Genomic DNA, 288,358 nt, shown 5'->3' with positions numbered 1-288,358 from the left:
TTGTCGTTTTTTGTAACAAAGTGTTTTCCTCTGTAACACAGTTCTTCACTGTCGTGGGATTTTTATCCGAGGAACTGATCAAGTCGTACTGTACGCCTTGGAGCGGTGCCCAAGGCGTTCCCAAGAAACAAAGCAAATCCTTCCTTCTTTAGCACAAACATGTTGATTGTTTAGAAAAAAGGCATTTTAATTTGAAACTGTAGATTGACTCAAGTCAAATCATTCCTAACCGTGGCTTCTAAGCGGTGCACTACGACAGAAATGACTTATTCCAGATCCAGGGTCAACCGACCGCTGGAACATTCACAGAATCTGCCTGCCTGAATGACATTTGTCTGGCTGGTTGTGAAGCGGTGGTGTGCTCTGCTGACATTTCTTCAGTGACAGTGAGCCAAAGCAACATGTCACTGGCAAGTCAGCCATGTCTCCCTCTCCTCCTTCACGTCTTTTGTGGATGTACTGTTTCACTTACAAAGGCAGGTGTTGGCAGGACAAGACAGGTTCTAAAATGTTTGTGCTCTTTTAATGAAAGCAGACGTCTGACTGTGCATTCACATGCACGCACATACACACACACACACATACATACATACGTGCACTATTGCAGACTAGTGTCGGGGGAGTATGTGCACAGCTCTGTTGTCTGTCGTTTGTTGTCAGCCAAAAACAGGGAGGGCGAAATATTGAGTTTGGAGTTTTGACAAAACTACCTGAGTAACTGTAAACATTTGACATTTCTGTAAGACGCTGCACGCAGCACACAACCCAATATAAGTGTCGGCTATGACACAAAACAAACATTCCCTTCGACTTACAATCTTTCAGTGTGATGAACTGTGCTTAGTTCTGCAGTGATTTGACTACCTTTCTATACAGTGTGTATATATATATGTATATATATGTCAAGGTTAGAATACCTTTACACTGAGTGCAGTCTGGAGCTCTTTCACCCTCATAATTCTTTGACTGTCGTTCAATTACTCTAGTAAATCTATTTTTTTTGCTTGGATTAGCTTTCTACATCATGCAGCAGCTCATTACACATCCGTTATTATTATAACGCTTTGAAATGACTGTGTGTGTGTGCGCGTTAAAGGAAAAGCCTGGTGTGTGTGCGTGTGTGTGTGCGTGTGTGTGTGCGTGTGTGTGTGTGTGTGTGTGTGAGAGAGAACATGTCGGTGTGCCTGATGGATTTTCAATTTAATTTCCTATGTACACGCTCCGTCCACCAGGGCTGTAGATGAGATTGGGCCGGTCCTGCCGGACTCACAGCTCCATTGAAATGCATTAAAGCAGAGAGAAAGTGGCTCGTACATCAAGCGTTTTGACACGTGGCAGTGTGACAGCCCACGGCATCTGGGGGACAATTGGCGTTTGACATGCTTGGATCTCAGGAACATCCATTAACAGCCGCTACATAGCCTACATGAGTTAACTGATGACTAGGTCAAGCCTTAGATTAACAGTGTGAAAAAGGAACGCCGCTGTGGCTTACAGCGTGTTTGATCGTTAACGAGCGACCGTCATTCTCGTCCATTATTTTACCGAAACTGTGTGACGGGTGGCTATCGATCTCTATCACTTGACAAGTGCCTAAGGCCTTGAATTAGCTGTTCAAAACATCAGTTTCTAGCCGCTTATTAGCCATGAATATAGTATGTGTAAGATGTTTGTTCAGCAACAGGGGGTTGGGGGGGGGGGGCACAATTACTAGATGGCATCTGTGAAATTCAGTCAGGAATCTTCGTGCAGAAGCGGTTTAGGCTGAAGTTAGAATGCTGGATTCCAATGCCAAGGCGTAAAATGACAATTTAAAGTAAATTGGATTTTATTGTGTGGTTTCCTGAAAGTTCTTTTTTACGACTCCAAGTAAACACAAAAAGTGAACCTTGAATTATTTAGGAAACCTTTAACTTTTTATTGCCTTTAGTGGAATATGCATGGTGAATACGGTTCTAGAATTCTCAATTCTCAGCCATAAACTTGATACAAACCTTTTTATTGGAGAATGTACTGTATCCTGAAAACTTGATTTAGTAATAAAGTAATACAATTATCAGTAAAAGTTCAAGTACATACACTGTAGCAAGCTCATACATGTGAAACACAAATGATAGAAAAGCCAATTCTTTCTTTCTAGGAACTGTAATTGACAGCGTACACAATCGTATTTGTAACTTTTCTGTCATGGAAAATTAAAAGGCAATTGCATGTTGATAATAAAACATTTACTATTACTTAACTTACATGCACAAATGCAGGGTTATCCACTATCCATTGCAAAAACAGTTTTCAGCAGACTCATTTTGAACAACTGTTGCTGGACACAGGAAGTGGAGGATTTTGTTGGAGCTCTTTGAATGGCTGGTTATGCCTGCGTGGCCTCAGACATGAATGTATGTCATTGTGCAGCGTGCATTCCTCAGGGCAGAGTTTGAGACGTTCTTACATCGCCAAAGAATTTTTCCAAGCGTTGCCTTTGGTTTGAAACATGTATTGTAGACACCCTCGTTGTTTTTTAAGGAGCAAGGCCGGATCCATGCTGCAGATAAAGTTACAATATGTTCCTTTCTCTTCAAAACACAAAAAAAGATGACTGTGCAGTGTTAAAATGTGAATCTACGTAAACAAAGGAACCAAAAGCTTGAGGATACAAAATAGAGCTAAGGGATGTAACCCTCTAGCATCAAAAAAGAAAATAACACATTTTTGCATCCTTTGTTGTTCCAAATCATTGAGTGAAGGTATGTCATTTGGCAATGCAGCTATTATCTCTTCAACAGTGTCCTTTCCTTCCTCTTCTACTCTTCTCATCACAACACATTTAACACGTTTTCTTTGGCTTATATAAGAACTCCTTTGTTGGCCAGCCTCACTTTTGAAATGCAAGGTATACCCTGTCGCCAAGATGGCAACATTGTGAGATGGTGGCTTTAAACACTGCCTTCCATTTCCCTTTTCTTCTTCCATTTATTACTCGATGTGTGCATTGATCAATCTATACTCTACCTCCTGCACACAATGCACAGAACTCAGTTTATGTGGCCGTTAAGCTGAAAAGACGGAATAGCAATTGTTCAGGCACTGCTCCTTTTCTGCAAGGAGGTGACAGTGGGCTACATACAGGACATTTACATGAACTACACCTCCACTTCTCACCCTGTCTTGGTGTTGTGTTCAGCAGCGTGACGCTAGTCTTGTAAGACTTAGCATGTTGTTTGTTTTCCTTCATCCATCTCTGCGACCGTGAACCAATAGCTGCAGCGTTGGTCAGGGGAAAAACAATTACGGTTCTCTGTTGTTTCAGAGATGATTACAGATGCACGCCTTGGCTAAAAGGTCTGGAGGAACAATATGAGAGGCCTCTGTGAACAGGTGCTATCTGGGCAGAGTGTCTGTACGCAGCGACCTGTAGGGCTGAGGGGAGGGGACACTGCTGGGAATGTGGACAGACTTGACAGCCAAGAGAGTCTCGCAACAAAATACAGCCACACACAGACAGAGCAGGCAAATATTGAACCATCACACACTTGTTTAATGTCAATCCCACTCAATCACTCCATTTGTCTCCCTGCCCATTCCACCAGATGGTGCGTGCACCACCTAATGGCAGAGGTTTTTCTTTTGTGTGTGTGTGTGAGAGAGAGAGAGAGAGAGGTCAGAAAATAAGTTTGATTGTAGGACCTCACAGTCGGTCTCCTAATCGCTACGTCGCCTGCGGCCTCTTTCAAATTGCTCTCTTTTGATTTCACTCAGAGAACTTCCCAGAGCCACTCGTGTCCCAGCACTGCCATTTACAAACAGGTCTGCCAGTACAATTGCCTCTGATATCATCAACCATTATGTGATTTTTCTTTTCCTTTGAATAATGCCAGAGATTTGGTACTCAAAGTCCCGAGTATTTTCTTGTGCCGAGTTTGTTTTTCTGGGTTGAAGTTTCGAGTGTTGTTTTCCTCAAAAGTAGTTGAATGACATTTGCCTTGAATCGACTGTTGCATTTTGGTCTTTATTCTTCTTACCAAATCCTAAAGACGCTCACCCCGGGTGCTTAATATTTCAAAGGAATGCAGCTTTTTTTATTTTAATTCTCAGAGAAAACAAAGAAAATTAATTAGGGCTCTCCTTATTATACCGTTTTTTGTAATGGTACTGCTATTACTTTATGCAAATTAATGGAAATATTGAAGTGTAACCAATTTGTTTTTATTGGACCCAACAGTGGAAGCTTATAATTCTACGATCGTTGATGACCACCTTGAGAACACTATTTCACTCCATCCATACTTGTTAAAAACAGAATACACTATATACATACACTTTCTAATGTGTCTTCCACCCAGCTATCCAAATCTTCACTTTATAATGAATGAGGATTCAGTCGAACGATCTTTCTCCTTTACCTGTGCTCCTTTATCTGTTATCCTGTCTTTATCTAAAGCCGGTACATTCAAGCATCTCATCAGTCAAGGTAAACATTTAGTTCATCCAGACTTTGTTGCCTTATTGTGGGACTACTTGTGGCTTCACTGTGCATTAGGGTACGTACAGAATAAACTGTTACTGAACAAAGTCTTGGTATCTTGATACCTGGGATCTCTACGATATGGACTTGGGGTAAAGTTGAACCTAATACCCAGGAAAGAGAGGGAGCACAGTACAGCAACCGCCTTTTCTTTTCTGTCCAATGTGTCTTTATTTTGACAGATTTAAGAACTGGTCAGACTGTTTGGATGTGATGGATTAGAGATTGATGGAATCCATTCCGATTCCCAGTCTCCCTCATGACAAGGCCAGCAGAGCTCTGATAATGCTCCACATAGGCTACAGTGTAATGTCTGTAACTAAAATGACAAGGCCAACCGATTGCTGCTATTACTTCATTTCTGAAGTGGATTGGCCGCTTCCTTTCCAGCCACAGGCAGGCAAGGTTAAAACATCACTTTATCACAGCATAAATGTCTTTTACTTCTGGAGACGCAGGTTCACGTGGGGTTGGAAGGGAGAGCAATGGAACAGGCGGAAGTATCCATCACCCAGGCGTAGCAGCCAAACACACTCTCCACGAGTCACACACATGTCCGTGCACCTCTGCCATCGCTGTGTACCGCTGGCTGTGTGAGTGTTGCTCCGTCAGCCAGCATGAAGGGCAGACCTGAGCCCGGTGGGATCAATCATTCACCAGGACACACTGGCAGTGTAAACCTTTGATAAAGAGTGTCGTTCACGGCGAAACCCCCGTCAAGGACTTATTAAAGGCCTGACACTGTGTGATTAACGAGAGTGCTGGCGCCACCAAGCTGGGCCGCTGCGGGGCTTAGAGGTAGGGGGTACGGAGACGAGAGGGGAGCACAGTACTGTACGGGGGGACAGACGAGACTCATTTCACAGGCATCGACCCTCGCGCTCACGTCACCATATAGAAACACAGCGTACAGCACAGTCCTACAAAGTGAAATGATGGAAACATGCAGTAAGTCACATTCCAGATCCTTTCATTATTCACAGTTTACTAGACATGAGAACGTAACACTCCTCAGGAGTGCACAGTGAGTATTTATTGTTTTCACAGTTGTATACCCAATGAACTGTTAGCTGAACTTCCACCTCATGTAAAAGACTGGCAACTTTGAGTTTCAACTATGTTTCCCTCCCAGGGGAAAGTAATGTCTTTTGCTGCAATCCATTTAGTCTCGCTTTGATTGTGATTGAATAATTGAAGGCAGTTCAGTCAGAGCGTCTCGGTCGACACAATGGGGTTGGGCAGGGTGCGGAGCAACGTCCATGAACTCCGGAGAACGCCTTGCATACTTCGAACCGCACGCTCATCAGGCAGCACACAAAGAAACAGCCACTTAACCAGCGAGCAGGCAAGACATGCAGTGTCAGGGATACCAAACACCCTGCCGTGTACCGACCTCGGTGAATAATAACCGCGTCATCTGTAGCACCAGGTACCGATGACGAGCAGAGTCGGAGAGAGAAAATATCCAAGCTGCGAAGGGAGCAAGGAAAAAGACGGCCATCCCATCGCTCCAACACGAGTCCCCCTGTTCATTCATGAAGTGCACTGCAGTGTGATATTACGGATGATTCCCCACTTTGCCCCCGATGATTGAGACATATAGAAATGGCGTGAAGGAATCTGAGAGACCAGATGATTGAGAGAGAGAGATGAGAGCCAAATCAAAATAGAAATGAGAAAGTTGATAGCGAGAGGGGATTAGCCGAAAGAAAGAGTGTAGGGGTGTGAAAAAAAGACAGAGACGGAGCAAGAAACAGATGGACAAATTGATGGTTCAGTGGTCTGCATCACTGAGTAATGCTATCTGTCACAACAGAGGCATTCACCCATCATTTACACATCTTGTATTTTTGTAGCGCCTTTTTGCTACACCTATATTTATCCTTCAAATTAAGGCCAATAAAGTGGAATTATTGGTGCATTTTATTCAGCAGTGATGCACACGGCGATCCGTGGCAGCCCCCTCACATACAACAGTTGGAAGGGCTCCCGTGCAAGATGTTTCCAAACCATTCATGAAAACACAGCAGCAGGAACACGGAATGTGTCGTCCACACTCAAAATGGTCACCCGTCTTATCCGTGTAGCCACATTATGAGCTGTGAGTTGCACTGTGGTACAGTGAGCGCGTTGGCTGTGTACCAACATGGTTCACTGGTAGCTGCCTCCTGTCGCCCCTGCAGGCCGCTCACCCTTGTTCCTGGATAATCTGCTGTATTGGCCGCCTTATCAGAATGCATGGAACTTGACGGGACCTGCATCGTTATCCGGCCCCTTCGCTGTTGTGATGTGCCGTTCTGTGGCATGGACTATTTTTGGGGCTAGAACCTGCCGGGAAGTGAAGATGGAGCAGCACTGCCTCCAAAAACACACAGACAGAATATCCACGGATGCACATTTTATAAATGCACACATGCATTCGTGATCATGCATACATACATTCAGTACCCAGTCTCTCGAGATGATGTATTTTTAACAAGTCCTCCCCAGCGCCACATTGTTTCACGCTTAGCAGGAAGTGCCTGCAAGGCAATGGAGGTTGCTCGGTGAAATGAGCTGCTCCATGAGTTGTTGATGAGCCTTTGCATGAAGCTCCCATTGCGTAGATGAGCATAACGAAGGCTGGAGAGCTGACCCTCCACTCCACATGCATGCTATCACAACGGCAGGAGACGTGGTTACCTTGTCAGCTGTTACGTTTAGATGGGATGGTGGTTGAGGTTGGTGTTTTCGGCAACAGGGTTGAGGCTTTCTCGCTGGTTATTTGAGATAGACTGTGTCTCTGGCAGCTGAATTATTTCATTGTACTCTCTGTCTCGGCTTTGTTTATATGTAGGATGACAATCTTCTGTATGGCCATCTGAGCCATACAGAAGTGACATCATGGCTTTTGACTGCAGTGTTTTCACGAGCCAATCAAAAAGCTTTTTTTTTTATGATTACATTAGCAAGTCTCTCAGACAACACAATTACACAGTAGAATGGTTTTGAATGAATAAAACAACAAGATAAGCAGAGGTCAAACATACAGATTATGATAGTGCAGATTTTTGAAGATTGGGACTTGTCACGGGGAACTAATGTGTGAACACTCTGTAAACTTTAACAAGCCACATAAGTAGCAATACATTCTCCACTCTGGAAAATTGGGTCCAGTTTAAAAACTGCAGATTTTTTGTGGAACTTTTGGATTTTAAGATTTCCTATGTTGGATATTGGTTCACTGCTGCAGAGAATGCCAGGATGACTCAGTCATCTCCCTCCTCTGTGGGACAAACAAGAGTGTCTGTCTAGAACACGGCTTTGATTGATCTGATCAATAGCTCACAGGTTCCAGGGGTAGTTTTAAACTCGGCGCCTCAAGCTCCTCAGAGGGGGAGGCGACACGAACAAGTTTTTTTTAAGTTTGACTGAGCGACTGCTCGTTCTGAGAGTCTGAGCTTGGCGGAATGACTGACAGCTGCTTTGTGGGTGCGCGCCCTGTGTGTGCTCTCCGCCGTCTGTGTGTACGAGGCGCTGCTGTGTGTATGTTTTGAAGCAGCCCCGGCTGAATGCTCCGACGCGGTGATCCAGGAAGGCAGAAAATTTGCAACAGCAGACTGAGCTCTCAGATTCTGGGATTTTCTTTTGCTCGTTTGTACTCTGTTCTGCAGCTCTGGTTTTGCCGTTATTGAGTGCAATTTTCAGGGGGGGGGGGGGGATGGGGAGGATGGCAAAATCTCGAGTTCCACTCTAGAGGGCCGTGTGGGCTGTGTGTGTTTCTCTATATTTGTATGGACCAGCTAGCCATTGTCAGTATGAGAAGCGATGACAAGAAATATATTTTTGGTCGCTCTTCGGCCCGCTTCCTCTAAGGCAGGCTGCCGGACTCTGCATGGAAAGGGAGGAGACGGAGACGGAGAGAATTGTCTCCCACAGGTGTGCTCAGACTGAAAGGATGCCTTCTCAACTAAGGCAGGAGGATTAGCTGAGAAAGCCTTTTTTCCCTCCCTACACGTCTGAAAAATAGCACCCAGCACTGGAGCACATATAGAGGACACATGGAAAAATAGAAATGATGTGGTGGCCTAGATTGGGAGGGGAGAGCTTCTTTCTTCTTCTCTTTCTTGTATCCGTGTGAAAAGGTTTTATGTCCTGTACGCTCACAGCTGTTATCTGCTCTTATTCTATCATCAGCTTTTAAATCTGAAGGTGAAAGGCTTTCAGTCTCCTTCAGTCTTAATGTGAGTCGATCTGTTCGGATGGTCAGCCCGTTATCTTAGCGTTGTCTCATTGTCGACTTTCTCACCTTACAGACAGCACTTGCCATCTCTTGCCTTTGCACAAACAAAATAATTGTCTTGGTTCTACTCGAGCTCTATTGAGCTACATTGCCACATCCATATTCACTTAACATGACAGGGAATAATTAGCCGCCGTTTCCCACCCTATTTGCGTTGGATATTGGATACCTTGTTTTGAAATGCCCATAGCAATTTTGTTAATCAAGCCATGCATTATTACATTAATTGCTTCTGATTAAGTGGTTAATTAATGGCTGCCGCCCTAGCTCAGCCCCGCAAGAGGGTGGAGTTGATGTCGGAGCTCGCGGATGCAAATGGAGACATCACAAAATTAGAACAAATGAGTTTGTTTGCGAGAGTGAGAAAGAAAACACAGGGGCAGCCGAGCGTTAAATTCAATAGAGCAGAGCCTGTCGATAGCCGGGCAGCGGGCCGTTTATTCCAGTACCTTCCTAGAGGATCCGTGTCACCCATGGAACATGATGAATGAGAAGCTGAGAGAACACGAGAAACAAGAAATACAGAGAGAGGAGCACTTTCAAAAGGAAGAAAAATAGATTTTTAACAAGATACATGTTAACAATAGGCTGGCAAGGTGATGTACAATAATCAATTTACAAGTTATTTTACCCCGCTAGAGTAAACAAACACTGACGTTTGGTATAGAACTCATAACTTCATAAAAACAACAACAAAAAGCCTGGTTGCATGTAGACTTTATTCATTCAGTAATTTAAGATTAATAACATGTTGACCAATGGATATGTAATAGAAAAGTAATTCATAGAAGTAAAGTCCACAACTGTCAACCACATTTGTTCTGTTAAAAATCCTCCACATGCTTCAAAATTCTCATTTTCTTTTCAGAAGAAATCTTTTGTAATTCTTCTTGTTGACAGATCTGCAACATGTTATATGTAATACTTAATGTCTGATGATGCATATGTACTCCCTCACAGTATTTGTTGTGTCCATGATGAATGCCCATCTGTCCGTACCCGCTCAGCATAGTGTGCGTTCCATCATTAAAGCCTTCACCTCCATAGTGATGTGAAGGCATTCAGATGGTTTACTTCACCAGCTATAATCCGTCTTAATCTGCAGCTATTTAGCTTGTTTTATTCCCAGTTTGTCAGAATGACTGCAGGGTCGATGCAGACAGAGCTGAGGCTGCTGGAATAGACACTCATGTAACGGGGATTTAATCCTCCCCCGGCCGATTGAAATGTCAAATAAGCATGCTCGGTGATTTCAATGAAAAAAGCTTCATACTCAAGCCATTCAACTGAGCTTTTGCTTTCTGCAATAGGATGTGTGTATATGAATGCAGTCCTCATCTACAGTGTATGTGTGTCTTTTGAACTGAGAGTGCAGCTGCAGTGAAGTTGTCCTTTTCTGTGGAGCGAACACAACTCTGCAGCATTGTTAGTTGTCCTTCACACCTGCACACGCAAGCTCCCACTCCAGCTCTGGAGGTTACTGACCCGATGTGTCTTTTAATGCTTCAAGTCATGTTTTCATACATGTGTAGATGTGCCATTTAAAGCGTACGAGCGAAGATTTGTAACCATTTAAATTCAAAGCATGACAATGAGTCATTGTGACTATTCACAAATACTGGTCACATGACTTGTTATCCGTGTTTTGCCAAAGTCGCCACCAGCTCAACGTTGTGCAGCGTCACACAGCGAGGAGCATCGGTTTGTAGCTGGCTGCCATTGTAGCCGGTTGCTTTGTGTGAACACAGCGTAAGAGTCAAACTTGTACTTGCTGCGCGACCGAAATAGACGGGCAACAATGCAGAGATCGAGGAAGAGATAGACGACACTCAAAGACAGAGATAAAGCAGCGGAGGCAAGAAGACTATACAGAAGTGACTCTGAAAATGTTCCGAGATTTGAAGGTCACAGCAGAGAGGATTGTTTCACAACAGCAGCGCTCCTCAGACTCAGACAGGGTGTGAGACGGGACAGATGGAGAGAGAGAAAGGGAGGAGAAGAGCAGTGGAGAGGTATGAAGAGAATAAGCAGGAGCGGTAGAGCGAATGACGACAGCAGTAAACAGTTTCTCCACCGGAGTCGCCTCTTTCATCATCCTTTTGTTCTCTGCTCATCATGTTGCCTCTTCCCTTTCCTCTTTTTCATCTTTGTTGATGTTCCCTTTTTATTTCATCTCAATTTGGTTTCGCCAATGAATCACTGCACTTTGGTACACTGCCGCATTACCACATGCCTCCTCCAGTGCACATGGCTTTGTCATCTGTTTCTTGTCCTCTGCCAGCAGGCATCAGCAGAACACTCACTCTCCTCCCATAAACCCCAACGCCTCTCTATGCAGGTGAACCCACCAACAAGGACTCACTGGTGCAGTAACGACCATCCGTTACCATCACCCACCCGTGTCCAATTCGGCCGTGCCAGAAGCACAACTGCCAGTTATGACGTTATCTGCTCTATTAAGGTTCAGATTTTGAAATGCAAAGGAAGCTCAAGAGTTAAAGATTGAGTTGACATCTGCAACACCTCCTGCTGGCAGAGAGCACATTAACAAGACAACAGCCACGTTTCATTTGGCCTTTGCGTGAGTTTCTTCCAGAGTGAGATTAATTACCGTTACATTAATTAGCTATCGCAGACATAATCTGCCATATATTTAGTCTGTCATTTCATAGAGCAAAGAGGGATGGTCCGTGCCAGCTGGGAAGCCTGCTACCTGAATCTTTTGTACACTAGTTCTTGCAAACAAAAACAAAGTGAGCCTAGATACGAGATTTGTCGGGAGATTTGTTAAATCCGAACGCTAACTGCTGGGGATTGTACCCAGATCTCTAAAGCGGTAAACAAGTGTCCCTGCTTTGTTGTCTCTGTCTTCAACTTCTTTCTCCTCCAACTTCCCTCAGTTGCTTTTTTTAAACTCTAAATCGAGTACACACACACATAAAGGAACATCTGCACACACCTGCAGACACGCACAAACTCTTAGTATTCTCTTTCAAGTTTCAGCAACCACAGTTTTCCACTCCCAACAGGCCTTTAGCAGGCTTCATTATACAGCATTATTGATGGCTAGTTTGCTCATCTACGCCATGCCATTAAACTGTCGTCTTTTTTTTTTGGTAACACAATGTATTAACGGCTTAATGTTCTCCCATAAATTACCTGACAAAGACTCTGACACAAATAACCATGCAGCAGGGTTCTGAAAGGAAAATACATTTTCAAGTACAGATGGATCCATCAGCAGTGCAGTAATCGGCTGAAAAGTCATTAACATAACATGGATTCCTTTATTAGGGATACTGGAAACAAATAGCTTTTCATAAAGATTCTGAGTGTGAGCCAATCCGTACGAGAGAGGGCGAGTCAGCTTACGCTCAAGTTAAATACTTGTTGAAGGCTTAGAAGTCATGAAGCCTCCGCTCTCCTTTCGCCCTTTCTCCTCCGCTTTGTTTTCTGTGCTCGGCTTTCTTTCTCAGGATGTCCTCCTCTCACTTTTGAGAGGAGGCTGTGATTGTGTGTAATTAGCTGTTTGAATGGAGGGCAAGCTATTGAGATCAACTTCAGCTGTCCCGACACGGGAAATAGCTCTGACACATTGTTGGTCTCTGTGTGTTTTGCTCGTGTGTGTGCGTGCACCCACAGGCTTTCACTGCACACACTGGTCACATTTTTACCACATTTTTTTTACCGAGTATCTTTCTTCTTCGGTGGCATTAACTGTATCTGTTCTTGTCTACCATTTAGCTTTCAAGCAGTGTCGTCTGAAAGCATTTCTTTTGAAATATATCAGAGATTGTAAAAGTAGACCAACCAAAGGCAGCATCAGAGTTCACACTAATATACAGCATACGGAGGCAGAGGTCTGCGATAATGCAAATATTTCAGTTTTCCCATCAGCCTCTCTTATACGTCTGCCAATCTGTCGGACTTCACCGGCTGTCTGAAGTTTCCTGTGGCTGTCACTTTCTCTGATGGTTAGAAAATCCCTTTTTTTATTTGAAAAGCTATTGCATTTTCACATTGTGGATTGGTCCCCATTCATAATTCATAAATCATTTACCCATATCTATATTCAATTCAGTCAGCCCGATGGGCCCCGAGGCTTCCCAGGTGAGAGCCCTTGATCAGAGGGTAAACCCTCCCAGCGGGTTGGAGGGATGGCCGTGCGTCGCTGCCTGCACTCCGATAGGTGAGTTGATGGAACGTCTCACACCTATAGCATTTCAATACTGGGTCCAAACTGTTCTCGTTAAATGGCTTTGCTGAATACAAAGCGTCTGCCATCAGCGAGAGCTAATAGCTAATAGCGCAGGAAAACTGTCGGCTGGTCAAAGTTGAACAAGAAAGTCGGCGTAAACTGTTGAGGCGGACCGTTTGTGTGCTTATTTTACCGTCTGCCTTTGTTTCCTCGTCCGTACAAGTGGGGCTTACCTGGAGGTTTGTTTCTAACCTGTATGATCATCTGACCACAATCTCCCTTTAACAGACAGCTGCTCAGTGTCCAGACCACATACATTTGTATTGCTCGGGGGGGGGGGGGGGGGGGGGACAGTTCTATTTCAGTGCACGTCATGAGCCAGGTGCACAATTGATGCGTGTGTCGCCAGCAAAAGAGGTTGTAATCATCACTGTCACCGCAGCGCCGGGCTGCAGGGAGTCCTGCTGTGTTGGCTGATGTTGTGGGAATGACATGAAGGTGTGACTGAAGGAGCGATGGACCGGGGAGTGTGGGTGTCCTAGTTTCAGCTCTTTGTGTCCTCTTTGGTTTCTGTATGTCTTGTGTCTGTGTGTTCGGCAAACTGTTTGGTTGAACAACAGGCCGTGCTTTTATTCTTTTTATGATTGCTCGTGTTCTTTAGGGGGGAAATAAATAATTGTTGCTCTGTTTGAAGTGGAACGACTGTGTCCTTTACCAGCAGAAGACAAACTAATAAGTGTGTGTGTGTGTGTGTGTTTGCTCTACCATGCCTACATGAACAGTCAGATTGCTCATGCTGTTCAGATGGTGTAGCCTGTCCAGACTGGTGCGGTGCAGCCCTTCTCCAGTTGGCATGGCTATGTACCGTGGCAGAAGCTGGACACCGATACTCCCTCTGTTGATTTTTGTTTGACACACTCCCCGGCTCTCTCAGCATTGAGGGTGTTTAAACACCATCTGTCCTGAGTGCCATCTCCTCCCCATCCCGCACCCCTCGACGACCCCACTCCACAAATCCTCTTTATTGATTTCAAGCATCCTCCGCTTTTCCTCACACCGTAACCTCCAGCTCATCTTGTGCGATAAACTATCCAGTCTAGTCGATATCCTCCTCATTTGACCAAAGCCGCTAAAAACGGCTTCCTACGACCCTCAGCACATGTCAAACCATCCACATGATTACTTCTTAGTCGCCATCGCAACCCCACCCCCTCTCATCGCACCCCCACCCCCTCTCATCTCGACCCCGCCACTTCCCTACTCTTCCTCTACTCCTTGGAAGCCCAACTTACTTTTCTTTGTCTCCTTTTCACCCGACTTTATGATGTCGTTTTCAAGATTCTCCCTTGGATTTTTCTGATTTACAACAGTGTATTGATGGAAAAGAACAGGAAAGAGGTGCCCTTTTGTTCGTTTAACAACATTAGTGGACACTATGAGGCACCTGGGATGCGTCTGCTGATGAGAACTTCATGGATTGTTTGGACTTTGATGTCGACACTGAAGTTTGCTGATAAGTCTCTCTCTCTCTCCACATTTCCTGTCCCACCAACACGCGGTGCTGACTTTAATGAGTTCTCTCCTGTAGATCTCCCAGAACACATCAACACAGGTGTGTGCAGTCAGTGTGTGTGTACCCCCCCTTGCAGCAAGGGGAATTGCTGATCCACGGTGGCACCCACTTAGTAAACAAAGCACTCAAGTGATTCAATTATTATTAATTAGAAATGTCAAGCCCCTTGCTGTCCCAGTTGGTTAGCGTTTATTGGCCTTCACCTGAGTGAGCTGAAAATCTCCTCCCGCTCTCTCCCATCAGTGTCTTTCCTCGGTTGGCCCGACATTTTTGTGTGCTTTTACATTCACCGATCCGTTCTCTGACTGAGCTTTTGCCAAGTGCGTTCACCCTCTTACCACCTGCGCTGTCGGCTCCCCCGTGTCAGGATGGGGGATAATGGCATGTCACACTTCATATGCCGAACATACAATTGCAGGAATTGGCCTGCTAGAGCTCAGTCTTTCATTTCTTGCACTCACTTAATCCCTCGTCGGGGTCATGAGGGAGCCTGAAGCTTACCGGGCCCAGCACGCACCAGGCACACTGCAAGGACCCAAACAGATGCAGAGATATGTCCAGAACACCATGCAAATGCAGAACATGCTAACTCCGCACAGTAGGGGGACAGAGATCACATTTATGTCAGAGACAGAGAGCGTTGGAAACGGGTTAGAGTTACAGAGAGGCCTCAGTGTTTTCAATGTGCCACGATGATCATCCGTAATGCAGCAGGATCAAATTAAAGCGTCTGCTGTCGAGACTAATGTTTCCCTCTAATTGAAATTTGACGAGTGCTTTTATTGTCATTTAGTTCATCACGTCAATCAGCACTTTTGCAATTAAATAAGGCAGAAGTTGTGCACCAGAATAACAACATTGACAGTTTACACACACACACACACGGAGTACTTGCACTTCCATTAAGGACAATTTTATTGTATTAATGACGTCAATGCTGCCATCTGGAACTTCAGTCCCAGCTGCATTTCTCACAGGTGGTTATTGTGGTAGATGGATCGACTCTTGTTAGGTGACGATATTGAACTCCCTGGTTAATGCCAGCGTTACGGCTGGATGTGAGCAGGAGACGAGGACGTACCCGTCCACTGTCGGCCTTTGTTACATTTGAACAAATTGCCCTGTTGTGGACTGGTACCAATTGAGGAGTATCAGTGGCCTGAGTCACTGCTTGCAGACGGTGTCACACTCACGCGGCAGAGCAAACAGAGCAGTGCTGTGTTTTCCAAGAAAGTGCATATGGAGGGAGATTCACTTTGTCTGCCGGCAGCTGTGACTCTATTAAGGCCTTGGCTGAATGGATCTGTGGCCATCTGCTCTGGACCCGGATACAGCGAGCGGAACTCTCCAGCGCCAATATCTGTAATGCCTGTCTGGATCTGACTCTACACGCCAACGACAAACACTCTCCTGCACAGGCATGAGCCCGACTGGGACACGGAACCCTCGCACTCCTGCGCTACTCTGTAACACACAGTTCTGACCGCATATGGCCATGTTTCCCAAAAACAGAGGTGAGCTGTCAGGCTGTTAAGCAGATGGCATCCATGACCTAAGCATCCCTAAGTTGAGGGCTTTGTTCACATTAGTTGTTGCGTAGACGGAAGATGGAGTGCGAGTACCGTCATCATCATAGTCATCATCCTGGTTTAGACGTGGTTGATGGATGTACAAGTAATTGTATTCTCCACCATTTTCACGCCTTGTGTTCATGTCTCGGCCGATGCATCATATGGCACTTTCATATTGAGATCAAACAATATTTATGCAATGACCCCAAAAAACATTCACAAAATTGTAAAGGTCAGGGAAATGAAAGCTCAGACACAATCACCATCTGTGTGAGACTTTCCTTGTGTTACAAGATTAGACAGCTCAGTGCACTGCGTTAAGCACAGCATCCTATGAACTGTTCAGGCAGTACAACTGCATATTAGGAGTCAAATTTCAATGTGTAGCTGTCTCACTCTCTTATTGTTCCGAAAAAAGAATCATTTGCCAGGCAACGAGCTGCAAAGCGGCAATAGACGAAGCCAGAAGTCAGTTTTACCCTGAGGTGGTGAACGGTTTTAGAGTGATCCCATACATTACTTTGGATTAAACATGAGCACAACTGATGCATAACACATGCCAACTTGGATTAAGATACTGTAGCGCGCACTGGCACTGCGGTGCTTGCTGGAGCAAGAGGATGCTTTGCTGTCTGTGAGTCTCCTGCAGAGATTACACACACGTTACCTTATAACACACACTTCAGGCATTTAATTCATGTTTTTATACAAAGCAACTCATAATTAGACTAATTCCAGGAGCAGGAAACATCCATGTGTGTAATTCAAACACAGCACCCGGTAAATGGATGTTAAAAATGTGTCGCCCCCCCCCCCCCCTAAAATGTCCATGTTTAGTGGTTAAGACATACAAGCATGCGCATGAACGCACACACACACACACACACACACACATGCACACATACACACACGTGCACATCAGATATAATAAGCTGGGACAGAATCATATAACAGACAAAAGGCTCGCAAAGGAGGTCCAACAGGGCCTCTAATCTCCAGTATCCCCAGAGGTTCAGTATGTTCTGCAAACAAATGGCTTGTGTGTGAAGACTCAACTTGCATTTCGATGACGCCATGTTTTACACTGTGTGCATTTTTATTCAGCTGTAGAAAGTCAAAGAAAGCCACATTTCATATGAATTGACATTCAAAGTATCATCCAATTTAAAAACCGAATTACAGTGGAAACGGTGATGAACAGCAGAGGCCGTGTGTGTGTGTGTGTGTGTGTGTGTGTGTGCTTCTGCATGTCAGGGTATATGGCAAAGTACCGTATACGGCTTTTAACGAGGACAACTTTTTTTTCATACTCTCCCATGAGCATGAAAACAACTGAATCTGATTTCTCTCAGCTTGCTTTGACACGGACGGCACATTTTGGGAGAACAGAATGAATATTTGACCTCTGAACTCCACTTAGAATTGACCTGAGTCTTATTCCTTAATCCTTATTCCTTATTATTCATTTGGCTTCATCTTCTGGCAGCCTGGAGCATCAAGCTATGTGGTGGCAAAATAAAACACTGTACACACTCGCAGAAGATATTCTGTGTTTATGTGTGTGTGTGTGTGGTTATGTGTGTGTGTGTGTGTGTGTGTGTGTGTGTGTGTGCATCTCCCTGTCTCTATGCACGTCTAAATGCCCGTGTGTGTAATTACAAGGATTTTGAGTGATTTCTGTATTATATTTCCAATCCTACTTCATTGAGAGGATGACAGATACAATTCAGTGGCACAGAGGACAGTTTGTGCTTGTGCCAATTCCTTGTGTGAAATGTCTTGTCAGTACAGTAGCAGGCACAGCACCATGCTTTTATGCTCTGCTCTCCAGGGAAATTCTCACACAAAGTACACTAGATCATCGTCAGCATGTCTTTTTTTTTCGGTGCTAAATTCAAATGCAATTTACCGTTGCAACTAATTTGCTCTTTCGTCTTTGACTGAGCAGTATAATACGTTATTCATCATGAAAAAGAGATTTTGGTGAATCAAAAATGTGTGGCAGAGGAAATGTTCCAAGTTGTCACCAGAAGTTTTCCCACTGAATGTTGGCTGGACATGATGCGTTCAGCGTGAATAAAAACCAGGAAACATGACCTCCCTCCCCCCAAATACTGCCCTTCTTTCTGCTTCTCTTCTCTTTCCCAAACCAGTGGAGGCTACATGAACATGAAGTGCTACACCGCCTCCCTTCAGTAGTAACCGTGCTGTTGAGCGTGATGAATGAACAAACACACACATGGTGGATGGAGAGAGATCCATGTCCCCCTCAAACTTTTTTTTATTGAAAATAAAAAAGAAAGTAAATGTAGCGTAGCTTCAATTGGAGATCCAGACACATGTAAGAGCTGTCAATCATGGCCTTACAACAACAACAATGTTGTGAGCACAGCTTGACAGCGCTGTGGTGTGTGTTTCGCTGTGGTGTGTGTTTTGGGTAAAGCCCATTTGTGTGTGTATCCGGCTCAGTGATGCTCGCTGCTTTTCAGACCTTCTGGGCTTGTTACTCCCCTGCCACCGTAACAACCTGTCAGCTAACTGTCCCTCCTCCTCCTCCTCCTCCTCCTCCTCCTCTCTTAACGTCTCTCGCTCTCGGCCTCTCTCTGTGAGCTGATGAATGTTCCCCCAGGTGATGAGGTGACAGTGGTTGCAACTACTCCGTCTCTCTTTGTCTCACAAGGAGATGCTTTATTTGTCCAGCTACAACCCTTCAGAGGAGATCTCCTCAGGTCGTAGATCGTCCCCCTTTCATCCTATTATAAAACGAACACCGCTGCCCTAATTTTCAATCACATCTCAACAGACGTCCTGCGAAGTCTGCGCGTGTGGAGCAGCAGGATGCAGCGCGCTGTGTTTCACATGACTTGTGGCCACTGTTATGAAAACCTACCACCTGTATGCTGCCAGCTAGCCTTTGCTGATGTCATTGATCTTCCTCGGTTCCTCTCTTCACACTCGGCACAAGACTCGGGATCAAAAAGAGCTTCTTTGTGCAGAGGAAAGGCAGCGCTGACGTCAGTCTTCAGTGACAGTATCCTCGACATTAATATGATGCAGACACAAGATTAGGTTGTGTGTGAGAAGAACGTCACACACGGGAGGAAAATCCCCAAAACCTCTTCCTCTGACTCTGCTGACACTCATGTGCAGAATGGATAAAATGGGATTCAATTACACATTGCTTTTTTTTGGAGCTCAAGTGATGTGCTGATTACTTAATACATCAACATGTAATCAATTGATACCAATTTCTAAAATCAATTGTTATTTATGAATAAATAATACCTCACATGTGGATCTGCTGCTCTGTTATGTGTTATATAATAATGGTGTACGTTGAATGTCTTTGGGCTGCTCCGATAAAAGAAGCAATCCGAATGTGAAACCACTGCTGGCATTCTTCACTGCTTTCTGAGACTTCGTAGTAAGAGTCGATTAAATGTCACGAATCACCAGATTATTTGGGGATGAGCAGACGGTAATTGCTTGTCGATCAGAGTCTGTACAGTGTGTGATGGCTGTTGCCATAATCCAGAGCTGGGCTCCCGGTAGCTGACTGCGTGAGATGTGCTGGAGGTGCGATGTGTATCTCCCCGTGACTTATGTTGTAACTCATAGAGATGCTCCGAAGAAGCGTAACGAGTGTTTGCGATGCATTTCACAGTGCTACATCGGTCACATTGTTACTTTGAGCTGAAATAACTTGTTTAAGCTTAGTGGTCTGAGCCAAATGTAGCTATATTTTGGTTGTACATTCAGACAATAACACATCTTTCCAACGAGCACAGCACACAGTTAAGGTGTTCAGTGGGCTCTGGCTGAGCTCAGCAACACTCTGTTGCTCTCTGTGAGCATGAACGAAAAAGCAGCAGCAAGCTGCAGCGAAATAAGCAAATGTACTGATTGCCTGTAACGGAATAAGTGGATCAGTCGCCGCAGGTCTTCCCTTGATTTCTACACCTGCAGTGAAGTCGATCCATTGCATTGCGCCGTACACAGAGGTACCCACATGCACAATCTCACACCAAAGTGAACCTCCCATCACACTTGAAATGAGCCACTCAGTTCAACGTAATGTGTAACCTATGATTATATAGTACTCCATCACAACGGCACTTGTTTTAATTCCCCCCCCCCCATTTTAATTGCTCTTATATCTGTTTTTGCAGTGTAAGGCTGAAGTATAATGATTTATGTCAACAATGAAGCTGTGTTCTTTTACCGTTTGATTGCTTGTTGAAGCGCTGCTACCTAAATGCTCCCTCGCCACAGTAAATAAATATCATTCCTCTCACTGTTCCCCTCTTTCCCCCTTCATTCTTTGTTTTCCATCGCTACGTCACTCCCTCATTTACAGCGGCAGGTTTCACCTGGTGAATGCTAGGCACGTATCGCACCTCTCATCTCGCACATCGAGCAGTGAACGATTTATTTTGATCTCATTTACTATATCGCCAAAAATGCATTTCCCCTCGGTCTCTCTCTTCCTGTGCCTCTGTGACAGGTGCGTACTCTGAGGGGAAAAGACAGCAGCGTAATGTCATATTACATCTTTCAACACTGAACTAAATGCTCTTGATGACTAACCACAGAGTGGGAGTACACACTGCGAGTAAATCCCGAGTCAACCACTCGTCATTTTTTCAAACGTGGTTAATTGAATTTAGCCGGCGGTGCCAAGCGTATTTTGTGTTTTGGCATATACAAACCACATACATTATTTATGTACATATATACATGACAGAAACGCGAATTACTTCTCGGCAATACTGCCCTGAAAATGCTCGTGAATTACCCAATACACTAACAGCACCATTGAAAAGAGTCCAAACTGACCGTTGGCGTTGACACAGACTCGACTCTCCGACATGTTGCCAAGCTGAGCGTTTGATTGAGCCTCCCTGTAGAACCAGATTAATGAGGTCCACCAACACGAGCCAGGCAAGATCAATGAATCACAGAAAGGATCATTGAAGACTTCTCAAATAGTAATTTGACCCGGGTCCCGTCTGCTTACTTGAGTGTATATTTACGTCCATGTGGTGGCTTTTTGATGATGGCCTCTCACAGACGCTCGAGCTTTCCGGATGATATGATGGCTCGTTGATTTGTCATTGGCTTTTTCAGCGCAGGGCGCTGCAATGGAGCTCGTGGCGGATGACTAAAGGAGGATGTAGGTGTGTGTGCTGTCCCTGAATTGTCAGTCAGCTTTTGTTTTAGTGGCTGTGTGTATTTATCACCACCCTTAAGTGCTCTCACAGAGTGCCTTAAGCGCTATAACTCTGACTAATGGAAAACAAAGACCCGGCCAAGACAGGCAGGACGCTGCACCTCTCCTTCTGGCCTACCGACATCATCTTTACCGAGATTGTACATGTAGACATATATATATATATATATATATATATATATATATATATATATTTGTGCAGGTCATATCTCTGTGCATGTAGCTTGAAGTTGATAGGTAATGCATGGGATTCACCGTGTCACCTTGGGACCACCCTGTTTATGGAGTTGCAGCACTAGAAACTTGCCGCTTGCTGTCGACATACAAGACACAAGGTTGTGCTTTTTTCCAAGTGTGTATTGATGGTCATGTCTGCGAAATGGCTTGCATTGGCTGTGACGGATAAGAGGTTGGGGTGAGTGAAAGAGGCAGTGTGGAGAACGACGACACGCGAGATGGACTGATTGAAGAATCGTGAAAATGAGGGAAGCAGAGGATATGCATTGATACAGGAATAAACAAGTGCAGTAGTCTACACTTACTGAGCCTTTACTGAAGAGCAGATCAACTCGTTTGACCTGAAAGCACGCTTCAGTTAGTGACGCAGGGATATAAAGACAGAAAACAAAGACAAGAGACCAGTCTGTCAACTGTGGAACTCTCATCTGAAGCAATGTTATAATATATGTCAGCCAGTGACACGATCTGATTGCGTTTAGTCAGCTTTCATAAACCTGCTGTCAAAGAAACTCTTCTGGTGTGAAACCTTTTTGTTTTTGTTTTAACGTGCAAAGATAAACAGTCTCCTCCTATGCTCGTAGGATGGCCTCGTGAAAAGGTTGATATTACTGTGGATGAAGTGAGGGATTTCAAAGTGAGCAGTTTCCTTTTTATTAAAAAAAAAATCAGTTTCTGTCGTATCCTGCCCCAGTCGCCTAAGGTTCCCGCTGGCTGCTACACAGATTCCCTGCTTCGATGAAACAACACGCACCCTTTCTATTTCTATTGTAGAAGCATTGCTCTTTTAATAAGCTTGCTGTCTGCTTTATTTCCATTCACTGGGTACACCGGGCCAATCAACATCTATTAGAGGCCAGACAACCGGAATGGAGCAATGGCGCGCAAAAAAGAAGTTCTATTTGAGCAGGTTCTAAGATATGTGCGCATATTGTGAGAAAAATCTCTGTCACTACAAAACTGCCTCATCCATCAATAGCTGTCAAACGTCTCTCCGGTGCCTGATAGCAGCATGAGTAGGTTGTGAGGGTTGTTGTGACTGGTGTGTTGTCTCCGGCTTTGCCAATAAGTAAATCAATCGCCCCTCTCCAATGGCAGTGTTAATGGGGCTGGTGTTGGCTGAAGGGCTTTTGATGTCTATGGGTGTCATGGCATTATCTATCTGAGTGAAAGGCCATTATGCAGCCGATACGTCTGTGTGTGTATCTGTCTGTTTCTGCTTTGCTTACGGTCAGGGGTGCATGGTGAAAACTGTTCATATATACCGGTATGTGTATATATATATGTTGGGATCTAAAGGAGCGTGTTTGGGTTATCAGCATTTAAGAAACTGAATTCTTGACATCAATAGAATTATTGATGTATGTAACAATTATTAATGATTATTAATATAAACGGGGCACCACCCTGCGAACAGGGACCAATAACCAAACGATAAAACTAAGTCTCATAATTAGTAGTCACTCATAATGTCAATAGTCTGCGTATGACTATACATTCAGTGACAGTGAAGGTTTTTTTAAGTTCGAGCACAGGCTACTACATACAGTCTTATCAAATACATATGCTGTCAGGATCCAGGATCCCTGTCTGACCCGGTGTGTGTGTCCCATGATCTCCTCTCCTCATGTGTCCTGTCATTCCCCTGTCTGTTGTGGTGTACCATGTGCTCTGTTTGTCCTCTGCCTTCAGACACCTCCCAGGGCCGCACCCTTAATCGTGCACGGCTGAGGACACTCAAGCTGATCACCTCCTGCAGCCTGACACACCAGACTCAGGGCCCCTTAATGAGTATCCTGCCACTATATAAGCTCTGGCCCTGCAGTCTGGGGGTGTCAGGTCGTACCGTCTTCTCCCGCTGAAACCCCGTGGCTCCTCTGCCCGCCTTGTGTCTGTGGATTACACTCCGCCGCTCTGCCCTCCTTGTGTTTGTGGATACGCTCCGCCGGTCTGCTCTCCTTGTGGTCTACGGATTACACTCTGTCGACTCCAGTATCGAGCCACGGGACTTCACGCCGTCAACTCACCAGCCCTCCAGTGTCGAGCCACGGGCCTCACGCTGTCGCTCTACCCGCCTGGGGTTAAACGGACTACAATCGCCGTCAAGCTGCCAGGCCTCCGGTGTCGAGCCACGGGACTCACACCGTCGATCTGCCACTCGGGTGTCGGACCACGGGCTCCACACCTGCACCCACCTGTCTATCAATAAAAGCTGATTAACATTCACTTCTGTCTCCTGTGGTCTTGCTTTTGGGTCCTATCTGTGAACTCCCGTGACATATGCACAAGTAATCACAGACGACTGCTCCTGAAAGTATAACAGAGTTTATTGAATCAAAATAATAAATGATCAAATCAATTAATATTGCAACCAACAAACGTTATCATACAATTTTATATGCCTAAACTAAAGAATGAATAAAGTGGATGAGGGTGTATGTCTGTGTGTGTATGTGTATGTGTGTGTGTGGGTCTGTGGGTGAACAGGAAGGAGTCTTACAGCTACGCTAAAGACTACAAAGATGGCGGCGTCGAGTGACGCTGGCAAAAGGGGAGGGGCCTTAAGAACTACAGCTAAAAACTACAAAGATGGCGGAGTCGAGGGACCCGGACAAAATGGCAGAATGGGGCTGCTGTGTGTGTGGGTGTTTCGTGAAAGGAGGAAAGAAAAAAAAGGAGCAAGAACTCGAAGTGAATCACGCTTCGGCGTGCGATGTGGTAGGGAGCCTGCTTGCTGGTTCTATCATGCATAAATATACCGCTGTCGTCTTTGAACTGCCGGTAACTTATGCCGTGATAAACCACGCACCTCAGCTCACTCACCGAGTCGAGTTAATGAAAAGAGAACTTCCACCCGGAGTGGAAGACAATGAATGAAAAGAAATCAAATAAATAGTCATAGCAGTTACACGAATACAACGGAACTTCTCTGGTCCGTAATGATTGCGTAATACCTCAATATCACGCAACAGTAATTTAAACACACAAAAACACGGGAATATCAACATATAAATGAATGGCCTGAATTAAACTTAAGTTAATTTAAGCTAAGCTATGCCCAGACGCCATGAACCTTACTTGTCGATGCTTCGTTGCAACGTTGAAGTGTGCGTGAGCAAAGTGGTCCGTCTTCCTCGTCGGGAAGGGGGACAGGGGGGGGGGAGCTGCTTGCAGCGCAGCTTTGCAGCGGGCGCTGTGTGTCGCACGGCGTTTGCTGGTGCGGCTTCGGTCCGTCGTGGCGTGTTTGTGGAGCAAACGCAGACGTGATCTGTCCTCGCTGCAGGGAGGACAGTTTAACTTCGGCTGAGACGACGTGGTCCGTAGGTCTCCCGGTAATCATCGGTCAGGAGAGGAGCGATGCTTCGTCGGCTCCTCTGTGCCGGTTCGTGCACAAGATAAAAAGAAAAGCGGAGAATGGATCGCTGATGCGGGTTCGTCTCACGGGCTGGTGGAGCCGTACTCAAAGTGGAACACTGTCGTTTCGTCCAGCAAAACGGCTCGTGACCTGACAGGGTTTGAGGGCCGTTGTTTCCTCGTGGCCAGCGTTGCGCTGGCGGGGAAAGTTGTTCTTCTGTGGCCTGGACGGGGGGTGTCCGAGCGAAGAGAGCGTGGTGTGCTCCCTGTTCGACGGAGGTCGACGGGAAAAAGCCAGGAGGTGTGATCTGCAGGCACTTTTGTTGGACAGTGGTTGAACCACAGGGGTCCTGGGGTCTCTTGGCCTTCGGCCAATGAGATTGCAGCGGTTACCATGGTTATTTGGGGGGGGGGAAATTCACACCTGAGTGTGACATTTTACCCAGAGGAGGCTTGTTCTCATCAAACTACAAGTCAGGATGAGACCTGTGCTTGAAACAGTGAAGGCCAGATTCTCTTTGTCCACAGCACATGTTTAAGCCATAGGCCAGAGCCCAACATATATATATATATATGGACTTCCATTTTTCTGACATTTATTTTTCCGATGACAGAAAAGGTATTTTTAAAAGCCCAAACTTTGGGCTCTCTCATCACACACTCCAACAGAAGGACACATCTACACACACGTACGCTTGACTCTCAGACCCTCGGTCCAGCTCGGTCAGAGCGTGAACATTTTTCTAACTATGTTGCCAGAGAATGAAGCATTCACAGCGACCGTTTCTGCCTCCCTGCTGTATTTGCGCTTCTGCTCGTGCACGTGTTGAGCTTGAAAATGGAGAGGAGGCCAGTGCACACAGCATACCAGTAATATACCGTATATATATTATGCTGTTATGGTTTTCTGGGTTGACGTTGGACACGGACGGAGATTCAGTGAGGTAACGTTAGCTTTGGCCTTAATGCATTCGTCGTACTGTGGTTCGTGGTGATTTTTCAGGTGGCTGAACAAGTTAGTTGTATTGCTATGTGGCGCAGACACAACTCGAACGCACTCTGTGCATATGATTTGTTCTTGGTTAACATCACTTGGCCGAAATCCCAAAAACTTCCAGACAACGGATGATGATCCTTTTCGAGGGGCTAGCTCCTCGCCTTCTGCTCCTGACATTTGATTTAGCTTTCACACGACACCCGTGACCGTCTGTTCTGTTGTCTGTCTCTCGGCTCTTCTACTAATACCAGAGTCTGCAGGGTGCGCGCATGACACCTCCCATCTCGTTCGCCCCCTGGTGGTCGGCTGACTGTCAGTTGAGGAAGCGCTTGATTTGATATATAGCAGAGCACGCATTTTAAACGTCAATATCGCAGACGATCATGCTCATTTAATCGTGGCAGGCAGCCAAAATCGTGATCGCGATTAAAATTCGATTAATTGTGCACTTGCCAGCTATCATAAATATTGCACGAGTTGGGTTTGCACTACCTTTTGTAACTGCAAGTCTGAACTATCTACAATTCCTGAAAGGAATTTGCAAGGTTGGCCAACAAGTATGTGGAGAAATGGTTCTGGGGTCGCTTTATGCACACATTCAACTTTTCCCAAGGCTTCATGTTTGTTAAGCCTATTCACAAGACCACATTGTTTTGTTTTTTTAAAGCTCTGTTATGTTAATTTATTATTTAGCCACCAGTGTCCAAAAATCCTGTGTGTGCAAGTTGTTGCAAATTCTCTGCTCTAAATCCTCAGCCTGGTTTTAGAAATAGTGCATCAAAGTAGATGACAAGACCATTCTTTCTGTGTTTCTGCCTCCCTCACAGTGATGTATTTTAACAAGCGTTTTGAGAAAAACTGGCAGCGCAGGCCAGTAACATCCCTCTGATTTCTTGATTTTGAACTCCTCTGGGAGAAAGAAACCCGGCAGGACCTCCAGAGTCGTAGGTCTGACCCTGGATATCTGCCGAGTTACTCATCATGTCGTTGGAGCACATGGCAAGCTTTTGATCCTTGTTTCACAGGCAGAGAAAACAAAGTATGAATGTCAGACGGACTCTTAACCCCCAAAAGATCTGAGCGTGTCTGGGGAACTGAATTGTTGGCAAAGGCAAGAAATCCACCAATGCCTATGCTACAAGTTGGAATAGTTCCACGGCGAGAGGAAAGGAAGCATGGTAAATCCCTTTGCATGCATTCAAAAGTTACAATAGGCTCCACAGGAGACACAGTTCAGCCTTGTGCTCCGTTTCTGGCCCTCCGGGGCTTGGATGTAACTTTATTTCCTGCCCTTTTATTGGACATTTTCTCTTCTGACCTTTTTCCTCACGGAGAACAGTGACTTGGTTGTTCCATCGAACCCCTCCTTCTCTTTCCTATTCAGATGAACAATCCTACGTCATACGTCGATTCTGGACTCTAGTGTCGAATTGACCTTGTATCTGTCTCATCAAAATACATACGCATGAATGCAGAAGAGCACATTCAGTAGACACACAAGCACACGGTCTACACACGCCATCTACTGCCAATTGGTGTGACGGTCACAACTAGTGGTAGATGAGTGAAATCACTTTGTCCCTGCACTCCTCCAATCAAAGCCCCTTTCAGCCCTGCTGTGGGAACCCTTTAATTACAGTCCCCACTTCAACAATGTGAGCTTGTTAATGATGTTCCACATTCTGTACTCAACGACGCGCCCTCTAATTGCGTCCCCACCCTTCAATAACATGGTTGTCAGCGGAGCAAGTGCCAGAGATTTACCCCCCCCCCCCACCACCACATCAACGCGCACCCCCACAGGGGCCGCCTTAATGGGCGGCCCCACTCATGACTGCGGCCTTGGCAGTGGACCAAGGACGTTGGACAGGGAAAACGTATGACTGACTACCCTCCTGTCCCCCTCTGACCCAAAATGTACCATCTTCGCCGTCTTCCTGTCGGTCTCTCCACCCTACCTCCGGTTAGACAGATTAGTGGTGTCTCTAACCCCCATCGGCGTAATGGGGTTGAGGCTGGACACGGCACTGCTTGTGCAGCTTTTACCAGAGACACTCGGAGACAGATCTGTCCCCAACACCTCATCAATACCGCTGTATCTCTTCCTCCGCTTCGCTCTCTAAGTCTCTACCATGCTTCTCCTTCCCCGGCTGCCTCTCTCACTCCCTTGCTTGCATTCTGTCTCTTTCCATCTGTCTCTAGGGGGGGGGGGGGGTATCTGTGTTGTGTCAGGTAGTGCAGTCTCCTGGGCTGTCTGGCAGAATGGTGTTGACCCCAGTTCAACCTCTGCCTGCTGTCCCACATGCTATTCATTTATTTCCAGCCGGGCGGTGCGAAGCCGTTTCTTGTTCGATTAGGGAGCGCTGATTTTGAAATCAAACAACATCATAGCACCTTTGTGAGCGAGCAACGGAACGGTTTTCTGGCACACACACACACACACACACACACACACACACACACACACATACATACACACACACACACACACAGGAGAGAGAGAAAGGAATAGCATTGCAGTGCCGGTTCACTCCAGCACTGAAGCTGCTAATCAGTTCCACGGTGTTGTAAAGTGAGCTACATGACTGACCAGGATCAATTTAACATATCGACTCTAATTATTACAGGAAATGAAGTCAGTGATTCGGCCCCAAGTGTTGTAACCTCAGCTGCACAGAGGCAGTGCATGTCGTGCATTCGGTAGCGCAGGAATAAACCAGTGAAGGCTTTTGTTGGACGCTTTGAAGGTGCAGAGTCGAATGTATGTGGAGGCTGGAGAGATGATGGGAATGTGCTAGCAAAGTAACAGAAAGTAGCAGTATGTAAATAATGAGTTACTAAACAACACAACTGAACTATAGCCTTCAGATTAAAAGGTGCGGAGGTTTTCCTTCATTTAGATGTATTGACTTCCTCTGAAATACTGAAAAACTAATTCTACAAGTATGCTTATTAACTTCTTAAGAAACTATTCAAAATATATATATTTATCTATATATATATATTTGTTGGGATTCTAAGACCAAAGCCATTTGTGGGATATGTGTGACATTATAGATGCAGGAAAACTTCATATAAGAGAAAGTCACACACAGACTATATCCGTCTCTTTTGAATTTCCTTGAATGTGTGTCAATATTCAGTATTGCCTTAACACTGCAGGCATACATTCAAAGGCCTTTTTTATCACATGAATTCATACACATGAATATCCGCTGAATGAGTTAACCCTCATTCAAATGTTTGTCCACATTTATTGGAAAGTAAGCTGCTTACAAAGTGACCCAAACGTCAAGTGGGAATCACCCGGAAATATACCCATTGACCTGTGTGTACGACCATACATTAACAAGCGGCAGCTATCTTTGTGCGCTGACCTCGCATCTGCAATGTGTCATTTCATCAGAAACTGAGCTGACGAGCTGGATACCGGCCAGCTGATGCAACTCTGTCTGAGTGGCCATAATGAGGAAAGGCCATGCGGTCAAGCACTGACACTCACGCTGTCATGGAAGGGCCTCTGAGCAAGCGACATTTTTATCTATAATGACAAGCGCTCACAGATGTAGAATAGCCGCCTGAGTGGCCGTGATGAGCAAAGGAACATACGCGTGATCAGGAACTGATGGTGAACTGCAATGAAGTTGCATTGACGTTGTATTCAATCGTGCACCAATAGAGAGACGGAGAGAAAATGTTGCGAATAGTTTAGCTTCTGCTAATAGTTAAACCTTCTGCTAACCACAGCTGCAGTTGTGAGCAGATGCTGCGGATAGCAGAAGCTTATTAGCAACATTTGCTCTCCATCTCTGAACCGCTTCGCAGTGTAAGACCCTCTAGTTGACTGAATTGTTTGGGTTACTCAATTGGGCTTCTGCCAATGCTGGAAGAGCAACTTTTTCTGAGGATAGTTGTAGAAATCCAAAGATTTTTGTTGCACTATAATATGCATGCTTTGGTTTTATGAGGTGTGTAAATGTCTATCCATTGAGTCAGAGTGTAACACTCGCTGTCCCGGAGAGGGAGCGACTGTACATACAACAGATTCAGAGAAGTTCCCATTTTCTCAAACAAACTGTTGTCAGCAATGATGCAAGTCATGACATGTGGACACTGAATATGTACCTTTACAAGGTCTTGAACATTTGTTTCTTCAGCTGTTTTTCCTTTGAATGGAAAGCTCTAGTCCTCTTTCAGTCCAACACTTGTTTTAGAGACAATTCCCTCGCACAGCAGCTCTTAAACCTTTACAGCCTGGGTTATAAAAAAGATTTGTATTATCCTGCCCTGGAAACCAGCTCCAAACAAACATATCTGTACTCTTGACCCACCAGAAGGGTCCCGTTTGCTCTTTCTGGTCCCTAACTTTTGGCATTAGAAATGTAATCCATTTAGAGTTTGTCACAACAAAAACAATTGTGTCGTTAACCACCCAGCCAAATTTTGAAAAATTAAAAAATTGTGAAATAAGCAGTATTCTCTGCTCTGACGGTGGTTGCCCTCAGCTTAAGGCTCTGATACCGCGACCAATCTCACCGCTGCACGCTGCCTTCACAGAATGTTCATGAACATGCCCAATGGGAGGAGCATGTGCACCAGAGACCTAACTTCCATTTTAGCTCTATGCTAACTTGATTTGGGATGAAATAATGAAATCGTGTAGCTCTTCTAGCTCTTTGTAGACTTTCCGAATGTTAGTGAAACAAGTCATTTTGCGGGAGTTGAGATGTTCAAAACTATTCGTCCACCGTTTAATAGCTGCAACAGTGATGCAGCGGAGCCTTTGACGTGAGCACAAGTTTAACTAACCTGGTTGTGATTGGCCAGTGAGTCCCGTCCTGAACGCGCACATATCACGTTCTCATGCGCACCCTGAACGACGGGCACACAGAGAGGGCCGCTGAGAGACAGACGGGGCTGGACGGCATATAAAAACTTCATGGACCTTCTGACGACCCACCGGCAGTTTATCAGTCTAACTCCACGATTCAGTACTATGTAGTTCACAGTCATTTTAGATATTAGATATTATTATTTCCTAACATTTATAATGTGTTTACAAACACATCTGGGATCCTACTTTACCTGGACTTTAAATGGAAGATCTACTACATGTAGATGGCATCCAAATAACTTCAAATGCATCATTTGCTCTTCTGTTTCCAGTTGTTTTTGACAGACATATTCATGCATGCCATCATTCATCATACTGATGGCAAGCTGTCAACGTAATGCATGCAGAGGTCTCTTTCGTGATGTCAAACATGATGCAGTATACATATACTAAGGTCAATTGGGGGATCTAATGATAATAATATGCCACTGCTTTAGTTAGAGACTGTGTTTGAATGTGTGTGTGTGTGTGTTTTTAGTGACGGAAGCTAATGGTGGTTATTTATAGGTCTCCCCTTGTCTCTGTAAAATGCAATGAGGCTATTATACTGTATCACCTTCCAGTAAATCATCTAAGCACACAATGTGTTTTGGAGCTCAGGATATATAGTTCAAAGCAGTAATAAAAAGCTCTCCGAGCATTTGCGATGGCGGCGGCTAGCGCAGACAGCGACCGAGCACTGTGCAGCTCCTTGACAAGCTTTCTATAGGGAGTCTCTGACGCCATTACAACAGGTTACAAGACATTTCAAACCAGTGGTGGAGCTCGTTATTTCACGGCAACACTTTAAGCCTCTGCACCCGCAGAAGCAGAGCGGCGCTTTACAGTATAAGCCACATTACTCTCCGAGTGGGAGTTGCATTGCGATGATTAAAACTGGCTGCTGCAGCTGTGTCCTTGTGTCGGCAATGCTGTGGACCGCCGATACCATTTGGTGGGGAGTTGTGGCTCTACGGCTCCCAGACGTCTCTATTAGATACCGTTTGTGCATGCGCAGCTTTATTATTCTGATTTAATACAACAATGGCCCCAATATCCCATCTAGGTTCCTCTCCTGTCACCTTTTATTGATACCACTGCCGGCCTCCCTCCCTCTTCTTCTCCTCTCTTTCGCTCTCCGTACCAATTCGCACCCGAGCAGGACCTGCAGCATGATAGTTATTAAATCTGATTTATTGTCAAGCAATAGAATAGCGTCTGACCCGCGGAAATATTGTCAAACTAACACCCTCGAGTCACACAACCCCCCCCCGCCCCTCGCTTGTCTCCTACGCTTGCCCTCTCTCCATCTCCGCTCTAACATGCACGTTGTGACAAAACGCCCCTCCACTACAATTGATAGCCCCTCAATTTGCTCCCCAGAATTGGTTCCATTCAGTTCTCGGAATGAAACCAGAGCGGTATGGAATTAGGGTCAGTGAGCGTGCTGCTTAAAGGCTGAGCATTGTAATAACTATATGACGAGCTGAAGGCTTTTAGAGGCAGAAGCTAAGCGCGACCATTTGACCATTCTCCACGCCCCCACCCTGCCACCGGGATGTGCATTTTGAAGGGATGTTTAACAGAATTGCTGGGCTGAAATGGGGAATGCAGATGGTGGTCACCTCTGAAATAAAAGGACGTTCTTGAGTTGTTCTCAAATCGATTTCCATTAACAGAAAAGGCTGGATAGAAACCTGTCTGACCCATTGTTAGAGCTCTGACCAAATAAGACTCTTTGTAGCTGTTAGGTTAGTGATGGTGAAACTGTTGTGAAGGCAAGCTGAACGAGTGGAATAACTGAAGGTTTTTTTTATTGAGACAGTTTGCACATAAATCCTACCGCTGGGGAGCTTTTACCACCATAAATGTAATATCATAACTTCACACAGGCTTTGTACATGTTCACCACTTCGTTGTGCTGTGAATATCTTTGTAATTTTAACTTCTCTTCAGCTCTTAGATCAAAAAGCTGCTTACTTATTTATCTGACTGCATTCGGAGCGCCATCTTGTTATAGGCTTCCTTCCAGTCCAGGTTGATCCCGTTCAATGAATGTTCTATTCAGGCTGGATCAGGCCTGTACTGGAGGTAAAAACCTTCCAGTATAGGCCTCAAACCTATGTTACACACACAATTGGAACTAATATTTTCATTTTTTACACCTGCCTGTCCATCTGCAGAGCATCCACTCTGTCCCTCGACTGTTCCTGTTTACATTCATGTCACTGCTGAACTAGAGAGCCTTCTACCCGTCAGCCGCATTGAATCTATGTCGCTATGATGGCCGACAGTCGGGGACACAGAGAGCAGAGAGGTGGCAGAGCCGTCATGGAAACAAAGTTATTACTCTTAAGATTAAAACAGTGTTACTTGTGGTTTAACAAGCAGGCAGTCCTTTCCAACTATAGCTGCGTGGTAGACACACCCTCCAAGGAGGGCACCTCCATCTCCTGTGCTGAGATGCACACCCAGCATCAAACACCCAGTAAGACAGACAAAAAGCAAACATCCAGATGTCAAAGTAGAGCATTACGAGGATTAGTAACGGTGACGTGATTACTGAATTACTCCTCTCTCCAGATGCACCTCAGTTCCATCACCTGAAATGGTTCTGGCCTCCTAATGCATGCATGGCAGGAGCGGGCTAACAACCGCAGTCTTTCTGTCGGACAGCAAATGGCTGAAGATTAGGGGCATTAGGGTAGAGGAACTTTCCTTGGAGTTTAACAAGCTCTACTCCAGGTTTATATCATGATTGATTCTGTGCTCAGAGCTTTTTTTATCAATCCATTAGAGCACAGGCTGCAGCATGGCAGCCGTCCAGACATAGGCATTAACATCCCATCTCAGGGCCAGAGACACACCGGGAAGGTCAGCGGGGTGGGAGGAGGAGGAGGAGGAGGGGGGGCCGAGGAAACATTTACTGCTCTGTTACTATTATTTCCATAAGGCAGCACTGCAGCATCCAGCACTTTCAATATTTACTGCTGTGTAAGATGGGAGGGAACTGCAGTAACATTTATTGCTCTGATCCTCTGTACAAGGGACGTATGTTTGAATGTTATAGTACGCTTTGTAGGTGTGCAGTGGGGGGGGGGGAAATAACTCGGGGGGGTGATTGGGGTTGTAATACGTATCCAGCACATTACACAGAAGCAGAAAAGCACTTTAAAAAGTTAACTCTTCATTGCATTCATTGGTCTTCTATCGGTTTGTGTCATGAGTGATTGGAAATACAAAAAATGGTTAAATCTATTTCCTATTTCAGCTCGATTGTTTCTCCATTGAACTGAATAGTGCAGATAAGAGAAGATACATACTATAAGTTTTTGGAGACATTACCATCGCCATTGGATATAGAAATGCATGCAGGTTTTCTGTTTAGTTCTGTGAACTCTTTTAGTCTCAGCACACGAGAGCTGTGCTCGTACAGCACAGAGGGAAAGAGTAATAGAGCATATTATGTAGGACATGAATATTTTAAGAGTTGTGCATTCATCATACTTTGTTAATACAACAACTTATTCAGCAGCAAATTGGAAGATGAGTGGGCGACATTCATGAAAGCTCCCCCCCCCCCTCTTGTCTGAGCTCTGTTGGGAAAACTACAGCATTCATTATTGCTCAGTCATATTTATTGGCATAGCCCAGCCATCATCCAAAGACAAATTCTAAAAAGCTCATGAGTTATCATTAAATCAAACACTTATGGATTATTCATTAAAAAGTAGCAAGCGGAGGACATTTATAAAGTGCCACCTCTGAACCTTTTGGCAGTGAATCTCGAGGCCACTTTGTAAACACTCGACAGAGTACGCAGGCTCCACTTCAGGGACACGTTAGCTCTGTAGATACTTCAGAGAAGTATAGTTTTAGTGGGGTTTTCATGCCTACAAAGCAATAATGGGAAAAAAAAAATTAACGTGTTAACGTGACTCTTGGGACTTGATTAAAACAATGGATTTTACCTCATGTTTAACCTGCACTGGAAACAAGCAAACTTCATCAGGAGACTTCACTTAGTTATTGGAGCAGGGTGTAGGGTTACGGGGGATTTGTTGGCAGAAATTGAATATAATATTAAGAATGTTCTTTGTGAATAATAATCGCCTGAAACTAAGAACCATTGTATTTTCGTTAGCGTAGTCGTTTATATCTACATCGGGAGCGGGTCCTCTTCACAGAGTTTGCCATGTTTCTAAAGTAGCCCAGAAGGGACAAACAAAACACCGGCTTTAGTGAAAGAGCCTTTTGCGTCTTTACGCCACCTTACGGAGTGAGCGGATGGGTATTCAGTCGGTTGCAGTTTGCTACCTGACCTCTAGATGCCACTAAGTCTGACACACTGCTCCTTTAAGTGGTAATGCTGAGTATACGATCGAATTACTTATTCAAACATAGTGTTTTTACACTTACTCTTTTGGCCAAATATAGGGACAGAAATTGCTGCCTCTTTTCGTTTCATGTGAAATAATCTGCATAATTTTGCCTCAGGGCTAACTGCATAATCGAATCATCTTCACAGCCATGTTTGATGCTGTACCCAATTGGTCTTGAGAGTTTCCGAATTCAAAAGGACAAATAACATAAAGAGATATTGCGTTAGTCTGCTTGCCGTGTGGCAAGGGTATGTTTCCACCGTCTGATTAAAGATTGTCATAAGACAAGAGAGAAAGGACAAACGTGCAATTAGTGCAACCCAGTGACTCAAATATATCCATTAGCCATTAACCATTAGCATAGGGTCAAAATCCTACATGTGGTTCATTGCAGAGGTCTGTACGAAGAATTCAGTGTAAGTCTTTGCGTCTGTATCATATATTGTATGCACAGTTATTATTATTTAGGATGATACAAAATCATAGCCATGGCAAACCTATGAAATAATTACAAGTACTATGAATAAGTTAACCAACATAAAACAAGTAGGGATTCATTTTTAACAATGAAAATGTTATATCTGATTCACAAGTGAAGAATAGCTTTGCCAGCATGTCCTTATCAAATGTTAATTGGGTTACTAAATGTTTAATCAACTAAAGTCATGTTTTACTTAACAATGCAAATGACTTGTTGGTACATTGCTTAACATCTGTTGAACAGTTGTGCTGCTTTTTGCAGCCTTTTGTCCAAAGTAAAAACTGCAAACATAAATTGTAAAAGCAGATGCAAATGACCCAAGCAGACCGAAATTACAAGCTGCTGGAGTTTAATGGAGGCATCCATTGAGTCATAGTGGCTACTGATTCAATGTGTTGTTCATGTCATATTTATCTCCAAACCATCGAAGTGAAGTTCTTGAAGATCCACCATTAACTATCATCCGGTTCCAGTTTTAGTTTTTTCCCGGGAGATATTTAGTAATGAAGTGTTCGTTTCGACGTACTGTTCTCAACCTGCCTACTTTTTCCGGCACTTCACTGATTTCATACTTGAGGGTTAGTTTACTTATCATGAGGAGTACTACTCAGCCTGTAAACAGGTGTATCGTGCCCTCTGGAGCTCTCATCAGAAACTCAGGACGGAAGGGCAAAACTAAATATTTACCCTTTTAATTACTTCTAAAGTAAAAGCTGAAGGGTGGTTACTCTTAAATGCTGAAGAATAGATTTATTTCTATATTTTAAAATGATAGTTGCTATATGCGTCTCCCACTACAAATGCCAGATGAGATATTGAAATATGAATGTTGACAACTTGAAGTTAAAGGGACAGTTCAACCCAAAATCAGAAAGACATTTTCCCTCTTACTTGTCGTTCTATTTATCAAATCGAGATTGTTTTGGTGGTTTTGAAGGTATCGGTTGTCTTACAGCTCAAAGGCTACTGACAGCTCCTGGCGGCTTCTAGGGTCAAGTGTTACTTGATGGACAAGTCGACGTTGTGAATCAATCAATCAATACTCATTTTTACACACAACTTTGACTATTCTATTTCGTTTTTATTGTTTCTCCTGGATGACACACTTAAGTGATAATTGGATCTCCAAGTGCTTAAAACTGCCAAATGCAAACTGTGAATATTTTATTTCCTCACTTGGAGATAAAAAAATGGCGTCGTTCCGGTGGGCTCAGGCGGCACTAGACCGATGTACACACACACACACACACACACACACACAAATCCGTTGAGGAGGCGGTCCTTCAATGTCGCCCAGAACACGTTTGCTTACACATAATGCTCAAACAATGTGGCCATACGTGGCCCAGACCACCTCTGAATGTGGTCCAAGCGATGGGCTCTCAATGCGTCTTGGGCGCTGAGGGAAGCATCAATGGCTGCCAGCTCTGTGTGCTCTAGAGCAGTGGCTGTAGAGGCCTGATGCTACCTCCTCTCCTGTCCGGTCCTCTGCTTGTTACAAGAGGAGCACAATGAGAGATTTGGTGGAGAAGGAGTGGCACTGAGGGACCGGCTTGCGATGGAGAACCGTGTTGAGGGTCTATACTGATGCGGCTCTCCTATCTGAGGCAGCTAGATGACCCTCGGCCTCCAGTCACTTCATCAAAGCTCACACCACAAGCATTTACACAGCACAGCTGGTGAGACACCGACATGTAGTAAAAAAGAAACTGCTTAAAAACTCCCTTGTTGTAAAATAAGATTTATCGAGCACTTCAATCAGTCCATTAAAATCTCCCTTTCTTTAATATTCCAATCGCCCTGGCTGCCTTTTACATTCACTGTTCAAAAAGTTAAAAAAAATCATAATTTGACGGGCTCTAATTAGCGTCTATAAAGGAAAATGCAGCATTGCTTTGGTGTCTCCCGAATCAAATATCTCCCCCAATTGAGTGAAGCTGCAGTCGCCGAGCTGCAGAGGCAAACAGAGCAGCATGAGACCCCGCGTCGCATATTTATCCATATTGTGTTATGTCTTCCAAGGGCAATGGGGCCAGACAGAGCTGCCTGCTTGATGCTAATCTATCCTGCATCAGAGCTGAGCGTCAGCCCACAGCTGGGAAGCAGTCTGCAATGTGATTCCCAATTTATAGTGTACTTTAGTCAGGATCAAATGGGATTGGCTGTTCGGCTGAATTTGAAAATGTACTTTCCTATTCCTCCTTAAATCAGGTTAGGAGCTCCCCTCTGACGTTCCATCAAACGGATCTAATTCCACCACAGTGGCAGGGAAATGTTTTAAAATTGACTTTGTGAAAGAACATTGTCCATTCTTGTAGACTTATGAGGCCTGAAGTCTTTCACATTTATTTTTAAGATATTATTGCTTCAATTCAGTTTTATGGATTCAGCTTGTGTTTTGAGCTTTGTTTTGCTCCCAAAGCTGGAAATAGAAAAGCATACATCAATCCCGTCTGGATTTGTTTACACTCCAACTTGAATTGTTTGTCTTTTTCATATCAGTTCTATGAAGCATGAAGTGTACCATTGCTTCTCGAGCGTTCTCCTGTTTGCTGCTGATAATTCGGCTTGATCGTTTCTTTGTTTGATTGCCAGCAAGACGAGAGGGACAAAACTAAAAGAATCTCCTTGATGCAATCCTTCCAAATGTGTAAATGTTCAGTTTACCAGGAACATGTAGATGAGATAACATCCCTCAAGTGCAGAGATATTTTTTCTTTTTATGTGATCGTACTGATATCGGATTTCTGTCTTAATAAACATATTTCTTTCAGGGAATCTATTGATTATATTGTTGTGTTTTTGGCCTTCTGTAACGGTTGTAAACAAGATAACGCAAAGCCGGTCCTTTCACTTTAGGCGATCCCAGAATCTATTTACACCATCAGGGCTGATAAAAAGTTTCTATGGTTGGAAAATGAAGAACACTTTCATCCAGAGAAACTCCTCCAGCAGCAGAATCCATCTCTCCTTCGGCTCAGCCACATATTGGCAAATAATGCTACTTCCAGCAGAGCCTCCAGCAATGAGGGTGACGATACATTTTGGTCAAATAAACAAAATATGCATTTTGGGGGGAAGCATCACTATAACACTCGCGTGTGAGAGGAGTAGGTATTCATGGTGGCGATGTCTCCCATCACTGCAGGGAAGTAATGGAGTGAGGGATTTATTTTGGACAAAGCGTGTGAAAGACGAGGGTGAAGAGAGTGAGGCACACGGATGAAGAGGTAAAATGTAGAACACAGAAAAGAACAAGGGAGAGAAGGGATATAATGAGAAGCATGCATTTGCATACTGCATAATGTCCTTTGTAGTGTCAGACTTTTTTTTTCTTTCTTTTTTTACAGTAATGGCTTACTCAGGGCATTCTCATTGATGCCAGTGATATTTCCAAGCAGCCCTCGGTTATTGTGTTCAACAGTTAGGGAACTTGTGCAGACATGTCTTTGATCCAGTGCTACCTTTTTATAATGAGCTGTCCAGACCGGTATAGTGTGCAGAAAGTCTGTCTCCCGCCACAGGGGAAAATCACTTCCACTTAAAAATGTCATTCTTTTCTCCTGATTAATTTTGGGGGGATTAAATATTGTACTAAAATAAATATAGATTATTAAAGAATATACAACAAACAAGATTAACATTCTGTTTACTACACAGACTAATGGCAAATGATGATCAACAACCTTTTGTTCTTGGATTTAATGATTTTATTTGTTGGCACAGCAACTCATCAAGTTCAGTAGTTGTTAGGAAAAGCCTCTGACGGCTCTGGATGGCTCTGCAGGTCTCTGTCAGACACTATAACATCACCCACTGTATAATATTCTCTACCTTTATTGTATCATACATTGTTAGAATGTGATCTGGGACATTCGTGCCACTGAAAAATGCAAGAGAAGTTTAGGATGAGAGTGTTTTTGCCCATTGTCTTTCAAACATCGTCCGCAGGTGGACGGTGTGCCGATTGTCTCAGCCAGTGGATTTTTATCAAAACAAGTTTTAATTCTGGTTATGAGTACCCTCACCGAGCCATGATTAGTAAATTGAATCATAGACTTATAAGTTTCCAAGAGCAAATCAGTGGCGGATTGAAAACCACCTTTATAACGCCACCTAGCGTCTGTATCAGGAGAGACGTCCCGGCCAATCCAAAGACGAGGAAGAGGAACCAATTAAATCTCATGATGGACTGGTGACTGCCCACTCAGTGGCGAAAAGAAAAATACACTCGCGAGCAAGCGGGTGAAAGCTTTCGGAGCAGAATAGCAGTGATATAAGTCGAGGCTTCTCAATTTTGCCCACGCGAGCAGATAGTCAGCGCGGAGCGATGTTAAAAGCGCTCGCAAAAGTAATTTGCGTGCACGGCTGTTTGAGTTAAACATGCAGGACCTCTACACACACACACACACACACACACACACACACACACACACTCACATGTGTGGACATGATTTCTGCTGGCGGATATTGACAGTGATTTGCCCTCATACACGTTGCTTAAGAGAGGACATGAATTCTATCACTGCTATGAGATGGAAGGAAGATAGAAGGAAGAGAGAGGTAGGCCAATGACAACAGATAAAGCATTCGGAGAAAGAAACACAGGGAACGACCACCCCCACCGATATATGTGTGCGGCCCACCAGCCGCCCAACAAGAGGTTTAGCCAAAGGCTGAGTGATAACGCAGGCTTCGCGTCCAAACACTTTCCTGTTCTTTATCGCCTCTCGCTCACCCCAGAGCTTCGCCGACTGATGCCAGCCTCCGATAGGCTTGTGTTTAGGAGCCCGCTCCTGATTACAGACAGTCAAACTGGAATTGTATTGCAATTTGCTGCCTTTGAGAGCAAACCGTGATAGCATCACCATTCTAATGTTGGCTCCTATTGACAACACCTGAAAAGGGTGAAACCTCCCTGTCAATGTGGTACTGTTTCAGCTTGCATTGGGTTTCCATCCGTCTCTGCCATGGCCACGAGGTTCATTGGGGAAACTTTGCTGGGGCTATTGTTTAGACACAAACTCGAACAAAGACAGCAGAAAGTCGCTTTTTTCAAGTTTACTAACTGTGGCTATTAGACAAAACACCTCTTTGAAGGTGAACACGCCATCGAGACAGAACCGCACATGCTCAGATTGACATGCCAAATCCCGACAGGGAAGAAATGAAGTGCGTTCAAATCAGTTCTACTGGATAGCAGCCGGTGCCTGCAGCTGACGCGCTTGTTGTTTCTCAGTCCCTCACTTCACACCTCTGCTGTGCGTGCGGCGAAGTGAGAGGTGTGCTGGGTGGAAGTAGTGACAAGCTTGCCAACTAGAGAAGGGATTTGAGCAGACTGACGGAGAGGAAATGATACTGTCAGGGTTACGCCAGCTCACTTACCACGCTACTCTACCCCCCCTGGGGGATGTTGGATTTGCTTCCCAATGGGAACTACCCGCCCCGAATGAAATGCGTCACTGAAAGTTTCAAAGTCAAATCAGCTTTATTGTGGTGTGAAATCCTCGTTATGTGGTAGCTCTTCAGAATGAGTCACAGGGCCACTACGCTGTTGTCCCCGGCTTTCCAAGAGGTTGGTATGCCAGGGAAGTGTGCTTGATGTTTACTCAAGCCGGGCATCTCTGAATAGAAATAGTCTGGTAAATACAGGCTTTGTGTTCCTGCTCATGCATTTTCTGCGACACCACACTTCTTGCACGCAACGTGAAAGAGTTTTGTTTCACACGCTTTCTCTGTTTAGTTTCGTTTAACTCCGGGATCTATTGGTTGAACTGATTGCAGGTTTATTTGTACAGCCAATAACAACCTCTGTGCGCCATCTATCTACAAATATACATTTGTATTCACGAGGCTGTAGATAGGGTTCCTTTAGGGTACTAATGGCTCAGGTAAACTCCAAACGAATGCTGTGTCCCTGCCATATCGCAAGCAGCATTTTGCACTGGGATGCAGGGAAGATGTTACTTCACATTAGAACAGGTTGTTCATGACCTCACCTGAATTACTCTGCTGACTGCACAACAGCAGCATGAGTCAGGACTCAGCTCACTCGGGACCACCTTAATTCACTTACCCATGCAATGTATGTGAACCATATGCACCTAATTAAATGCCTTCGTGTTTCCCAACCAATTTAACTGTGAGACACACAACTGCTACACACTTGACAATCAGTCCTGCTGACATTTCACACAATACCTTGTAAAGCAACTCACAATGGAATTATAGATAATAATGCCTTCTGTCCAAACCTAGTACTTTAAGTGAGATTTGAGTAGTTTTATTTTTAGTATATTTTAATGTGCAGGATAACCACCGCTCCACCTGACCTGATCCGAACTGAGGTGCTGGAAGTATCAAAGAGTTTAAACTGATACGAGAGATGTGCTTAGATCTATGCAGAGGGCACTTTATTTGAGCTTTTGGTCTGAAGGACCTTCATCAGAGCATACTGTGTGCCCGGGATGAAGGTCCTTGAAGATAAATATCAGTATATTACAATGTAAGATTTGATAAATACATTTCTCCAGACATCCAACTCATCTCATGGGTTGTTTACATGAGCTTTGTGTCTCTGTGCTTTTCATGACTCCAGTTTAACAATGGCTTAGCAATGAATACAGTTTTTCACAGTACTTACAGTACTTTTGTATGCATTATGCCCACACAAACATCCTGTACGTCTTCCGCCACATCCTTTAATCCTCTCTCTTTATGTTTTTCTGCCTCTTCATTCCCCTCGTGCCTTAGCTTTCTCCTTTATTCGTTTCTGAATGTGGTATTCACGCGGTGACAACCACCGCCTACCAGCACCGAGGTCGTTTTTTTTCCATCTCCTCTCCTCCCCGTCGCTCGGCTGCTCCTCCTCCATGCCGTGGGCTGTGTGTTTACTGCTCCAGTGTTGTTTTACAGGCCCAGCAGGCGTGGCCAGGATTCGGCAGCCCGGGCCCGGAACCAGATGGTTTTATGACTCAGGTTCTCCATGCCTGGCTAAGCTGCCAGCTGCAGGTGTCTGAGGCCCAGCCTGATTGATTCTCTCTCTCTCTCTCTCCCCCCTCCCCCCCCTGGCTTTATCATGGGCTATGGATGTAGCCAGGCCAGAGAGGGTCAGCCAGACCTATACTGAGGTGTGTGCACTGACATTTACCTTGATGGAAAACCAAGGAAATGTAAGACTGAGGGGAAAGGGAAATGTAGAGTGGGGCGGGAGAGACAGTGGCTGGATGAAATGTCAGGCTACTGGCAGGCTGACTGGCTGGATGGCTGGCAAACTATCGAGCATGCACGCAGACACAGAGGCATGCAAATCCACACACACACACACACACACACACACACACACACACACACACACACACACACACACACACACACACACACACACACAGAGTACAGTATAGTACAACCAAGGTTGATCTACATCAGCTTCAGTAACAGTAATACAGTATTAAGTTCCCAGTGGTTGTTCTTCAGCTCCACAGAAGAAGAAAAAGTCCCACATTACAGACATTTATTCTTGTTGAAAATCCTGATATAACTTGTTATGTTGAAACCAGCACATTCGGTTTCATAAGAAACGGGTCCTATAAGTGTGGGACTTCAACAGTTCCTAGAAAGTGATAAAGGCGCACCAAGAAAATTGGAATGATATACAAAACATTTCCCACGCATGTATCATTGGTCCTGCCAACATGTTATGTTGACCCAGAGGAGGTCAAGAGAGCATGACATAATGAGAAGACCAGAGTTGCTTTGTTTGTGGTTCAATCATTAGATTGTTCTGCGTTTAAATACCATTTCATCGGTAATTGAAAACGAGAGACAGCTGCAGGGCGAGTAGACACAAACGGTGTCAAAATAAATCCCAGTAGTTGGACTGTCCAATGTCTCGCTTCTTCAGGCATCTGCCGTGTACAGCTCAATAAAAGAAGAAGGTACTGAAATAAATTCTAAATAATAAAGACATTAGAATGCATGAAAGACACAGACTCTGACAGAAATGTGTTCTCTCTTCTGTCCCATGCCTTCCTCAATCTACCTTTCTTCTGTGCCCCACTGTCTGATTGAGTTCCTTCACACATTACACAGACTGAATGTACTCGCAATCACACATCACAGAGTCACAGCCTCTCTCCCTCCAATCTTGGAACCCATCTGCTATCGGTCTGACAACGGATAAACCTCTGAGGGGAAGGGGCTATATTTCTGGGGGTTCCTGTGTAGCCAAGACTTCCTTTGTTCGTGTGCTGCTCGTTGTTTAGAATCAGAATAACAACTTTAGATGCGAGACCGGAGTTGGAAGTGAGAGGAGACGTATACGACGAAATTGTTTACAAGCTAAATTTAAACCAATACAAATTGAAATCATCGTCAGACGTTGGCGTTGCCCTTCACACCGAATGTTTACCTGCATTCCGTGATGAGTCAGCACTCCTCGTGCTCAAACGGAAACCAGAAAGCTTCTGATGCCAAAATCTTTGTGCTGTTGCCGACGTATTCTACATGTGAATGCAGAAGCTGTTCATAGAGACTGCTCTCCCTCTTACCTTCTTCAGCAAATATCAGGCCTAGTGGCCCCTCTCCATCTCTATATATCAGGTGCACCTTGAGGCGGTATTGATTTCAGCCAGAGGTGACATTTACTGTGTGCTCTGCCAAGTCATTGCCTTAATCACCCGACTGGTCCTTCACACTTGGAACTGCATCAGTTGTCAAACTCGTAGGCGATGAGCTGATGCATTGCTGCTCCTCCCGCATGAGTATGAGTTAAACCGACATCGTCGCCACAACAGCTACCAGAAGCCACCCAGACATGTCTTCTGGTCATCCGCCTCTCTGACTTTAATCAGTACTGCCAAAGCACTGACATTGTGATGATCGTCGACACTTTTAATATCTAGGTATGTTTCTTCCTTGCACCTTTTCACTATTGCTTGGAATGGACCTAAATGCTAGAGGTAATGTGTATGGATTGTTTCTCCTGATTGAGCATTCCTTGGCTGCACTTAGAGAGCTAACGTAAACCTAAAGACCTAATAGATAGCTGTATTTATTTCTCACCCCGAAACTGATCTCAAACCAGCCCCCATGTCTGTTTCTCCCTCCTGCAGGACTCCTTCCATTTCTCTGCTTTTGTTTAGTTTTTGCTGTGCTGTGATCGAGGTCTGTGATTCCCAAACAGGGGCACTTGTACTTCTTCTGCCTTCACAAGGGGGTGCGTGGGAAGACTGGAGAATTGCTCAGCTCACTTGATAAGATAGTTTTTACACTTTGATGGAAAATATACACATTGAGTGAGCTAAAGGTAATGGATACATGGCAGATAGCTATGGGTCATGGATACATTCAAGGTATGGATAAACAGTTGAAGTAGTTATCAATAAATTGATGAAATGGCGATCATGGATAATTCGGTAAGGGTTAACGCCCAACAAGACGTTTATTATCAGGACTCAATGGACGACGTGGAGTCCAATACTCTAAGTCCTGATAATGGACACCTCAAAGGGCAATAGTGGTGTCGGCCGCCCCCTGAAGTAGTGTTGAATAGCAAATGGGATGTGAGAGATGACTTGTATGTGTCAGTAAGGTCAGAGGGGCGGTGTAAGGACGACTAAAGTTGTTGTAAATAGGATATTCAAGTTAATTGATTTGGTGAACAGACACTTTAACCAGAACTACTTAGAAAAACACATCCGCTTTTATACCCACCATGAATATTCAGCTTTAAGTCGATTCAAATGAACATAGTTGGAAGAAGACAGCGTCTATGAAAGGGTACATCTGGAAGGATGCAGGTTAAGTCTTACAAAGAAAAGCTTGGGAACGGATTTAGGTATCGGTATCAGTAACTACCTGTAGCAACAGCTAGGGCTGGGCGATAAATCGATTTAATCGATTAATTCGAATGTGTGCTTTAAGGCGATGTGTTTTATTGAAAATCGAGAAAATCGCCCCCACCCTCCCCCCCCCGTTGGGTTCCCGTAGTTGAGTGCGCGCGCATTGTTTACAAACGAAAACAATGGCGGCCAGCAGTGAAGCTCTCGTTCTTAAGAGAGGGAAGAATGTGTCTTCGGTGGTCTGGAAATGGTTCGGGTTCGTGTCATCTGACACAGAACAAACAGCCTCAAACAGAGGCATGCCGCCGAGTGGGAGAAGCGTTGCACCCTGAGGAGGGAGCAGGACCGCGGGAGCACAAGCGACGCTGTCTTCCTGGCAAAAAATATTTAGAAAAAACATGCACTACTGTTTAATACTGTTGGTTATGTTGTGAATGCACTTAATTTTGTTTACATGCACTTATTTACTGTGCAAAATATGTTATGTTGATGTTAGATCAGATGTTGCACTTTTGAAAATGTGAATGTTAAAGGGTCACATACATTTTATTTCATGCTGTGTTTGTATCAGTGTATTCAGTTAGAAAAGCTTACTGTAAAAAGTTACATTTGCACAGTTGTTTACAATGGAAGGCTACTATTTAATGCCATTTAATGTTATGTTTAATTTAATTTTATATTTAAATGATTCAGGGAAACAAAAGAGTGACCAAATACTTTTTGTATACTACAGGCACCTTTCTACAATGTTCAGGTTTTGTTTGCACTTTATTTTTATCAACCTACGAGGGAAAATCATCACAAAATAAAATAAAAAATTGTTTTCAACAGCTTCTGTCATCTGCAAAAATTTGTGGGGGAAAGAAATCGATTTAAATCGTGAATCGGATTTTTTGTAAAAAAATCGGAGATTTTTTTTTTAGGCCATATCGCCCAGCCCTAGCAACAGCATTATTTCAGACGTTTTTCAGCAGAATTATGTATCCCATTAGGGAAGTGATTGTGATTGAAATGATCCGGCTCTCTGACACTTATCCCCGGGATTACCGGCCTATTCGCAGCTTGCCTCACTCCCCTCTCACTTTGTCCCAACATCCCGCTAAATGCTTCCAGATTTAGATTTATTCATCTTTTTTTGGCTCTGTGTCGATCATCTCATTAAGCTGTTGCACAATACACAATTTTCTGCGGGTCCGGCATTGCTCGAGCATGATAATTGTTCCTGCTGGATAGATTGTTTTCCTTCAAACGAGGCCCTTTGTTTCCGCAAGACCGGACCTCAGTAATCCCTCTATATAGCGCTCTGCTCGGGATAAGTCACACGAGCCAATCACTGCGGAACAACGATGCCTTCAAGCAGCCAAGATACTGAAGCTGAAAACCCACAGAAATCAATTAATGTCTCCCATTGGACCTCCACAGGAGAAATTGAAGTTCAGGAAGCTGGGATTTATGTCCTACATACATTGCCTTTCTGTGCATGTGTGTGTATGTTTTTGCGTTCAATGTCGAGATTCAAAACCTTCAGAACCCTTCTTTCCATTTGTCTAATGGGGAATAAGGCCATGGTCTCTTTTTTTATCTGAACCACATTTACCGTTTATTATGCACATTTTGATCAGTATAGTCAGGAAACCTCTCATCACAAAATAAAAGCCATTAAAGTTGTCTGTGCGGTGCATTCAGTCGTACTTTCTATATTCATCAAGGCTACATGCTAAATATTCAGCAGGAAGTACAACCAAACTCCACTTTGACAACCCAGTCAACACATGTCACTGGGATATGAAGTATGTCTAATTTCAAGAGACAAGCTGGCAGAACGTACAACTACTGCATATGAGATTAAAACCGCACAGGAGGAGGAATAAGCACTCAGCAGTTAGAGACCACGGGGATGAATGAGCAGCAGCTCAAAGGCTCGGAGTCTGTTTGGAGTGACTGGCATCATTTTTAGCCCCTACAACGGAACCGTGTGGCACCGGTTATTCGTAAATCCATTGGTAGCTTTTGTGAGTCCTGTGCTTACTTCATCCTCTTTGGAGAGACCAAAAACAGAGCTAACAGGAGAGTGAAATATTGGATTTACAGTCACCAGGTGGGCAGAAACATGAATCATAATGAATGGTAATGTCGCTCGGTAACTACTGGATGTGTAAATAATCAACCGTTTGCTAACCAGTTTACCATATCGTCTTAAAAGTTGCTTCAATTGCCCCCAAGTGGCCGAAAAATCTGTTATAGCAGGTTTAAGAACAGCGGGTGCAAGCGGATCCAGGTCACGGGACTGAATAAAAAAACTGACTTGACAGATTATTAGATGAAAACAAGTTCTATGCAGAACTTCAGATACCAGCTCACATGTTTGCCAATAAGAACATTCTATATAAAAACACATTATCACAAACATCTCAGTTGTCTTAAAAGGAACATGAAGTTAAACCAACTCGTCTTTAACACAAAATGAGTTCAAACATATTCAAAATTATAGGCGTGGCATTTATTGTACTATTGCATTTCACGGGATATTTATTTTATTTTACGGCTGTCGCACCGTGAAAGACGACCTATCGTTTACGTTATCATCACACATGGTATTAATTGTCAAACTGTGAGTCAGGCCCTGTTCGAACACTTATTCTCACATTTATGTTCACCTAGAAATGGATAGTGAATGTTTTCATTCATTGCACACTAATCCTTTTTGTGGCGGTGACTTAAATCCCACCATACATAAAACAGCTGACAATCTTCAACACATGTATGATTCAGATCGTTTCATGTGGGTTGCACACGGTCCGTGCATGAAAACAAAACAAGTGCACAGAGACCAGCATGCACACAAACAGGGATACAAAAAGCCCCAATATGGATCTCCCTCTGTAAATGAATGCCCACATGTCTCTCGTCATTTGAGATTATATTTTAATTAATTCTTCTTGGGTAAAAGGGATTTTTCCGAGCACCAAAAACATGGACATTGTTGATAAAGTGCCTGAATTCGTTCTGCGGGGCTTGAACGGTGTGGCCTTCATATGTCTAGTACATTTTTAAATGGCCCCCTGAATATGATATTGCCCACAATAATGGACCCCTTTGCTAACTACGTTGTCATTAGCATTGTGCTGCCTTATTGCTTTCGCTGTCCTACTGTGAGTCGCTTGGGCTGGATCATAATATTTCCACGCTAATGGACATTACAATGGATGTTGTTGACTCCTGCTGAGATGTGTGTGTGTGTGTGTGGGGTGTGTTTATAGGTATACACTTGTGTGTGTTTCTGATTTCTGTATTTGCACGCGTGTCCCATGATCCCTTGCCAATGCCGACCGGCCTCTGGCCCTGAAGTCAACTTGATCGAGTTTATGGACCAACAAGCACCTGCAGCCCGCCGCGTCAGGTATAGCCCTGTGATAGAAGTGCAGGAAAAACACCGAGTCCCCTGGGTGCAGTGATTACTTTGCAGGGACATTACATGTAATGACCTCTGTGGCTGAACGTCTGCCAAAGCTTGTTCATCACGCAGACGGATCTCCATAGACGGCCTAAACGCCGCCGTGTGAAGCTCTTGTAACTTGTGTCATATAACTGTCATTCTGCACCCAGTGCAATATTTCACAATTCCCCCCCCCCCCCCCCCCCTCCGATTTCTTCCCATTAACTCTGGAAAATGTTGAAGGTTTCATCCGATCCTTAACAGAATGAAGTGGAATAACCGTGAATCATTATTTGGCTATAAACTTTCTTTTAAATCTGTAGTTTAGTGATATTGATGTAACGACAATTACCATCGTATAATAGACAAGTGACATGAATGAGCCCCAGCGAAGTCTCCCTTCGGTGTCCTTTTGTCTCGCACTGAAAGAGCTCATTGACGAAGACGACAGTTTTGAGTGATTCTTGCACAGCTCTCGTGCTCCACGATGAGAAACATTTGGTTCTGTGTGTAAATTGATGAGTCCGATATCAGTCTTGTTAAGACATCCTTGAAACGCCATTTTTTTTTTGTCTGAATGATAATGCGACTCCTTCATTCGGGTAGAAATGCAAGTGTGTTATATGTCATGAGTCTGTGACAGACGGTAGCTTCGGGTTTATGTTTCCCTCGTCAAAGCACTCTTGATATCTCTGGGGGAGGGGTCACGAGATATGAGGATGAGCATGGGATGTCACTGGCTGACAGTGTTGACAGATGGCTCAGTTTGGCTGTGATGTCTCACATATGCCACACTGTGTGTGTGTGTGTATCTTATTAAAGCCACATCTGAATTTTTGTCAAAACGTTTTATTTGTAGGTGCAGAATTTTCATGTCTTCTGTTCTAAATACACACATTTACTCATAATAACAGGACATTTTACACAATCACTAGAGAGTAACTAGAGAGTGGAATGTGACGCCGTAAATTTGACGATGAGCACTAAGGCTTTAATTCCCCTCCCATCTATCATGTTCCCTGTGACTTCAGACCCGTATGGAAACCTTTTTATAATGCTGATTGATCTGTTCATGATCAGCGGGTCCCTTCACCTCCTTACTCTCTGCTTCCTTTCAGCGTTTCACCAATTTGTCTCTCAGCACACAAAGCTATAGGCTGGCCTACATACTGCGGGGACGTTGGGGGTTGTTTTCAGAAAATCGTTTGGGTTTGTCGGCGTGCTAAAATCATCACGCTTCCCTATTTCGGGGCTGCCGTACCCGTAGCGTGCCTAGCATGTCAATATGCACCACATGTAACTCTGCTTTCAAAGTAGCCCAATAGCAGTTATTGCTGAAACACAAAGAGGTGAGTCACATGGGAGGTTGTTTTTCTCTATTTCTTGACCGCTGTTTGCTGACATTATGAGCGAGGCTTCTCGCCGTGGGAAGCGCTTCCCCTAGAAGCCTCTTATTGGTTTTCAGGGTCTAAGACTGCGGGCTTCCCCTCAGACAAAGTTTGGAAAAAAAGGTGCCTCACAACCTCCTTCATTTTGCGTAATTCCCGGATGCCTACAGGAACATGATTATGTTGTGTGATCCCATAGACACTCAACAATTGAGCCAAGATAGCGCAATATTGCTGTTTGACATAACTTCAGACGACACCAGAAGAAGGTCTCTTCCAAAGCATTTATTAGTTTCCAACTCACGGTGATTGGGAGAAACCGTAACACTCCCTTAAACTCTTTGACCAAATCACACACATTTTGGCTTCCTCTTGAACTTTGACAGTATTATAATGTGATTTTATTAGAAAAACCACACAAACTAGTAATAACTCTGTTGAGGGCCACTGTTGAGAACAATGCGATGTGAAATGGTAGATAAAAACAATCTGACAGAAACAGCATGAGGCACATGTTTTTGATGTATCTACTCCTACCAACACTATGTTTGGTGCGTCTATCTGAGAATCAGTCGGGGCACAACACTTTACAGTCTGTTTCTATGGGAACAACCCCCCTTTGTTTTTTAAAAGAGGGGTTAAAGTGCTGCATACTTTTATAAAATGAATACATTTGTAGAGGAAATGAGTCGATGGAAAGTCAATGAAGACGGTGTTGCTGAGTGTTCAGTCTGTTTTAATTTGAGTTCCAAAATTGCAAATGACATCTTGGCCTTCCCTTTATAGTGTTAAGAGTAAAGAAGAGAAGCTATTGAACACATCCTTTTCACACAAGCGTACGCTTGATCCTCACATCACCAAACAAGCGTTAAATACCAAAGAGACTTAAACAAGTCTGAATGCATGAGATAGATAATAAACATGATATCTCTGGATTGATGGACTCTTCATATTTGATAAAACCTGCTTTCTAGTAGAAGTATTGATTTTTGTTTGTCCCAGCATGCATCTGCTCCAGCCTTATGTTGTTTATTTAGGAAGAATGAGGATTAGCGCGCTAGAGGAAATCGTATTTATATAGTTAATCCGTCCCCCTGCCGGTGCCTGTCAGGTGCATCTGCACAGAAAGCCTGTGTTTGTGTGTTCATGTGTTCATGTGCATTGACTTGACCTGTCCGTTGCTCTGTGTGTTGCAGGTTGCCCGTGTGGGTGGCCAAGAGGATGGAGGCCATGAGGGCTGTGCACCAGGCTTCCAGGTTAAACACTACCAGGTGGCGTTCAGTGGAGCTTTCCAGAAAGGCCAGGCGCTCATACAAGGTCAGTGAAAACAGACACAACTGAGTATTTACTGTCGAACTGTTCTCCTCTTTGCTTTGAAGTTTGTTTTCTCTCTGTCTGTCTGTCTGTCTGTCTGTCTGTCTGTCTGTCTGTCTGTCTGTCTGTCTGTCTGTGTGTCTGTGTGTCTCTCTCTCTCTCTCTTAAATTCTGGCATTTCACAACACCAATCTGCATGTGGTTGTGCACACATATAAACCCTCACTCTGCCCACCTGGCTCCTGAGGAAAGCTCCAAGCTCCCTCCAGGTCAAGGTGATGTGTGTGTGTGTGTGTGGGGGGGGGTGTAGGTTGTTTTCGTCTTCACATTCGTTAGAATTCATGCAGCATCTATTTACAACCAGGAGATATAACTGGTTGTCTTCGCACTACAAAGACAACAACAACAACATAATTTGTGTCTGCAAATGAATTATTCTCCTTGATTGGGGAGTAAATTTACAAAAGGCCTTTTTTTTTTTTTTCCTTCTTTTGTTCTTCCACAGAACACAGCTTTGGGCTGCTGAGTTAAGCGTGCGTGTGTTGTGTGCTCATATGCATGTTTGGCGTGCGACTCTTCCGTCCCGGTACACCAGTTACCACGCTCGAGTTGACTTGGCCTCCCCGAGAACTCAGTGCCCTGCAGCCTCGGAGTTGTACTGTCGTTTTCATGCAGAAACCTGTGTTTGATCTCAGATTTGAGAGGAAGGTCTCGAGGGTTCACAGCAGAGTGTTGTGGATGCTCAGTACCGTCCTGTCGGGGGGGCAGCAGCCTCGTCGCCCTTCTGTTACTGCGGTGGCCAGTCACATTTCCCCGCAGACTCCTGCAGTCCACAGACGTCCGATCTCAACTCCACATTGCTGCCACAACTTATTGGTCAAGTCTGCTCCTCCGGCAATGCCCATCCACTCAGCTCCACCTCCGCAGAGATCAGCAGCAGTATCTGCTGGCTACCAGTCGGCCTCCGCCGGCGGTGAGAGCTATGGCTGCCGGCACGTCTCTCCACAGAGATCGACGAGGTGCAGTCCGCTTACCGCAGTTTCACTTCAAAGCTGAGGAAGTTTTCACTAATTCATAGGCTCAATAAGTCATTCCCTGTCACTGAGTTGTTGTTTTTCCGTGTACAATGTGATGAAATACAATGAAAATATGTAAATTCAAATGGGAATCATTTATAATTTGTCAATGCAGTCTGTCACTTATTGTGGAACTTGTTTTCATTCCTCTCTCATTATTCAGCCTTTCTTTCTTTATTTCATCACCCTCCACATTACGAGGCCACATTGGTGGAATAGCATTTGCTGCTTCAGTGACATTATGTCACTGTATCTACAGACACAGAAGCGACACTTTGAAGCGCACTGCTGGCGGAGGTGTTCTCATACAGCACTACCCCCCCTTTTTTTTCTTTTTTTTTTAAGTTGCACTCCACTGTCAGTCAGCTTTCCCAACTGAAAATACATAATTTCCTACCTTGACGGCGAAACATGACAAATCTGAGCATTTTCTTCTTCAATCTTCTCTTTGGGCTTTATTGTGTTTGATTCGGTCAGCCAGCGAGGTCATCTGGTGGTTGTGGAAGCTTGTGTCTGCTCCACAGCGAGGAAGACCAGAGCACGTGTCCAGCTGCTGTTCACAGTGGACACGCTGCCATAATAACTACCGAAACTGGTTTACAATTAAAAGGAATTTAATCCCACTGATGCAAGTACGATTACAGTGAAGTACACTACTTCTATGAACGATTACATATTTAACCCACATTTGCAAAAAACTCTCCTCGCTCCTCAGACAACACATCCGTTGCCTGGGCATGTAAATAACAGAGAGAAAAAGGCTTTCTAGATCCCGCCCTCATATCCGTTCGAAACTCCTCCCCTTCCGTCTAGCCCAATTTCTATTGGCTAACTTCCAGGAGTGCATTCTCCTGTCTGTCTCTCTGGCCCTGAGTTCTCTAACACATTCAATGACTGTCAGTTATTGTTTAATCCCTCCATGATAAACATTCCATATCATAGATAAGACTTTGCAACTTTTGGCAAAAGCTTCATGTCTCAAATTCTACTTCTAGCTACTAATCCTAAAACACTTTATGCTTATCTTAATTCTGCATTTCCAAAACACTTATGATTATGACTAATTATGAATTCTTAATTATGAATCGTTAAACACTTTTATTATGTCTACTAAACACACAGTTCTACGCTCAAACTTTCTTACATGGTTCATCGGCGCGTGTAGTAGGAGACAGAACTCAGTTCTGCTTTAGTGCTCTGCTCTGGGGCGACAGAGTGGTTCTATTACCTTGAATATGCTCCTGTCAGCAGAAACACCTCTCACCATGGGAGGGGTCCCGCTGCTCACAAGTTATGGACAGACGCATAGAAGTGCCATTGCTCACACACACACACACACACACAGTACAAAAATGAACGTATGTTCTCGTATGGAGTGGGTTTTCAAGAGGCACCGTTGAAAGCGTGCATGCCTGCTCTATACGGTGATTCGTAGCTGCAAAGAAATGCACAACAGAAAAGCTATATGCTTTTTGATCAATTTAAGCTTCTCCTTCAAATTCAAAGCACTTTGCCACAATGCCACAGCGGGAGCTCAGCAGCACGTGGAAAAACAATGAGGCCGTGATGAAAACCACCGTATGAAAGAAAAACACAAAGGAAGCAAATACGGCACATGCTTTCAGCATTCAACCTGATTGATATCTATGATTATGTCGGTAACTTCTCCACAGCACTTGGATGGATGGATCAATTGTGAGTGTGTTAGCTTCAAAACAGCGATCAAAGTAAATCCAGTACGTCTCTTTTTCGGCATTATTTGCTTGTGTGTGTGTGTGATTTAAAGGAATTTAAAAAAAAGCCAATATTACTCTCATAATAATTGGTTGCACTCACCAGTATGGATTTCAGAGAGAGCGTTGATACTTTTTTTCTTTTACCTTCCTTCCAGTTTGTTACATTTGAACAAATTGTCTGCTGAGTGTGAGCATGATTCATACTGAGTGCCAGAGGCTGAAGCCAGGCCCAGTGACACATGCAGATTTATGTAAATTCTGCTCAGCCCCGCGCCACCTGCTGTAGACCTCCCTGTGTAATTACCAGCGGAGGGGCGGTCTGTCAGCAAGTGATACCTGTCGGCGCAGCCCGGGGTTCAAGGACATCCATCTCGTTTAATGGCCGTATCCGAGAAACTAACATTCGCTCTCTCTCTGGCCTCCTCGCTGCTGGTGCTCCTCCTGCGCCGTCTGTCACTCCATCACCACCGTAGAACGGTTCCTCTCTCTTGCCTCTTGGTTTTTCCGCGACTTGTCTCTCTCTGTTTTGTTTCTCCTCCGTCTCCTCTCGCTCAGCTAGTAAGGCAAGGCAAGGCAAGTTTATTTGTATAGCACATTTCAACAACAAGGTAATTCAAAGTGCTTCACATAAAACCATTAAAAGCATCAAAACATAAGGCAAAAGAAAAGGAGATTTAAAAACAATTAAAGAAACAGTGTAAGAAATAAAATTCAGTCGTAAAAAGGAAAGGAGATTTAAAACATACATTGAAACAATAATCGATGTCTCCCTGAGACATTACGCTGCACGCAATCAACCATACACTGCCGCAATTCTGCAATTACTCGCACACAAACCACGTCTGGAAAAGATCTCTGCCGATCTGCGTTTTATAGTGTACGCCTTGCACGAACTCGGTCCCGGAGGAAATGGCGACATATTGTGCGACATAAGTAGTAACTGCTTGCATGGAAATTTGATGCATTTGAAAATGGAAATATGGAAAAGGGTCGTGAAAAGAATGGCGATGACCTCGCTCGGGGGTTAACCGTCTATTTCTGCTACTGAAACCATGAACGTATTTCATGTGAAAATCACTTTAATCCAAGTATCTGGATGTGATTTGAAGGATGACACACACACACACACACACACACACACACACACACACACACACACACACACACACACACAGACTAAAATCGGTACATCTGCACTGCTAGATTGAAGTGTTACACAATTAACCTCACTTTGCCCACAGCCCACAGCTCAATTTGAAAACCATTGTGAACAAAGCAGAAATTAATTTAAAAGTATAAAAGGCTTAATAGAAAAGCCTGGAAATTGCTTTTTCACCAAGGAGTTGAGTTTATTCAAATGTTCGAGATGTTTTACCCGGTGGTGAGGACTGCCACTTCGGCTGAGTGATGAATCAAATCAAAAAATGGACTCTAATTTGGACTCAACGGAGTTGATCCTTTATTCTCTGTAAATTCAATTCTGTCAATTCAACAACCAGTGCCATAGGGGGGAGAACACACTCTCTAGATCAGGGATTCCCAAAGTGGGGTGCGCGCACCCCTGGGGGTGCGCGAGCTGCCTCTAGGGGGTGCGCGAGAGGAAAAGTGTAATGGCGGTCTGATGGTGTAATAATATTAAATATAAAAAAAAAATGTAATTTTAATTTAAAAGCTGTCAGGTGGGACATCTGAAGCTATCAGTCGTAAAAGAGGAGAGGGCCAGAGAGAGAGAGAGGAATCGGAGGCGAGGGGAACGGAGAGGTGCGTTGGGGGGAGACCGGGAGAAGAAATCGAGCCAGAGTCAGAGGAAGATGAGACGGAGGAGACCGAAAAGGAGGAAGGGATAGCACAGACAAATCGGGAGCACATCGGCCCATCGCGGAGTCAAGGTGAAAAAAGAGGAAACGAGAATGAGCATCAGACTGGGAAAAAAAGAGGAAATATGATGAAAAGTATCTGTGTCTGGGCTTCACTTGGATTGGCAACGCAGATTCCCCAAAGCCACAGTGCGTGGTGTGCAGTGAGGTTCTGGCTAACAGTCTGAAGCTCTTATTTACCTCGCCACCTGAACACCAAGCATGCCAGTGCAAGTCAAAAGCCCCTTACATTGTTTAAATCGAAATTGGAGGAGTTACAAAACAGCCAAAAACAACTGCAGTCTCATTCATGTTGGGTCTATAAATGACGCACTACGGGCTTCATATCTGGTTACAGAATAGCGAGAAAGGGGCTACCGCACACAATCACTGAAGACGTGAGCTTGCCAGCTGCCAGAGAGATGGTGGAATGTATGATTGGGGAGAAAGAAGCAAAAGAGTTGGACATGATCCCGGTGTCCAACAACACTGTGTCGCCGCATCGATGCTTTGTCCGAAGACATCCTGGCTTCATTAGTCGCTCATTAATTTTTAATTAAATGTGATAATCTGCCTCTGAGCCTGTGCGTGTGTGCTCGCCATCCGTATTGCTCTTTAAAAGTGACGCCTTGTGTCACTGAAAGTTATTGAAACTTTGTTGCAGTGTTTCAGGGCGTTTTCATACCTTCAGTTCGTTTGCTTTGTTCTGATTCAGGGATTAATATGATACAATGTTGCAGTTGCATTTGTTCGGTTTGTGTTCACACTGCAACATTTAACAGCGGACTAAATATTGTAAACAAATGCCACGAGCAAACTGTTCTCTCATTGGTCCGATTCTTATGCGGCTATGAAGGCTTAAAAGGCTCTGTTGCTTTTTTTATTAAGGGGGGGGGGGGGTGCGCGAACCCGGTCGGGATGTAGAAGGGGGTGCGCGGCCTAAAAAGTTTGGGAACCGCTGCTCTAGATGATGTGTATAAATCATAAAAATATACTGGTTTTCCTTGAATGTGGTCCTCACCTTCATATACAAAAAATAAAAATAAGTGCCGTATTTCTTTAGAGTTCCAAATGCCAAACGACATCTCCGCAGGGTCGAGGCGTGTAATTTGGGGCCATGCGGTGAATGACATTTACTGACGGATAAATTAGTTTCTCAGTTCAGAAAAAGTTGCTGCCACCGACCTGGCAGGCTGTCAGAAATAATTGCACTTCCTGATACCAGTAATGCAGTTACTGTGGGGAAACTGGACTTCTTCATGAACATTTATAGCCGACAGTATGGCGTTTTCAAGAGGGCCGTCGTAAGAAGACATTATTTGCTGTTCATTTATGCAAACCTTAGGTGGAACCACAGTTTTGATTTTATGTGTGCAGCTACGGGGCACACGGCGCTGACAGCCAATAAAACGTGGAGGAGAAAGGAGGAGAGCCACCTTATCTGTATCCTGCAGAGCAGGACCACAGCTCTGTGAGGCTTTTCTCCAACCCCCACCACCAAACATGATTACTCTTTGAAACATGGCCGCCTTTAGCGTTCTCTAAAGCATCACTCACATTTAGAATTCCTTAAGATGTGACTTTCACATATATACGTGAAGTAGATGGTCCTCTCCGTTCTTGGCATTGCTCGCAGTAAGACTTCTACTTCCTGTTTTTCGGCAGCAGTGTGTGGACTCGGAGCCTCTCCTGGCTGGCGCTTGGCCCGCGGCATATTAAGTGCTTTGAGCTCTGAAGGCTCCTTGTTGGCAACCTTTTTGTCTCTAGGTTGTGTTGCCTCCGACTTTATCATCGAGGCAATTTAAAAGTACTTGAATGCTGATGTAGCCGAGTGGTTGTAGATAAATTGGACAAATGGAACAGCTCTCTCATCTGCTGTATTTTTGCTCCTCTCCTACTCGGCTCCGCTCTCGAAGTTTCGGTGATGAAGTTCTCTGTCCTTCCTGCTCCAGCACAATAGTGTACTACACACACTAAGGACATTCTGCATCAAGTACTCCATCATGAAGCACATGAAAGGAACACAGAAAAAATCTGATTTATTTGCTGCTTTAGAGGCTTCTTCCTTCCTCGGCTACACTTCACTCAAATGTATCTTCTCCGCATGCAGACAGGACATTTTGTCATCTCTAGTCGGTGCATTACTGACTGCATTCTGCTTTTCAACCTTCACATCCCCTCAACCCTTTTGCAGTGTCGTTGAGTACCCACTCATTATTTCCCCACCGTTACTTTTGACATGCAGCTGTCAGATGTTCCCCAGTAAAAGAGGAATAGCAGGAATTCAGGCATTATATGGCGATGTTAGCAGAGTAAGAGCATATTTCATCCATCTGTTTATCGGTGTAGATCAGTAAAATGCCATCGTGTTTCGGGGCCTGTAGCTCCATGTGTCTTTGTCTCGTGGTATTTGCATAAACGAAAGCAAAGATTCAATTATAACAGATGGAGTTGGATCAGGGCTGTGAACCGTCTCCCTTTGCTGTGAGTAAAGGAAAGCTGTGTCCCACACACTGTTGCCCTACTTACTAATTTTGGCAATAAAACCTGCCCGACGCTACCCTCGATCCACCACCACCCCCGCTCCATGCCACCCCGAGCATCCACCCACAACCTCCTCCGTCTTCCAGAGACTGCGGGATGCATGGATTGATGTTCTCGCTCGCTTCCCTCCGCATGGCAGGGTGCACATCCTGATCATGCCACTCTCACGCCTGTAATGGAGCAGCATTCATCACCTTCTGTAGCCGGAGTCACCGGGACCTGCAGCTTCTTTTCCACTGTATTTTTAATTTGACCATAAATCAAGGTGCGCTTATGACAAATGACTGTAATTACAGGAAAGGCCATTACTGGTATGTGTATGCAAGTGTGTGTGTGTGTGTGTGTGTGTGTGTGTGTGTGTGTGTGTGTGTGTGTGTGTGTGTGTGTGTTTCCACATTCATTATGTTTGTGAATCTGAGCATTGCATACATATACAACATGCGTACTGGGCGTGGTATTTGTTTTAACAAGTGTGGGTAAGCAGTGAACCAGGATATAGACTGGATCCATGTGGGGTCCCTGGAGGATCTGGCTCACAGTTCCAGTCAACCTTATGTGGGTCAACTTGTGACTGGAAGCTGCCGGTGTTTGCTAGTTAGACTGGCTGGGAGGGGAGGGGAAGGGAATGATGTTTCAGAAAGAGGAGAGGAGAGGAGAGGAACGTGATGCTGAAGTGGCAGCAAATCCTTTTATGGCACATTTGAAATCATCACAAAACAAAATGCCATGAGAATTCTAGACTACAAAACAGTATTTATTGTGATATCATGTAGCACTTATGATTTAAAAAAAGAAAAAAACATATCTGTGGGCTAATTCCAAATGCCTTCGCCAAGATGCGATGCACTTTTCTCATCTCCCTGTATGCATGGGTCTCATCTCCCTGTATGCATGGGTCTCATCTCCCTGTATGCATGGGCGTGGTGGCTTTGGGATGTGCGAGACACATCTGCTGTTCAGCTCTGGTTTATTACAACTTGGTTTTTAACTTTCTTACCGAATTAGATTGCTGACATTTGGGAACATGGCGGCATCGCTAAAGAGAAGTCCGAGGGTACAAGAAGCACAAGTGGTCAGGCTATTATACTTACTTTGAAGAGTGATGAATTCAACCAGTGAAATGATCATGTTTAAGGTTCCGCTCGGACGAACTGCCCTACCCGTATCTGATGCTCCATCAGATATGACACAGATACAAATGTTGTAAACTAAACCCCAGTTGTGATCAACCAGATCTCTTATAAACCTGATATAACAGAGATGTGAACGCTGACATGTTACGTCCTTGTAAATTGAAAGTAGAAACCATTTCCTAATATACCATACGATTAACAGTCATTTAGAGACATGTGTCCAGCCAAGTGATGAATGAAAGTCCGATATGCGCTCTTCTTCTGAGCTCTGTTTTGCTCTTCCCTCTTGAGGGCAGCTATGTGTATCCACGATGTTCACCATCTAGCTTCTGACTCTCTGTGTGCCATTCGGTGCAGTGCAGGCAGCGTAACGTGTGTGTGCTCTTAGAGCTTTTATTCTCTGAAAAGCAGATGCCTGCTGCGTACAAAAACAACTCTATGAGAGTGGTGGAAGCAAATCAAAACTGTGAAGTTGTGGGCGGGGGGGGGGGGGGGAAACAACAAAAATAATGAAATTTCTCATCAGGAGACATGCAGTCAAGAACAAGAATGCACCACATCAACTGATGTTTGAGTTATGTACACGACATGAGGTGACTGGCATTGACGATAAAAGTTTCCGGTGTTCGTTTTCATCTTGTCTGACATTCAGATGGATATCTCACCTTTCTGTCAGAGCACACCTGCTGCTCGCTGTGAATTGGCACCGTGGTCAACTGGCATCAGCAGCCCTGTAGAGGCTGCAATCACAGGGCATCAGGGCCACAGATACATGAGTGCCAGCACCCCATCTGCAATCACGGTGCGGGTTGGCAATCGTTTGACAAACTCCCTCTCCCTCTCTCTTATGTTTCCGTCCTCTGTCTCTTCCACTTTCTCTTTCCGCGTAACGCCCCCCCGAAGAAGAGCACTCTTGCTTCCTTCCTCTACCCGTGTGTGTCGTCTCTGCCTAACCTACTTAACCGGCAAGAGATTTACATTTCTGATGCAAATTGCGGTACATCTGCTAGCAGGTCCGACAAACATTCATTCACAGCGCTCCTAGAATGGAAAATAACCGGCACATGTTGACTTCAATGCAGGCTGTTCACGAAGAGGGTGTTCATCAATTAGTAACATGATGTTTTTAATTGCAGCTTCGATCTGAAAAGCGGATCTGAACTGTCGAGATTAATATTCCATTATTCTGACCAGACGTTGGCACATCTTGATTCTGAAAGAAAGTGATGGCCCGAAATGATGAGAGGCCGCAGTCAATCAGAGCATTTTGCAACAGCCTGGAAGCTGCACAGAGACATCTTGTAGATTTCTATTTTCAGTTCCTTGTCTACCAGCTGACTAAAAACATCCACTCATATTTATAAAAGGTGCACATGGTGGCTTTTACACTTCTCCCTATTACTCTGCTGATATGCTGATGAGCCCTACCTCCTGAAGCTTTTGATTGCTCTGATTGAAGTTATTTGTAATGCTCATGTGTGCATAGCTTAAAAGCGGAGCTGGTCCTCCCAGCAGATACTTCTTTGATTCTTAGAGCTCCCGCAGAGCCTTTTTCCGCCTGTATAAGCATTTGCATAAGCTGGCGAGTTCATCGCAGTGTAAGTGTCTCTGATTCGACCGGCCATTTATAGTGTTACCTTTCAATTAACTGTGCAGCATTTGTGTTGCCCATTCCTTTGCCTTCTGTCGTGCAGCTGTGCAGTCTGACTGGAATCAATTCCTTAAGTGCTTGCAAATTTTGAGAGTCCACATAATTCCATCCCTGCTGTGGAACATACACGATCGTGTCTTTTGATGTTTCTGATGTTTTTCTTTTTTTCCCTTTTCAAATATTTCACAAACGGTTTCAGGGGCTGTGGGGGCGAAAGTGAGAAAGCCATATGTGTCACTGGTGCTTGGATATCAAACGTGCATGTGATTCCTTCGACGCATTCCTACGAATTAATGAATCCGGAAACCAGACTTTCTTCCAGTCTAAAGTTTTGATATTGTTTGGACCTTACTAAATGTTTCGGATCGTTTTCAGTACAGCACTAACTTGGATGTGGATAAGCCGTTAGCGTGATCGACTGGTCTAAAGAGGATGTAGTCACTTTAGATCTACATGGTCTGCTATTGGAGGAGAACAAGCACTGTCCTCTCAGAAACTTTGAATTTACCTCTGGTTTTCTGCTGGGGTAGTTTTTTTACCGCACTCAGGAGATCAATTTGGCCAGACAGCCTCACTGAGTTCTTGTAACCCGGTTTAGAACAACTGGATATGACATCAATAGCGCTTTCCTGGTGTGACAGTTTTTGAGAAACCGTTCAGATATGGTTCCATTTCTATAAGCATGAGCAAGATTGCATTTGTTACTTTTTCTCTTGATGATGAAACGATTTCTAAATAGCTTTGTTTTGTACTTTATTCTCCATGAACTATACTGTGCACACACTTTAAAGACATGGCACTCAATGCATTGGTTTCCATGAGGTATCTAGTTCCACCATACTAGATAGATCATAATTGAACCAGGAAGCTTGAAATACAGCAAAACATTCCTTCTAACTGTCTGTCAGTATAAAAACTATAAATCAAATAGTAACTTAGAAAAGCCCTCTCTGTGTTAGAGTTATCAATCAACTATTAGGTGTTTTGTTTCATGCCCGTTGTTTTACGGACACCGCAACGTATTTTTGGTGAAATTATTTGGATGTTCATAATTTTACAAGAGGGAGTTCAATTATTTGGTAATCGTCTTAACCGCACAGCTACTTAATGCCCCCGAGATATCATTAAAACATAATGCAATTGAACAATACACTGTAAAACAAATAGCTAATTTGACCTTTTACAGTCGAATAATGTTTTGTCTTCGCTGGTAAAGAGAGACCTTTGTTCCTCAATTTGATGATTTGATTGGGGTGTGACTTGTCTCATACTGAACATTCTGAAAGTAATCATTCCGTGTGCTTTATCAAAAGATTATCGAGCGGATTTTATTTCATTAAATAATTAAGCCCCGAAATGAAATATGCTCAAGCTCTGTACTGACTTGGTCTGTTGTAGGTAGTACTGCGTTTGTGTCTGCGTATGTGGTTGTTTCCTCCATTCAGAGTTATGTTTATCGTCTACAAACATGTCTTTTGTCGGTAGCAGCTGCGGCGGACAACCGCCAAACAAGCCGCCGAGTTCTCTTGCTTTCATCCTCGCAAACAAACCATCCACGCGGGTTTCTGCACCTCATTATTTTACAGCCCTCGTTCCTACATTCCTTGTATATTTTATCTCCATGCTACAAAAGGTATTCCTCTAATTATGGGCTGGGGGGGGGTCTGTTTCAGTGACGAGCCACAGACAGTCGTCCCGTGTCATTTTAGAACATCTGTTCCTTCATGATAAGACCACAAACATGTGCACCCAGCCGATCCATGACTTTTTCATTTTCAAAAAGAATACACCCGTCATTCAGAATTGGAAATGCTTTGGTTCATTTGACATTTTCACGCTCCTGCTTTGGGTCGAACCTGACCCGGCTTAATAATCTCACTGAGAAGGTGAAGGCAGCTCACTAAAATTGTGTTGTTTTTTTTTGTACTTGTTCAACCAGCAGCAGCTTTGTATTTGTATAAAGATAAATTCAGAAGATAAAGCTGTTGGCGATGTGCCGTGGACCAAAACACTAGAAATCACTCATTTTGTGTGTTTTTTTTGTAATATATTGCTGTTATATTACACCAAGATGTGAAACCATTACTTTATGGTTTATAGTGACTTATTAATAGGTCACATAAAACAGATTATTTTATTAATTTGTTTTGATGCTCAATTAAAAAACATAACGAGTACCTGCAAATAATGAAATGAAAGTGCTTAAATAATAATATTCTTGTTTCCATGGTTAGTGTATCAATTTATTTTCACACTCTTTTCGTTTTTTTTCCTCAGCTATATCCTCATGCTTCATATTTTGGTTCAGAGAGAGTCGGAATGAAGGAAGAGTATTCTCACACAGGCTATAACATCCCTTGTCTCCATTACTGGTTCCGCCTCCATATCTCTTCTACGTGCATCACAATACAAGTTATTTCCAGTGAAACATGTTGTGTGCTCTGGCCGTGCAGCACTTATGTTTTATTCCATTATGCTGAGCGTGATGTGGGTATTTTCATATGTCTGAAACGTGTCATTCCGAGACATTCCTTTCAGTTTTGCTCATCAAATCAAAGAGTCTGGAACACTATTTGGTCTGATGAGAGATCTAAATGCAGGCACTGGTATAACAACGGCATCTTAAACTGCACCGACTTTGTGTGTGTAGATGCTGTAATCCAGACGGGTTGTCTTTCAAACCCCTCCCGAATCCTCAACGGTGCACTTTCGACTCCACCAACAAAGGCTGTACCGCAACGAGACCTTCGACCAGACGGGTCGACTGAACTGTGAACTCACTCTCGCTGAGGAGATAATGATGGCTGCTGTCACAGAAGTGACATCATTACTTTGTGTCAAAAGTCTAGCTCTCGCCCGTATGCTCCTTTTCTATCTTTGGCTATTGGCCCCAGAGCCTAGCATGGCTCCTCTTGAGTGGCCAGGGAAAGTGCTGACTAACTTGGCCGGAGCCTCGGGGGCTCAACCTGGGTCTTACTGGCTCCCTGAAAGCCCATCGATCTGCCTGAATGCCTGAATGCCTTGCCGGGTGCCTGTGCGTTGCCGGATGTCGGCCTGTGTGTTAAATTACGTTTGCTTATGGATTTGTGTGCGTTGGACCATGCGTGTGTGAGTGCGCGCTCATGTGTGCTTGTCTATCCCTGTGTGTGTGTGTGTGTGTGTGTGTGTGTTCGCGGCGCCAAGCTGTTTGATTGACAGGTTTGGGTGTTACTGCAGTTGGCAGGAAGTTTTCGTCTTGTTTTTCAGCTTGGCCGTTAAATGGGTTGGCAAATTTCTCCTCCTCTGCGTAGGCAGATAAGACCTTTCCAGACAGCCATGACCTTATTTGCACATATGCTACAGGTGCACTGGTGCTTTCATACGCTCAGGGAGTGCGGCATGTATTATTGAAGAGACATAGGCCACAGCAGTTATATCATTTATATATGATCACAGGTCTTATGTCGGTGCCATCTGGAGTTATCTGATAGACGCACAGGCCCACACACAGAATATCACATCTGTTGTTGCGGTTCTGCTTCTAAACACCTAAGACAGTACACTCAGACTTTCCCATTGCCCACACTAAGGGCTCCGGTACAGGCTACTTATTCCAGAAATCAAAGTTGGCATGCACTTAAGGGCTGTGTGTGGAATTGCAAGTCTACTCTCTGCGACTGCCGGGGGGGGGGATCTGTCCTCCGCAGCCACAGGGTAGAGTCGCTGATGGCTGAAATAATCATGACATTGAAACCCAAATTGAAGAACACCATCTGTTACAGCTGGGCTTACACAGAAGGAGAATCATTATTTATAACCAACCCGGTGTGTTTGTGGGTGTCGGAAAACACTTTATTTGTTTGTTTGTTTGTCTGTTTTTAGTCACATTCTTACGTATTACCTGTGGAAATGCATCGATGTCAAAAGTCAACCACACCGTCCTGTGAGTACGCTCCGAGCATCGGGCCCTCGCAGTGGTAAATAACTAAGTGGATCCGCAATAATAATGATGATCATCTTGTTTTTTTTTACAGTATACAGCACTTACCACGTGTGTGTGAGAGTGTGTGTGTGAGAGTGTGTGTGAGGGTAGTAGGAGCACAGGCACATCATCTCAGCTGGGAGTCGAACCATCGTAATAATGTCTACACAGAACAAAGAAGCAGGCACGCTACGTTCTTGTTCAATAAATAACTTACTTTGTCCTTCCAGTATTGCATCAGAAGACAAGGAAATGGCAGTCCAATTTGCTGCACTGCAGACTTGAACACAAGTGTGTATAAACGGCTTAAAAAGTCCTCGCAGCAGCCCTCAAGCACTTTCACAGCAGGACGGCCCTGAGCCCTCCTGGACTCACATTCTCTTGAAGTACAGACATTGGGACCGGGCCACAGACATGCACGAATGGAAATCAAGCTTGACCTCTTGAACTTTTTACATATATGGTTCATAGTCTGTAAATGTAATCCCAACCAAGTGTGATTACAGATTCGGGGGGGGGGGGGGGCTTTCGGCGGCTAGCATGTGGAAGAAGCAGAAACAAAATCTAATATTCATAGCTCGGGTACATTTAGAAGTCAACTGAGTGCACAGCACTGCTGCCGCAGTCACAGAGTGGTCACTGACACCCTTTCAATGACTCAGCGCTTCCTCTGTTGCCCCTGTAAGCGGCAGATGGTCGCTCAACTGCAACCATATGTTTCAAAGGATATGAACTGACTTTTGACCTGTAGAATTGATATTGGCTCTGGGCTCCAAACAATTATTGAAGGGCTGATTTTCAAACTGTGTCACAAACGACAACCCGTTTTCACACGTTATCCTCTGTTCCCTTCTGGAAATGTGTCATCTCTTCAGTGCCACTGATGGTGGCTTATTGATCAGGTGACCGTCACTGTGCAATGTGCCTCAGTGGCTGCGATAGTCTGGCTGGTTTGTCAATGGAATATTTGTGAGATGACTGACAGTCTCGCTAGGAGTCTGGCAGAGTAGTTTGGGGCCATGTGGTTCATTTTGCCTCCTAAAGGTGCTGAAGAATGCCCGACTAGATCTTCAATTGTCTAATTAGTTGTTTTTCTAATGATGGAGGGATGATGTACACTTGCTACTCAAGTCTGCAACCGAACTGGCCGTTCGTGTCTTCATACGATGGGATGATTTTCTTCTGCCAGGCTATCTTGCTGCCAAAGAGCCTCCGTCTCTGCTCTGGCCCTCTTAAACGGAGCGCTTTGAGCTGCGACTGACAAACAAAGACAGGCTGATTGAAGTTTGTTCCACTGCGCTGGAATAATCCTCACCGACTCGCCTCAGATCTCTTACTGTGGTTAACCTTGTCAAGCACGGCTGCAGGGGATCTCAATCGCATAGATCGGCCGATGCGTTTTCATTTATATTTTCACATCAAAACAGGCTGAGGAGCGTTATGATGGCTTTTGAAATCTAGATGTAAATGAATTCATATTTAAGCAGGTGTAACCTTCAAACACGCAACTTCAAAGACCAGCCCCTGTGGGCCAAAACATTTCCAGCTCGTGTGGAGACAGCAAGATGTTTACTTCTGCTGTCGGTGTTGTGTATGCATGTTATTTACTGTGAATAACCTTGCACGGAATATATTTTTAGCTGATGGGCTGACTCGCTCGCTGATGGAGCACATGAATGCATTCATTAGATGTAAGTGAGCATTGTTTGCCCTCCTACTGGACCTGCTTAACACTCAGTCACTGAGAAACGCCAACAGGTTCACTCAATCAAATCATGCAGCAGAACAGACGCTTACCGTACGTCAAGGCATACGTGAGATACACGTGTTTTCTTTCTGTGCAGATTCCGATCATGATGTGCCTCAGAGCTCTCTATCAAGCGGTAATGAGAGTTTGATCTTGTGGGTTTTTGTCTTCCCTTTGAGTTTGCGAAGGAGAAGAGTCTGTCTGCGGCTTACTTTGCATCCTGATATGTGACGAGTGATTATAAACAAAAGTGCTGCAGCCCGTCGGGGGAAATACACATTGTAATTATGTCAGAGAAAAGCTGCTCAGAAAACCTTGTTAAAATCGAATAAGCCCAAGGTTCTGTCTGGTTTGCCTTGTTTTGTCAGGGCTGAGTATAATGATCGCAAATATCCAAATTAAATAAAATCAGGAGAAAACCAAACACCGACAGCTAAGTAGAATTTTCCATTGTCCCCCCTCTCCCCCCATCAGGGTGTAAAATGGTGGGGCGGCTGTGGTTCAGGAGGTAGAGCAGGTTCCATCCCTGGCTCCTCCCTTCTGCTTGTCGAATTGTGCTTGAGCATCACACTGAACCCCAAGTTGCTCCACAGTCGGAGTGTGAATGAGAGGCAGAATGTCACGTTTTTGTCCGGAAGATAGAAATGCGCTGTATATATGCAGTCCATTTACCATTTATCATGATTTAGACTGCAGTAATTTAGTGAACTATGCAGTAAAAGCGCTACAACTCTTATGATTGCCCATGTACACTGTTTATGAATTATTCTTGGCAATTTAGCATTGGCATGGCTCTGGCAGGGAGGCCAGAGCATCTGGAGCAGTGCTGATACCCGCTGCCCAAGTGTGATGCAGCTGCAAATCCACCTGTGCTTCACATACATGGGAACATCTGGCCAAAACGAAGAAGCAGGGCTGAAGCACCGGTGCTGCTCACTGGGGAGAGACACGGTCTACTTTATGTTCCCCGTCAGTCCAGGATTTTGGTCCAGACTGAAATTTCTCAACAACTATCGGATGTTAGAATGACGATTGCCATGAATTGTTTTACATACATCGTCTCCAGAGGATGACTTCTCATGACTCGATGATCCCCTGACTTTTTCCGCTGTACAGCGAGCAGTTCAATTGTTTTCATTCATTCTGTGAAATATCTAAACATCTACTGGATGATATTGGCCCAACATTGTGCGTAGACATTAATGCCTCCCAGGATATGAATCCTAATGACTTCAGTGAGGTTGACATTTGTGCTTTTAAGTGAAATGTCTCAACAGCCATTGGCTAGATTGTCATGCGGTTTTCTACAGACATTCAAGCCTCCCAGAGGTTTATTTTGTAGAATCTTTATTGAGAGATTCTGCATTAATTCTCAGAATCGGAAGGCAATGGGACAAGCCCGGCACTAGCTTTTGAACGGTCTACTTGTGAAACAACCCGGTCGTAAATGACGTTTCTCATTTCCAAACCCCAGTTTTGCATCTCAAGGTGCTAAAGTCTTGGCCGGGATATTTGCCGGCTACGCTGGAGCCCCCAGAGGCTTATCCGTCGTCACATCGAACGCCAGTGGGTTCCGAGATTGAAATTTGAATGACGTTGGTGATCCCCTTTAATTTGCCCAATCCTTTACTTCATGACCAAATCAGTATGTTGGCATCGTGTTTGTGAGCATGTTAGCATGCTGATGTTTTTGCATTAAACTCAAGCACAAGACTTAACTGTTGGACTGTATGAGACATTGGTCAGTTCATGTGGTGCTGATTTAGCATCAATTATACCTGATAGTATTGATTCATTATTTTGTGGAAAGTGTGTGTGTGTGTGTGTGTGCGTAGACCCACATAGACACAGACAGCAGGCTAAAGCAGTAGCCTGTAGAAGGAACCATCTCTGGTTGTTGGCTGTCACAACAAGGCGCCTCACGGATCAGTGTAACAAACCAACCCATCAGATCAGTTCTAAACCAGCTGCTGTATTTAGCACAATGCGAAACAGAACTTTTTCATGTACGTTGCAAAATATGCTGATTTTGATTCAAATGAGACTGCTGTGGTACCAGATAGCTCCAACTATGCACAGTTGGTAGAATGACTTCGACTGTGCTGGTAAGCTGTAAGTGACTGATCTATTTTGTAAGTGCCAGCTTATCATAATCAGCTTTTGCACATTTCTGAGCTGGTGATTCAACACAATCTCCGAACCGCACGTAAATAATTTCAAGAATGTCAGCGCCGCACAGTGTAACTTCTCGACTGTTATGACAGTTTTTACTGTAGTTTGAAATAAAAAAAAATAAACCACGAACAATAGATGTCTTTTTCTGAGGGCATAAGTTGACAGTGACATTTTATAGCCTTGTTTTTTGTAAGAACACTCAAGGGGCACATAATGTGTTCTAATTATCTCGCTGTTTTCTGTCAGATGAAATGAGTTGTACACTGTGACAGAGAACAACAATGGATGTCAAACAATAATAAGGGACTGTGTCTCCAAAATAAGTCAACAACTTTTCTGTTCTCATCAGAAGTTAAATATTACATTCATGGTGTTCATGTGGCCACCATGTTAGTTTAAAACATTGAAAAAGTGAACGGACATTATCAACAGAAGGTTACAGTGTTGACCAACTAGCCATTAGCCCATCCTGTCTCATGATACCAATTGTTCCTTGAGAGGCGATATTGCCAGTTTGTTTATTGGTTTTCATCCAAAGTGGCAGAAACAAGAAATCAGCTCACACGCTCGTCTCGTCCTTTCCGCCGCCTGGAGGCTGCTTTGCAGGATGTAGAGCACGTGGCAGCTCTGACAGGCCCCCTTGTTAGCAGTTAGCTCAAATTCAGCCAGTGCAAACCCCAAGAAACTGTCTCAACTCACTGCCAGATCACCCAACTTCATGCCCTCCGTTACACAGGTTGGACCCAGACGGCAAACTCCGGTTCTACCGACTGAAGCTGATGCGGAAGTGTCTTAAAACTTGCATTCTCTCTCGACTCCTCCGGTTGTATAAAAGTCTATGAGAAAATGACTCTACTTCTTACTTCATTCATTACCTCAGTAAACATTGTTAACATGAGTTTATGGTCTCAATCACCCAGTTTCAAGTCTTCTTCAATACAGCATGGTGTTCATTTCGCAAATGATGGTCCCATTTAGATTCAAATAGACCATAAAGAGGAGTATGCTTTAAGGCGGGGCTACCTTGTGATTGACTGGTCACTGCCGCTGCCACAGCCGTATACGGCATCACTACGTTACTCCTCCGCATTTCAAATATCGTAACTTCCGTTCAACAAATGTAAAAAAGTCAAGATGGCGACGGATGTATTCCAAGATGCCCACAATTCATTGCAATGTGACGTTAGACACGGGGTAACCAGTGAAAGCATGGAGACGTAAAAAATAGGTAAACAAAGAGGACGGCACACGTGTGTTCAGCCTGGAAAATAAAATTTACTCAGAAACATTCAGGATTAAAGATGGAACAAAAACAAAAACAAATCTGAGAATATTTATTTATTCATCAAATATTTCATTTTGTTTTGACAAAATCAAGTAAATATATATTTTGAAATGACCTCATCTTGTGAGGAAAGAGCCTGGAAGACGTTCGAATCAGCGAGTACAAAGTATCCACAGTTGTACATCATATCTTTTGACATGTTACAGCAAAGTGCTGTCTCATTCTTATTTTCTGTATTTTTCGTAAAAATCCTTCAAATCGTTATCTTTGCAGCTAAAAAGCCTCAGCCTTGTTACCACTGAATCCCAATAATGAGTCTTACACAATGCTCTGCGATAGGAAACTGCAATTCGGGGTGTAAATACATTTTCAAAGGCAGCTCCTTCTCTAATGCCAAGTGATTATTTGAGAACTGCGTTCTCCTGAGCCTTTTCTATGAGGCTGAGCACACTCCGTCTGGTTCGACACAGCAGCTATCAGCTCAAACACACCCGCGCTGCCACCTTTGAGATTACGCCTCTGATTCCCATCATGGAGACTTGACATTTAGTTACAAGACAGAAAATTGTCTTCAAAACACCTCAAAGGAAAACTTTAGTTTCTGACAGAGGAGGGGAAGGAATCCAATTTATGAGGCTGACAAAGTGGAGCCAATGTAAATAGGCTCTGATAGTGTTAGACGCCACCTCTTCATCATTGAGAGGGAGGAAATCTAGATAGCAGTTTTTTTGTGGAGACGTTTTGTTTTCATTGTTGCTAGGACATCTTGTCATGTTTGATCTCTTAGAACTGACATGGTGATGAGCAAAATATATATATATGTATTATTTTGAGTATACATAGTTAGTAAGTTAATTGTATAATTTTCTAACACTGCAGTGGTTGACAGTTTTGTGTAATTTGTAAAAGAATACATGTGTAAAACAAGATGCAGATTCCTAGTTTTTTCTGTAAATGACATTATTCTATGAGGTGCCTGAATTTCATTGTCAGTCATACAATCCCGACAAGATCTGGTGACGATACTTTGTTCTCGCTAAAAGCTTAAATGAGAACTTTTAAAGTGGTGTTTTTGTGGCCAAGAGAGATGATGGAGCGATCACGCCTTCAGTAACCAAGTGCCTTTGCGGACCGACTTTCTGGATGATTTTCCATTTACAGGCTCCGCGGGAGGTTTTTGGCCTGAAAGGAGCTTGAATGTCAAACTTGAGGAAAAAGTTGAACCACCACACACACACACATCCTCCTCCTCCTCCTCCTCCTCCTCCTCTTGAGTCATCAGCGAGGGATTTTGGCGACTCTTATCCATGTTGTTGCGCAGTTATTTTAACCCTGAGCCCGCTCTCCGAAGAAAGAGAGTGGGTGCTGCACGGTGGTGCTGGTGGTGAGCGGGGTAAGTTGCATTCTGTCATTGTTGCCTGACTTCAAAGCTGCCAGCTCACCATGCTCTCTGCTGAAATCCCCCAAAACCTGACAACATTAGAATACCATCAAACACTCTCTGGCTGCCTTTGAAATGCCACTGACACTGTTTGCCGCCGCAATTTGCAGGCTCTAAAGAGCGGCACCCGTGTTATTGAAATAAATCTGAGGCTTGTAATGGGAATGGAAATGAACACGGCTTTCATGCTTTGGCTTAGAAGTGAGAGTTGAATATTGAGATGGAGCCGTGTTTCCCTGGAGAGTAGGCTGTTGACTTTGTAGCTCTCGCTCAGTGTCCATTGTACCATTTTCTTTCCTGTCATTTTTACTTATCCTTCTTTTTTTTCTCCCCTCCTCTATTCTTCTCTCTGGTATTCTGTTCTTCACCTCATCCAGATGGCAGAAAACGATTCTGTCCAGAGGGAAGATTTAAAATGATCTGCAGTGAGATAGATACAAAAAAAAAGAAGAAAGAAGCCAGACGAAACAGTCACAAAGGTTAAGTGTACTAAATGAGTCCTTCGATAGACTTCAGTCTATTGATTTGATACTCCCCAACCGTGGACTCTTCCCATTTCACTTGGAGCTGGCGTGATGGAAGATAGACATGTACGGATTGATGAGTTTAAGTCAGACACCCAGCCGTTGCTTCTGCGAGGTAAACCGATAAGGATGGCGGAAGAATAAAGAGGAGAAGAGACTGGACGCACGTAGGTGGTGGAGTCTTGCGAGCAACAATAGCGTCTGCTTTAAATGAGAAACATGAACACTCTCAGCAGTGAAACGTTATGCGTCAGCTACAGCAGTGGTTTCCATTGCCTTCCACTACTGTCTGCTGCTCTGTATGCACTCGAACTAGCAGTTATTACGGCTGACTTACAGTGCGTTTGTGCTATAGTCAGCACATCATTCCTGAAATGAAGATATGAGATACTGTTTCAAAGAAACGAAGTATGCCCAGTATGAAGCTAGTGTTTGTTATATCGTGGCACTCAACATGGATTCTTATTGTGTCCACATTATTCATTTGTTTGTGCATCAGTAAAACGCATACACCAAGACTGCCTTATACACACATTATGCAACACACGTGCAAATGCTTTCATGCGTATATAAATTAACCAAAACCTGCATCAAAAGTGGGAAGCTGATCGATTCTCCTATAAACTCAAATGATATGAATTGTATTTAATAATCTTTGATAATCCTTTAGATTTCAGTATACTGGTTGATTTAAAAACACCAGTGCAGTTTCATTCTTTGGACATCACATCGCAGCAACTTTGCCAGAAATATGACCAAAAAGCAAATGTTGTATCACACCATAGACAAACAAACGTTTTCATAAAACTAAAGAGAAATCAGTCAGGAGTGGATGTTTTTCCCCACCATGCAATCAGATTTCACGCTGCACACCACAAAAGTAGTTTCCCACACAACAGCAGGGGACAATAAAGTTGATTACTTTGCTGAAAAGTTTCCTGCATCTTGTCCTGTACCAGCTCAGTGTGGCTGCTCCCTCTTGTTCCATGAAAAATACACCGAAAAATACCCTGTGTCTTGTTTTGTTGAAGCACTTTTGATGAGCAATCACTATCAGCGCTGACCTCAATACATTTTTCATTGAATGGCTGTTGTTGAAATATGAAAATAAATGAGTTAATAATGAAAAAGGTACTTGACATTGACTTTGATCTCATGAAAATCTTGAAGCGAGGGTTGGTAATCTTAAGAAACAAGCAAGAGTACACCAGATATTAAAAAAGTCAGACCAAAAAAACATCCCAGTGTTGCCTTCAGGTCTCCCTCCAAAGCCACTCCCCCAAAGTTATCATAATGAACACAAACAAGCAACATGGCTGTTGTTAGTACTGACAGCTGTAAAGCAGCTTGTGGAGGACTCACCGGAGTGAGGAGCAATGAGAGCGCAGGTAGACAGGAAGATAGACTTTCATTTTGTTTGTTATATTCCTGCAACAGACACTGATACCAGGTGCTTTTCTCTTTTGTTGCCTGAGCATTTGACTTATTGATTGCGGTCGGGATATAATTTCAACAAATATAACATATTACCTGAGTATTCTAACTGCAAAGAACATGTAGTCTAAAGAAAAAGTAGTGCCCAAAATAATATGTTAGAAATCCGCAAAATATGTTAAGTATAAAACAAATTACAGAATTGATACATTTTACAAATGCAAATATCTCTGACATTACTGATCCTTCCTTTTTATTGGAAACAAGCTGTTGCTGAATTTTACTCAATGTGTTTATTACTGTTGTTAGATTTGTATGATTATAATACATTGTATTTGTAAGGTAGGCGAGGCAGTTACAGGTTGTTGGTTCTAACTTTACAATGAGCCGGTTCAGCAGAGAAGGGGCACCGCCTTTGCACCGGTTTACGGGAGCTGTGCTTTATTTATAGAGAGGCACCACTGATCCACAAGCTGCTCGGAGAAACTCCATAAATATGGGCTCAAATCTGAATCCATTCCCTCCTCAGAATAATGGCCTCTCAATGTGAATCTTCCTTCTGCTGGTTATGAGCTACCGCGGAGTTTCCTGTGTTATGTTAAACTGAGAGCATGGCATCCATAATTGATGAGTCATGTCGGGCATTGTCTCGACAGTCCTGTTCTGTTCTCGTCCCGGTGGAGTGGAGAAACATAATCTTTCCCCATCTAGATTTGTCCTTGTTGTTACAATGGTCTAGTACTTTTTGTACACTTGGTAATAGACAGTCCAGAAATATGTGGCTGCATGAATAATGCTGTCATGTCACATGGAATATATCCTGTTGCTCTGTCTTGTTTGTCATTGCGGGCAAGTCCTCAAACATAATTGAAAAAAGAAACCATGGAGACTTATATAAGCCACTGTATGATTGACACAGGCTTGACATTTCCCTGCACTTAAAGACCCACACTGAGAGTTGTACAGTACCATGTGGTTCATGTTGCACCTGATCTCCTGATCAACAACACGCGTACACAGACTTCCTCTGGCGCCCCTCCCTCCACCATCCACAAACAGCTGGATGCATCACGGGAGGCCGAGGTAAAGAGGAGGCGAATAATGAGCGATGGGAGGATTGTCAGGGCTGAGGGTGGGGGGGGAGGACATGAGGATCATGTCGCGACACCGACGGGAGTGTGTGCGAGCGATAAAGAAAGGATGAGCATGATATGAAGAGATAAAGCCTGGTAGAGGCCTTGGCGGTATCTCCCTCGGTCAGACAAAGCAAGCTCACGTGTGCACATGCACCGAACTCAAAGATGACACTTTTCTCTTCCTGTCACTTTAAATCCTTTAAATTCTCCTGATCCAGTCTTGCGAGCGGGTGCATTCTCTGAAGTAAACGCAACAGGCCTGTAAAGGCAAGTCCGACACAGTAATAAGTCTACGATGCGTAGCTTGCAGTGGGGCATGAATATTGCAGCTGCCTTGTGAGAATGGAGATCACTGGTTTTTATTGTAGCCTAGCTGACGGAACATCTCAGAACCTCCTCCTCTTTCCTCAGGGTATCTTGTTTACCTTCAGGGCATCTGTTTCTATCTGAGAATTACTCGTTTTTTTGTGGATCGTCTGGCAACCCTTCTTCTTTACAGTGAAGCGTATACCTCCGTGGCTGTGTTTCATCTGGCAGGTCTTTCCTTGACATCTCTGTTGTCTGTAATTTGTTCGGATGTGAAGGCATGACATAAAAACCCTCTCTGTGTGTTTCTTCCAGTCGAGTTTGATGACTGTGCGGGGAACGAGGACGTGAAGTTCGAGGTGTCGGACCCCAGCTTCTACGTGGACGGAGATTTGAATCTGGTGCCCCAGCGAGATGTCCTGCAAAGCCGGCCATTCCTGTTCATTCACGGGCTCAGTGCACACGCCGATGACATGGCACAGGTGGAAGTCACTGGACTGCCAGTTCAGTCGCCGCACACTCTCAGGGTAAGTAGACATTTCTTGTGCATGTGGTTTTGTGTTTCTTTTTGTTGTTTGTTTTTCATCAGTTTCTTTATTTACACTTCATCAACGTTGAAAAGGGTACACTTCATTAAAGATTGAAAAGGTTACTTTAATGTAGCATAACTGAACATAACGTACAACGTAGCAGTGATTAAATAACAATTCCCCCGGGTGAATGAGTAGATTTACGAGCTGCTTATTAGTTTGATATTTTGGGGAAAACACTTATTTGCCTCCTTGCCAAGATTTAGGTGACACTGTTTATGGCACTCTCATGCCTTTATTGCAAATATGATGCTACAGCCTTCAGCAGCAGGTTAGGTGAGTACAATGACCGGAAGCTAACAAAATCTATCTGCCAGCAACTCAGAAGCTAATTAGCATGTTATTTCTCATTTGTTCAATCCGCACATACACTTATAGAGTGTAAACTTGACACCTAGTATCTTCATGGAGGCTCCGCTGGCTGCCTGCCAAACTCACGGTGACAGCCAATCCGGGAAAATCACTGCAAAACAGCCAAGGAAGAGTTTGGCAGTCCGGCTTGGAGCAATTCAGCATTGTGTGTTGTTGTTTTTTACACATTTGTTTCTGTACGTTTTGAACACATTGTTAATTAGTGACCTGTAGAAGTGCTGGTGGGTGAATTGTGTTACCCTTGGACAGAGCTAGACTAGCTTTTTCTCGTATTTTCAGTCTTTGCGCTAAGCTAAGCTAAGCTAACTGGCTGCTGGCTGTGGGCTCGTTAAGGTGCCGGGAATTATCATCCTCAGCCCAGTTTATCCAGGTAAACTTGACATGCTGTGTGCATTGATGACCAACAGTGAGCAGACGCTTAAGCTAACTGTTATAGAGACAGTTGTGTGGTCATGTTGATGAAAAATAAATAGTTTGTGTTAAGTTAGCGCTCATTGCCTTTCAGTTACCTGGTGGTTCATTATTAAGCTGTATGTTGCTAGTCCACATGTTAAACACCCAGTGTTTTTGATGGGAGATTTATTCAGCTTGTGTGCAAAAACCTGTTATTTACGTAGAGTTAGTTCCTCAAACCGCTGCGTCATGGCAAACCGTAAGCAATTTGTGCCCGTGTACCCGACTCCTTAAGCCTTCATCAAAGTTGTATAACCCCACGTCCAATCTCCATGTCCTGACCCAGCTCAGCTTCAAATTTCCCTGCACACGCATGAGAGTGGTGTCAATTTAAAAAAACAAAACAAATGTATTTACAGACACTGAGTGTGATTCACCAGACGTTCATGCATTAATGATCGTTATTGCAAATTGGGAAAAACTTGACGCTCATGAATGTGAGGCACGCTGATGCGACTTTAATTATCACCAATTAACATAATTGCGCCACCTCAGAAATGCCATATTAGGCAGTTGGGAAACTCCCACATCCATAATCTATAAAACCAAATGGACATTTGAAGAAAGTGAAAAATAACTTGAGTGATGCAGGTATTAAGGTGATATACTCTGTGCCATATAAAAGAAAAATAGCCTTCAATTTGAAGACAAGTGGAGGCATTACAGCCTCAGTAAAAGATGACGGAATAGTGGGAGAGCACAGAAGCGGTGATTGATGTTACATCCACCAAGAGAACCACAGCAGAAGTGAAAAGAAAAGGTTTCAATTTACTAAAGAGGAACATGTGAGAGCCGCTGGAGGCCGGGAGAACAGCTGCTGCTGAGCTCTGCCAAACCTATGAGCAGAGCATCGCCAACACCAAGGTTATTGCATCACCAACATCAATGCACACAGCATGTCAGCATGTTATTTAATCACTGCTACGTTGTACGTTATGTTCAGTTATGCTACATTAAAGTAACCTTTTCAATGAGTATTTCTAGTGCTGTTGCAGATGGCAGCAACAACTGAGCCCAGCGCTAAATCCGTCCGCAGGCTGATGAAGCTCATGTTTGATGATAGACGGTCTCGATTATTGATCCAGATTACTGACATTTAAAATAGTTTATCCTTTTAGTATAGGCTCTGAAAACGTCCCAGTGAAAGTCTTGTAAACGTGTCCACTGTGGCATTCACATATGCTTTACACGTGCTCCGAGTCAGTGTGGGGGCAATGCTTGGATATAAGAATAAATGGGAACCACTTAAACTTCAATGAATACCCGAATGTGGAGACATTTCTTGTGTTTACGATCATTATTCATGCACGAGGTCACATGGAAGGGAGGATGAGGAGGAGAGGGAAACACTTTTCTACAGGGCAACATAAACAGCTGTAATGTTTTTGCACCAGGGGTTTGGTGCATGAAAAATGACACTTTGACTGGCCAGTTCCTATTATATTGAAATTTGGCCAGTAAGCCTGCAGCCCAACACGGAGCTTTGTTTCTCTGCAAATGTGTCCTTTTGTTTGTGTACTGAACAGAAATGTGTTTCTGGAGCCAGCATATTGACTGCCTTATAAAACAACGTGCACCTGAATAAACACCATTGTCCCTCATTCATATCCTCCGCATACCTCAATCCCCCCTCCCCCCCCTTCTTTTTAGTCCAAACACACTAACTTGATTCGGAAAAGTTTCCAGAGGCTGCTGGTACGGTTGGTATTCCCCTCATTCTCTCAGAGATCATCCGTCTTCCTGCCGCCGTGCTCCGAGTCCTGCTGCTACAATTCCTCCAGCCCGGAGCTTAATGAACGTCTCCATCCTTTTCAGCATGACGTCGCTCTCATTTGTTTGTGCCGCTCACCATCGTATATTTGGTCAGCTGGTCCATGGGTGTCACCGTGGCAAGTCATTAGGGATATAAGTGAATTTGTCTGTTGGCAAGGTATGTATGGGAAATGAAGTTTCCAGTGACAAATGTGCCTGTATAGTCTTTCATCTGCGTGTGTTTGCTTTCTTGTTTGTAGATCACTTTCACGTGGCACTTCATATTTTTACTGCATTTATTTTTAGTGGGGGGAAGTTACAGGTTTTTTTTATGCCTCTGGGCCGGCGACAGCGTTATGTTTTGGGTTGTCCGTCCTTGTGTACTTTCGTCTCTGAGGAGCGCCCGGTGTTTTAAAACTTTCCACAAATATCCACGTGAAGTTAAGCATGTGCTATTTACATTTTGGTGGTCAAAGGTCAAGGTTACTGTGACCTCACATCTTTCCCATTCGCGTGAACGTGAACCTGGAGGTAATATCATTACACCTAACACAAATATCTACTTGGACTCAAGGATGGACAAATTTGAATTCGGTGGTGAAATATTTGGCCGATGAATCCTGATAGCTTTGATGTTGCCCCTCTACCATGAAGGTTGATAGTCTCAACAACTATTTGAAGCAATGCCATAAATGATGATGCACACAGTCATGTCCCCCGTTAGGATGACTGGTAATGTCTTCTGTAATCCTCTGACTTTTTATTTAGCACCACCATGCAGTCAATATGATGACTACATATCTGCAAAACCAATGATATCCCAGAATCCTCAGCTGTACTTTGCTTCAGCGCTAATTAGCAAATGATAGCATTCAAATATGCTAAATCACTTAGCATCAGCATGTTAACATTGTCATTGCGAGCATGTTTGCATGCTGATGTAAGTGTTTAGCTCAATGCACTGCTGTACCTCAGAGCAGCTAGCGTGGCTGTAGACTCTGGGTCTTGTTTCAGTGTATACTTGAAGATAATTAGAAGAAACAGTTCCTATAAATGATCAACTATCATGCCATTGGAAATGCAATCACTGTCTGAAGGGAAATTCTGGTTTATTACAACTTGGGTCTCGTTTTTGTAGCTTTGGCCAATAGTTCTACAGGCTATGATAACTGTATCGACTAACGTGATTGTTGAGATCTGGGACCATAGCAACATCGCTTAAATGTTTGGCAGAGAAGAAAGCGGTTAGATATCACATCGTTAACACATTGCAATTGTTATTACCACCAAGGAAAGATGGGAAAAACTACAGGAAGTGGTACATGTTACTTTGAGCCACCAAACACCTTAAAGTTAGAACATATCGGACAGTATTAGTTGAATTTAGTTGGTTAAAATCATTTTGTTTTCTCCTTAAATTGCTGCAGGAAGATGCGATCCAGCTGCATCAGGGGAAGTTGATTAAGTATTTTATCTTTCCTGTGGACAAATGCTTTTCCAAGTAGATTTACTGAACTGTTAATTGTAGAGCAGAAACAGTCAAGAAGTGCATGAATTAGGCAAAGGGTAGAAAAATGAATAAATAGTTTGAGGGCCCGGGGCAACAAATGACACGAGAGAAGATGAGTCCTCTGGTGAGGCAGGATGGTTCATAGCTCTCATTATTTCACTATCAATTAATCAGCTGAAGCTCCTCAAGCTCTGGGACTCATATCATCAGAAAATCTATTGTCCCTGTCTCTGTCCATATCCTGTAGTCCCCCCCCCCCCCCCCCACACACACACACACACACTCCCCCATCCAACGCCTCTGCACCGTTTCAAGTGGCCCATCAAAGAGGAGTTCAGAGCTGCAGCAGCTTCTGAAGAATCTGTAACTAACATGGCATATTTAAAAGCGTGTTTCAATGAGCCAGGGGTTTGACTTGTTGAGTGGACTCTGCTGACTGCACTGGGGTGCTGAGCTTTCGATCTCCAATCTGAGATAATACTCATGGTACCCTGTTTTTCAGTTGTTGGACCACGGGGAAAAAAAAGGTTTCTTTTTTGTTTCAGTCATGAAATATTTGAAATCAGTTTGTCACGCTCCTATCAAAGTTAGATTTGATATTTGCCCAAACCTCCCCTTGTTTCCTCTGAGACACAGAGCGGAAACATTCCGTGGTGGAGTCATTGGCATAACTAATGTTGTCGTTGCAGCAAATATTGGCTGGAGATAATTGATAAGTGCTGCGAGCGAAGGTGGAGAGAATCAGTTTTTAATTCCTCAGCGCGAGCTGCTAGCTTGCTGTAACAGAGAGGCAGCTGATGAATGATTCCTATTTCAAGCCAAACTCCAAATTCAATCAGTAATTGATTCCCCCCCCCCTTTTTTTTTTTTTTTGCAACTGAACTATATATGAATTAATGGAAGAATGCATTCCAATTCAACAAATTGTCCAAGTCCAGGACATGGACTTGTTTGCATGTATTATTCTATGTTAGTTTGTTTGTGTTCTGCAGAACAACAGTTCTGCAGAACAACAGTTCTGCAGAACATTTTCTTACCTGCGGGGGGGGGCATTGACAGACGCCATTCAAATGCAACGACTGATAAGACGCAAAATAATATGAGTCCAAAAGCCGATTTATTTTGCTTTTGTGTTTCATGCATTTCCGCGCACTGAATGAAATGCAATAGTGCATCCTCAGCAAAATCCTCATCCTGAAATGGCAAATAGATTTTCTCTAACCAAGCTGTACATGTTCAGCAAGTCTTTCTGAGGATGACTAAGATGTGACATCTAGCAACCACATCACAACATCTCATATTGTGCCACACAATACAAATAATCTTCCTCTCTCTGTCTCCTTCCCACTCACGCGGCCTCTCCTTAGCTTGTTCTGTAGCTTTCGTTTGTTAATTCCGTTGACTGCCTTCGGCTCCTCTATCTTTTGCTGAAATGGTTTAATATACATACATATACTAACTAACACATAGCTTGTATGCGTGGGAGCGAGTACTGGAGAGGAAACCAAAAGGCTTCACGACATGTTCATCTAAAAGAGCAGCAGTCAAACCTTCACCTTCCAATTATTGATGTGCATACCGGTAATTCCCCGACAAAGCTGTGCTAGTTGTACCAATGCTTTGTCTCACATCAGATGAAATTCTGAAGAAGCGTATGAAAAAAGTGTTTGGCAATGAATAAGACAGCGAAGACAAGTTAAATACGTCGGTATTAATCAGTTTGGCGTAGACAAGTCTTAAAGATCAGGGATTTTAAAATATTTTTTTATTGTTGTACAGAATTGTACACAGCACAGCACAATGTAGTTTAGTCCCTGCATTTAACTCATGCTAGTATTAGAGCAGTAAACAGCCGCTATACAGGGAGCAATTTGTGGGTTTGGTGCCTTGCTCAATGGCACCTCTGCAGCCACAAAAAGGCAAAATGGCACCTATCCAACTGCCAGTCCACATTCCATACGGGGCTTGAGGTGAAGTAGAGAAGCTAAAATTAGAATGAGATCATGAAAATGATGCTCGGGTCTCTTAGATTCAGTTAAAAGCCTCCCCTCTGGTGTGCTGTACCAGCTGCAGATGAGAGAACAGTCTGACTGTGACAGAAGTAAAGGGAAAGGTGATTGTCACATTGGATTGTCACAGAGGATAACAAAGACATTATTTTAGAAATGGGTTCCAAGTTTTTTTTTTTTTTTTTGAGAATCAGCTAACCAGTGGGCTGAAAAACTTTGGAATCAGTGAGCTTTGTAAATGCAGATGCCATGCCCCTCGACTGCGCTATGAGCTGATAAACCCAAAGCACGCTGGGTCGGTGGTCAACATTCAAACAATTCACACAAACTGAAATATGAGCGATTTATTTTCCCCATAAGAACACGGATGGGGTTTAGTGGTTGCTGTAGTGCCTTTGAACATGGCATTGCACTGCAGCACTCTTATGTGCTCTAACATCTGAACCATGTAATATGAAGATAGGACTGAACATTATTGTGTACAATTAGGTATTAAATGTACGTATAATAGGGGCAGTTTTGCATGGCTTCATTTTTATAATTAGCTTGTTTTGAGACAGTTATGTCAGGATTATTTTCAGGGCACACTCGACACTCTGCAGGTGCGATTGTACACACACACACACACACACACACACACATAATCACTTTGGCGCAGTGTTAATTAATTCAGCTAATTGAATATTTGAAATAAGCATTTGGCGTCAGTGTCTCGCTGCATTCTGCTCGACTAAGATGAAGAGTGTTTATGCTCCGTTGATTATACTTCAACAAAGTGTGACGCATTGTGCTGTCAACACCCAGATTGAGGGACGTGTTTTCAGGCGAGTGAGTGAATTCATGTTGTTTTATTGACATACCCACTGCAGACACTAAAACATAAATTGACCTCACCGACGGATTGCATGACATAATCCCAGAGTTTACTCCACGTCGCTGTGCATCCCCGTTCACCACTGGCTGATGCTGGCCTTGATATTGTCCATTTCTCACCAGATCTCCAACACATTGTCAGGAATGAGTAATGACACTTCTCAATATAGCATTGAGAGTGGAAATGGCAGAATGGACAAGGACGTGACTTTACTGCCACAGCAACTGCGCGCTCGGGTGACAGTGACAAAGGCTCCGTCTTTGTCTCCCTCACACACGCAGGGACACACAAACACACACACAAACACACACACACACACACACACACACACACAAACACACACACACACACACACAAACACACACACACACAAACACATGTGCCCTCCCTTTTTGACTCGTCCAGTATATTCCAGTCTTCTTAAAGAGACTTTTTTTCTTTCTTGTCTCGACACTTTTAACACAGTACACACGGATTCCCTAATGATCATTTGACAGAGACAGAGAGAGCAGCAAATGTATCAAGGGTGGATCAGGGTTGATGGTGCGGCAGTAATTTATGAACAGGACACATTAAAGATTCACGGCTTCCTTCTCTTCCGGGTGTCACCAAGCTGTACGAACGCTATTCATCACAGAAGCAGACTGCAGAGAGAGCGAGAGAGAGAAAGAGAGAGAGAAAGTGTGAAGAACGGCTATTGCTAAGTGGGAGAACAGAACGAGGGAGAGCTGCAAAGTGGCAGGTGAAAAGGTGAGAGGATGCAAAATAAGCCTGCAAGTTATCCAGTAAACCCCAGTGGCGAGCCGTCCTCAGCCACCTGCAGAACAATGATCGGTTTTTAAGCGCCATCACTCCCTCCCCTTATCCACTGTATCTCAGCTCAGTGAAGACGTGGATTTGACAGTGTGATCTATCTCAGCCCTAACCCCTGCCACCAGTCCCCTCATTCAGCCCCTTAAAATACCTCACGGTACCTGTTTGCCTCCCAGCTCTCCCTCCCCTCCTTTACAAATACCCCACAGCTGAGACCTGTGCACGATGGGATTGATTCGCTCATCCCTGGGCTTCAGACTCCGGCCGGGCTTTCCACAGGCAGTGCTTAAAAGTCCATCAGCTGGCTTGTGAACAGGTCACATACATGTACACACACCACTGCCTGTGCTCTTTACACACAGATAGATCCCATAATCTCTCACACTTTGGTGCAGTTTTCTGTTTCACCGCTTCATGTCCAATTTTAGATTCGGACATTTGGAAGGTCATCCCTCAGTGGGTTTGATAAGAGTGGTCATTTCAGAGACTGCTGTGTGTGTCTTTGGTTTGTTCTGGTCGGGTTGTGTTTATGATTACTATGTCACTGTGTTCCCTCTGACCTTTGTAGGTGGGGTGTGTGTGTGTGTGGGGGGGGGGGGAGGGGGGGGGGGCGGTCTGTGGTGTGGGTGTGTTGCCGCTGCCCTCTCTGTCTGCGTGTCGACACTGTGCCTGTAAACAAACGGCCCCGTTTCTCCCTTTTACCTGTTCTCTTTCCGTCATTCTGACAGGGGTGAGAGTGGTGCCAGAGTCTCTGTCAGCCAAGAACAGGAGTGTGAACAGTAAACATGCAAACAGTCTGCACACACACACACACACACACACACAACCGCGGCTGTGTGCAGTGCACGTTGTCAATAAAGGATTGTACAGTAGGCTATAAAAGATGAAGGACAGAGGAGACTATTTGCATTGCAAATGAAACCACAAAAACCTCCGGTCGGTATCTTTGAGAGTGTGTAATGATTGTAACCGGGGCTCAACGGCCAGGCGTGTTGCTGTGTTGCTGCTTTCACTCTCATTGTTCTGTCATTTTGCTCAATATTTCGGCAGCAACTGCCTTTGTGTGGACAATGGACCGTGGTTGCATCGGGCAGATCAGATTAGTGTTAAAGAATGTGCTCTGTTAAAGTCCCACTGAAATCCCATCTCATCATCCATTTTGCTGTCAAAAACCAAGGATGAAAAATAAAAAATGTCTCGTGAAAAATTTGATAAATGCTCTTTTTCTGCAACGCCTCTGGAGGAGCATTTCAATGTCTGAGCTCTGGCAGGAAAAACAGAGAGCAAGTCAACAAGCTGTCAGGAAAGTAAAGCTTACAAGTCATGGGAGGAAAGTGTGTTGTTAGCGGTGGCAATGAGTGATAGGAACCATATTACAATCCGAACAGACTGGAATTACATGAAATAAAGCTGGCCTAAGCTTTCGTTAGCTAGCTAGGTAAGTTGCTAGCTAATTACCTAACTAGCATGCAAACTGAAGTGATGTGGATGTTCGTTTGGTTGCTCGTTCAGCAAACCAAGACGCTGCATTGAACGCATGTCCATGTTTGCAAGTTAAATGAGAAGGAGACTTCAGCTGTCTGGCTGTGTGACCGTCTGCCTGTTGTAGAACGTGGCATGACTCCTTCATGCAAAGGTTTGATTAGCTTTATGAAACAACTTCTGCCCATAGAGTTGTAAAGTGGGAGGGGCTGTTTTTGTCCATCATGTTGGATTGGTGGACGGGTCACTAAAGTACCCATGAGCCTCAGCTGCCGTTGGTCATTCACACCACCACACCACTTCACCCACAAATGAGGCAGTGCTCTCAACACCATCATCTTTAGCTTCCACTCACCGTTAGCAGTGTTTCTTTGTTTGTTTTTCCGATATTTTTTGAAAGCGGTTCTTAATGTTTTGTACTGAGGATGTAGCAACAGGAGGAGTTTCATGCCGATAGAAGTCGTAGTAGTCCATGAACACTGTAGTGTAGGAGAAATGAATGGAACTTTTACTCCCAGGACCAAGAGCGGCCAAAATAAAAGTGGAGAAAATGAAAAGATGTGAAGTATACATGTCTGTTGTTTGGGTTTGGAATGTTCTCAAAGGGAGATCATAGGACATGCGTTAACAGAGCAGCTATGTACAGTGTGCTGTACCACAAATAAAAACAAGCCATGCAATTGAATTTCAGTTTGAAAGGTGATCATTATCTCCAGATCAATCATACCAAATATAATGCTCTTGTATTGGGTGAAACCTTGTGATATGAGTGAGGAGTGTAAACCAGAGAAATAACATTCTTACTATTAATGTGGGTGTTTTATTGGAGCACAAGCATTAGAAGAAAAATGACAGAAGACAAGACACGTATCACGAATGATACACATTGTACACCCTAACTTCTCCCACTGTAGGTACTTCTTTTTACTGTGTGTTTACAATAAATATGTTTTACCAAATCAGAGGCAAACTGTTATCGGGTATTATCTGCTGTAGTCTTTATATTGTAGAAGGTATTTATTATAATTTGCATGTACTGTACCATTCTCTTCACTCATGCTTCATTATTGTAAGAGACACTTTACCGGACAAAACTAAACATGGACACGAGCAGATACAAGTCTCTGTGATTGTGTGACCTGTGTGGTAGCGGGTGGCAGATTGGCTCTCTATGCCGTTAATGGCTTTTCTTCTGACCCGATTACTTTGGGAGATCAGGAGTAATAGCAGATCGTAAAAGACATAAATAGAGCAGAACAAAGGGCAATGAAACAAAACTCAGAGAATGTGAGGCAAAATGTATGCCTTTTTTATTGAAATTCATGTTAATATCAATCATAACACATGTGTCATAAGCATGTTTTATGGACATATTTATATGGGCAGGGCATTTTGTGTGTGTATCCGTGGTCTCCTCTCGGCTCGTGTCCAGGTGTGCAGACGGTGGACAGCCTGCCCTCCCCTGTGGGTCATCACCTCCATGTTAACAGCCGGCTCATCGTGTCAGTGACAGACATTATTTTCATCACCGTCCAAGCAGAGGGGCCCTGAGTGAATCAGGGATGTGCGAGTGACGAAGAATGGGAGAAATCTCTCGCTATGTTATACAGCAACAACCACGTCTTTGTTGACAACAGCGGGAGGGTGGAAGATGAAATTATATTATGCTATTGTGCTCTCATGAGCAACAATTACATTTCGGATTGGCTCCTTCTGCATGAACAACACAACTGCTCTGCCAAAACCTTGTCATCTCTCATTGCTTCAGCTTAAACCATCTCTTTTCGTCTCGGTTGCTCTTGCTTTAATGCTTTGTTGTTGTTTTTTTCTACTTTTCTCCCTTGTCCTTATTGAACACACGGGCTGAATAAATCAAACACAATCTTTGTATTCTGTATTATACAGCACCCACCGCTCTGCCATCACAAATGTGTCTGTCTGTGTGTGTGTTCATGCCTCGTCGGTGGGGATGAGGGTAACGGCTAACAAGATGCTAACAAGTTATTTTGGGTAGTGTCGGTTGTCAGCAACGCTCCACAATGTGGTCTCTTATTGCAAAGTTTAACAGTATGGTTTCTCTTCTTTGTGTTTTAGGGCATCCTGGGTGTCGGCCAGACGCTGCCATTCAGATCAAAGAGGTCCCTGCTGATCCCTCCTATGATCGTAACCGAGAACCAGAGAGCTCCCTTCCCCAGGAAAATTGGCAAGGTAAGAAACACATGGTCCTATCATAAAGAAGTATTTCATGACAGAAAAAAAACTCAGCCAAGAGAGAGAAAATTGCCCAAGGTATAGGACTAAAGATTGGATATGTGCATTATTTAACGCTTTAGAAAATAGTATTTTTATGGTCCGTCGCAGCTCGGTCGCTCTTTGTGAATTTTCACAATGGTCTTATTCAGCCGCACAAAAGAAAGGTATGTGCTTCCGCTGCATATGTCAGGCAGTTCCATAGACGATGCATGGGGAAGTATGAAGACGCTGAGAGGAACAAAAGAATGTGAAAAGAGAAGAGAAATTCTTTCATTATATTTTCATATCAAATCACAGACACGCTTCAAGTGAGTCCCTTAAGTGATTGCCAGCCACTGTTATATAAAGCAGATGCTTTCGAACTTCTTCTTCACTTAGTCGTCTTTTATTCCACTGATCTAGTGTTAACATCGTCATTTGCATTGTTTTACAGAAATACTATGCGTTCCAGATATAGGAATCATTTTTTTCCTCATTATACCCCATCATGTATTTTGCGGAGCTCATAATCATTTTACTTAAATGAGTTTTGGCTCAGTGGGATTTGAGTAGCGTTTATAACTCTTTGACACGCCATGCAGTTACCCTGATGAGCTACAAACTCACTGATATAGAAAACAGGGGAACGTTTCCATCAGAGTTGTTTATGCCCCCTTCACTCACCACCAGCGCAGGCTTAGCTTCAGTCAAACTCCATTATCTTCTAGCAGTTCGTCACTTATGCCAAATCCGTCAGAAGGGCTGAAGCAGACTACCGCTGCGATGCTCCTGCTTGAACAAACAGTGCAGTGGCTGTAGCACAGCATGCTGTTCTTCTGACTGCTGCTGAGGGCCGATACATAATGGCCAAGGACTAATCTATGCAGGCGATACTTTACTCCTTATCTCGATCTGACAGTGACTGACTTGCTGTCCCAGATCAGAGTGCATGCCGCTGACAGGGCTCATGACCAGGCTCATGGACGGACCAGCCATAACTTGCTGTTGTTGTTGAGTGATGGTGATCGCCATACCCACCAGAGATCTCTGAGGTCTGGACCTCTCTGTTTTTTTTCCAAGATGTATAATTGACAAAAAATAGCTTAAATTTGGTGCAGTAAAATCTATTGTACAAAGCCAAAATTACCACGTTGCTTATGTGATCACCACCGTTCCTTGTGTGGGTGTGTTGTGCAGTGAACGACATTGCCATTACTGCAAAACAATGTACTCAACATGGTGTTTATTTGATTATGTAAAGTACTGAGGCAGCCTACGCCATGCGAATTAGGATTCAGGTAACTAGATACTTTTACTGCTTCTAGTTGAATGCCATTCAAAATTGAAATGCCCTTCTTTCAATTCGTTTTGGGTTGAAATTCATCTTAAAATTAGTGTTTTTGTACTGTGTTCATTATATGTGTATTTATATGACGTAGTTTGTGTTGTGGTAATTCCACTTTGTGCACAGTGGGTGGTACAAATAGGTGTGTAGCAGGTGTGTTGTTTACAGGAAGATGTACAATTTTTGACCGTTATATCTACCCGTTATGTGACGCTTACCTTCGCTGAGCCATTTGTTTGTTTGCAAGTTATTAATTTATTATTAATTGAATAATTGAAGTGCGCGTGGATTCCCTTGAGTGGGGACATTTGGGAGTTATTAAACCAACATCTCAATTAGCGCACAGGTTTCTTCCTTTTGTCAAGTCAAACCATTACAGTGAGGTAGCCCTGCATGCTTGTCTTTTTCTTTTCAAGATTATTCTAGCAAAGGCTGGACATTAGCATATAAATATCATTCAACCCGGTGTTTACTTTCTTCACGGAGAATGAAAAGACTCTTGACAATCAGAGCTCAGCTCTGCAATGAAAGAGATATGTAACAAGATGAGACAGAGATAAATAGTAATAGAGCAGCTGATGGAGATGAGAGAAGAAGAGCAGATACTGCCCACTGTGCCCATCATTAGCATTGTGTCCCTGTGCTGTTCAGCACAAACAGAAGTTGACTTGATCCAATTCAAACATTGTCATTACCACAGAGGTATTATGTTCTTTGGTAATTACAGTGGAACAACACAAACACCTAGCATAGTTATAGTATAATGATAAAGTACTCCTCTATACATATGTTACAAAATGGTGAAAATATATGAAGCATTTATATTTTAGTAAATTATTTTAAAAACATTTTAGCAGGAAATAAATGTAAGAAGCCTCAAAAAAGGGAAATTCAGAGAATACAGCGGGTGAGGGAGAACAGTGGTGCGAGTTTCCCTCGACTTAAATACTTTTTATTCAAACGTTTGCATTCGTTGAGATTCATTTCCAGGTGTTTAGATCAGAAAATCAATGCTTTTTGTTCAAGCAAGCTCTGATGTGAGTTATTTTTTAACAAAACACTACAATCCTAGCTGAATATTATTTCTAAGAAAAAACATCAAGAGATTCTCTCCAGCACCAGAACAAATAGATGGTGTCATTAACCCTTTGATACACAAGCTATGCAAACCCCTTCTAAGGCACAAAATGGGTCAAAAATGACCCGTATTGACCTACAATATTATTTCATGCACGGCTGAGGCTTTCTTTGCTATAGTTTTGGAAATCAATATATTTCATCATTTAATATTCAAAGTATTCATTAAATATCTTGTTTTTGATTTCCACAAATCCTTATTTAAATTTTTCCTTTCTTAATTCATGAACTAAAATAGTTTTTGTATTACTATATCAAGTGTGTGATAAAAATTTAAATAAGACTTGAACTTAAACCACACCCTCTCACACACTTAAATCACGCCCCTCACACACTTAAACCACGCCCCTAGTCACACACATAAACCACGCCCCAATCACACACGCAAACCACGCCCCAATCACACACTTAAACCAAGCCCCTAATCACACAATTAAACCACGCCCCCAGCCACCAAATTAAACCACGTCCCGTCACACACTTAAACCACGCCCTCATCATACAATTAAACCACGCCCTCATCACACAATTAAACCACGCTCTCATCATACAATTAAACCACGCCCTCATCATACAATTAAACCACGCCGTAATCACACACTCAAACCACGCCCATATCACACATAAACCACACTCAATCACATACTTAAACCATGTCCCATCACACTTAAACCACGCCCCCAGCACACACACACACACACTTAAGCCACGCCCATATCAACACTTAAACCACGCCCCAATCACACACACTTAAACCCCGCCCATATCAACACTTAAACCACGCCCCATCACACTTAAACCACACCCCTAATCACAAACACACACATACTTAAACCACGCCCCGAATCACACAATTAAACCACGGCCCCATCACACACTTAGACCACGGCCATAATCACACACACACTTAAACCATGCTCATATCACACACACAAACCACGCCCAATCACACACTTATACCACGCCCCTAATCACACCCACACACTTAAGCCACGCCCATATCACACACATAAACCACGCCCCCGTCACACACTTAAACCACGCCCTCATCACATAATTAAACCGCGCCCTCATCACACATGTAAACCACGCCCCCATCACACTTAAACCACTCCAGCCATCACACACTTAAACCACGCCCATAATCACACACATAAACCACACCCCAATCACACACTTAAACCACGCCCCTAATCACACACTTAAACCACGCCCCTAATCACACAATTAAACCACACCCCCAGTCACCAAATTAAACCATGCCCCATCACACACTTAAACCACACCCTCATCACACAATTAAACCACTCCAGCCATCACACACTTAAACCACGCCCCTAATCACACACACTTAAACCACGCCCCCATCACACTTAAAGCACGGCCATAATCACACACACTCAAACCATGCCCATATTACATACGTAATCCACGCCCCATCACACACTTAAACCACGCCCCTAATCGCACACACTCAAACCACGCCCATATCACACATAAACCACGCCCCAATCGCATACTTAAACCACACCCCAGCACACTTAAACCACGCCCCCAGCACACCCACACACACCCACACTTAAACCACGCCCATATCAACACTTAAACCACGCCCAAATCACACACACACTTAAACCACGCCCATATCAACACTTAAACCACTCCCCCATCACACACTTAAGCCACACCCCTAATCACACACACACTTAAACCACGCCCCCAATCACACACACACGTAAACCACGCCCCTAATCACACCCCCGTAAACCACGCCCCTAATCACACACACACTTAAACCACGCCCCGAATCACACAATTAAACCACGCCCCTAATCACACACACACATAAACCACACCCCAATCACACACTTAAACCACGCCCCTAATCACACAATTAAACCACACCCCCAGTCACCAAATTAAACCATGCCCCGCCACACACTTAAACCACACCCTCATCACACAATTAAACCACACCCTCATCACACATGTAAACCACGCCCCCATCACACTTAAACCACTCCAGCCATCACACACTTAAACCACGCCCCTAATCACACACACTTAAACCACGCCCCCATCACACTTAAAGCACGGCCATAATCACACACACTCAAACCATGCCCATATTACATACGTAATCCACGCCCCATCACACACTTAAACCACGCCCCTAATCGCACACACTCAAACCACGCCCATAGCACACATAAACCACGCCCCAATCGCATACTTAAACCACACCCCAGCACACTTAAACCACGCCCCCAGCACACACACCCACACTTAAACCACGCCCATATCAACACTTAAACCACGCCCAAATCACACACACACTTAAACCACGCCCATATCAGCACTTAAACCACTCCCCCATCACACACTTAAACCACACCCCTAATCACACACACACACACACGTAAACCACGCCCCTAATCACACCCACTTAAACCACGCCCCTAATCACACACACACTTAAACCACGCCCCGAATCACACAATTAAACCACGCCCCATCACACACTTAGACCACGTCCATAATCACACACACACTTAAGCCACGCCCATATCACACATGTAAACCACGCCTCCATCACACACTTATACCACACCCCTAATCACACACACACACTTAAGCCACGCCCATATCACACACATAAACCACGCCCCTAATCACACACTTAATGAAAACTCTGGGCACTTTTGACCCATGTATCAAAGGGTTAGAGTGGATGTGATTAGGAGCCATGTTCTAATACTTTTGCTTTATTGTACGCTTTAATGATTTCTGAAGCTAAAACAAGGACCATGCTAAATTCAACCCTCCAAATAATCACTGGGTCACACAGTTGAAGTCACTCCGTGTTGAAGTGTCATGTTTGCTGCTTTTATATTTAAGCATTATTGCACTGTGATGATTAAACATCGTGAAAGCTTCCATTGTTGAACCCTTACCAGGACAACACCGCCTTTTATCTGACACAGATCGAGATACATTTGATGTTGCTGCTTTTTGTTTTTTTAACAATGCAATTTTTTGTATTCCGGTTGTAGCAACGTAGACCTCAGTGTCACCTGCACGACTGACTTAGATATGTCAACTCTTTGTAATGTTTTTTGGCAATGAACTAGAGGGAAATAAGGAGATACTATTGCAGGTTTAATAACTGGAGCCATCAATTAACACTTCACAATCAGCCCTTCACATTAAGTAATCCAATTCCACATGCCGCTGCAGTTCTTTTTTCCTTCTCAGTGGAGCTTTTACCGAGCTCAATTTTTGAAACTGGGAATCTGCAAAACAAGCCAATCTTAAAAGCCAGTGTGCATTTTTCCTGTTTAGGTTGCGGTGATGAGTTCTTAAGCTCCCTCCTGTTATAAATCTTAAGAGCCGTGTCATATAAAAAACATTAATGACTGAAGCATAGATGGTGTGTCTTACAGCAGTCAAATACAAATGGGATTTTGTTGCCTAACTGAAGGGAAGAAACGTTTTAGCTCTCAATCTTCTTCAGTCATGATTTGATGTTCAATCTGTGAGTCATCCCAGGCACACAGTATACTGGAAGAAGCAGACACACAGCGTGGATTTGATCTTAGTTTAATATCAGATGAATTAGAACATGTTGGACCTTGGAAATCTGCCGGAAGATTTGTCAAGTATTGAAAGGGAACTACCGAATACGAGTTTGTCTCAGCCACATAAAAAACATGTACGTATACTGTTTTTGTGTTTTACAAATAAGCAAATATTACTGATATTGAGAAGAACAAGAGTCCCAGAACATCCCCCAGGTAGTTTAGATGAAGAGTTGAAATCATGTAATTTACTCAACACGAGCGCGGCAGCAGATGTAGCGGTAATAGAATCACTTACAGGTGGCCATGTTGAAGGAGAGACAGCTTTACTAAAAAATAGCTCAATGTGCTGTTAAAAAATGGATGATCACACTTATTTCTTTCCACACAAAGTTGTTTTTGACATAGTTGAATGTTGTATGATCAATACATTGAAATACCAGCATTTCCCGATACTTGAAAAACAGATTTTCCTGGCTGTTGTGATTCTTGTCTCTTTTATAAAGCGAGTGTGAGTTTCTGTACGTCGTGTGGTTCTTTTGTTGCCTGAAGTTACTTTCTGCCCTGCTCAGTTAAATCGAAGACTTGTGTCAAACGTTCTAACAAAAGCAAAGCACATACAACAACAGTTTTCATGATTGTCAAGGTCCTATTGCATAAAGTAATACGTTTTGAATGTTTCATGAATCGTTGCAGGTGATAGATGATGAAACGCTGATGTCACACATGCAAAACAATGTGTTATTAATAATTGAGGTTGAGAAATAGCAGGAAATCTGGATACAGCTACAATTACCTTTTGTGAGGACTTTTCCATTGTTATTTAATGCACGCGAGGTTAATAATTGCTCAACTTTTTTATTTATTTGTCATCTTTTTATCTCATTTTATGAAACTTTGCGTGTATTGGGGCCATTTCTTGTGATGAAATGCCTGAAAAGTGCAAACATGTTGTAAATCATGTGTTGAATGCAATTAAAAGCAGAATTAAATTTATTGGGCGAATTAAATAAAAAAAAGAAAAAGTTGTTCATGCTTTCAATTTGTTTGGGACCAACATTCAGAGCATTAATATAGCAGCAAACAACTATTATCTATATGAAGATATAGTGGAGTGATGGAGGAGGAAGTCACTCTCCCTTTGTGTGTCTCGTTATCAGAGCTTCTCCTGGCTTTCTTTACATAGTCGGCCATGCTCGCTTTTAGTGCACGTTTGTGCTTGTGCTGTTAGTAGATGAAGACAAAGGCTCCCAATGGAGACAGACCTCTTACTCTCAGTTTACCTCATTAAAGTCTGACAAAGGAAAATGTACATGAGGGCTCCCTGTTGGCGATAACAAGTTTTGCATCTCAATTTCATATGTTTTTGTATCCCATTACGCCAAATTGTCAGAGTTTTAGACTCGAGCTATTTCCTGCATAATTCTTCAAAGCTTTACTTTATTGCAAGAATTAATTCATTGTTTTGTCACTGATGAAGGATTTTACTCGTCCAGCTCGACCGCTGTTGAACAGCTCCAAGAATATGTGACACAGTTTCTAATTTATGTGGCAGATAATGAATTATGTGCCGGTGCGTAACGCATGGAACTCCTGCAATAGCTCTTCAGTTCATTTCCTCTCAAAAGAAACTGCATTTTCTATGGTGAGAAGTCTGTGTAGCAGGTGAATCACATCACCTGAGTCGCCTGAAGATGGTCAACCAACAACCATACATTCAGGACCCTGCAGGCTCTACATTTATCTTGAGCCGGTGTTACGTTGGATCTCTACGCGTCACGCAGCTTTGCTCCAGACAATCCTGGGCACTACGAGATCAACCACATCTTTCAGTGCCCGCAGAGAATAACATCAAAATAAGATATTCCATACTGAGCCCTGCACATAATAGATCATTGTACCCTGGAGAGCAAGACCACAGTGTAGAGCCTGTGGTTCCAGCTCATTCCAGCACTGTACTCAGTACGGCCCCTGTGTACCACGTTGGCCTGGAGATACCAGGTTGGTAGTGAAGGGCAGTGGAATAGAGTGTGCATGTGTCAATCCATGAGGTGATGTTTTTGGGGGGACTAACGTCCACGGGGGGCTTGTGCAGATCTATCCCCTGGTGAACAGCAGGGAGATGATGGAGAGAACAAAAGTCAGCAGAAACGTGTGGTCCATAGGGGACGCTGATTATTTTTACATGAGGAATTGGACGTAGAGTGCACACATGATCTGAATTATTTATTCATCTCCCTTCATTGGGGCCTCCTCTCCTCCTCAGTTCTTCTTCTTCTCTCCACTTCCCAGTCACAATTTGAATCCATCCTCTCATCCCAGTATCCCTCCATCCTTCTCCCCGATACCTCCACATTCAGCTTTGCATGAGAAGACAGGCTAATGTGGGCTATTCCACCCGATACAGGCTATATGTCTGCGACTTGGCTAAATTGATTTTCCACACCAATGGCTTTCCTCTTCTGCGCAACCTACCATTTCCATACGGCAGCCATTCATTTTTCATGCTCCCTCGTTCCCTCTGAGAGATAAGCAGTCGGGAGCAGGGGGAGGTGAGATTGCGAGGGCTAAGGTTTAACATGTAAGTGTGTGCGTTTGTTTGCTGCAGGGGTGAGGGTGGGTTTGGCTGTCAGCGGGACTCACAGGGGAAGGGTAAGAACCTTGTTCTTTATGTCACACCTCCTGCCAGCTGTGGAATTGTTTTGATACAGAGGTCTCTCCCCTGCCCTCCCATGGGGGCCGATAAACAGCTCACAACAACTCACACAGCAGATGGAGCATGCAATGAAATTGATGGGCTTAATTTTTTTCTCTTAGGATGCGCCACTTCAGTGACTGCCGATAGGACCATTTTCTTTATGCTGCTCAAGTATTCAGGAGGCCGAATCAATCATAGGTTAAGTAAACGCGAGGGACTTTCCTTTCAATACATTTAAAATCCAAGAAGTTGAAATGTTTGAAGAAAAAAATCGTGAAAAATCAAGTAAATGATTATTCCTCAAACCTGTGTTGCTCATGTCTGGGAGTATGTGTGAGCCAGGCCTTAAGGTGAGATAGGAGGTTGAGTAACCTCAGTGTTTAAAGTATAATAATAGTTCTCCTCAGTACCATTCAGTAATTCTATATAATCAGTCTGATCATGCAGGCTTTGTGATAACCTATCACAGTCTGCCTGTACCATCGATGTACTAAGAGAACTGGATACCGTGTCGCCATGTGTGATCCCAATGAGCATTGCTCACTGGGATCATAAGCTTAAAGCAAAAAAAGGTTTTTCAGGCTTCTTCAGGGTTCCAAGTTCTGAGGCCCATGTGCCATGTAGCCGAGCATGGTGAGAGGATGCACACAAGAAACGTCCCCTTGTTGTTCCTTCTGACTTGACTGACTTGATAAAGTACAGATAATACAAAGGGTCATTAGTGCTCAACACTAATGTTTAAAAGTGGTTGGCAGGCTGGCAACCGGGCTTCAGCTTTCGTTGTCGAAACTTAAATTATGGCCGCATTTATTTTTAGTCACCTTATATTTTGAGGAATTAAGATGCAGTTAAATGTCAGTTTATTAATGACAACGTGACATGTATCCATGTCATGTGTATGTTGTAGATGCTCTGCAGTACCATGTTCCGTCCAGCTCAGAGATACCGGCATACTTTGCCATAAAATACCCATCCTACCCACCGCACGTGTTTACCTGAATTCATCGTGGCGGTCAGTCGGCTGTTATGATCCCTGCAGCTGTGCACTGTAATGAGTGTAGGACAACTCCATTAGTCATCTTTGTAGAAAGTTTTGGATTGAACTTTTTTTATAGTGTCAGTGTTCTTTGGCACCTGTTTGATTGTCTAATGACAAGCTGTCAGCTGGCTCCCATTTTGAACAGTTTTCCCTTCATCTCATTTCATGAGGTTTCAAATTGCAATTCTCCCAAAGCCAAGTAAACTAGGATTCTATTAAATCCTGTGGCAGACCAATCACAGGTGATGACCAAAGTCTGATGGTCTGACAGATCGCCGTCAGACCCTATTTATATGACGAATATCTTTGTGTTTGTTGACGTGTTTTGTTAAAACTGGGCGCAGATCCACAGTACAAGTTAGACTCCAGCCAGAAAGTACAGTCGATGTATAAAGGAGACCGTAAAATAAGTTTGTCTGATATACACCAAAGCTAGAATCCCGTCAACTGTAGCTATAACCATTTAACAGAAAAGAGATGAGTAAAGTTGGTAATTTGAGTGAAACAAAACAAGTTGCTCGGACAGTGAACTGCCGTCCTCCAGATCAGGTGTCACTTTAGACGTTTGCAGTTTCTATGTGTGGTAGCTCAGTGAAAGCGTTGTCTCCTCACAGTGAGACGGTTTTAACCCCTTAGAACCTGCAGGAGCCTTTCTGTCTGAGGTTTCCATGTTCTCCTCGTGTCTGTGTAGCTGTTCCAGTAAACGCACAACAGAAATGCAGGTTGGACCATTATGTTTCGGATCTTAATCTCCCGAAGAATATTTGGTTTTCAATGTGTGTTAGCCGTGTGATGGACTGCTGACCCACCAATCATCAATTCTTAATCACTCACTCATTCTCGACTCCCATCTCTCTCGAGAGAGAGTTCGATGTAGAGGAATATGAGCTCATCGGCAAAATGAAAAAAAAACACTCAGACACTACTCTGGTCATTTCCTCTGCGCTGTTAATTTCGTCATTGCTGACGAACCATCCATAATAAATTTCCTCTCAGCGAAATGCTCTGAGTGCATTTAGGCTCCCCTGGTAAGCAGTGATGCAGCTTATATGTTTTATTGTGAAAGTTAAGAATGGAAGGAGGAAAAGCGGTATGTGCTGCCATGGTCAATGTGAGGGAAATAAGGACATTTGTTCTGTGATGCGCTGCTCTTTTCGCCATTTTTCCGTGAGCACAATGCATGATGGGATATAGTGCTTGCTTTGCGTTGTACACTTATTTTCAAGACGCATCGTGTGCTACTTTGAGAGATATCGGGGATAATAGTTCTCAGTATACATTCGGACAGCGCTACAAAAGGGCAAACTCACTATAGAGTGGAGTATCTATTTAGTAGTGAGTGATTTCGGACACAGCATTAGATTGTATAATCTGGATGGATGGATGAGTCTGGGGTCATAGCTGCCATGTAGCCATATAAACTGATTTACAGAGGCTACATGGGCTGATTTCTTTATTGGATGCTTGCTAATTCAATTATTCATTCAATATTCATTCGATTCATTCCAAAAAGCCCAAAACATTAACTCAAATCCACTAATTGAAACAGGCAAGTGTGAGAATGCACTAATAACACTGAAAAACAAGACGCACGCATGCAGCCCCATTAACTAACAAATGGAAGTGTCTGATGTATCGGCATGAAATCTCTAAAGCGAGCTTAACTTTCCGCGCTGCAGTGGAGCTGTCAGTTATTCATCCTGTGTCATCCAAGTCATCACAACGTGTCTGACTTGACATGACAGCTCCAATAAAGTACTGTTGCTGAGAGGAATGCGGGCCCGGCTTTGCTGCAGCTCCAGCTAATATAGTGAGGCGAGTAGACACGTCGGGCTCCTTTGTTCCATGGTTTCAATGCAGAGTGCATTTTAATTTCCTCTGCCTGTCCGTCCGTCAACGGTGTCTGTCAACTTTCTTTTTCTTCCCTAATAACTGCGTTTCTATCTCTTCATTTTCTCCTCTCCACTTTATCTATCTTTGTCTCGTTGTCTTGCTCCTCCTCTCACTAAAACGGCCAGTCGGTACCGCGGGATCTGAGTAAGTTCCTTTTTAGCTGAAATGTCTTTAAAATGTACTTTCACATTCCTCAAAGTAGTAATCTGAAAGCTTTTCATTTAAAGAAATGTCTGTTAATGTCTGTGGCCCACTGATGAAAGCAAGGGCTTCCATCAGTGTTACAGGCGACATTGGGAGAAATCACAACTGGCGAAAAGTTGGAAAGTTCGATCCAAAAGCACAGCTGCACTTACTGCTTATCACCATAGGGGTCACCAAAGAGCACAAGTGGATATCTTGGAGACTTTAAAGGGGACATATTATGGATCCGCAAACTTTTTTTGGGAATGCCAAGATCAGAAAACATGTGAGTCAACAAGCCATTCAGACTTGGCTCCCCATGTCACATGCATGCATGCCCCATCTGAGATCTACATTTGCACTGGTGCGTCACATTTTCCTCACGAGCCAATCAAAGCAGACTTGGCTATTTGGCGACGGGCAGGCGCTAAAACAGAGTGTTTCAGACGGAGGGTGACTCCAGGTTTATTCACAGACGGTATGAGATGAATATTTAGGTAAAATCATTCAAATCAACCTGAAAATGAGCATTATATGCCTGCTTTAAAGTACTGCAATTTTTGCAAGTTATTCTTTTTTTTATAGTGAATTTGATTGTTGTTCAGTTGTTGCCTTGAAAGACGAGCAAAAAAAAGAAGAACACACATCAGTAGGCAAGGGCAAGTTGGACTGTGTGAATTCAAGCTTCTTTTCAAAAGTCCCTGCTGACCCTCTTAACACAGCTGCTTGATGACACTCCTCTCTTCCTGTTTTTTTCAACAAGGGTCCCTCTTGATTGTTGCCCCTCTCAGGCTTGTTGTGATTGGCTCAGCATAATAATTAGGCTCACCGATCAAAGCCAGGTAATTAGCGCCACTGCTTTCCCATTTCCCTGTGCTGAGGACTCGGTCAGTTCTACCCGTCCTCGTCTTCAACAGGCCTTTCCACCGCCGCCTCTTCCCTCTTATTAGCAGGCTGGAGTGGCGGCACAATCAAGCAGAGCACTGGTCCAAGCCTGGCATGCTTGTACAGACACACACACACACACACACACACACACACACACACACAAGGCCTGGCCTGGTCCCAGGAGCCCTTTCATTGCCAGTGATTGTCATTCGCAGCTGGCTGTATGACCTTGATGGGGATAACAGAAGCGCCACTGAGGGATGCTCCAGCATTCTCTCTCTCATTCTCTCTCTCATTCTCTCTCTCTCTCTCTCTCATTCTCTCTCTCTCTCTCTCTCTCTCTCTGTCTTGCTGTCTCTCTCTCTCTCTCTGTCTCTCTGTCTCTCTCTCTCTGTCTCGCTGTCTCTCTCTCTGTCTCTGTCTCTCTGTCTCTCTCTCTCTGTCTCTCTCGATCACACACACACTGGAGTTGAAATCCTCCCTCGTTCTCCCTCAAAAACAAACAGACATGGGGAGTGTGTGTGTGTGTGTGTTTGTGTACAGAATTATTATTATAATTAATTAGTGTCATGGTGTTTTCTTGGGATCAACTTCCACTTCCTCTGGCACCCTTTGCTTCGCACAGCAGATTTTATCTTGATTTTTTGACACAAACAACACGCGGGTGGATTTTAAAAGTTACATGACAAGTTTTCTGAGAAGACTGTGTGCCTGTGTGTGTGCATACTTGTACATATCTGTGTTGCTCCTCTACAGGTATTTATTTGTTGTGGCCTCACACACACACACACACACACACAAAGGTGCTGATGCATTGTTTTGCTGCTCATTCATTCGCTCTGCATGCTCGGAGGTGTTTGGTGTTGCGGAGCTGCGCCACACCTCCTGTCATCCTCCCCGCAGTATCACGAGCAACACAGTCTTTCATGTCTGCTTGGCTGGTAATGAGAGCTGATAGAAAGAGGTGAGATCCCCCCCATCAGTCCTCCCACACACACAGAGGGGGACAGAAGTCAGCGGAGACAAAGCCACTGGGTGCACGGTTCTATGCCAGCATGCGCTCAAGTCGGAGTGTGTGTGTCTGTGTGTGTGTGTGTGTGTGTGTGTGTACGTGCGGTGCAGATTACCACACTTCTCCCCCACAGAGACATCTCCTAAACACAGAACTTCTCCTGCCACTTCAGTTACTCTTCAGCTGAAGTAACTGTCTTTATCAGTCATCGCTCCCTCTCTCGCACTCTCTACTTCCTCCTCTCTCACTTTCTCATTCCGTATCCACACACACCCCTGTACACGCCCGCATCCATCCATGTTTGATCTGTGTTTGCTTCATCTGGCCCAGTTTGTCAATCCTAGTAGGCGTTGGCTGCCACTGTGATTACTGCTCAGAAAAATCTGTGCCCTGTGAAAGTGTGTGTGTGTGTGTGTGTGTGTGTGCACAGAGTTGGGTTTTGTACTTGAATGTTCATGTCCTCACACGTCTAGAAAGATGTGGATACTATATAGACTTACTGTATGATTAGGGGGTTCTAACACAACTGGTAATAATAGAAAGTATGCTTGATATTACAGCTGTTAAAGAAAAAAGAACTCTCAGATTACAAGGAAACGAAGAAGGCTGGGAAAGACAGTGAGGAGGGGGAGAAGTAAAAAGGGGGAAGCAAGAGCGAGAGAGGACAGAAGAGATGGATGTGTTCAGTTTATGGGAATCATACACAAATGACTGCTTTTTGCTAAACTTTTAACATTTCTCGCTCTCATCGTTTTGTACGAAAAACAAAAAGAGCAGAGGGAGTGACCACTAGACGATACAGTACAGAGAAGTGGAAAACGATGAATGGAGAACGAGATACGGACGCTTAGCAGAAGAGCAAGGACGGACATAATGGAGAAAGTAACAAGCCGCGGAACAGGGAGCACAAGAGCGAGAGGGAACAGAGGGGAAAGATGAAGCGGGACAGCGAGATAAATGGCACAGAGCTTTGGAGAGGCTATTAGGGCCCGAGCTCCGTCTGGCATGGGGTTGTACCGCTGCAGCCTCATCTCCCATGCTCTTTCAAGTGGAGGAGTAGAAAGGCCGTCATTTCAGCTGCCGCTCCGCGGAAGCCTGCTCTCATTAAAGGTGACCTCGTGGCAGCCGTCTGATCAGGAGGCGCAGTGCAGGGGAACCGTTTGCATCCTCTGCTCACAGCGACAGTGCTGAGGCCCACAAGGATGTCACAGTGGTCACCACCATGTGTGGGTGCAGCGCACACTGGCTGCTTTTAGTGTTTAGACAGTCTAGAAGTGTTGAGACAGTGAGACGCCTTGTTGTGGTTGAAATGATGGAGACTTAAAGTGCTGACTTTTGGCTTTACCGTGAGGCTGTTCACATCCAGGAGTGGGAACAGAGTAGGAACACCAACTACCTTTGGCCCTCATCAAAGGTGGAGAAGCAGTCCAGCACATTACCCCCACTTTAAACAAACAAAATATGAAATGCTCGTCAGTGAGCTTTGAAGGCAGTTTTTTTATTTTTTATTTTCTATACCTTTGAACAGAACCAGGCTAATGGTTTTCCCCTTGTTCTAGTCTTTAAGCAGAGCAAACCGTCCTGTGGCTCCACTTACACATATTTACTGTGCAGACATAAGAGTTGTATACATGCCCTCAACTATCAGCAAGAAAGTTAGACGGATATATATATCCAAAAAAGCAATCTATTTCTTTAAAGCGTGCACATTGTGTTGTTCTGAACCACTTCATCATCACTTTGCAGACAAAACTGAGTCTCTCAGTGTAAGAATATCTTACTGGGACACTTTCGCAATTTGAAAAACACTTATATGCTGTGAATCTGGTATTATGTAGAAAGTACAACAATTTGTAAAGTCTACATATGAGGTTTTTGCAATTTTGGTTGAGTATTTTATCATATTTCCCTCTCTCCCATCCAGCCTGAACTCAGGATCTCCAGAGATCTACAAGGTCATAGTCTGTTCTTGCTGTTGTTTTTCGGTGCTATGTGAATCTAACATGCTGTTTTTCTGTGTTTCTTTTTCTAACCTGCCCGTTCCCGTTGCTGGGTTATCCGTGGATGCTGCTGGCCACGGCAGTCTCATGTGAGTATATCTATCCAAAGAGTCCCTGGGTCAGATCGCTGCTGTCAGCCAACTAACTTGGCAGCACTCAAAAACAATAAAACACGACCGTACAAGGCTATCGCACAGCCTTTTGGTACTGAATCTTCCGAAAAACACGAATCTACATAACATTCACATTTAATAATTAAGGAATGTTTTTTACATTTATTTAACTGTTCCACTTTCCTTATCTGAAAGCAATCCTTCCATGCATTAACAAGGGGTAACAGCAGGCCTCCAATGCTCAGGGAAATGATGCTAACTTTCTTGCCAACTGATGAAATCAAATCAAAGTCTTGTCTGATATACATTTTTAATTGCTAGCTATCAGGGATTTGCGTCACCATTGAAGGCACAGTAAGCTCCTTTTGCTGAAATGTGTATTAACAAATTCTGATAATAAGTGTTTTCCAGTGCGCTTTGCTTCAAAAAAAAGAAAAGGAGGGAAAAAAATAGAAAATGGAAGCAGTCATTCAGCAATTCTTTGCCTCGGGAAATAGGCTTACTCAGAATGAAATGGGAAAAGCTTGCAATTGTTCGTGTTGTTTATGTCTGTGTGTGTGTGTGTGTGTGTGTGTGTCTGCAGGTGATTTCAACAGAGAGGTTGGGGAACCATATCTTCCGTCTGACAGGCCCCGGTGCTGACCAGGATCCCAAAGGTCTCTTCACCATTGACATAGACACAGGAGAAGTGTCAGTCAGCCGCTCACTGGACCGGGAAGTCATTGACTTCTACCAGGTCTGTGTGTGTGTGTGTGTGCATTATTTTTAAAAGATACGGTGCTCTTGGTGTTTGTGTAGATGCTCTTTGCTCTCCTTTCTGTCCACCTGGCCACTCTTTCTCTGAGACTTTTCTTGTTTCCTTGTCTCTGTGTTCATGTAGTTCCTATTTTGATGACTGATTATTTATTTTACTACTCCGTCCAGTTATTCATGCGAAACTGTAGCTCAAACTAAATTCACTTTGAGCATATGTATAGCAGACCGGCCTATGGAGAGAAAGAACAGCTAGAGGCGAGGCAAAGAGCGCTTTGATTTTGACTCTGCATATATTGGCAGCGTTATTTGGGGAACGGATGGGCTTCGCATTTTGTCCAGGCTCAATTGACGCTATCGGTTAGAAGTGGGGGGGGGGGGGGGGGGGGGGGTTTGCTCTGTGATCAAAAAGAATGAGCGCCTGTTTGAGGATTTTGATGCCCTCAGGGTTGTCTGCCTGACAAAACCATTTCCCCTGTAACAGAAAGGGAGGAAGGGGTAGAGCAAATCTACGTTTTAAATCACTCAATTGATCTTATCCTGTTTTCTCAGACCAGACGTCGGTATAATTCACTCGGTAAATACCAACAGATGTGAGAGCAGAGCAGGCATGCGACGAACAGAGAGGAAGGCTGAGAGGCGAAAACACACATTCGCCAAATGTATTTAGTCTTCCCCTGCTCTGGTGTCATTGCTTAGTATTACATGCATGGTTGGTGTGAACAGGACATTGGCTGTCAGTGGTGACGGTCTGATTCAGGTTGTTTACGAGCACCTTTGACACCCAGTAACTGAGCATGCCTGTCTCTCATGAATAATGTGGTTCAACAGACATCAGCAGCCGTCCTTTATAAATTAATAATATGTGACTCTGAATTTGGAAAGGAATGATGACCCAGTAATATAAGCAGTGTTTCTTACCCGTTGTGCACTGCGCGGTGCTTATAAAACTGATTTCCGGCCCCGTAAACGCCTGCAAACTGTACTAATCCCCAGCAGTCGTAGATCTGGGTTTACACACGCGTTAGGGAGGCAAATGTAAAAGGAGTATCAGGTTTACATGCCACATTAACCCTTGCAGTACTGCAAAGAGCCAGCTTTGAGCCACGAGTATGAGCTGAACTTGGTAATTCTAAGTCTCGACATTTACGTTCCTTTATCAAAATGAAGTGATTTAATTAGAGTGTGTTGTTCCAAAAACAACAGCAGGTTCCCTGTATGAGATTCAGAACATTAATAGAGCAGCAAATAACTAATAAATAACAATAAAGTGCGGTAATGTCCACCTGAGCAGAGAATGAAGTTGCTATCTGAGCTTCTCCTTGCTTCGTTAGCTCCATTAGCTCAGTTAGCTCCGTTAGCGTCGTTAGCTCCTTTAGCTCCGTTAGCTCCGTGAGCTCCTTTAGCTACGTTAGCTCCTTCAGCTCCGTTAGCTCCTTCAGCTCCGTTAGCTCCATTAGCTCCGTTAGCTCCGTTAGCTCCTTTAGCTCCGTTAGCTCCGTTAGCCCCGTTAGCTGTGAGCAGCAGGCTCAGCCCGACGCCATTATCGAGCCATGTGGAGACAATCTAAATGCTCTGAATGCTAATATAGTGAGGCTACGAATAACGTGGTTCTTTGTTGGTTCATTCAAGAACGTTTAGAAGGAAATAACCTTGTTTATAATCGACAGATATTTCTGAATTCAGTTGTTTCATAAGCTGTACATATTGTACCTCTTTCAAGCACTTGCAGTATATTCATTTTAGACTTCATGCAGATGCCTTTTTCACAGCCAGCATTTCTACTATAATTTCCAAAACAAATATTACAGAGACACATGTAGACAGAAACACAAGCACAGACCTTCAAATTAAGCACACTTATCTGTTCTCATACCCTCAAAGTGTAGCGAGAAGCTCATTGAAATATAGTTTTTGGGGTCTTTGTTGGCTACAACAAAAGTTGGTACGTGAAACTCTGGGGAGGAAGACAAAGATAATTGGGAAAGAGGGCAGTGAAGAAGAGCAGAAAATGGGGGTCTGGGGACCTTCCACATAAAGATTTTACTGTGTTCAGTATGGAAAGAATTTAGCTCAGCACTGGGATATTTAATGGCACAATGACTGAGCTCAATCAAAAGCGAGGAGTGGGACTGAGAATAAACAATGAAAAAAGGGTGGCAGAAGTACAAGTACTTGAAACAAAATCATGCACAGACACAACAGAATTGTAGATTTATTCAAAAACAGAATATTATTGTATTGATTTGACAATTTTAAGATGCTGGGTGGACTGTTTCTGACACATGACGTGAAGGACAATGTTATCCAAACACAATATGCTGTATATTTACATATACAGCAAGTTTATTGCAAGATAAAGGTGCTTAATTTGAGCAGCTAGCTGCAGATTGTATTATTACCAAGTACATTAACTCTCCACAAGCAGCTGATTCAACCTTTACTGAGTTGTATCCACAGTGTGAAGGCCTCTGAGCCAATAATAACTCTCTTCTTCCAGTGATTTGGCTCTCTCCCACTTGGCCTCAGATGCTGATTCTTGTTGCACATAGAAGAATGTGTTAGAGCCTGTTATTTATTGGAATCATGGCCGTCCAGCACCAGCGTTTCGCTGTTGATTTCATTGTGCGACACAAGAATGATGGAAAAGACGTCTCATGCGACAGACAGACTTTATTTAACTGTCAGTTAGAAAAGGTGGCCATCTACGAGCAAAGACATTAACATCTAACAACAGTTCACTGTGCACATAACTTAAAATAGCTCATACGAATAAGTCATGGATTTGATTATGTTTCTGCCTGCTGACCCTAGAGTGTAAAGAGTCTGCCTTCATAGTCTAACCATACAATTTCAGAGATGTAATTGAAGGCTTCAGTAAGTGGCTAAATAATTCCATTATTGTGAGAAAGAAATGATACCACTCTAATTTGCCGCTATTTGAAAGGCCTGCAGTGAATTTGCTCCATGAATGCAATCACTAATGATCCTTATTTCCAACTTGATAGTTTTAATCCCTGAAGGCAAGCTCTTCCCACATACTGTACATTTGCACTTTCACACAAGTGCTGCTTTGCTTCCTCCCTTCTTTGTCCTTTTCCCAACCAGTCCTGCTCGATATCCTGCTCTCTGTCCTCTTATCATGAATAGATTAAAAAAAAAGCTGTGCCCCCCCCCCCGTCAATACTCAGAACAAGGGTCTCCTATCAAATGCCTTTCCTTTGTATCAATGGTCTAACGGCGTGTGCACAATGGAGACTGTATCACTTTTATAGTGCCCAGTGGTCCACGCAGGCTGTCCTAGTCACACTCGTTAAGGGTGTCTCCTTTCCTACTGTAGCTAATGGCTTGTATAGGAATGAAACATGAAATATTCTGATTCAAATCGCCATTACTCCAAAGGCATTTTATAGACTAAGTGAAAATGCTCAGGGTCTTTCACTTTTATATGGCCATGCCTTAGATTTAATGTCGGATGTATCTGTTAAAGCTGCTGTACTCCATACTTTCAGATTACCATTGGATCACATGACTACTTGTGACATCAGAGTACACTAGTATCAATACTTTACACAAAAAAGAGGACAGTTGTCTTTTTTTGTTTGTTCGTTTTTTCACCAATGTAATGGTTAAAAAGTACAGCTGAGCCAATTGAGAGATTAGACTGGTTTCATTGTTTGTTCTTCAACCAATAGGCTCTCTATAGCCGACCAATATAAATTGTGTGGACCTAGGAGTTGCTGCAGGAAGGTTCCCAAATCAGTAAAGCCTGTGTATTTATTTTTCACCTTTCCACCTTGCGTCTAAGTGTTCCTTAGATGGTTTAGGTAGAAGAAAGACAAATGGACGAATACAGGCACAAAGACAAACTAACAGTATCTGCAAATATTTTTGCAAACAATCGGTTTCTGGTATCAATCTCACTTCAGTTCATCCCTTATTTGCTGCATGTATGCAAATGATGTACATTCAATCATTGTGCCGACAGATGTGATTTCCATCTGACGCGTTCAGGTCACCAAAATGGTAAAAAAGATTGTCAGGTCAGAGTTGGCAGGTCTGGATATACAGCAGTGTTTTCCTCAATCACACATCAGTGCTTCAAAGGTAACCTTGCATTTAAGCCTGAGATGTTGACATGTTTCAAAATTGGTTCCATCAAGACACAAACATGGAAGATGTTCATGATATAATTGTCCAATCCAGGATGTTTTTGAAGTAACATTTGAAAGGAAATGTCAGTAAATGTCGAGTCTATTACCCATCAAGAGAGATGATGGAATACCATCATGTTTGTGCTCGAGGCACTGCTTTCAGGTGTAACAGAAGGTGTTGTTTTGGATATAGATAACATCGTTCTCTTCTCAGAGTGTGGCTCCATGTGTTCAGGGTTATATGTCAACCTCGTGCCTGTGCAGCCGGCTGCAAGTCAACACAGATCCTTAAGACTCCACGCCTTGCCTATATGTTTACGCTCCAGACTTCTTTTAGTGTCTTTTTCAATGCACGACAATGTGTCCATATTCTGCTGTACAGTCATCCAAGGTTGTATTGAACGGACACTGCGCTTCCTTCCGTTTCCCTTATTTCCATCTCCGTCCGAATTGACGTTATGTAGATGATGATTGATCGACATTCTGGACTCTCATACAGCGGCCCCAGCCGATAACGTCGTCCCGATCGCGAGCTTTGTCGCGCAAGCGTAGAACCCGCCCTCAGCTAAACACCGTTAGCTCTGTCAGCACTTTCCCCGCGGTTTGCACTGTTTGCCGTCGCCACGCTGAGAGCCGCTGAGAGGCAATCGCAATGCTCCCAATCTCGGATTGTGCACCTTTCAGAAAAGCACAGTCTTACTTCAGCGTAGCAACGGCGAGGGGTCAGCTCCAGACGGACCGGAGCTGAGAATTCTAAATAGGCTATTACGGGAACGACAAGCAAGGCCAAACAAGCAAACAAACCCCCGACAAAGTAAACAGTTGCTGTGGAAGAACAAGCAGACACAGCCGATCGGCTTAGCCACATGTTCACAAGGATTTAATGTCAGACATTATTTTCTTATTAAGCTCAATTAGGGTGAAAATGAATGCTAATGAGATGAAAAATGGGGAGGAAGGGGAGCGGGAGGCGTACGGGGCTCATCACGGCGGTTATGACAAGCTTGGGTCGGGTCGAGAGTGGCGGGGAAGAGCCCTAATTGGCTTCAGAACAGAGGAAGGATAGAACGTGAAGCGATAAACAAGGTGGACGACCCTCAGTAATGCAGGTCATCACAACAACAAGTGTGGTGAGTCCTTTGTACGTGCTTACCTTGAAAGTGCTGAAATTGATGGTGGACAAAACAGCATACAGCTACAAATGCTGCTGTGGACATTATTGTCAGGTAAAGAAAGTCAGTTTTATTTGTGATTCATGCTGAAAGCTCCGAGCAGAAGAATAGTCAGTTATACTAACAAAGACCAGAGAGTCTCTGGTGGCAGCGTGGTTATTGTTATACCGTGTGTTCCTTATTTGAAAAAATAGAATTTGATTCAAATCAAGCTTACAGATGTCTTAGAAATTCATCTCAATCCCAGCGTTTGTTCTTGGTGAGGTTTCTTTGGGCTGTGTGCCTCACAGCCCGGGGTGTGCAGCATGCGCCTGGCAGTAGAAAGCATGCATCCGCCCTTGTGATGTCCTTTGACAGCAGATCTAAAAAGGCACCATACTCTGCTCACTATATTCTGTCTGTCAAGCCCCAGTACACAGTGACAAAGGAAGGGCTCGCGGAAAAAATAAAAATGAAATACGGACCTATCTCAACTCTGCAAAGTCCAAGCTGCAAATTGACGGCTGTTTTGAATTTTAGATTTTTAAATATTTCAGTTTTTAAAAAGTCTGCAAAGCTGTCCCCTCACAACAGTTTTCTGTCAGTTTGTCAAACTCTATAGATACATTTTTAGCTATATTTTCTTATTTTTGACAGCGTAGACATCAAACTGTGGCATCTTCAAAGAGATCACTCCCAGTGCAAATGAGAGGCAAGACATGAGAGGCATGAGAGAGAAAACGTGTCATTTATGTGCATTGAAAAGCTGACCGTTAAGCTGCTCACTGCAGTGTATGCTATGCTGCACAGTAGAGTGAAGTACATGAATTAATAGTGCGGTTGGGGAATAAGGGATCTGTTGACAGCATGCTGGTTATCTCCTCAGTCCCGAAAACTCCGGAAATGTTCCTTCCCCTTACAAGTATGCCCCACTGTTGTCCCCTTTTTGTCTAAAAAGAACAGATAATACAAATCAATCATCTTTAAACACAGCACACATGCAATGCAAAGATGCTAAGCATTCCGGGCCAGGACCTCGCAGAAATCTATTCAATTCCTAACAGTAAGCATTCAATTGCTTCAGGCTTTTAATCTTTGCAGACATGCAGAACAAATAATGCACACAATTTGCTCATTTGGCGATCTTGCAGGATTTCATCCGTACACCTTTCTGCACAAGGCACAGATCTCACGGATTTGTTGTTTCATCATATTTTACAGCTTTGCTTTCTATCTGTGCTTTTTGGCTGATATACCTGCTCCACTGTGGCTTTTCTCTCCTGCTTATGGCTTATGTGTCAGAGAGAGAGTATTGTTGAGTAATCCGTCATGTTGCTGAGGTGGAGGAAAAGGGCATGTATAGGTGAAAACCAAACATTTGACCCTTCGGGTATCTGTTTGTGTTTGTTTGGGTATGTGTGTCTGTGTGTCTGTGTGCATAGCTGCGTGTGAATGTATATGTATCTCTGTGTAGATGTCTTTGGATATTTTTGCTCATCTTTATGTACATCTTTATACTTATATATTTTTGTACAGCCCCCGGGCCTAAATGTAAAATCAAACGAGGCAAAGATTTAAGGAGCTGTGAAATCTAGTGAATACGATGATAAAGAAGCCAATTGGCAAGTGAAATGTTCTGATCTAAAACCTTTGAAAAGATACGTTGAAAGGAAAAATCAGCAATTTATCATCATTTAATGGAAAGCAGCAGGAACCACATCACAATATTAAATACAAGCTCTATCTAATGTAATGGATTTAATCTGATTTAAATGCATAAAAACAAGACATTCCACACATTAAACATGTCAGTGTAATAGCTTTATCAGTTTGCCTATTTCTTATGAGTGGAAAACATCACCCTTAATCACACACATGGAAGCATTACCTCTTTAACAGCATGTTATAAACTACCAGACTGAAGACAGAGCAGGAGGAAGGCAGCGTGTGAGTGGGATGGAGAGACAAATGACTTGTGTTTAGGTGATGCATGTTTGGGGTTTCATGTGTTTTCTCGTGTGATTTCAGTTGATAACCAACCAGAAACAATAGGTTTCTGTAGGAAACATTTAACTGAGTGCACCGCCCCTCCTCACTCGTGGTGTAACGGACCACGGATGATCTGTGATCGGTACGGATCCTCCCTCGCGGTTCGGCACGCACGTGAACCGCGGATTAATTACACAGTTGAGTGTTAACCACCGCAGCGTGAAATAAAGTTTTACTGACGATCCCTATCTGCCAATGTTCAGTAAAATATGCCATCAGGACATCGTTTATGCTTTTCTAGAAACAACCAATCCGTGTTGAAATTGACACGAGGAGATGGTTCTGTTCAGTTACATTACGATGCGTTCAGGCTCTGTTCAATGAACAAATATGATTCAGCGAAAGGTAAATTATAACGTTTTCACAATGTGTTCACGTGTGATCTTGTAAAATTTAGTTTTGGTGAGAAACTTGAATAAATCCATGAAGGAGAAGTCTTCACAGCAATATCAAATAGATGCTAGAGAGGGAACTATAACCAGTTTACACTAAGCTCTGAGCAGATTATATCATTCAAACTACTAATGATAAGATTGATTGTAATCGATAATAAAACACTGTTTTATTTCCTTATCATTTGAATTGTGTGTTTTTATGAGGGAAAAAACACTGTCACACTTCAGAGTGGTTCAAATGATTTTTGGACCATCAATGATCTGCAATTAGTATCAGTAGTAAAAAAAACATGATCAGGGATCTCTAAAAGTTTAATTTTCTCCCTTTTTTTTATTTTGTGCTGATCAGATCCATGACTCTGATCCGTGATCCGATCTGAGTTTTATGATCCGTTGCACCGCTCTTCAACTGACAGTACTGTGTCACTGAAGGGTGTGCTGCTCGGAGTGTGGTCCACACTGTTATTTACTAAATGTTCTTCCATTTGCTAGCAAAACAGCCACATGTAATGAATAATTTGGGGGCGGTGTGCCTCCAGACAGAAAGAGAACGGGCTGCATTGCGAGGAGCAGAGAGGAAAGAACAACGCACCACAGGGAAGTGAGAATAAGGCCGATGAAATAGGAGAACATTGGGGAATACTACAAAGAATAAAAGATAATTTAAAAAGCTATTTTTTGAATTTAATGAAAACAAACAATACATATTGCATGTTCTGTACCACAGCTTGCACATGTGCACGTCTACACCCTTCAACAGACAAACACCACTGTTTCATTCCGCCATCCAATGCCTTCCTCCTTTACAGGTGTAACTTCATGAGCCTCAGGCCTGAGACAGGTGAAGCCTTTTGTCCAAATCCCGCTCCTGTTTTCTGCTTGGCTGGACTGTAATTTCCTGAGCTTTAGAGAGCAGGATACGCTGCCCTGCACACTGGAAAACAGGCCTGATGTGCACTTAGTCCCTGTATGTGGGCAAGAGATAAAGGACACACACACACTATCAACACCACCAGCAGCTACTCCCCGAGCAAGCAAACCTCTCGCCCCCATAATAGCTCTTACCTTTAAGAAATACGTCCACAATGCTTTCATGCCACAGGGTCACACTCCGTTGCGCTCCGATGATTATACCGCTGGTCTATAATTTATTTCACACACATAATTGTCTAGTTAACTGTGTTTGCAACACTCTCTACAACAAAAACAATCCTTTGCAAACGACCCCGTTGTTAACGAGAGACAAATGACAGAAGATGATGACACGGAAATAAGTAACGTTCAATTAGATGGAATGACAGAAAATAACTTTCTTTGAAACCATTTTTGCAGCGGCAGCTCAGAGAGATTTCTCTCAAGTTTCCTTCACATTGGTTTCGTGTTTGTAAGCCTTCCTTCAGGTCATGATCATTCAACTGTGAGAGCTGTGTCACCCTCCTGCTGTCCTTCCAGAAACCCCTGCAGACAAACTGCTACGCCCCTGCTCCCAGATAACCTGATTAAACAGCGAGCGCCCTGTTGCTCCGCCTCAGGCAGTACAGCTGCTAATTCAGCCTGTCCGTGGCCTGCTGAGCCACATGGCACAACCCCTAATGCACTCCACTTTCAGCTGTGGAGACCGGAGACAGAAACACTCCACTAAAATGGCTGACGTTGACCACAAGCGACAGGAAATGGACTGCAATGGGTCACTCGATTATGGTAATCTCTCTTGAGGGAAATGCAACAGTAAATACAGTAAGAAGAGGCCAAGTCATTGCTGAGAATGATTGACCATCTAAAAATGAAAACACATGAATTATTCACCCACTCCTGCGTCTGCTGAAAGTCATTTGGTCAAGTGTGTAGGATCAGGAAGTTGCATCCAAAGTTTTATTCCCAACTGTCAAAATCAACAACCTTTCACATTCTGCGGATAGACATGTATTGATATGCTGTAACCTTTGACACATAGTGAAGCAAAGCATTTTTCGCTGAGGAAAATATAGGCGAATTGAAAGTTATAAATATTCAGGATATGATGATACCGAATTGAATCCAATACTTATATCTTATTGACACAGCTGCCCGGTGCACACTCAACCCACAACCTGTCAGAGACATAAAAGTTAATTCCATGATTCAAATCTATGAAGTAGAAAACCTAAATTATTGATATGATACGAATGGAATTTATATGGAATTTACATCATGAAATTAATTTGACCTGATCAGCTAAATCATTTCACTAGGACAGACTTATCACTCTGTAGCGTCGTTGGAACTCCAGAAACACGTTTACACAGCCGTGTGGAGCTTCTTCCCCCACAGACGAGCTTTGTCCGAGTACAGACACAGAGTTGGAACGAGCACACAAACCCAACATTGGAAAAGTGTTACGAATTGTATTAATATGTCATTTTAACCAGCAAAAGCAATGGTCAGTTAAACATAAGAAGCCGCTACCGAAATATTTTGTATGCTGCTCTTTGAGATATGAGATTCAAGAACAGACCCGTCAGACTTGATTCAATCATAGAGCTTAGTGAACCTGTGTGTTTTGCCCAAGCTTGTAGAGCTTGCACTGAAAAGCCCAAATCATTTTTACACTGCAAAATGCTGTCATAGAGGTCAGGAGCTGTGTAACACGAGCAGGCCGATACACTAACAGGTGCAGTAAATAAAAAGGATCAGGTTTCTCTCAGATGATTTAGTCCAATATGTCCTGATCGAGGCTCAGCTGGACGTCTTATACTAGACGTAGTATAAATAAAAACATTTTTTAAACGTCACTGATTTTAAAGTCATTCATATATTTACTGAAACTAGTCCTTCAATTTTAAAAGGATCTGAAGGTGCACAATAATAATCTTGACAATCATTTAATAATGCAGTCTAATGAAGTGTTATAGAATATGTGCACACCACACAACATGTTTTTCTTCATCCGATGTTGGACCCACCTTCGCCACTGTTCATGTTATATTTCCCAACATGTTTTTTTCAAAAGGATATGACAGTCTTTTTTTATCTAAAGAGAGACATGAAACGGCTGTGCAGTAATTGCACACAGCTGTCTTGTTGATGGCATAGCACGGTCCCTGAGTGCACCGTATATATATATATATATAGGCCTCTTCTAAGGACAAATATAAAACCGTACAAAAGAAGCAGCCAAGACAGTAGCAGACAGGTAAGCCTAGTTTTCCACTGGCCCTCCAAAAAGTACCTTCAGTGCCAGACAAAAGGAGATTGAATTATACCTTCGGCGGGGAGGGGGGGGGGGAGGGTGTCTATTTTGTACCATGATACACCAGTGAGAGCCTTTGTGACTCTTTCAACGCCTTTCTGAAGCAGGATTATTTTTTATCTTGCGAGACGGCCAGCTGAATGAAAGATCTCTTCTGTCATTTTCTATCTGCTCTATACTTTTAACACCTCCACTCTCTCACCTTCCATCTTTTGTTCAATCTCTCTCCCTCCAAAGACGATCTATTTATATCTTCTTTGACATTCCAAGGCCTTCTGTTCTTTTGATGTAATGAGGAACATTTCAGATCAGTGGCTCTGGGATACGAGACAGACAAAGAAATGCACATGCAACACTATCCAGTATTCAAAGAACAGTCCTGTTTGCTGAAGAGCACATTAAGATTTTTTTTTTAAGAAAATGTATGGCTTCTGAAATGTTCACGCTGATAACGACTAGTAATAAAGGTTTAATAACACTGACACTTTAGAACTAAGACTTAGGGCGCGTTGCTCACACATGGATTACACAAAGAGGCACGCTGAGGCTTACTTTTCAATAAAAAACTCCATTCATGCAAAGTTTTGAGTGTAGGATGTGCCTTATTCATGTCTTAGCAACCAGCCAGAGTACTTCAGATGCTATTCAATCATACTAGACTACTATGATACTTATTTGTGGGATGGGCGGGGGGGGGTACCAAACCTGAAACTAATTACTTACTGAGCTGCACATCCTGTACCAAACAATGCACCATTACATCCCTACCATACCTATTACAAGACATGTCAGGCAATTTGGGAGCGATAGCACCGTCAAGTCACATGTTTTTTGGTGGCTGTCCACATTTGGATCAGCGTATCATGTATGTTAGACATTAGCCATGTTTTAACATTGTAATGTGCATACCTTCTCTTTTCCTGGGCCATGATGATTATACACTTATGATATCCACCTGAAACCACTGCAGTCGAATACAACAGCCCTGCAATACATCCTATCATGTTTTTATTGAATGTATATATGAATATGGAAACATCATTCGTTTTGCAGCGTTTGTCACAAAAACCAAAATGTCGGGCAAATTCAAAAGTTGCCTCGATGATGGCGCTTGATGAAAAGTTAAGGTATGACCAAAAGTTATCACAATTCAGTGACTAATTCAACGGCAATCCATCAAATTTCACTCAAAACCACAAATGTCAACCAGCTGGTGGTGCGAGAGAGGAGGTCAGTGGATCAAAAGTCATCAGGATGCATTGTCTAGGAACATGGATGTCTCTGGTACAGTAGACATCAATAAGTGTAAACGTTGACCTACTGTTGGCGCTATAGAGAATAAGTCAGGGGATACTCTAAGAAGTAGTTTCATCCCTGTGTGCATCTTGGATATCTGGTTCAAATTCCATGGTAATCCATCCAATAGTTGTTGAGATGTTTCACTCAAAACCCCAAATGTCAACCTCATGGTGGTTCTGCAGAAGAGTTAGAGGATCATGTAGGCTTCATCCCCTGGGGACTACAAATGACTGTCCTGCATTTCATCGCAATCCATCTTAGATTTGTTCTGATATTTCAGTCTGGACTTATGTGGTGGATCAACTAACCCACAGAACAACAGATGCTATCCCGAGACACACGCAGCTAGTATGGCTGACAATATGTCGGCAAAGCCCTAATATAGCTGAGGAGGATGGGGACTTTTCGGTTTACCTGCTTTAAGCTTTGATTCCACAAAGTTGCAGTTTCACTTCGAAGGTAGAAAATGTGCTGTTTCAGCAGAAAAACTCTCACCCAGTCCCAGTGGGTCTTCAAGTGTTTTCCCAGTGAGCCACGGTGAGAGCACCAAACACACTTGGCAGCTGCGCTTCCTTCTTGACAGCCTGCTTCCACGGCTTCATTTCATTGGTTTCGAGTGATTGAAGCTTCTGAAGGTTGATGCAGCAGATGTGTACAGGGCCGGTGAATTAACAACCTTATATCCCTGCGGATCTTTCTAAGGGAGGCTGATGTTTTGAGGTCTAACGCTTTGAGAGGAGTAGAGGAAAAAGGGAAATTGTTTTGGGAGGCTGAGAGAAAAAACAACAACATTCCTTTGTTGTTATCTCATCTCGCTTTACTATAGAAGAAGCTGTATGAAAATTGAAAAGAAGGGCTTTTCTTATACAGTGCTACATGTCTCTCTGTGATGTTTGTCTTTGTGGCTTTAACACAATTAAAATATAAGAACCACAATGCTATTATATTATGCAATAGGCTGTTTCCTAAAGCATATACTGTATTCCATAGTGATTGTTTGAGATCTAGTGGTCACTGGCACAGCGAGCTTCCTGTTCTTCCCACCATCACTCACCCACCTTTGGGTTCTTCTATTTTTAGGTGTTCCAAACTGAGCTGCCAAATCACTGCACAGTGAATCAGTTCAGGACGTTTCACAGTGATCAGATCATGCCTCCCTTGCTCTTGTCCATGGGAGAGTAATGGCTGTCTGGGGGAGACTGTCTGATGAGTGTTAGGGCAGGGCCGGGGTTCTGCGGAGGTGGAGCGCAGCCTGCTGATAAAAGCTGAGCCACAGGAGTGTTTGGAAGGTTCTGGGAATTATTCACCTCGGAGCTGCTGCAGAGCCGTTTCACTGGGATCTTAAGAAAGCGATGGGCAGGCAGAGCACCTTTGAATGCGCCGCCCCAGCACAGGGAGGGCTACTTGAATGGCCCAGGAGGAGCTGAATGCTGGATGTGAAATGAGGCGATGGCAGTGTGAAGGCAACGGAGACGCTTCCATATGCATGACTAGACCCCTTTTCACCACTTCCCCTTTTTACTTTCTCGTCGGGTGTTTAAGGCAGTGATGAAGGCTTCTCAGCTCATCTACCTTTTCCTCTGCTTCTGCCACAATAAGCCAACCGCCCAATTGACTTGGGCTTCAGCTCACACCTCTGCCCATATCCCCCCCCCCCCCCCCTGTAATCAACCTGCATGGCTTCTCATCTCTGCACAAAGGCCTTTCAGGACTCAAAGCTTGGAGGTCTTGGAGTGCAGAGGAGAAGGAAAGTGAGGAATGTAATGTCTGGCTCTATCATAAAATCAGATTGAAACAAGCCAAAGGATTTCAGTTATTTCCACCCTTGAACAGTTACAATTGCACACCCTTCTCTACGTTTGCTTGTGTCGGCATGCATGTGTGTCTCTGGCACATTTAGGAGAGGGCTTTTAAGTGTCACTGATTCCTCTTGTCCATGTGTTGAATAACAAGAGCTCTGAATCCTTTTCATGCCTGGAAAAGGATGGAGCCACACTCCTTTTACACCAAGGTTGTGTCAGTTTAAAAAACAAAAGTAAATGCCACCTGTCAATATGAAGCCTCACATGGTTGAGGAAATCCATTTGTAGTAACAGAAGATATTCAGAGGGTAGCATCCATTTGGATAAAGTACACCAAAGTTATGACGAATAAATATCCGAGCAACACTTTTTGATCTCGAAAGAAACTGCGAGCTCTCCACCATGAGAGCTGTCAATGTCTATGTGTGGTAATTATATCAGCCCTTAGAACAAAAAGGCCCTGCTCGAGCTCCACTGACGGTCTCAGGGCAAAAAGGAACGTGAGAGGAGAGCGTTCACTGAGACCTGTGATGCTAGCAGACACGATGGATCGTAGTCACAGACCTGCACTCTGAAGGTGGGGTAATGGTCTCAGAGTTTATCATCTCTGCTGTGACTGTCTGCTGCTGATGCGGCTCAAGCAGAGCCCGTTTTCTCCAATCCTCCCTGCCGTTAACAAGTCATTAACTCTCCAATTGAAATCACTGCGTTCTCTCGCACACATAGATGCAAATTTTCAACTTGAGGGAAATGTTTCTTGCTCTGATCCGCGATAGAGACGATATAGCCTCCTCATGTTGCTAACAGGCAAGTGATGAGCCGTGTGAGGAATGCAATGCCTCAGTTCTGACTTCAAATTGCCAAACGATTCTACACACCCACCCACACACACACACACACACACGCTGTCATTATGATTGGGTGCTATTAGGAATGAAATGGGTCATTGTCTTTACACATTGATGCAGAAAGCGTCAATAAGTTAGATTTAATACAATGTCAAGCATCCAAACAAGTAAGAAATGGATCTTTTATAGATTCTTAAAAGTTGCCAGTTGAAGGTGGTGTATAAATGTGCAGTATAACTGATATTCTGGAAGCTAATTGAGTCTCAAAATACCATATTCCATATATTCCCACATGTCCACATATATGCTGAAAAAAACATTCTCTTTTTATGTCCATCATCCACAGACAACATCATTTGAATCAGGAGAGACAAGTCAGATGAAGCAAATATAATTGTTTGTTATACACAGATGATACGTGATGATAAAGTCTTGACAGAGTCTTCGGTGCTCTACAGGGAGATTTGTAATCGAGGGGCGTCTGCCCTGAGCAGCAGCAAGATACCCCCCCCCCTACCCCGTGGAGTCCAGACACTGGTGGTGGTGGTGGATGATGAGGCTGATAGAATAATCTGTTGATGAAGCTGATGGATCTGCGAAGATTGGGCGGATATGGGGAGGTGGACGGGTGCGTAACAGCAGCATGAACGTACTGAAGCTAGAGAGACAATCATATTTAAAATGAGCCAGCAGCACGGTGATAGGCTGACGATGTAATTGTTTCGTTGTGCTGTTGGATAGAAGAGACCAGCTCATCAGAACAGCTGATATCATGATTGACAGCCTCGAGCAACGACAGCAAGGAAATAATGAGCGAGCGTGCGTGAGGAGTGATTGGCAGATGTATGAGAAATAAACTCCTGGTTTAGTCTTCCTGAGTGAACATACGCGAGAGCTTCATATGCAGCTATTCTGTGCAGCCTTCCATCGTGCAAAGATCTCCAAGAAGAGAAGAATGGTGCACAGGTGAGGATTTGCACAAGCGTCCAACCAACGAGGACCACTTACAATTCTTTCGGCACAAGTACAAAAAGAGCTATTAGAGGAGAACCGGCAGCTGAAGTAGTAGACGTTGAAAGATGAGTGTAGCGTTGATAACAGGTACACTGCTTTTACAAAATGTATCTACCAGGACAACTGCTGCCATATTTAGGGCTGCTATAGTTACATTGCACACTGACAATATTTACTTGATGAGATAGCATCTTGCCCGCAAACGACTTTGGTTTCATTATGAAAGTAAGGAACTTTCCAAACACTTGTGTATTCCACTGTAGGAACAGCGAACAAACACTTTCCCAAAAGGGAGCGCGTCACAAAAGTCCTTACAACTGAAAAGCATCTCTTGTGCTATGAAAATGAAAATACTCGACAAATAGAATGATCGAAAATAAAACGTGTGCATACGGAGGAGTACTTTGTACTTTCTTATCTGATCTGATTTTGATCATGTTGTTTTTCAAATGTTCCTTTTTATGTTATTCATGTAACGCACAGGGAATTGCCCATGTGTACGAAATGACTGCTGCAGTTGTTTGATCCCATTCTGCGTTTGCTTCTAAAGGCTGCTTGAAAGCGGCGGGAATCAAGGAGATGGGCTTTTTAATTCCTTTTTCCCTGTAATCCACACATCTGGCTGATGCCGTCGATTTGAACGTGCGTAAGCATGTTTGATCTGTTTCCATTCACATACCCTGTAATGGTGGAGCAACGCCGACATGCCACCCATCAAGTCTCTCCCCCCGTTGCTCTTGCAGCTGATCGGGAACCCACAGAGGGGTTCAGAGTCCTGCTTCCCCGTTATAGTTGCACTCGCCACGGTGCGACTGACTTGCACTTTAATGTGCTAACCTCAGCAACTGTCCGGGCCGAGCTTGCGCTTGTCTAATTTGCTTCCGAATTACCCTTAAAACTATTTTTCTTTAGAGATTAAAATGACTTTGACAGACCAAATACTTCACTTTTGACAGAAACTTTACTGTGAATGCACTGCATACTCAAACCCCAGTTAGAACATGTGGGGGGGGGGGGGGGGGGGGGTGCAGCTAAGATATTTGCATCTCCTATACTGTATAGCTGAAAGAAAATCATGTAAATCCAAAGCTGTTCATGGCTAGCGTTGTTTGAAACACCTCACCATTGTCTTTGCTGTGAGTCTGCATGCGTTTGATTATGTATTCCCTCCGTCTGCCAAACAGGTTACTGCTGTGTTGCCGGTGTGATCCCCCATTCAAATGATGTGATGCTAGGCACCTGGCAACTAATGTTCTCATTACAGCTCAGACGTGCTGAGAAGAAAAGCTACGCGCGCTAATATACACGCACGGTGTGCATGTATTAATGTGTTTGCCTCAGTCTGAGTGAGGGAAGTCATGCGTACAGACGCTTGTTGGCACAGGACTCGAGTTCGTTTGCGATGCAGACCCCTGCACGCTTGTTTCAGCCTCATACGATTCCTCTTATTGTGTGTGTGAGCCTGTGTGTGTGTGTGTGGATCGGATGGAAATGCATGTTGGGTTGAGAACACCATTAGTTGAGAGTCAGCACTTCTGCAGGATGGAGACAGAGGGGGAAATGGTCCCTCTCATGAATAACCTCCCGCAGTATATTCTCAAGGCAGAGAGAGAGAGAAAGAGAGAGAGCGAGAGAGAGAGAGAGGAGGACGAGATGACATATGAAACCATTAGGCTCCTAACACCTAAAACACTTAGTTCAGCTGCATGTGTGCCGTTACTGCCATTACGCTATACGCTCCGGGCTTCATGGTAAGGGACCGATAGGGGGACAAAAAAAAGGGGGAAGACAGAGGATCAACATGAAGGGAGAGGAAGCGGGATGACCCACCCGTGTGATACAGAGGTTGCGTGATGTCATGCATTACTGATAGGAAGAGGAAAGGCCGGTAATGTGATGCCCCAGATAAAGGAGGCACCTCTCTCGCTCCCTGATGAATCTCTCCAGCCCTGCTCCAGAGCTAATAAAGGAAGTGAAGTGGTCTCTTTAGCCACAGATTAAGATTGGAATTGAGGTAATGCCTTTACATATGGTGTCTTTATAGGATACAGATCACTGACTTCATAGGGTGCACCGCCTCATCTGCTGGTGGGATGTCTCGTAGCACACACGCTTAGATGATATCAAAAGGGATCCAAGTCAGGCTGTCATGCGTCCAGTCGTTAGCATGTTGAGATGCAGTTTCACTGTATGTTCTATGGGTTTGTTCTTTTTTTCCTGCAGTCTGTGGCCTCCATTAATTCATTGTAACCCAAATGTGCGAGATACGGCGCCTCAAAATCAATACCACATTCTTAACCGAGACATTCATTTCTATAATTGCATTTAACGAAAGACACCACTGCTCTCTTAATAAACAAGAGAACGCCTCCCAGCCGTCTCAACTATGGTTTCATTTGTTATGCTAATCACATTAAGACATCCCAATTAATTTGACGCTGTTACTTTTAATAAGGCTACATGTAGCACCTTAACCCTCATCCTCGTACTTTTCTGTGAAGGAGACAGACGCAGCAGACACAGGTGTCCTCCTGTGCACACGCACACAATGTGCAAATGAGCTGTAACGTTCCTACAATAACAACAATCTGTTTTCTTTTTGTTCAGATGACATTCACTACAGAACTAATACTGTTTTGAGGAGACCATTTTGCAGTGATATTTGTCGGTGTTACCTGTGTGTAAAATATGTTGGATGAGGGTTAAAGGGAAAGCTGTGTTCACTCAATTTAGAACTTCTACTTGTGTTTATGAATACATGTAGCAACTATGTCCTGAACACTCCAAGTATTAGTCAGGAAAGAGCTTTACTTCGGCATGCAGCCGAGTTGTATTCATTCTATCCATTGTGAACGCTGGGGTTTGACATCTGACCAGCTTCTAGCCACAAGAGCTTGCCAACAGGAAGAGGGAGCGCAGAAGAGATGTTGCAGTTGTGCTGAATCTGAAACTGTTGTGCCAGCACAATACCGGAGTTACTCTGATTATACATAACAGCTGAACAACAATACAGCTGGTTAGAGTCAGTAGATACAGAGAGCATCTTTTATCTTTCTATACTTAAACTACTTAGTGATCTTAAGTATCTATTAGTAGGCCAGGCTTTACTAGTGTCCATTTAGTATTTAGGTAGGCTGACTAAACAGGACAGGGTCTTACGCTCTGGATTGAAAGCTGCTTTCTCGGCGAATTCACATTGTGCATGTTTTCGACTGTACACTGTTAAGCTGGCAAAGGTCCCCTAGGTGAACCGGCGAGCAAAAGTGCGGAGTAGGGAGAAGCCGAATTCATAAATATGTGATGTGGGTCGATGGAGGTAGAGATGAGGGGATGAGTAATCATAACCGGCTCGACTGAAAGGTTTTATCTGTATGTCTTTAAGTGCCTGAAAAGGAATCAGGAGAGTCTTACACATGCAAGGACCCGATTAGATCACGCTTGAATGTCAGAAATTGTCAGAGAAAACAAACAAACCAAATGCAGAGAAACCTTTCATGGATGTTTGAGGTTGAAAGATGACCAGTATTAGAACTACCCTTGATGGAATTTAACAACAAAAGGTTTAGGGACTTTATACTCAATGCTCAGACACTTGATACCCATAAAGGAACAAATAATTATTGTAATCCAGTAAAATTGCCCGCCACTAGCAGCAAAGACGAAATAATTGCAACAATCTGTCTTAAGACGTGTGGAAAATCCAGCTGTTAAGCGTCATTGTCCTTTGTAAGGGGAGATCCAGTGATGTTTGTAGAGACTATTACATCTGTTTTGGCTGTCTTTTCATAGGAAACGCGACAGGATGTTTTTTTTTGTAGCAAGAAGCAGAACAGCAAAGATTGTGAACCGTCACCCACCTACAGTTTTATGTAAATGAGAGTTACACCCAGTTACACCATCTTCATCTCTGAAAAATGAACTCCTTTATCTTTGTATCCACACAGCTGGAAGTTTCAACCACAGACTTCGCTGGAAACCTTGTCGAGGGACCGGCCACGCTGGTGATCACTGTCATCGACCAGAATGACAACCGGCCCATCTTCAGAGAGACGCGCCACACAGGAGAGGTGCTCGAGGGATCCCCTCCGGGTAGGTGGCATTGTTATACTGAAGGACTCTGGAGAGAGCTGCGCTGTGATTGGATTCAGTTGGAGAGCAATATCACACACACCATGACTGCGACGCACGAGACGTCTCTGATCTTCGGTTGGATGTGGTTGTTGTGACGATGACTCCATCCGCGCGTGTGTGTGTGTGTGTGTGTGTGTGTGTATATTTCCTGTGTCAAGGTGGCGAGGAGGTGTGGATGTGTTTATTTGTGCTTTAGAAAGTAATCGCCGTGAAATAATCAGGAAATACATTTAAATTGTTCTGATTCACAGCTTTGTACTCACTGAAGCTGGTCCCTCTCTATTCATTCACTCTCTAGCTTGCTCGACCCCGCTGCTCTCTCTCTCTCTCTCTCTCTCTTTCCCTCTCTCACCCTCTCTCTCTCTCTCTTGCCCTCTCTCGCTCTCTCTCGCCCCCTCTCTCTCTCTCTCCCTCTCGCCCTCTCTCGCTCTCTCTTGCCCGCTCTCGCTCTCTCTCTCTCTTGCCCTCTCTCGCTCTCTCTCTCTCTTGCCCTCTCTCTCTTGCCCTCTCTCGCTCTCTCTCCCTCCCTCTCGCTCGCCCCCTCTCTCTCCCTCTCGCCCTCTCTCTCTCTCTCTTGCCCTCTCTCGCCCGCTCTCTCTCTCTTGCCCTCTCTCGCTCTCTCTCCCTCCCTCTCGCTCGCCCCCTCTCTCCCTCCCTCTCGCTCGCCCCCTCTCTCTCTCTATCTCCCTCTCTCTCTCTTGCCCTCTCTCGCTCTCTCTCTCTCTTGCCCTCTCTCTCTCTCTTGCCCTCTCTCTCTCTCTTGCCCTCTCTTGCCATCTCTCTCTCTCTTGCCCTCTCTCGCTCTCTCTCTCTCTCGCCCTCTCTCTCTCTCTCTCCCTCTCGCCCCCCCTCTCTCTCTCTCTTGCCCTCTCTTGCCCTCTCTCTCTCTCTCACCCTCTCGCTCGCTCGTTGAGTCGGAGAAGAAGGGCTAATTTTGAATGCTGTGCTTACAAACGTCAACCGAAAATGTGACGAAATTTGATACCGTTTGGAAATTTAAAAACTCTCCTCAACATTTGCTCACAATTATTATTTCATATAAATATACATCCTTTGTAGGGGCGCTGCCGTGAGGGGCCTGATAGCAACACAGCATGTTTCTCTTTCTTTCGTACTGAGACGTTTCATACGTCTTACAACATCAGAACAAATTGAAGATGCTATGCTCACAGTAGCTGTAAACACCCTCATTTTGAATTACCATTGTAATGTTTACCAAAGTGTGAAGCTGCATTTAAGCGTAATCTACAGACATATCTCCCCGTGTGTGTTCAGATGAAGTTGTACCTGACACTATTCTAATGAGGCCGACCGGATCTTTGAATCTGAATCCAGAAGTTATCCGTGTAACAGTGCCAATTGGCGGGTGTGATTGCAAATTGTCATTTCAACAAGGCACCCTCAGCAAGTGTGTGATGTCACCACTGTTACTGCTTTGTAATACCGAATGTGTTGTTGCGTTACTGGAGGATTCGTTTGAATTACTAAAATGATTTGGCTACAGATTCTGGATATGCCTATGAAGAACTTAAAGAGCCCCACTGGAGCAGGAAGCTAGTCACCAATTGTCAGAGCTGGACATACAATTGGTCTAAACAGTGATGGAAACAACCAGAACTCTGCATTAAAAAGCTTCTTCTTTTTTTTTAAATGACTTGCCAAGACAACTTTTATTCTAAAAGTCTTCCAGTCTGTGACACAATTTAAAGTAACAGCGACTATGTTCCTTTTCCTTCCCTGCACTGTGTCTCAAACGACGAGAGATTTTATGGCATTTGGAGGAATTGGAAAGCAAACTGGCGTTTATATTACCAATTGAGAGTGTTGCGACAGTTATCTGGTTCTAATGATCGATATGTAGAGACAGATTGCTCCTTTATGGACTATAGTCGGTGGCTCCGCACTACCTTTCCTCCCCATCTCATGGTCAAGTGTTTGAGAATGAATCATTTTGAGGCAGAGCTGGCAGAGCATTCGAGAAGACCCTTCACCTCTGGCTTCTGCTGTAAATTTCAATGTTCTTTGAGATGCCTCCCTGTCACTTTGTCACAGCAGCTTCTTTTCTTTGCTCTCTGAGCTGTTGTCACTGCTATCGCTGTTGCTATCACGGTGACAGTCCTGCCCTCGCTGGTCTAAAATATAAATAGTTGCTGCTTGAGTGTACAGCGTTTCTATTTCAGGAAAGTTGAGCTCACCTCCTGAAACCTTTATACAAGCTCATTGCGTAGTCATTAAAGCCGGGTAAATTCATTTTAAAATATATATATTTTTTTATTCTATCTACGTAGCTGTGGTGTGAATGACTGTCATCCACCATACAATGGTTATATATGACATGAGGCCTGGGGGGAACATTGTGGAGGCGGTCACATCTGATGTTCACTGCCAGGTTTTCACTGCCAGGTTCAGTTTGGCTCTTATTGCTGAATGCATTCCTCCACTGGACAATAGACCTGGATTTTACATTTCTGCACCTACAAATTTCTGCAAATTGGGGTTCTTAACTGCTATGAGTTTGACCTTCTCTGGACATTTAAGACGGACCGTACTGCTTTTAGAAGAAAGAAAGAGATGATGAACACGTCAATATGATTCTTCGAACTGTTGTTTGAGTACTTTTACACAGAACACGATATATTACATGGTAAAAAAGCAATGTTTCTTTTTTGGAGGGAGGTCGATTTTTCTGAACTTGGAGGCATCAAACAAATCACGTTGTGCGAAAACGAATATGTTGAAAAGATACGCTATATTGTACAAAACACGTCGGGCTCCTTAGTCTGAACTGAGACAGCAAACTTCATTCATCATTTTAACCTTGATAAAGGCAGCACAGACCAGATCCCTTCGTTCTTACCTTTCACAATAAAAGCCGAGACATATACATCACACTGCGTAGGCTATACAACAGTTAACCGCAGACAGATTGCCAGATGCTGCTCTGGGTCAAGAGGATCCCAACAGTCGGGCCTCTGCCTGCACAAATCTATTTGAGCCTTTTACTGAAAAAGTGCAGCAACATTGCTGTCAGTATAAATAGTTTTGAAGCAAAAAAATATTTCAAAATGTTGTGTCATTTATTCGTCACAGTAAGGACCTTTTCCTACCGCAACCACTTACATGTGTTCCTCTGAGTCCCACAATGTTTCCAACTGACACAGTCGCACCACACGGCGCTAATGACGGAATTAGCAAAACTCAGTCGCTTCCTTCCGCCTGCGTGCTCCTGCTGTTCACCTTGAACTGGGTTCCACTGATTCAGTGGAAAAAAAGAGAGCTCCGCAGGTCTACCTGTCATGAGTCTGAAGGGCAAACATGTTGGAGCGCACGGATTGTTTGGAGCAATGTGTGGAACGTGGATCCTCGTCAGATGGTTGGAGGTAGAAAGCACAGGCAGTAAAACAAGAGGGGGAAATGAAAAGATATGCGCTGCCGATTCTGTGATGCGAATCGGCAGCAACTTGCCATTACTGGCTATATGCAGACCGAGTTAATAGGCTGACAAACTGGCACAATTGAATCTTGTTCGAATATTGCAGTCAAACTAAAAGTGCATTTCATTTGTTTTGGTCCTGAACTGACAGGGATTAAATGGTGGAATCCAATTGTCACGAAAAAAAACAAAACACACAAGTGATTTATTGGACTCTTCTGAATCCTGACCGAGACAGCGTGTTGCTGCTTTTATTATAATTGTCCACGTTTTGGTTTGCCTGCACACTCGCCGGCAGACTACACATGCAACCTCAACACGCTTACATAGAAAATGAGCCCACTGGGAGCGAATTAGGAAAAAAAAGTAATTCCCAGCAGGGAAATCTCTTATTGATATGAGGGCCAGACTCCCACAAAACACCTGAATCATCATAGTTGCTTTTAGCCCGAACTCTGTTTAGCAGACAAGTTAACTCTTGAGTTCTGCAAGCTCAGCGCCAATACATTTAAAAGAAACTCATTTTACATTACTGGGTTATCCGATATCATCCGCCAGAGACCTTCTTGCTCAAGGCGATAGAATTGAATTTGGTTTTATTTGTAATTTTTTGATGCTGTGCTCTTTATTTTTTAATACATCTCAAATATACTCAGTAAATGCTTTTATAACCCTGTGCTTCTTCCCTGAGTGGATCATGGCCGGGTTGGATAAACCAAGGTGAGCAAAAACAAAGTGAAGTGAAGTTTGGATGTGTTTTCAGGATGGTGTGATATGACAGCTTCTTGGTACTTGAGTTGTCATGGATGCCAGATCTGATGGAGCTCAGAGATAAGATGAAGCGTGCGGCTCTAAAGATGTGTTTCTTGCATATGCCTGCAAAATCTCCGCACTGAATCGTCTACTTAGCCAACATGTCAGCTCATCGAAGCTGAGCTGACATGTTGGCTGTCTCTCCATCTCTCTGTCAATCATGCAAATTGTATTTAACAGCCTTTCAGCTCCCCATATGTTTCCTGGTCGGTAGTAGTCGATTTGTGGGGGGTGCCACAGTGCTCTGACATTTCTGTGCAAACTGATAACAAAGGCAGCCAAAGCCCGAGTCTCCTGGCATGCCCTCCATCTTCTGTTTGCTCCTCCACTCTTCCTTTCTCTCCATTGCTCGTCATCTCTCTCATTCTCTTTTCCCTCCATGTCCTGCATTCCCTTTGGCTTTGTGTACACACCATCCTACTCCCCCATATTTGCTCTTTCGCTACTCTCTCCATCTTTGCCCGGTCGACCAACTTTTTATAACTGTTGACTTGGCTTGACTGACTTGCTTTTGCCCCACTGGGGTTGTCTGATTTTGACCGATCATAATTTCTTCACAGCAAGTTCGGGTCGTACTTGCTGTGAAGAAATAACATCAGTGTTTTTATCTGAAGGATAAGGCAGGGGAGTCATGCGATCGCTCACATGTGTGTGGGCATCCATTAATGATCGTGCACCTCTTTGTCTGTCCACAGCTAATCTCACTTTTTACTGCAGTACACTGCATAGTATTTTGCGTGGCCAGTTATGGCTGAATGCCCATGGAACGGTGGTTCCGTTGACTCACACTCATTTCTCAAAACACATTCTGTTGCCGGTCTTATACTGCCATTGACTGCCTACTTACTTCAAGCCGACCCCAGCTGGTAGGGGCCGCTGGTGATAACACAGCTGAGTGTTTTGCTAACAAACGTATTGTACTTTTGCTTAACTAGCCTCGAATCACAGCCAGCGTGGGCCCACTAATGACTGAAAGACGCTAGAACAAGGCGATGACCTCCCCACGGTCCTATGGTGAGGAACAGTCACACTCTCTAGGTGCGCTTTCTCACTCATTTTCTCTCCGACTCAATTTGTGAACGGTTCTTTGGCCGTCGTATGGTTCTTAGCCAGGAAAACAAGCATGTCAATATGCTCCTGAGTCAGCCCGTCTATGGGCCACAGACAATGCCTGATGTGTTGAAGCACAGCTTGATGCTGGAATGCACAGGTTCTGTCTGGCACAATGTGCACGAGTTGGCAGGGTGGATGCGTGGTTCTTCCACAGGCACTTTCATTTGTTTGTAACACAATAATGCACGTATAAGTTCCCCACCCTCTGACAGCTTGATAACGGACAGCAGGCTTCCTGTTGCTGCTGCTCTGCTGCTTGGACCTCTTTGGTCATTGTGGAGCTTCATGAGACTTAGTGGGCGAAGGACCTCTCCAAAAGATGGTAGCGTTTTCTGTCAGCACAAGGTGCCACTTCTTCCCATTTCTGGCAGTTGAGTTGTGCCTGATAACACCCCTGGTCTCAGTGTACAGCTTTGGGATTTCATTCCACATGAAATCCTTTCTCCCTTTCCTCTCTGCTGCACATAGCTGGAAGGGAGGGCTGCCTCGACAGGGTGGTTGCTGTTTCCGCTGGCATCTGTTGTGTGTCAATACTTTAATATTTCAGTTTTCCGTTTGAAAGCCTAATGTCAATGCAAATAACTACTTTAAGTGAGCCTGTTAATTGTCCTTTTTATATCTAAATAGAAAACTAGAAAAACGCACTCAGTAACAACAGACAAAGAGAAGCACTGAGTCGTTTGTGTTGAGTCTACTTTAGTTCACTAGTAATGTGCAGGCAAACATGGGATTGAACTTCAGTGCAGGTGTTTTCTTTACAATAAATAAGTACAATTGTAACATTACTATTTGGATTATTGTAGATAATTAGATCAAGGTCCAGTTTTATTCAAGCTTTTACATGGTAAGCAGTGATCTGATGTCCCCTACACTTGAGTTTATGCTGTTTCTTTTACAGTTCAACTTTATAATTGCAAACAAATATCACTTATTAACAGCGTTTTATAAGACTCAATACAACTCCCAAGGCAGAGGTCTGTGCTTTACTTTCATTGAAAAACATTGTATTCAAAGAAATGTAATGTAATTGAATAGATAAGAGTATACATTGATCATTTATAACCTTGTTTTCTGCATACTTGTGATTGTGAACGCCTCACTTTTTTTAGCAGTTTGCAAGTGATGTTCCCAAGTGAAGTTACCGTTATCAGTGTGAACGTTGCATTGGCGTCTAGAGATGTTTGCCACATGGTTATTTCGCTAAAACCATTATCCGATCATTGCCTCGTTACTGTATCAACCTCAGATGGTGAAAAAAAGCTACTTGTTACAAATTAAATCATATTTGTTTGACTTATATTTTAGGGCATGGGAATGATTCCATTGTTTAATTAGTACACTACCCACTCACATTATTTAAACCCTTTTTTTAAAACTGATTCTTAAAGTACTGGTACAAATAACTTTTGGTGTTTTTAACGGAGGGTTATTTAGATCCTTTCTAGTGCTGCTATATACTACCAACACTACTTCTGATTGCACCTTTCTAGTTATATATTTTTCTTATTATGAACAAATCCCATATATTCGCCAAAACCAAAAGTGATTTAGTCCCCACCGTGTCTGTAACTCATTCCCACTGAATGATGAATTGTTTTTCCATACACAGGTGTAGTTATTGGCGACTGTTGGGATTATTACATGTTTATTATTATTATTATTATTACATGATTATTACATTATATGAGCTTTTTGGAGGGAATGTATACATTTCACTTCCGGGCAGGTGAAGCTGTCTGAACTGCTGTCTAATTGTAATACTTAATCAAAAGATGAAGTCATTCCTCATCCATGCCTAGGCGTGGCAATGTCACATTCATAGACTGTGTCAACCATGTTTCATACTTTTTGTCAGAGGGCAGAGACTTTCATTTGTTTTGAAAGTCATTAGGGAGTCACTGTGGCAGCATTAACATAACAGTAACATCAGTGAAAGGCATGCATATCGTCATTGAGTCGCTGACAGAAAATTTTAGCGACGGAATGGTATGCCGCTGGAAAATGACTGTGTTAAGACTGTCGTGTTTTTGGTAATTTATGTTTATCTTTCCTTTGCCAACTCCATGCAGACAAGTTAAACCCAGCATATAGGTGATATGTCTTGTGTAATTGGACATGATGGGGCATAAATGAAGATATTCCTCATAGCCGAGTCTCAGTCTGTGTTCTACTTTGTGTTTATATCAGAGGTAATTAAGGCCCGGATTCCTGCTGTGAAGGGAGAGAGGGATGGATCTGGTCTGCTGTTCTGCTCTGCTTTCTGCTCTCACACACAAACACACACACATACAGGCTGCTTAAATACATCTCAGAAGTGGGCATAATGAATACAACCTCTATCACATCACATGCTGTTTTATATCATGACACAGTAAATGTTTCCAACAGGCCTTTTTTACAGCAGACATTTTCACTTGCCATCGAAGAAAAAGCAAGTAATTGATGGCATTGAGTCAATGATGGCTCTGCTCCATTGAGGTGAGCTAGTTTCAGGGTCTTGGTTCTGTGCATGCTGGATCACTGGCATGGCTTACTGGGACGCGTATTTGGAACAGAGCCAACATTATTGTTATTGCTGTTGTTAAATCTGAAAAAAAAACAGGATTCCAACATCTGTCTCGAGGCACAAAAATAAACCTCAGTCATCCTTGACGCATAAAATGCAGTTGATTGGAACTGACACACACTCTGGTGCTCCTCCCACACTGACACAGTCACCTTCACAAAAACCAAAAAAGCAACAACAACAAAAATGTCGGCAAATTAAAAAAAAATCACCAAAACCCAATATGCCATCAAGAAAACGGGGCCTATGCAACGCATATTGTTTCCTTTCATCACTTGCCTGCACCTTTACCCTGCAAACAGTTACAGCATTGTCAGTACTGCACCCATCAAGCCGTCCGGTTGTTCCCCGCTCCCTCTCATGCGCACATGCGTACTCTTCTGCTGCTGCTGCGGGTAGGACCGTGCCAGCATGCCGTTGGAAATCAGAGGTGAACCACATCTCAAGCTAATTGCTAGCGTAGGGAATACCTTTTGGTGAATTTGGAAAAAGGCTCGTAGAAGAAGTTGAGGCAGAGGCCGGTGGGGTGCCAACAGTAGTTTGTGGGTGGAGAGAAAACGCGAGACACAGATTGATCCAGGAGATAGATAATGATTCCGCTGAGAGATTACACCAAAACTGGCAGGTCATTTGTAACATGATGGTGGCCGCTTGTCCCATTATTGTCTCTGGCTCTACCTTTCCCTCTTTCTCCCCCCTTTGTTAGCGGGAGAGAACAGTCAGTCTAGCACCCCACCAGGTGACCTGCTGTCCCACAATGCCTCATTATCAGCTTGTCAGACTGAGGAAGCCTGGACAATGCATGTCCGAGGTATCCGAGGCTGCCGACCAATTAACTCTGGGATATTGTTATGTTCGGATGAATTAGTCAGCCCGCTTCCTCTTATGGATGTGTATGTACATGATGCCATTTGGTTCAGCCAAGCAATAAACCCACCAGGTCAACTTTTATTTTCCTTTAATTACTTGGTGGCTCGTGTTTAGTCTCGGTGAGTAGCAGGGTCCAAACTGAAAATGATGGGGTGATATACATGTGACATTTGCAACTTAAAGATTGTATGCTGAATGATAAGTGATTGAAAGTGTAAAAATTAGCATTCTAAACACAGCAATGCAGTGTGATTTCAGTCTGTATGGCCAGTGGATACAAATGCAAGCTCCGATCCAGTGAGACACTCACTCATCTATATGCATCTGGTCTCTTTCCACCAGTAAGGCATCATTGATTTTCCTCAGCCTCCTTAACTGAGCTATCTTCTTTTGAATTACCATAGGGAGCAATATGCATTGCACCACTGAGAGGAAAAAATTGCATTCTAAATGGCCTTTATTTTCAACAGTGATTTGATCTGAATATATGTGAATAGGACTTTATTTGAATACATTTCTGTGGTTTGGAGAAAATTATTTTGCTCCCTTGCGGGCATTATGTGGTTGCCTCTGTCATTCCAAAGCTAAACAGCGTCAACATCCATCTCTCGCTCTCTCTCTGAGCCTTCTGTCACTCTTCTTTCCCTCCCTCCCTCCCTCTCTCTTCTCCTTGTCCTGCATGAGAGTTATGTAGATGAGAATTTATTCCTAATTTCAGAGAGACTTGTCCAAAAGCAGAATGTGAAGCCCCGAAGCTATATTTGTATGAAGGTGTAAAGGGGATTGGGAATTCAAGGTGTGACAATGGCTCAGCCCTTGGCTTCCCTGGTGGCCGTTCCGGTACTTGAGTGCCGCTAATCTATTAAAGAGTTTCTATTCTCCTTCGCCCCTACACAAAGTCCCACATCAACTCTGGCTTGATTATCTGTCCCTCTCTCCGGTTCGGCAGGGACCTGGTCTTCTCACTCACACACACACACACACACACACACACACACACACACACACACACCTACACACACACCTACACACACACACACACACACACACACTCTCTCAAAACCCTCTGAGTCCAACCAGACAAACCAATCTCTCCCCATCGCCCAGTTTCCTCTCCCCCTCCATGACAGCCATTGCCCCGTCCGAAAGCCCCGTAGGACTCCAGGTTCTCCAATTTATATTATCTCCCCTCTTTGTTTCACAAGACTGATCCCTGCCATCGTAGCCCTTCTCTATCGGGAGACAGCACCTCAAAAATCTTCTCTTGAACAACCTTTTCTGATAGAAAAAGGTTTCCGAGGAGACTTTTTTCTGAGCAGACAGTGAATTTTGAGATGTAAAGTTTGCTGGTTGTGGTGCGGCCGTTTACAGCACTTTACTTTAGTGCAAGTGAAGGATAGGCTCACATTCTTTCAAGTCTATAATGTGTGTATGCCATAAACAATGTGCAGAAACAATTTTTTGTCATAATTGTTGCTAATGTAATGACCTTCAAGATCTCTTTTGGACACAAATTAAAACTAGGATTTACTGGACCAAAATGGACCGGTGAAGATGAAGCTACTATGGGCTTCATCAATCTGAGTAAAATCAAGTTGGTATCGACTAAAGTTAAAGTCTTTTCTGTACAGTATTCCCACCTTTCGTTTTTTGTCCAGTCAGACCAGTTATTTCAGTACTTTAGTTCAGACCACAGACTGTATAAAATATGAAAGTAGTCTCTGTGACTTCGCCAATAGGTTTCTGAAGAGCCGCTGTGAAGCTCATCATCTCGGCAGTGACAACACAGCCTGACTCCTGGCTAATCCAACAATGGGCAAAGAAAGAGGATACAGCTAAAGTGTAGCTGGTAGCAATGAGATCAACGCATTGCTGTGCGCTGCTAATTACATCCTCAGAATCGCGAGGATGACCGCAGACTCGTAGTCTTGTTGTTGTACCTAGCCCAGATATTGAGTCTAACGTCACCAGATATGTTGTTGTCAACCCTCACAGAGCAGAGTATATCAATGAGAAAGTGCATCCTCCATAATTTAATCCACCATACCCACAAAACTGAAACTGATCCGAGGTAAGTACTCCAAACAGTTTCACTAATAGAATATCCAGATGGCCGAAGTCATAAAAATGGAGTCTCACTCCCGATCATTACCGCAATTTGATATCCTCTTGTCTTTCTCATCTTTCACCATATTGTTGATAATTACTGCAAGACTGAAGCCGTAGCAAATGGAAAATATAAGAGCAGTGACAGTGGCTTGTTCAGGACATATCTAAGGATCAGTAAATTAGGACTTAAAGTTCTGTCTTTTAATTGAATGTAGAAATGTCAGTGTTCATATTCCAATTTAGCTTATAATTGCACATATCCATCACCCTGACTCAACCAAAGCGATGATATTTTGGTGTTTAAACTAAAGTAGGAGTGTTTTACCAACTTCCTTACAAAGAGCTTCATCCTTCTTTTTTTTCTCAGCAGTATGGCATTTCAATTATTTCATCAAAACACTGCTCTGGGCACAGCATACTAATGGAATTGAAGAGACAGTATCATCTTGTCAGTCTGTGGCTCTCCCTCCGCACCGTCTCCCACTTAATACTAGTGCCGCCCGCTGTGTGTGAGCTGTGTACTGTACGCGGTATCTCCAGCTCTCCCTCCGTCTCTCCTCTTCTGCAACAGGCCCCTCTCGTTTTTTAGACGGCGGCATGTAGTCCGACGCTCGGTTTCTTGGCTTTCGCACCGATGAAGCAACAGATCGGCTGAAGGCTAAACACTCTTTGATCGAGTATTGATCTGAGATTGTCAGACAAGCAGAGATGACAAAGTTCACACACGAGAACAAGGCGGCGGCCTGCTGAGCAGTTTCTGCTGTAATCAAGTCTGCAGGGCAAACAGATGTGTCCATCAGTCAGGAATTACCTGTCATCGCTGCGGTGTGCTTTGATCATGTGGTCACCAATCGTGTCAAAACACGTGCCGAACAGGAATGGAATTGTCAAATCTTCAGTATCATAGCACATGGCGTACATCACCTTTAAGCAGAGGGATTCGTGTTTCATATGACATTTTATCACTGAGTAATGAAAACCTGGCCAGAAATCAATAGGAATGGGACAATGTGAAAGACAAGTGTTCCTCACGCAGTAACTGCTGCAGAGGGATGACTGTATTGATGAGAGGTTTGAGATGGGTGTAGCCATGCGAAGTGATGGCGAGATGGATTTGGGTGCGTTTCTTCTCTTCATTTATTTCTATTTTCTCTCTGACAGCTTGAAAAATGGTTTTAGAGATGAAAATAAAACATATAGCGCTTGATAAAAATAGAATGCTGTCAGAGTCATATTTCCCTGAAGCTTTATAAAAATGCCATTTTCTGCATTCATTTATCAAGAAATGCACTGGTTTGTTTAGTCCCATGAGGAAAGACTGTGCAGTATTTATGTTCTAGACACACAACAGAGGACCGTCTAATTGCCTCCATGAATGCTTTCATGGTTTTGAACACTGAAGTAATTTCGGGATCCAAATCGATTCCCGGAAGACTTGGACAGTAATTGGTTGAAACGGCAACTCCAGTGAACCCAGCATATTTTATGTATGATTATTGACAGGTAAAGATCATAGATAGTGTTTTTCTTGCTTTTTTGTAGTGTCTCTTATCTGACAGTGGATGCAATAAAAGAAATAACCCATTTCATATCATCCTCGATCCAGACATTTTAATTCAAAATGTCAAAACTACCTATGTGCTCTCACAACAAAGTTGTCCTTGTAAAAAAACAATGCATCTGCATTTTGATCAGCAATATAGGAAAACAAAGGGAACAACTGTATATTTGATATAAAGTCACATTTAATAATTTGATGCAGAAAATAATAGACACAACTGTGCAATCTGACTGCTAAAACATTTAAACCATATTTCCCCAAATGTGAAATATGCTTGTATTGGTTGCTTTTGGAACAGTTGCTGTGAGCAAAATGTATATTAACATCCATCTGTCTTGTATGTTTTTGTGTGTTCTTCAGGTGACTTCATTGTTTCTGTCCATCTGTCCATGGTTTATTTCAATGTTGGTAGTTCGTCACATGTACTGTACTGTAATGCACAGTTTAATATATGGTCTTTCTGTTAAAAGCTCTATAATAGTGTACATATCTACCTTTTTAATTCTTAGATAATCTGTGTAATTCGATAGCTGCCCTTGGTCATCTTCCTCTGTACTGTTTGTGTTATTACAAACGTATTGGGGACATTTTGCCATGTGGTGCCTCCAATACATCATACATTTAAATATTATGATATTACATGTGAAAATACTCTCAAAAAACTACAATGGATCGACTTGTAAAATAGTGACCGCAACAATGAACATGTTGTTATGATGATCGCGACAGAGGTCGGCTCTCTGCTGACCTCTTTTGCCTTCTTCCTTGGTAAGCACATCATAATTGTGTCCTCGAGGATGTGTCCTCCTGCTGAACTCTGTAATCTTTACTTTTCTACTCAAGGCCTCGTAACAGAAACTGAATAGTGCGGATAAAAGAAAAGGACAGTCAGCAACTTCAGACTTGACATAGTGCACAAGTATTTATAATGCTGACACAGAAATCACTTCAAGAGACCTCTCGCAAAATTTGCCAGAGGAAAGTTGAAGGCAGCACATACACACACAGGTAGCTACAGTATGCAAACACACGTACAGAAAGTAGACAAAGTGACGACACACTTGATGAAGGCTTAGAGCTGTGAATTAGATCAATAACAATTTTAAAACCTGTTCCTCATTAGGGTCACATTAGGCTGAATGTCAATTAGCAGTATTTGTCACCTGCCTTTAAACTCGAATGTAATGCAATTTGGCAAAGTCTTTTTTAGTTTTTTATTATATTTCTTTCCGAGACTAGTCCTTAACGTGTTAACAACTGGTTGAACGATTTAGCCTCTTTTGAACTCTGTTTAATTCGCTGTCTTTCACACACAAGCACACATTGATTGTGCCAGCTTCCCTGTTGCTTAGCTTCAGCTCCAAAGGTCTCCTATGATTGTGACTTGACTCTTTTTCTTTTTGCATAATTGCACATGTATGCCCGTGTGCCTTGTAGATCACTGGAGACAAAGTCACTTTTAAAAAAAAGAGTAGATCTTAGTCAGCTGTGAATGTGGCAGATGGCGATTTGAAGCAGAGTAGTCATTTTTTGACATTCCCACAACGTTTTGATGAATTCATCGACTGCATGCCAGTCTTTGCAGTCTTAATGACTTAGCGCTGTGCAGTAATACAGTTTACAAACTACATGAGAGAGATTGTTGATATCCGTGTGAACATGCAGGCTTCTTTCTGACCTGTGATGTCAAGAGGCCTCTACATCTCCCTGTCCCACTGATCACAGTGGTGACTGGCCTTTTCAGAGAAGTAGATTACACTGAATTGCCTCATTCACTTTCATCTAAAGCCAGAGGAACAATGTCATGAAATTACGGAAATGATGGCATTTCAGATGAGGTCTATTCTGTCATGTAGTGTTGCATTCTTGCCAGAGGTATGAATTATCCACCGTCTACAATATTTCCACCCATTGCAATATATTCATATATTTATTTCATTTTCGTTGACGTGGATGCGAACAATCGAAAACGCCTGACGGCTCATGGGTTGAGGGGGCTGTGCTGTCTTTTTTGATGGACCCAGCGATTCAGTCCGCCATGGCTGATATATTTTTGAGTGACATTTTATCTCGGCAATCTCGTTGATCTTAATGAGATTTCTGTCCTTCATTGGCGTGTGTGTGCATCAGTATATGCTGAGTCTGTGGTGGGGCTGCGATTAAATGGAAGAGGAGCCCCTATCAAACTATTTGTTTCTGCCAGTGAAGGCTTACAGCCCAGAGGAGGCGGGCCCTCTGCTGACCTTGGGCTGCTGACTGGATTAAGGATGTTTATGTCACATGATTGTCTCACTAATACCTCCTCCATGTCGATTACTCAAGACAGGAAGCTGAAACAACAAGTTCAAGCACTTTCATGTGGGTACTTGCCAATATGAGTGCTTAATAATACCACGACAGTTCTTTCAATGACTTTGAAAACACGTTTTATTTTCCCTCTGATTAAATTGACATGATACTGTAGCTGACATTTCAAAATTCAACTTTGTGTGTTCCTGATACAAACAGAGCATAGTTTGTAGGAGGGATGTTAATAATGAACTGTTTAACTGTGCATCAGTCAAACAGACAAAAGAGATATTCAAAATTTAAAAAAAGCAAATCTCAGTAGAGCGGCTTGTCACTGCAAGAAGAATAGCTGCTCCACCTTAAAGGTCAGTCCACCTTAAGTGCGCCATAGCTGTTGCTAACTTCGGGGCTAACCCGCTTCCCTTTAATCAGCATGTGGCAAGCAAGACACGGCAACTTAGCACGGGTCTCTTCACGGGTCTTGAGGAGTTTTAGAATGTATTCACCGACAAACAAACTGTACACACACTGCACTGCCACGTTCACAGCTACAACCTTCCTGCTGACTTCATACTCACCACGCACCGGTTCTGTCTCGACCACCAGACACACAATTGATGAGGTGGAGACAAAACTCTAGCTGTGTGTGTCCACGACTACGCATGCAACATTGTGGCTGCTAACTCTCCTGGACAGGTGAACTGGGGACTGCCTGTTTTTGCATCATGAAATGAAGGCCTTTAATTGTTTGTGCATCAGGTTGTTGTTGAAGCTGATGGGCGGCTTATTTGGCTCAACTGTTGAGAGGTTAATGTCACGTTGCCTTGAGTGGTGTCGGGTGAGGTTGTGTTGGAGTAGTCTTACGAGCACATGAGCACAGTATCAGACCCGATACACAATATGAGCATCGGGATCAGTGCATCCCGAACCACGGTTGCGTGAATATACTTGATACTCTGATAGACTTTTATTTGGATACCTTAAGAAAACGACTTAAATCCATGACTGGGGTTGAATTCTAAATTGTATGACTTGACTTGTCCTTTTTCCACAGTGCATGCTGGGAAGCAAATGAAAAACAGTTCTTGAATAGTATGAGTTCCAGTCAGTTTCAGTGTTTTACGTGTCTGTAGTTGTAATGTGATTACTGCCCTGCTGGTGTTTAGTAGACACACTGTGAATGCCCTCGCAGAACCACACGTCAATGCCTAGTTTATATCTCAAACACAGCTGGAGACCAAGGGGATGTGAGCCTGTCCTGGCCACTCTGCACTTTGGTCTTGCCTCTGGTTGCATCAGAAGTGACAGCAAAAAAAAGGGCAGTGCTGGATCTTCAGGTTATTGTGTTTTTGGAGTTAGCTGGCTTTGATGGAACTTTCACTTTTCTACAGCAGGTGTCCTGAGATGAAATTTCTAAGATATAAATCTGTTTGATCAAAACAGGCTCTTATCTCTGCCACTGCAGATCTTACAGCCTCCGCCTCCTATGAAGGCTGTTTAGATTTCCTTTTGGGTGAGAAAAACAAGGGTCCATAGTAAAAATATTCAATGTATTCTGCAGAAGAAGTGGTGCAGTAATTTGTGAATATTGCAAACACCATTCTGTATACAGAAAGGGAGCCATCAGTGATTAGATTTTAAGTTACCACATTGTTTTTAATGAAAGAAAGCAAACATCAGAGGAGAATTACAAAGATGAGCAAGTTCTGTGTTTTATTTCCCATTAAAAGTCAATGTTGTGGAGCACTTTTGGTAGAACTGACATGGGAGGAAACTGAGAGAAACAGAGCAGCACGAGTCAAGACTTTCAGTCTATGTTGCGCTACACTGCACACCAGACTCCCTCCTATGGTATCAGTGAAGCTGTTTCAGAAAGTGGCATGTCAACCTAAGGCAGGAGATTAGAGAAAACATGTTTCTTTTCTTTGCTATTCTGTCAATAGTTTTAAAGAAATGGAGATACATTGAATATAACTTTAAAAATGACCTTAAAAAGACACGTGTGTTTGATTCAGCATAGTTTATATGGAGGTACTACTTCTTGCTCCACATTTGACCTCCCAGTCAAGCATCCGTCTTTGTCTTTAACCAGTTTATCCTTCTGTTGTGTGCAGGACAGTGTCTAAGACCCCACTGTGATCAGAAATGGGATGTCCAGTGTAATACACAATGACCCCTGTTTCTCGGTTCCAGTCATGGATTACAGAACATATGCACAATCCCATTTGTTGCAACAAATACCAGCTCAATCTCTGTGGGGGCTGTGGCCGTGCAGCATCCATCACCTGTCACTGGCAGCCTGAGCCTCTCCAGCGCGTCGACCATCCCTGTGACTCTCCCACAGTGCTGCTATTTAACTCCATGCGGCAGTTGTTTCTTGCCTCTGCTGCAAAAAAACTACTACTCAGAAACGAGTCAGCAGTGTGTTGCTGTTCACATGGCTCCAAGTGTGGAAAGATAATCCTGTACCCTACATTGCCAACGGTGTCCGATTTCTGCAACGACGTATTAAGCCCATTGTAGGTAAAACAATATATATCTTGAAGTCGGGGGAGGGGGCTAATAGTCAAGAGAGAAAAAATATCTGAATTTACAAGATTAAAGTTGGAAATTGACAAGAAAAAAACAAATTTGGATATTCTTTGAGATTAAAGAGGCAAATTAATGAGAAAATAAATTTACAAATTTGCAGGAAAAAAAACCATATATTCTCTGGCATGAAGTTATATATTTACTTGAAAGGATCTGAACTCTGGTTTCCTGTTTTTAAATCTGGACTCCCTAGGCAACAGTACACCACACTTACCCCAACACCTTTACTTTATGTGTTGCCATTACTGCGGTAACAGAATCCAACTGAGCGTGTTCGCAGACGATAAAAAGAGACATCGGGCAACACGGCAGAATGTAGTTTGTGTGACTGTGGAAGTTATTCATTCTTAAAATATTTGTATTCCATTGATATCCAACGTCGACAGTGTGGATGTCAAACTGCTGGCTACTCGCCAATACAAAAATCTGAAACATAAAATTGTAAAAGTGGAATTTCCAAAGAGATTGCTGGGGCTACTGGGCTGGATGTACTGTACCAGGTCAAGTTCTTAAGGCTAACGTGTTAATGAACTGCCTGCAGCGAAACCAAAGCAACATAGACTTCTCTGTGGAGCCCTGCATTGAGTCATGGGGTGACATGCAAGTCTTATATTCACTTGCCCTCTGCCTCTGGTTTGATCATCCAGCTCCTGAGAAAAAATATCCTGGTGTTTTTGGCTCGCTAGATAGTTAAATACGTTCCCCACCCACATATTTATTTCAGTTCTCCACTTCTTTTTTTTTTGTTACTGGGCAGATATACTTTGGATTGAGAAATGTGGCGCACAATGAAGCTTGTGCGTTGAATGTTGATTCTGAGCAGCATGAGCAACCAGGTCACATCGCATTCTGCTGGAAGTCCATTTAGGCACAGTTGTGATCCATGATGAATAAAACTGGCTTGATTAGTTTTACTGTCGTAGCAACATATTTATTTCATCTTGAAGAATATGACCAGTATATCCTTAAAGGTCCACTTTCAAACAGATAGGTGCTATTCTTCTCTGCATGGACACAATGTGTTGTTCGTCAGTGTTTTGATGGTAATCCACCTCGATTCCTCGCCTTTGATTGTTGATGGAATCCAGGTTGTGTGAGTGCCCTGCACTAAATAAATAGTTTTAAATGGAAATGAATTCGACCATGTCCCTTACACTTCTAAGACTCCTTTTTCAGTGTGCTGTTGTTCTGTGACACACAATGATAAATAATCCACTGCGCATCATACATCACTCTATAGCCGTGAGCGATACCTCCATTTGAAGAAGTCAGAGCATCCATCACAGCAATATGGTGCGTCTTTGACAGGTTAAAGGTCAGGCTGAAAGATATCTGCCGCAATTCAAGCCCTCTGGTTGCTTTTTGAACATCTCTTTTCACAACAAGATCCCCAAAGGACAAAAAGCTTATCAAAATTGAATTCAACCTTGTAACCCCTTTGGATAAATGTAATTATTTTGCCCCTTTCACATCTCCTCTTTCCTCTCTGTTCCACTCTGTCTCTCTACTGTTTTTCACAATAGCCATGCTTATGTCTGTGTAGTCTTGTGTGTTGCAAGAATTTGCAAATTCTGTCAAATTCCCGCCTTATCTCAACAGTTTTACTCTTACTTGAGGTGGCTTTTGCTAATGTACGGTATGTGTAATAGAGAGACATTTGCCGAAAGCATTAGCATGGAGCAATCTAAAGGTGATTCATCAGCTGGCTCTCATAGGAAGGTTGCAGAATGAGTCCTAAAACCAGGAAATTACTTTGCATTTCTGCACTTGTGGTTCTCTCATGTCGAACTTAATTGGTTTTTTGAAAAGGTTTTTGTTAGGATTTGGGTAGAGATCAGGTCCGTGATTAACACAAGCTTAAGAGATTTCAATGTTTTGTTCTATGATGTCAATTATGTCAGTAAATACAAGTGGCTAAATGAGACTACAGAGGTTGTAGGGACATTAAATGTCACCACACCAAACAGAAATCTATTCCCTGGTCTGCCTTTACAGCCTTGTTGTGTTCATACGTACACTCTTGCAAACTACCGAACTCAAACTTTCCAAAATACAATGGCAAAATCCCATTGGCTTTTGTCGAGGGAACCATCCACCATCGCTGCAGCCCTCTATAACACAGTCTCTGGACAAGTATGAACTGTTGCCAATACCAACAGCACTGTTTCTATCTGGCCAACTTGTCTTCTGTGGCTAAGATAATGCCATATTGCCATCACCTACACCAGCGGTTCCCAAACTTTTTAGGCCACGCACCCCCTTCTACATCCCGACCGGGTTCACGCACCCCCAACCCCCCCCCCCCCCCCCCCCACACACACACACACCTTAAAAAAAAAAAAGCAACAGAGCCGCATAAAAATCGGACGAATGAGAGAACAGTTTGCTCGCGCGTGGCGTTTGTTTTCGTGCCTTCGAAAAGGTAACGGACGTAACGTTACGAAGGTAACGGACGATTGGCCAGATTGGCCACATCTGTAGGCTCGTCTACTTGCAGAGAGTAAAACTCACTCTTATTCACGCGACCGACCAATGTAGCCAGGATGTCTTCGGACAAAGCATCGATGCGCGCGACAGTGTTGTTGGACACCGGGATCACGTCCAACTTTTTCGCTTCTCTCTCTCCAATCATACATTCCACCATCTCTTTAACATTTTTCCCTCTCCACCACCGCCTCTCCTCCCTATTACGCGGTCAGAATACTACCACAACACGCCGCCTGTCTCCGGCAGAAATGCGCTCATCCACGCACGGGAACAACACCGAGTTGTAATATAAACCTCCATAACACCCCGCCACTCTCGGCTCATACCTCCCCAGCAACGAGGCACATCACCCGGCCACAATACCTCCAGAATGTCCCCCGGGTGAAATCCGGGACTTGGTTTTATGGTTCCGAGTGGCGGCGCTCACTCGTTGGCGCCGGGACGCGAGGTCTCCAGCCGCCCCGCCGCGAGGCACCCGATCGTCAGGTCTGTCAGCCCTCGGAACAGGCCACGGGTCAACAACTTGTGGGTGGCGGGGTAGAGGCGAGGCAGATCACAGAAACATAATAAAGACTAGAGTACAGCAAAGATATGTTGATGAGAAACGTATTTGTACGTCAAACACAAACGTAATCAGGGAGAAGATACGTTCATGGTAAAACGTAATTGAGAATGCATTTTAGTTTTGGGGGAACGTAATTTTTAGGAGACAGGACTGCACCGCCATTACATTTTTCCTCTCGCGCACCCCCTAGAGGCAGCTCGCGCACCCCCAGGGGTGCGCGCACCCCACTTTGGGAATCCCTGACCTACACTATCCGATGAAAGCGTTCATACATCGCTAGTACGGCTATATATATTACGCACAGCCAGCAGCCAGGTCAGACACTTAGATAGAGCTCCAGCACCTCCTCCAGAGCAAATAAAATGACACATAAGTGTTTTCTGATCTCACATTTAGTCCCCCACTATGGCTTTTGTTTCAGATTCTACAAAGCACGCTCACTGTTTCACACAAGAGCCTACAAGGCATTTTATTTGTAATGGGCTGCTATATCATCCTCCAGTCACTGTCAAGAGTGCGGTCCTCCAACATCCTGTACACGAGCAAGCAGCGAACGCTATGAATGGTCATGATCATAACCCTTGAAGTCAAGGACAAACAATAGCAGTGGAGCACTAGCACTCTGTTACTTTTAGCCTGCGACTGCTGCTGTAAAGTGCTCGAAAGAATGAAGCCGACAGACGTATCCAAGGACACGCGGCGCGCTGAAGAGAGTGAGGATCTGAGTAATGTACGCCACGCAAAGTGCTTCATCAAGTGGTGATTGTGTTGATGTCACTGATTGTGTTGCTGCGGCGTATAAACCCAGAACAATGGGTGAGCAAAATATTGCTCAAACGGCCACTTAATTCATGACTTTGTCCTACTCTCACCAAGTCATTCGTCAGGTGTCTGTCTTTTAAAGTTTACTGGTGATTAGAAAGGGCTGATCATTTGACTTTTCTTTGACATTGAGATACATATCAGTTGCATTTCGCTCAAATCACCTGAAAGAGCTGCCAGCGCCACCAGCTAGCATTGCTGTACACCCTTTGATGGCATTATTTCTGTTACAATGTTAACTGACAGTAATATTGTTCATAATTGGACAGTTTGCTCAATGAATAGACAATGCGGTGTACATTTTAAACGTTCATCTTTTGCTCATAACCTGTTGGGGAATTTAAGTTACAGTATCTCAGCAGTCATTTTCACTCTAAAACCTCAGTATGAAAAGAAACTCGGACCACTTAGGAGGGGAATTTCTACTGTGTTCGTACAAAATCAACATTTTCTTTGAAAAATCTCATGGCTAATGGTCAGTGCAGGTCTAAAGGATTCCACTGAAGTCTAAAGAATGAAGCAAGTTGTAATGTAAGAAACGAGAAGCCTCTTGTACCTCTACCGTAGCTTTATACGTGCTATAAGACTCAATCCGGGCCCTGCGTCCTCTCCCCCTCGTCCCTCTGCGCTGCGCTGATTGCCTCTTTTTTCCTGGGTGAGATCAGATGAATGCCCACCAATAGGTTTTCAGTTTTATTCACTGAGCCCCTGGTACAGAATTACAGAATTAGAGGGATTTTCCGGCGGTAATTAATTGAAGTGTCCTGTTAAAAGGGAAGTATCTTTCGTCTTGATTTAGTGAGTGGAGTCATTAGCTGGAACCTCAATGGTGGAGGGAGCGTAGAGATTATGGATTGGTGAATCACACATTCCCAGCTGAGTTACAGGGCCATTTTGAGAATTATATGGAGGGTTATCACCCCTAGGGACAGACTGCATGGAACATTATTGTTAATCATACATATCCAGGGGAGATGTGCAATGACATGAGTATATAATTTATCTACAGCTATATCTTCCCCTTCAACACCATAACTTCACTGTATTATATCCGTATGACGCAGGGGCGGACTGGGGGAAAAAAGTGGCCCGGGAGTTTACTGTCAGACCGGCCCACTCAATGCATCGCACGTATCGATGTCAGTGGCCTACTTGGAAAAATACCCATACACTTAACATTATTTTCAATGATTACAAAGAAATTACATCATATATGTTTTTTTTTATAACATTTGGATCCACCAATTTGCCTGGATGGACACATTGAATAAAATAATACTCCAAGGTAGTAGTTTGCTCGATGAATATGCTGAACTTTGGGCTAGTATCAGATGGTTATACGTATAACTACAGAGCCTTAAGGAATGAATGTCAGCAGAGAAAGACCACACAATAAAGAAACTGGAATCAGAGGGTAGAATTAGTTTGAACTATATTGAAATGAACAGAACATACGATGGGGTGTGAACATCAGTGGTATCAGTAGTGTTGCATGCTGGGTGTGTGATTGTGTGTGTGTGTGTGTGTAGGGGTGTTGAAGGTGCATAACAAAACAATAAGTTAAGTAACAGAACCTAAACTAACTCTGCCAGCCCAGGTGCATTATAGTCACATAGTAATAAAAAACAATATCAGTATACTCATGTGTTATTATTACCTCACTACACGAGTAGTTTTTGCAGCAGCTCACTCTTTTCTGCAACACCGTCTATGATTTTCTCACTGTCCAGCATCTGCAAAACATCTGTCTGAGTAGCCATCAACATAAAAGCCTCCAGGTGCTGTTGAGAGCTGGTTAACTTAAACATTATTTGACATAAATTATTAGAAATGATAAGATTGCCCTCTTTACAACTACCACCATGGATAGCTTGCTCATCGATTGTAAGCAAGTAACTACGGCTAACATGTTAAATTAGATAATCTCGATGATGCGAACAGCGCCAGCTTGCTTATTTGACCAGATCATAACGGTCTCAATTTTGGACATTTATCATTTATCTAGCTAACGTTAGCTAGGCTAGCTTGTAGCCGAACACTACCTCATCTGTGAAAAGCAAGCTAACATTGGCCAAGTCAATGCCACAACTTACCATCATAACACTGTCACCAGTCGGTGGTTTCCCAAATAAGTCAGAGATTTTTAAATATTTTGATGCACCTTCCTCCAGATATCTCTTCTTTTTCTCCCTGAGCTTTTCAGCTCCACCTTTAAAGGATTTACGTTTTGGTACCGGTGCCATGCTGCTAGCTCGCACTCAAAACGGCTTGTCTCTGAGCGAGTGACGCAAGCTGCAGATACATGAATCCGTGACGGGACGCTACGTCAATAACTGACAACGCATGGTCAAATCAACGTAATTAACACAAGGACAGCCACAAAGTCATAAGAACCAGTCACATATATTCATATGACAACAAAGCACATCAATCCAGCAGACCTGCAGCGGATCCACGCATTCCACCACACAAGAGCACGAGCCATCAAATATTATTCATAAAAACGTTACTGCAGATGTAAAAAAAACAAACGCAGTTTGTCACTTACCAAATTCTTTGTTGACAAAGAATTTAATCCCAGTACATCGTTTCAGTTCCAGTAAGAAGTCCTCGATTCATGGACGCCGTGACAGTCGAGCCGCCCCTGTATTTCGCCGGTCTACAGCGGCCATTCGCACCTGCGCCGGCCCCGCCACGACCGTCGCCGGCACGAGCGCACGGCGCAGACCGCGGTAATGGAGAAAAAGTTTTTAAAAGCACCGTAGTGTCCAGCCGTGCTATGGCGTCTCAGATCGCGAGGAGTAGTATAATGTCAGTTTATACTGTTGATACAGTTTTCACTGATTATTGACTTTCGGTATTAGAGTCAATTGAACGTGTTCTGTGAAGCATATAATATAGTCGGGGCCGGCGATGTCAGAGACCGGCCCAAACCCCGTCGGCCTACCGGGGATTCCCCCGGTATCCCCGATGGCCAGTCCGCCCCTGGTATGACGTTTAGGGAAGCAAAGCAGTCTACAAAGGGGCAAATGAAAAGTGAAAGTTGGCAACTCCACATGTTCCGCTATTGTGTGACCAATATTGCGAGCGCATACTTCTTTATATCTGTGTTTCTCCACGGCTGTCGGGACGTGTGCAGGTTTATGTTTAAGCGTGGGGGATTTGACACAGATGTGTCACTGTGGGAAGGGTGAGCTCCACTGCAGATGTTCCCTCTCGCTGCACTTGCAGTCCCCTGGAAGCTGTGAGCCAGCGGTGTCCTCTCGTCGCTACAGACCAGTGGCTGCTCAGCGCTCATTCAGACTAGCACCTGTTCTTACACCCACACACACGCTTACAATGCAACTTTGCATGACTGTGCTTGTGAGGGACATCATCAGTCACTCATTGGTAGCCCTGTCTAATTTACATACTGTACACAGTAGCCACTCTGGCAGAAGATGTATCGGCTTCAGTACTCTCTGTCTTGTCTTTTTGTCCTAAAAATGCTTTGAATTAGCGAAATGGATCGTGACAAATCAATCTGTCCAGAATCGTTTCAAGTGTAACTTCAGTTCAACAACTGTATTTGAATTAACATCTTCCCGGTAATGAGCACCTTATAACATACTTCCTCCAATAATTCCTTTCTAGGAAATGATCACCCGTGAAATACATTTTCATCCCAGCATGCTGGCATTCATGTCAAGAGTTGGCAGTATTGCAAAAATGGGTTCTGTACAGATGAGTTCCAAGTTAAAGGAAACACCAGAACAGCTGCACTGCTCCTTGACAAAGTCTCTGCAACTACTCCTGCAGAGACTAACACTGTTCTTGATATCACCTCATAGTGCGTTCACGATGGTGGTGGAGAAGAAGGTCTTGGACGTCGCTCTAAAATCATATTCTTGCGTTTGGTTCGTCTGATATCTAACTATTCCACTATACAGTGACCACTCATGCCCTGTATAGAAACATCTTTGTTCCTTTATTTATTTATTCAGGTTTTTCCTTTAATTTTCCACCCGTACATGTGTATTTGGTTCAATAAAAGGAATACTAACTGATGATTGGTCCAATTAATTGCAGAGTATTAACCAGGACCAACTGGCCATTAGATGTTAAGCTGATAAAATGAAATAATCTACCTCATTGAATTATGATAACCTCCATAAAACCATGCATTGTGTGGCTCTTTTGTGTAATCTGTCTCTTAATCGTTAGTGTACTTCCTGCATAAAATCCTGAGTGAGAGGTTGCGATCGCTCATTGAAATAGCTCCCCAGGGTCTTGCATTTTAATGAGTTGCCTTGAGCGTTTAGTCCATATTCCAAAGTCTAGTTAAGATGGAAGTCTCGCCTTCACGATTAAACCTTGACTCAGAAAAGAACCATCAAAGCCAAGAGTGAAACGGCGAGGAAGACAGACAGAGGTAGATAGGGCGCACGCCAATGGCTCGGCCAGTGCAGGTTGGATAAGCAGTTATAGGAACGGGAAAATGAGTCGGAAATTACCTCAAATGAATGGTAAATAAATTCCACTCTTTGATATGACCGCCCACTCTCATCCACCCACCTCCTGGCAATAAAGATGGTATCTGTCCCAGAGGAGACTCCCTCTGCTCCTCCAGAGTCCTGTCAGTCTCTGCGGAGCCTTTGTGAATCCATCTAACATCCCTCTAAGGAAGCTTCAGCTGGAGAAGCGTGAGAACGATCGGACATGATCTGCTGTCTAATTGTGCACACACTAAGATGATTAATTACGCTTAAGAAAGCAAATGCAATATTCTGACACTTCCCTGCCCCCTCGGATTAATGACCTGTTGTTTTTTCCGCTTTGGCACAAGATTGGAAGCGTGCACCATTTGGACATGTCTGGTGGCATCACAGCCACAGGGTAATTAGATTGTCTTTAATGATGGCCTCATGTGGTGTGGCTGCTGAAGTTTCTCCTTAATCAATACACCCCAGGTTGCTATTGAGTTTGCTGATTACTGTTGCAACCATGTGCTGTGCGCAGCTGAGCCGACAGCGTCGGTACTTTCTGAAAATGTCACATTTCATTCACCCTCAACCACATGCTGCCCCTCTCCATCGTTGTGTTCCTTGATCCTCCACTGTGCCTTACACACTTTCTTTTAACATCCTTTATACATTTCTCTCCTTTTATTCTTTCTGCCTCTTTCTTGTTCATACCTCCTGAGGTATTTTAACTCTACTACTCTTCTAAACATGTCTTCTACAACATTTCACTCACATACAACTAAACTGTAATCTCAATTACGTTTGGAGGGAAACATATTTTTTGCGGGACCGCACGGTCGCAGTTTTAAGCCGTTTGAAAGACGTGGTTATCAAACAAATGAAACCCAAAAAAAACAGCTATGGAACTACTTCGTCATGTTTAGTGAAAAACATCATGATTTGGTTTAAGAGGACTTTGAAATTGAAACAAAAAAAGCAACAACAAAACGACTTGGTTCACATGGGACAGCCGTCTCCTTGGAGAAGGCCCTGTGTCATGTGTATGTGGAACTCATTTGTGATACATCAGAAGCCAACGTAATCCACGACAAAATACGTTTCCATCGAACTGTCCTTCACAATGTAGTATTGTTTCATGGGAATGTCATTTCCAGGAGACAGGGCTGCCTCAGCTCAGTTCTTGTCTTAATTCCGTCGGTTTTCTTCTCATAGTTGACTTCTCTCTCCTCTCCCTTCCTCTGGGCTCTTCTCGGGGTCACGAGAAGAGGTGGTTCAGCCGGTCATTGTGCTCCGTGGACTGTCTGCCGGCCTCAGGGCCCGACATTTGGCTCCACAATGGGACTTGTAGGATTCATTATGCCGGTCTGAGAGGAGGGGACATGCAGCGGTATGCAAATACAGGAGAGTTAGCTATGAAGGGAATTTGAATCCCGAATGCAAGAGTTGTGTCGTATTTGCAGTTGCACCCATGGTATTGGTGCCTGAGATAAAAAAATAAATAAAAAATAGGCCGAGAACAAATGAAAGAGACAGGAACACAGACAAGCTAATTATTTCATCTAATTGTTCTAAATGGTGTATTATAATATTTACTATTCTTCTCATTTAAAACAGCATGCTGCCTCTGTTATTGGGGTTTTCCATGTTCTTCTGTTTTTGTCTCGGCACAGTTTTCCTCATCTGTCGCTCAGGGGGTATGATTGGCACTAAATTGCTGAAAAGCATTGTCTCTGTAGACGGTGCTTAGCTGGCTACAAGAATAAATAGTCTAATGAATGATGAATGAATCATTACGAACTCAGTGCATGTTTGTTTTCAACATATATTGCATGTGGCTCAGTGGTAGAGCAGGGTCGTCCTTCAATCAGAGGACCGGCAGTTCGGTCCCCGGCTCCGCTAGTCCATGTCGATGTGTGGCAAGACAATTAACACCAAATTGCACCCGCAAGCTGCGCCATCAGTGTATGAATGGGTGTGAATGAGTGAATGATGACATGTGGTGGAAAAGCGCGTTGAGTGGTCGGAAGAGTAGAAAAGCGCTGTAAAAGTAGTCCATTTACCATGAATACACATGTCCCGCCATCATGAATGAGTGTTCCGAGAGAGATCCAACCAAATCAAAATGAATGGACTGATGATTGGATCGATGAAGAAAAGAAGAAAAATGCATGACACTGATTATACCTTAATTGTGCTGGTTGTCATGCAATGGACAGAACAGAAGGAGTTGGAGCCAGTGTTAGGAAGTGACTTTCATTTGGCTGTTTCAAGCACTCTAGATGTGAACCATTTCAAGTGGTCCATTGTGGTGAATCATAAAGCATTCTGATGAAAAACTAATACATGTAGAGAGGTCTGCTGTCAGTTTAACCAGGTTGAACTATTGGGAAAATAATTGCTTTTTTTTGGACTTTAAATTGCATAAATGCATTGTCCCAGTGATGGCCCAGTGAATTCATATGAACCGTATCAGCGGATGCTCCTTTAAAAACATGAACATCATGTAAATGTTATTCAGAGTGTTTTCTCATGAGCGATCCACTCCTAGTCTTCTTCCCCCCCCCCCCCCTTTCAAATGACTTAATACAATTCAATTACTTTTTTCAATTATCAAGTTAAGATATGATTTCATTACCCGGCTGTGATTGTCATTGTTTAGATAGAAGAGTTGTTTTTCAGGTTCTTCTGTTCATTAGCGTTATTGATATTCTCATTAGCCAGTTATTTGTATTCTCATGAGCAAATGTGTCATCGGCATGCTGTGATGAAAGCAATAACCGTCCCTCTGTCAATCCTTGTTTGTAAACTGTGCATAAGCACAAGCACTATAGCGCAAATGTATGTGTTTATCCATTCATCATAAAGCATCAGGATTAGATATTGTATGTAACTGCAATACAGTGTGTCCCTCATAAGATGCTGAATGCCTGTATTTTATTGTGATTCCTTTGTGGATTACATTGTGTTGTATCGAGCACGAATTGTTCATTTTGCCACTGGTCCAGCTGTGACCTGAGCAGACAGGGGGCTGAGAAGATAGAATGAGGAAACTGCATTGTGGAGGGGAGCCCGGACAGTTTTTCTCTCCATTCATGTGACTGTCAGCTCCGCTGCTCATTATCTCAAATGTAGTTTCTTTGCAGCAGAGCTCGATAACACTTCTGCACATTCTCAGCTTCAGCCGCGAACGCTGTTGCGTCTAAATTCATTTATTTAGACGCAACTAGCCGAATGGTGAAACTTCATTCAAATCAACGGCCGCTTCACCCCCGAGCTGTAAATATAGATTCTTATTTGTGTTGGAAATGAGAAATATGTGTGGATATACACACACTCTTTCTTTAAGCATAAGTCAGCATGACATGGTTGAAACCGCTGATATAAGTTCTGTGACAGCCCCCGGGGTGGACAGGGGGTTTCACGACAACACTGACCAATAAACACAACCAGTCGGCAGATAAACGGTTCAAGTGAGGTTTTTACTGAAGGTAGAGAGTGGAAAGAGGTAGGATAGACACTCAAGAACACAATGTCCGCTTTCCAGAGGGAGGGTCGGGGTCCAATTCCACGGGTCGGTGCACAGCGGGTATTCCTCAGACGGTCCAGGGCGCGGGCAGGAGCAGGGTAGTCGTACAGGCAGGGGTCGTGAGCCGGGCGGGTAGTCAGACGTTCCAGGGTGATCCAGGGGTAAGGCAGTCTTCTCCAAGGGTTTCTCTGATTAGCTACTTCTTCTGCTTCTTCTGCTTCCTCTTCTACTCCTACTCTCTCCCGGTTTCCTGTTGCCTGGGCCCTTTTGTAGTCCCCTCCTCCTCCTCTGATAGGGTGTGGTCGCTCCCTCGTCTCTCCTCCTCAGGTGTTGCTTGTTGGGCTGATGGTGGTTTGGCGCTCTTTTCCCTTCCCTGACCTGGGGGCTCCGCCTCCATGTCAGGCAATATCGTCCCTCTATCACTACCCCTCTGGGGTTGCCCCTCCGGCTGCCACATACCCCCCCCCTTAAATCCGACCTGGGGGGAGGACTGCTCCAGGAACCTAGGGCGTCCCGTCTTGACAGGGCGTCCGCGTTTCCATGAGCGGCCCCGGATCTGTGGACAACAGAGAAAGCATACGGCTGAAGGGATAAAAACCAGCGGGTGACCCTGGCGTTATTGTCTTTCGTTCTGGACATCCATACCAGGGGGGCGTGGTCCGTGACCAGGGTAAAGTGCCGTCCCAGCAGATAGTACTTCAATTCCCCCAGAGCCCATTTGATGGCCAAACATTCCTTCTCGACCGTGGCGTATCTTGTTTCTCTAGGTAATAGTTTTCTGCTTACGTATGTGATTGGGTGCTCCTCTCCATCCCTCAGCTGGGACAGGACGGCCCCCACCCCGGTCTCGGAGGCATCCGTCTGTACCACCAACGGTTGGGTAAAGTCCGGGGTCACCAGCACTGGTTCGGAACACAGTGCTTCCTTCAGCTTCTCGAAGGCGTCCTCGGTCTCTGCCGTCCAGACGATCCGATCTGGCAGCCGGTTTTTGGTTAGGTCCGTCAGGGGCGCTGCAAGGGCAGAGAACTGGGGAACAAAACGTCGGTAGTAGCTAGCTAGCCCAATAAATGCTCGTACCTGTTTCTTTGTGCGGGGACGGGGCCACTCCCGGATCGCCTCGACTTTCCCTACCTGGGGCTTGACGCAGCCGCGGCCGATGGTGTACCCCAGGTAGTCAGCTTCCCGGAGGCCGAGGCGACATTTCTTGGGGTTGGCTGTCAGCCCCGCCCCTCGCAGAGCTTTCAGGACTGCTTCCAGTCTTTGGAGGTGAGCCCCCCATTCCTCCCCGTGTACGACGATGTCGTCCAGATAGGCTGCCGCGTATTCTCGATGGGGACGAAGTACCTGGTCCATCAGTCTCTGGTACGTGGGGGGGGCTCCGTGGAGACCGAACGGCAGCCTCTTATAGTGGTACAGGCCCATGGGAGTAGTGAAGGCCGTTTTTTCCCTGTCTTCGGGGGCCACTGCCACTTGCCAGTAGCCTTTAGTCAAGTCGAGGGTGGTTATGTATCTGGCCCTCCCGATGCGCTCTATCATTTCGTCCACCCTGGGCATCGGGTAGGCATCAAATTTTGAGATGGCGTTGAGCTGTCTAAAATCCTTACAGAATCTGACGGAGCCATCTGGTTTCGGAACCAACACTATAGGGCTGCACCACTCGCTAGTCGAGGGTTCGATGATGTCTGCCTCCAGCATACTCTGTACCTCTCTCTCTATCGCCCCCCGGCGGGCTTCGGGGATGCGGTACGGCCTTAGTTTTACCTTCTTCCCGGGCTCGGTGATTATCCGGTGTTGCACCAGTGTGGTGTATCCGGGGTCCGGGGAGAACACGTCTCGGAACCGATCCACCATTTCCCGGACGTCCTGCTTCTGCCGGGGGGTCAACTCTTCTCCCACGGGTACCTCGACTGGCTCCGTTTTTCCTGGGGGTGTAGAGAGAGAGAAACAGAGCATGGCATCCCTACTCACCCATTTCTTGAGAAGGTTAACATGATAGATCTTCGTCGGGTGCCTTCGACCTGGTTGCCTGACTCGGTAGTTTACCGGCCCCAATCTTTCCATAATTTCATAAGGTCCCCTCCATCGGGCTAAAAACTTACATTCCGCCGTGGGCACCAGGACCAACACCCGATCCCCTGGGTTAAACACTCGGGGTTGTGTTCCCCGGTTGTACACGCGGGCTTGGGCCGCCTGTGCCTCGGCCATGTGTTCTCGGACTATGGGCCAGAGTGATGCCATCCTCACCCTCATCTCCTCGACGTGGTCCACCATGGTGCGGTAGGGGGAGGGTTGGTGTTCCCAGGCTTCCTTGGCCAGGTCGAGTAGTCCCCGGGGTCGTCGACCGTACAGGAGCTCGAAGGGCGAGAATCCTGTAGACGCCTGGGGCACCTCTCTAATGGAGAACATAAGGAATGGCAGCAGTTGGTCCCAATTCTTACCGTCCTGGTCCATGGTCTTTTTCAGCATTTTTTTCAGTGTCTGGTTGAATCTCTCTACTAGGCCGTCCGTTTGGGGGTGATACACCGACGTCCTCAGTTGTGTCACCTTCAGCATGCCACACAGGTCCTTCATGATCCTAGACATGAACGGGGTCCCTTGGTCGGTGAGAATCTCCTCCGGTATTCCGACCCTGGAAAACAACATCACAAGCTCCCTTGCTATGCCCTTGGTGGCCATGGAGCGTAGGGGGATGGCTTCGGGATACCGGGTGGCGTAATCAACAATAACCAGGATGTACCTGTGTCCCCTGTTGGTCTTGGGTAGGGGCCCCACTAGGTCCATCCCGATCCTGCTGAAGGGGACGGTGATGATCGGCAGGGGCACCAGCGGGTTTCTGTGATGGGGTTGTGGGGCCACTTGTTGACATTCGGGGCAGCTCCGGCAGTAATCTTCTACGGCCTTTTTTATTCCGGGCCAGTGGAACCTGGCCCTCACCCTTTCCAGGGTTTTCTCCACTCCTAGATGGGCACCTAGGAGATGGGAGTGGGCTAACTGTAGGACAGAGGGTATAAAAGGACGTGGCACCAGTAACAACCTGAGGGGGGCCCCGTCCCTCATTACTACCTGGTATAGGAGCCCGTTATATATGGCGAAATGTGTGGGAGGGAGGTCTCTTACCCCGTCCAGTGGTCGTCCGTCTACGGCGGCCACCTGCCGAAGGGCGTTGGCTAGGTTGGGGTCCTCCAACTGGGCCGTCCCAAACCTCCCTGTGAGGGGCCCGGGTAAGATGGGCTCCTCCGGGTCCTGGGGAAACAGCCCGGCCAGCTCCTCTTCGTCGAGGGAGGGGGTATCTGCTTCCTCGGGGATGGGCGGCGCCTCTCCTTCGGGCTCACTGGGGCTGGAGGGTCCGTCGTTCTCGATGGCTGTGGCATAGACGTCATCGGGGTTGGGATGGGTGGCCTCCACCAACGCCCGGGCCACGGCACTGGCGACTCCTTCCGATAGGGGAGAGGTGGAGATCTCCTCCCCCAGCCCACAGATGGCTTTCTTTTTGTACTTTCGGGGAGGGGTCGTACCTTGTTTCACCACCAGGCTGCGCCAAAGCTCCTGGAACACGGGCAGGTCTCGGCCGACGAGCACCTCTACGGGGAGTCCTTCCACGACTCCTGCAGTGCCGATGTATCTACCCCTCGTCGTGTAGATCTCTAGGGCGGTGGTGGGGTATTCGCGGGTCTCGCCATGGATGCACGTGACCGCTCGGGTGCCTGTTAGGAGCGGGTACTGCGCATACGTGGGTCTCACCAATGTAATGGCGCTCCCGGAGTCCACCATCGCTGAGGCGTCGCGGCCGTTGACTTTGACAGGGGTGAGGGGCATGTGGTCCTCGTGAGTGGCCCAGCATCCTGTAATCAAGCCGCATGGGCGACTCCCCTCACTGGCCGTGGGCATGGGTGCGTCCTGGCGGTGAGGGCATTCCCAGGCGATGTGCCCGATCTCGCCGCAGTGGTAGCACCTCCTCTCTTCCTGTCCAAACGCCGGCCGACGTCGGGGAAAGCCTGGGGGGAAGGAGGGAGACACATATTTATTTTCCTCCGTTTTAATTTTTTCTTTGCGGGTGGGCCCCTCTAATGTCTGGTTTCTTCCCCCACGCACTAAAGCTTGTGCGGCTTGGTAACCCTCCATTATTTCCACCAGGTCCTCGATGTTTCGGGGGTTTCTCTGGCCTGCCAATTTTTTTGCCTCATACGGGAGTGATCTGATGTATTTGTCCATGACCACGCGATCGGTGGGCGACACCTCGGTTGGCTCTGCGTGTAGCCAGGCCGTCGTAATCCTTTTGATCTCATGCATCTGGGCTCGCGGAGAAAGTGAGGCGTCATATGACCAGTCATGAAATCGTTGGGCCTTTAAGAACAGCGTGACCCCGCATCGCTGTAACGCTTCCGCTTTCAAAACCCGGAAGTCAACTTTTCCAGCTCGCTCTAAGTCCTGATACGTTACTTGCGTTTCATTGATCAAAAAGGGGGCTATTAACTCTGCCCAGTGATCTTCTGGCCATTTCTCGCGGAGTGCCGTTGTCTGGAATATTTGGAAAAAAACTTCAACATCGTCCGCTGCCGTTTGTTTGAGCAGGAAGCGCGCTGGATTGGCTTTCTCCACGGTATGTTGCTCCTGTTGGTTTTGTAACATGCCCTTGATTTCGCTTTGCATGGCCTCCGCGCGTTCTGTTTGCAATTCCATATATTTCTCCATTTGGCTTTGCTGTTGGTATTGTTGTTGCTGCGGGGATTGGAGGATTTGCATTTGTATTTGCATGGCTTGTTCGTGGCGCTTTTGGGTTTCTTGGTTGCTAGCGATTAGCCCCGCTAGCAGCTCTTGAAATGGCACCGGGGTGGCCATGCTTACTGGGTCGGTTGGTCTATCGGTCAGCGTTGCCAGAACCGGGCTATGCCCGCATTCTCCACCAAGTTGTGACAGCCCCCGGGGCGGACAGGGGGTTTCACGACAACACTGACCAATAAACACAACCAGTCGGCAGATAAACGGTTCAAGTGAGGTTTTTACTGAAGGTAGAGAGTGGAAAGAGGTAGGATAGACACTCAAGAACACAATGTCCGCTTTCCAGAGGGAGGGTCGGGGTCCAATTCCACGGGTCGGTGCACAGCGGGTATTCCTCAGACGGTCCAGGGCGCGGGCAGGAGCAGGGTAGTCGTACAGGCAGGGGTCGTGAGCCGGGCGGGTAGTCAGACGTTCCAGGGTGATCCAGGGGTAAGGCAGTCTTCTCCAAGGGTTTCTCTGATTAGCTACTTCTTCTGCTTCTTCTGCTTCCTCTTCTACTCCTACTCTCTCCCGGTTTCCTGTTGCCTGGGCCCTTTTGTAGTCCCCTCCTCCTCCTCTGATAGGGTGTGGTCGCTCCCTCGTCTCTCCTCCTCAGGTGTTGCTTGTTGGGCTGATGGTGGTTTGGCGCTCTTTTCCCTTCCCTGACCTGGGGGCTCCGCCTCCATGTCAGGCAATATCGTCCCTCTATCACTACCCCTCTGGGGTTGCCCCTCCGGCTGCCACAGTTCATACTTTTAAGAGGAACATAAATAATCAATTTATGTTGATTTAACAAGGACAAAAATACATTGTAATATTAATAACCGCAGCAAAGGCACTTCTGTAGGTGTTATTTCAGGATATAATCAAAATGTGTATACACATACAACTTTACATTCAAATGAAGTCACAGAATAGGGTTATAGTCATAACAGCATGTTTTATTAATGACAAACAAGCAATGTTGTTCTTATCTTTACATAAAGTCACTTAATGCTCATATAAAACTGGCGTACACGTATGCAGTCCAGTGTATATGCTGATAGTACCTTAAGAGATGATGGAATACAAATCAGTTTAACGTGCTGGAGAAATGAAATGTGTTCTGACAGGAAAGGAAGAGGCTACAAGGGAAGCGTGGAGCAGGCCTGTGTACTAAGATACCAGACTATCAAACATTCACTTTGTAGTTTGGTGCATACAAGTAAAATGAATATAATTCAAATTTGGAAAAGGTTTAAAGAGCGCTACTGCAGATTACACGCAACAGCCACTGCCAGTGCAAGCATGACGGGATATGATCGAAAAAGAAACAGGTCTTTAGAATCATCTCTTTGAAATGACAGCTTGAACAAAAGACACAGAGGCAAACAGACGATTGGGATTCAAAGCACTTGAAGAGTGGTGCATTGTTTCCAACAGACAGGCAAACAGCGCAGACAGGCCGAGTACAATGCATTCAGTCACAGAGAGAGGCCGGCTGCTGAACGCCGCATCACCAATATACACCTGACCGCTTAAAAGACAGGACTGCTGCGTGTAACAAGGAGACTCCTTTTAGACGTGAGCGGAAATAGATGGATACGTCGGTGTTACTCTTGAATAGTTGTTTCATCAACAATGTATTGTGACGAAAAGTGCTTTGAAGCTTTTGTTGTCCAAGCAAACATCATTTAGTTCTTCTATTTCATGCCAAATTCAACCAAGCTGTTGAAACTTGGAGATCAGATAAAAATAACTGCTATTTTCTTGGCGTCAGCCTATTTTGTGTTTTTTCTCTGCCCGCTGACCGGGGGCCGTGCGGCCCATGAACGTTTCGGGAGCTTAGTTTTTTGGATTAAATCCAAAAGCAGCAGAAAGTAATTTCTTTAGTGGGGGCAGCTTCAGGAGACCGACCTTCAGTGAGTGGACTTGTATTAACACAAATTCAGGGGCGTTTATGAAGCAGCCTGTTGCAACGTTTCTCGGTGTGATCTAATAGTAATCTGATATTACTTTTCATTACTCAGAACCTCTGACTCTGGAGCCTGAATACATCGTAAATATGGACGGATATAATGTGACCGTTAAGGGCCCAAAAAAATCATGAGAAATCAGTTGCAGGTTAACCAAATGTTTAGTGGTGGCATTTTCCACTACTTTTTTAGATTTCAAGTTCATCTTTGATCTCCCTTTGATCTCATTCACACCTGAGAATAGAGTGGGTCAGCTCTTCCTCTGTCTCAGCCATTTGAGTCTGATTAATAGAAATCCCATTTCAGCTTTTTGAACATCCAGCGTTCATTCTGAATAATTTAAAATAAAATTACAATCACGCAAACTCATGTGGCTCTCTGACGCTCAGACAGTGCACGTGCACACACAACACACACATAGACACATTCTAGCATCACATTTATCCTTGTTTAAAAAAAAAAAACACCAAAAAAAAAATCAACCGTGCTCTCTTGCTTCATCTTGGCTCTCCACACTGTGTCAGTTCCCTGGTGGCACCCACAGATCTGCCGCCCGCACTGATTTCCCTTCGTGTTTGAGAAAGATATAGGCGTGAGCTGGAGACAAGAGCGGCGTGTCTCACCAGCCCGTGTGACGGAATCAATCCACAACATGTGTCTCTGTGTGCGCTTTCTTTTTCTGTGTGAATCTGTGATGTTTTCACCTCGTAGTCCCGCTCTCCGTTTCTCTCTATCGTTCTCTTTCTGTTGATTGAGCGCCGCACACGCATTACACGGTGACATGACAGACAGTGTGTCTGCAGACTCTCTCTGCCGTCTCCATCGCGATCGCATCACTTTTCTCCTCATCCGGTCGGAGCCGGTGTCATCCAGCCGCACGGCAGATGGGTCCAAGCGATAGCGAGGTAATGGCGTTCCTGCGCATTCACATCCATCCCACCATGTAACCATCCAATGCAGTTACGATTGATTGGACCGTGGCTCCCGCCAGAGGCTGAAGCTGATAGGACAGGGCAATGAGTCCTCGCCGAGGCCACCTGCACGATGTCACAACAGACATCAGTGTCAGTTACACCCGGCCCCATTGTCCCATTACAGCACGCCAGATGTTTCTCATGCAAGCTGATTCATGCTGATGCTTGTATTCCGGACTGACTGAATGCGTATTGGTTACATGATACTCGTTTGTGAGTGGAACTATGGTATCTGATGAAGACGGGGAGGATTGAGAGGGCCACTCTCCAATATCACATAAAACATGTCATATGATTGCGTTGCGTTCAAGCGTCCTCGGTTAGCCAGCGGAATGAGAACATAATTCATTGAGATCTGTTCAAGATAATCAATTTAGTCATCATATTTTAAGACTAATTTGCTGCTGGTTGGTGTGTCTGTGTGCAAACCGGTGTGTGTTTGTGCGCAGGCTCACTGAGTCATCTCTGACAGTGTGGCTTCCGAGGTGTGAAGTGGAACAGAGTATAGGTAATGGGGGAGATGGGACTGTGTAATTATTCTGCAGAGGAAGGATTACTGGTTTACTTAACCATTAGTGGTTCACCTTGAAGTGCAAATGCCAAGGGGATAAAACCCCACACCTCTCTGCCCCTCATTACCTTCAACTGGACTAATAACGTTTGGAACTAAGCCATGATTATTTAATGTAGACTTTGCATATTTTCCAGTAGACCCTTTTGTGTCTTATTTGAACAGTTTGGCGAATGCACTGTGGCAAAGTACGAGCTGGTATTAAAGAGAAGCATGAAAAGAGATCGATGTTTACGAGCCATGCAACGCAGTGCTGTTGTTTGGTGCTCAGGAGAATGTTTCGTTAAGTATGTGGCTCAAATAAGAAATGACCAGGAGTCTGTTGTCAGAAACCACATAGAACTGCAGTGGGCGTAATTATTTCACCAATGAATCAGCTTCATGTAAGGTAATACAGGCAGGACTTTTGATAAAAAAAAATAAAAAATGAAAGCAGAATCATCTACATTGATTAGTTGTGTCATTTTAGACGTATGACCAAATCTTCTGACAATACTTTGACACTGTTTGGGGGGAAAAAAAAGCGTCAACCCACCTTTTAAAAAAACATTTCACACAGACACACATCAGTTCTATATTTCAGAAGTATCAATCTGTATCGGAAGCACACCGTCTCATCAGAATGCAGTCACGTGTCTCTCTGAGAGCGAGTCAAACTGACAGCCTAAACAAATGGAGGAGGTTTGTGATGTTTTAACCTGAGGTGAGCTGACTGAAAGCGGGTGACAGCAATAACATGAAGCACTGGACGGAGATGCAGTTAATAGACACATCTGCCCGCAATGGAGAAATGGAAAACACCAGTCAGAAGTGTGTGTGTGTGTGTGTGTGCGGGCGAGGCGCGCGTCCGTGCATTTGCATGTGCACATCTCTGTATGCGTGGATCGAGTGTGTCCCGCTGGATCTGTGTGAGAGTCTCGTCCCTGACAGGAGGGAGAGATTGAGGGTGAAGGGTGTGTCAAGGATTGCCTCCCATTGCAGCTCAGCTGCGGCAGGCGAGATTTCCATTTTTGTTCCCATTACCAAACCAAATGCACCATGCTGTTCGAGCTGACACCGGGGAGAAAACACATAATTGGGAAAGGCTAACTTTTTAAGCGGCTATCAGTAGTTTGAAATTGCTCTTTTCAAACATCTGCTGCTATGATTGCTCTCATTTTAGATCCCCAAACCACAGTGCATATCAGAATACACATTGATAAGAAATATCATGTAGAAAACAAGCCTGTCTGTGTTAGCATGAACATGTGTTTTTATAGCTTAAAACGTGCATCTATAGTGTAGGAATGTAAAGCTTTTGAAATAGAAAATGTCATAATGTGCACACCTTTAGAAAGAGTCTGTGATGTCAACCCGTTTCATTTGATCTCAAAACAATATTTGGGGGAGCTTTTTTAAATTGTCTTTGTGTTACACAATGAAAAATGCTCATCAATCTCCAGAATCCAAAAGCAACCCCTGCTGCATCTTCTAAAAGTGTGTCTTCAGTCTTCTAAAATGCAGCATCCACACCAGCGTTTCGCCCCCTCTCCCACATCTTTCAAATGAAAAGTGTGTTTGACTTCAGACTGTCACTGTCTCCTCCAGGTACCACGGTGATGACGATGACGGCGTTCGACGCAGACGACCCCGCCACCAATAACGCAGCGTTGCGCTACAACATCGTCAGGCAGTCGCCGGACAAGCCGTCCCCGAACATGTTCTACATCGATGCGGAAAGAGGCGACATTGTCACCGTCATCTCCCACAAGTTGCTTGACAGAGAGGTGGGTTGACTTGACAACCGTCAAGTGTGTGTGTGTGTGTGTGTGTGTGTGTGTGTGTGTGTGTGTGTGTGTGTGTGTGTGTGTGCGCGTTGTGTCACACTGTGATCCAAGTGGAGTGTGGCTCTTTGCTGGACAGCTAATTGTCACAAGCCTTACACGTGTCACTGCCAGTTTTTGTTTTGTGGTACATCTACTCTCTCTCAACATGTCATCAATGCTTGCCAGTGAGTAGAGTGAAGAAAGTGTGTGTGTGTGTGTGTGTGTGTGTGTGTGTGTCGTATGCCACCCACATGTGTGTGCCTTTTGTGCGATGAAGCGCTGGTGCATTCCAGTGAGCGGGCGCAGAAGCCAGATGAGAGTCTCTCCATTTCCCCCGTCTAACCGGAGCGAGACAACGGGATGATTGCTTTTGCAGCAGTGTGACGAATGCCAGAACATCGATTGGGTTCGCCGGTGGAAGAGGAATATTAGCTGTTGTCAGACACTTAGCGCACAGTTTAATTGAGGTGGTACACACTCATCCGCCGGCTCTGGTGGTGTCCAACAAGCCCGGCTGAAAACCTCCCATCCGGAACTGCTGGAACCATGGCGGCTAACCGGTCTGACGAGCCGCTCCCCGAGCTACAGTAAACCGTTTGATAGAGGTGTAATTGATTAAAAGTACGGCGAAATGAGATGTAGTGTAATCAATGCAGTGAGCACCGTTGGTGCTGCTTCTCTGAGCCGATTGAGAGATTGAATGTTTCGAGAGATGTGTGCTTGTCTTTCTCATCTTTGATAGACTTTTCAAGGATATTATTTCAAGGATTTTTTCAAAAGGTCCATGAAAAAGAAAAACAAGAAAAAGAAAAACAACAGCAGTACTCCGCCATCCGTCGCCAGCCGAGATTTATTACAACCACTAGCAGGCTGGTGTTGGTGTGCAGTTGAATGCCTTCAAAGTAGGCACACGCAGCCAAATTGTCAGCCTGTTTGTGGCCTCAATAAATAAATAAAAAGTCTGCTGTCTCTGTATGTGGAGCAGATTCACGCTGGAGTCAAGTTTGATGATTTCACTCACACAGCTGATGTGATGAGCACCTTGGGTAGCGGCCACACTGAGTTTGTCCGGACACATCATTTTCAGTTGGTTCTCACTGGGAGCTGTCTGGACACACCTGTTCCTGTCAGATGTCCATTTGTTTTGATGCAGCGATATGGAGAGGCTTTTTTGTTGTTACGTGGTTAACCGGTTGGAGCCGGAGTTTCTTGAGTTTCTTGAGTTTCTTGAGATCTGCCTGGGAGCAGACTGTTTACTTTTAAAGGGATTCTACAGTGATTTTACACATTTACTAAAAGTTGAACAAAGTGTTTTGTGGCTCAGAGGGGGCTGCGTGAAGCATGACAACTTGCCTGAAGTGATGTCACAGCGTGGGTTGGGGCAAAAGACCACAAGTCTGAAAATGAAATATCTGGGGTGTGGAGTTGCGTGGACTAAGTGAAAAACATTTTTGTTTTAATAAAACAGTCCATCATGAGTGTTTTAATGTATCTTCCCACACAACAGGATTATAAAAGCTTTAGAAAAAAGCAACGCTTCATGAAGTATTACCGCTGTGACAAAGACCTCCCTGACATTCGTGTGTTCTCCTTGTTTTTCCTCCGCTGTGCCAACTCATTTGTGTTCTACAGCAACTCAAAACACACAAATCTTTCCTTCAAAAGTCCTTTTTGAAGAAGATGTGGCCACCTAACATCTGTATAAGCCTAAAGTGCCATGTTGTATCTACAAGTGTCTATCCCCCCCCTCACACCGCCATCATTCCTTGGTGTGCTGGATTTTTCGAAAATGTCCTCTGGGATTTAAGCAGTAGTCCAGCCGCAGTGCAGCATCTCTTTGAAAAAAATAGAGAGAAAAAGTAATACTTCTTCAGTCAGCAGAGCCAGATGGAGCTGCAGAAGGCATAAGTTCTCCACTGTCCTCGTCTAGGTCTGAAGAGATTTAAGCCCAGCCACTTCAGCACATTCTCATACATATGACTCCGGCATGTCACATATCCCTTCCATCTGTCATGCAGTATATACATATTTCTATTTTATTTTGGAGACAGCATGTACAGCATATGTGTGCTGTACATGTATGACAGAGAGAGAAAGAGAGAGAGATTTACACACCAAAACGAAGACGAAGAAAGAAAAAGCGAGAGATGACCAAACGTTGCCCCTCCGTTGTCCAAATTCCACATAATTCAGGTGGAGCTTTGAGTGTGTTTGGATAGATATCTCACCTACTCCGGGGAAGCAGAAAGCACTCTGGAGGAAATTGGAAAATCAATTTTGTCACATGAAAATGAGTTTGATTCCCCCTCTCGTGTTCTCTCTTTGGTGTAAATATGGTCTTGATATGTGCATTTACTCCATCGCTCTGTGTTTTTCTCCTCACTTCACTCTGGGCACGTCTCCCCCTCACTGTCTGATATTATTCTGACACACGACGCTGTTGGATCAATGGGAGGCTGTAATTTCTGACAGCCAATATTGCTGGGGGGGGGGGGGGGATGAGTCTAAAAAGACGTAAGTTCATATCTTTCACTGAATGCACATCGAAAATGTCTCCTAATCATCCGAACGCTGTCAGAAGAAATGAATCTGCTTCACAAAAATGTCCATCTGCACCTGTTGGTGAACATCTGAAAGTGTCTGCCGATGAGCTGAGGCTGTGCAGTGTAAGCTGCCACATGGAAACACATGCCTGTGCTGCACTCACTGGACCTAAAAGGTGCCAGATCCCAGATAGGAAGCATGTTGATTGCATCTCAACATGTCAACGCTGTCAACAGCCCTAACAGTGTTTACCTGAGGGGCAACTTGAGGATGGGTGCTACGCTTGTATGAGAGCAATGCAGAGTGGCAATGTGAGCGAACCAGTGGGGCACACCCACAGGCACTGACATGCACTGGAAGCACGCTCGACCGGCCCACCTATGCCAACAAAGAAGGAGAAGCTCTGATAACAACACACACAGAGGGAGAGTGACTTTTTGTCAAATGTAGAATTGGATCAGAAAAAGTCAATATACTGATAGACATCTGCTTGGTATTGGGTTGAAATCTCTCACCAACATGCCACCCTCTTTGGCCTGAGTGGAGGCAAGCATAGGGCAGCTTGACAGCGACATTGTGTGAGGTGTTGTGTTATCTTTCTGAAAGATGGAACGGAATTAAGTTTGTCCAAGCTTCAATGAACAAATCTGTGAATTCAAACTTGGGCAAACGATGTCGTCAGCCTCATCCATCATCGAGGCAGAAATAATAGCCCTGGGGGTGTTCAATTAAAGTTCAACGAGGTCCAGTTAGAGAGAATGTCCTCATGCAAAGGTCCGGAACATCACAATAATGTCGAACTGGCGTTATGATTTCCTGCCATATTTCTTGAATTAGCCTACAGTTGCATTAATGTCTGTATGTAGTCAACAACTGACTGTCAAATCAAATAAAGAATGTTCAGTTGAAAAATATCTCAGCAATATTTACTGTCAGATTTCAAATTGAGCTGGATGAATTATAAATAATACAAACTAAATACAAGGGCTGGATTAAAGAATAAATTACAAAACGGAAGGCTTTTGAAAATGTGCATCTTAAAATAAACTGCTTGATTTTAGAAAAATGGAATTTAACTGAATTGTCTTTGTAATTGTAATACTTCCAGTGTGAAGTGATGTCAATCAAAAAACTCAATATTTTCCTCATCTTCTAATCAGAGAAATGTGTGTGCAGGGACTTTGTCTGTGGTTATTAAAAAACACTTGTTTCAGCTCTGTTCCTCGAGTGAATTAATGTGTTGGGATTCTGATCTATTGGGCTCTTAGGTAGTTTATTATCTGTGACTTCATTTCGGATGTGACTGGGTAAGTTTGCTAAAAAGAGTTATGCTTTGTCTCGTAGTGGCGCTTCACATTACCGCTTTTATTTATTGTCACGGCCTCTGAACGTATGAGATATACTGGTTTTAAACTGCCCGTGGGAAGAATTAACCTATAAGAGTCTGCCCATCATTGGTTAAAGACTCTGGTCTCTCTGACCACTTTTCTCTTTTTGGAGAACGTCATGTGAAATAACTTCTCCAGACTCACGTAATTCTCCTACTCTTTGTTCTTTTTCCTCGTCTCGCCCCCTTTAAATCTCACTCGACTTGTGAAATTTGTCAGAATACACACGTGACTGGCTGAGCAGCATCACGTGATGTGATTTACTGCGCGTGGAATTGGTCGGTGTGTTTGCTGCGCCGCTGAACGAGTGCCGTAAAGGCTAGAAAAGCTGCGCCAGTTAAATTAGAAGCCGGAATTCGGTTTTAAGTCCAGGGTCCGGATACAACGCCATCTGGAGAGATGAACAAGGGCCATGCATTTTAGTCATTTTGTTAACAGTGCCTCATCCCCCGTCAAATCTCCTACTCCTAACTCAGCTGGCTGAATTATCATTCAGACCCTAGTTCTCCCAGCCGACTGTGCTTTCTTGCACCACTTCACACTCACACAGCCCTACTGCAGTACCTCCTTTCCAGAGGCTTGTGAACTGGAGGATTGGAGATGTGAATCAGAAAAAGAGAGCTGGGAAGATGGAGGCATGCAGGCAGGGAGCACGGGAAATGTCCCCGTGGTCTGGAAAAGGCTCCTCTGAGTTCGTGACTCATATACAGTAACATGTAATTCATGTATTCTGATTCATACTGCCCTGATGACATTGCGAATACCAATTTAGCAGCACACGGAGACACACGCGCAAATAGATGTGGAAAGCGTGCCTTTGACGTCTAGACGGGCATTGATCTGAGAGGTAATAGCACACACGAAATAAGAAAAGTCAAAGTGGAGAGCTGAGGTTATTGGCTTGAACTTCATGCAGAATATGCTTCAAGCTACCACAGCGATAGAGTGATCACATGTCCTAGTCTTGAGCACAGCCACCTGCCGATGCCACACACACACCGATCTTTGTGATCTATTTCAGTCTATGGACTGTCTGTGTGCAGGCAGGCTGTAACCAGAGAGGACAGACTGCTAATGGCAGTGTGACTTTCTGACTCTCTAATGCTCTCTGGCCAATCTGGGAGCTGTCACTGCTAAGGATAGCCAATCGATGGAGTCGGCCGACCCCTCCATCGCCTTCCATGTTCTACAAAGGTGAATTACATGGAGATAAAGTGTGTGGATGTGTGTGTGTGTGTGTGGTGGAATTGTGATGTTTCTATTCAAGCGGGTAAAAACGGTTTCTTTTCCTGCAAGTTGAGTTCTTATTTGATTCCCTTCCATCTGTGGGGATTCGTCGTGAGTGCTTGTTAAATCCATTTTTGTTTCTTCTGTCAGACAGAAAAGCACATCTTAACAAACAATACAGTGCAACATGTTGTTTTCTACCTGGAGGTGACTTTCAGATTGAACAGCAGTGCTTCAACAATCATGATAGGAAAACCACAAAAAGTGCTATTCTACGCTGTGAGTCAGTTGAATATGTGCAGCCTGTTTTAACTGTACACACAAACGATAACCAGGATGGGCTGTATGCTTTGCTGAGGCACGCACATCGTCTGTCAGCCATGTATTAAGGACTTACCTTCCCGTTGCCTGCGCTGTAAATGTGTTTCCTTTACAACACCTGCTCCGTTCTGCTTAACGGGTAAAAACAAAATCCAGATTGACAGGTGGATGGACGGATGTACACAATTATCTGTGATCAGCAGCATACTCTGTAATGATGGGTGTAAGTAAAGTGACCCGGTGGTTGTGGCAGTGTGCTCCCTGACAGCGTCGGGCTGATAAGAAAGCGTATCCTGTCTAATGGCTTATTTGGCTCCGTGGCCACAGTGGCTACATGCCTGTGCGCTGTGATGAATGACAACTGAAGCTCTGGCAGATTCCCCGCCGTGGAAAACCGCATTCACTTTCTCTGCTTTCGTTGTTGTTATTCTTTCCCCCCTTTATTGTGCTTTTTTTTTACCTCTCGTCGTGCCTATTCCCTGCATTGTCTTCTCACTGATTTTCATTTAGTTTTATTTGCTCTCTTTGTCTCCCTGTTTCACTGTCTATCGCTTTTTTTTTTTTTTGTTTCTGTCAGCCTCGCTTCCCCCTCTCTGTCAACACTTCACTTTGGACATCCAATTACTCGCAGGTCATAGCGTAGTGATTCCATTCAGAGCAGCGCCATTCAGCGCGGGCCTCAAGCAGCCATTCAAATGACATCCTCGGCTGCCTTCGGAGTTGCCGCTCTGCAAAATGTTGTTTTGAAACATTTCTGGGGGCACCACCTAATCTGATCCCCCGAACATAATTGAATGTCAGTCGTCACATAAAGATGCTTTCCTCTCTTCAATTAGCGTCTCGTTTCCTCGCGTCACAGCAACGAGACAAAGCCGACAGAGAGATATTTACTCCTCCCAGGTAGAGGCCTGAGAGACTTATTACATTATGTCATTTATATGCAAATCACACAGCACGGGGGGACACATTGATACGATTTCATTACAGCAGATCTGATGTGCACTTCAGTTTATAAACTCCCTTTCATCCCCCTATTATGATCTGTAGATTGGAAAGGTGCGAGTAGATGAGCTGGGTGGTGAGAGATGCAGGAGAGTATGGACAGAGTTAGGAGGTCCAGAAGGCTCAGAGTGAATAAGGGGGAAAGAGGCACGGCAAGCCAGTGTGAAGAGGTGCCGACAAGAAGGACGAAGGATCAGAGAGAGTGTGAGGTTCCGGTGCGATACCTGCTAAGAGATGCAGCCTCCAGTCGCCAGCTTAATGGAGAAGTGAGACTCGGGTAGCTTCGTGGGCGAAGAGACCGCAGCAGGATGGATCATCATTTTTAGCTACAGCGTAGGTATTTTATTCATAGCAACAACAAAGTAGCCGAGTCACTTTGTATTCACTGCCCAGCGAGATGCTTTTTCAACCATGTCTGTAGTCACAAGCTTCAGAGTTGTGTGGAAGTCATTATAAGATACAGCAGCGTATATCTGCAAGACCTGAGAACATCAAGACCTACAGTATGAACTACAACCAGTGTGGACTGCGAGTAGTGTGAAATATATTCATAGGTCTTTCTACCCTTCAGAAGAAATCGATCCAAAATATTGTTTTCTGTACCCGGTTGCTTCCTGTGTGAAGTGGCTGATGCTGTGAAGTCATATCGCGCTTTCGTTTGGACCTCATGTGCATGTGCTGTGGTGGAGGTGGGGGTGGGGGGGGGGGGCGTAGCTGGTTGTCACTCCCTAAATTGATTGATTTGCTGATGATTAACACAATGATCTTTTGAGATTGATTTGCGTTTCTGTTTTAATTTGGCAAGTGCATGACGTGTGTGTGGGTGTGTGTGTGTGTGAGAGTGTTGGTCTCCAGTGCCCTCAATGTCGGAAATGTTTCTCAATGGCTGCTATAATGAATTCAGATGAGGACGATATTAACACATGGAGATCATCGAGACGAGAAGGTTCAGAATAATACATTATGCAAAGAAACTTTCGCAGTGCATAACATGTTTACATTTGAGATTGTCTTTTTGTTAAAGACTTATTAACATATAAGGCATTGCATGTTTAATTTGTTAAGGTTCCCCTCCAGACACCTTTTAAGACATAAAGGTGCTGTAATAATTTGGCTGATAAGGTATTTACATAAAAAAAAGTACAAATACCTCATTGAAATTCTTAACATTGCATCTTCTCTCTCATAGAAAGATCCAGACTCTACGAATGAGCAAATCTGTTTCATTTTCCTTCTCACTTCGTGTAATCTCTCTAAACTGTTTCTGCATTCATATGTAGAATCAGGAGGCAGAGGGACACGATTTTGGTATGAAAAGCATTCTGGTTTCTGTTTCTTCTCCAACTAGTATTGTCTAATCCCGTTTGAGCAGGCTTTGGTTGAATGATTTCACTTTTTATTGGTTTAAAATGAACTTCTCTCAACTCTAAATCCAGTCTCGCAAGTTGCTAATCGGACTGTAAACAATAAGCAGCAAAAAGGAAGTCTTGGCCCGGATATCTGCTGTGCTATACCAGTACCCCACATCGAATTTCAGCTGCCACTGGCTGCTGTCGAATGAAATCCCTTATTATAGGCTTGTCTTTTATTACTGTTCACACACTTGACATTTGCTACAGTAAAACAACAAGTTAAGGTTTTGTCATGGTTAAATAGGAAAGGTACATGCATCCATTTTTGAGTCACTCAAGATTCGTGTGAATTACTTGTAAATTACTTCTTAAATTGACACACAATTATTTGCAGTGCAGCAAGAAGACAAAACAACCGGATGAAACTCCCTCAAACGTACTGTAGTTGATGGTTTTAACACAGAAAAGAAGTCCAGAAAAGAAAGTTACTGGAGTGCCTCCTTGTGTGATGGCCAGCAGCCAGAGTTCTGGCAGCTGTAATCAATACAGTGTAGTTGGTCTGAACCCAACCACCTCACGCTCTCTTGTTCTTCTCTAAAATGAACAAGGTGGACACCGTTCACAGGCATTGATGAAATACGCTTCCCCTTCCTTTCCTCTTCCATCTGAATCCTTCCTCTCCTCCTCCTCCTCCTCCCTTCTCTCCATCCTTCTCCCTTCTCTCCCTCTTCTATCACGCCTCTGTCCAGTTGCATTAGTGAGGAAATGAGATTCCCCCTAATTAATTAGATCTCTGAGTGCTAAAGATGAAGATTACATCCCAATGAAGGTTAGAGGTGTCAATCACAGTTGTTGGTTTTTTAAGCAGCGCATTCCTCAAGACAAATTGAGTCCCCTGGGCATTGTGGGTAAAAGTGTGTGTTGTTAATCTTTTTCTTTTTTTTTTTCCTTTGCTTTAATTGAGTCTCACTGGCAGTAGTCAATGAAAGCCTGGGACCAACAAGAACAACAAGGTAGATCGGTTGGGTCGGACGAGTCGGGTAAAATGGAAATCAGAAGGAGAACGGAGAAAAATGAGATCATTAAGACACTGAGAGGATGGACCAATGGAGAGGAATAACGGAGGACAAATTTGACGATAGATTTTAAAATTAAGAGAGATTTTGGATTCAATCAGAGACACATTATTCCGTGATTACTTTTAGAAAACACAAAAGGATGGTGACTTTACAAAATGTCTTGATGTACAATTTAATTGTTGCCAATTTGATGGCCTGTAAGAGAGTAATATAATTAGTAATAGAAAAAGAATAATGCTTGACGGATTTAGTCAATTTATGAGTCAAAATCCCAGATCATTATTTATTCCCCGTCTGTCGGTTCACTCTTTGTTCTAAATCGGTTAGACATTGCAGTAAAGCTGACGCAGTCGTGAATGTTGTTTTTGAGCCCTTTGCGCAGCACAGGCCCCTCTTATGTTCGCACTTGCAATATATATAACAGCCATGCGACCATAGTTCCGCTCCCATTTCGTCTGTAGTGTTAAGCAGTCACCAGGTGAAGAGGTCTGACGGTGTCCGTCGTTGTTCTGGCTGCCGGATCGGCTACTTCCCCAACATCAGACCTCGACGCCGCAAAGTGCACTGAACCGGCAGAGAACGCAAACTGCGTCCATTGTCAAAGACCCATGAGTGACCTATGTGGGTGTCGCCGGCCTCGCTTTCCCGCCTTTCTATTAAAGAGGACAGAAACCACAGTAGATTTACAGCCATATCTCATTCACTCGTAAAGCCTAAAAATAACCTTTCTTTTGGTTGAGAATGTATTTCAATGTGATATGAACTCACAAACAGTGAGTGCAAACAGTGCAAACTACAGCAGTGCGGAGCTGACGGGGTTTACCTGAGGGGAACCCTGAGACGGTAGCGATGCTTTCTCGATGACGCCGTTGTTCGGGTCATCAGCTTTAACCGCCATGAAGTAGCCAGTGGGGCACGCTCACGTGCACGTACACGCACTAAAAGCACAGGCGGCCGGCCCAGCTATGTCAACAAAGCACGGAGAAGCTGGAATTACAACACACACAGAGGTCTTTATTCCGGCTTTATTCCCTCCTCAGGTAGACATTACACCACTGTACTGTATATTAACTCAGCAAAAAATAGTTTGTATGTTATTTTAATGACTCCCGTATATTGCACATTAAATCTGAATATTTGCTCTGGACATTCACAATTTACCCAAATTGGACAGATTTTTCTTTGGAGAGACATTTTCATAGTTAAAACAAAGGCGTAATAATGTTGTTCATGTGTGAGCAATTAAAACCCCGGCGAAGTCATCTGCCTTGTGGTTTGCCAGAGCTCAGTGAGTTTCTGCAGTGTACATCCAGTAACCTGCTTGGCATCCCAGAGTTCTGTAATGACTTTTCAAACATCCATTATTTATGTCCATGTGGCACAGGGGGTAGAGACACTGCAGCAATACAATCTGTTCAAAGTCGAAAACCTACCAAGCTGGCAGACAATGGAAAAGTTTTGTCTGTCAAGCGAATTGCCTCTCATTAAGCTGTGATTAAAGAATTAGTCCTGAGACGGCGAAATCAAAAGTGTAGGCGCCGTGCTGAAGAATATACACGAGTAACAATCTCCTTAAAGAGACAGTCAACCAATTTTACACATCATGGCACTGTATCCATCACAAATGTCTGGGAACATTTTTGAATGTCTTCTGTGACACCGGTGGGAAAATGTAACCGTGGTTATATCATCAGAGTTATCTTGGGTCAGGCTTGAGGACGACAGCATTATAACAGAAAGGTCTATGTTTCAGCCTTAGATGCTTCAATTTGGACAATTCTTAACCAAATATATAGTATATCTTGTGAGACACCCAATTTTATGGATGCGTAATACTAATTTACTCCTACGCCACTCCCTTACCTTATCTTCCTTTGTTATTTTCCAGGTTTCTTATTTGAGTTCCCAACCTTTGAGTTTTGTTCACGAACAGGTTGGAAAGTACCACGAGGCCATTATTTCTGCTCCAACTTGTTTCTGTCATTTCCCAGGAAATAGAGTCTGCTATGAATAATGCTAATATTAAATCAGCCATTTCTGCTCAGTAAGGTCTTAAAAAATCAACCATAAAAGGTAAGGAGGAGGAAGAGTCCATAACAATGAAAGGCAATAATAATCCTTATGTATTCTGCCACATCCAAAAATGGTCTCTTGACTGCTACGTTGAAGGATTTTAAACGTGTTCCTTAAAAACAAACAAATCTAAAATGGCAAAGGATGGAAGATATTCAATATTGGCTCATTCTAATTAGTATGCACACAGAAAAAAAACCCACAAAAGACCTTTTTAAAATTCAGAACTAATCTACGAGAATGGAGAGTTCTGACTTTCCCTGTGTCCTAAGGAGGTATTGAAAGGGCAGCGGAGAGAAGGAGGGAGGAAAGGACAGGAGGGTGAGACCTGAGAATAGAGAGATGAAGGAGAGTGACAAGCAGACTGAGGCGTGCAGGTGGAGGGCGGAATAATTAGGGTGAGACAACTGTTAGCTGCTCTGAAGGAAACGTCCATGCTAAGTGGAAGTGAGGGCTTCAGGGATGTCAGGGAGGTCCTGGTGATGGTCATTAGGCTTAGAGGGAGCGCTTCAACACTCTTACCTCCCTCTTGATCGCTCCTTCCCTCACTTCTGCCTCTCTCTCTCTCTGTCTGTCCTCTCCCTCCCTCCCTCCTGCCGTCTCATTCTTCACAAGACTTCCCACTGCTGTCTGCCCTCGCTCCTTCTCTTTCGTCCCTTATTTCTTCCCATCCTCAATGACCTGAGGATAAAGAGTATTTGTCAACAGCTCTTACTCTCCAGTGAACCTCCCCCCTACAATAGCCCTTCAGGCGAGAATTAATTTCACCCTGTCTCCATGAGAAAGTGCATTGATTGGAAAAGTTTGTTGTTGTGTGCTCAGTATTTTTTTATTGTTCCCTTTTCCATGCCACTTTCTCTTTGCTGATGCAATTCAGCATGGTTCATTGTCTCTGCTTAAGCAGACACAATGCTACCGGGGGGGGGGGGGGCTATCTCTCTTTCGTTGGCCATACCTGCAGTGTATAGATCCCTCCAAATAGCCATACGCACCCCCTCCCTCGGTAGAGACATTGATCAGTTATTTACAGCTTGGATTTGTGTTTATTGCATTCTTTTCTAAAAGAGAAGTCGAGAAGAGGAAATTGGGAAGAGGAAATTGGGGCATATGTGCGGAGGTCCTACTGTAATTCTCCAGCAGTGGGATTCTGTAAATTGGCTTTGATTTTGTTAAGTCCAATAGTCAAATCGGGAGTTAAACCTTCTGTCCTGCCACTTTCCATTTAATGTTTAATCTATTTATTGCCAGTCTGAGGCACTTAAACTAGCATCATATTCTCTCTCTCTCTCTCTCTCTCTCTCTCTCTCTCTCTCTCTCTCTCTCTCTCTCTGGACAATCGTACAAAGAAATCATTGGTGTGTTCTATCTTAGATGTCTGCTTGAAATGTTTTCAGTGGAATCCCACAGGTAACTCGGATTTTGACTGTCAGCTACTGACCCAATTATAATATAGTTTGTTCCACATAAAGCTATGCAAATGTTCAGACCTTCTGATACATAATAAGTAATAATACTTAATTCCTTAGCTTTAGAGGTGCTGTTAGGGAGATATTGTTACGTTTGGACAGAGCCAGGCTAACTGTTCCCCCTGTGTTAAAGTCTTTGTGCGAAGCTAACCAGCTGCTCGCTCCAGCTACATATTGGCCGTACGGATACGAGAGTGATTCAATCGTCCCATCTCACTCTATGCAAAGACGCTAATGAGCACATTTCCCAAAATGTTGAACACTTCCTTCAATGACTTGTGATGGCTCTTCTTCCATATTGACGGGTAAACCTCTTTCATGTTGGAACCCTATTCGTTGTATGTTGCAGGTACATTATACACGATATTTACAATGAGCCCACATAGGGGCATTATGAATACTGCGAACATAATGGCCTCTGTTCAAAGGGCGAGTGAGACTTCCTCGTCCCTCTGAAAGCTGGAGATACAGTCGGCCCATCCCGTGGCTCGCCAAGCTTGTGGCGCTACAAAGCGGCATGTGAGACAGTCACCACGGAAACGTCCTCTGAAGTTTGTTCAGTGGAATAGAGTCAATATTTGAGTTCATTTTTTTTTTGCTGAGTACAATCCTGGGGACGGAGGTTTGTGTTGAAGCCATGGTGTCAGGCAGCGGCTCTGGGTTCTGTCAGTGACCTGCATGGATGAATGTTTGCCTGATAAGTCCTGTGGCCTCTGGGCCACAGCGATAACAGCAGCACCCTGATAGAGAAAAAGAGACTCACAAACTCACGATGTACCATAACACACACACACACACACGCACACACACAGCCCCTTATTTTAAGCTGAGAAAGTGCTTGAAATGATCTGTGTAATCAACGACCCTGTAAAGATGAAATTTAGGAATTTTGTTCTGAAAATTGTTCATTGTCTGATCAAATAGTCTTTTGTTTGAAAAAGGCAGAACAAGCTCTTGCTAAGCTGATAGCTTGGTATATTGCATCTACTAAAGCAGACACATTAGTTCACTTGGTGACCTACAGCTTGTTTGGTCTCGAATGGGACAATGAGTTCACTCTGGCTGCCGAACATTCACTTTGCCATCATTAGATTGTGGCAATTCCATCGGAATTCACTGACTTCTCTCTGTAGTTTTGACATTTACAATGCTTACTAAATTGAGGATAAAAAGTGTAAAACTGTCTTGACTGTATGTGGCAGTCCCAAATACCGTATGCATCGAGTTGACATTTCCATGACTTACCTTGACATTATAAATATCTTACTTATAACCTGGATCAGGAAGTACTCAATCTTATAGAAAAACAACAATTGTATTATTAATAAACACTGCTATCATGCCATAAACAATCTACAACACCATGATGGTACATCCTCACCAAACTTGGCTTGTCAAAAAGAAGGATTAAGGATCATTCTGTTCAACCACTTTCTCCCAATTGTTTTGAAAATAAATGATGTATTAATGACTTCATTCATATGTCAAGTGACCATAGTACATAAAGTACCGTACGTGACACACAGCTTCACGCTCATCCAGTTGAGGGGTGTACAATGTGGAAAGGGTTCCTTTAAACAGAAACAAGATGACATTTTTTATTAGATATAGGTGATATATGATTAACCCTGACATAAAGTGTGGCTAGAAGAGACTCTGAAGGATGAGGCAGTGAGTGCAGTTAAAAAGTGTTCACCCTTCCATAATGTATCATGACAACTTGTTCCAACCACCGCACACCGTGGCTGGTATCGGTCTGTGTACTTCTGATGAATGGAGGAGAGATTCTGTGTGACAAAAACAGATCCCTCATGGCCAATGATGTTACAACATACATATGAAAGTATAGGAAGCACAGACACAAGAAGCTGGAATTACTGTACATCTCTTCAACGTGTCAGGTCTGTGACAATAAAGCCAGCAGGGTTTTACTCTGGCATAGTTGCATTTTTTGGTCTCTTTCCCCCCCCCCTTGCCTGTCTGTTTTACTGAAGTAGGAGGAGAGGCTTGAAGGGAGTGTGTCTTCAATGATCAAACAGTGCAGTTTAATTTTGGTGCGGTTTAATTTTAAAGGATTATGGAGATTTCAACAGATCCTATTCAAAAGCTTACATACTCTTTGTGGATGATGTGTTGGCCAATTTGACTTTGATATAAATCCCTCAAAGAGAAAAAAAAGAAACTTACAACATTTTTCATTTGAACTGTATAATACACATGTAGCTGCCATGTGAGTAATTGTCAACCGATATTCAGCTGTCAGTGCAGTATAAGTAAGCTTCAAAACTGTGGAGGCAGTTGACTCTTGCCTGAGGTAGGAAGCAGGTACGTGCCCAACTACCTAAGCCTAACTAACGCTCAGAATCATTACTCACACTAGGCAGCATTTCTCCTACTAAGGTCCTGCAGAAAATGTATTAATGCAGACAGATAAGACGCCAGGTCCTTTGCCAGAGGCATGTTGTTGAATAAACTGCACAAATATAATGAGTACCACATGCGATGGCGAAATCCGAAGAATAAGGAATATTTGTTCTCGGTAAAAGCCATTATAAAGTTACTAATTACAACAAATACAATCAACTGGAGTCATTGCACACAAGATTGCCATTGATCTTTATACAAGTGTGACTATGCCAAACAATTTGGCTACTGTCTTAGAAACTTAATGGGCAAATTAAGCCTGCAGCAGGATGTGATGTTTGCTGCAATAGCTCTAATTAAGAAACAGACAAGCCTCATTTTATGCGATGAACCTGAACTCATTAGAAAGTTCTTATTTTTCCACTCCCTCCGCACTGAAGGAGGGATTATTATTTATCATTTTAGATGAAGATGCTGAAGAGTTTACTGCAGGAACTCAAATTTGGCTTGGGAAGCAAATGTATTTCCAAAAGCAGCATATTCAGCAGGTGTAACTATTGGAGCATCTTCTTCTTTGTGGTGGAAACTATTTGTATGTGTCTGTGGTCAGTCATTTATCAAGAGTTACAAATGTAACTACGGTTCTATGAATTCTGGATGACCGCCAGACAGCGGTGCTTTAGCACTGGATATCTCCTACTCGCACAGGTCGAGTCATTTTCAACAAAGTCACCCGTGACCATGCGAGGATGTAGGACGCACACCTAGGTAAAAAAAACTAACGTCCTCAGGCAGTCTGTTTCCACAGAATCTTTTCCACCAGATTCCGAGGGACAGACTACTCAAGAATCCATAGGACCGAAAGTCGACTCTTAACTCTTAACTGAATGGAAGCCTTGACAGGACTGCCGTTGACTTTGAATCGGGAGCTGTCACATTGACACAGTAATAGCGAGTGAAAGCACACATGAAGTCTCCCAGGTTGCAGCAGCACAGATGTCTTGCAGAGAGACCACTTTCAATGTTGCCCAGAACATCGACACACTTTGAGTCGAGTGATACTTCACAGTACTAGGCACAGGCAGGCCCTGTGACCTATAAGTGTGGAGAATCATCCACAATCCAATTAGGAAGTCTCTGTTTTGACAGGAGTTCATCCTTCTTACGACCCCGATAGCAAACAAAAAGTGTGTCAGATCCTTCTCCTGCGGCCACAAGTGGAGAAGAAAGAGAAAGAAGAGGATCTCGGCAGAGTCACACTTCCACGAAACAACGTGCTACCATTTTTAGCATTTACTGCTGAAAATATATATTTCCATACTTTTGGCCTATTGGACTGAATGATTTTGACAAGGCTGTTAGCTTAACTGGGCGAGAATAAAACAGTATTTTTGAGGAATGCAGTCCAGAAGCTTTTATTGTTGGCAAGATTAAATACAAAGAAAAAGACAAACTCAGTTTCATGTGCTGTGCCATCATGTATACAATTGCATGATGATGCAATCCTCAAAATTTAGATTGTGAAAAAACAAGAGATTAGTTCCTTGCACTTACAGTATGTTTGCATAAGGGACTGAAAGTTCTTTGTCGACGAACACCTGCTGTGAAGTAGAAATACCAACAGTTAACGAAGGAGTTATCGAGTATTGGCCAAATAAAAATGGTGAAACCTTCATAAAACTAGTTGAAGAAATAAGACTCAAGGAATCTAAAACCCAAACCATCAATGAAATAATTCCAGCCCAAGTGTATCTTTAGTCCTGTTCTTCCCAAATAGTTCAGTTTAAACTGCTATGGCTGACACACCACCTTATTTTTACTCAGAGATTTTGATTCAGACTTTGTGTTCCATATCTCCAGTTCAGCACATCAGTTTTGACCTGCATCATTCCACTCTCTCAGGACTCGTTGTGTTTGGTGTATTGGAAAGCACAGCTTCAAGCTGCTCCACATTCCAGGATTCAAAGTAAAAAAAATAAATATTTTATAACACTGAAGTATGATATACTGTACGTAAACAGGCACGCAAATTAACATGTCATTAGAATGTGTCACTAATGTGTCACTTAGATTGTCGTCTCTTTCCAAAGTTACAGCCAGTAGATCTGGCTCCCTCTTCCTCACCCTCGATTATAATCACGCCACTCCACTTACAGGGTTAAAATCCTGAGGCTGGAGCTAATTTAGAGCAGTGTGAATCTGAATATTGATGAGTCAGATTGCCAGGGGTTGGTGAGAATCAATCCAGTTGAAGAATGACAGTGCCAGAGCCGCTGTGGCCAAGTCGTTGTGCTGCTTCTTAGTAGGCAGACGTGAGGAGCCTTCCTAAATACCTATCTGCCTGCATCTGTAGTCCCGGCCTGGCTCCCAGCAGATGCTGATGGACCCGCCGAGTCGGCCAGATTTGCATATTGGTGAATCCAAACAGGTGCATGGGGAAATAAAGCAGGTCAACAGCTCGTTGTGCTTCGAGGGACAACTGTCAAAGAAATGGACTACCAACGTGGGCTCTGTACGTCACATTACCGCATCGAGTGCGTGTCCAACATTGTTAGGAGCCCATACAGCCGGGCCAGCAAAGTCGCAGTGCAAACACTAGCATACAAATTGAGCTCCATTTCTATACTTGCTCCCAAGATTTGAAAGCACTAATCTGCTCATCACTTACTTGTGTTATTACCAGGAAGCATAACGACTGCTCAGCAAGAGTTGGGTGGCTTTCTGTTTTGCCATTTCTCCCTAGAATTAAAAATCTTTGTCTAAAGAATGATTGCAGTCTAATTATTTTTTCTTGCTTCAAGCAAATGTTCATGAAATGGATTTTTTGGGTTTTGAATTTATTAGTTGAAACACTGCAACCAGAAACACCGATCCTCTCCCGATGGAATAATGATTTATTCTAAAAGGACGCACGTTTCATTTGAATGAACATGAAGCGATTGTAGGTGACATCTATGCAGTGCACAGAGCATAACTTTCATTCATGACCTGTTTCTTTTTTTTTTACATTTGAATCGTCCGTAACGTGCACACACACTGTAAACTTACATCTTACTACGGGCTTTCCAAGTGTCACGTTTAAAACCTTAAAATCCCCTGATTGCCTGACTACAGTTTTTAAGTCATGCACAATCTGCCGCGGACATTTTCTGACAGCTGGAAGTACTAAACCAAACATAAATCCACATTGACCACTGAGCTGAAATAATGTCAGCTCACATCAGTATGCCATTCATTAGGATGACTTTCTATGTTTTCACTGACTTGTACCATGAATTTGCATGTGTTTATGTGAGGAAATAGAGCGGAATGAGATGCCGGCATTAGTATGCATGAGCCTTATTAAATATGCACTCATCAACTCTACTTTTTTTAAATTTGGATTCCCTTTGCAGTTGTGCAAATCACTGGTAATCAACTGTGGTGACATTTCCCAGCAATTATAAGCAAGCTGTCCCCGTTGCAGCGGGAGGAGCTGGGGACGGATCACTCACATTTCCGCCCCCAAGTGCCACAGTGACAACATATCACTCCCCTGAGGGACAGGGGACATTTCATATGAGCAAAGATGGGACAAATAATGTTTTCACTGTGGAGAGGATCATTAGCCCCAAAGAATTTGTTCGAAAAGAGTGGGCATGCCACTGCTAACTTCATATGAAATGTCCTCGAAAAGAGCTATGATATTGTGTTGTTGTTACTAAAACAGGTGAGGAGTTCAGTCGATGAAATTGATTTAAGCATTGCCGAGGCTTCCTGGGAAATAGCTTCGAGAATGAATATCTTTAAAAGTGAGAACAGGTCAATGCCGTAACCAAAGTCATTATTCTCCTGTGTAGAAATGTTATTTTTGGTATTTTCTGTGTGCGTTTTTTTTATTAAGTGCACCACAGTTTTCCCATTCAACAGACATGCTCAACAAACACTTATCTTTGTTAATGTGTTGTATCACATTTCCATAAATTAGTACCTAATGTCTTGAAACTAATTCATTATCGCAGTTTCTACAACAACCATTCCACACATCAGGACATTGCTCTTCAAAGAAAGTGCTATCTCATGGAGGTGTGATCAATACACAGATGAGGAGGAGGAGGAGGAGGAGGACATGAAGAATAGAGGAGTATACGGATGAATTTGAGCTAGTCTTGCTGTCACGAATCAAAAGATAAAACCTGAAATTTCTCAGAAAGTCATGCACTCACTCCATGAAACAAATTATACCACCAGTGTGTGTACTCATTTCAATGTAGTTATTATGTGTTTTATATGTATACTGCCCTGTATATGTACATGGTGTGTGTGTATTTCTACACTCTTCTCTGTGCCAGTGCTCTTTTCTCTTCCCCATTGAAAACAACCTCTTTGGAGAGACGTGGTGAAACAGACTTCAGTCGGCAGACAGACTTAAGCTCTCAGTGTGTGGTCCTGCCACTGTGTACCGTCTTCCCTGATGAAAGAGTGCTTCAGCAGTGAGGAGAAGACAAAAAGCAAACAGCAAGCTCCCCAGATGCTGAGCTGCACATTGAAAGCTTCTCCCTTTTGTGATGGAAGTACAATATAATTGGCTCCAATCGTATGTGCATTATTTCCATGATGGCTTTGAAAGCATTTATAGGCATATTATGTATTTTACAATCCACTTCTTTCAGCTACAGTATATGAGTAATATCGTGGCGATCACTCGGGTTTGCTTCAGGTGTATTGTTGATAACTACAGTTGGTGATGCACTGAGGTTTCTGGCAGTTTGAGCTCACCTCCATGCCACTGCTTCGTTTTGGAAGATACTTAATGATCAGTAATCAGACAGCACAACTGCCACCATGTCACCTATTCAGTCCAGTCAAGCGGGTTTTTTTTTGTAATTGCCCACTTTTACATGCCAAGTGACGGTCAGATTTTACAGTCAGTCAATTGCACACAAAGTCAATGGATGTCACACGGTGTTAAAGTACGTACAATATACGTATCCATCAGCTTTCCTTCTTGGTCTTCATATGGTTTTAGACATGTGATAAATAAAGTCATTGTTTGTGGTTATGGCCTTGACTGGATAATAACCAGCAGCATACTGTAAAAGTTGTGATCAAATGCAGAACACAGTGATTATGGGCCGTGTTTGTATGCAAAGGTTTGTGGAGAAGGTACTGCAAAAAGGGCCTTACATGTCTGTTCCTCTAACAGCATCGATGCCTGCTCCGTGGAAACCCTGAGATCAGTCATCTTTCAATTTCAATTTCCCAAAATGCAAAATCGAATTTTCTTCCACAGGACATTAGCAAACACTTCAAGACATCCGACTCCAAACGTTTCTCTTAAATGAGCATAGACTGCTGTGACTCCAAGCAGCAAGGAAAACTGCAGCGTTTTTGTCGACATAAGCATTTTTAAAGACTTCAGAAGCATACTGTACAGCACGCAGTAAGTACTCTGGATTAGTCACAACCGCAGCTTGGCAGAGATCTGCGTGCCTCCTTCAAGTGCAGCTTGAAGTGCGCTTTGAGTGGCTTGTCCATCCGTCAACATGAACATGAACATGTCAAACAGAGCATGAGTGAATTAGCTCAGAGGCTAAATCAAAAATGCATACTGTGACAGGAATTGTCCCTTTTGTTGCAAAGTGCCTGTAAGCTCATAGTTCCAGCATGGCATCAGACTCCTGAGTCAAGTCTTACTGAAATCTATTTGTCAACTTGAGATGGCTGAGTTAGGGCCTCTAATGTGTGTCTTGGTTTAGTTCATTCAGGGGGACATTTTGGCTGAGAGACTGTATGTTTTGGGGTTTGTCTGCTGAAGTGAGTTGCAGCAAGGTGTTTACTGTGTGCTTGTTGCACCTCAGCTTTGGTCCTCTGCCTGGATTTGGATCCATAGTAGTACCATTGTAAAGTGCATGGATAAGTGGAATGATTGGATTTGCGAGTCGTGTGTGAAGAATTGAATGCATTTTAATTGTCCAGTTGATCTGTGGATTCAATATTTCATTGATTCTGTTATTTTATACCCATCCTCCCACAAAGCACCATATAACCACAGTGACACCAGAAAACGGTGGTTCTTGATCATCATTATAGATGATGTTGCTGTGTTCACAACAAATAGCAAGTAATAGAGTCGATTGGCTGTCAATAAAGCAAGGGAAAAATTTAGATTAAAAATAAACCAGAAATGATTTAATAAATCACTGGCAGTTTGAATCGCCCCTTCGCCAATTCAGGTGAATATTTTCCAAAGTCCACATCTCCATAGCTCGAGGTTCCCTCTTTCTGTTGGCCAGGACTGTGTTCTTTGCTGTGTTAAGGCAAAGGTTTTATAACTGGTCCTCACATAACCACAGTGTTCCCAGAAAAAAAAAGCCTCCAGGGCGTAGTCCCGCCATGTTACTCGTCGCTGAAAAAGGAAGAACATACAAACATTTCAAGAGTTTGAGCAAACATCTGTTGTCATTCCCTGTTGTGCAGTGCAGACAACTTCACATCAGTAGCTGCTACTTGATGTGGAATTGGTGTGTGCTACCACTTGTGTTTCTTGCTGTTCTTAGTCCCATATGGCTCTGTGGGAACACAGCCACACTTAGCTGGGTTTGTTTGGGAACTGTTTCTGGACTTGGATAAAGGAAAAGGCAACCCACTGAGATTAACTCTGTGTGTTGTGTGTGTGTGTGTGCGCGCGCAGGTGTGTCACTGTCTGTGTTATGTCTAGACACGTATTCTAATGGGCTCACTTCAAATATGTCTGCGGATTAAGTTCTGCATGCAATTTTCTTCATGCCTGGCGATAAAGAACTTGGCTAGATGTTCAACTTCTCCCAGTACTTGTTACTGCAGCTACACAGTAAATTAAGTTGAAAGTCAATTCACTTGATTTCAGATAGGTGGGCCACAGAAACAAAAAAGAAAAAAAGATGGCCTCCACGATGAAAGAATAGAAGCTATTAGTGCTTTGTAATATACATTTCAGGTGCATTTTCAGTTCCACTGAGAAAATATTCAACTGGAAACTTCTCTTTTTTGATGTTTTCAAAAGGGGTGACTCTGGCCAGACAGAGTAAATGGTGAGAATACTGGCTGTAATCATGCAGCTCTGTAATATCATGAGAAACACTGGAGAGATGCATTGATCCAACTAGAAACACCATCACTTTATGTATGTTCAAACCTCCAACAGGTCTTATTTTCCACTTGTCTACATACATCTGTGTACTTCCCTTATTGGGTTACCATGCAGTCCAGGGGAACCAATCAGATGAGTGCAGTTATTGATTAATTCATCGCACTTGGTGGATGACGAGGAGTAGTTGGTACCGGCGCCCCGGCGGGATGGCCCCGCCACCTCCAGTCCCCAGCCAATGCCACCCCCCGTTTGATCTGCACTAATCTAATTAACACTTTAACAGGAACACCTGGGCTCTTCACTGAAGGATCCGGGGCTGCTGTCGCACACACATGCACGCACACGCGCGCGCACGCTTCCCAGATGGGCCTTTGATAGCTCTGATGGTGGCAGGCGCAGGACGGTGATTGCACTTAAACTCAAACAATCTCTCACACTCACAGACACACACACACACACACTGCTGCTCACACAGAAAAACACAATGTATGTTTCACTCCTGGTATGTGGGTACGTAGTAATAAGGGACTATTTCAGTCCCCCGTATACATCTAACTGCTCGCTAAATGACGCAATTAGACTGTGGTCTGATGGTGCACCTGATTAGATTAGCCCCAGCTTGTGCTTTCTGCTCCAACTCACCGCAGCCCTAAATCCAACCTTGACCCCAATTAGCCCCGCACTCATCAGAGAGAGCTGAGGGACACCGGTGCTGCAGCAGCTTATCATCCTGCTACTAATTGGCCTGATGAGGCGGGATAAATATGGTCAACGCTGCCCCACCCCAGTCAATATGCACACTCTCAATGTAAAGAAAGAAAGGAGAGAGGAGAGAAAACAGCAGAGAGGTGGTGAGGGAGAGAGGACAGATATGCATTTTCACATCAAATAATACTCAGTTCTTCTTATTCAGCATTACAGGTTTTTTTTTTTAAAAGTCAATAAAAATGTATTAACTATTGCAACCAAACAGACCGAAACAGGGGCGTGTCATTCCGTCCCTGGTTGAGCAGGGAGCACATGCTGTCTGCGTTTAGTGCGGCTTTGTATTAAAATGAATAATTTGACATTTTGGGAAATAGCTTTTTTTTTTTGCTGTTTTGCAGGGAGTGGATGAGAAGATTGATGCCACTCGTGTCTGTTCGGTAAATATGTAGCCGGAGCCAGCAACTGGCTAGTTTAGCATAAAGACTGGAAACAGTGGCCTCCTATCAGCACTTCTGTATATTCATGCAAAAAAAACAATGTCTTCTATTCACTTCAACTCTCATCATATGTCTTTAAATATTTGTTTTGCCAAAATGTCAAACTATTCCTTGAATACCAAAGCCTCATTAAAACCAGACTGCATTATGCGCCTTGTTTAACCCAGAAGGAGCAGGTCAGTGTCGTCATGTTGAACTTTTCCTTTAAAGATGGGAATTTAACATGTTTTCAACAAAATTCAACCAGCTCCCCAACTTTTTAAGAGCATGTGGAGAGGCAGAATCAAATCCTCTGAGACTCCTGTATGCAAAGGTTAAAAGTAGTTTCTTAATTGTGTAAGTGCTATATATCTCACTCTTTACAAGCAGCTGATCTGAGATCTGAGTAAAAGGATTTGTGTAAAGCATTCAGAAAGGCTTTCGATGTTCAGGTGTTCCACTGGCTGTAAAATGTGTGATTTAAGTGCTGTTGAAGTTACTTGATTGTCAGTGCAAGATGAGTCGGTAACTGTCGGTAACGGTAACTTTAAAAAACAGCCGAGTTACAGCTTCTAATGTTTTTTTGTTGATGGAAAAAAGGCAACAAAACAGAGAGCAAGTCAAAGAAATGTTAAAAAATGAAAAGAGCACATAAACACCAAGGTGGATGATTTGTGAGTGGAAATAGCATACGATTGGATCCTTGTTTCTTTTGGCCCTCGCTCAGAAAAGAGTCAGTTTGGCTCAAACGTTTGTAAATGGAGATAAAAGCTCTTTTGTAAAAAGCAAAAGTGGGTGAAAGTGTAATGAGGTCACATGGGATTCCTTTGTTTTGGGAACGCTTTCCTCAGTCAGGGTCATTTTGGTTTTAGACACACACAAAATAAGTTGCACAGCCAATAAGTGGATCTCAAACTTCTTATCAGTCTTCGCCATCTTTGTGCGCAGTGGAGGATAAAGCTTGACTGATGTTTCACAGGTGTTCCTTTTACCCCATCGATCTCACAACGTGACATTAAGTTTGGATGCGATAAGATGAAGTTAGGGACTGTAACACAACTTGAGGTGTCTCCCTTAGGCTACTTGGGACCGGAGAACTTTTTCATCGTACTAAGAGCTTAGTTCTAATTAGCCCCATTTTTATCGTGTCCAAACCGCAAGAACTAGGAACGATCGTAGTTCTTAAAACGCAGGTTTGAGGGACGCAAGTGTACGGTCATTGGTCAAATGCATGAGCCAATGCAGCACCGGTAAATGCCGTTTTAAAAAAAAATCCGGTTAGCAGTGTGAACGCAACACAGCACACACAAAAATGGAAGAAAACACGGACAAATGGACAGACGGTGACGTCCAGAAGTAACTCGCTCATGAGCACAAACCTGCTGACGAGTGAGAGCCGCTGCTCAGAGAGCTAATCCAGTAGCACAGAGGCTAACCGAGTCGCGTTAGCACAAAGGCTAACTGGTACTTTCGTGACGGCTATTTTGCATGACGTCACTTCAGCATTCCCATTAGCAGTGGAGAATTTACACATCAGCCCCCACAGGCCCATATCTCAGCATAACACAGACCCTTTACAATGGCCTGGATGTTGGCCGTGTGCTTGTTTGAATGCAAAAACGACAATAACTGGTGGTAATGGTTAGAACTGACTGACTCATTAGGTCCCATCAATGGGTCATAATCTTTGTAAGCATTTCCGGCACCATATTCAATACATGTCTGCTCCCATGGCAGAAGGAAATTCAATCGTATACGTCTTCAGAATTGTTGGGCTCTGATCATATGGCTTAAACATGTGCTGTGGACAAAGACAATCGGGCCTTCACTGTTTCAAGCAAAGGTTTCATCCTGATTTGTAGTTGAGGAGAGCAAAGGAATTTCACACTCAGGTGTGAATTCCCCCCCCCCCAAATAACCATGGTAATCGCGGCAATCTCATTGGCCGAAGGCCAAGAGACCCCAGGACCCCTGTGGTTCAACCACTGTCCAACAAAACTGTCTGCAGGTTCACACCTCCTTGCTTTTTCCCGTCGACCTCGGTTGAGACAGGGAGCACACAACTCTCTCTCTTCGCCCGGACCTTCGTCCTGGACGCATGAAGACACATCGGCCTCTCCTCCCCCCCCTCCAGCACGACGGAGGCCACGAGGAAGCAACGGCCCTTCAACCCTACTCAAACCCTGACAAGCCGTTTCGCTGGATGAAACAGCCCGCGATAACGAATCTGCTTCAGCGATCAGTTCAGCGCTTTTTGCTCCTTTTTCTTTTGGTGCACACATTCCGGCGAAGGAAAGACGACAACGCCTCCCTCCTTCACCGACGATTCCCGGTAAGACGCACGGACCACGCCGTCAGCCGAAGTTAGATCACCCTCCCTGCCGCGAGGACAGATCACGTCTGCGTTTGCTCCAGAGCGAGTCACGCCACGACGGGCCGAAACAGCGCCAGCTCAAACGCCGCGCTGAGAAGCCGCCCCCCCCCCCTTCCTCTCGAAGAAAAAGGACCACTTTGCCACAAACACTTCCACGTTGCAACGAAGCATCTACAAGTAAGATTCTTGGCATTTGGGCATAGCTTAGCTTAAATTAACTTAAGTTTAATTCAGGCCATTCATGTATATGTTGATATTCCCATGTTTTTGTGTGTTTAAGACTGTCGCGTGATATTGAGGTATTACGCAATCATTACGGAGCAGAGAAGCTCCGCTGTATTTGTGTATCAACTATGACTGTTTCTTTGGGATTATTTTCATTCATTGTCTTCCACTCCGTGTGGAAGTTCTCTTTTCATTAACTCGACTCGGTGAGTGAGCTGAGGTGCGTGGTTTATCACGGCATAAGTTACCGGCAGTTCAAAGACGACAGCGGTATATTTATGCATGATAGAACCAGCAAGCAGGCTCCCTACCACATCGCACGCCGAAGCGTGATTCACTTCGAGTTCTCGCTCCTTTTCCTCTTTCCTCCTTTCACGAAACACGCACACACACAGCTCCTAGCTCTACCCCTGGGGAACCTCGCTCAAACGAGCGCCTCACATCACGTCCTGCCCAGGCACACGTGAATTACATACAGCAGCCTAACTGCCATTTTGGTCCGCGTCACTCGACTCCGCCATCTTTGTAGTTTTTAGCTGTAGTTCTTAAGGCCCCTCCCCTTTGGCCAGCGTCACTCGACGCCGCCATCTTTGTAGTCTTTAGCGTAGCTGTAAGACTCCTTCCTGTTCACCCACAGACACACACATACACATACACACACAGACATACACCCTCATCCATTTTATTCATTCTTTAGTTTAGGCATATAAAATTGTATGATAACGTTTGTTGGTTGCAATATTAATTGATTTGATCATTTATTATTTTGATTCAATAAACTCTGTTATACTTTCAGGAGCAGTCGTCTGTGATTACTTGTGCATATGTATTTGATAAGACTGTATGTAGTAGCCTGTGCTCGAACTTAAAACCCTTCACTGTCACTGAATGTATAGTCATACGCAGACTATTGACATTATGAGTGACTACTAATTATGAGACTTAGTTTTATCGTTTGGTTATTGGTCCCTGTTCGCAGGGTGGTGCCCCGTTTATATTAATAATCATTAATAATTGTTACATACATCAATAATTCTATTGATGTCAAGAATTCAGTTTCTTAAATGCTGATAACCCAAACACGCTCCTTTAGATCCCAACATAATGGTGCCCCGTGTGAGGGTACGTTATTCCAGTTTTGTTACAGTATATATGCACAGTAATGCATAATTATTTTTGAATAATTAATTTTCCAAAAAAATATTTTTTTTCGAAAAATTATTTTTTTTCTTCTTTTGAATGATCCAAATTCCTGAAACTTATTTCCCAAAATAGGTAGGCTTTGATCTTCAAAATCTTGTCTTATTGTAATTAAATTTTTGATTTTAAATTTTGATTTTTAATCTTAATCTTTAATTCCCTTCTCGAAATTTTATTTCGTTTCCCTTCCAGGTTTAATGATTCGTTTCATTTCTTAAACTAACAGCCAGCTGTGTAGTAGATTTGATCGTTTATTTGTAATACCTTGCTTGTTTTCTTAAATCCCTCCAAAGAAGTTACACACAGCTGTCACAGGCCCAAAGTGCTAAACCACATTAGCATTTTCGCACCTCTGGCTGCAAAGCAGTAGTGATACCTCAGAGCAGCAACAGTAGAAACGTAAGTCACAGAGCTAGACATTTCACTGTGCGCCTGCATGAACCGTAACACTAACAGTAATTAACATCTAACAGTAGAAACGTAAGTCACAGAACTAGACATTTCACTGAGAACCGTAAACACTAACAGTTCCGTTCTAACACTAGGGAATTAACAACCACTGGGAGTCACACTCATTAGAGAGAATGAGCAACGAGAAATCCCCCATTCCTGGAGCTGTAGCTCCAGAAGACACCGCCTTACGAGATGCGGTGGCTGATGTCCTTGGACTCACAGCAAAGGAAAGAGAGTACTTTGCAAAATACACTGCTGTCCTATGCGACGAGCAATTAGAGCAGCTGGTGGCTTATGTAAATAACCCAGCAGGTAACAGAGAGCGCCTGATTCAGGACGTAATCGGCGAAATACTGCTCATCTACCATCAGAAAATGCAGCTGCAAGCTGCCCGAACCCGGGCACAGAGCGACGAGCAGCAACGCGAGATCTGGACACTCCGAACAGAGGTTCAGGAGTTGTCACGTGACTGTAGAGCCCTACAGTCAGAAAATAGTAGCCTGCGCAGTGACCTCAGAGAGGTCAACCTAGAACTCTCTAAAGCATCAGAGAGTGATGACAAACTGAAAGCGCTTCAAGGTGTTCCAGCAACCCCGGTAGGTACCGCTACCCCCTACCGAGCCTTTCAGCCCAGTCATTTCTTGGTCTCGGCTCCCTCATTCCCCGAGACCCGAACCACCTTGCATTTCTTGAAAGCGACATCCCCAACCAGGAGGAGAGAGGACCAACACCAGGTCCTAGTCGGCCCAGGTTGCTTCAAAACCACCTCAGGCGAACGCAATCCTCCACGCAGTTCACGCACGCGACAAGAACTGACCCCATCCCCCTCAGGGAGGGAGGATGATAGTCGTTACCACCATCGCGAGTATGGAGACTCAGACGACTCGGACGGCCCAGGCCCCATCAACCTTGGAGGCCTGCGTACTCGACAGATTGAGTCTCTGGTAAAAGACGTAGAGCGCTTTAATCCCGATAATCACGACTCGAGCATCGATGACTACCTAAGGGAGATCGATCGCTGCCTCCTCGACCTATCGCGCCCCTCATCGCGCGAAAAGCTAAAGCTAGTGTGGAAAACCACTGCGCGAAGCGTCCACGCTTTCATTGAAACGCTCCAGCCGAGCATCCGCGACTGCTATTCATCCCTGTGTCACGCCCTTAGGGAGGAGTACTCCCTGTACACCGACCCAGCCTCTGCCACCCTCGGCGCCTTTGCCATTTCCCAGGAAAGGCTACAGTCTCCGAGAGACTACTTCAGGCGCTTGAGATCTGCGTACTTCCAAGGACGTAACGCCCCAGGTCTAGAAGAAGACCATGCCTTCAAGTCGCTTTTCTTGCACAATCTCCACGACGACGTGAGATACGATGTTACTATGCACTGCAGAACGAGTAACCTCACCATGCCAGAGATTAGGAAATACGCGCAACTTGCATGGGAGACACGCGGACGGCCGACAAATCGGTACGAAGACACCGCCATAGTCTTAGGCATCCAACAGTCGAGCGACTCCGACCTAGCGTCGGAAGACGACGAGAGGACTTGGCCTAGCGAGCCCTGGTCACCCCCGAGGAACAAACAACCCTGGCGGTCGAAAGACCAACGGAACCAGGGGGGTGAAAGACGCCCTCAAGGGCAACCCATCAGGTAACGCTGACTCGCAGCCCACCTGACTAAGCCAAGTGACCTTTCCGCCTGCTGCCAAGTCGACGTGATAGGGGGGGGGAAGAGAACTCAGCACACTTCCGGAAACGACCACTCCCATTTCGCACCTCGTTCTTCAACCTTCTTGGGCGACCTTGTTCGCAAAGGCAATGCCCGTTATGTATATATCTATACATATTCTTCAGTCCTACTGGGGGTCATAACACTCTTGCTCTACCCGACTCCGGGTCAGAAACGAGCCTCATGTGTTCCCCCACCTTTTCGCATACACCTCTAGGGTGCCACAACCTTAGAGGCCCTTCGAGCACCCAAGCTCGTAAGATCTTTCGTCAACTAAGCCTTCTTATCCTGCTCTGTCAGCATGAGCCACCTCCAGCTTGTTCAACAAAGCCACCGCCTTCTTTCAGCCGAGTCATCGGCCGGTTCTGTCAAGTCGCCAGTGCCGTAGGTAACTGAACTTGACCTGTGCGCCGGACCTGTCTCCATCTCTAATTAGGAGGGTGGGGGGAGGGAGATATCACCAGCCCGCCATGACACACTCCAGAGTGAAACTGTTCGCGACGTTTCCCTGAGTGCTGACGGTAACGTGGGGATATCCGCCCTCGCCACTTGAACAGCGCGAGGGGGGTGGGCTCTCTGACAACAGAAACTTAGAGAGATGTACTTCACAGGAAGTACACTCTAATCTCGCCAGTGCCGAAACCAACCGGCAGAATGGCAGCTTACTATTGACTACTAACGTTTAACTGCATGCTTCAACTCACCCTGTAGACATGCACTAACCGCTAACACAGCCTACTTCAACCAGAACAGTTGCATGACCTGACAAACCATTGTGACTGTAAACTGATGCTCCACTCTCATAGAGAACCCTTTGCATGCTTTATAGACTCTACCAGAAGTAACCAAAGAAGACATAACCTCTGCCGTAGCAGTCAGATTTAATCCAGGACCTCATCCGAGAAGGCTCAGCTGTCAACAGCTGGAGCAGCGAGAGACCAGCCTAGCTAGTCACACTAGCCGTGCTAAGAAATCTGTAAATCTGCTACCACTACTGTTATGCAACCCTCACAGGTACCTCTGGCCTATAGTCTTGGCAACGCAACTCCAATATCGATAGATTCTAAAACTTAGACACAGGACTCGCTCTAAATCTACCGATCAGAGAGAGATAGACGCACATATCATGTACCAATAGATCCAGAAGCGACAGACTAACTGGATTCCCTCCTATTCATAACACCACGTAGCCAACCTACGACTGCTCCGCCGACGGACTCCAGTCCTGTCTAGGAGTTGAACCAGTAACCACTGTTTGCCCCTCACCTGCTTCTTGTCTTTCTATTCTTTCCTTCTCTCTCTTTTGGGTTTTGTTTTGTTTATTTGGGTTGTTACTTTCTTTGACACTGTGCCACAATGCTAGAATATCACAACATCATAATAGCGATTGAATTATTTGGGAATAATGTTTTGCTCACCTATGATTTGAATTGTGTATGATAGTAGATGTAGGTAGAAGTAGTTAAAGTCATCTGCCCAGATGCCACCTTAGTCATCTGCCCAGATGCCAATGAACTCTGAACTTGAACACCATGAACTTGACCACTATGAACCTTGAACTCTATGAACAATGACCACTGTCTGTTTTAACCACTGCTTTTGGTCTCAGGAACACTTGGACTGTCTCACCTCTTCAGGTTTCCCCACCACATGGATGCACATGCCAACCCTTGGTTTGCTCTAAAGACCGAAGCCAACACCTCGCTCTTCAGAACAAAGGGGGGATGTTGGGCTCTGATCATATGGCTTAAACATGTGCTGTGGACAAAGACAATCGGGCCTTCACTGTTTCAAGCAAAGGTTTCATCCTGATTTGTAGTTGAGGAGAGCAAAGGAATTTCACACTCAGGTGTGAATTCCCCCCCCCCCAAATAACCATGGTAACCGCGGCAATCTCATTGGCCGAAGGCCAAGAGACCCCAGGACCCCTGTGGTTCAACCACTGTCCAACAAAACTGTCTGCAGGTTCACACCTCCTTGCTTTTTCCCGTCGACCTCGGTTGAGACAGGGAGCACACAACTCTCTCTCTTCGCCCGGACCTTCGTCCTGGACGCATGAAGACACATCGGCCTCTCCTCCCCCCCCTCCAGCACGACGGAGGCCACGAGGAAGCAACGGCCCTTCAACCCTACTCAAACCCTGACAAGCCGTTTCGCTGGATGAAACAGCCCGCGATAACGAATCTGCTTCAGCGATCAGTTCAGCGCTTTTTGCTCCTTTTTCTTTTGGTGCACACATTCCGGCGAAGGAAAGACGACAACGCCTCCCTCCTTCACCGACGATTCCCGGTAAGACGCACGGACCACGCCGTCAGCCGAAGTTAGATCACCCTCCCTGCCGCGAGGACAGATCACGTCTGCGTTTGCTCCAGAGCGAGTCACGCCACGACGGGCCGAAACAGCGCCAGCTCAAACGCCGCGCTGAGAAGCCGCCCCCCCCCCCTTCCTCTCGAAGAAAAAGGACCACTTTGCCACAAACACTTCCACGTTGCAACGAAGCATCTACAAGTAAGATTCTTGGCATTTGGGCATAGCTTAGCTTAAATTAACTTAAGTTTAATTCAGGCCATTCATGTATATGTTGATATTCCCATGTTTTTGTGTGTTTAAGACTGTCGCGTGATATTGAGGTATTACGCAATCATTACGGAGCAGAGAAGCTCCGCTGTATTTGTGTATCAACTATGACTGTTTCTTTGGGATTATTTTCATTCATTGTCTTCCACTCCGTGTGGAAGTTCTCTTTTCATTAACTCGAGTCGGTGAGTGAGCTGAGGTGCGTGGTTTATCACGGCATAAGTTACCGGCAGTTCAAAGACGACAGCGGTATATTTATGCATGATAGAACCAGCAAGCAGGCTCCCTACCACATCGCACGCCGAAGCATGATTCACTTCGAGTTCTCGCTCCTTTTCCTCTTTCCTCCTTTCACGAAACACGCACACACACAGCTCCTAGCTCTACCCCTGGGGAACCTCGCTCAAACGAGCGCCTCACATCACGTCCTGCCCAGGCACACGTGAATTACATACAGCAGCCTAACTGCCATTTTGGTCCGCGTCACTCGACTCCGCCATCTTTGTAGTTTTTAGCTGTAGTTCTTAAGGCCCCTCCCCTTTGGCCAGCGTCACTCGACGCCGCCATCTTTGTAGTCTTTAGCGTAGCTGTAAGACTCCTTCCTGTTCACCCACAGACACACACATACACATACACACACAGACATACACCCTCATCCATTTTATTCATTCTTTAGTTTAGGCATATAAAATTGTATGATAACGTTTGTTGGTTGCAATATTAATTGATTTGATCATTTATTATTTTGATTCAATAAACTCTGTTATACTTTCAGGAGCAGTCGTCTGTGATTACTTGTGCATATGTATTTGATAAGACTGTATGTAGTAGCCTGTGCTCGAACTTAAAACCCTTCACTGTCACTGAATGTATAGTCATACGCAGACTATTGACATTATGAGTGACTACTAATTATGAGACTTAGTTTTATCGTTTGGTTATTGGTCCCTGTTCGCAGGGTGGTGCCCCGTTTATATTAATAATCATTCATAATTGTTACATACATCAATAATTCTATTGATGTCAAGAATTCAGTTTCTTAAATGCTGATAACCCAAACACGCTCCTTTAGATCCCAACAGAATGAAAGAAAAACAATGATGAAACGACAGACAAACTCTGACCAACAACAAAATAATACAGGCAACGTTTGTCACAAAAGCTTATGTTCGAAGAGTGCAGACAAAGGAAAAGGAAGATATGAAATCAGAGGGTAGAAGATAGAAGGAAATATTGAACGACATAGCACACTTGACAGTCCTTTGAGCATCAGCTGAGGGGGGGGAATGGGACTTGTTTAGCTTGAACGCATATTGAATTGCTCTCTGTTTTGTAGAGTTTCTGAATATGACTGAATAGCTACAGGAGATAACGCACAGGAGGATTTGTCGCTTTCGGTAGTTTTACAGCACTGCTCAACATTTCAAAGGCATTTAAGATGATTAACTTGTGTGTCTTGGTTGGGGTGTCTTCCTGAATGAATATTAGAAATTGCACTTCTGTCAAATCCTTGAAATTATGCTTTAGTCATTTTGGATCTTTGCCTATTTACATATTTAATCTTCCACACAGTATCTTTTTATGCACAACATATATTACTGCAGTGCCTATTACTCAGCGCAGATGAATGAGGTAATACCGGGACTCCTGTATCACTCAAAGCATGCCTTACCAAGACTGATAACATGCAGCAGATGTTGGTAACGGAGTCCTCATATCGTCGACGCAAAGGAAACTATTCAAGAGCAAATCATTTTATATTTTTAGTCGTTGGACTTGACATAAGTTGAATGAATGAGCTACCGATGGTTCTAAACTTAAAGTTTCTAAAGAGAAGAGATTTGCATGTTACACTGTGACAGTATGTGATACAGAGGGAGGGCTGTAGAAGACTGGATTTGTACTCGATGCCCTCATTTAATTACCGCTGAGATTTATTTTATTCTTACATATTTAAACAAGGTATTAACCTTATTTTTAACATTACTGCTGCTTGGAACCCAGATCTTCTGGAAAGAATTCAGTTTGAAGAAAGAAATGAAGTGATTGGTTAACGACCAATACATATTTAGACACGATCTGTAGGAGTATGTTGCTTGGCTCACAGGGTCTTTTACTATATATATTCAAATTAAAAGGGTTTGCGGGTAAAGCAAGTTCAAGTTACGCCCCCCCCCCCCCCCCAAAGCACATGTGAATTTCAAATCTTATTTTACAGCTAAGATTCAACTTTGATCCATACATTTAAGTCAGCATAGACCCAAACAGTAGGCTATGTGTTGAGCATATTCCTTATATGAGTAGCAAAGCCATGTTGAGTGGCCTGTGCAGTGATGTCACGTGGGAGGGTGTGTGCCTGTGTGCACTGGGGTGCTGTTGTGCGCATGTGCATAATAAACGGTCAGCGAGTGTGTTCCCAGACCAAAGAAACAATGGCGGTCTGTTCTTTTCCTCCCGTGAATGCTAGCTACTAGGAGCTACTAGCTAACCACTTTGGTGACTGTAATAACGTAGAGAGCTGCAGGAATGTCTAGCGCTACACGATGGTATGAACCGCGCGCAAGTTTCACTATTGAGTGCGATCAAGGGTTGGTGTGATTTAGATGTAGCTGTGTTCATCTGTAGAACGTGCAGCACACACTGATACTGTTTCTAATCTGCTGTTCCACACGAATACTGATCAGAGACACGATAAAACCAACATGATTTAGTTCTTCTTGCACTTCTTGTTTGTGGTTTTCAACGAAAAAGCTTTCAACTGTTTCTATGCTTTAAGTCATCCATTTACGCGCTGAACTGAAGTGGTTGTATGTTAGGCTCTCAGTGCTGTCAACACACAGGTGACCTACACTCAGTACTGTTCTGAACGCATCCTGTGTAGACACAGACAGAGGACTTAAGGTGCTGCTCTACTACCATGCTGCTCACGCTACGCCTGCCATGTAGACAATGTTATAAGGTGTGAGCAAGGAAGTCAAATGTATAATTTGTCAGTAATTATCACCCCGTTGTGGGAGTGATAGTCCACAAATTATAAGGAAGGACCTATGGGGGTTTCACCAGTCTTCTCTCATGTGTCAGTTTATTTTAGTTCTTTTTTTGGCATGGTGATGTCCCCCGGGGGGGAAAGATGGCATATCTCATTTTCGGCTGGACAAAGTGTGAAAAATGCTTTTTTTGAGGAGCCAGGAAATCCGAATTGAGCAGTGGCAAGTGGCACTCCTCCAATGCAGTGCTGTGTCAGTATATTCAGCGTCAAGGCTGGATCAACCTTGCTCTTTCTTACGGTAAATTCTCTCATTTTTACATTATAAATGATGGAGGCTGAAGTCAAGATAATAGCCTGTTAATTCCACCTATGAGATGTCAAGTAAACGCTGAGCAGTAAATGGTCCCGTTTTAAAATCTACATTCAAATGACGTTACTGCACATGTTTCTTAAAGGGATGTATCACAGGTGTAGTTTCTCCCATGTATAATTACATAATATCTCAACACATAACATAAAAAATGACTTGACCTTTTCACTATAGTCAGTAGAGACATGATCAATGTGGAGGTACTGGCTCCCTGTAAGAGCACATCCAGTTTAAGACTGTGGTGCTAGCCTACAGGGCAGTGAAAGGAACAGCTCCGTCCTATCTCCAGGCCATGGTCAAGCCTTACACCCCCGCCCGACCTCTTCGCTCTGCTACCTCGGGGCGATTGGTTGCCCCGTCGCTCAGAGGTCCCTGCGGCCGATCGACCCGGTCACGTCCTTTTTCTGTCCCGGCCCCTCAGTGGTGGAATGAACTCCCCACTGACGTCAGGACGGCAGAGTCGCTGGCCATCTTTCGGCGCAGGCTGAAAACTCACCTCTTCAAGAAGGCCTACCCTGAGCCTTCCACTCAGCACTTACTGTATTTGTATTAGTTTGTTTCTGCGCTGTACTTTTGCTCTGGTTTATGCTCTTAGATGCTTGTTTAAAAAAGCAGATGCGCTTATGACTTGAATACACTTATTGTAAGTCGCTTTGGATAAAAGCTTCTGCTAAATGACTGTAATGTAATGTAGGTACATGCATGGGGCTACTTGCAAGATGCGTGCGAAAATAAATTGAAATGCAAAACATTAAAAAAAGAAAACATGATTAAAATCCATTCCAAAACAGATAGGCCATCTTGCGATGGGATCAAACCAGCTGCAACGCCAAATCGAGCCATGGTTGTAAAGTGGGGGAGCAGATGGCACCTTCCCCACCTCCCACTCCCCTACTTCTGGCACACTTCTACGAACATCGGCCTTCATTTTGATCCCATCTACACACCTGTAAAGTTATGTATCTGCATCTTGCGCAGTTGTGGCACCATCGTGTGCCAAAATCTTCCAACAGACCAACAAATATATGGCAAGGTACTCAAAACGGCCTCTGTGCTAGCACCTGCTAGAGTAGGACAACAACACCAGCCTCGCTGTCACTGCTGGTAAATATAACCATTTGAAATCCTTGGAGCCCTTTAAGAGACGTACGTAAAATATACATATAGTCATTACACAATATTTTTTTAATGTTAGGTGTGGACAGGGACCTTTGGGCATTTCACAGTTGACAACCTTTTACATCATACTCCTTCTGTCTTGCACATGTAAGACTTGAAAATAATGAATCTCCCATTCATTTTCCATGTCATATTTCTTTGAGTTAGAAAGCAAGGTGCCAAAATAAAAAATGCACTGAAGTTCAGGCCTCGCTCTTTAATGTTATCAAACTATATGGATGCTTCTCCATGTCATGGGGGAATAACAACAACATTTCTTTCTTTGCGTACTGGATGAACCAGAGGTGTTTTGATTCTGCACAATGCAGCAGTTATCAGTATTCCTGTTTTGAATTAACGAAGAGGAGGAGGAGGGGGGTGGGGGGGGGGGGAGACGCATGAAATGAAACACTGTTATCAAAGTGTCACACTCCCGCTACCACCCCCATATGTGAATGCTAACCCCGCTTAAGAGGCTGATGAAAGGAATAGATCACTTGCGTAGGTTGCATTGGCCCAGATAAGGGTCTCACGTGGCTGCCTTCCTACTGTAATTAACTATTGTCAAGCGTGATTAATCATATGTCTATAGAGGTGGAGTGCAGCAGGCTGTCAGCGACCTGTGAGGTGAAGTGGAGTTAAAATGTCTGAGAGAGAGAGTTTGGAATCAAATTGTTGGTAAGAAAAGAAAAGCAGTGCATGAATACATATGCATAACTAAGTGAAGCTCTGTATTTTACACTGACATGGAAGCGTGACTGGCATTTGAAAAAATAATGTGACTGATATTGTGACTTGAGTTCCTGAGTTCCAAAAGCTCATGTCAGCCACCACTGACACACACATTCTCACACACACACACCTGCTGTGCGCCAGAGTGGAGCCCCCTCCAATGGTATAGCACTCTCGTGATACCAGCTGGAGGGGTGACACTATAAACTGGTGTCACTTCAGTTGATCTGTGATCTGCATCTAGCTGACTTCCTGTGAGCACAGCAACGTAGCCGGCTGCAGACAGCCTGCCATGACCTAATGAGCTGTCTGTTGTCCAGCGGCTACAAGTTCGGAGTATCTTGAAAGAGGTCAAGTTAAACCCAAAGTGGTGAAATGAGAAAAATGAGTATCGTCGGTTTGATGAAAGATTTCAACCGAGACGGTTGGTTTTTATTTTAGCCATTCAAGCAGATGGCCCTATGCCAATGTGGGGTCTGTTGGTTAGTCAGCCTGCTGATCAGTCGGTCAACCACTTTGGTTTACACTGAAATATTTCAACAACCATGACATGGATTGACATTTTTTACAGACTTCAGACGAGGAATCCTAGTAGCTTTGTTAGCACCACCACGAGAATGACAATTGTGTCGCGGTTCAGGCTTTGCCCCCTGTGTTCCTGTGTGTCTGAGTGGCTCCTGATTGCTTTCATTCACTTCACCTGTGCTCAATCACCTGCCCCTGGCTCTTTCCTCTGCCAACCCCACACTGCACGCATTCAACTCACCTGCCTGCAATCTACTCCTCACCCCACACATACTCCCCTGCTTTCCCTGTTCTGGTTGTCAGATCGTCTTTGTTCTCCCCCCCGTGTGCTCCATGTTCCTCCCCGTGTGCTCGTCGTGTTTATTCCTCGCGTTGTCTCTTTACGTTCCATGGTTTTTGTGACTTTGCCTTTTTTGTGACTTTGCCCTTTTCCGGTTTTTGCTCGCTCCCTGTTGGAGTTGCTTTAAGTTCTTGTTTATTACTTTTTTGGTGACCGGTAAAATACCTTGTTTTCAACTTCACCTCGTCTCCTGTGTCTGCGTCTGCACTTGAGTCTCTGATCTGCCCCTCGGACGTGACAAATTGTGGTTGAAAATGAAACTTCTCAACAGCTTTTGGATTGCCATTCAATTTGGTTCAGATATTCATGCCCACCCTCGAGATGAACTACCGATCCTCAAGTGATTCATCTAAATGTTGTGATATTCATGCCCACCCTCAAGATGAACTACCGATCCTCAAGTGATTCATCTAAATGTTGTATCTGCTCTATAAAATACAAGCATGTTAGCATGCAGTGTGCATGTTAGTAGTGCATTTAGCTGAAAGTACAGCTGGCTCAACAGAGCTGCAAGCATGGCTGCAGACTCGTTGTCTTGTTTCTTCATGTCTTTATGTCTTGATAAAAGGATATGTTCACAATGTTGTTCAAACCTGTCTTCATGTCAGTGAGAGATCCACAGTTCAAATTCTTTGATACAAATGAATTCCTATTTATCTGAAGCTAATATTAGGCTTTAGCAGTCTGAGTTCAGATTAAGTGGATATCTTCCAAACGTACCGTCCTTTTTAGTAGCAGTTTTAGAGAGTTTCCTTGTTGAGCTGCAGTGGAGGATAGTAACACGATGAGATACTTGTGTACTGAAAGGACTAACTGTGGAGGAAACCCACTAAGTTTGATTCACGCTGACTGCTACATCCTTACAAACTATTAAATGTGTTTTATGGAACAAGGACAGTGGATCCTGAAAAATTGTGAACTCATCTTGTGAGTGATGCTGACAGAAAACAGGACAGTTACAGCTTTCAGTCTGAAAGCTTCATAAATATTAGTGTCGCCGTTCCCACACATCACAGCGATTGAGAGAAAATGAGTATAAATGGGCTGTGACAATGATGGATGGAAGCACGGTGAGAAACCATCTCAAGAGACTCATGACGGCAAAGTGAACCTTGCATCCTGAAGATGCATACAGTTCAGTGCGAGAGCTTTCCACCAGAAGGATAAAAAGGAAGAGAGGTAGAAAAATGAGGATGATGAAGGCATAAAGGTGAGAGGAATAATGTTGCTCTTGTAGAAATACTGTCACTCGTGGATTTTCATACAGCTCTGTTTTTTTTCCTAAGCCTTTTTATGTCTGTCATCATTTCTCTAAGAATTTGAAAAGGGGCCTGAACAATAGCCAGTGGTTTGGGGCTGAGAGGGAGCGCTAGTGACGGTCCAGAGGAGAACAAACAACTCACTGCCAGTTCTATAATATCACACCTATTCAGAGAGTTAATGTGGTGTCTCAGAGATGTGAGGTTGCTCTCTTTCTCTCTCATTCTGCTCTCTTCCTTTCTTTACTTGTCCCTCTCCATTCATCTCTCTCTCTCCTACTCTCATCCTCTCCTTTCTCCTTGCTTTGTGCCGGGGATCAGCCCTCACTTGGAGGGCTTTATGAAATCCTTCCGAGGCAGAATGTGACGGTCTGAAATGTCATTCTCCGATCAGATGTCTCGTAAACAAGGCCTGCCATATCATTTGTTACGCTCGACTAAATGAGCTTTGTTGAGTTTGTTCGTCAGCTTTCACAAACACCATCGCTCACTGAAATCACTTGTGGGTTCCTGGTTTTTCTCCCACTTACGTTTTACAACGAAAGGTACACAGTTCATTGGAAAGAAAGCAATGCTACTCGTCTAGTGGATACTGTGCCTCCTTAACTATGACAGTTAACGATGATAGTCCAAGAATTCACCAAATATCACACTTGTATTCAATGAAGCAAAGTTGCTTTGATTGGACGAAGGTTATGCTGCCTGTAGTCTCAGCAGGAACAGTAGTACCAGTGTAGACTTTGTTTTACTCCTGTAACAGACTGTCTCATGTTTATTGTTTTGTATTGGAGATGATATGTCCCTAAAGAGAGAAGCCGTGGACTGAACGAGATGTCTGGTCTCCCGACTCCGCTTATTACCGTCTTATAAGTGCCCCTCATACACGAACCCAGGACGCTCGGTCACACTGCTACACGTAATATAGGGCAGCAGTAAACTCTGCTGTAAGGCTGGGTTCTAAGGTAGTATCAGGATTGAGATATGAATAGGAAGGTTTTTAGCCATGCTAGCGGCATTACTCTAGGGTTGGCACATGGCAGTTTGTCCGCTCTTGGTCCGGACTTATCTCAACAACTGTTGGATGGATTTTCCCTGAAATCTTATTCCGACATTGATGCTTCCTGTGATTTGGAATAACTCTGGTGATCCCTTAACTTTGCATCTCGCGTCACTATCGGGTCAAATTTGTAATTTGACCCATACTTTGGTTAAATACTATTTACCATCGGACAACCGACCTTCCCATAAGCCTCAGCTGTTCTTTGTGTTTAGTGATCATATGCAAACGTTAGCATGCTAACACACTAACATAAACAAAGATGGTGAACACGGTGCACACATTACATCCCGTGAACATCAGCATGTTGGCATTGTCATTGTGAGCATGTTAGCATGCTGCTGTTGGTGTTTAGCTCAAAGCACTGCTGTGCCTCAGTACAGCCTTCACAGAGGCTCATAGATTCTTAAATTCATACTCCACATTGATATGTAAGTCAATCAGTCTGGCAAACATGCAAAACACATACAAAGTAATAGAACAGATGGTAAATGTATTAAACTGCATTCCAAACAAAACTCTTCACGCATGTACAACGAGCTGTTCAATAACTTATGACTTGCTTCAAACCATTCATTTGCATACAACTTTTTTATGAAACAATACAGTGTGATCATAATCATAATATCCTTATGAAGTGATAATGTCGATACCTGCAGAAGTACTGGAAGCCAGTGAGCTGAAAAACATGTAATAACTACAGTATGAAAAGATATAGACCTTCTGTATCGAGGGAACATCACTGTAGGTTGAACACCGAAGCTTTATTTTGTATGAACATGCAGCCAATCACTCAATTTGGTCTAATTAGACCCACAGAAGAAATGGCCAAAGAGTAACTTTTTCCTTTGACTTCAACACTTTTGCTGCTCCCAAAAGGTTCATCAAGTATTTCCAGACAAATTAACATGGAGCTGAAAATTGAAGGGGCTTACTGAGAAGAGTATCTCAATCAACACTTTGCCTGTAGAAGCTTTCTGACACCTGGAGGGAAAATTCCCCGTTGCTGTAACTCTGCATCTCTCGTGAATTTGAACAGATGTTCTTTGCCAGGTACTTCCAGGGAGTTTATAATAGAGTTGAGACTCAGGAAATACTCATTAAGACGTTGTCAGTCGCCAGAGGAGGCCACGCTCAATGTGTTTAGACACCACTGAGCCTGCAGGTATTCCAGAGTCCTTCCCTTCTCCAGCTGGAGGGCAAACGTGTGTGTGTGTGTGTTTTACAATCAGCATGTGTGTGTATTCACATGTGGTTGTGTGCATGGGTTTAATAAACTCACAGGTCCATGGAGCACCATCTGCCTGCACAATCTTTGATTGAGCAGGAGCTGGTTGAGGGACACCAACTATTGATAGAAACACCTGTTTATCGTCTCACTCTTTCCACGGAATCTCCTGAAAGCAGTTGCTTGAATGGATGGAGTTTACGACAGAAGGGAAGCACTAGCCTCTCAGCTGGTCCCTTCGTCTGCATATAATGTCCCCGGTATATAAAACCAGTTAAGACGGTTAAGAACATTTCAATTGTTTCCTGTTTTGAGTAAATTTGGTATTTCAAAAGGTCCACTCTTGAGAATTCAGTTTTTGCCCCGAAGTCTTCCATTACGTTGCTCCTGACCTCATCATGTGATTTCTGTGAATAGCTTATCACTGTGTCTACGTTCTCTGTGATGTGATGATTAAAAAACGGCCTCAAGGTGTCCACCCATCGATCGTTTGATCCCCCCCCCTGCCTCCCTCAGATGAAATAGATTAGAGCACTATTTTTGATGAGGCAAAAGTAGAACACGCACACACTGACAACTGCCACTGCTGCTCAGTTTGACACTGAGCAGAGGAGTAGTGTGCAACGTGAGGGGATGTTGGGTCACAGCTCTTTGTCAGTAAACAATATCATCAACAATAATCAGGTTGACTGTCCACGGGTATAAAGATCAGGGACATGATGAGGTAGAGAAAATGATAATCAGAGTGTGTATAATAAGCATCAATGGAAATGCAATTGAAGGGGATAAATATTCCAAACAATTATAGTCGACTTTATATTTGTGCCAACCACGAGCTGGCATAAATGAAAGCATAAAAATAGACATGAAATCACCAATAATAGATCACTAGTATTGTTTCACTGCTACTGCTTGAATCCAACCATGTAATGCTGTAAAAAAGACGTGAAATTCAAATATTTCAGAAAGAAACCACTTTTACAAGGAGCTTGACCAGTTGTCCAATGTAACACTGTAACAACAGGCTCAGCTGGAGCAGTACCTTACTGGCCATCAGGTGGCCCATAAATGCCCTCCTATAGGCACTTTAGCTAGCGTGTTAAACAAGGGCCTAATGAAAAGCCTGTCCGATAAACACAACAAGGACAACCACAATTTAGTTTTCTGGTTTGTTGCTTTTTAATCAAAGCATCAAATGGGAGCCTGGTTTTCTTGTGTGTGCGTGTGTGTGTGTGTGTGTGTGTGTGTGTGTGTGTGTGTGTGTGCTTCCCAGTCCTCTGTCTTTTGTACCAGGGGACCATGAGAAGAGTGTGCATTCAGTCAGAGGTGAATCTACAATGCAGGCGAGAGCTCCAGCAGCATTTTCAGTGAGACAGAAGGATGCAGTTTATTAAGCATGTGACAGTTAACACCCCCCCAGTAGGGAGACAACACTGCAGCGGATAAATAAATGTTGGCTTTACCAGCCCCTACCTCCTGTTATTTATACACCAGAGTCAACATTTCAATTAGGCATGAATTATGGCAGCAAATGATTATCCCTGCTATGATCATTATGAAGGCTTTCCTCCCGCTGTATGTATGAGCAGGATTTCTCCAATTGTTATATCGATTACAAATGCTGCCAGGCCAGTGAATGAATTACATATCTCATTTGGATGTTTTGCACTTCTGGAAAGCTACTTTGTAGTCAAGGACGGATCCCTCTCCCTAGCTTGTGTAGGAATGTAAAACCAGCAGACATGGGTGCAGTTTGGGTTTCAACAACAACAATATCTGCGAAGATTCTAAAAGCCTTACAAAAGCCCACAAAATCTCGAAATACGTCAATGATATGATTTTGCAGATTATGTAAAGGGGAAATCGTTTGTCTTTTCCAGCAGGGCCTAGAACTCTTGATCTTAGATTCCCCAGAGCATTGTGTGTAAAAACCCGCTTCTAAGCCGCTCTGGCATCTTTTAAAATGGAGGAGCTCAAACCGTCCGTAGAATGCTTATATTTGATCCCTTTCTGCATAGCTTTAGGAACCCTTTTTTCTCTCTCTTTGACTCCCTTATCTGTTCTAAAATGTATAAAAATGTGGATTCCTGACCTTTCCCTAGAGATGACGCAAGTGTTTACTGGAGCTTTTAACACTGGTATATGAGCATGCAGGTCCATATTTACACTATGATGATTTTGATGGTGTTTTTATGTCAATTTGATGGTCGATTCAAGCCTCTAGTGGACTATTATAAAAGCTTTTAAGCTTTGTCAAAGGGTCTTACATCAATGTAAAAATGGTGATAAGTGTTCGGTTTGCTTTAGGTGGATTCATTTCATCACTCATGGCAACTCATTCATTATTTTTAATGAGCAGCCTCTCAAATAGATTATCTGAAGATCATCACCACAATAGTGTGTGCGTATGAGTCATCTATGATGCAGAAACTACCACTGTTTGCACTTGATTTTGTCTTTTATTCTGTTAAGGAATGTGTACTTGCATTGCTTCTTTGTTGTGCCTTTAACATTACAGCACTATCCTTCATATATGCAATTGTTTTCACTGAGTATTGTCCTTTTTGTTTTGATTTCTTTCACTTGTCGTCATTGTAAATACATGTTTAGGCTCAGATAAAAGTTTGAAAGAATATATGTATGATCTTTAACTCTGAATCACGTTGTGTTTATTTTCCAGACACTGCCGACCACAACATATGAGTTGGAGATTGTGGCCAAGGACATGGCAGGAAGTGAGGTGGGCCTAACAGGAACAGCCACGGCTACCATTACCATCACAGACAAGAACGATCATGCCCCTGAGTTCACACATCCGCTGGTGAGAAACATCTATTTTTATTCCTCGCTGCTTCTTTTGAAGGGTGGATTTTCTTCTTTTTTCCCTTGATGCTCCAATGTAGTTTCAACAAACAAAATGTGTGTGTTTAACCCTTCCTGGGAGGTCAGAAGACAGACTGTTAGAGCTGACTGAGGTACTGCATTTTATCGAGGACACAGGTCACATGAACAGGGCAGATACTTCCCAATAGCAAGCTTGAACCCAGGTCTCCTGGTTGCAGATGGGCTCTCTAACCAATGTGTTGGTAAAAAATGACCAGGGGTGAGAATCACCAGAGAACTCACGATACAATATTATTGCAGTTTTAAACATTTAGCGATATGGTAATTGCGATATCAAACGTTGCAATATATTGCGATTCATTTTCTATTTTCAACTGCAATTTATGTAGTTTGTCAACATCTGTTCTAATACGATAAAGTGTTCACATGGTTTATCCCACTTCAGTCCATTTCTTAAGGCCGTCAGCGAATCAACTAAAATATTCATCACCATCATCAACTATATCCTTTTACTTTGTCATATGTAGTGTTGATTTACATAAATCACACAATTCAAATGATTAGGAAATAAAATATTGTGTTTTTATTGATTTAAAAAATCTTGTCAATTGTAATTTCAATGATGTATTATGGACTGCTTAGAGCTAGTGTTAAGAAGTTAAGCAGATCATACATCGCTCTCTAATATATATTTATGTTGCTGTGAAAACATCTACTTCAAGCACCTGGATTTATTCAAGTTTGTCACCAAAACTACATTTTGCAATATTACATATGAACACATCATGATAACGTTGTAATTAGCTTTCGTCCAATACTCATTTTTACTGAATAGGGTTTGAACGCACCGCAGTGGAAGTAATTGGAACCTCCATGTCAGAGACGTGCGGCTCTTCTCCATTAAAACAACAGCCGTTGCTAACATTACTAGCTCTCCTACTGCCGATTTCAACACGGATGTGTCATTCACAGTGTGTTACTATCCGTCCAGCGACTAGAAAGTATCAATGTTGATCTCTGAAATGTTGACAGCAAGCTTCAGGTAAGTGACGAGACTCTCTCAAACACACAAAACAAACCGCGGCGCACACACACATGTTCCATGACTCATGCAAGAGGAGATTTCACTGGACACACAAAAACCAGGAATCAGGACACATACGGTTATGAAACCGTGACTTATATAGCCGCAGTTATCGCTGAATCGGTTGTTCTCACTTTCCTAATTGCAATATTAATAGTTTATAAAATAAAAGATTGATACTTGGCATTTGTGTTTTGATACAATATTGCCACGCAAAATGTCGCGATACTATGCTCTATCAATTGTTTCCCTCACCCCAAGTTATAACGGTGCAGATTACAAGCAAATGAATTTAGTCCACTCAGATCGTGGAGGGTCCTCGGTCCTTAATTGCACACTTACATTATAATCACTGCCCCAACAGACAAGCACAATATGATGATAATTACTTTAAACTCTCAAATAAAATAAAATAAAAATCTCTTCAACAATAACACATTTTTAGCAACTAGGACCAGATGTTTCAATCCCTGTGGTAAATCAGGACATTGAATGTTGTCAGTGGGATTGGAGTAGTAAGAAGGAGGGTAGATACGTCATCAGGTCAACACCCTCCTTCATCGATGTTTAATTGATAAGCCCAGAGGTGCATCAATGTTCCATACTCTCTACAGTATTCATCTTGCAGCCCAGTAGTCTTTTCTTTTAATCCAAAGCTAATTGCTTTTTTATCTGCTGCATTTGATGAGGACTTGAGGGCTTGTCGACCTCTTGCCTCATAATCTTCAATAGACTGGTCGTAGATGTAGCAACAAATCCCCTGCATCTCACTCCTACAAGGGCCATCTTGGGTCTTTCAGCCGTTCCGGGCAGCTTCAGTTGCCAGTTCAAAGTGTTTGGTCGTTTTCTTCTCCCCATGGTACTGTCAATTCCACAATGTATGCCAGTCGGCTGTTGTGGTCCACCGGGCCATGTCTGGCTGGAGTGTTGCAGTCACAATATCTAGGGGAAACACAAGCTTTTTCCTTGTACTCATGACTAATGACATGACTAAGACCGGCTTTCCCATGTTGGATTTGGTCTACCGCATTCTTGAAGTGAAGAGCAGTCCAAGCACACTGAACAACTTAAGATTGGGTCCACTTCCTCCTCGTCACCATGCAGTGGGCTAAATAACAGTATCTTCAGATGCAAGAAGGGGACAGTTGTTAAATCATCCATACAGAAAGTGCTTGAATTGTTTTCTTTTGGGATCAACACTGCCCCCTCGCTCTTCATCAGACTTCAGAGGAATTTCAGATCATCCTGGGCATTGTAGTAGATGGTACGGGCCTGGTAGGGATGCCGATCTTGCCTTCTTCACCGCTCTCATCTTGGGAGGGCTGACGTCAAATTACTTGAAAAACATTTGAGTGTTCTGCACCAAATGGTGACCCAGCCCATATAGGCTTGCAAGACATTGGACAGCAACGACAACCAGTTTGGCCACATGGCCAATCATACAGTCTCAAAAATTCAAAAAGAGAACATTTCAAATTATTCCATTTCCATAAAATGAAATGCATCATCAACAACACAGAGGAAAACACATAAATGCTGTTCTTCAGGAATATCTTTGTCTCCGCCTACCCCAACAATCAGTGGGAAGGTACTGGTTCTTAATGGAGCACATAGGTGCCTCAGCCATCTCTGAGATGTTTTATAAGGTTCGCTGTCGTATTTTTCTTTTATTTTGACATTGTTAGTTAGTCTGAGCTTTGGCTTATTCCAGAGTTCATTCTTCCATTGTTACTTATGGATCTTTAGTTTTTCTTTGGCTCTATTTATATTGCACTGTAAATCAGAAAATACAAATATTTCAGAACCTATTGCAGAACCCTTCTCTTCACATCAATGCTTCACATTCAAGACATGCCACCCACTCGATGACCCTCTCAATAGTCTGTACTAATTCCACCATTACAACAGCACAGTTATGTCAAAGCATACCATACCATAACAGTCTGCTGCTCTGACCTTCTCTATACAACAGAAATACTGTTTTCATACTCACTATAACTTCTGCTTTGCCATTCTTTCAATCAGTATTAAGCTGCTGCCAATGACACATTTAGTTCTCTGACTCACCAGAGTGCTTTTAATGTGAAACAACTGTGCAGAAAGTGTTATGTTTCATTGACAGTAGCTTATTATTGGTAAAAAAAAAAGGCAAAGTAGATGCAATTGGTGGTAATTAGCGAGTAAGAGTAGTAATTATGTTTCAAAGAAAAGGTCAGAGCAACAGGTGGCATGCCATGACTTTGTTGTTGTACAGATGGAAATGTACTGGATTCTGAATTCATCAGGACATCAGGTAAACACATTACCAGAAAACAATGCAAAGCGCAGACTGAAATGGGACACATATTCCTCGAGGCTACACATTTCACGTACATGTGTTTTCACCCACTCAAGGACCAATCTAACTCACTTTTACCTTTTTACTTTCTCATACAAAAAAACATGTATGTCCTTGTCTTGTAAAAGTAAGGCTCAGAAAATGTCCAGTACAGATCACAGTGTCTATTTGTGTGTACAGAACATGTGACATGTATCAGTGTAACTGGGTGATATGGGTGCCGAGGAAAGATAAGGGAATCTGCGCGCAGGAGTGGGAGTAGATGTGTTGTGGTTCAGTGATGGTTTGTTTAGTCAGCAATGCCTTAAGGCAGGGATTCCCAAAGTGGGGTGCGCCCCTGGGGGTGCGCGAGCTGCCTCTAGGGGGTGCGCGAGAGGAAAAGTGTAATGGCGGTCTGATGGTGTAATAATATTAAATATAAAAAAAAAATGTAATTTTAATTTAAAAACTGTCAGGTGGGACATCTGAAGCTATCAGTCGTAAAAGAGGAGAGGGACAGAGAGAGAGAGAGGAATCGGAGGCGAGGGGAACGGAGAGGTGCGTTGGGGAGAGACCGGGAGAAGAAATCGAGCCAGAGTCAGAGGAAGATGAGACGGAGGAGACCGAAAAGGAGGAAGGGATAGCACAGACAAATCGGGAGCACATCGGCCCATCGCGGAGTCAAGGTGAAAAAAGAGGAAACGAGAATGAGCATCAGACTGGGAAAAAAAGAGGAAATATGATGAAAAGTATCTGTGTCTGGGCTTCACTTGGATTGGCAACGCAGATTCCCCAAAGCCACAGTGCGTGGTGTGCAGTGAGGTTCTGGCTAACAGTCTGAAGCTCTTATTTACGTCGCCACCTGAACACCAAGCATGCCGGTGCAAGTCAAAAGCCCCTTACATTCTTTAAATCGAAATTGGAGGAGTTACAAAACAGCCAAAAACAACTGGAGTCTCATTCATGTGTTGGTCTATAAATGACGCACTACGGGCTTCATATCTGGTTACAGAATAGCGAGAAAGGGGCTACCGCACACAATCGCCGAAGACGTGAGCTCACCAGCTGCCAGAGAGATGGTGGAATGTATGATTGGGGGGAAAGAAGCAAAAAAGTTGGACATGATCCCGGTGTCCAACAACACTGTGTCGCGCCGCATCGATGCTTTGTCCGAAGACATCCTGGCTTCATTAGTCGCTCATTAATTGTAAATTAAATGTGATAATCTGCCTCTGAGCCTGTGCGTGTGTCCTCGCATCCGTATTGCTCTTTAAAAGTGAGGCCTTGTGTCACTGAAAGTTATTGAAACTTTGTTGCAGTGTTTCAGGGCGTTTTCACACCTTCAGTTCGTTTGCTTTGTTGCAGTTGCTCCTTTGTTCGGTTTGTGTAACACTGCAACATTTAACAGCGGACTAAATCTTGTAAACAAATGCCACGCGCGAGCAAACTGTTCTCTCATTGGTCCGATTCTTATGCGGCTATGAAGGCTTAAAAGGCTCTGTTGCTTCTTTCTTTTTTTTTATTATTAAGGGGGGGGGGGTGCGCGAACCCGGTCGGGATGTAGAAGGGGGTGCGCGGCCTAAAAAGTTTGGGAACCGCTGCCTTAAGGCATTAGAGAAAAGCTAACAGACTAAACCGGTGTCTGGCAGTCATGCTATAAAATAAAACGTAGATGGACAAAAAATAGAAAATAGCACACAATAAATTGCACCTATTGGTCATTTGTGCCACCTCATGATGAATTTGTCAAAAGCTGCTGCCAAAGCTGTTTTCTTTCCCCTCTTCATCCTTCCTTCTCACCTCTGGAGGTGAAACAAGAATGAGGTCCCTGTAGAAAAAGACCCTCCATGTGCCTCGAGGTCCAGTTGTAACACTGACTTGTGTTGTTCATAATGGAAATGCCGACAGCTGTTGTCAGGGTTTAAGACGCGTCCCGCTTTGCCCCAACCGAACCAACCCTACAGCCCTCCCATGATGCATTGGGGTGTCAGGGGAGCTTGTAAGGAGCACAGCACAGATGTGAAATGTTACAGCTCAGAGGGCGCGGCAGGGCCGGGCAGAGAGCACCACGTTCGTGTCCCAGTAAATGTTCTCATTTCTCACAAGGAAGAGATCCGTTTAACGGCATTAAGGAATGGAGCTTTTAAAAAACAAGTGTTTGAAGGTGCTAAGCTCCCCGTATAAATCCTCTTCCCTCTACTCTCCCTGACCGCTTCCTACTTGCTCATGCGTGTTCTCTGACCTCTCAAATGACCGCCATCGTATTGTGAGCGTGTTTGAGAGTCTGTATCTGCGGCAGCTCTCAAGCTTTCACTGTATAAATTATTCAACCTAATACTCAAGTCTTTTCATAGAACTTTCCAAAATCCCTTCCTTCAGAAGAATGTTGTCATTTTCTAAAGGCACCACCTCCTGTAGAGGAGATGTAAGCTTTGAAAGCTCGACATCCAGCTTGTGCGCAGGACTCAAGCAGAGAGAGATAGCGGGAAGGATAAAAGATGAGTAGAAAGAGTCCATACATAGGATACAGAGCGAGAGAGTAAAATAAAAAGCAACAAAAGCAAATGAATTTTCAGGAGATGTGTTCCTTCCTGTTATTATTCATTAAATCCAGTCTAGCTGGGTTTTGACATTTTGTTTGAATTCAGCAAACATTATCCCCACGTAGGGTGCCTCTGTTTTCCCTGAGACCTACCTACCACAGCTCTATGCGTAGAGGCAGCTATTCATAACTTGTGAAGTCTTTGCCTCAGACCACCACTCCACTCGTGCGTACATCCTCAGATCAGCCAGCAGGGAATCTGTTCTCCTCATGAATTCGTCTTTCTGCATTGAAGTTGCTGAAGTTATACTTTATGTAAAATAATTATAAAGCAAGTGAGCATCAGTTTCATGCTTTGGAAGGGAATAATAATCAGGGGGGGGGAGTTGGGAACCTGAAGATTACTTTGGGATGCAGCTCAGCAGTGTCTCAATTTTTTTCTCAACATAAAGCTGTAATAAATGTTTTGTTCAGGAGCCTCTTCAAATGTAGTCAGTTTCGAGTATATAAGGGTGTAAAACAGTATGATGGAAGTATAGGATGCCAACTCCCATGGTCATTTATGTCTCATAAGTTGTTGCAGCAATTTGTGGGTTGATGCCATTTGTTTCGCAGATGTGGTGCAAAATGTTTTTGACTTCTCAAAAATACCTCATTAGCCACAAATACCTAAAGGAGCACCATTGAACAATCCATGCGCGATTGTCCAAAATCATTTGACAGTTGGAGTTTGCATTTTTGGGCGATTGAATAACTTAAACTTCTGTTTCAGAAACTGCTCAGAAACCCCATTATTTTCAAACCATACATCATCTGAATGTCCTAGGTTGTGGTTGTAAAGTTTCATGAGGCTGTGATTATCCTTGAGTTCACAACAGGTCATTTTACACAGTGACATTAAATAAAAGTCCACATAGAAGCGACTAATATCATCACGCATGAACACAGTTGTGCTCACCGGATGCTCAAGAGTCTCACGTTTTCAGTCATAGACAATTTATGCAATTCTAAGACTGTTTAGGGATCCCAGCATGCAGAAATATTTTTGGAATATGGAAAAATAACACGTTTACACTCCATGCAAACAATTGCGAGGCATTGGATTCACAATAAGTGGGCATGTCTTTAAAGGGAAGACTCGTGGGTACTCGGAACACATTGTTATTAAGGTCTTTCTAGGAGACTTGCTGTTAACCCCCTACAAACATTGATAGAAGTTTTTTTCCCCCTTTATCAACAAGCACACAGCATTGGTTATGTACTGCAATTGAGCATTATACAATTGGGAGGAGGAAGAGGTTGCTAAGTTAGCGCTGAGTAATGGGCAGCTCCTGCACATTCAGCGTTGTGTTTTCCTCATATTATACAAAGGAGGGCGTCTAGCATTGGCTGTCTCTGCGTAATGGGTCCAGAGCAGATCACAAGTTCCATTCACAGATGGGATAAAGCAGTGGACATTACATTACAGTTATTTGGCAGACGCGTTTATCCAAAGCGACTTCCAATTCAATGGACAACAAGGTATTAATGTAGACTCAGTCGACTTAAAAAGTTCAAAAGGTCTAGGCCTGCTAGGCTGATGTATAGACGTTGGAACTATTTAAATAGAGAGGATCCTCTGGAATGAATTCACTCTTCTGAACTCTGTGTGATTTGAGGTAAAAATGGACAAACTGAGGATGAGTGATTGGCCGATAGGTACGCACATTTACAGCTCGCTTTTTTTTGTCTGGCTGCTCATTGGTCGATGTAATGTCCTGCTACTCTACCCACCTCAAATTATATTTAAATTGCTTCTTTATGATATTTTCAACTTTGAGAAAATGAACAAGACGACACAAGTCAGAACAAAGACGAGGGATATATAATGATTTCAGGAAAAAGTAAAGAAATTCTAATTCCGGCTTGATGCATTGTTGAAATATGAACATATGGAGAATACTAAAAACCTTTCATAAAAGATGTAAGAATTAGCTCAACAGCAAGCCAACCTGCCAGTTATTTTCTCCTTACTACGTTATTTTTAAGGATAAAGGATTCAGTGTAATCGAGCTTCCATTTTTAACATCATAAGCTGAGGTATCCTACGATGAAATGTATTACATTTTACTTCTGTAGGGTATTTGGCTCTGACCTGATTCATTTTATTGCGAGGGCTCTAATCCTGTTTTTATGAATCCCTCTGTCGCTCTGTCGTCTGAAAGGCTAGATATGTAAAGTATGCTCCATAAACAAAGATGAATATTTCGCCAGTTGTGTTTTTTTCTGCCAATCAAAATAGGATCATATCATCTCAGTGTGTTTACTCTTACTCTTAGGTGCACTGTGTGTGGGATCTGTTGCTGTGTTGAATTTGATCAACTGTCCTTGGGAGCCTTGTTAAAACTTTGTACTAGCTGCTGGTATCAGAGCAGACGCTGGCATACCTGCCTTCCTCCACACGAGCACCTTTTGCCCTTCACGTCTCCTTTCCTTCCTTGTTATATCATTCCTCCTCCAATATACTGACGCTCCCTTCATTTTATCTTGGACTCCTCTTCTCACCTCCTCTTCTCTCTGGCTCTGCTAATTCAACGCCATGTCTGGCCAGGCTTATTTCCCCCAGCTCCTCATAACAAGGCCATGATGGACCTCTTCACTCCTGTCACTCCAACTCACTGACAGCCAGTCTTTGTTTTAGTTTTCTCATTCAATGTTGGGCTCTTTCCCTGGACCTGGCTGTCTCTCTGTCTGCTTCCCCTTCCTCTCTCTTCTTTCCTCCCCTCCCTCCCATGTTATGACCAGGAGAATATGCTGGCCTGCAATCCATCTGTCCCACTGATAAAGACGTTGGCAGTGATGGGTGTAGCACCAGGCGCAGGGCAGCAGGGCCCTGTCAGTGCTGGTCTGTCTCGGGGGATGGCTAACGGGTGTCACGGATTAGTCCGGGCCTTGCATGATTGCTTCACTAGCTCTGAGATACACACGGCGCTTACCCTGGGTGATACGGTGGCCTAGTTGGCCAGAAATCTCTGTCACAAACAGGAAAGTGATGGGAAAGGATTTGAGCTCTGTGTGTTCGGTTAGGGGCATTTTACGAAGGACAAAGGTTTGTGTGTGTGTGTGTGTGTGTGTGTGTGTGTGTGTGTTATTTGACACATACATTCTCGGATCAGGTTAGAGTGAGATGTGGTGAGATATATTATGTCCTTGAAACTTTGGAAAATCTGAAATGATACGATGTTGGTCAGCTCCTAACTTTCCCGTGGATAAATTGTCAAATTTATAGAATGAAAATAGGTGTCTTGCTGAAGCATTTCTGATCCACATGTAAGACCACATTTGCATATATTTGCAATTATATTTCATGTTACATTTGCTCAGTTATTCCATCATCCAGTATTTGACAAGTGTGCATATGAGGTCATTTTTATTACTTCATGTCAAGCAAGCGTGCTGCATAAAGCAGGTAACCCATGAAGGGTACCGAATTACTCGGTAATTTTATTCAGATACTCGCGGTCCCTCAAGCCTTATTTTCATTGCATCGTACGCCTCTTCTCAACTCGATTCGCGTTTTGGTACCAGGCAGGTGCTTGATCTCTTTTCCGCTATAGATAGTACCGGCTTGATGCAGGCATGATTATCAGCTAATCGGCATAGCGAAGCCACGTACTGCCGTGACATCATCTTCAACAGGACACTCGCTGAATCCTCTCATGATGTAGCCGAACAGAGAAACATCTGCACTTCATTCTCGTGTATGTTGGAGTTTTGTGGGCTGCCATTTATTTAATATTTGGGTCCAGTGAATCGAAAATGTTTTTGTCGCTATTGACGAGAGCTTGACTACTTAAAAGTGGCGGATTTGTCTTGGGTATTTTTACTCTCTCCTAGCATCGGCTCATTTTGTTTGGAAGGTGGTACCAAAAAACATACCTGGTACGATCAACAACTTCGGAAAGAAATGTTGTTGAAATGTTATGTTGAACAAACTGAACAGAACTCAACTGGACTGCTTGGTGGAAATGAGGCTTAAGATAAGGAGTGAATAAGCAGTATAAATAAGTGTGAAAGACCACATAGAATAGCATCAGGTGTTCAGTCACTCAATTGTGAAGTTTTCCCAGAAGAATGTTGAATGTGTTACAATCACAAGGCCGGCTGTCTGCCTCCACACAAGCTCACAGTGGCCTCGTCTGAAAAGGCTGCAATCTTTTCAATGGTTCTTTTTATTTTCTCAAAGGAACTTGCCACTGATTTTCTTTTTTTTTTGTGCAACATCAAGGACATGATGATCAAATATGTACATTTGTTGGTTTTATAAGATTTTATATTAGGTGGCAATATCATGTGTCATTGTATAGCACCTGTTCATTCCATTCATTAACATAGATTGCAGAATGATGATGTCGAGATCTTCAATCCTCCAACAAACCAATGTCACTGGCTGATTGACATTTACATAAAAATAGGTATAATGTATAATTGCGCATCGTAAAATAACAGTCTACGGTATATCCTGTTGTAGATGGAGAGTGTGCAGCAAACATAGAAATGAGTAAGTAACCTTTGTGGACATTTGTCTTTGTGTTCCTGTTCTTATATTCTGCCATTTACTTATTTATTCATTTATTTACTTCTGCATTAGTAAACATCAATGTCGTCCGCAGATTTTGGTTTATATTCTGTCAGTCAAAAACCAGGGCTGCACTGTCAATGAACACCTTAAAAAGAATTTGGCTGTAACAAGTATGCATGTTTCTAATGAGGTTGTATTTCATACACCCATGATCGACACATGTGATGCAGGGGAAAAATTCTCATCGACTGCCAAAGAGACTTGGGGTCCAGGTAACTGTCGAAGCTCCTGCTAAGTTGTGTGCTGCAACAAACACAATTGACAATTGATTGTAGTTGGGAAGCCAGTGAGGGATCATGTCCTTGTCGCTGCAGTATGACACCTCTCACCATGGGGAGTCACTGCTACCTGTCCCAGTATAGCTGGTAGACATTCAAACTGTAAGAGGTGGTGTAATATGCAAATAGTCTTCTACAAATGTATAATGTCTCAGTTGTGTAGGAAGTTTTAAGGCAACATTTAAATAGGGCAAAAGAATTGCTGAGCTCCTCAGTTTTTTTATGTCTCTTGCTGTGTGTTGAACACCAGCTCTGCAAATTGTAAAAGGAGAGCACTTTGAAGGACTTTCTCCTCAGAGGGAGTCATGATCAGTGTAGCAGTCTACTTGGTGGTAGATGTATATGAAGGTAGATTTGTGTCTTTATTTTTCAAAAGCAAAAAAAAGTTTCAAAAGCAAAAGAAAGTTTCAAAAGCAAAAATAAAAGTTTTAAAAGCAAAAAAAAAAAGTTTCAAAAGCAAAAAAAAAAGTTTTAAAAGCAAATATATAAACTGAGAATAATTTATTTGTTAAAAAAATAAAAGCTTTGGTTTTGAATCCAAAAGTTTTGAATCCAAAAGTTTTGAAGCCAAAAGTTTTGAAACTCAAAGTTTTGAAGCCAAAAGCTGAGTTGGGTGTAGTGGGCGGGGCATACGCTGCTGAATGTATCAGGAGTTTCTATTGGTCCGTTTGACTTGCGTCTCGTATCTGCATCATCTACACAAACGGGAGGTTACGTGACATGGAGGTAAGTTGACTGCTCTGTTTTGTCAAAATTATTGTAAATATAGCAGCACTTCACTTTCTTCTCATGTTGTTCGTGTCGTGGAGTCTCTTTTTAAGAACGACATGGAGGGCTGCTGTGTTGACATGTAGCCCCACTGTGGGCGAACGTTACATGCACCTGAGGCATCTATGTTAGCTAAGGTTAGCTACACATGTATGACACAATTTAAAACAAATCCTATGAGCTTGGTTCTCTCTGACCGAGGTAGGTACAGATGACGACACTGTATCTAAAAACGACATGCGTCTTATGACTACACTGGTCAGACACCGAAGAAAACCTTTACTACTTCTGCCACCTCTGCTTGAAACGTCCCTTATTTGTTCAAACGCACCACCTTGTCGCGGAAGCTGTGCAGTACACACACATACATGATAGTAGATAAATTGGCAATTATGAACGCAGGCTCTGGGAAAATACTTTAAATCAGTGTATTTTAGATCACATAGAAACTTTTTTTTTTGCTTTTAAAACTTTTATTTTTGCTTTTGAAACTTTCTTTTGCTTTTGAAACTTTTTTTTGCTTTTGAAAAATAAAGACACAAATCTACCTTCATAGATGTACAGAGTTGAAATGAGCAACCGTAACTCTTTGCAGCGGAAAGTAGGCGGAGACTGTCAGATTGTTTGGTTTTTTTGGAGGAAACTCTTGGAAGCAGAACTTTCCAGTCTGTCTGACGCTATCCGATGTAATGCATCAGCTGTAACACGTGAATGATTGTTGGTGTTTTTGAAGCATGTGGTTATTTAATACACTGTGTGCCTGTATTTCTTGAGGATTATTTTCTTTTTTTCCACCGCATTGACAATTATGAGTGCTGTCATGTTCCGCAAAGGTAGAACAGCTGCTTTGCTGAATGTCAGATTCATCAGAAAAATCTATCTTCAGAAGCAGCCTGAGCAGAGGCTGTTCAAATTGAATAAAGACACAGGTAAGCTCATTAACTCTCCAGGCACACTTACTGTGCAGGATTAAAGACAGGGGAAAGGGTACAAAGCGAGTGGGGGGTTAGAGAGAGAGGTAATACACACACACACACAGTGTACAGAATTAGGTGGGAAGACGACTGATCACGAGTACCTGCTGTCATTTCAGCCTCATGCTGGTACAGTACAATGAAAATGGTGCCTTTTTTTTTACAGATTTGCTGTCTGTCTACACCTCGCTCTGCTTAGAGTTAAGCTGCTTTTGAAAGCAGAAAAAGGAAAGACAAGTGGCTGCTTGGAATTGTACATGATTCCTGTTCACGTCAGGGGGATTTTTTTCTAATTTAGACTTTTACCTCTACAACGCCTTCCTCAGTATTTTGTCAAAGGGGCCTAGAAAAAAAATTTGGTTAGTGCGTTGCAACATCGTGCAAAGTTTTAAGACTTTCAAACCATTTTATGAGATGTTATATTCAAGGTGCTTCGTCATTTTTAGATTTGTGCATGTCATTTCTTTTCCAGATAGTGTATTACCACTTACAGTAGACAGCTTACATGCTTTTTTACGAACTGGAAGGATCAAAAAAGTAGCAAATAAGAACAGATAGACTTTAAAGCAGTTCGAAAAAGTGATAAAAAAAAGCTGAGAAAGATACGGTTGAAAATGAACCAACTCGTTCAGAGACACAAACTTAAAATGCCTCTGCTGCAGCGCCTCCCTGCCGAGATGTGATGAGGGAGCAAATGTTACTTAGAGGCAGAACAGTCTCGTCTCAGGAGGTTTAATGTGATGGGCCACTGTTGTGCGTGTTCCCTTTCAGAACAAATCTTTGGGGCAGCAGGGACGTGTCACAAAGTACTTTCCATTAGGGCAAACGAACAGCTGCTCGACTGTCTGTCTTGCTGCCTGTCAGTGCAGCCCTAACTGCCATCTGTATTCATAACACAACCTGACAGACATCCAGGAATAAAATAAGTTGATCTCCATTCGTCTCCGCGCGCGTGTGTGTGTGTGTGTGGTGCTGTGTACTATCTGTAAGAATATGGTTCAGCATTTGTGTGTTTGCTTGACTGCAATTACGGTCATCTCTTTACTTGTGAATGTCTATGAGAGGGAGCCAGGATGGAAAAGTCAGAATGATAAACTTGGTGGTTTATAGCAGCCAGTATCAAAACAAACACTTTTTTTTGCTTAAACCTGGCTCATATACTGTACGTCTCTGTCTTTATCCTTGTGTCGGCCATAGCTCTGCACACAACAGTCAGACAAGAAGGAAAAGGCCTTAGTCAGTGGTTTGTAACAAGCAAACAATGCCAGCTGGCAATGAAAGACAAATTAAAAGCCTGTGTAAGAAATAGGAGGCAATTTCCATAGTAGTGTTAATGAGGCAGAGAGCGTTTCGTGTTCGGTAAAGCTGATGTGTACGCCTATAGTCTTCCAAGGCTTCACATCTCTGTCTCGGGCCCTTTGCCAGGATTTCAGGCTTCTTTTGCACCCCCCCCCCCCCCCCCCCCCCCCATCTGTTGGAGAAGAAGTGCAGTGACCGATGTTGACAGTGTCCAGATGAAGGTTTTGTGGTGTTGTGATTGAGGAAATCAACCAGCTGTTTTGCTTTGGCTGAACGATATGGGAAAATAATTGAATTAAGGTAGATATTTTAAGACAAACAAACATTCTTACATGGGGGGGGGGGGGGGGGGGGGGGCACGAGAGAAAAGTCCAGGGATCACTAAAGTCATTAAGATTCATCCCCAAGATATTTCAGTCTGGACCAGCGTGTCAACAAATTGACACACTACAGAGTGAAAGAGCCATTCCTAGAACCATGCCATTAGAATGTCTTAAATGCATCTCTGACCTTGTAAATGTTAAACCCACATCCACTCGGTTTCATTAGCTAGCAGGTGGAACCTGAACCACCACTCTATCTTGACTGACGTGTATCATGGCACTAACTACAGGAGACTACAGATCACACATTCCTCACAGGCACTGGTTTCCATTCAGTTTGGTACGGTATAGAAATCAATTATGAAACGTTTGACACATAATAAAGCGGTGTCAGCCAATGCTGTGAACATCACGTCTGCATAAGTTGTTTCTATAAATCATTAACTCATTGTTGAATGGTCATATAGTTGTAATGTAACAATGATACAACAATGTTCATGCTGCACAGGGATGGTTGTAAATCAATGGATACTTTGAACCACAGTAAAATACAAAGACATTTCTAAACCACAGCAGCGAAGTAGTTCACTGATGTACAAGATATTCAGTACTCATCAAATCTAAAAAAAATAAACATGCAGACCTAATAACAGCTATAGCAAGAAATGTGATCTGGTGCATTTGTTTTTAGGAACAGAGTCATTAGTGGGTCAGCACACCATGCTGAAGCATCATGTTCCTGCAGCAGTTTCACATAAATCGGTAATAACAAACACACAAAAGTCACCATCTCAATCAAAAGGTATAAATAGCGCAATCAAAAATGACAGCGCTGAAACACCAGACTAAAACGTGACATTATCCATTCATTATTTATTTTTTCCTCAAATCAGTCGTTATCTTTTGGAAAAAAAGATAAAAAAGTCAGGCATAAAAGAGATGGGTGTCTAAATGAATGTCAGTCAATGTAATGTCCCGTAAAGTGTGCGTGTGACCCTTGACCTGCATTGCCCTGGTCCTGTGGTCATCTTTTCTCTGAGTGGACTCAGCGAGAAGCACTACAGTAACTGGCTCTCTGCCTGGGGCTGGGAACTAAAAGGAATGTCTTTACCAATGTGTATTAAGTGTGTAAATCATTTATACAGCAAACTCGTGGAAGTGTTGACACAGATAAGCTCTTTCTAACTCTGATCTGAGCCTTGTTCCTCAGTCTTCCTCAGACAACTTCAAGGGGTTTTGAGAGAGAGAGAGAGAGAGAGAGAGAGAGAGAGAGAGAGAGAGAGAGGTCTGCATGTGTCTTTCACTGCTTCAGGGTTCTTCGCTAAATCTTGAAATTGTTTTCAAAATGAGTGCTTGGCTTTTCAATGGTTCCATGCAGCTTCCTAATTTTCACATGATGCGCTTGTACCAGACTGCCGCAGGCTTGCAGGACAAAATGGCCAACAATGCCCATGTGGGTTCAAACATAACCTCCTTCTCCAAAGAACATTGTGCCTCCATCCTCTCTGTCCTAAATGACTGTTCAACGGTTCAATGGGGTTTTTTTTTAAACTAGCTTTGAATGAATAAAAAAGGGAGAAAGGAAAGAAAGAGGAGAAATCAATGTTTGTGTCCTTTCAGATAAATGCATGGAGCCAGGCAGTGTAAGGCAGTAAAAGGGTAATCTGTGAAACAACAATACCGTGGGCTGACAGGAGACGCAGTAATCTAAGCTGGACCAGCACTATCCCTAAACAGAGTGTTCTGTGTCTGGAAGATTACACTGTAAGCTCTGACACCATAATGGTCCTTACACACACACACACACACACACACACACAGCATTGCTTCTGCCTGCCTGGAGCTTCTGCAGTGGCCCCTATTCAGGATGTAGTCTTTAGTGAGAGCCTTGCTGGCAGAATGCTTGGATAGGAATCTGATTGAGGCGTGCTGCCAACAATGATCAGAGAGCTTGGGAGGGATTGACACTGAAAGGTAAATGAGATGCACTGTGGAGAATCCACAACGAGTGTTTATTCTATTACGTGTGCTGTTTGTCCATGCATTCAAACTCAAATGTCTTTTCTTGGATTTGACTGCAGAATATGGGTCATGACTGTTACATTTCTTTGCGTACTTCTTTATTTCGTTTTTCCATGTTCTTAATTCCTTTCCCTCTTTTCAGCTGTAGTTCCAGAGTATAAAAATAGCTTTGGCATTTCACAGCTGTATCAGTGAGCTGAAATTCTAACGAAAGGACATACACGAGGCTGATTTGTGCTGTTGTGGCCTGTAGATGTCAGTTCCCTCAGTTCATCCTGCTCACTAATGGTGATTTGTCTGTCCGTCTCCTCTAACAGTTCGAGGCGGACGTGTACGAGGGCTCTACGGGAGTGGTGGTCAACCTGACAGTAGACGACAGGGACGACCCAGACACGGGGGCGTGGAGAGCGATCTACTCGATAATTAACGGAGATCCCACACTGAGCTTTGAGATTGAAACCAACCCAGACAATAATGAGGGAATGCTGTCCGTTGCCAAGGTAAAGTACATCAAACTATCCAACGTATTCATACACAACATAATCACCCTTCCCTTACATTCACAACCATTTCCCCTCCCCCTTTCAGCCTCTGGACTACGAGGCCGCTGCGCTCCACACGCTACTCATCAAAGTGGAGAACGAGGACGCTCTGGTTCCTGATGTCGGCTACGGCCCCAGCTCCACAGCCACTGTCCACGTCATAGTCCTGGACATCAACGAGGGCCCCGTCTTCTTCCCCGACCCCCTGATAGTCACCAGGATGGAAAACATTCCTTTAGGCAGCTTTGTGGCCTCACTCAACGCCACAGATCCAGACATTTTACAGGTCCAGAGCATCAGGTAAGGAGCCTGGGGTGAAATCATGTGGAAAAAGGGCCAGAGTTGCAAAACTCTGCTTGTCCGGTGTAAACGAATGGGAGAGAGCATGTTTGTGCGGTTGAATGGCATCTGCTGTAGCTCAGTATTGTCAGTTATGAGCTTTCTGATATTCATTCACCTTCCCTCTGTTCAGATGAGCAATATCATTGAGTCTCATTCGCTAATGGGACTCTTTGAGAAGCACTTAACGTTTTCTTTCATAGCAGGGCAGTTCTTATGTCAGTGAGCTTTCAGATATTTTTATCCCACTCATCTAATTCACATCTCCATTCCCTTCGTACCCAATTTCTTCTTTGCCTGTTAGGCTGCTTTATCCATCTGTGTTGTATAAACAGATGAAATATTCTGCTCGGCAATTTGCGATTTACTGGCACAGGTCAAAACCATCCACCCCAGTCAACTGAGAAGTCACAGAATGGGGCCGCTCATTAACTTCAACTATGTTATGAAAATGTCCTTCCCTCACATATCATCATAACAGGAAGGCTATTAGTTTCACTATGTGCTACAATAAAAAGTGTTCCTCTTGCTGCCAGAGGGAGCCCCATGGCGTGTGCTGCACTTCCTTTTACTAGATGGAAAACTCATCATTGCATTTATTGGCTTTCAGGCCTAATTTGGTCTCGATTAAGATTGCTCTCTTTCTGCACCCTTGGAGTTATACATCATGGGGAAAAAATAGTGTTAAATAAACATATGGGGATAATAATGACCCGGGGGGGAATAAAACTCACCACTTTGTGACTTTAATGCTGAAATTATTGATGCCGCTTTATATGCCGTGAAACGTAGTCACTGTGTCCGGATCAAATGCTACATAACATGGAGTTGTTCAGCTGAATGTCGCACAGGAGTCGGGACCTGACCACAAAGTCAGGTCATTTGACCGTATGAATTTCAAAACGGTCTGAGAACACAAACTGGTCTCTGAATACATGTTTCTGGGAGGAACAAGAAACATGCTCGATTAAACACCCCCTTAGGCCAGAAGCTTATCTTCATCTTCATCCGTTAGCTCCGTGTGATTGGCCGAGGTCGATCTGTATTTTGGTAGTTTGCGTTGCCTTTGTTGATTTAAACTACAAACAAAATGTGTCCATCAAAAGTAAACAGAGATGAAAGATATATATCTATATATATAGATATATATAGAGATAACAGATAGATGTTACTTTGTTGTCCATAGATTAAGAGATCTTTGATCTTTAGTGCCTTGTAGCTTCATTGATATGACTGAATTTAATGCAATGAATGTTCTTAATTGTTTTTATTGTGTTTTGATGCTTTTAATGGTTTTATGTGAAGCACTTTGAATTACCTTGTTGTTGAAATGTGCTCTACAAATAAACTTGCCTTGCCTTGAATTCATATCACTGGGGGAGTTGATACCACTTAAATTAGAAAGGTAGAGACAGGTTTATAAATGTTCCTCTTTCCCTGACTTCATACATCAGACTATCGAGGAGTGAAAGCTTTTCTCCAAAACCAAATGTGAAGTCGAAAAACTGTTTAAAATGCTTTTTCTCGACTGCATCCTCTCTGCTCGTCCTTCAGCGGCTATGGGTCTTGAGTAACCCATTTACCACATCCACTGCTCCTGAATCGCACTCCAACAAACAAAGTTCCAATAGAACGTTTCCATTGAACGACAGCATAAAAGAATGAATTCCTATATGACTCACTCAGGTCAGGCTAGGTTCGGAAGTTTCACTCGTTGTCGTCTGTTTATGGTTTGTTTTTTCTGACACGCCGACTATTTTGATATTTGCATTTGTATTTTTAAACTATATTGATGACTTAAAAGCCTTCTCCAAAGAATTTGGTGACATTTCATCTATGTATAGCCACGGCGGGCTCTCAGTTTACGACACCTTCTTTGCATCTTTGACTGATCTTCCAAGTCGTATATTTGCATCTTTCTAACTCTGTCCTTGCTGCTCTGCTTCTCTCATCTTCAGCATACGGTTCTGTATTTATTTCATGGCCTCTGTGTTTGTAGTCACTTCATCCTCTTGACACTTTGCCAGTAACAGTGACTTTGAAGTGGCATAGCTGTGACCTGCAGACAGGTTGAGGACATTGTGAAAAACAGACAGTTGGAGAGGTGGAAATAGGGAGAGAGCGTGCACAGAATGAAAAGAATATCGTAAAAAAAAAATAGGAGGAGATCTGTTTACCTTCTTCTGTCCTTCGCTGTCTGTCTCTGCATAACTCTGCAAATGTGGATGTTTGTGTGGATGTGGGTTTGTGTCTCAGTGTGTCTGCCCTCTGGAATGCGTAGGTCAAATGCATTTGACACAGAACACAATCGGTGTGACTCGCTGGTCAGAGTGAGTAGCCCACAGTGCCCAACACACGCACACACACACACACACACACACACACACACACACACACACATGCATGCGTGTATTTGTAAGGACTATTTAACTCTTTAAGAAAAGTAATGCGCATCACTAAATAGGCCTCCTCGTGTTTACTTTACATTTCACACAGCCTGGTCTGTGCACTTTTTGACAAGAAATAGCATGTGGAGAAATAGAAAGTAGCCATCTGCTAAATTTGAACAAGTCAACATGTGAAACATTTGCATTACATTGAGCAGCTTAGCCGTATTTGTACAGGACTTTCGTTACCTGGGGTCCATCTGTGATCTATAATAATTCATCAGTGTTCCTAAACCTGTGCAAATCTGCCATGGGTGACATTTCTGGACAGCAGTTGGACCTGAAGCAGAATTTTCCTATGAAAGTCAGCAACACGTGTCAATTTCTGCGGGTTACATGCATACAGTCTTTTCAAAATAAACTCCTACTTTCACAGGAAACAACCTAATTAGCTGTTAAGGCAACAAAAATACTTGGTTAGGTTTAGGAAAAGATCGTCTGTTGAGTTAAAATAGCTACGGAGGTGCCGTTACTGAAGTGGGCAAGTGTGACAAATAAGTCCCTTTCACATGGGGAACGAACAGCGGCCTCCTGGTGTTTGTTGGAGCCGCCCACAGCAGTCCCCGCCCTGTGTGGGCTTTTTGCGGCAGGGTATTGCTATCGATCCTAACTTGAGCAGAGCCACCATTAGCAGCTTTAGCTACACCGAGCTAGAGTACGGAGACAGACAAAAGAAGTAATCCCAGACAATGTAAAGCGTGATAGTTGCCTTTGTTTGTACATTACTGGAACACTAATTAGCTGATGCAAGACAGGTGTGCAGGCAGGTGGTGATCACGGCAGCAATCAGGGGACCTGCAGCTGCAAGGAGCTCACTGAGGACATCTACAGAGCAGGTGCAGGAACAAAGGTGTCCTTATTATACCTCGTCCATAATTGTGCTGCACATTACCTGATGCGGTATTAATCACTTCAGTTTCGGTCTTCGTTCATGTTTTACACCGAATGACAGAATTAAGATCAAGCTTTTAGACACCGTACTGCCTCCATGCACATTGATGGAAATTTAGTTCCAAGGTCTAATCACTCAAATTGCAACAATTATTGATTCTCTTTGAAGTTTTGGGAATGTGCTTCACACTGCAGCGAGTATAAGAACAGGCTGTGCTGTGAAGCTTCTCATTAGCCTGCGTTTCAAAGCCCTGCAACCAAGAAGAACCTAGCGGGGTTAATCGGGGCTACCTCATTATCCAGGTTATTAGAAACCTTTCCTTTGCCTTTTTTTTCCCTTAATGTTGTTGAGAAAAAGGTTATTGGCCTGTGAGGGTGTAACATTTCACGAAATAAATAAACAAATTATGTTACACATTGACCACAAACTCTTTGACATAGCCAAGATGAGCCCCAAATTTCATAATGTTGACGACATGAGGCAAAAGATTTTCTGGAGATGTAATTAAATCTAAATGATAAAAAAAAAGAAGTTCCACACGACAAGTCACATGAATAACATGATACATCTATATTAACATATGTTTTTTAAATGTTAAATAGCATTCATTAAAATAGTGTTTGGGGCAAAAAGAGTAATGTTTTTAATAAATCTTATTTGGAACAGGGGTGAAAAAAATAATTAAAAACAAAGCAATGTTCCTTTCCTCAGACTAAAAACGGACCTTGGATTGTCTATACTCCCTCTCTCGCTTGTAAACGGACACGTTGCATGATTACAGCAAACAAGGGTCTTTATTAGTTCTGCTCAGGAGCGGACTGGGGGAAAAAAGTGGCCCGGGAGTTACTGTCAGACCGGCCCACTCAATACACGGCGCGTTGCCCACTCAATGCATCGCACGTATCGACCAGTCAGTGGCCTACTTGGGAAAATACCCATACACTTAACATTATTTTGGATGATTACAAAGAAATTGCATCATATATGTTTTTTTTATAACATTTGGATCCACCAATTTGCCCGGATGGACACATTGAATAAAATGATACTGGCTATTGTAACACTCCAAGGTAGGTATCGTTTGCTAGATGAATATGGTTCTACGCAGTGGCGCTGGTGCACATGTTCTAGGTAGGGCTGTTTTCTATTTCCCTTTAGTAACTTGAGGGTTACCGTAATAATTCCCTTTAACAGGAAACGATACAATCGAACTATATTCAGGTTACCTTTAATTTGAGTTTACAACAAATGCAACACACACAGTGGGAAAAATGAAATGAAAGAAAACCTCTCGTTGCTGGCAGGATGTCGCCTGAAGCGTGGAAGTCCAAACTCTTAGTCCGCTTCACTCAAGAGAGCAATAAGATAAAAGTGTGGTACCTTAGTTAATGCTGCTTATAAATCTGTATTACATTACTAATCCCCGCCCCCCCAAAAGAAAATAATAGTAATATGATAAATAAAAAAATAAATATCTACATGAAAGGCTGTAGTGATCTAGAATTAATTGTGGAAGGATAACATATAGCAGATATGTCACTATCTATATGTGGCATTCTAAACGTGAAGAGGCGGGGCTTAGGCGGCTTCTCTGTAGTTCAGATCAGAGACGCTCTGTGAACTACTGTCGACCAGAATGCCGGCTCCGGCGCTGAATCTATTTGAGGACGCTGATTGGCTAAATTGTATTTCACTCATTTATATCTTTAATCAGCATGAAAGCATCATTGGCTAAACTGCTTCATAGACCCGCCTCTTTGGGGCAGATTGCATGCTGGGTGTGTGAGTGTGTGTGTGTGTAGGGGTGCTGCCGGCTCGCAGATGGAAACCACGAGTGTGAATACAGATCGCGAGGAGTAGTATAAATCTTCATCAGTGACTATGAGCTTTAAGTATCAGAGTAAACGTAACTTGTTCTGTGAAGCATAGAATACAGTCGGGTCGGCGATCTCGGAGCGAGGGCCGGTTGATGATGGAGGTGGTCAAAACCCCGTTGGCTGCCCGCCCCTGGTTCTGCTCAGTGTGTTTCGGCCAAACTTTTAGGCTGCGGGGGGGGGATTTGTCTTTGTTCTAGCCGTATTGACTGTTTTAAGGGTTTTAGTCAAGTAGAATTGTTTTATGAGAGCACTGGAGAAGAAAGTGACATCAGACAGAGAGAACGAAAGACAGCTTTGATGGGAGACGGAGAGAGTTGGACTTGCTTTTTAACAAAACTTTCCTGAATTTGTGGTAAGCCGCTGAGTGTTTTGCTCGTCGCGTGGGCGCTTGACATTGAAGAAATATGTAGCTCTTCAGGGTAGTTTTGTACCCTGAAATCTGTAAGAAAGTTTAGTCAGAAAGTTAACTGTAATATTGACTCAAATCCTGAAAATGCACTCTTGATTTTTGCTCCGGTGCCAATTCAGTAGGCTGTGAAGAGGGGAGCAAATAATAAGAGTCATTAAGAAAGTTCAGCTACTTCAATTAGGTCTCATTTCCAGTGACAGGACTCTCATCAGTTGTCAAATAACTATTTACACTGAAGTAATTGACGCTTGATGGGAAAAGGAGCCATGGTTTGAACACAGAGTGACTCATGGAGGACAGTCTGCAGAGGCGATACTCTGAGAACGTTTCTTTATTTTTAGTTTTCTTCATATTTGTTTCTTGTCTAGTGTGTGCGGTTAGTATTTTTTTCTTTTAAGTGATCACAGTAAATATTTTCTGCTTCTCCCCACTGAACCCAGACAACAGGTCGACATGTACCAGACATTTCCAAAGATTGTCCACCACATGGAGAAGCTGTAGGCAGATAAAACAGAATGCTTTGAACAACAGACGGATAAAAAGTCGAATGTGGGGGAAATGATCAATAGCATTGACAATAACAACATGTCCAGTGTGTTTCAGATGTATACGTTGTCACAATGAAAGGTCTTCAGACTTGGCCGTCTCTCGACTACGACTCCTCCATCTTCTCTGAAGTACATTTAACTTGTTTTTCTCTCCTGGCTTTTGAAAAACCGAGAGAATCTCAAACAGTTGGGTCGTCCATAATTCAGCAGCTGTCTACTTCCACTTCTCACTCCGGCCTTTTTCAAGTTAAAAGGGATGGGACTTAAAGGAAGAAGGATGGGAAGCTGGAATGTCTGGCACGAAAACTGGCAGGTAGCTTTGAGGAGCCGAGGTAAAGGAGGAGAGAATGAGACAGACGGACTGTGCGGATGACAGTCTGTGTGAAGGAGGGAGGTGTCGAGTGCTACGAAGGCTGACCTGTGAGGGGTCAGACAGTGTGATCGCCTTAAGATGTGTCTGAAATTGTCCCCGTCTGCACAGGAGAACGAACAGAAGCACAAAAAGAGAGACAGAGAGGATGCAGGACGTGAGATAAAGATAACAGCGAGACATACCAAGAGAGCACACAGGGAAGGACAGAATGTTGGGATGGAGCCAGCCGAGAGTAATTCATCCACTGACTGACACATATTTTTAATAACACAAGTAGATTGTCGTTAAAGAAGATTTGATTGACTGAGACTGCCCCGCAAATGTGTCACGTGCCCAGATATGCTGGGCACGTGAAACATTCTGGATGCTGCAAAGCGCACAAATTACAAGATACCAGCGATGAATCAGGAGAGTAAAGTAAAGAGGAAATCAATGATACTTCTGCTGAACTTGTGCTAACTAATTCAAAAAGTTTGCCCAAAGTTCAAAGTGGCCACACTCACACAACAGCAGGGCACATCTGTCTGGCCAGATGTTTGCTGTCTGTCTCCGTCCCCGTCTCTCCCTTTCTGTCCAACGCATCACATTCAAAATGAACCCTGCAAATAGAACCCAAAACCCCAGAACCGGTCTCTGGAGCATTCGTACAACAAACTGTGTGTGTAGGATACTATCATTTTCCCTTGATTTGATAACTGCACGTGTGCATTGTTAATGACCGCTTGTATAGCTTTAATACAGAAATGTAAACCTGCAAACTACCATGTCGTAACAGTTTCATAAACGTAATAATTGTACAAGCTACAATATCTATGGCATCGTGATCTCTGTATCGTTGCCCTGTTTAAATGAATCCAGCCAATGTTTGTTTCACCCTTTTGTATTTAGTTTGGTAGAATGCACCGGCACGTTCAAACAACTTCTCTCTGCCATGGCTCAGGTCTGTTCGCTCATTGTTTGCAGTGCAATAAGAGGCATTGATTCTGTCAAAGCAAAGCAGTTGTCAGAAATTGGAATGTATTCAGTATACAGCAAAGAATACAAAAAAATGTACGTGTTCGACCCACGCGTAGCCTCAACTAAGTGGCTGGAAGGGAGTGAGTGTAATTGGTTTTCACTGTGTCTCGTATATGCAGTGCTGGCTTGCTTAAGGATGTCAAAATAGAATCAAACTGGCATTTGCCAACAGGGTGAAGTTGCTGCATCACTTTGCATACTTCTTCAAACCTCCAAACCTACCAAACTGCCACGTAAAATGGGATAGGACCGAGGAACTACTGTTTGAGGCAGCATTGCACCATCTAAGAGCAGGAGACGGGCTGTCTCAGAGAAAGTTTCAAGGATGTGGGTTGCCGGTTTTTCATTTTAACATCACTGCAGAGCGAAACAGGCTGAGTCTTACAGTCTCCTCCATCCCCCCCCTCTTTCATCTGCCCCCCTCTCTTTCATCTGCCCCCCCTCTCTTTCATCTGTCCTGTGGGGATGTGAAGGGCTGATTACAGGCTAATCAGATGTTCAGATTTGTTTCTCATTTCTAGCAGCTCAGTAAATACTTGGCAAACAGGCGGTACAGGAGGGAAGAGCGAGAGAGAGACAGGAACGGAGAGGTGGGGCAAGGAGAGGCTTTAGTCATACAGTCAGAATGCCGGGAAATAATTAAAACAATCTCAAAATATGCCAAGAGGAACAGGGAGAGAGGGCTGCTGTGCTGTGAAGCAGAAGCAAATTGCTTTTCTTCCTCTTAATTACAAGGTTATGCTTTTCCACTGATGCAAAGAGGTGCTATTATGCACCTTATTATGATAATAACTTTTTGGTCCTGTGTTGTGTTACTCAAGCTTGCTAATTCATGAAAATGATGTCGCACCCAGCGAGGAGAGCACACTGGCGTCACAATGTGCATGTGCAGACACACTCCTGTGCCTTCTCTCTGCATTCGTGTTTCAAAGGAGTGTCCTTGCATACTCGTCTCCGTCCCTGCCAAATATTGACAATGCAAACCTTTCATTCTCATTCCAGCCCGCCTTCTCTTCTGCGCTCGCCCCACTGTTGCTGTTAAGTCGACACAGTGGGTCTTTGTTCAGCACACTCGGTGGACTGTCTGTGGAGCTGAGTGGTGTTGGCAGAGAGTCTCCTCTAGACACTACCTGGCTCGCAGCAAACAACAGCGGAAAGAGCCAAGAGAGCCTTTGAGGTTGTGTAAAAAGGTAAATCAAACGTATAGGTTGGGTCCCTATTTAGTCACGCTCTCGGGCCAAGCCTGATTCGAGCTCGGACAGGACACCGGATCAGTAACTGTAATGAGGAGACGGACAAAGCAGAGAGACTGTCCTCTCTCCACCCATGGAGACATGCAAAGAGGACTTCAAGAGTACAAAGAATATAATTAAAGAAAGCAGCTTCTGTCACTCATTCAGACAGGATCAATTCTCTCTGTAACCACCTCTCCACTGAGTCTCTCTTTTAATTCACACATCCAACGGCCGATCCGTCTGTTGCTTTTTGCATAACACATCTATGATTAAGGCTGTTGGCGAGTGGTGTGGTTTAATGTGCTCCTATAAGCTCGTCCCTGCCGACTGATATGTTCAGGCCAGGATTTGACAGGGGATGACTTGAAGTTGAATGGATGGTAAGGATGAAGAATGACAGGAAAGAGTTTTTACCACATCTGGCGAAGACGTGCTGTGACAGTCTTCCATGATTGCCAATTAAACCCCCTCAGCCTTTTCATAATAATGCATATGCACATCCAGCACTGTAGATATCTTAATTAAAACTCCCGTCACGCACTTCACACCTTCTTTTACACCTTTTTGTCCAAGTTCACATACTTTCCCTGCTGACACGTACACCAAGACAAACCTCTGTGACAGATGATTGATGCGACAGGCGGCAGCGTTTGCTTTCTCAGCGCTGTCACATTTATTTCCCCCGTATAGACCTGCTGCACTGTGCTGATACAGAGCAGAAATATGAACAGGTGTGACATGGGTAATTTGTCCACATGGCCTGGAGCAGTGGTTGGCCAAAAGTGGGCAGCTCGGCTCAGTTCAGCTCAAGTTGAAAACCAGTCCAGAGCGGCTGACCGCGGAATTTGTAGGTGACCCCAAAGGAGTCCCTTATTTTTCAACCACAAAGCCTTCAAAGACAAATCCTCTCTTTCTTTTTCTTCCTCTGTAATCCCAAAAATGAAATGTGCGAGACAGACATTTTTAATCTGCCTCAAAGTTTATCACGGCTCAAAAGGAACACAAATGGTTTTGACCTCTGACTTATATTACAGTTCATGCCCACTTAAGCTCAATGCCGTGTTCAAAGTGAAACGCAGAGATTGTTTCTGTTCCTTTCATGGAAGTGGGAGTGCTAGTCCAGGAACGATGCCAATAACTGGCACCTGATTCCTGCAATGAATTAGGTGCCTAAGATCTGCAGGGGAAATCAACAGGAGAAAGGTAAAAAGAAGTATTGTTTACGTTCATCTTTTCTATCACTATTTCATCAATTCTAACAGCCAGCAATTGTCTGGCCATTTACATCTCAATATGATGTTTGGTAGATTTTCCTCATTAGTTTGTAAACATGAGCATTCATTCGGAGTCGTGTTTCTGGCAGAGTGGTGAGTGTTAGTCCCACATTCACTCTTCTTTAAGCTCGGGTTTTTGGTCTCCACCAACTCCCTGGGGAAATATTTGGCAGCTACGGTAAATGCTTGACTCGGTTGATTATCTAGCAGCGTACACCGTCGGTCTCCCGCTGGGTTCTGGGCAGGTAGTGTGCAGAGAGGTTTTACATCTTTTCACTGAAGAAAAAAAACAACAGGTGGGTACAGGTTTGCAAAAGTGGACCCGCACAGCACTCTATGACTGGCTCCTCAGATGACACCACCAGAGATGAAATAGAGCCGAGACGAGCGGGGGAGGAGTCTGCGAGCGGGGGAGGAGTCTGCGATAGAAAGCGAATTCATTGGCATTGCACATTTATTCACAGTTCCGGTCTCGTGTGTCCCCGTCTTATCTCCATTCTTGATCCCTTTTCTTAGCTCGCTCTCTCTGCCCTCCTGCTCTCGCTTTACTAGCTGTGGATTCGGATGAAGTGTTCAGTTGTTACGGCCGAACACAAGACGGCACAAACCCGAGCACCTTTCTACTCGGCGTTTCTCGATTGTTGTCATATCTATTGCTCACACACACACACACTCGGTAGCTCTCAGATAGAAACACACTATGAGCATTCTTCCTCTCTGTAAGTTAGACGCCAACGACTGGATCTTGCTGACACCAGAGAGAAGATATAAAGTGATAGAGAGACATTTAAAGATAGTACCATAATGCCAGCAGAAAGTGAGGACAGAAGAAGAGAGAAAGTCAGAGAAATGTGGGGGAAGAGAAATGCATAATAGCTTTTCCTGTAATATGCTGCCATTGCCATCAAGTGTATGAGTATAAGTTGTGTAAGTTGCTGTGCACTGCAGAAAAACTGAAAATGGGGAACACTGACCCTTAAAATAGCAAGACTAAGCTCCTATGTGGTGTGTGTGTGTGTGTGTGTGTTTCTGTAAAGAGGGTGAAATGTATTTTAGGACAAAATGATCAGCTTCTCAAGTGACCAAACAGCAGAGGAATACGATCTTCTTCTCTCTTTATACACACATACTTACAGCCATATACACATTCAATTTGGGTGCATTTGCCTCCGACAGTTTGAATCATTATGCTTTCGAGCTTCGTAGAAACACACCTGTGAATCACATGTTGCGTTGCTGTTGTTTGACACAGATCTTTGTCTCATTTTGCATTACTGTCTCTTCCTTACTGCCGGTCTAGTCTAGCGTCCAACCTCACCTGTATTCACCGAGTACCTTTGAACAACTTGCAATGATGTCACGGTGAAGTGAAGCCTGCAACGCCCTGATATAGATGTGTCGGTAATGAACTTCATCACAGAAAGAAGAGATGCATTTGATTCTTGTAACAAGCCCAAGAGCCAAGTATCATGTATTATACAAGGATCAAAAGTTTAAAAAAAATAAATCCAGCACTGGCATATTTTTTGCATATAATTGCACTTTAAGTAAATCTTCCTTTGACCCCCAAAAATCATCTCACAAGGGAGGTCCAGACCCCGAGCTGAAAAACCAATTTTCCTTATAAAGTAAGTATATGCGTGACCTGACCAGCTGTCCTAGATTGTTATGGCTGTTTTGTGAAACTTAATGATGCTCATTCGGAGAGGGAGGTGAGGGCATGAATACCCATCAACCCCTGCAAACCCACACGGGCTCAGCAGAAAAGCCGGCTCAGCTTAAAGAGACAGATGGACGAACTCCGCGGATGCTTTGGGAGTTACACGGGAACTCTAACCTGATCTGTAGCTCGGAGTAGTCTGACTCGGGCGCTGTGTCAAAATGACCAGTATAAATCCCACAAGGACTCCGATAATGGTACATGTTTTCTGATCTCTCGCCTCTATGCGGATGTGGTCTGATTAAAGCTGCACAGATCATCTACTTCTCTGAAGTTCCCTTACGAATGGCCGCAGGGGACGAATGCAGACTTCTGGCCCATCATGTCATCATTCTGTGTGAGGACAGTGTCACTGTTCATCAATTGGATGTCTTATGTCGTGTGTGATATAAACTCCTGTTGAGCTCACATTTGCTCAAACATTTTGGTCAATTTAATATTGTAGTTAATGATACAAGAACGAGCGTATCGTCATCGTCCCAAACAGCAGGTGGAACCAAATTGGTCGTATTTTTGTATCAGAGAAGTGCGATGTCCAATTCAGAAAGTACATTTTTCAAACCCATTTGAGATCCTTCATCGATATATTAAGTAATACCGTTGATCCAACAAACGTAAACAAGTTAACAAATTTAAAAGAGGAATGAATCAAGCAGCCACACAATTACTTCTTTTAGAAGAGCTGCCAGCAACATTTCTCACCTCAGAGAAAACAGAGAGCAATAATCTGCATTTATGCAAGGAGCTTTCCTTCACGGCGCTCACTGCTCAGCTTTTATATTCTCTCTAAATTAGCTCTTACCATAAATTGTCTCTCTTATTCAGATTATCCCTACCGCACCGGCTATTGACACAAAAACACACGCAGATGGGCACAGTGCATGTGAGCATTTTGCTCCTGACGTAACTGGATGATGAGTGGGCGGCGAGCCTCTTTCTCTCTCTCTCTCTCTCTCTCTCTCTCTCTCTCTCTCTCTCTCTCTCTCTCTCTCTCTCTCTCTCTCTCTCTCTCTCTCTCAAAACCCCTTGAAGTTGTCTGAGGAAGACTGAGGAACAAGGCTCAGATCAGAGTTAGAAAGAGCTTATCTGTGTCAACACTTCCACGAGAGCGACAGTGAAACTCTGCTCTCGTATAAGAACTGTTTGCTGTATAAATGATTTACACACTTAATACACATTGGTAAAGACATTCCTTTTAGTTTTTATCACACATCATTCTGTGCCATCATTTTGAATCATTTGTTTTACATTTGCCGAAATGACAGCCCCCTGCAGCCCCCTTGTTGTTTTTCTTAACAAAGTGCCTGCAATTTTCTAAAATCCCAGTATTTTTAACTTTGAAAGTGGATCATTTCAATTTGACTCATAATTGACCAAGCCTTTTGTTTTCAAGAAACACTGAAAGGATTGCTTCTCAGAGGCGTATGTAAAATCATTTAAAAGACCCTCGTAGGTTGGTATTATATTTAGTCTTTGGCTCTGGATCACCTCTAATGAGACACCTGACAGTAAGACAGATGCACTAGACGCATGCCAGCCTCGTACAGGCTCCTCTGTGTCCTCTTACAGCTAAGGGGACACACACACAACCCCTGACTGGGCTCTGATACCAGCCACAGCAGCTCAGAGTACTCCCTCGGGGTGTAGCCTTGAGAATTATTTCACAGTGCAAGCAAACCACACAAGAGAGTTTTGCTTCCTGTTGTGTGTTTTACTTTTGTGTGTGTGTGCGTTTGATGCGGATGTGTGTCTTTGCAGCTAAATGAGGACATGTGTGACCATTGTGTTTGGGCACTGTCTCATTTGTTGACTGATTTGTTTGGGCCCTCTCTGGTTTTGGAGATAACCACGTATAACCAGATGAATATTCCTAATGGCTTTTTAATGTCTTTCTAATTTGCCCTTTAAAGGGCTCTAATGGACTGTCCCCATGTTTGCACATAGAGGAGGAACAGTGGATCTGACTCATTTAGTGGTTACCCTTGAGCCTGCACTAAAGCAGACTGAAGCATTACACTTCTTCAGAACTTGTACTTTAGGAAGAGACATAATAGCCTGATATTTTACTCAACAGCCTTCATAGCTCCATTGTGTTTGTGCTGCCAGCCCTACGTGTCTGAAAGAGATTCCCAGGGTTTGTGCTTTGGAGTGTATCTGTGAGTTCATGTAGAATGAAAATGCACATTTAAGAGAAGATTTCATGGATGAGCTGGTTGGGCTGCTCTGCTGATTTCCAGACTTCAAATCCTGGTTAACTTCGTTTTTTGGCTTCTCTCTGTAGCAGAGGGATGAAATGTATGTATGGTGTTTAATGGTGTTGCTGTAACACTAAATGTTTTGTTGAGGCCTTGACACTGGCCTCGCAATTTGACATTTGAAAATGATGATCTTTGCTTTTAAGAAAACAATTTGAGTACCTCATGCATTTGGTTTTTCACCACTTTTTTTTCACTCTTGTGTTGAAAGTTCAATGAGAAGATCTGATTTATTTCTGTACGCTGATTTGACAGCTGTTTAGCTTAGCTTAGCACAAAGACTGGGGCTGTATTCTGAATCGCATAAGTATGATGTAAAAATGAGTATGCAGCGCGTTTCATCTGCATGGTATGTGGATTTAGTGCATATGACAAAATATCCAAATGTACGTTAGATTTGCTAGAACTTATAATACTGCAGATGGATTTTACTCTACATACTAAACTGCCCCAACGTGCATTGTGTCTATTCAGAATTTGCAATGTTAAAGATTTTGAGCCAAGCTAAAACCTAATAAATATGTTACACTATTAAGTTTTCATATTTTTTCCGGCAAGAAAGTAACCATTTCGATTATCCAAATAAAGCCTCTTTGGAAATTTGCAGGGACTTTTACGGAGATGTGAGGGAGCCGTTAGCTTGGGCGAGACCGGCGTCAAGTCATGTACCGCATCACATGGCAGTCTTGCTTGAGTATACTTAAGTCTGCTGGGAAAGGCACCAACTGCAGGATGCTTGTCCTGATTGGTCTTTGTATAGATGAGCATGTCACCGCTCAATCTGACAGCCATATCGTAAGATCAAGTGGGACGATCCGGCAACATTCTGTGTCCACCTAGCAGCTCCCATACATGGGCTTTCTGGTCTTGTTCATGATGCGTGTCTGTCCGTCACATAACACTGAGGATAGCCAGACACGGCCAGAACAAGCTTCTCCTCTATTTCCGTCACCAGCGCTGAGATTTTCCACTTGAAGCACTTGGAGCGTGCGGAGCACTCAGCAGATTGAGTATGTAGGAGGCAGTATGTTGATGTGAAAAGCAGTCTTTGCGTCAAAGTGATGGTGTTTTCCTACATTTTATTTTATTTCATCAACTTTTCTTTCTTTTTTTACCAGGATATGTGCTGAGCAATACAATCAAATCCCTAAGATAATATAATAAACAATATTGGCCATGCCCTAGTACAGCGGTTCCCAAACTTTTTAGGCCACGCACCCCCTTCTACATCCCGACCGGGTTCACGCACCCCCCCCCCCCCCCACACACACACACCTTAAAAAAAAAAAAGCAACAGAGCCGCATAAAAATCGGACGAATGAGAGAACATTTTGCTTGCGCGTGGCGTTTGTTTACAAGATAAAAAACACAAAAACTCTTCCTGCACCGTGCCTTCGAAAAGGTAACGGACATAACGTTACGAAGGTAACGGACGATTGGCCGGATTGGCCACATCTGTAGGCTCGTCTACTTGCAGAGAGTAAAACTCACTCTTCTTCACGCGACCGACCAATGTAGCCAGGATGTCTTCGGACAAAGCATCGATGCGCGCGACAGTGTTGTTGGACACCGGGATCACGTCCAACTTTTTCGCTTCTCTCTCTCCAATCATACATTCCACCATCTCTTTAACATTTTTCCCTCTCCACCACCACCTCTCCTCCCTATTACGCGGCCAGAATACCACCACAACACGCCGCCTGTCTTCGGCAGAAATGCGCTCATCCACGCACGGGAACAACACCGAGTTGTAATATATACCTCCATAACACCCCGCCACTCTCGGCTCATACCTCCCCAGCAACGAGGCACATCACCCGGTCACAATACCTCCAGAATGTCCCCCGGGTGAAATCCGGGACTTGGTTTCATGGTTCCGAGTGGCGCTCGCTCACCCGTTGGCGCTGGGACGCGAGGTCTCCAGCCGCCCCCGCCGTGAGGCACCCGATCGTCAGGTCTGTCAGCCCTCGGAACAGGCCGCGGGTCAATAACTCGTGGGTGGCGGGGTAGAGGCGAGCCAGATCACAGAAACATAAAGACCAGAGTACAGCAAAGATATGTTGATGAGAAGCGTATTTGTACGTCAAACACAAACGTAATCAGGGAGAAAATACGTTCGTGGTAAAACGTAATTGAGAATGCATTTTAGTTTTGGGGGAACGTAATTTTTAGGAGACAGGACTGCACCGCCATTACATTTTTCCTCTCGCGCACCCCCTAGAGGCAGCTCGCGCAGCCCCAGGGGTGCGCGCACCCCACTTTGGGAATCCCTGCCCTAGTACACTGAAACATACAGATTATGTAAATATACATCACATATTTGGTAGATCCTACGTACTTGACATCAAATACCCTCAAGGCGTTGTTGTACTCTCGTGCATGTGCGTGTGTGTGTCTCGGTGTTGCAATGTGGAAACGGTGATGTCACACAGCGTGTGTGTCTGCCAGTTAAGCCAGTGATGGGAGGAGAGAGACATATGGAGGTTAGTAACCTGTGAGCCAGGCTCTGTTTTATTGGAGTAGTTGGCCATATGAATCAGGAGGCAGATCCATGTCTGTTGGTGTGTGTGTGTGTGTGTGTCGGAAAGAGAGCATGTACAATGAAATATGTGTCATTATTAACAGCACATTTAACCCCGCAGGAGGCGAGCTGCCTCTTTTGTTACACTAGAACATATGTGTTGGTTAATAGTTATCACTGGCAGGGAAAGTGTGTGAGAGGAAGAGCGAGAGGGGAAAGGTGTGATCAGAGGTTGATTGCGAAGCCATTTCCCAAGGCTCTGTCGCACTCTGTTAGCTGAGGAGCTCCATTTCAAAGACAATTTGTCTACTGCTGAGCACTTTGGCAAAGCGTGGCCTTGTGGTGAAGAAAGTCTTAGCTCCCTGTGTGTGCCTTTTGTGCATGTATGAGTGATGTTTCACGGAAGAAGACCTCGTCTGAAGGTGTACGTATCTGCTTAAAGTACATACGCGTGTGCACATTTCTGAACGTGTTTCAAAAAGAAGTGCAAATGAGCTTCTAAAGCAATCACTTGTGACATTAACACCGATGCAAGCCCCTTCCAATCACCATCTACCAGCCATCGGCGGTCACATTAGCAGGGTCGCGGTCCACTCTTTGGCTGTTTTTCAAGGAGATGCCGACTTTGCCGTTCGCCCACGAGATTTTTGGAGAGGTCGTTCATCATCTTCAAATCTGAGCCCTGCAGGAGCTGCTGCTGCTGCTGCTGCAGCAGTCACTTACACATGCATGTGTACAGGGGTAGAGCCTATACGCACAGAGAGTAATTGTGAACTGACAATTTTCTTGTTTGAAAAGGACCTTCTTTTTTTTACAGATTATTATTATATCCGACCACACAGCACCCTTCTTCCTTTCGCCAAACAAATCTACAATATAATCTTAATTGTTATGTTTGGTTTTCAGGCCAATAACATTATGAGCTCCTTTGGAATACTGTCACCTGCATCTCAACAAATCCTTATTCCTCCAAAACAGTGGACACACACACACACACATTACATTGACTGACATTCATTTCCTGGAGACTAACTCTGAACCCAATCATAACCGCTACTTGCCGAATCCTAACCCTTACAATCACCTTCAACCAAGTTTTTACCCTAAATTGTAACGTCATGGGCACATGCATCTTGTCCTCGATAGGAAGTCAAGTCCCCACGATGTAGTAAGCAGAAGTATGTCCCCACAACATCAGTAAAACATGCACGCACACACACACACACACACACATCTACATACATACTTGTACAGGTGCATTGTCGAATATTTGGGTGTCCAAGGTAACTCGAAAAGTTGCTCTTCTTTGTGAGAGCAGCTGATGTTTTTTAGACTGTAAAAAATAAACAAGAACAGTTAGCCTTGTTTTCACATTCTTTTTTCCATGTATTAGCAACTCTTGTTGCTCGAGGGTCCGACATATTTGGGTCAAACATAACAAAACAAAATGATAACTTGCAATTCATACATATTTTATGTATTTTTTTCCTGAGCATTGGCATTTATCGTCTTATGCAACCAGGTTTCCCATGCTAGATGTCCTGAAAATGTAAAATATTGTTGTATTTCTTACTCTACTCTAAATGGGAATGTTTTGAAGCTGGAGTTGGTAATACAGTTATACACTGTACAGAACAAATGTGGGGAGCACAAATGCCTGTCTTGTATGTTCTTGTGTGTCTGTCTGTGAGCCACATGGAACCTAGAAATACAGGACCAAAATAAGTGCGACGTAGTGTTAAAGCACTTTGAGTGGTCGTAGGACTAGAAAGGCACTATACAAACACCAGTCCATTTTCAACTTGTGACTTTTTAAAAATTGACTTTCTTCCAGGTATGCTGTTCTGCGAGACCCAGCAGGCTGGCTGAGTGTGAACCCAGTCACAGGAATTGTCAACACCTCGGCCTCGCTGGACCGCGAGTCTCCTGAAGTCCGTGACAACAAATACACAGCTGTCTTCATCGCCACAGATAACGGTGAGTTACAGATACCCCACTGTATAAAGATGATGGAGGTTAATTAGACAACGTGATTCAATCATCTGTAAAACCTTCAGAAAAATAAAAAATCCATTTGGCCACCAATGTAATGTCTCCAATATAATGCAACAGTAATTATTAGCGAGTCAATAAAAGGCTTTGAAATTACTGTCCCAAATTGGTTCCTTCCCAGGAAACAACCATGCACAAAAAGGTTTATTTTGAACAAAGTCCTTCCTACACTTTTTAACTAAAGGTGTAAAACCACCACAGCAACACAGATGTCAACGAAATAAGCCAGGTTCACCTCAGCTACCGCTCAAATAAACTATTGAAGGAGTTCAATGAGTGTTAAGGGTATAATTATGAAAAAGATTTGACTTTATGCAGTGGTAGCTATGGCTAACACGTCTTCCCACTATATATCTCTTCTCACTTGCATTACACAAAGAATTCCTCCTGTGTGATGAGTGTCAGGGCATAAGTATATACATATACAGAAACAAAGCCTGCCTCTGCATTAAGTACAGTTCACTCTTGGTGAGGACTCAACCTGTTGGCTAGTTTCACCTGGCCACAGTGAAACTGTCATTATCCCGCAGTGACAATGTGATGGCCTGAAGTGGCACTGCTTCTAACGGAACATATGGTCGTCTATGGTGTCTCTCCTCCTCTGGGCTTCTCTCTTCCTGTGTCTCGCTGTCTCTTTGTCCCTCTCTTTCAATGTCTCTCTCCCTCTCCCTATCAATCTATCTGGTCTGCCATGCTCAGGGAGATTCTGACAGATCCATTAAAGGAACTGAGAGATTCTATTAGTAGGCAGCAGAATAGCACTGTTGTGCTGTGGAATTCGGCAGCCTTAGAAAGATGAGCGTTGAAAGAGGAGTAATGATGGGGCAGGCGGGGGAGGTGGAAGGGTCAAAGGAACAAGAGAAAGGAAGGGACATGAGAGGTGATAACAGGGAAAAGATATAAAGCCAGGGGGAGAAGGAAGAGGTGGAGAAGAAGAGAAATGATGAAGAGCGTGAGCAGGCAGGGCAGGGAGTAAGATTAGTGTTGGTGCCAGAAGAGGATACGGGGTAAGAAGATGGTTCACAGCTTTATAAAGCTGTTGAGATACTGACTGTGACAGTGTTATGTATCTGCTTTCAAGAAATTGTTTACCCTTTTTGGAAATACACTTATTTAGTTTTTTTTGCCGAGTGTTAGATGAGAAGATTGATACCACTCTGGAGGCTGTGTGGTAAATATGAAGCTACCACTAGCAGCTGGTTAGCTTAGCTTAACAAAAAGGTAACAAAAAGCCACCTTCTTTCTAGCACCTCTAAATGTTACTCACTAATTCATTAACCTATGAACAAATATTGTGGTCTAGTATGTGCTAAACTAAGCTAAACAGTTGCTGATTGGAGCTCTATATTTAGCGGACAGAGTTGAAAGTGATATCAATCATCTCATTTAACTCAGCAAGAGAGGTTTGGCTTCTTTTGTTCAATAAAAAATAGGTTTTGTAGAAGAAATACGTTTACGTTCCTCAAAGTGAGTTCTGCTCAGACCGATAGCAAATGGGTTCCGAGATCGAATCCAAATTGTTGGACACGTTAGGATTTTGACCTGATGATGGCACTACACTATAAGGCCCAGGCTCAGCGAAGTTATTACAATGCATCTTGAGGCGATACAGAAATCGTTGTCCCTAATTTCATGGCAATACATTCAATAGTCGTCGAGACATTTGACTAAACCCAAAAATGTCAACTGGTGACGCTAGAATGAAAGTCAGCGCATCTTGATCTGTACAACGTGTACAGCAATCCATCCAATGATAGATCGTGGAGATATTTCAGACTTGAGGTGGACCGACATTGCCAACCCTTCAGCCAAACCATAAAACTCAAACCGCACTTAATCCTATGTATGTCCAACATGTAAAAACGTGATCGATTAGAGGCACTTGGTCCATGCTGCTCCGAGGCCAATACTCCGAGACCCTGACATCTTCATCTTTGTCTTTATGTGGAAACCTCAGATACATACCCATCTAACCTGAACGTAAGAGGAGGGTGAGAGTGAGCAATAGACCTGTGTCAAACAGAAAGGGAGGAGGTTAAAGGCGGGGCATGTATGAGAAGCACCTGTATGCAAAAAGATAATTGGGAAAACATTCTGAAAAAAGCAATGAAGCGGGTACTAAAGTGTGACTCAAACAGCATTACATTATATTCATGTACCGTTTTTCTAGGTCAATTTCACAACATGATAATCTACTATCTATCGGCCATTGAATTACATATTCACATAATTGATACTTCTCAACAGGGGCGTTTCTAGGATTGAAAGAAAGGGGGGCTTAGCCCCAAGGGGAGTGGCATGTTTGCGCGTAACATTTTTTTTGGGGCCCATTTGGGGCCGTGGATATAGACAGTTCATAGATTGGTTCAATCGGAAAGAGTGTGATTTTGCTTTGTAGTTTTGCTTGCATTCAGTATATGATAACACAAGAGACAGAATTTCAGGGTCATAGTGAAATTTGACAACACAAATATGAACTTTTCTCAAATAAAGAGAGAAATAATTTTCCTGCTTATAAAGGAAAGACGGATAAACTTGCTTTCATATCCACGTCACTCCCAAATCCTAATTCTTAAAGGGACCGCACACAATGGATGGAGAATGGACCTGACAGTGTCAACTTTATATCGTTATGTATGATGATAGGCTATTGGATTGTAATTTGAAGGGGGAGAAAACATACAAACCAGAACGCACATTTGTAGCATGTTAGAGTTATAAATAACTTGTCCATGTGAGAAATTATTTGGGGGGGCTGAAGAACATTTTAGGGGGGCTTCAGCCCCCCTAAAATAGGCCTAACGACGCCCCTGCTTCTCAAAATGAAAATATGCTGCCAGCAACCTTGATTCTTGCGGTGTATAACTGAAAGTGTGAGAGGTTTCCTGAAGTAAATATTCTCCCCTTTGCCGTGGTCCGCCCCGGTTTAAGCCGATTTGACCTTGTGTGCCAGCCCTAAATGGGAAGTATACTCTTGGTAAATGTTTTGCGCGAGTATAGCAACAGATTGACTGTAGTTTCTGGTTAACAGCACGAGGGCAAGTCCGCTGGAGCAGGCCTCCGGGCTGCAACAGATGGTGAACCATGGAGCGCACATACTATTGGGAAGGCGGGGAGTCTGGTTCAAGACAGAACAGGACAAACGGAAGAGAAGAACACAGGATCTGGGGGGGGGGGTTCAACAAGGTAGTGAGGGAATGATAATGTTAGGGTCAAGGTCAGAGGTCATCTCCGCTGGAGAATCTACAGCAGTGAGTGTCTAGTCTGGAGGGTATACCCTGTTGCCATAGCGATCAACTGCATTTGCAGGAGAGGCCGACGGGGCCATTTGTCACTGTATGGCGTGTGAAGTTGTAGGCTTCAATGAATGTGTGATTGTCACTGTGTGCGCACATATACATGCATGTATGTGCATGCCTGAGTGTAAGCGTGTCTGTTTATTTGCGTCCACCGGGGCTCACCTTCATCACTGCATCTGTATTTGTGCACATTGTGTCCCTCCTCCCATCATGAGTTTCTGTTTCTGAATAAAAAAAAAAAAAGCCACAACCCAGTTCTGCCTGGGCAGCAGGAACCTGGCAGGCCGGCAGAGCGGCGCGGTATTGTTTGAGGAGATATTGTTCCAACCAGAGCAGAGGGCTTGACAGGCTGTTTATATAAACTCTCATCAGTAGCTGCTGGTTTTGCACGCCAACAAATTCTCTTCTGCTCTCTGATTCCCCGCCGGGACGCCAGCTGTTCCAGCATCTTACCCCCTTCTCCTTCCTTCACATTAGCTTTTTATATTCCGTGTCGGATCTGTGCGTTTGTGTGTGGGTGATTTGAAGTTGCGTGTTCATCCTGTTTTTTTTTTCCTTTTTTTTGTCTTTGTCCGGGTACACGCGGTGCCTCTCTAGCCTGCTCCTTGCGTATCCACTCACTGCTGTGTGTTGTGGTTCAATGTTTTCTCCTGCTCCTCATTTAAATGTTAAACCGCCTCCTGGTGGGAACCATTTGTCATTGGGAGGCATGAATACATTATCAAAGCCCCAGTCGTGTGAAACGCGGCGGCGCACACACACACACACACATACTCACACACATGCAATCTTCAGTGAGTGCTGCCACCAAACCCCATATTAAATACTCTAAAGTTATGCACAAGAGAGCTGAGCAGTGTTTGTACGTGGATGTACGGAGGAGTGACCTCATTTATAACTCAGGGCGTATGTGTGTGTGTGTGTGTGTGTGTGTGTGTGTGTGTGTGTGTGTGTGTGTGTGTGTGTGTGTGTGTGTGTGTCAACAGTTAGCCAACCTCGACAGAGTCAAAGCGACATTTGTTAAGTACAGGAATATTACGTATTACACACACATTCACGCACTAAGACCTAGCAGTGTGATAAGTCTCACCATTCATCACAGTCAGATCACATCCCCTCTGGTTTAAATCAAAAGCAGGAGGCAGAAGGGGAGAGGAGACGCTGAATTCTATTGGGTCACAGAAAACAAATCGCTTTGGTGCTCAGATGGATGTAAAATTAAATAGAACTGTGTGTGTTTGTGTGTGTGCGTGTGCGCAGCATGTGTGTAGTATCTGTCCATCGCTCTGTGACAGGTCCACATAATAGGTTCATCATCTCTTTCCTCAAAAGAGAGAGAAAGACTGACAGTGGTAGTTGGCTGTCAGTAGCAGAGGTGTGTGTGTGTGTGTGTGTGTGTGTGTGTGTGTGTGTGTGTGTGTGTGTGTGTGTGTGTGTGTGTAGGCACACCATTCTTCATTTCCATCTTCGCGTACCGTGTCCACCACTGCACCGCCTCATTGCCATACTAAGTGCTGGGCAGCAGTGTGCTTTAATGGGCTGAGTAATTTCCCTGTTTCAGGCCAGCACAGACACAATGGTTTCACTGCTAACTGTCTGTCATGTCAGAAGCACACAGTGAGGCAGCCTGGCAGGCTGAACGCAGACAGATAGACTCATGTTGTTTCCTCAGCCAGCTGTGATCAGGCTCCCCCAAACTAAATATTAAAGCACAATGAGCCAGTGTGTCAGCCCAGTGCGCTACAATCCGCTGGCCAAGAGCAGAATAGAAAACATCAAAGCCCCAGTCGTGTGAAACGCGGCGGCGCACACACACACACACACATGCAATCTTCAGTGAGTGCTGCCACCAAACCCCATATTAAATACCCTTAAGTTATGCACAAGAGAGCTGAGCAGTGTTTGTACGTGGACGTACGGAGGAGTTAACATTTGTGAAGATGACTGTCAGTGTTTACAGACAGCTCAATCGTTTCGTTCTCCAGCTCTGGCTTTTGAATGTATAAAGAAACTCCAATAAACCCGGATTTAGCTGTTGATAAATCAATGTTTGATTAAGCGGGGATTTGGTACTGATCTGTCAGCAGAAAGAGACGTAGTAAATGCTAGAAATCAGCCATGACACGACTTCTCTAACTTTCCAAAGAATCCATTATACAAGAGCCCAGAGAGCACAAGCTAAAGAGCAGATTCTGTGTTGTATAATATCAACTATAGTAACGGAAGGCTCAGTGTCAAGGAGACAAAAAGAGAACTGTGGAAGAAACTGACACAAGCTTCAGAGACTCGGGGAGAAAAGTGAAAGGTGAAAATGAAAAAGACTGGAGAAAGGAATGAAGTACATTTTTGGGGTTGGAAAATGAGAGAGGAAGAGCAAAGGCACTGTCAGATGTCATTTGACCAAAACAGGCTTATATGAATTTTGGATGTGTTTACTTGTCTCTTCCTTGTACTTCACTTTCACTCCAAAGTATATATATATATATCTATATATCTATATATATATATAGATATATATCTCATGTCAATCCCTATATGGAGAAAGAGACACAGAGGCAAGCAGGTTAACTACCTCACTGCAATGTGTTCTTGCCCAGCCATTCAATTATGACCCTTTGGAGCAGTAGACATAGGTGACGCCAGCGTGAGGGTGTGGAATCAAGGCATCTTTACCCCGGATGATGGCAGTGTAATGGGATATGCTCTAGAATGTGCAGCAGATCACAGCTAGACACTGTCTCGCCTTCTGTTGCCTCCCCTGTCTTGCCGCATTGCTTCATTAACCCAAAATACACACTGTGTCTTTCTCACTTTAGCACTTTAGGAGCAGCAACTCAACCTCTGTCTCCCTCCTCCTGTCCCTCCATGACCGCCTTTGTCTTCCATGTCTCGACTTGAACCTCTTGGGGAAGTCGCCACCTTGTAAACAGGATCACTTCTGTGATTAAAGAATACCGTTGTTCAGCTTCGCCAGGGAAGAAACGTGTCTCTCTGTTGTGGCTGTTATCAGGCCCTGCCTCTCTCGTGTCCTTGGAATACTGATTCATCCACAGATCAGAAGTGATCGCTGGACCTGGCACGCCAAAACAAACTCTGCCAACTCAGCAAGACAGCCTCTGTTTGAGTGCAGGGATACTGGGATACTTGTTTTGTAGAATACTGAAACTCCTGGTCATGTGGAAAGTAATTCTTTCTCTGCTTCCTCTGTGGAGATATGAACAGATTTGGGTGTAGTTTTAATGACAGGGATCCAAACCATATGAGATGAGTGGGTAGAGATAGAGAGGGGTAGATAATGAAAGATCAAGTCAGACGATGGAATCACAGATTTTTTTTCAGTTTCTCGATGCATTTCATTAGACCAACACAAGAGATCTGTCAGAGGCTTAGTTCCTGGTGAGGCGTTAAAGGCACCATATGTGTGTGTCAGAGTGGGTTTTTCATTATTCTGGGCTGTATGAGTGACATGCAGGGATTTATGGTGTTGTAATTACACAGCCTCACAGCTTCTCTGTCGCTATAAAGGCCACCTCAATTAACACCTTTCACGTAGAATCGGCACGGAATATCTCTGGCCTGGTTGTGCTGCCATATCAGCTTCGATATACTTTGCACCTTGAAAGCAATTTGCTGCTTGCACAAAGTCTACAAAGAACGGCAATGTTCTTTACACCTTCGACTGAGACAAACTAATACCTTCCTCTTCCCCCGGGGCACATTCACACATGCACAAATGCAGGCAGGTGACCAGATAGGCCATATTTGCCTGCAAGTTCACCAAAGTTCAACTCATTGCGATGCTGTTTTGGGAAATTTCCTTTTGTAGACAGATCATTTCGAAACTTTAGAGTGGAATAATAATGGCCAAGCACAGGTGTGTTTCATGACTCTGGCTGATTAGACCTCTGCTCACGTTGAAGCTCGGCTGGGATTTACATGCTGTCATCAAAGTCAATAACCGTCAAGGCTCACGCTCATGGGCTAAAACTGCCAATGGACACAAGTGGACGGACATATCGCAGCTATTGGATGGAATGCCATTGACCACATGCGTTGTTCCCACATGATGAACCATACAGAATTAGGTCATCCCTGACTTCTTCTCTCGTGCCACCATGAGGTTGACTGATGTGGTTTTGAGTGAAATGGTACAACAGCTATTGAAATTTGGTACATTTTATGATCCCCTGACTTTTCCTCACAAGCAATCATCAGATCTATGACCTATATATCTGTCCAATGCTTTGGTCGATGACCAAATACCTGAAAAAATAATATTTCCATCAGCCTCAGCTGTTCTTTGTGTTAAGTGCTGATTATGAAACGTTAGCATGCTGACAATTAACTAAGATGGTGTACACCGTTCACAATATACCTGCTTTACATCAACATATTAGCATTGCCACTGAGTATTTTAGCAGGCTGACATTCACATTTAGCACCACTGTGCATAAGTGCAGCCTAATGGTGTGTTAACACAAACGAGGAACCAAGCGCAAAGTCGTGATACTCGCGGGATCATTTGTTGCGATTCACCTCCTTCCCTTCATTCACACTAGACGTGCCGGAGAGGAGGAGTGGCTTATCTCCACGGAAGCCATATTCAACAAAGACATTTATTTCCGCCATTAACCATGGAAAAAATAACCACTATTTCTGCTTAGTACTTGTTTCTGAAAGTCACAGATATCCCGGGAAGATAAACGCCTTCTTGTCTGGGTTCATAACATCATCCGGAGGCGATCGGTGAATTTCATCAAGGTGTATTCACTGTATCTAGCAAGTTAGCTGGTTTACTACAGCTGTATGAACCCAAAATAAATTGATTTGGCTGCGATTTAATTGCAATAAATGGACAAAAAAGGATGCCGAAATAACTAGATCATAATGCCGATTTGTAAAAAGTCTGAATTCATGTTTTGTGAGTTCTCTCCACAAGACGGACGACAAGCAAATAACTTTTAAAATACTTGTTTTTTTTCTCGATGGATCTCGGATCGATCAGTGCGAGGCTATGCTAACATTGTAGCAGCTCCATCAACACTCAAATTAACATCATCTCGGAGCGAATACGGCAGCGTCTTTTTCATTGTTTGTACCATTATGGTTTATACACATACATCTATACATAGTTTTGTCCGATCACTACTAATATCAGGTATCGTAGAGCTCTGGGTGAACGACTACGGCTACAATATTTTTTTCCTGATTCAACAACGGCAGTGATGACAGGAGGAGCATCTTAACGCTGATAGGCTTTCGCGACACAGCGTCACGCATATTTCTCGGCAGTTGATCATTTTCAATGCCTGCGAATGCGGCAAATTTTGCGTTTTTTGCGTTATTGGCTGAGCTTGTTTAAGCTATCAGGAGAAGGCGTAGTTAGGTGACCTTTCAACTTGCTCTGCATTTTGTTTTTTCTAAGAATATGGTCCGACACTACACATTGCATTTACACCTGGCTGACCTGGCCTGGCTGATTGGTTCGGGCTTTTAAAGTGACAGTGTGTACCTCCTTGTGAGTTCCGTTATTTGATCGTTCCTCGCTCCTGACCTGAACGTGAATGTTATTCTTATGTGGACAGTGTGGTACGTGCAAATACAAAATCTAAAACATCAGAAGTAGCTACAGAGCTGTTGAAGCCGACTGACATCTGATCCAGCTGTGCTGTGGTTATCAAAAACAGCTGTCGCTTGAGAAGACGGTTCAGAGGAAAGGATGTCTCATTTCTGTAAAGGTGTGTTTTCTAGATTACTCTCTCCTCGTAGTGGGAGGATCCATGCACCAGATGCTATTCAGGGACATGTGGATGCAATTAAGATATTTGGGATATATCCAACATCACTTGTGATTGGAGGAGAAGCCCACATTTCTAATAACGCAACATTTTCCAATAAATAATAACATAATAACAATTTCAATTGTCCCAGTAAACCATGAAAGTCAGGCAGTGGGCTAGTATGCCACCAGGACCCTGAAACCAAAGAAGCTAAATGGAATTCAGCCATCATTCATCTATATTATTTACACTTGAGCTCAAAATGTTTGCTGTGAAAAAGTCCTTTTGACAATGTAGGAGTGGGGAGCAGGTGTAGGCAGAGGGGAGAATAGGTGCCTGTATGGGGCCTTTAATCATTTTTGAATGTGTAACTCATTTTGGAGCTTAAAATGAGCTTCTTTTTTTTTATCTCGTATTGCCCCATAGGCCATTAGATCTTGCTTATATGCTGTGAATACTGTGAGTTTAACACACTTAATTAAAGTGGTTTCACTTAGATTTGTAGACACTTTATTTTTTTCATTTTGATCCGACACCTTATCACAGTAAAAATCCTGTCGCAAAGTTTTTCTGGGAGCAGACCAACGCAGGAAATCTCCCAAGGAGGGCAATGTAGCTGTTTAATTACCACAAGAAAGGGCTTGCGGTGTAAGCCTACTTTAAGCCGTATCAATACCTCCCTTCTCCAATCACTTGGCATATTAGCCAGCAACTGATAACCCAAACTCTATTCTGAAAGTAATTTGCGATGCCCCTGTCCCCAGCACCGCTTCTCTCCCCGAAGTCATCTCTCTTAATGACTTGTGCCTTTTGTAATTGGCTCTGGCTGGGTTCATTTACAGTTCCGATCAGCCAATAAGATTAGCGGGGCGTCATGTGATAGTGTTTGCCGAAGCCCCGAGGAGACTGATGAGTGATGGGACAGAATGAATTGGGTTATCTGAAGGGAGTTTTAACAAGGTCTGGGACTCGTGCAGTGGCAAGATGGATAGAGGGGAAGTGGAAAATACTGACGCAGATAGGATGCTGTAACATTCAGTATTATAGTGAGAGCAAAGGATGGCAGAGGTAGTTTACACACAGACGCACACAGAATCATTTGGATGTTGGTTTACAGGTTGATGTTGTGAAAATAAAACTTTTGCTTGTTTTCCTTATTCCTCTTATTGTGTTGTACCCATCGTGTCTAGTTGTCACCCTGAGGCAACAAAACTAAATCTGGCTGAGGTGGCGGACGGGACACATTTTATGATTGATAATCAGGTGCCCCTAAGCTCCCCAAAAATGGGGTGAAATATTTTTTACTCCCCAAAATAAAGAGTCATGCCATAGAGGGTTAATACAATGTGAACTCAGTTTGGCCCACACTGCGGCTGGATGTGTTTGAATGGAGTTGTGAACAGTTTTCTGTGTTTTTGAGAATGGACTCAGGGAAGCTGTTGCAGTAAATGAGGAGAAACGGGATGTCTCAGTATTGTGCTGTTACTGCATTTGCAAGTTGTGGTAAAGAGTACGGTATTGGCTCTTTTACACTGTAAAGTGACGGGGAATAGAATTATCTCGATTTCAGTCAATTCTGCTGGCATGGCATACATCTGATATAATCATGTAATGCTGCTCTTATCTATTCCCCTTCTCATTTTAGATGTTGCCTTCATTTGTCTTTTCTCTTTCTCCTCTATTATTACCTTCCTGTGGTCAGTCTTCCTGACTGTTCAGCTGCAGCGGACCCTGCTCCTGGCTTCCAGTCCCTGCTTGTTGTTATTTAATTTCCTTCATCGCCCACGTTTATGTGGCTGAGGAAAATAATCACACTAATAATCTAGCCACGGGCATCATCCACTGGTTGTTTGTACCCAAGCTGCCCTGGTATGTAATGGTTGTTCTAATGAGAAAAAGAAAAGTAGCCAGATAAGAATAGTCTTGTTTCAGCCTTGTCCTTGGTGATGAACTCTACAAGTGGGCTTTTTTTAATCCTGTGAATTCACTCGTGGCCAGAGCACTTGCCAGACTTATTTCACAGTCAGAATAACTGATCAAATGTAGGACTTAAATGATGGAACCATGAACCAAAAATGAAAAATGAACTGGCTGTACTTTTTCAAATTTGTTGTGGTCCCTGCCCTCGCCTCCTCTCATAAAACGTCGCCGCTGCAACACATTTTCTACCCAAGAGGACTGACAGACTGCATACAGATGGATTTTATACTCACCGTGCAGGGGCAGAAATTGGTACATTTCATCACCGCTGCTGGTCACAACCATGTCTTTCCTTCTTCTTCTACAACAGCGGGAGGAAAAAGTCAGACAACAGAGAGGAAAAAATAAAGCGATAACAATGGAAAGTGACAGTCAGACATAAATAGAGCATTAGCCTAGAGCCAAAGTGCTGGGAGAAAAAGAGTGTTTGGGGGTTAGACAGAGAGCCAGCAGGGAGGAGAGAGAAAGAAAGGTTAGTGTGCAGCCTGTAGCTGTGGATTAGCCCCGACCGCCCCAGGAGTCAATCAGGCCGCTTGCTCCTCTCATCTCTGGGCAGACGGGAGAATAACAGGGCTGTCTAACTGCCAGCCACGGGCAGGTAGAGGTGACGGGTGTAGTGGTTGGGCGATGGAGATGGAGATGGAGCAGGAGCGTAAAGCCTAAAGGAGGAGGTTGGAGGTGATGAAGGTGGCCCTTGCAGAAATGCCTCACAGTACATCTTTACTGAATCCATCCCACGAACATAGGATTCTGAAATACTGTAATGTTGTACAATATCGCAAATAGAAATTATTTCTGTGTTCACAAATGTATTGGAAATTATATCCACTTTCACCATGATTATGCTGAGTGGATTAACAGATGGAATAATTTCATATCTGTATTGTTTTTATTATATCCAATCTTTTGTGCTTGCCACTGGGCATTATGTAAATCTCCAGTGATGCAGACCAACTCATTTGTTTTCTTCTTAAACAGATTACTTTTTTTTTTTTTTTGTGTAGAAAGGTTCGTACAAAACATGTGCAGACAAGGATATAAACAGATATATTACCCAAGAAATGCCACAAAGTAAGACAGGGTCTAAAACAAAGAGGAGCAAACTGAGGAGAATAACAGCTTTAGACTGAAGACTATAGTGAGAAACGGAGGTCCAGCAGAATGTATATACAGTAGATGGACACAAATATCTCTATAAATAAATATATATACATATACACAAACAAACAAAAAATACATCTAAAAAGGGGTGATTAGGAGGGAAGAGAAAAAATGGAATACAATTTGAATGGTTTGCCTGCTGTTTCAATATTTGTCATCAGTCTGGAAGCACAACGCTTTATTGTTTGTTGAATTTTCCGTTTGTCATAAGTGAGCAGAAATAGAGCAAGTCAGTGAGCTTCCAGCAGTCCAAAAACTTTTCTTATAATGCTTCAACATCATCCAACGTTCATTGTTTAAAATATTATTATTATCACATAATCAATATTCTTGCTTTTAAAAAAAGGACCACGTGATAGCTTGTCTCCAACACCAAGGTATCACCAGACTGTGCAGTCCCCCTATTGTGTGATAGTGCCGAGTGTTGTACATACAGAGATTGTATTTGGTGTGTAGTCTTTGACCTCGACACTCCCCACAAGTACCAGCTCATTTTAAGTGGAAGCCGACAGGTGGTTGCAGGGTGGAGGGGCTGCTTTTGAAATACGGCAAGAGCAGCAAAAGCATTTCCAGAAGGTGCTTTACATAAATAGTTTGCAAAAGATTAGTACAGTAGCAGCAGACCAGACCAAATCATTTAAATTGGCTGCCATATTGCAAAGAGTACTTTGGATATGTATATGATGCATTTTACTGTTGTAGAGTTTGTCATGTGCGAGTGTGGCGCTGGTACTGGAGTTGTCTGCCTGAACTGGCCCGAGGGCTTCGCTCCTCTTAAGACTGAAGAGGGGCTTTGACGAAGACAATTAAACCTAATTTCACTCGTCAATTAGTGTAATTCTCGCTCTGAAACCAATTTATCAGAATCAATCCCGACGTGTGGGAAGTTAAGTTTAGCTTTGGACTGTTACATTTTTCATTGAAAATAATACATCATTTATTGTCGAATTTTTCACGCAAAAAAAACACCCTTCACTTGAATAAAGAAGTAACTTGCTTTTAAGATTTCATCCCTGCACTCCAATTAAACCCTGCATAACGAAAGGAGGGCTGCAGAGCATAACAGTGCAAGGATTTCCACTTACTTATTAGTTAACAAAATACAAGATACAAAATGTCAGTGCCTCAAATATGATTGGATCACTTTATATTTGAAAAAAAACATACTCACTTGCAGGCACCATTAGGATTAAGCTTTACAAAACACTATACTGCCCAGGGTCAACCACCGCTAATGGGAGATGGACTGCAATAAAGAGCAAAGATGTCTTCCCTGTTATATACGCCGGATGCAGATTTTTGGCCACGCTAGCAGAGCATCTCGAGGGAGGCCAACGTCTGCCTGTCTCTCAGCAGTTATTGCACGGATTGCCATGACAATTTGTGCAGAGATTTCTGCTCCCGAGATGATGAAGTCTACTGACTTTGGTGATTCCCAGACTTCTGTCTTCCGGGGCCACTTTGAGGCAGATTGCTGTGAAATTTGGTTCAGACATTCAAGTCCCCCTCAGGAAGAATTGTAACTTTTTCGATGATTCCTTAATTCTCAGTAGCGCCACCATCAGGTAGAAAATTGTATTTGTCCAAATGTTTGGTTTGTCAATAAATACAGGAAAAATGAATGGTGGTAAATATATCTTCATGTTAGGATGCTGATGTAAGCATTTAGCTGGAAAAACTGCTGTAACTAAGTGCATCCTCACAGAGTATAGCGTGCACGTAAGCTTGTTAATGAAATTGTTGCCTTTCAAGTCTCACTAAAAGAAACAAAGTCGATAAATAAATCTTCTATCATGGCCGTATAATGACACAGAGCCATTAGAGAGCCTGATAATAACAGGTTCACAGACATACAGAGTCACTCAGAGTGCAATCGTTATCTGAGTTACGAGAGGAAGAGTGTCGAGCCTTAAATAACACACAAACACAACATTGCAGGATTACACACACACTTCCTAAGAGGCTGAGAGAGCAAAGACCTTTGTCCTCATGCCAATGCTTTTGTCGATTGAAACCTCTGTTACTTGGACAGCACAGTTTAATAGCTTGATGTCGCGATCAATTCATTTTTGACTCTGAACAACTCCAATAAGACAATGAGAGGACAGTTTTCTTACACATTTTCATCACCCTGAAAGTCTCCACATTCTTTTTGGCATCACAGCAAATCCCCCCCCCCCCATATGTCCTTTTTCTTCAATATCACCTACTTTACTTTTTATGTAAGTTTTAGTGCCTAACGCGCAGAGTTGGGTAGACACGTTGTAGCGGCAAAGATCCATAAATCAGAACTTTAGTGACAAAACGGTGTGAAGTGGAGGCCAGCAGACAAGCTCCACTGATGCCATGGCAGGCTGATGATGACATAGGCATGATGCAAAGGAGATAAGGAGGACTAGGAGAAGAGAATTAGAGCGATTAGGTGTGGGGAGTGTTCATTTATGACAAACAGCTTCATTTAAAGTTAGCCAAGCACAGAGAAGGCCTCTCCCACCACAAATGGGTTGGAATGTTCATCTTTTTTCCACTGACGGGGGGGGGGGGATCCGAGCCCATCCGCATGCTCTTGGTGTCGAGTGATAATAGATTATCTAGGGTCTCGCCTGAAGAGCCACTGTCTTTGATTTGCTTTTCAACACATTTTCATCTGCTCTTGCTACAGTAGTTCCTCCCTGCTCTTGATCCGCCTCTTGTCACGGCCGTACTTATCTACAATAAGGGCTGTTTGCTGTTTTGTTTCATTCCGTGACTCCCATCTGGAAAATCAACCGAGCTCAGAGAAAAGCAGTCATTTCACGATTATTATACAGTTGAAATGCCAAACTCGCTACCATTACATCTAATTTCTGGCTAGCTCTCCCGATCACAGTCTGCCGATGGCTTTACCGCTGACAATGAAATTAAAGTTTTGAATTCAGCAAACAAACAGATCGTGATGATTATTTGATGAACACTGAACAGATACGACTCCCTGCAGACTGTTGTGGAGCAGAGAATGTTTGAGCAGCAGGTGCACAGAAGACATTCTGCTGCTGCCATCCATCATTCATTTCTCCTCAGTCTTCTGTTGTGAATGAAAATATTGTTTTGCTACACCCAACCATCAAAACATCTGATGGAAGTACATCAACTCACTGTTATCGCTGCTTCTTTTGCTCTGGCGCTGTGAGTAATTTCGCTTTCTTTTTGTTGTGTGGCTTGGTGGGAATGTAGGGAGGGTGAGTAGGCCCTTTTGTGTGTGTGTGTGAAGTTGGATAACTGGCATTATAGTTTGAGAGTCTGCACCTACTCATGCCTTTAAGGTTCCCACTGCACTTGACATACAGTACGTATATGCATTTGCACAAATAGTAAATATTTAGCACTTGGACACTAGCCGCCATCGCGCTGCCAGAGGGATTTAGCTGCCTGTGCAACTTTATGTTGCTTCTGTTTCAGACGTTGTGCATGAGTAAAAAGCCTCGGCATGGAGATGAGACGTTTTCCGCCTGAATTATTTACAGGTGTATTTGACAGTGCTGTTAGGTAGCCTGGGGTATTTTCCAATGTCAGCAGTTCATGCACAGGGACTTGCAGGATGTGATAGGTCTATTGCAGTGCATGTTTACACCCATAGGTTGTGTACTGTATATGACATCTAAATCATGGTAACCTTACACCAGTGCGTGGGGCTCCATTCTGAGTCAGTGTAAAAGAGCAAAGTGTCAGACGTGTTTGAGTTTGGGATTCTCTTAGATTTGTTTCTAAATGCAATACAGTGCCATTCATTCAAATAGCTGACCGTTCATTAAAACCCTCCCCCCATGGTAATTAAACACGGCTGGCCCATCAAGCTTTGGCTTTATCCACATGTTGAAGTGGTGTGCGTGATGATAAGAGAGATACTCCACTTGTAAAGAGTTTGGAGGGTGACGTCATTTTTCAGCCTTTTGAAAACCAAAAACGCAAGAGCAGAAGTGTAAGACATGAATAGTAGGTTTATCTGATCTCGTGTACGCTGAAATCATGAGCATGTCCAGCTGACTAGCTTACTTACTTGCTACTAGGGGTGTGAGTCATTCATTAGCTCACGATTCGCTTCCATTTCGGTTCTTGGGACCACAAATTCAATCCAAAAACCTGATTCAAAATTGAATCTCGATTCAGCACATGGGAGTGATAAAAGGGCTGTACTCAAGTGCAAGACTAGGTCCAGTCGAGTCTGAGTTAAAACCAAGTCCAAGGCAATCAAGACCAAGTCAAGGCCGAGTCCTGTCCAAAACCACAACAGGCAATAATGTCTTTCCAATGCTGATATTGTGATTGAGGAGCTGGGATGGACAGAAATAATGTATCTGAAGGCAATATTGATCATCTGACGTCAAACTCATCAATGACCAGACTTTGAGGGTCATTACAGTCTAACTTTAGACGATTCATAAACCTTTACTTTGATCTGGTATTCGCTATAGACAACCCCAATATGCCCACAAGCAGGAAAAATCTATTTGCATTCAACATTCATCTATATTTATGACAAAATCAACGGGTGGATAGAAAATTCTTTTGTCTGTCTCTGTCTGAAATTGAACCCATTGTTTCAAAATGTGTGCTTTTGAGCGGTACACCTGCCACTGTTCTCATTTGAAACTGCATTCACTCAGTGATGGATCAGAAAGCTCAATTGTATTCATATCTGGTGCAAATGCTGATTGGTCTCTGACTAAAACTGTCTGTCATAAAACTGGAAAAGATTTTCCAAGAAGTCTACTCGTGTCATATTTCAACTTGAAAACACCCCCAGTGGTTTTGACTCATTAGTTTGTTTTGTTTGTCCTAAAAAGTTAACCTTTACCAATATCAGCAGTTCATGGAGAGAACATTTCCTGCTCAGCGTGTGCAGCGTGTGCAGCTTTGTCCAGCGTCACCGTGTAAACCCAGACTTTCATTGACATTTATTATATATCTTGACTTCTTTGTTCCCGGTCTCTGCCGTAAATTGTCTGCAAATATATATATTTATGTTTTTTACCTTGAAAAGGTGGCGGAGACCCATTTTCCAATTCCAGATCTTGTCTTTCGGTGTTAATTGCTGACTGACCTCTCGGGCTGTTGTGGGTGCCGTGTGGATTTTTTTTTAATAACCTCTAATCGCGGTGAAACACGGAGCCGTAATAGAGAAGAGCCGAGCTGCTTTTTCTCTTGCTAAACACGAGCCACTGTGATTCATGCTCTTCCGGCATTCAAATTATAGACGGTTTTGTTTTGTTTGGGTTGAATTTGGTCAGCGGAGTAGAAGAGATCAGGATGGATCTTATTAGCTTGATTGGCATTTTGGTCTTTTAAAGCGTCAGGTCTCGCTTTCACACTTTTCGTCATGGCAGAATGAAAAACATTTAAAGGAGAATTAACTTGAGAATAATCATGCGTACACCGTGTTTTTCTGCAGCCACATTGTTATTGCTCTTTTCTTATCTGCACAGAATGAGGAGCATCCAGGTCTACAGCAGTGCACTCCGTTTTTCAGAGTGATTCAATCAACACCTTTTTGTCTTTTCCCTTCCCTAATATGTGTGTATTTTCTATGTTTCCAGGCAGCCCTCCAGCCACAGGCACTGGCTCATTGGTCATTCACCTGGAAGACTACAATGACAATGCCCCCTATGTGGTATCATCGGAAGCGAAGGTGTGTGAAGACGCCCACGATAGGAACGTGGCCATCGTTGGGGTGCGGGACAAAGACCTCCCGCCCAACGCAGCACCCTTTAATATAGAACTGGGGAAACAGCTCGGCCTCGATAAAACATGGAAGGTTACCAGGGTCAACTGTGAGTATTTTATTTTGAAAAGAGATGTGTATGCTCCAGAACTCAACTGTTTTCGAGTGTAACAACAGGAAATGTGAAAAACAATCAAAAAATCTTTTGTACATTTGTTCACCAACAACAACCTTTAACAGAACACGGCACCTAACTTGTTATAGCCGCGTATACAAGCCACGTTTTCCTTCCTGTGTTTTCACCATCAGTGTTTTATGAGCTTTGAGTCCATTCTCACAACAAAAAGCACCCTGGGGAATGTAGGGATACAAAACACACGAAGAAAAAGAAAGTGTGAGAAGGACGAGGGAGAAAAAAAGTAACAAAAGTCAATTGCACTGCAAGAATAATCCAGGGGTCAATTCACCTGAGTGCAATTCCATAACCATCCATGCTGACTACAGAGCAGACACGCCTTACCTATAGTACAGGTCACATAATAAGGATGAGGAGTAGAATAATAGAAGGATGAAGAGGAGGCTAGACAGACAACCAAGACATTGATTCAGGGTTGCATGACCAGGAGTGCCGTCTGTGGTTTGTGTGAGTGACAGAGCCGAGCTAAAACCTTGCCCAGAGGTATTCGCTTTGACTGACAGCGGGAGAGGGAGGTACAGACACTCCTCAATCACCACCGCTGGAAGAGACAGATAGGGCCAGCAGAGAAGGAGCCCGCTCCCAGTGAAATAGACTGGCACTGTGCACATCTCGTCTCTGCTGGGCGGGTGTGTGGAACCACAGGAAGGAGAGCTGGTGGTGGTTATACCTTAACAGTATTTATCTCTGTAAAAATAAGGATTAAAAGCTTTTATCATGCAACAACTTTTAATCCTTCTTGCTTCACTTGGTTATGAGCTGGTTTGTGAACAATAACACATTTTATTTGTTTATTTTCTTAACCCAATAGGTGATTACAACTTTGAATAAACACTTCCTGTTTTATGATGAAGTTCTTCCGTTTTAACAAACAGATGGGGGAAAGATGAAAGAAAAAGTTTGTCATTTTGACATATCCACTACTTCACTTTGGGAAGGTCGATACCACTATGTCCACTAATTCATAAATATGAAGGTACCACTAGCAGCCAACTCGGCATAAAGACTGGGAAACATTGCTTTGCCCCGAGGTAACAAATTCTCGAACCGCTCGCTAATTATACTGTTATCTCTCGTTTGTGAAATACAAACACTGAAGCTGGCCTGGAGGCTTGTGGTGGAACAACAACTCACTAAGACAGTTAACATTGCTTCTCTCATTAATTCCTCACCCATCTTGTATGTGTGACCACTCTGAAAGTGCACGTGGGGTAAAGCGTTAACGTGATAAATAACTCAACAGATTAGTCAAATTACACAATCACGACATGAATACAGTGTGATAGTTTACACTAAAACACCTGTGGAGGAGTCTGTCTGAGGGAAAGCTGATGGTGCTGTGACAGTCAGCTGTTGGTGGATTTGTCACACGCTGATCAGGGAGTGTAGGAACTTTGGGAAATTCTGCATCTCATGCCGCACAAATCAAAATACAATGATGAGCCAGAGAGGTGGGGTTGATGCATACAAAATGAATGGCCTCTTGCCTTTGTGAAATGTGTACCGCTGTTGTTTGACATTGTTTTGAGCACACAGTTGGACAATGTAAATGAAATACAAAAGTAAAAGTCCCCTTTACTGGAGTTAACAGCCGTTGCAGAGGAGTGAAATGTGCGAATAGCGGCACAAATCAGCATGAAGTGAGGTGGCTCCAGAATTTCCTTTTGTGTCTGAAAGAATTTTTAAAGTGTGATGCAACAAAATGTAACAATCTTAGTGGTGCCAAATTGTGTTTGCTTCAGTTGTCATGAATGTCTTGGCAGACAGTTACTTTCGGCATACAGGTTTTGTGTTAAGATACACCATATTTAGTTCTGCCTTGCAAAATGGGCAGCTGTTAAATGCAGAATAGATGGACAACACATGCAGGATGGAGGATTACTGTGCTTTCCCTTCATTAAATCTCCCTCTTCTTCTGCGTGTCTCCCACAGCCACACACTCCCAAATCATGCTTTTGCACAGTCTGAAGAAAGCCAACTACCAGCTCCCGTTGCTCATCACTGACTCGGGGGTGCCCCCTCTGTCCAACAACACTGAGGTCAAAATTCAAGTGTGCGTCTGTCAGAAGAACAAGATGCACTGCAGCTCTGGTCACTCCCGCCGCGCCAGCCTTCTCGTGCTGACAGTCCTGCTCGCCCTACTCTGTAAGTACCATTAGAAGCACAGACAAAAAATGAAGAAGTTGAGATGCTGTTGTATTTCCTGGTGTCGTGTTTAAACACATTAATACTGAAGCAATAGGGCGCGTTGCTTCCAGTTTATCATTTGCCAAGAAACCAAGACACCAATACCGACTCAGGATAACTGTGTTCAAAAGGGAAGCAATTCATTGTACTCTGTGAATAAAAGTCGTACAAGAGTTTTTGTGTGTGTGTTTGATGAACTATTTCAACCCCTTGCATTCACTCGTTTGGCAAGTGTGCTTTTTTCTTGCATTTATTTTACAAAAGTATGCCTGTTTTGTTGTTTGACGCCATGCCTGAAGCGTCTCCCCCGGGAAGACAAACTTGAATTTACTCTGAATATTTCGTTTAGGCCATTAGCGGTAGCATGAATAATTCAGCCCCCTCCGTGCACAACGCAAGCGTAATGAAGGACGTCCAACAGCTAGTTTGGTGAGAAGAAAGATCATTTGCAACTCTTAAGGCCCCCGGATCTCGTTCTCCCGTTTGAGCTTGTTCTCTGTGGTTTGTAGTCAGGCTCGCTGTACTTTGGTGGCTCGCTACAGCGGGAGGGATGGTGACAGTGGGATGAGAAGAGAAAAAGAAGATGAGGACTTGTGAGGAAAAGAAAAGGCAAAAAAAAGAAATGAGAATGAGATTTTATACGATGTAGTCGTATTTATATCATTTTTTTTTCCTGTTTGACTGTGAAATACGTCATTGAAGGGAATCAGAAAATTCACAGGCATGTCTCCTTTCCTCTTTCCAGCTCTCTTTCTGTTCGATTGATCTTAACATCTTTCTCCCTTTTTGCGTCCCGTTGATGACTCCCGCTTGCTGTTCTGTCTGTTCCCTGCCTCTAATCCCTCAGCCTTCTCTGACACTGTTCCACCTCCCTTGTACCACTTCTCCTGCTCTTTTGCTTCCTTTATATTTAGCAATGAGCCGCACTCTCCTCCATAATCCTTAAAGGCAGAATCTCTGCCCCTCATCTTCTCATTTTCTTTCAGCATCAGCCGTGCATCACAGCATCGAGCATGACCCGTGGGTTTTCCTCTGGCTGTGGATCAGTCTGTCTGTTGATGCATATCTTTTCTCCAAACGCTCATTCATGGCAGATGACAGTGCTCTGACTGCCTCACGAGAGAACAATATGATGAGTTCTTCAAACTAAGCCTTCCCATACACAGCGCAAAGTTGCCTGCAACTTCTGTTAAAAACTCCATGATTCACAGGACACAAAGTATAAAATTAAACTGACAGCGTGTGGCAGGCAACAGCGAAAGCACGCCACACTGCAGCGTTGATAGACCATTAGTCACGGTTCCAATGCAACACACTAATCATGAGCATAAGCTGATGCTGTGTCAGCATCCGCGGGCGAGCAGCCACCTCTCAGAAAGTTTCATGGCAGCGATCCTGAGAGTATGCCAGCTGGAGCAGTCGGTTAGCTTTTCACGCTCTCCTTTTTCGAGATATTTTGTTATCTGCCGTTGCCATGGCTGCAGCCGCAGTGTCTGAACTAGAAAGCATGATAATTGGTTGACATGCCAACACGACATTAAGAAAGTCCTCTCCGCCGATATCCTTTGACTCTGGACGACAGTAGCATTCATTACTCCACTGTAAATAATGCAGTGATGGACGGTGGCATTCATTAGCCAAATATCTGCTCCAGATGACAGATTCTTGGGCTGCCTGGTTATGTGCCCGTGTACATGTCCATTCATTTGGACTGAAGCAGGCTGGGCTTGTCAGAGCAGACGTAACAGTGAGCGGCGTTGCCCTGGAGCTTGGTGTACAGAGAGGGAGAGAGAGGAAACAATGTGTGTGCATGCTTGTCTCCGTTGGGAATCTCGGATAGTATTACAGCAGGGAAACAGAGCTTCCACCAATTCAGACACAGAACATCTCTCTACACACACACACACGCCCAGAGAGATGACTCCTGCTCCAGCTCATCACAGAGGCCGGTGCTGGGGGACAGATAGAGGGGACTGATCACTGCAGTGTATAGTCAGATAGTCTGACAGAGAGGCAGAGAGGATCCTGTTTCAATTCCCTTGTCGCCAAAGCTGAACTTTGACCCTGCAGCAGAGAGATGAGGGGAAGAAAAATGGAAAGAGCCAGAGGCGAAGGATGGTGATAGGAGAAGAGAATAAAGATGTGGAGATTAAACTCTTCTGTTTTGTTCTGTTTTTGCCCACCAGGCTAGAGGCCCATGCATGGCCATGCAGCAGTACCGTTTTCTGAATTTCTCTGGCTCCTTGCGTCTGTTTCTCTCTCCCTCACTCTATTCCAGCTCCTTTTTCTCTCTTAGCCCCCAACCCTGTCTACAAGTTCATGTCCAAAAGTAGCATCAGGTGACATAAAGTCCATGTAATAACTCTTTTAACCAATATAATGTGAAAACATTTATATTAAACATATCTCCAGAATGTTCACCGTCAGTGAATGTTCATATTGTGCCGCCAACATCTACTTCTGGCAACACATTTATTATGATTATCGTTGACATAACAACATAACAGCTCTATGTTTAGGAAAGGATTGTAAATACTGAAAAAGTTAACACTGACTTGAAGCATGAGAAGAGAAACATCAACACTTTCTTTCCAAATTCAGCAAATATCTCCGATCCATTGGATTAAATGAGTTATTTTTTTATCAACACTCCTAAATGAATATAAAGTGTCATTGCTGCCTCCCTTTCTGCACAGCTAGAAGGAGAGAATGTTACTTTTAAAAGGTTAAACTTTTTAAACAATTTATGGATTGAAGCCGAATATTGAGTTGGATAAAATCATGTTGTGTACTATGGAAACGATTATATCATTGAGTTTTTCAATAAATGTTGACTTTTGGACTTTACGACGCTCTGGAGTTATTGGAAAGATATCTACGCTGCCACTATGGGAATCTAATACTATAAATCTAATGCTATCCACTACTGAGCCTGTTGGTAACCGGTACGGTACAACGTTACATCACTCCACTCCTCTCTCCTCTGCTGCGTGTGGAGAGCCGTCCCAAGAACGGTCCGCATATGTCGATTGTTCAATAAGCCAGTGAAACCGGAGAGCAGAGGATCTTTATGTTATTTTGTATTTAGAGGAAACACTGATAGGAGTAGCCTGATCTTTATCTGAAGATGCAAAAAAAAGGCTGTGCAGCATTTGAAAGCTGATTTAGAATTAAAATGTCAACGTTACCAACGAAGCGTCATACTATTCCGTAGCCTACAGCCCTACACCACAATCTCTTATTAGACCCCCCCCCCCCCCCCCCCCCTTCTATTCATTATTTAAGTTTAGAAGTGTTTTGGCACAGTTGAGTGAGTGGCGCTATCCATGGTCCTGAAGCGGAGATTTCAAGTCTGCCATGTCAGATGAGCATTTAACCTTTTGTTTCAGAGAGAGAGAGAGAAAAAAGACGACAAACAGACAATGCTATCTTGACCAAAAATTCAATTCCATCTGAAAAATCCAATTTTCCTAAAACCACTGATGTGACTCACATTCATACATTTTCTACAAACTCGAACAAGACAGAGAGACGCAAATTAGCCAAGAGCCTCGAATTGATTAAAAAAAAGTTGATTAGTGCTGAAGAGGAAGATAATCTCTGCCCCACTGACAGATTGTCTCTCGTTGTGTGTATCTACTTGGAAGCCAAAGGAATTTAAGTGATGTATGGGTAGTAAAGCGGTGGAGAAACTGTGCTTTTGCTGTCATCGGCCTCAGCCAGATCTCAACTTTGCATCCGAACCTCAAAAACTCCACCGCTCCCCCCCCCCCCCAACTCCTTCAGCAGTGCTTCAGCTTAGCAACACGACCCAAAGTAGAGCCACGTCCTCACTGGCTTTCTGTCCTACCTCTCATCCCTATAACACCCGGGGTTGCTTTTCAAAGCCTTAAATAATGTATGTAACCCTGCAGGACAGAGAGGGAGAGTACCAACATATACTGTGTCTTCTGATGCTTTCGAGACCTTTGTTTGCTGTTACAGGGTTGGCAGTTAAACCCCGGGGCTTTGCAGGGGCCGACTTTCACTCCACTCCATTGTAAGCCTTTCTTTTGTGATCATGGACTCTCTCACGCACACACAGATTAACATAAAGTAGGGAACAATTATGGGTTGATCCTACAGTTCTGTTGCGGGAAACGCTTGGAAGATATATGAAGGCAAACGCACATACACACTCATGTGTATCCATCGTTGACCTGAGATAAGACTTCTAGACACACTAAGTGCAGTCAGGAGTCAGGACGTGCTCTCGTAGGCTGAGGGTGCACACAAAAAGGACGGCTACTCATAAGAATGATTCCTAATTTTAAAAGTAATTACAAGGAGGAATGCTCAGCTTTCGTCGGTAGTACAGCTCACAGGTAGCAATCCAACACAGATGACCACACTGCCCCCTATCAGTGCACATGTGAACTGATGTGCACTGTACAGCACATGCACTATCTATCTCCTTGCAGCAGCCGCACTGTTGCTCAAAACGACATTCTCTAAGTTGATGATGTGTGGCTGGAGGCAATAACTGTCCAGGTTGGACAGTATGTAAATAATTTCTATTCGACACATGTAGGTGGCGTGGACATGGCTGGGCTATGAAGATTAATATGTTGCTGCGCATAGCTGTGTGCGAACAAGGCTTATGAGGGAGGAGAAATAAGATGATGAAAGGAAAATCTCCGAGGGAGCAGATGCTGATGCTCTTACCCGTATTTCCACGTCTTCCGTCACATACATTACATACAGACGCACAGATATGCACGCCCATTTCATCCTACACTGCATCTGCTCAATTTAGGAAGGATCTTCCGTGCAGGATTACGGGCTGCAGATTTGTCTGTAGTCGTAATGCACTGCAGAGGACTGCTTCTCTCTGTGCGTCTTTGTAATTTCAGCAAGAGTAATAATGTAATTCCAAGAGTAAAGGAGAGAGAGTGAGAGGGCGGGGTAAAAAACAAAGCATTTACCATTAAACACAACAAACAGCACCCAGCACAGATGCCACTAATTTACCTCCATCCTCCCGGGGGTTTTAGGTCCACACTATTCCTCCTCTGTGATCCCTCGCCTCGCTCTGACATCCACTTTTCCTCTTCCTTCTCCAGCACTAATCCCCTCCCAGCTGTAGAGACAGGATGCTTAGGGGCTTATTTACTCTTGTAAAAATATGGCTTTTTCACAGCTCCCTTTAAAAGGTGCCTCGCGTCACACTGTAGTGTTTGGCGGATGGGTTGTTTCTGCCTTCAGATCAAGCTGTCAAGGCTTATTGATCTTTGAACTGTGATGCGTGTGACAGGAATTTAAAGAGGTGCATCGGCTCTTCAGACACAAGCCTGTGAGCAACGAAGCTATCTCTCTTCAACACTGAACGTTTAGAGGCTAACTTCCATATTTTTCAACCTGGATTAAGTCATTGATTCTCAAAGTGGGTTTAGGGGACCCCCAGGGGTCTGCGACAGTGTGTCATGATTTGCTGTAAATTACAAAATTGTGCTAGCTGTGCGCCAATAGAAACTCTTGAGTCCAAATGCAATTTGAATAAAACCCCTCTCTGTTTTAAGGTATATAAGTGGGATTAACAGTCAATAATATTGCAAATTTCCCCGCTGTGGGACTAATACATTTTGTATTACCTTAACATGATTCCAGTTAAAATGTGTTTTTGTTTAGCACGATGAAATAGGTCTGAAGTATTTAGGTTTAAAAGTTAAAGACAACAAAGAGTTCCAATGGCGTCTAAGAGTAGAAATGGTAGTAAGCGTATGCTTAGTTGGTATTACATTCAGGAGAAGGTCCTTGGAAAATCCTGTCACAATGATGCAAAGAACCCGAAAGAGAAATAAGATGGTTTTTTTCAAAATTGATCAAGTCTGTTTCTTATATGACATAATAAAAAATAAAAAATAAAATAAAAAAAGGTAAGAAAAACATTTAATTTCTCCTTAGGGTCCTTTCCATGATGTTGACAGACACTAATGACAACAAATAACCTGTAATCGGAAAAAACAAGCGATGAAGTGGATGAATAACGAGTTGGAGTTGTGTAAGAGATTACATTACATCTCCCTCAATGCTGCACCATAAAAGAAAAAAGAATTGTTGTCCCTATTAGTCACTTGGCCGGGGTTACAGTCTGTGCACTCCGAGATCAAATCTCGCTCTCCTTTGACCATGAAATATATCAAATCACTCTCCGATCAGGAAGGTCCCATCTGCTGCATCTGATCCCAAAAGTCTCATTGAAAAGACAAGTTTAAACCAAAGTTAAAAATGTAACTTTAATACCAAAGTTACCGTTTAAGTAACTACAGTGTGAGCTGTTGATGAAACGCATAATGACAAGTAACTTCTACTAGTTAACACTGAGTACATGGCTTTGATCTGATTCATAAATCTAGAATTCCATTGCTGGGACATAATCACCGATACCTCACGTTATTATCTTAACTGTGCATTTTTTACTTCAAAAACGTTGGCGAATTGTTCTTTACATATATGAATTATTTGTTGACCGTAAGCAGGTGATGCTGAAAGGCATCCTAACTTGTTAATATAAAGTTGTTGCCGCAGAATGCACTGATGTTTTACTGATGCATTATAAATGATTTGTTGGTACATCTGTTAATAAACAGTTATTAACAGTTAGTTACTGCTGATATGTCAAATAGACTTGTCAAATACAGGTGCAACGAATAACATTGATGGTGGTACACCATTTACATATTTGAGTCGTATTTTACTGGGACACTTAAATTACTATTGTGCTGCCAACATATCCAATGAGAAAAAGTTAAATTAAACGCTGTTTATACAGTAAGATATATTCAGATATATTGATTTGGACTTTAACATTAATATTAATAATAATAACACACTTTAAATAATGTCCAAATGAGATGAACACATTTATTTAAGATGATCATTATAAGATTTTAATTAAAGTCATCCCCAGCCATCTATTCACTCACAAATTCCTGTTATTTTCTCCATTATTATTTCTTATATTTAACTCATTCATCATTCAATTCTGGGTTGGTAAGGCTCATTACCTTCCATTATAGTCAGTGTAACCCTGACAGATTTCTGTCTTCTCCTATAATGTTTCTTCTTCATGCTGCAATGCCGCCGTTTTCGTCGAGCAGCCGTGACATACCTGAGCTAATCAACTGTCACCCTCCTTTCCTCTCAGCAATTAGAAAGGCTGGAAAAATGGTTACTGTTCCCTCCAGTGTGCTATTTGATTCCTCCTCGCCTCCCGCAGCTTGTTAAATTTACATTTTACGCATTAAGCTTCGGGCTTCTACCTAGAAAGACTTACAATAAGTGGAGACGGTAGGATAAGTCAGCATCAGTGAATCGCTGTGATGCTCCATTAGGTCATTCATATACATGGCCAAAAATGTATTTCTTTCTGTCTGGTGTCTGGAAATTCTCTGGCACAGGTAGCATGTTCTTCATGTAGTGTTGTAACAGGACGAAGGCCGTGTATGTACAGACACTTAAGGTTGTTTATCCTCTATTTATGAGACCTTTTCTCAGCGGTAGACTGAAAGTGAGAACATTATTTTGGATGTGATCAATGTCACACTGATATGTTACATTCAACAGTACGTATTTGTGTGTGTTTGTGTGTGTGTGTGTGTGTGTGTGTGTGTGTGTGTGTGTGTTCATGGGCTTTATATAGACCAACAGCCACAGCTTCAAACGCACATCAAGAAGAAATGTACTGAAGGAGGAATCATTCTAAAAGCTTCCTTCTGTGACTCTCTATAGCCGCTACAGCGTGGTAGCGCAGCTAATATCTGCCAGCTGCAACATAGAGTGACTTATTCATGACTCAGCCAACCTCAGGTACAGCGATTATAGTCTGTTCATCCCTCTCTTTCTCGCTTCGCCTTCTTCCCTGCCTATAATTCTCTCTTTCATCTGTTCCTGACCTATGAGTTCATAGCCTGTGTCTGTGCGGGAGCTGAGGTGAATTGATTCGGAAATGTATTTTCATGTCAAGGCCATGACTTTTCAGCCAGAGGGGGAGAATTGGCTCTTTTTGTACCTAGCTCTTCATGTGAGCTGAAACAGGGCTGCCAGAGTCTCATTAGATTTGCTAAAACCAATATCTGAGTCTTGACTGCCTTGGAGTGTTTCTCTGCTTTTATTTCCCTTTTTTGGGGGGAACACTTAGTCCTGAGCTTTATTTAAAGGGGGCGTTGGAGGAAAAACAATGGAGAAAGAAAAATCAATCGGCTCCACACCCTCCTGTTCCGTACCCTCCACCCGATTAGATATTCACCCCCATTCAGGAGCGCTTCGATCGCCTCAGAATGTTTTTGGAAGTGTACAGTCCAATTCATTTCAGGATGTCTGGGAAAATTATAGTTCACATTCCTCAAGACCGCTCCCCAATCTCATCAAGAGAGAAAGACAGACAGAAAGAGAGTAGGTCGACATGAAGCAGGAGAAAGACACAAACACATACTGGCACGTCAGCAGCCGAAATGCACCGTGAGTTTGTCTGACTGATACCGACTGCCAACTTATTAAACAAAGCACACATGGAACAGTGAGAGCAACAGTTCAGCCCAATCATGCACTCACAATAGAAACGCAAAAAGCATAATGCAACAGTAAACCCTTTGGAAACAAACACCAGCTATGACAAATTGCCACCTCCAAATTGGTTGTTTGACACCACATTTTGCAGCATGCATTTTGCTAGATTAGCAGTAAAAGGCAAGGCTTAAAGGTAAGCCTGTTAAGTAAGGAAGAATGCTTCTGGTACACCTGATCCAGCCCTCGCAGTAACCGCTGCATCTGTACTAAGGAGTTGTGTTGACAGTGACTTAAACACAGTCACAGTCATCAGCGTATACTGCGGGAGGGAAGAGGTGTAAGGTCTCTCTTTCTTCGCGACTGTAAAAAGCACGAGTCACTCATGCTAACGTATATCTTCAGGGATTGAAGCTGCTATATTTCTCAATTTGACTATCTAACCAGTGACACCACGTTAGGAAAGGTTGTTCGGAGTATGGCTCTTGGTAGTTGTTGTTGGTTTTGTTTCAGTGTGACAAATTGTAATTTTATGGGTTATTGTTGTTCGGACAACGGACTAAGATAGCTAACACGTGCTAACGGCAGTTGTCACTTTGTTGCCGCAGTCAATATTCATGTCTTCTGTGTCAGTGAGAGAGCACATGGGATTGGTAATGGAGTGACACCAGGCGCTTACAGTCAACCTCAGCCATTTGTAGGTTTTTCTTCCACACTAACTTGATCACTGACGACGCAGAGATACCACACGATACCGATGTCATTGTGCTATTGTCTCACAAGCCTTATTAGCAGCAACCAAACATCAGATATCTTCCACAAGATAAACAAGACATTTAAATGATTAAATCGCAATCATAACACATTTTCCGGAAAAAAAGACACCATTTGGCACATTTCTAAAAGTTCTGTTCTTGTTTTAATTATTCATCAACATAAAAATGTTATTAATAAGACCTATAAAGTTAGTTATTGATCACTTGTAAATGTAGGTATTGATTTGCTTCATGCATATATGATACATGCAGAAATACGCTTTTTTCATAGCTAGTACTATGCATGCAGTTTCGAATGATTGGGAAATATTATGCTAAGCTAATAGATGTTATTTGATCATGACATTACTGACATTTTTACATTTACGTTTTTGTAATTTCGAGTTAGGCTACGTTTTTTGCAAAAATGTAATTTATCAGATGAAGATTTACCAGTGGTGACGGGGGTGTAAAAGATGAAAACAACGAATTTGGTTGCTGAAATAATTGGACATTTCTATTGAAAAATAAAAATAAACAGAGTTGTGTTCAACAGAGGAACAGCAGGTTGAATGACCTGGATTTAAATTCAGTAGTGACCTTTTCCTGAACTTGCGTTGAACAGTTTGGTTGCAACTCAACCTGCGTATGTAACTGAATATTTTAGTTGTGATATGATATGTAGTGTGACTTGACTCCTACTTTGTCCTAAATTACAGTTTAAGGACATTGTAGAAGCCCAAAGTGCCAAATCTAATCTAGCCATATAAAAATAAATAAAAAAGGTGACGGAAAGAAAAAAAGGAGACAGAATGAGCGAAATGGCGAGCAGGAGTGAGGAGGGATTCTGTCGGATGCTCAGCCATCTCCAAACATGTCAGAAATGGGGAGCAGATTTGGAGGAGATGGCTGGCAGAGGCAATCAATAAACTCTCACATTTCTTACTGCAGTGTGTGTGTGTGTGTGTGTGTGTGTGTGTGTGTGTGTGTGTGTGTGTGTGTGTGTGTGTGTGTGTGTGTGTGTGTGTGTGTGTGAGCCTGCTGTGTGTATTGATGTGACTGCATGTGCGTTTGTTTGTATCAAATTTCGAACCAGCTCGTTGAAGGCAATTCTACCAGACTGATGAGACAAACTGTCACATTACCAGGCAACATACTTTTTTTTTGCCAGACTCTGTATCACCAGGGAAAAACACAGCATCAGTCCAAATTAACATATGTTCTGTGATGCTTTGAAGCTCATATGTTCTCGCAAAAAGATGATGTTGCGTAAATTGAAAGTTCAGTCCAGGCTAATTTGTCGAACACATGGACCTAGTTTCTGCTCGGGAGCCGTCCTCAGCACCGTACACTGAACTCATTCTGAAGTAAAAAAGTTTTCTGCAAGTCCACGTCAGAAGCCAATTAATCTTCACTGTAGCCACTCCAGAAAGTGTCTCCTGATGGTATGATGAATCAAAAGCCCGCACTTCTCTAAGTTTGGAGAGTGTTGCGTGTGTTCAGCCATATTGATTGAACTGTCCAGGACGTTGAGGAAGGTACACACTGACACAGTTTCAGGGTGGACGTTCACATTAAAGCCAATCACTTGGTTACTCGTCCCTGAGAGTGAACAAGTATAACTTCTCTGTTCTGTCCTTACTGAATCTTTAATGTCGATGCCGTCATCTGTCCTGCGTAATTGATTGCAATTGATCTGGTTCAGTGATGACCTTTACTTTACAGTATCTCTTGTCTTTTCTCCTTTCTTTCCCACACATTCCTCCTTTTGTCCTTTCCTCTCAACCTCCCTTTCCTCCGCTGTCTCCTCCTCCTCTTTCATCTCTTCTCCCACTAGGCCTGTAGACTCTGCTGAAACATCCCGTAGTCCTTTTTGCAACACTGAAAAGCAACGACTTATCTCCCCCACGCAACCCAGGCTTAGGAGAGGAGAAGAAGAAGAAGAAGATGAAAAAGATGATGAAAAGAAGAAGCGAAAAGAAGACTTCTCACCGCAAAAAAATCTAACAAGAAAATACACACAATCCCCGCTGGCACAACTGCTGTATAACACCACTCAGTGTTTTTTTTAATATCTCACTTTTCCTCTCACCGCTCTCGTCTCCTTCTGCTCATCTTTACTTTCCTTGTGGCATGTGTCTTTCCCCTACTGCGGTCTTCTCTCATCTCCTCATGTTTTCCTGACTCGATTTGACGGGTTTTTTCTCGATCTTTTCCTCTCGCCTGTACACTTGCCCCACCATCAATTACACCACTTCTCTTTCACAGTTTTCACTGTATTCCATTTGGGCAGCGCACCATTACATTGGCAGACAACACATTGGGTGCAAGCAGTGTTCATGGCAACACGCCACATCCGTAGGAGATACTTGAAACAACATGTATATTGATATTGTAACAAAACAAAAACTATAAATCAATTTTGTATTGGAGCTCACCTTAAACCTCTTAAAACTCGCAGCATCCCCCGTTTCCTTTATTTTCTTCTTCCCCTCTTTTTGCTCCCATAGCTACCTCTTTTTTCCGCTCTGCTCCATCCCTCCTTCCCTCCCCCTCCCTCATGCATATACATATATCTTTCTGCCTCTTCTTCCTCATCTCCCCCCGTCTCTCTATTGACCTCGGTGTCTCTCAGCGGGCCAGGCAACACTGCGAAGGCTGAGCTACTGTCCTGGTCGGGGGAAGAGCATTGACTTTTTTGATGTGTTCTTTTCTTTTCTTGTCGCAGACTGTGTTTGATCTTGTTTCCCTCTTTAAGCGGGGAGAACTAAGCCTGTTTCTTTGTCTGCAGTGGTTGTGGTCTTTTAGGACAAGGTGGTAGCCATAAGCCTTCAAAGTCAGAAACTCTCTGGAGTCGTTTCTTCGATTTGCTTCTGTTTTTATTGCATTAGTTGTCATGGAGTGGAAAACAGTATATCTTTATAGTAACGGTGTAAACCTTAAAAAAAAAAGTACTATTATATAAATATTTTATTTTTTACCATTGTATAAATATACAGTATTGATTAACTTATGTACTTTGATTGCAAGTTCTTTTGTCACCCAAACAGTGAGTAAATAAAAAAGAGGAATTCTTCTTTCTGTGAATTTTAGGCACTATTTCTAATGCTATTGATGTGTTGACTATTTTATTGTAACATCTTTTCTTTGTTTTGTTTTTTGTTATAATTGGAAATCTGTGGTTAATTGCAGAATCAGGAGTCTTGTTTCGGTGGCTGCCATGTGTTTAGGTTCGATTTCGTCTCCCGCTGATTCTTTCCTCTCCGCCCGTCATCACAAGTCACAAGAAGATGTGTAAGAAGAAATCAAAGGCTGTGGTTTTTGGTGGCTAGTTTCGCTTTTTTTCTTGCTCTCGTCAAAAGAACGTAGCTCGTGTGGGTTTTGTGTGGGGGATCACCTTAAAGAAAAAGATGACATTTTGAATGAGTTACGTCTGTCTTTTGCACTAATTTAATAAAGCCGTTACTGAAATTCACACATTGATGTTTTGCAAATTATGTGTTTACTGAATGGCTGTTGAGAAGAATTGTTTACACATTTTCCAAAAGTGTTAGCATGTGTAAAAGTCACTTATATAGTGGCATTCCTACATAGTACTCAATTTCACTTAAAGGAATAGTTTGATATGTTAGAAAATACGCTTATTCGCTTTCTTGCTGCGAGTTAGATGAGACAAATAATTGTCTTTTGAATATAAAGCTACAGCCGTGAGAAGGTTAGCTTTGTTAAGCATAACAACTTTAAGCCAGGGGAAACAGCTGGACTGGCTCTGGTCTCCCACTTCTAAGGGTGCTTTCGAACAGTGAGCTGTTGCCCAGCAACATCAATGTTTCGTATTTCAGAAGAAGAAGAAACATTCCTTTATTCGTCCCACAGTGGGGAAATTATTCTCTGCATTTGACCCATCCCTGTATATATAGGGAGCAGTGGGCTGCCAATGACAGCCGCCCGGGGAGCAGTTAGGGGTACAGTGTCTTGCTCAGGGACACTTCGACACAGGACACGATGCAGCCGAGGATCGATCCGGTGACCTTTAGGTTGATGGACAACCCTCTCTACCCAGTAAGCCACAGTTTGAGTTGACTGCAGTCAATGAGCCTCCGCCTGTAAGGGACCTCTCCCACTGCTGCAAGAACTGTTGTTCGCTTGTTTACTCAAAGTTCATTCATATTGAAAGTGTCCAAATTGCACCAAATTCGTCATCGCACTGCTTTGAGCCTACAGCAATACACCCATAAAGTGTACACTTTATGGGATGAATCTTTTTTGACATTAGTGAAGGACATACACACACACACACACAGATTCATTGATTAATAGTTCGATGTTGCTCCAGTACTGTACTGTCACTGATTCTCTTTTGTCTGTTCTCTGCTGATGAAGAGTTGTGTAATCGAGAGGAACTGAGATACAGTCAAATCTGCTCTTGTATCTGTTCATTGTAGTTTCTGCGGTTGCCATGGTCACGCGGCGAAACACTGCGGAAAGTTAAAAAAGTTTAACTATGAAGTCGAATGACCACAGGAAGTCACGGCTTCCTGCCAAGAAATGGTACGGCAGAAACCCCATTAACAGTTCTACATTCTTTGTGCGGAAACAAAAAATGAGACATAAAGTGTTAATAGGAGACATGTAGAGGTGCTGGTAGGAAAATTGCACATCATTAAAGGTATAGATGGGGTGTTTTAAAGTGGGGTTGTACGAGGTACCTCTCCATCATCAGTGTAAGAAACAGGCAGATACCGACATGGGAGCAAAGCAACGTACTGCTGTGGCTTTTAGCCTCCGAAAATAAAAGGCTCACCTTAGAAAACTCTAAATCTGGTTAAGTTTCACTGTATTTCTCAAATCTCAAGCTGTTCCTTTCAGCAGTCAGAGACATAACCTTTACATTTCTTAACCTCCATTACAAAACACAAAAACATCTGGAGGCTGGTGATTTGTTTTGAGTGATCGGCTGATGATTAGATGTAACTTTATTGGTTGTAACGTTCTTGTGCTGCATTACTTATTATTTAGCAATTAAACAATGCCACCTGTGTGGGAGTTTCAGTTTATGACATTGAATTATCTTTTCTTAAAGCTGCTAAAAAAAAATCATTATTTGTGTAATTGCGAATGGAGAAAATGACCATAATGTGAAATGTGCACAGACACAGACTGTGCAGTTCACCTCGGCTCTAGGGAGCATTTCGCACCTTTGAATCTTTTGTTACATCCTGCAACTTAACGGTCAGACCCAGAAGCAGTTTTCTAGTAAAAACCTCTAAAAACCCCACTGGATGATACCTGCCCAGCACCACGTATAGCAGACAGACAAAGTTTAAGCTGGTGAGCAAATAGTGGAGCATTCTTGAGTGGAAAAGATTTTCTGCCCAAGCACCTCAGGGTGCAGTTATTGCTCACAGATTTAAAAGGTCAGTCACGTAAACCGTGTTTATGTGTGCTTTTAAAGTAATCAATAAAACCTCAGCAGTGATTCAAAAAGGCACTTTTAGCCTCTGTGAAACTAGTGGCGAGACACTAAAATTGGGCAGATATGATGAGAGTAGTTGGAGGCTGAACCTTTTTGCCAGCGTTTTTGAACAGTGCAATGATGGGGAGGAATTTTGAGGGACATCTTGAGTGGAGGTTGAGAGAAAATAAATGCAGGGAGAGGCTGAAGGCTGTGACATTAGCGCTTGTATTTCCAAAACATTTGGGATGTAGAAAGAACAGCCACGCAATCCTCTGTTTTGTTTATGCTGCAACTTGAAATTCATTTAAAACTAGAATCAGCCTTTGTTGGTTTAAAGTGGGCTGTCAAAATTCACCTCTGAATCTATTCATCTTCAGAGACCACGGAGTGGCAAGGTATCGAGGTTAGAGGACTTAGCCCGGGTCTCTGGACTTATGGGATGCCATCCGTAACACAAGAGCAAAAAGAATTGTTGTTGTTAGGAATGAAGGATGACTTTCACACTTTGCATCTTTATTACTAACTAGGCCACCAGAACACCTCAGTTTACCATTCTTAGCTCAGCACTTGATGATTATTTGGTAGATAGAAGCTGCTATCCCCCTGATGTAGTAAAACAACATTCAGTCTCTATAGGATCAAGGGTCAATGGGATTTAGATCACTAACGAGATGGACAATTGTCCAGGTCATGTACAGGATTTATCTTCTCATAAGTCAGACTTCCAGAAAAAAACAAGTTTCCATCCACTGCTATTATGCGAATCTTAGGAGCTGGGCACGTCGAGATAAACAGCTGTCCGATGCCATTAAGTTATTGCAGAAGAAGAGGGCGTGTCAAGATGTTGTCATTAAAAGAGCAACAGTCAAACCTTAAACGGTGGAAAACGATGTTGAAATCATGATGGAAATAGACGATTTGTTTGTTTCATACTAGTGCTTGGCCCGTTCGGGGCGTGGCTGTTCGGAGAGCGTGCCTGTTGGGAGGGTGCCAATTGCTTGGCTCATGCTGCTTGTAGAGTTGTCAGTTGTTGGGTAGCGTGCCCATTCGGAACATATAAACACACATACTGACAGACAGACAGACAGGGATTCTTCGCTTTACAGTTTGATATTTATTGAACAAACGTTACAGTCTCCGCATTGCTACACGAAGATCTGATGTTTCGTAGGCCATCATTTTGAGCTGCAGGTTCTGTGGACGTTTAGGTCACATGCTTGACTCAGGAAAGGTTCTTTATTGCTCTAGGTAACACAATGACACTGATAGTCTTTTTGTTTTCCCACTAGATAAAAGTATTGGAGAAGAAGTTGACCTTTCCCTTGTCTCCTTTTTGACAAGAAGCAGCTAAACCAGTGGTTACAGGTATCAGGTATTGCACCACTAAACAATCGCGCAGGGAATAAATGCCAACTGGGGAGAGTCCCAAAGGTCTAGCCTAGCCTGGCAAAATCTTTGACGGCACACATGGGTCCCTTCACACGTAAAAGATCATGCCATGTCTGATTTCAACACATTAACGTGAGCTGTGGAAATTATGTGTGTTATGTAGGCCCCCCCCCCCCCCCCCCAGGAGTGAAGTGAGGCCAGTCAAAGTGGGAATATTCAGGTGCTAAAGAATAGTGAATGCAAAGCTTCACACTTCACAACCTTAAAAAGTCGTTAGAAGTACAATTTGTTAATAAGAGTGCTCTGCTCCACAGAGAAGAGTGACTGATCTGGAGGAGCCATTAAAGGATGCTGCCAGTGTGAAACATATGTTGTGTGTGAATGATTGTGACTCACCCAATGATACATTTAAGCCGAAAGTACAGAAAGGCTTCAGCCTCTCGAACTCTCCCAATTTATTTCTTCAAGGCGAGAAGATGAATACGGCAAGTTAATAAGCAACAAGTAAACGCAAAAAAAGAGAGAATCAAACAGCTTTCAATTGTTTTTTTCTTTTCGTTTGTCAACAGTTGCTGAACATGAAGGCAAATAAAATGATTTCAACCCGGGCAGGTTCAAAAATGTGTTTGTCCACTGGTGCATGCTGACAGCAGCTGGGATATGTTGCAGATATAATAATGGGCTTTTTATTTCTGGTTCTTTAGGGCCAAAATAAAAACCCAATTTCAGTTGGCTGCAAATTCTTCAAGTCGATTTATTCATGACTTTCACTTTTTTCATGATGTTTTCGGTTGTTCTTTCGCATGCTCGTCCGTATACGGTCTTTCTAGTGAACGCGTTATCTCAACGAACGCCTGGAAAAGTTGGCACAAACGTCCACTTGGACTCAAGGATCAACTGATTGACTGAACTTGGCCAAAAATTATTATAATGCCAATTATGACAATTTTACACAAATGGCTGATGGAATAAAAGGATGCAGTAATGACTATTTTAACCAGCAGTAAGACTTTACATATCTCTGTCTTCCTTTGTTACTTTTGCATTACTTCACAACTGAAGTGTTTATATCTGCTAATGAGGAAATGATGGGTGATATTTACATAACGCAACACCACAACAGTTTATAGTTCATGTGCAATCTTTTCACCACCTCCCATGTAGAATATTGTGTGATGCATTGCCACATATTTCCATATGCACATCTGTTGGGGCTCAACTGCTTCATGCTTCGTGCTTTATTCTTGAGTTAAATATCAAACACTGGTGGGTAAAAAGCAGCCGAGAGAAATATTCACTGATGAAAGAGATTGTAAAGTAGGACAAGGTGAGCACTGAAAGGAAGGACAAGCAGGAACTTTTATGTCAACAAAGTGGCTACTAAGTAGAAAATAAACTTCATGAGTAAAGCTGAGGTGACATTTCCTCCGCCTCTGTGCCTTCGAAACAAAAACCATCCATTGGTTGAGCATTTTAATTCCACTACCTATTTAGAAGTCCCGTTTTATAGCTTTGCCAGCGTGGAGGATTTCCTCCTCAAAGCTTTGTTTGACTCTAATTCTGGACATGCCAATAGCAACCATATTATCTCCTAATGATGATACTAATATCCTTCAACCACCCTCTCCCACTCAGCCATTCAGACTCATTTATTCCCTCCTCGATGATCATTTAGCACCTATTAACACAAGATCCTCATCTGTAATGACCACCCAATTATCATTTTCACTCTCATTCTACTCAGGCTTAGCAAGGTTAAGTAACGCCCTGAACTCGGGACGAACATTGAATGGGCCATTGGAAGATATTGGTGGCAATTACAGTAGCAATATATTCAACCAGGCCTAAAGGGTCTCTTTATTCTCTCCGTCATCCATCAACTGTTATTTTCCCTCACTCATCCCTCTAATTATGTAGCATCACCTTCCTCAATCTGCTGGAACATGTCACCCTGATTGTCATGAAGGCACAATGCGGCACCTGTTATGTGGGTGTCCCATCAGTGTTGATGGTAAAGATTCCTCAGTGTGTGCTGTGTTGATCAAGAAAGTGGCACCTTGTATGGCAGCTATATAAATTCAAGTCCACTTACTATTTACCCACAGACCTCCAAGCTGAAATAGCAGCCTGTAGTTCTTCCTTGCATCCGACTGTTCCACGACCACACATTAATATACATGAGTTGAGAACCTTGCACTCAAACCGTCATCACTGGGGTTGGGATGACAAAGCGTCTCTCATAGCCATCCACAGCTATCTAATAAATGATACATTGTGAAAGAACTTCAAAGATAGATAACAAAGATTTCCAGATAGGTAGTTCATGATTGATTTCCCCGGCAGATCGCTAGTACGTGCTAGCCAGACCCACGCAACTCTAAAATACTTTTCTCCTAATGGCATCGATGCTCTTTAGGCAAGCTAGCGGCATGGCTCTAGGAATGACGATGCCGGTCAGACGGTCCACTGCCACTGCCCAAATATCTCAACAGTTGTTGCATGGATTACCATTCCTCATTTTACAGAAAACAAAAGATGAGAGCCTATACTTCTCATTGTCTCCAAAGCTATTGGATAGACTGAAATGTCTAAATGATGACAGATTGTCATAGGATTCGGTCGGCGTACAGCCTATGCTGGTTAGCATTGTTAGCGTGCTAATATGCCTGATTCAGATGTTGAACATGGTAAAAAGTTAACATGCCAATGTCAGCATTTTGACCGATCGCAAATCGCTATTTTTTTCACCACCCTTGTGCAAAATAAAATAAAGTCTAACTCGAGTCAGTCTTGTAAGTATGTGAGCCAATATGTTGTATGAATATAATCCTGACTGCATTACCAACCTTGACACAGCAAGGATGCCCTTTTCAAGGGTGTGGATATTCATGTCAAGCTGTATTACATGCTCCAGATGAAAGAGGCAAAAAGAGAGGAAGAGCCAACATCGACCTTGATCCACGCTGAGATGAGAGTACCTTCCTCCAGCTTGTATCTGTAATGCGTTTTGATTAAGAGTCTGCAATAAGAAGCATCTTTTTTTTTCTTCCCAAGGTCTTTCCTTCCACTGAGTGTAATGTAGACGCATGGCCCAACTCTGCTATTTCATTTCATCACATCTCGAGCAGACACCAGGGTTATGAATCAACTGAAACTGAAATTTGCCTGGCAACTGCTGAACAATCAATGACCATGGATCCTCTCGAGGAATGCATTTGTGATGATTATATTGAATTAACTGTCTCCTATTCTGAAACCTGTGCAAAATGACATCGTCTCCTTTGTGAAATGTAGAAAACATTTAAAACAGATTAGCAGTATTCTGGATATAAAGTCAAGCCTCCGGGGGAAATGATCAGACAAGGATGAATGGCTGCAGGGGAGTCTTGTGCAGGTCTCCATAATATTCTTTGGAATACATTTTCTGTGAGAATAAGTGGTTCGTAAGAGAGCTATGATGGAGACAAAATACTTTCATGTTGACAATTTGATGGCATACATAGTGCATCTGCTGAAGCCTCAGGTGTTTTTATTTCGGCGTTGTTTTTCCAAAGCTCTCTCGTACAGTCTTAAAGATGGACTAAGCTGACCAGGTGATTGATGTTGTTAATTGAAGCAACTGATTGTGCTCCCAATTATTGCCGATGCATTTCAGGTGTGAGTGTGTCATGTGACTGTCTATTTAAGCTGATGCACCTGCGCAGAATAAAATACGTGTTTTCTCAGAACTTGACCCAGTGGCTGCAGGTTGTTTGTGCTCCCAGGTTTAAATGTGTTGAGTCGGTATATCTCTAGTCAAGCTCTGCAGAACAGATGTCAAAGATTGTCCCGGATTCAAGCCGGTCCTTACTTTGTCTGTAAAACACTTAACTGGTTTTCAACAGTCACTACTAAATTATCTCGATTTTCATCACATTTAAAATAGTAACAATAATATTATACTTGTTTTCAGCTCTTACATACGTTAGGTTTATCATCTTCTGTCCCACTCAACCCGATATAAAAGCAGAAACAATGCAGTCTGAATTCAGCACTGACGTTTCTGCACACGTGTCAATCAATGTGTCATTGTCAAGGCTGTTATGACACTTCGACGCTCTTTCTGAACGAACAGTCAGTGTGTTAATGGTTGGCTGTCATGCTGAAGAGAAAATCGGTCTTTTCTAAAGAGCTCCAGGAGGCTTCCTCCTTCCTTTGCAAAGTACCAACGAAAATACTGCGTTCTGCACACACTGCAAGAGTGCATCTTTGGTCGCACACGGTGGAAATGCAGTCAGATCCCATTATACAACAGCTGGAAAAAGAATATTTCATTCTGCCATTTAGTCGGCAGAACGTACTTTTGTTTCGTTTTTAAAAGGTATCTGACAATCAATGACAATATTACACGAATGCAATCCGTGGGTTTTGTGTTTACTGGTGTTATTATACAGTCTCGAAATTAACTCAAATGCTTTTGTGGATTTTGGAAGACAGAACATATATCAACACATATTCTTTCTCAGTTTAATGGAAAGTTCGGTACCAACCTCACATTTGTTTGCGAAATAAAGAGCGAGATCCAGAATTAGCTTAGCTTCACATAAAGTCTGTAAGCAGGGAGAACCCACTAGCCAGGCACTGGAATTAAGGACTTACATCTCGTTTGTTTGAACCTTACTCGAACAGAAATGTGAAAAATGTTGGTTTTAAGAGCAATGGTTTGCTGTGGCAATTTCTTGTGCCTGCTCGTTTCCCACTTCTTACAGTCATTTTACTAAGCTAAGCTAACAGCCTCCCAGCTCTATAGCTTTAGTTACCACACACTCATGAACGTGGTATCAATCTTCCTATCCAGCTCTGGGTGAGATAGCGACTAAGCACTTTTCTGAGAGTGTTCAACTATTCCTCCAACTTTCTCAATTACCACACTTCAATCTTTGATTTGCTTTTAAAAGTCTGGAGGTTTTTTTTTCCTCTGTCCATCTGCAAAAGTGCTAGCTTGTGCTCAAACACTAGCAACAAAGAAAAAGTAGATCCTTACCTCACTAAGCATCCCCATCCTCATTAGCCGGATGTCTAAAAAGAGTCAGAGTGACGCTAAAAATAACACTAAGTAAGAACAGTCTCTTTCATAACATGCAAAGTGCTGTAAATGTTATTCATAATAGCCTCTCAAAGTCAAATATCCATGTTTCCGAGTCAACACAAGTACACAAAACACCATATTAAGTCTTTATTGAATATTGTTCTACTCCTCACAGTTTGTCATTGATGCATTTCAAGGTTGCTCTCTCATTTTCTGTGTTGTCTTATGCACAGGAAGGTGTTAAGCAGGAGGCCTTGATATGGAAATGAGGCAATAAAAGATAGATGGAGGTTGTGGATATCAGTGTGTGACGGTAACAACACAGCATCCGCCTTTGTGTGATATCCCGTCATATATTACTGGCTGAATTAAAAAACTGAATCCCCGTGGGTAACAATTAGATTCATCAACAAGCACCATACCTTTTTTTAAACTTTGTACAGGAAGTTATCTACCGATTGTTTATCGGTAGATAACTTATTTATTTCATACAGCTTCAGTTCATTTTGCTTTTGTTCGTTTCGTGGGGCTTTGAGGCATTCAGATAGTTTGCCGAATAAAGTGTAGTCTCATAGGATTTATCATTAAGCTGCTTTACACTGTTGGGGCGAGGTAATAATTGGCAACATGACACTAGCTTTTATGCCAGTTCCGCTGGGACCCATTTTTAGAATCACATGTTGATTTAAGTAAAAGTCATGTTAGTCTTGTACTCTGCCCTGAGATGAAACGGGTCTCTTCTGTAGATTTAAAAAGGAACATCAGAGGCTTTGCTATACAAAGGAAAGCATGTAAAATAGACGGTTGTTGGGAATGTCTGTGTGCTTTAACGCACCACAGTGTAAAATGCCATCGACTGTCCCCACGTGATAATGAATACAAGGAGAGAACAAACCCATGAAATCAACGGGGAATATAACAAAGACGCTTTACTTTTGCACACGTTGTCAACATGAAGATTTCTATTAGTATGATGCATATCAGCCTGACCTTTGCATCGTTTTTTAACCATGCAATATCAGAAAAGAAAATGTGTGTCGAGAAACCATGCTGAGCTGCTTAACATGCATAGTGACTTCTTATTTACACTTCCAACACACACACACACACACACACCGAGTCCTCTGCAGGACCAACCTCCATCGCACCAGCTGAAGTATTTTTTTATGTCGTCCCCACCACATCAGGGAGCAAAAAAGAGGCATTAGAGCTCCCCGGAGTACCAATTTGTTTTCACCGCTGGGCTCATTGTGTCTCTTTGCGGTCGGATGCCTGTAATTTTCCCCCCGATAACGATGAGGAGCAGCGGCCAGACTCAGCACATTCACTCCCAGGATAGATTCACAATGATGAAACTCAATGGGTGTTCAGGTGGCCACAGGAACACATTAAGGGCAAATGTATGGACTACGGGCTTTGATGAGTACTGATGCAACAGGAATAAGTCAACAGAAACAACAAGGAAAATGGATTTCTATGCCACATGAGTGAAAAGATTACAGCACCTTCTGGCGGTGACTATTTGGCATTTAGTTCTCTGTGCAGGTGCCGCCCCTCTGCTCTTACGTTGAAAGGTGTGTGTTGGTGTTATTGTCCGCCTTTTCATGGCATTTACGTACTGAATAATCTGACATAATTACCCACAATCTTGGTCCCAGCAGCTTCCTCACATTCATTTTAGAAAATAAAAGCCTGTGAGAGTGACGGTAAAACACTTTCATCGAGTTGTACTTTCATTTTAACGTGCACTTTCAGTTTCCGTCAGCAAAATGACAAGAGAAGCTGTCAATGAAGTGTCCCTTGTGATTACATATAACACACCACTGCAATGCTCTGTGCTTGTAAGTGTGTGGATCATCTCACAGAATTAGTGCAGTTTACTGAGGATTTACAGTAATGTTCTACAAATAAAGTCAATTTGCATTACAATTAGGGGAATTTGCTTGGAGATTAACAGCACCCAGGGATGAATTCCCTCTCTTATTAGCTGTAAAATCACGATGGTAGGAAATGACAAAATAATCAAATAAATTCCTATCAGCTGTGGCAGAAATAAAGCGAGAGAAGAGGTTTCATTTGCCCACCGTGACCTCCTGTGAAACAGAGATAACTCAAATACCTGACTTCTTTACTGAGCCAAGAGGAAATCTGTATGTTAGTCTAACTGTGGCCATCAGTGTCACTGCTAGATGTTGCGGTCTATCCTTTACTCTTTCACCTTATTAACTGTGGAGGCAAAGTCAATTAAAAGAAGTCTGGCCTCTCCACTTCCCCAATCACTTTGGTTTCTCAGAATTGGACAATAAGTAGGCTTTCTAAGCCCAGAGTGAACCTGGGGCCATGTTTGTTCACTTATGAGGATAAACCCCAAAATACCATTTACATTACCAAGAAGGTTCCAATCACATCAGCTGCCATCGATTGGAAGAAGTTATCTCAGTACGATGCGTTGGAACAGACAGGGTCGATTGAATGTCTGTAGCTTGATATTTAAGATGCATGTTTACAAAAACAAAACACAATATACTGTTCAAAGGCTAACAAATGCAACCTTGAGTTAAACATTTTAAAAACAAACTTGAGAAAATGAAATTGCAACATGCAATTGAAAATGTTTTCTTCTCCGCAATGCTCTCGCAGTCAAAACAGTTGAAAATGATCCAGTCTCGTCTTCCGGCGCGACTTTCTGTTTGATGGTGATTGGCAGCGAACAAAATGGTGACAGGCTGTCACTCTCAGGAGAGGATGCTTGAACAGACAGTTTCACACAGTGTTTTGTGGGAAACTAAATGATACCCACATTACAGGTTCACATTGTGAAAATCCGCAAAACATTTGTTTCTCTGTGTGGCACCTCACACGCAGGGTTCAGGTTAAGACGACTAAATGTCTGATCGTAAACAGGGAAACAGAGTCTTTCTGTTGCTGTTGCGAGTACTCACGTATGAAATAGTGGTTTGTTAAATGTTACCTTGTAACGAAGGTACTCCCTGCTGCTGCTTCTTCTCTGCAACTCATTCATCATTTCATGCGAGTGCAGTTGTCTGACAGCAGACACATACAAATATGTCATTGACGACGCCGGCACTGTGTGACCGTGTATTGACACAGTGAATCAGTGACGACAGAGAGAGCCTGGGGAGAGTTGGTTTCTAAACATGGACCCTACACAGCAGCATTCAACAATGCCTGGG

General features: G+C 43.5%; 1 protein-coding gene across 1 annotated transcript; it reads left to right on the top strand.

Annotated features, from left to right (window-relative positions):
- Nucleotides 1–51,408: 51,408 nt before the first annotated feature.
- Nucleotides 51,409–276,724, top strand: cdh13 (cadherin 13, H-cadherin (heart); the record flags this gene model as incomplete). The annotated part of the gene is made up of 14 exons (XM_079268410.1): nt 51,409–51,435; nt 51,563–51,683; nt 76,001–76,212; nt 87,635–87,748; nt 104,242–104,394; nt 124,297–124,441; nt 163,538–163,716; nt 207,757–207,897; nt 224,466–224,648; nt 224,737–224,990; nt 243,432–243,574; nt 261,443–261,676; nt 263,696–263,908; nt 275,087–276,724. 14 exons carry the CDS (start codon nt 51,409–51,411, stop codon nt 275,092–275,094), a joined length of 2,127 nt encoding a protein of 708 aa, XP_079124536.1. The 3' UTR covers nt 275,095–276,724.
- Nucleotides 276,725–288,358: the final 11,634 nt, after the last annotated feature.

This window comes from Melanostigma gelatinosum (genome assembly GCF_949748355.1).
Source record: "Melanostigma gelatinosum genome assembly, chromosome: 1".
NCBI classification, from domain to species: domain Eukaryota; kingdom Metazoa; phylum Chordata; class Actinopteri; order Perciformes; family Zoarcidae; genus Melanostigma; species Melanostigma gelatinosum.
The sequence above is the reverse complement of the archived record's forward strand: the minus strand, read 5'-3'. Positions and strand labels throughout refer to the sequence as shown.